Genomic DNA, 241,595 nt, shown 5'->3' on the forward strand with positions numbered 1-241,595 from the left:
AAGATAATTTTACATGAAGTATTTTTCATCTAATCTAAAAAGACTAAGTATTAAACATCCAAAAAAAAACAAATGAGATATTTTTGGGCTTTTTTCCTAAAAAGTAAAAACTATAGGTACCAGTTTAAAATTTTGTATGTGCCTAGTTTTTCGAGACGAGTTTAGTTATGTATCCTAAATCAAATAATATGAAATGCATACATTAGAACCAACAGATTTATCCTATAAAACGTTATTAATTAACACTGATTAACTCTATTAAGTATTAAACATATGGCCACAAGTATTTAATTCAAAAAGAAAAAAACCCAACGTTTATAATTTGTAAATTTATAATCTAACAAAGACATGTTTTTAAAGTGTGTTTACTACCTTTGGTTCAAAATACCATTATTTCTTCTCTAACACGTATATATGTGTACAATGTGTATAATTAATTTTTTTTGGCTAACTAGCTGCTTGACTTTACGATTTATATTATTTGTTTTGAGAGTTTTGAGTTGATCTTATGTTTAGTATGATTTTAGTGTTAATATGCTAATATGGAATAACCACATCACACAAAAAGATTACATTATTAGATTTGAATGGAAATGAGTGGATCGTAAGCTTGTTACGTAAAGTATTTAAAAATATAATAAAAATATAAATAGGTTCACACTTGGAGGGGGATGATTGCCATAGGTAAAAGAATTTTGTGATTTGCTCATGTTTTGCGTTACCAATATACTTTGCAATTATATAGACATACCTTTGGATAAAGTTGTGCAAGAAGTAAATGGATGTTCCTACATTTGAAATCGTAATCAAAGAGTACAGTCTTGCCATACGGGGGAGACCTTCCATGTCTTCGTCTGCTTGGTCTGAGCTATCGCCAGGAACCTATGCCGTCACCCTCATCTTTTATTGAACAGCATAGAGAACCGGGTATAGTAGAGTATTATATTAACTCGTTATTTTTTACCACCGTTTAGGTAGTATAGATAGGTGAAGTAAATTGTAAAAATGTTCTAAACTAGGTGAAAGAAATAAGGAAAATTTGTGATGTGCTCATATTTTCCGTTGTCAATATTACCTTCGGTAAGGGCAAGCAAATCTCGAGAAAACCAGTTAAACTTGGATGGATTTAAACGTTTTGGTTTTAGTCGGGCATTTCTAATGGAGATTAGGGTTGCGATTACTTAATTACGATTTTGCCTTTAATTAAATATAAAAACAAAAATTCTAAAGGTGTAGGAGGGTGACATCGAACCGGACGCGGAACACAAATTACCGCCAGACCACGTCAACTTATTCAGTATATTGTGTCCCAGTATATTATATATACGGATACAACCATGCATGCTTATATTTTAATAGCTGTTAAGTGATCTGTGACGTACGTTAAGCGACGGTTAAGAACGGATTTGAATTTAGCAGTTATTTAAATATCAAATTACTTTTCTTCAAATCTAAAAAATCAAATATTAAAGATCAAAATAAAATATAAATAAGGTATTTTTTGACTTTTTTCCTAAAAACTATAGGTACCAGCTTAGAATTTTAAAATTTTGTGTGTCTAGTTTTTCAGGATGAGTTTAATTACATATCATAAATAAATAATATGAAATGCATACATTAGAGCCAAAAGATTTATCCTATAAAAAGTTTTAGTGGATATCTTTAATCATATTGTGGACCAAATTCAATACACACTTCTCACCCAATTCCTAAAATCTTAACAAAAAAACTTAGAAAACAAAATATATCTAAATCTCAAAAGAAGGAGAAAATTAGAAATAGTGAAACCATAGTTAAGAAATCTATACAAAGCATACCAGCTTACAATTTTAAAATTTTGTATGTGCTTACTCTTTCAAGACGAGTTTAATTATGTATCCTAAATCAAATAATATAAAATGCATATATATGTTAGAACCAAGCCAACAGATTTATCATATAAAAAAGTTACTTCTTATATTTCACAATAAAAGTTATTTTGACACATTTCATACAAATTAAAAAAAATATGAAATTATACATGTTTGTTTCTATTTAATAAGTGGTTAATGATTTAAATTCAATGAAAAAGGCTTTAAATTTAGGGATACAAAAAATGTAACATTAAATAGCACAAAAAAGCACATTAAAAATATAGAATAACACCCCCAATTTTTTTATAAAATGACACATTGTTAAACAGAGGAAGTATTAATTAACTATCTCTATTATTCTTTTTCCAGATTATTATGGAAAAATATATAGTTTACAAGAATATGAGACTCTTCAATCTGTTATGGATCATAGTATCCACAAATATTCTTTGTGGTGCTCAATTTTTTTCAGTTTTATTTCTTTTTGTTATATCAAAACTCATTATATTACTATTTATTATATTCTTTTTTATTTAATATTACTATTTTATCCAAATTCTTTACAAAAATATAAAGTTTACCATAATCAACAGTATTATAGCAAAATAAAAATGTAGCATATATCTAATTTATTATGAGTTTTATATATCTATAAATATTCTTTCGCGCTGTATCGCAGATCCAATAATACTTTAGTTTATTTAAAGATTCAAAACTGGAATAAAACTTAATAAGAACAAGGGTAAAAATATATATTCCCTTCTTCAGCCTAAACAGGCAAGTATGGACAAAAGTATTCTATTTTAAAGTTTCACTCGACGAAGTGTCTAATTCTATAAATATCCATTAAACATATGCCCACAAGCTTTTTTATCCAAAAAGAAAAAAACCCAATAAATGGGTCATACCATTTTTCCCAAAAAAAACACTTATTATCACGCAGGGTCTTCTTCGCTCTGCGGACATTTGACGCCACGTCACCTGAGGTGACGCACCACCTCTGTCTATAACTCGAGTTGTACTTTACAAGAGAAGAAGAGAGACTTGTCGTCAAATTGTGATAAAACCCAAGCTAATCATTCATTTTGTCCTCTTCTTTTGCGCCCTCTGTTGATTAAAAATCTAAAGTCAAACCAGCTCAAAACGAGTGTAATTTTTTTTTTAAAACTAAATCCATTTTTGTTATGGTCATAATAAAAAGAGTGATTCCTTTTCATTAGCTAGTAACCTGACGATGATTGAGCGAATTATTATGCGACTAATATTGTAGTTTAATTTATTAAACGACCAATCAGATCCGTAATTACGTAAGCACACATCATATCTATAATTATCTTTATTTTAAGTTTTAAGTTTATGTTGTAGATCAAATCTTAGTATTTAGTTAAGTGAACATGATTAATTACAACGTGGACCAAATTTAGTTTAAGAATTGCAAAAAAAAAAAAAGAACCTTTAGTTTATCTCTTACGTGGATCAAATGTAGTTTGTGATTTTATGTTGCGGAAGACAACGATATTTCTGACAAAATAAATGAAAATATTTGCAAAATAAAAAAGTAACATTATTGCAGATCATGAAGCTAGACATCAAGCAATACAAATAGATCGATATAAAATCTGCCCTTTATACTCTCAGTATTTAACAGACTTCTCCAACCTAGTCACCTATACATTATTGGATTTTGAAAATAAATTATATATATACATCATTGGATTTTGATGGGTAGCTAGATCCGTAAGGTGATGTATATTAGTAAATACTATACTTAATTAAGAGGTACATACATATAAGTATATCATTGTTAACAATGTGATACTTGTAAATTTGAGGATCCTAATTAGATATTAATGTATTTTGGTGGCTAATGAAGTGCTAATTTTCTACTGTGTCCCATATAATTAAAAGCTCCCTACCTAATCCATAGTTCCCATTTAAATGGCCAGAAAATAGTGAATAGAGAGAGAGAGAGAGAGAGAGACGCGTTTCTTTCTATTTTCGAATATGCCAAGACTTTGAGTTTGTCGTCTTTGGTATATTTATGATATGAATGTCACGAATTTCAAAAACCATTCTTTATTTTGTACATAATGCGATCCCACACTGTTTCAGGTCTTCTTCGCATGGATTTCTTGTTTCGTCAACTCAGGAAAAAAAAAAAAAAAAACTCAATGACAGGGAATTATAACTACACAACCAAGAAATGATTCGTTGATTTTCAAGTAGATGTAGTTATTTTCGTTTATTTTGTAAATAGACGTTGCATAGTTTTCCTCAGAACAAAAAAATATTAAAAATTATCTCTACTTGAACCTATACATACATGTCTATTTTTTTGCCCTAAACTGATTGGAGTCTTTTTGTTTAAACTAGGGAATCTGGCGCCCAAATATGGTAAGAGAGAGAGAGAGACCGAGCTTCCTCTTTTACAAAACTTATCTCTTCTCGTTCTCTTTCAGATCTTCTTCTTCTTTTTCAGTCTCTTTCTCAATCTTCTTCTTCCTAATCTCTTTCAGAACCGGATCCAAAGAATGAAGGGGGGAGATATTTGGTGGATGAATCATGCTCATCATCACGCAGACGACGCAGGTAAAAACTCTTTAACATTTTTCAAAAATTTTCATTCTTTATAAAATCTTTTTTCAAGACCAAAAAGTAAACCCAAATATAGCCGCTCATCTTAAAAAAATGAGTTTCTTCCGGCGACTCTTATCTCTTTTTGATTGGCCTTTTTTCTTCCACTCTTACGGATCTGTTAGTCCGAAAACTATGATTCACATTCCTTTCTTTATTTTGCTTCCACCATGGTTTTTGGTGAGACCTTCCTCTTCACTCTCTCATTCCGTTGGTGAACCGAAGAGATCTCTTTACTCTGCTTCCACCATGGTTTTTGGTGAGATCTTACTCTTCTCTCTCTATTTCCGCCAGTCACCTGTAGCACCGGCGAGAAAACCAACCAGATACTGAACGCTTACTCTTTTATTGTCGAGTGATGAACACTTTGCTTGGAGTACTCTCCTCCCATTCGATCCACCGGAATCACCAGATCTGATGGATGTATCCTCTTCATCTTATTATCATGACTGGATTTGGTTGTAGCAGAACCAGAATCTTCAATTCCAGTCATGATGAGTAACGAAGAATCAAAATTGTAATGAATAAAGAGAAGTATACTAAAACAAGCAGCAAGTCTCGCCGAGAATCAGATCAAATAAAGATCAAGGCGCAAACAGAAAATTTAGGGTTTTTTTAATGCTCTCATACCACGTACGTATCTAGAGATCTTAGGTGTATATCCTGTATTAATAATTTATTAATTAGGTATAGGTATAAATACTAGAGAGTGAGAGTCTACTCTAAGCTACGTACATACAGGCCCAATAATATACAATATGAAAACTAACATACATCATATTGGAGAATATCCTAATATCAATATATATATTCTTAGATCTAACATTCCGTCATTGTTGCATTAATCCAAAAAAAAAAAAGCGAAATAAAATAGTTACGTGAAACATTTCTTTTACTAGTTTTTATTTCACACGAAAATCGATATATCCATACCTGATAATAGTTTTATATATCTTTTTCTTTTTTTTTTGCTGATTTTTTTTTTGTGATAAAAATATACTAATATGTTTTATATTTTTGAAATATAATTTTACAGGCTTCAGATGAGTCTCACTATTGCATCGGCATACATGACCAACCGGCTTTTTCCCATCCTCTTCTAAAAAACCACACAATACAGGTTTGTTTATTACGTTTTTAGAAACTTTATATTATTTGTTGTAGTATGTGTTGATTATCATTTATAATTTAATTTCTGTGTTACTTAAAAATTTTAGTTTTTTTTTGTTACAGAAGTCGCTGACTGGAACTAGGGCAAAAAGTGAATGGCCAACATACGAGGCTCACGTCAGCAAAGTGAAGTGCCCCGTAGATACTATACCAGTGCAAATCGTTACCGCTTTGGATCATCGGGCGAAACCCCAAACGGGCACGATTAACCGTAGTTACCAACACGAGGTACGTAAAACGGTTAATTATATACTATTTTACTGTACTAGTTACACGTTTTAAACGGTGTAGATTCAAGAAAATATACGTTTTAGTCCATACTTTTTTCTTTATAGTTTATAATGGTCAAACGAAACTTTATTTCAAAAGTTTCTGTTTCTGGCCTTATCGGCCGAAGGGTTTTCCATATCATGTATGTTAGTTTTCATATTGTATATTACTGGGCCTGTATGCACGTAGCTTAGATTAAAGAATATCCTAATATTTAACTGGGCCGGGCCTGATTTTTTTTCTTATTGAATTTTGGAATCAAGATCAATGTTTTTTTGTTTATCAATGTCTAATCAAGATCAATGATTAGAAGTTTGTTTAGTTTACAAATATTATAAAACAGTAGTAAATGTTTAAGAAATCAGCGGTTTATAACTTTATTAACTGTGGTATCTTTTTGGTTGTAAATAATAGTATGCAACGGTGGCTACAGATCGCCTAGAGAAGCTGTATGGGACCATAGCTACGATCAACGTGTGGGAACCGGTCGTTGAAAACAGTGGCGAGTTGAGTCTTGCCCAAATGTGGATAACTTCGGGAGACTGTGAGACAAAAGATCTCAACACGATTGAAGTCGGCTGGCAGGTTTAGAATAATTTTTTGTTTTTTATTATTATTCTTTTCCTAAACCGCTAATTTAAATCAAATACATGAGGCTAATATAGTAAATAATTTTGTTAATTTAACTATTTAGGTGTGCGAGGTGTTTTACAAGGACAACAAGCCAAGATTGTTCATTTATTGGACGGTACGTCTATTTTACTTTTTTTTTTTTTCTTTTTCACATTTTCAAACATAATATATCCTTATTTTTATTACCAGTAAGTTATTGTCCATAATAATACTATATAGTATATACAGACAGTATACGTTAATGGAGCATTGCTCTTATACTTTTAGGTTAAGAAAACAAGATTATCAACAATATATAGATATTTAAATTGACTGGATTTACTATGAAACCAACTATATCTATAATTCGTCTTGTTTTTTTTTTTTTTTTTTTTTTTTTTTTTTGCAAGAATACAGATTAAAAAATGATTAAGTTTTCTTAGTAACACAGAACTTAGTTCGTAAAAACCTTTCATCAACTGTATTCTATATATATAATAAGTATTCTTAATAACACTGACTTTAATATGCAAAAAAAGTTATAAGCTTCCAATTTATTTTCCAACTATGTTAGAAATAGAAAAATAAGATGCAAAATCAACCCATACTTGAATTTGAATTATTCGTCTTTATTAGAATCCAAAATATAAAAGAAATTTACTCAGTATTTAAAGTAAAAACGACATAATAAAATCTTACTGTTGGTTTTTAAGGTTTTTGTTTCTCTGAAGACACATGTTTTGGTAGATAATATGATAATGATATCATATATGTACACATAAACTTTCTTATAAGCAAAATGCATCACGTACGTAGTTGAATTATTTTAATAAAAAGTACCAACAGTTAAATTTATTATTTGAAAAGAAAACAGAATTGCTCGGCTTACTTTTTGTTATTGGTTGTTGTTGTGAAAAACAACATATTGGACGTTTTAACATGTTGTTGGTTTACGTAAATCCTCTTATGATAGAAATTTAAAACGTCTAATATGTTATTTTTCACATAGAAACATATATCTACAATAACATGGTTTTGGATGATTTTTTTTTTGCATTCTAACAGTAGTATTGATATTTCACAGAGTGACACATACAATACAACCGGAGGCTATAACCTTCACGATCCTGGGTTTGTTCAAACCAGCAGCGAGGTTGTCCTAGGAGGTGCTATTTCTCCTTTATCTAGCATCGGGGGTCGCCGCCAGTTTGAGATAACTATTCTGGTTTGGAAGGTTGGTTTTTCTTTACCTTTTATGTATTTTATAAATTAAAATTCTATTATTATATTATCAGCATTTTTTTAATAATAGAAAATATAAACATTTCCAGGATCCCCGAAGTGGAAACTGGTGGCTGCGTGTAGGCACCGACTTGGCAGGATACTGGCCTAGGGAACTTTTCACCACTTTAGGCGATCATGCAGGGAAAATCGATTGGGGTGGAGAAATCATTGACTCAGAGAGCTTCGGACGACACACGAAGACGCAGATGGGCTCAGGGCGTTTCCCCCAAGAAGGGTTTGGAAACGCGAGCTATTTCAGGAACATACAAGTGGTTGATCACACTTGCAATTTCCAGCCGACCCCTGAGTTGTTTACACATGCAGATACTCCTTATTACGACATCAAGAACTTGCATAGAGATGAGTTGGGAACTCATTTCTTTTTTGGCGGACCAGGATTTGGCCATAGGCATTCAGGGGTCGTATCTCTTAGTTTGAGTCAGTTTTTTCTTTATTTATGTTTTAGTTTTTTCATTATCATTATCATTTAGTTTCTTTTCTTATTTATGTTTGTTCGGTTAAGGCTTTTGTGTAAAAACACTGTTTATACTTATGAACATATTGTAATACAATATCTTATATAACATTTCTGATCTAGTTAGATGAATGGTAGCACAGGTTATTTGTGACTGATCACCCCGAAGAACACTGATTCGATGATGATGATGATGATGGGCGAAGGTTATGATGATCGATAGAGAGAAATAGAGTAAAGAAGATGAATATGGTTTTTGATTCCTTGTATTACCAAAGTGTGCACTAAATAGGTCGTTGTTGCTTCTTCCTATTTAAAATACACCCTCTTTTAATACAACCCTGAATAAATGATTGCAATAGCCTAGATCTCCATTTGTGCTTCATGTGGAACATCAAACTAGCAAAAGTAAGATGCCTCAGGCATTTAACTAGCAACTCCTTTCTGTATCCCTTGGATTCACCAAACTCAATAATACACTTCCATTGAAGCTTGGTAAACAGGTTACATATTTTCTAATCATCATCGAATCAGTGTTCTTCGGGGTCACACTCTCTCTTTGTGATGATGATGATTGGGGGGGGGGGGGGGGACAAATACTCTCTCTTTGTCACACTGAATCTCAGGGTCAATACCAAACATACTTTTAAAATGAGGTTGGTCACTGTAATTGTTGGTAAAGGACTGAAGGGAGCTCGATATTGGTCTGTGAGCGTACGTGTTTTGCAAGGACGATATAGTTAGTCCACATTCAAAACTATCAGTGTCTGTTTCCCACACAACCATGGGATGGCTTCAAGCACAGTACCACAAACTGAGGGTCCTCATGTGTCTCACGAAAACTAGTAGACATCGTGATGATGTAATCACCATCTTCATATCACAAACTAGATCATTACACAACAAGATCACCTTCTGGTGCCTCTTAAACCATTTCAAGTCTTATGCTTTTCCTCGTCTCTTTGATCAAAGTGACATGTTAAAATGTGTTGATGCTCTGGTGTTCTCTTCATGATGAGCAAAAACAAAACATCACTGCCAAAATTCAGAGTGTAAATCAACGATCAACAGCAATGTAACATGACACGCAACTTTGACAAATTTTCGGAGATAAAGCCTTAAAAGTCAAAAACTGATAAATAAATAAAAAAAAATTCATCTAAACGAGAAAACCTTAAACGGTAGCCAAATTCTACAACATAGCTCTATAAAACACACAAAAGGATCTTTTGAGACAAGAGTTTATGAGCACAACAGACATTGCTTTTAAAAGCCAAAGCCTAACATCTTTTAAACCCAACTGAAGTTCTCAAAACCAGATCAAATAAATGCCCCAAAATTAAAGCAGCAGCAACAGAGGATAAATTAGAGAAAATAACTGCACAGATCACAAAATACCCAAAATTTTAATTTCAAATTTCAATAAGAAAACCCCACAAAATAATCAAATCAAAGTTAGTCTTCAGCATACACATATATCAATCTCCTTCTGAGAAAACGTTTCGCACCTTAGCAACAAGAGAGCCACGACCTGAAAGATTAGAGATTTCGAAGACGGGAGAAGCCACGAACTGATGCTTCTTCGTCGGAGATCGATACTTTTTTCGTCGGATTTGACCAAAGAACAGTGGGGGAAGGAAGAGCTTAGTTAGTTAGGTTAAGGTCGAATCCATGGCAAAAATCCGTTTTGGGGGGGCCCATTAGAGTATTTCTGATGTAATTATTTAGTAAAGATAGGGGTATTTTAGTAAATTGCAATTTTCGGCTGAACCTGGTTCATTTGAATTGCATCTTCTAAACTCATCAGAATTGAGGAAAATTCCCGAAAAGAAACATCAAACTCATTTTTATTTGGAAGAAAACTACATGAAACTTTTAATCGTTTTCAGAAAAATACATCAATTAATTTTTTCGTATCAAATAATATCTAAAGTATAAAATGTTGGCAGATCTATATATACGATTTCAAACAAAAAATATTATTCCAATTTTACCCTTTGAAAGTTTTAATTATATTTGTTTAAAATTCAAAATAAATAATAAATTGATAAAAAAACTTTTTTTTTTCTTTCTTTTTGTTTATCTTTTTTAATAATTTTATTTTCTTCCTCTTTCTTTATCTTTTTTTTTAAATAATTTTTTTCCTCCTTGTTTATTTTTTTAAAAACCTTTTTTTCCTCCTTGTTCATCTTTTTTTATATAATTTTTTTTTCTCTTTTTTTTATCTTTTTAAAAAAACTTTTTTTTCTTCCTCCTTATTCATCTTTTTCTATAAACTTTTTTTTCTACCTCCTTGTTCATTTTTTTTAGAAAAACTTTTTTTCTTCCTCCTTGTTTATCTTTTTTTTTAAAAACTTTTTTTTTCTTCTTCCTTGTTCATCTTTCTTTTAGGAAGAAAAAAAAAGTTTTTTTAAAAATGTTTTTTTTATCAATTTATTATTTCTTTTGAATTTTAAACAAATATAATTAAAATTTTCAAAAGGTAAAATTGGAATAATATTTTTTGTTTGAAATCGTATGTATGAATCTGCTAACATTTTATACTTTAAATATTATTTGACACGAAAAAATTAATTGATGTATTTTTCTGGAAACATTAAAAGTTCATGTAGTTTTTTTCCAAATAAAAATGAGTTGGTGTTTTTTTTTAAAATTTTACCGAATTGCAAAGTAACCCCAAAAAGAAGAGAAATCTTACTAAGAAATTGTGTCCGTGAGAGAATTAAAGGTAGAGCATCTGCGAATAAGTTTGTACGTACTACATGTTACTACCTCCAAATTAATTTGGTTTCTCATCGGCAAGTAAATAAAAAGGATCCCCAAATATTTTTATTAATTTTATTGTAGATGACTAAATTCTGTGTTCAATTAAAATCAATTGAACAACACATGCCCTAAGAAGATGTGAACTACATAGAGAAAATAAAACCAACACGATTAAACAAAACCCTCCCAGGCACTATTATCGAGAAGCGTTATTTTTTCAATTCCTCCGACGCTGGTAGAGCTTCAGCTCGCCGGCGTCGGGACCGCTCTTCCATCTCTCGAATCCTTTGCATTTTTTCTCTTTGTTTTCTCTCCTGGTCTTTGCGTGCCCCCAGCTATCCCATGTTTCTTGAATCTTTCTTTCCTCCAACTTTACCCGACGAGCCTGCTTGTGACAGAGCCCGAAGATGGACCCGGTGAACCATCTATCACTTGCCCTGCTCACGCCGTCTTGAAGCTAACAGAAAAGGAATCTCGCGAATCCAAAGTTTACCCAAAGCTTAAATCTGGAAGCTGTCCTAAACCGCCAGCTAGTTCCCCGCCCACGAGAATCGTCAATGACTAACCCCACCGGATTACAAGTCTGCAACGCTTGAGTTGGCAAGGAAGTTGACGGTGGCGGCAAAAACCCTAATCCAGCTCCAGCTGATGGTTCCCCTTAGTGGATTTAGCCCATTAACCTCCCAGTCTCGGCCCATTAGTTCATATGCTACAATTCTAATTTTGCCAAACTGGACCAATGAAAACATGAAGAGGAACGACATTATGATCCTGTCTCCATGAAGCAGTGATTACCGTACACTCTTCAATCCTTCAGCTCCGTCTCTTCCCAAACCAAAACCTCTACAAGCATCTTTTCGCAACATCAAAGGTAGATTTTATGAAAGTAGAGGTGGGAAGAAGAACGACATAAGGTTGGTTTCAAATCCAACTCCTCCCTCTTCTCAACTCAGGTATTAATTTGGGTACCCGCCTAATTTAAAACCTATATTTTTTTTGTTACAGAAAACGGGTTCCAAGCCCAATTTTAAAGATAGATCTCAGGAACCCAATGGGTTTTAACCCATCTTTAACATCCTAGATGTCGTAGATAGGAGAGTTACCTATCAATGTCAGCCAAGCAAACATATTGTTGTAGTTGAACCAACAATAACGGTAACAATAACAAACATTCCTAGTAAACCATCCAGAGCATCTAATGACTATCACACAATGACACAAGTCGATACGAAAAAAAAAAAAAAAAAATTGTGATTTCATACAAAAAATTGTGAGAGGCTGATGGAGTTGCAATTTCAATGGAACTCCGAAACAAAAAAAAAAAAATGATTTGGAGAGCTATTGTTCTAATGTTGTTTGATCTCTTCATCTCATAACTCTGATCTCTATACACTTATCACTGTCTTTGGACAACACGTGTTTGCCCGCAACGAAACCACACAGAAAAAGAGACTATACTTCAAAGTAATATCGAAATAATTAAAGAGAATCAATCACCGAAGCATACAATAGTTTACCGTATATATGATTCTATACTATACATATTATAGTTATCATACCTCAACATTGGTTTACCTGATTATTGGTTTCTTCTACTCGGCATGTTCATGGAAAAATCACGCCAGAGAGAAGAAGTAAGAAGCATTACTGAATTTTAATTCCTTGAAAGAGAGAGAATGAGATTCATCGTTTTTTGAATTTCAGGAAATTTCTCATGTGGTAGAAGATTTGGAGACCATAATTTGGGGTTGAGATGTTAGAGGAGGAGATGATGGTGTTTAAGATACATCTTGCTTCAATGCTTCGTTTCTGTTGAGAATCGTATATATATTTTAAGGGCTAGTAAGTTTGGCTTAAAATTATAATTGGTTGGGGGAGGAGACTGCATGTGTTATCTTCTATATATCTCTTAATTAGCTCATTATTTTTGCCCATTCTTACTATCAAGAAACTGAAAAGCAATAATTAAGAAAGTTCACTTTTTATATTATGAAATCACATACTATAAGAACACATAACTTAAAGCTTAAGTCACCAATTACTTATGAATATAGCTAGTCGTGGCCTCGCGAGTACAACAACAACGTAGAAGATTTCCGATACAGTATCCATTCTTGTAACCCTTCTTCAAACTACAGTCATGGAAGCATGCATGATCATCTAATAAACCTCCACATTTGAAAATGCATGGACCAGATCCGCCCACTGCACATATATACAATTCCACATTAATAATATAATTCTATACATATATTAATATTGCTTTTGAAGTGATCAAAGATAATTGGAAAGTAACCAAAAAAAAAAAAAAAATTAAAAGAAACAACATACCTGATATCGCTAAAACGTTGGAATAAGAAAACGAAATTGTAAAGATTATTACAAGAAAAAGAGTTATAGAGGAGAGATTTTGTGAAGGATTGTTTATCTACTTTTCTACTATTGTATATTTTTTTTTAGTTGGATCTATATATATATATATATATATATATGATAAAGGAGAGATTTTCATTTAGTTTTATTGTCTTTCAAAATGGAGAGAATCCCAAAACTACTATAACTGAATATATCAAAAGTTAATGTTGGAAATCATATTTGATTAATGTGATTATGGATCATGCATTGACTACATATATGATTATTTTTAAATAAATTTGACTACATAATAAATGTGAGCATGTTAGAAGCACAAGTACAGATATTTAGACAGTTTTATATAAATGGATATTTAAGCAATATAATCGATTTTTAAAAAAAATGTAATCTAAAATATTAGTATTTTGTAATCTTACAGTTTAAAGCTTATTTTACCAATATTTTTAATGTTGCCAAATTTGATCAGTTTATGATTTTATAAATGTGTAAGAGAAATAATATGTTCATTCATTCCAGTGCATAAAATGTATAAACATCACTTGAGGCGAGGGGGAGACATGAGCTTTCGTCAAAATAAGTGCTGACGTAATTAGATCAAAATACTAGCGATTATTTGAACTATGTAATTAAGGCCCATATTGTAAATGTTGAGTAAGGCCCATAATATTAATTAATGATCTGATTATTTTAATCAATATAATTTTTTTATTTGTTATGAGGGGGTATTTAAGTATGATTTAATTTTAGTATTAATAAGAACCTTTTTTTTTCTTTGGTATCAGTAGGGTATTATTTAATTTCAGTATTCTTTTAATCAGTATGAATTAATTTCAGTATTAATTTATCTACTCCTTACCAAAAAAAAAAAAGATTTTATCTACTAAACAGATGTATTATTAAAGTTTATGATATATGGTTTTGGAGGAAATATTTGTTCAGTCTCTACTTTTCTTTTTATTGAATATAGATAATTTGTTATAAGTCTTGGGAAAGGTTTTTTTTTATGTATTCGATGAATAAAATTCGTGTAAGAAACATATTGACCAGAGGACATGTTGATAAATTCGTGTAAATATTAGTAACATATTAATATCAGATGTCACAATTGTATATGTTTATTAGGTTTGTGTCAACGGTTAGGCCTCTCTCTCTCTCTCTAAAAACGATTTTTAGAAATCATAGCACTCTAATTAAGTAAAATAACTTAACTTAAATTGTAATTACTTCATAAAATAAATAATTAAATATTAGCCTCTTTTTTTTTTCTCTCTCTTCTCTTCTCTTCTCTCTCTCAGTTTTTGTTTACTGGGGGGGGGGGGGGGGGTTGTGTAATTTCCCGGCAACGGAAGGAGGAGGAGGAAGAGTGTAAGCAATAAATTCCTCTTCTTCTACGAAAACATTTGCCCTCTTTTTTTTTTTTTTTTGCTTCTCCGATTCTTTCCCTTTCTGTTCTTGTTTTGTTCTCCGACTCTTAAAGCTTCTTCTTTTATTTTTATTTTTATTTTTTTCCTCTTGTTAATGGTTTCCTCCATCATCGCAGGTACTACTACTAACTTATTTACTCAATTTCTGCAAAATCGGTTTGATTTTTTTTGTGCGTTATGATTCATATGAAGTTTTTGTATTCCTTTATTTGTTTGATTTCTCCTCGTCATGTAGCTTGATTATGATTGTTCTGGGCTTTTTTAAAGCTTTGATTTTTTAGTTTCTTTCAACAGTTGATGTTTTGTCGCCACAAGCAACAAAAGTTTCTCTTTTTTTTGTTATTGTTGTCTATTCATCAAGTTGACCAACGTAACTGAAGAGATTTCATGGTTTTTTTTGCTTCGATTCTGTTTCTGCTTGTTTATGTCTTGGTTAGGAAAGACAACAGTAGTAGTAGCTTGTGTTATATCATAAGTTCGAGAACTCCTCATGATCTTAGGAAGTAACTGTTCTGTTTTCATGTGAATTGTCATAGGATTCACATATATAGTTGTCTCTGGTTGTTTTGTTTGCAGTTGCAGAAGGCAAAAAGATGGAGCTAGAACCCAAGGAATCACTATCTGCTGGTATCATAAGATTCTTTCTTTGTTTCCTTTTTTTTTTTTGGTTCTTTTATTATTTGATATCTAATTTATTTGGCTATTGTGAAATCTAGACATGCCATCTTTGCTGAGTAGATCATCTGAGACTTTTATTGGAGGCACTAGATATCGTTCTGCAAGTGATCTCAGCATGTTCTCAAGCTCATTGCCTACACTTTTTCATGATAAGCGTATGTCCTAGCTTCTTTTAGTGATTCAGTATGATGGAATCTTGATTTACCTGGATTCACTCCTAATATCTTTTTGTTTTCTTTTTGACAAACTTGCAGTGAATATGACTGATTCAGATAGTTGGCTCTCCTTTGATGATAACTCACCCATTCTGAACAAACTTGCCATAGGAAACTCAGAGAAAGATTCTTTGGAAGATGTTGAACCCGATTCTTTTCTCCCTGAGGATGAGAATGAGCTTCTTCCTGGCCTTATTGATGAGCTTAATTTTACCGGGTTGCCTGATGAACTTGAAGACCTCGAAGAGTGTGATGTATTTTGCACGGGAGGGGGTATGGAATTGGATCTTGAATCCCAAGATAATCATGCTGTTGATGTGTCAGGGTTGCAGATATCTGATCGCGGTGCTGCAAATGCATTTGCTCCTCGTAAACGTGCCAATACGTCTGGCAGAGTTTCAGTAGAACATCCAAACGGTGAACATCCTTCAAGGACATTATTTGTAAGAAATATCAACAGTAGTGTCGAGGATTCTGAGTTAAGCGCCCTTTTTGAGGTAACGTATACTTTTCTTGTCGAATTCTTATTAGTCTCAACTCATTTAATATCGAGGCTAGCTTGCACTTGCTGACGTGATTTCTACTTGTCACCAGCCCTTTGGGGAGATCAGAAGTTTGTACACTGCATGCAAAAGCAGGGGTTTTGTTATGATATCCTACTATGATATTCGAGCTGCTCATGCCGCAATGCGTGCACTACAGAACACACTCTTACGAAAAAGGACGCTGGACATACACTTTTCCATTCCTAAAGTATGGTCTAGGAGAACTATTCTTGCTTTGAAGTCTCAGTTTTTCTTTAGTACTTTTCTAATCATCAGGTTACTACCACATGATAGGAAAATCCGTCAGAGAAGGATATGAATCAAGGAACTCTTGTGATTTTTAATGTGGACACAACAATATCGAATGATGAGCTCCTTCAGCTGTTCGGTGCTTATGGTGAAATAAGAGAGGTAATTTATGTTTCTTAGGCCAACTTGTATTTTTAAATGTGCATATGCTATGTCTTTACGTCTAAGATAGTCTTCTCTTTGTTTGGTATTTAATGTATCAAATCATCCACTGATTGATTCTTTGTTTGTAAATGCAGATTAGAGAGACCCCGAACAGGAGATTCCACAGGTTCATTGAGTACTATGACGTTAGAGATGCAGAGACGGCCCTGAAAGCACTGAACAGAAGCGAGATAGGTGGTAAATGTATAAAGCTCGAACTTAGCCGCCCTGGAGGGGTTCGTCGACTGTGAGTTGCCTGCACTTTGTATATTTTCAAGAACTGAGTATTCTTATATACACACAGTGCACTGAAACTATATGTATGCAGCTCGGTTCCATCACAAAGTCAACAAGATTTGGACAGACACGAAAATTTCTTCAATCAAGTAGGCTCACAAGTTGCTAATTCCCCACCAGGTAATCTCATATTGATCATTTCTTTTTTTACTCCATTGGTTAGCTTGCCTTGTCGGGGATTCATTCAATCTACTTCACAGGTAACTGGCCAATTGGTAGCCCAGTGCAGGGCTCTCCTTCGCATGCCTTTCCAATGCCACATGGTCTAGGAATGGTCAGGCCAGTTAACTCAGATAATATGCCTGGACTTGCTTCAATTCTTCCTGCTCATCCCTCTAGCTTTCATGGGTTTTCACCAGTCAATAATAATGACCAAGGGCTATTGAATCATCCAAACCAAACTATCCTGAACAAGGGTTTGATGCACAACGTTTCCTATGGGCAACCCCATTCATTGCCAGAGCATATAGCAGGGGGGATTTCCAACTCCATGAGGTTTGCTGCTCCACACACCTCAGGATTTGGGACTTCATCTGATCACCGCTATCGCTGGGGAAGCCCTCCTCAGCATATGAATTATCCTGGTTACACTGGAATGTCTTCATCATCATCATTTTCTACTGAACGTCCTTTCCCTGTCAGGAGTGGTCTTCCATTTGCTGAGAGACAAGTTTCATTGCTTGGAAAATACCAGCATCATGTGGGCTCTGCTCCCTCAAGCATTCATTTTAATACCCATATGAATCGCTACCCTGGATCAACAGAGATACCCCTTGGATTTGGTGATATGGGAATCAGCAAAAACTACATCAATGCTCATAGAAAACAAGACTTTGGTGTTAGTCTACCGGGAAACTATAGCGAACGGGAATTCACTGGCTTTGGCATGTCTTCAATGCCTACAGTTCCTTTCGGTGGGAGTAGAGGGTTTCAATCAGTAAGGCCTGAATCTTCTGCTGAGCAGGGTAGGATCCATAACCAGGAGACTCACAATCAGAATCAATTCATAGATGGTGGGAGATATCATATTGACTTAGATAAAATTGGTAGTGGAGATGATATGCGGACTACATTAATCATTAAAAACATCCCAAACAAGTAAGCGTTATATTTTGATCTCAATCTAAGATCTTCTTTAAGGTATACTTTGTTATATGTTTTAACTCTCAAATGCTTTGTTTTATAAGGTATACTTACAAGATGCTGGTGGCTGAAGTTGACGAAAAGCACAAGGGAGACTATGACTTCCTGTGCTTACCTATAGACGTTAAGGTACTATACTGTAAGAGAGTGGACTCATGATGCTTTTGTTTGACCTGAGAACTTACTGACGATCTAGATTTTTCCTGGATACAGAATAAATGCAATATGGGTCACGCTTTTATCAACATGGTGTCTCCATTGCACATCGTTCCCTTCCAACAGGTTTTACCGTTTTTTTTCTTCACTATAAGCATGAGGTTGACCATATAAGAAATGTTTGTATTGTATTTATCAAAAGAGAGTAGCTACAGCTATATATAATACCAAACAGAGGAACCTAGGGTTAATGTATTTACAAAGAGATCCCTAAACTTATATACTTCTACTCTTGTACTCTAATAGACCATATGGTAATTTTCGGTTCAGTGGCTTGAGATTGTTATAGTTAACAGATACTCATAATGTGTGTTTCTGCAGACCTTCAATGGTAAAGTATGGGAGAAATTCAACAGTGGGAAAGCTGCTTCATTGGCATATGCAGAGATCCAAGGGAAGTCTGCTCTTGCTTCATACATGCAGACTCCAAGTCATATGAAGGAAGAAAAGCAATTGTTTCCAGAAGTCTCCCACCATGATGAGGGTCAAGACTCCAATGATCACGTAAGTTATTGGATACAAATCCTCTGTTTCTTGATAAATGGATGCAAAATGCAGTCTCTTTAGAGTCTAAGTCCACCAATTTGAACTTGTATTTATGGATCACACAGGAGCAACTCTTTTCAAGCATTTGGAACATAGCTGTGCCTGATTCAGATTGGTCTTACACAATGGATCTTATCGAGAATCCGAGAGAAAACGGTAACTCCAAGAACGTTGCAGAAGAGTCGTCGTAAAGCCCCACTAGCTGGAAACTCTAACCCACCATCAATGGTAAACTAAGTGTACAGATCTGGCGCAGTTATGGAAGAAACAAATGTACAGTATTAAAGCTTGTTTTTCCCACGGAACAAAGTAACCGGGTTTTAGGGATTACTTCACGCCAAAAAAAAAAAAAAAAAAAAACCCGATCTAAAGACATCCCTATTAGTACATTACGCTTTATTCAGAACTTGTCCTTGTCAGTAATGTGTATATATAACATCCTCTTGCGTGTACATTATCCTTTCCATGTGAAAGACATGATCAGAATTTAGTTGTCCATTACAACAGATTCGTTATATGTCTCTGCCTCAATTCGTTACCATTACAAAACCGTTACACGACTTTATCTCTATGTAGACACCTGTCCATTGTGGATCAATGGCGGATCAGACTCTTCTTCAACCTTTCCAAGCCACCAAACCCACTACCGAAAGCTCAACATCGGAATCAAAATTAAGTATTCTTCTACGGATTTTCACTGTAATTCTCGTTGGAGCAATCTCCTTGTGGGCAAACCATGAGGCTTCAAAAGGTTTCTCCATAAGTATCATCAACGATGCTAAAGATTCTCCTTCCGGTAAAAGATTCGCCCTTTTCTTCGAATCTGATGACACCGCAGTGCGGATTTTGCTTGATACGAGCTAATTTGTAGAGAGGTTTCTCTACGAGGGTGTTCCTCATCGTCTCCGGAAGCCTGTAAACCACGTGACGGTCAGATTCTGTGGAAACAGCAGTGATAAAGTCGACAAGTTTCTGGTAACTTCAGGTGCAAGTCATGGAGAGTATGTGATCAGATTAAGCTCATCGTCTTTAATGGAAAGAAGCAACGCTGTGGAATCTGCATTGCAACGTTCTATGGTTAGGATATGGCTATGGGGAGACGAGTCGGGAGCTTCGCCGGAGCTTGTCGCCGGCATGGTGGAGTATTTGGCCGTGGAGGGACGAAAACGTAGTCATTTTGGTATGTTAGGTGGTGGTCATTGGAAGGATAAGGAGTCTAAGTCTGTGTCTGTGGTTAGCTTCTTGGATTACTGTGAACGACGTAGCGAAGGGTTCATCCGACGGCTGAACCATGGGATGAGACTTAGGTGGAATGATCGGACGGTGGATCTTGCTTCGAGTGGTGCGTGTGATTCACGTAACGATGTGTTGCGTGAGCTTAAGATGGACGACAGTGGGATTGATTATTGAGAGACGAACATGATTGGTTCTCGTATTGTCGTGATGCACACATGGTTTCCACGTCATTATTTATGTGTATATAATTCAACTTCTTTAAAATTTTATCGGAAAATTGATATTTTCTTTCTCTCGAGTGAATACAAGTTTAACAGTGATGAAGTTTACATATGTTTGGTGACTTTGGTCTTGTTGATTAATCATTATTGGAGCAAAATATTGGTGAGTGGAAACTTCTGATTTTGTTAGTACTATCAAATAGACCAAGTTTTTGTCCAACAAGAGAGTTGTACTTGTAAGTTGTAAGAATAGGATTAGGGGGACATAGGGACCTATATATAATATTTTTATGAGCTAGTAATTTGCAGTGTCAGTATCAAAAGGTCATAGTCACACTAATCAAGGTTTAATTTAGTATTGCAGACTAATCAAAGGTTTTGACCTCATCAAATACATTGGATTAGATTTCTTTATGTTAAGTTCAAATATCTTTCGGTTCAAAATTATAAAATTTCTCAAATTAGTCATCTTAAGGAAAATGAAGGCAGAATTACCTAGTCAAATGTTACTCTTTCTGAATGTATGACTAATGCATATTTGGGCTATTTGAGTTGGTTCATGTCGTTCAAGAAGTTTAAATAAAACAAAAAGTAATAAAAGTTTGACCATTGAGTTACAGAGTAGCATATGTTTTCATTCTTGCTAATTTCTCACTTATTAGCAGGCCTAGCTAGCTTTGAGAACATTCCTAAAAAGGTTGAGATTATGCTTCTTTTGGCACACACATTATAGTTTCACTGCAATCAAAATTAGGTTGATGATTAAAATTTTGAGATTAGTCGTATGTTTCCTTATTGGAGTTTGATCTTGTAGTAGAGAGAGTTGTAGCAGAGTTTGATCTTTTAAGCTAAGTCTCATACTCATCTATGTCTAAGCCAACATATATAAACCGGATTTAACCGACTAAATCTGTTAGGGAGAAGAAACCGAAATTTGGTTTTTGGCTTATATATATATATATATAATTGAATTAAACCTCAATTCCTTTGAAAAGTTCACTCAGTTCAACTCTCGATTTATGATGCAAGACCATGTTAACAAATAACAATCATGCTCTTTTATAATCTCGTAGATTGTTTCCCAAAGGTCAAAAACTAAGAAAATAGAAAGGAACATTAGCGTATTTATAAAATACGACAAGTCGAGTTAATATGCCTTTAATTTAATTTGAGTTACAATTTACACTAAGGCAGAAATCTTTGTACATTCTCAAAGACTAAGGAAGTGGGAAAAAAAGAGAGAAAGATTGGGTTAATAAATTCTCTTTAAACCGGTTTTAACAGATTTAAAACTGAATCGGAGAAAAATAAACCGGTTATGGTTATTTGGCTATATAAACAGAGAAACAAAGATTGAATAAAAAATCGCAATTCATGTGAAAGATTGAAAAGATTCTCTTTATTCTCAAGTTTCTTTTTTTTTAATCTCTCTCTGGTCTTCTCTTTCAAACTAAACTCCATGACTACTACTAACGTCGCCGTTTCTAACCGCGACAAACGCCACAAACCACCGCAAGAAACCAACCAACCACCAATGTCGTCGCCGTCATCGTTTACGTCACTGCCACGCGACCTCGTTTTGAACATCTTAGTCCGCCTACCAAAACGGTTATACCCAATCCTCTGTTGCGTCTCCAAGAACTTGCGTAGTCTTGTTCTCTCGGATGAGATTCAAGAAACTCGATCTTCCCTCGGAAAAGATTCTCTTTATGTCTGCGTCAAGGACGGAACTATAGATGAAGAAAATATTTTTACCTATACGTATCACTGCCACTGGTTCAATCTCCGCAGGGTTGAGAAAAGTAACACTGAGAATGTCTTCGTCTCCGTCGATTTCTCTTTCCTTCCGGAGCATTGTCGTCGCTCTACTTCCGTCGTCGCCTATGGTCCTGAGATGTTCTTCATTCCCGGAACTAATCATTACTCAACAAGCTTTAGGATCTTTGACACCCAATCTGGAAATGTTCGTCAAGGACCTAGTTTGCTAGCCTATCGAACGTACAATTGCGTAGCACTAGTCGGGGGTAAGATCTATGTGATCGGAGGATGCATAGAAGGCGATCCTATAGCGGAAAGCTTTAATCTAAAGACGGAAGCTTGGGAACCAGCTCTGTGTCCCCATGACGAAGAGAGTCGCATATGGATCCATGGGATAGGTGCTCCACTAGACAGAAAGGTTTGTGCTGTAAGCTTAGTCCAAGGCCTGACATGTTACGATACTAGAGATGGTTCTTGTGAGTCATCTGAGTTGCCTTTTGGAATATGGTGGAAGTCAGGAGTTTGCGTTATAGACAATGTGCTCTACGTTTACTTCTCTAGTTACGGTTTAATGTGGTATGACACTGAACTGAGGCTATGGAGAGTGGTTTATGATTTGGATCTTGGCAAACCTCAAGGCGTTGCAATGGCTGAATACTATGGGAAGTTGGCGTTTCTATGGGAGAAACCAAGTCTTCTTTTTCGTGGAAGCAAAGAGATTTGGTGTAGAATGATTGGCTTGGCTAGGAGTGAAGAAGGATTCAATGGAGCTGCAGAACCGTCTCAACTTCTCCGGATTGTTCCTCGCACCTTTAGTTTTCACCATTGTCTGTCGGTTGGTTGAACTCGAGATCTATTGTTGACAATAAATGTTTAGTACTCTCTTTGGTGTAGAATGATTGTTTTGGATAGGAGTGAAGTAAGGATTCATTAGACTGTAGAACCATCTCAACTTCTCGGTGTTGTTCCTCGAGTCGAGGCTTAATAGATTGCAGCATTATTGTCTTTCTCTTTAGGTTGATACTTGATTGTAAATGATGATATTTTCGTTACTCATTTGATTAAGTTTCAATACAGTTTGCATGTAGTCTCCAGGATTATGAATGTGCTGCTGCACTTAGCAAGTTTTGTGTGATTGTATTTTCACTCGTCAGGTACATAGGAGTTGCTGCTGTTTCTCTTGTCTCTGTCTACTAAACCGAATCTACAGAGCAAGTTTATATTTCATTAAAGATTCTTCTTCAGTCTATGATGCAAGACCATGTTAACAGTCATATATATGCTCTTTTATAGTCTCATAGATTAATTGTTTCCTTAGGGTCAAGAACTAAGAAAATAGATAGGAGCAATAATATATTTATAAAGAGTGCAGGTAAAAAATACGACAAGTAAACGAACCATCGAGTTAATGCTTTTTGAGTTACAATTTACACTTACGGCAAAACCTTTGTATCTCAACAAAGACTTAGGAAACAAAAAGAGAGAAAGATTGGGTTAATTCTGCCATGTATTTTGGCTGCTTACTCAAAAATCTAAATTTCTCACTGGCTTTGGTATCTTTAAAATATTTTTAGTGTGTTTCTTCTATGAAAGACTTTTTGGGATCAAATGTGCACATTTAGTATGAATAGTTACTGTATACAAGTTCTTACTGAAAACAGAGTCATTGTATACAAGTTCTTACTGAAAACAGAGTTATTGTATACAAGTTCTTAGTTCTTACTGAAAACAGAGTTATAAAAGCTAAGTCGAATACCAAAAAAGTTATAAACCGGTTGTAACAGATTAAAACTGAATCGGAGAAAAATAAACCGGTTATGGTTTTTTTGGCTATACATAAACGGAAACACAAATTGAAAGATTAACAAGATTCTCTTTTATGATCTCTAGTCTTCTCAAGTTCTTTTTTTTTTGTTTAATCTCTCTTTAGTCTTCTCTTTCGAACTAAAACTCCATGACTAACCTCGTCGTTTCTAACGACGATGAACCACCGCAAGAAACCAACCAACCGCCGATGTCATCGCCGTCATCGTTTTCTTCACTGCCACGCGACCTCGTTTTGAACGTCTTAGCCTGCGTACCAAAACGGTTATACCCAATCCTCTGTTGCGTCTCCAAGAACTTGCGTAGTCTTGTTCGCTCGGCTGATATATACAAGACTCGATCTTCCCTCGGAAAAGATTCTGTTTATATCTGCTTTATATCTACTCAGACCTATCACTGGTTCAGTCTCCGCAGGATTGGGAAAGATACAACTGAAAATGTCTTCGCCTCCGTCGATTTCTCTTTCCTTCCTGAGCATTGTCGTTGCTCTTCTTCCGTCTTTGCCGTTGGTCCTGAGATTTTCTTTATTCCAGGAACTAGTAATGCCTCATCAAGCTTTAGGACCTTTAACACCCAATCTGGAAAGGTTCGTCAAGGACCTAGTTTGTTAGTGAACCGAACGTACAGTTGTGTAGGACTGGTTGGAGGTAAGATCTATGTGATCGGTGGAAGCAGAGGAGACGGTGTTTCAGCGGAAGTATTTGACTTAAAGACTCAAACTTGGGAAGAAGCGCTAATCCCTGAGAGACAAGGGCGTTTCACATGGATCACTCCGGCAAAGGTTTCAGTAGACAGGAAGGTTTGTGCTTTAAGCTTTCATCATGGCATGACTGCTTATGATCCTAGAGATGGTTCTTGCGAGACGTTTGAGTTGCCTAATGACAATTGGTGTAAGACAGGAGTTTGTGTTATAGAGAATGTGCTCTACGTTTACTTCTCTAGATTTGGGTTAATGTGGTATGACACTCAACTGATGCTATGGAGGGTAGTTTATGATTTGGATCTTGGCAAACCTCAAGGCGTTGCAATGGCTGAATACTATGGGAAGTTGGCGTTTCTATGGGAGATGCCAAGTCTTCTTTTTCGTGGAAGCAAAGAGATTTGGTGTAGAATGATTGGTTTGGATAGGAGTGAAGAAGGATTCAATGGAGCTGCAGAACTGTCTCAACTTCTCCGGATTGTTCCTCACAGCTATAGTCTTTACCACTGTCTGTCTCTTGGTTAAACTCGACATCTATTGTAGACGATAAGTGTGTAGTACTTTCTTTGGTATACAATATGATTGTTTTGGATAGGACTATAGGAGTGAAGTAAAGGTATGATTTGACTGTAGAACCATCTCAACTTCTCGGTATTGTTCCTCGCGACTATAGATTGCTGCATTGTCTCTCTTTCGGGTCAATCATGATAGATATAATGTTGATACTTGATGGTGAAGGATGATGTTTCCGTTAGTCATTTAAAAAATACATATATCAATACAGTTTGTGTCTACAGAATTATGAATGTGCTATGCTGCTTAGCAAGTTTTGTGTGACTGTATCTCACTCAGTTACATAGGCGTTGCTGTGTTTCTCTTGTCCCTTTCTACTAAACCGATTCAAATGGAAAACCGAAACTGTGTATCTACTAAACCGAATAATACTCTGTTTTTTGGTTTCCTACATTTTAAATTAAAGACTCTTTTTTCCAATGTCAAAGATGAAGCTCTTTGATAACCTCTAAGATTGTTTCTTTTGAGGGTTCAAGAACTAAGAAAGACGTAACACTAATTAGACCTAGTATCTAGGTAGATGAACTTAATATTTAACCGATTAAAAACTGAATCATAGAAAGAAAAAAACCGGTTTGTGGTTTTTGGCTATATAAACAGAAACCAAATTGAATAAAAATCTCAATTCCTCTGAAAGATTCTCATTCTCCAAGTCTTGTTCCCCTTCAAACTATAAGCGCCATGATGTCTCACCTCGCCGCTTCTAACGCTGACGAACCACCGCGAAAAACCAACCATCCACCGTCGTCTTCATTGTCTTCGCCGTCATTGTTTTCACTGCCATTGGACATCGTTTTGAACGTCTTAGCCCGCGTACCAAAACGGTATTACCCAATCCTCTGTTGCGTCTCCAAGAACTTGAGAAGTCTTTTTCGCTCGCCTGAGATTCAAGAGAATCGATCTTTACTCGGAAAGGATTCTGTTTATATCTGCTTCATGGACGGAACCTATCGTTTCATATACGACAACTGGTACGCAGCGTACGCTCTTCGCAGGACTGAGAACAGTACGACTGAGAATCTCTTCGACTCGATAGACGACTTCTCGTATCCTCCCGAGCCTTTTCTTTCTTCTCACATGATCGCCGTTGGTCCAGAGATCTTCTTGAATCCCGGATGCGACACTCCTTCATCAAGCTTATGGATTCGTGACACCCGATCTGAAGAGTTGCGTCAAGGACCTCGTTTGTTAGTGACGCGACGGTACAACTCCGTGGGACTAGTTGGAGGTAAGATCTATGTGATCGGAGGATGTAGAGACGGCGATATTCCAGCGGAAAGATTTGACCTAAAGACGCAAACTTGGGAAGCAGCTCCGACTCCCGATGAAAAAGAAAGTTGCATATGGAAATATGGGGTAAATGTTACACTAGACAGAAAGGTTTATGCTCTATGTAATCGTGAAGTGACTACGTATGATACTAGAGATGGTTCTTGTCAGAGATCTGAAATGCTTAATGATGAGTGGCTGGCCACAGGAAAGTGCGTGATTGACAATGTGCTTTACGTTTACTTCTCTAGATTCAGGTTAATGTGGTATGACTCTAAACTGATGCTATGTAGAGTGGTTTATGGTTTGGATCTTGGCAAACCTCAAGGCGTTGCAATGGCTGAATACTATGGGAAGTTGGCGTTTATATGGGAAGAAGAAAAACGAAGTACTGTTAGTAGTGAGGAAAGCAAAGGGATTTGGTGTAGAATGATTGTTTTGCTTAGGAGTGACGTAGGAATCCATGGGACTTCAGAACCTTCTCAACTTCTCGGGACTGTCCCTCATGGTTATGAAATGTGTCATTGTCTGTCTCTTTCGGGTTAGACATTGTTGATGGCGAACATCTAGTACTACGTACTTTCTTTGGTCTTGGGTAGGAGCCAAGAAGGGTTCATGTAATGTAACGGCAGAACCTTGTCAACTTACTTAGGCTATATAGATTTCAGTACCTGTCTCTTTCATAAAACTGATGAATATTTGAATGTAGTTGATGATGAGATCAATACACAGGTTTCTTTACATATTTGAAGGAAAGTATTCAATATTGGAAAGATTGGCAACATAAATGAAATTTTAGTACCAGTAAAGTATACTTTTCCTTTTATTTTATTTTTTTAAAAGAAAACAAAATCGTCAAATAAGATTTTGGGGTACAGAAATAAAGTGTAAGGAATCAAACTGAAGTTACTCTTTTTGTTACGTTCAAATCTCTTTCGGTTCAAACTTATAAAATTTATCAAATTAGTCATCTATGAAGGAAAATTAAGGCAGAATTACCTAGTCAAATGTTGTTACTCTTTCTGAATGTATGACTAATGCTTATTTGACAACCAAAAAAAAAAAGACTAATGCATATTTGGGCTAATTGAGTTGGTTCATGCCGTTCAAGAAGTTTTTTTAAAAAGTAATAAAAGTTTGACTTGTGAAAAAGAAAAAAATATTTAATATTATTGGAAATAAAGGCAACATAAATGAAAAAAAAATGAACTTTTAATGTCAGTAAAGTATAGTTTTCCTTTTATTTTAAAAAAATATTAAAAAACAAAATCATCAAATAAATTTTTGGGGTGCAGAAATAAAAGTGTAAAAGGAATCAAATATTGTCAGCCGAAAATAAATTAAAAACGTGGGCTTTTGGGAGAAAAGATATTAAAAAAAAAAAAAAAACACTTTAAACCCTCTTTTGTTTGGGTGTATCCGATTCCGTAGCAAACACATCCGAACTCTTGCACGGCGGTTCAGTAATGTCTGAGAACGCAGCCAACAACAAGAGCATCATGGAGACCAAGATTTGTAAAGACGCCATCGTCTCTGAATTACAGAAGAAGAAAGTTCATCTCTTTTACTGCTTAGAGTGCGAAGAGCTTGCTCGCAATATCGCCTCTGAATCTGACCATATCACTCTTCAATCCATCAACTGGAGGTGATCTTTCTTCCCCCTCCCTCATTTTCTCCGTTCTCTTGTTTGAGTTTCTGAATGATATATCTTTGGTTGGGTTTATGTGAGTTTAACTTCAGTAAAAATCGTATCTTTATTCTGAAATTTGGATTCAACTCTGCTCAAAATATTCCCTTTTTTTGTTGTTCTGCTCCAGATTCTGTGTTTTGCTTTGATATTTGTGGCTTATATGTATTGGATTGGATTGTGTTTGGTCATTTTTAGAATGTGAATTGATTTGGTCATTTGCTATATATATGCTTTCAGGAGTTTTGCTGATGGATTCCCCAATTTGTTTATCAACAACGCACATGGCATCCGAGGACAGCACGTTGCCTTCCTTGCTTCATTCAGTTCTCCTGCGGTTATCTTTGAGCAGATCTCTGTTATTTACTTGCTCCCTCGCTTGTTTGTCGCTTCCTTCACTTTGGTGTTGCCTTTCTTCCCCACTGGCTCTTTTGAGAGAATGGAAGAGGAAGGAGAGGTAGCAACTGCTGTTACCATGGCAAGGATTGTCTCTAATATCCCCATTTCACGTGGAGGTCCGACTAGTGTTATCATCTATGACATCCACGCTCTGCAGGTTTTGTTTATTTACTTCTGATATATCTCCAGGTTTTGCTACATTTATTTGTGGAATTCAGGTTTATCACTCTCTCTCTCTCTCTATGTATATGATTAATGTTTTGCAGGAAAGGTTTTACTTTGCTGACCAGGTTCTTCCTTTGTTTGAGACTGGTATCCCGTTGTTGACTAAACGCCTTCAGCAGCTTCCCGAAACTGAGAAAGTTAGTTCATGAAATCTTTGTTAGTTTTATCCAGTTTATAAGGGGCAAAACTGTTACTGAGATTGTGTCCCTGTGACTCTTCTTTGTGTTTATATTCTCCTTCAGCTAAAGTTGATTCCTTTGGTTTGCAGGTCATTGTTGCATTTCCAGATGATGGAGCCTGGAAGCGTTTCCACAAGCTTTTGGATCAGTATCCCACGGTTAGTAGCTATCTACACTAATATCTCATAAAGCTTCAAGTGAACATCTTTGTGACCCTCACAATATCTAATGGAATTTAATCTTGAATCATAATAGGTTGTGTGTACAAAGGTTCGTGAAGGCGATAAGAGAATAGTCAGGCTGAAGGAAGGTAACCCCGCTGGTTGTCACGTTGTTATTGTGGATGATCTTGTGCAGTCTGGGGGTACACTCATCGAATGCCAGGTATTGGATCCCTCATGAACAATCTCCCTGCATTTTGCATCTACCTATAGCAATCTTCAATGACTTCTTAATCACAAGTGTTGAGTTAATACTAAGGAGAGGCTCTACGTCAAACTTAATTAAGTCTTTCATGCTAATTGTGTTAACATTCCAAGTTCAGACTAGTTTTTATCGAAAATCTTTGTAGTTTCTTAATTCTGCAGATGATGTTTTATGAGAATCTAGTCTGAAGTTGTCAAGAGAATGGCGGTTTCATTCGTCTTAACTGTTTCACTTTCTTTTTTGTCACACAGAAAGTATTGGCAGCTCATGGAGCCGCGAAGGTGAGTGCTTATGTAACTCACGGTGTCTTCCCAAAGAGCTCGTGGGAGCGTTTCACCCACAAGAACAATGGTAAGTATATGTGTAAGAGTAACTTACTTTGTTCATTGTTCTATTTACATTTTGTTGCATCTTTAAAACTGAAGTCTGCATTATTGTTTCTTCGAATTAGGATTGGAAGAAGCGTTTGCTTACTTCTGGATCACAGATTCATGTCCACAGACGGTCAAGGCCATAGGAAACAAAGCTCCATTCGAAGTCTTGAGCCTCGCAGGATCCATTGCTGATGCTCTGCAGATATGAAGCAATAGAGAGATAAAGCCTGGTTCTTTTGCTCGTTTTGGTGATTTTGCCTTGTTCTTGTACTCTTAAAAGAGATTTGCTCCTATCCTAGCTGATCAGTTTATGAAATAATCATATAACTTTTGCTGAAATACTAGACACATTGTTGAAACTTCGTACTCTCTTCTTGTTGATTGAATCGTCAAGTTCATAAACTACAAAAACCCAAACACGTGTGGTTCTGTTGTTCAATATTCCCACACGTGTGTAATCTCCCGCAAAAGGATAAGTTTTTGTTTTTCCCATAAATGTCTCACCTTTAAACTTCCGGCGGGTGAAAAATGTCTCCGACGATCTTATGCTACTCAGGTGTGACAGTGCCGGCGATTCCGTCACCGGCTTCTTATATCCGATTGATAGACACACAGTGCAGTACGATGAGAGAACTCAAGCAAGTTCACGCCAATCTCATCAAAACCGGTTTAATCTCAGATACTGTTGCCGCGAGCCGTGTCCTCGCCTTCTGCTGCGCGTCTCCGTCAGATATGAATTACGCTTATTTGGTATTCACAAGGATCAATCGCAAGAACCCATTTGTGTGGAACACTATAATCCGTGGTTTCTCACGGAGCTCGTTTCCAGAGATGGCGGTTTCTATTTTCATCGATATGTTGTGTTCTTCTCCGTCTGTGAAGCCGCAGAGATTGACTTATCCTTCGGTGTTCAAAGCTTATGGTTTAATTGGGCAAGCTCGTGATGGGAGGCAATTGCATGGGAGGGTTATTAAAGAGGGACTTGAAGACGACTCATTCATACGGAATACGATGTTGCATATGTACGTGACTTGTGGGTGTGTTGTTGAAGCTTGGAGAATCTTTGTGAGGATGACTGGTTTTGATGTTGTTGCTTGGAATTCGATGATGATGGGTCTTGCTAAATGTGGATTGATTGATCAGGCCCAGAAGCTGTTCGATGAAATGCCGCAGAGGAATGAAGTTTCTTGGAACTCTATGATTAGTGGGTTTGTGAGGAATGGTGAATTTAAGGATGCGTTTGAGATGTTTCGTGAGATGCAGGAGAGAGATGTGAAACCTGATGGGTTTACAATGGTGAGTCTGTTGAATGCTTGTGCATACCTTGGAGCAAACGAGCAAGGGAGATGGATACATGAATATATAGTTAGGAATAGATTTGAATTGAATAGTATAGTTATTACAGCACTCATAGATATGTACTGCAAGTGCGGGTGTATTGAGGAAGGTCTAAAGGTGTTTGAGTGTGTTCCTAAGAAGCAATTATCGTGTTGGAATTCGATGATTCTTGGTCTAGCTAATAATGGATGCGAGGAAAGGGCTATGGATTTGTTCTTGGAGTTAGAGCGTTTTGGCTTGGAACCAGATTCAGTCAGCTTCATTAGTGTTTTAACAGCTTGTGCTTACTCTGGGGAAGTGCATAAAGCTGGGGAATTTTTCAGATTAATGAGAGATAAATATATGATTGAGCCATCAGTAAAACACTACAGTTGCATGGTTAATGTGCTGGGTGGAGCGGGGCACCTTGATGAAGCAGAATCATTGATAAAGAAGATGCCGGTGGAAGAAGATGCTATTATATGGAGTTCTCTGCTTGCAGCTTGCAGGAAAAACGGTAATGTTGAGATGGCTAAACGCGCAGCAAAATGTTTGAAGAAGCTGGATCCAGATGAAACTTGTGGTTATGTGCTCATGTCTAACGCTTATGCTTCTTACGGCTTGTTCGAAGAGGCAGTTGAGCAGAGGCTTTTGATGAAGGCAAGACAAATGGAGAAAGAAGTTGGCTGCAGTTCGATTGAAGTGGATTTTGAAGTTCATGAGTTTGTTTCTTGTGGGAAAAAACATCCTAAATCTACAGAGATTTACAGCTTACTCGGTATTATAAACTGGGATGTCTCTGCAATAAAATCAGGTTTGCTACTGCTCAGTTCGCTGAATTGTTTGATGCTACAACTAGGATCGGTTACACTTATCTAAGTGAGAAATAAGCAATTTCATAGTTCTGGTCTTCTGGGGATGTAGCCAAAGATAAGGTATTATACCTTTCTTATATTGTTAATTATACATAGTTCATATACAAAAGATACAGTCTCTTAAAACCACACCTGATAGTATATTCTATAGGTTTCGTCCAGGTCAAGCTATCTGAGCAGCAATATAAGCCATGTATGTGAATAGAAGACCCAACAAGAAGCTTCCTAGGTGAGCAATTAGCACCATTTTCTCTAGCCCATTTTAGGTTCAAATCACTCTTGTAAAGTAGGCATATGGATTGTCCTCGCACCAGAGTGAGTGTGATGGTATGATGCTTGTGTTCTGATGTGCAGCAAGTCTACTAGTCGCTTCTGCTGTTTTTGCTACTGAAATAAGCACTATGAGGGTTATTGAAATCTTGTCTTCATTTTCTGAGAAATTCTTGCTTTTTGGTATAATAAGTTAATGGAGAAACTGGTGATGAAAATATTTTGATGATGTTGCTGGTCGCTGTCAATCTTGTACATTTGCATGTGTTTATATCATTGGTTGTAGACGTAGTAAGGCCTATGCATGTGTTGCACTAACAATGGAAATTTATGTCAAGCATAGTTCTGTGTCTTTATTTCGAATTAAAGCCATGGCATGTTTTGCAGTTCACACTGACCATGTATAGTGCCTATGTTGTGTGAGATCAATACAGGGAAGTGTCCAAAAGGGAATCTTTCAATAGAAAACTTGGTAGAGAATGTTGATTTGGATATGCACAAGTTATTGTTCTAAATCCAGAACAATCTTTTGGAACTCCGTCTACATGTTCTTCAAGGTTAGTTTATCATTCGGGTTTTCTATGTGTTTATGGTTTATCTACTAAGTTTTCCATATGGAAGATAAGCTTCAGCTTCACCAAATATGTTCTTCTACCTACAGAATTATTGATTTTAATTCAAGGTAGTTATATATTGGAAATAGGCTATGATTTTCAAGGTAATAGACGTAATAATGTTTTTGGCATTGTTCATGAAAGTATCTAATCATAAACATGAGAAACCTCATTTATTTCCTAACTCCCCAGATATTTGAAACCCCAAGAGTCTGAATCTTATTAGCGAAAGCCTCATAAATCCTCTAGAGATTTTAGAAATTAGATAACATGTTGAGTAAAATCAGTAGTTGGTTGCAAGCTTAGTGTCCTAAATGATTGCTAGAACGGTGCAACTGCAATTGCTATGTCTTGTTATTACTGGATTTGGATCAAGGATAAAAATATTGTAATATTTGCGTATTAAATTAGAGGATTCTGCTTAAGATTCTTAAACAATTACTTGTGTGTTTTTCAGTTTCTTCTTTTTACTGTTGCAGGTACAAACTACAGAGGAAGATAAAGCTTCAGTTTTAACCAAACTTATGGTTCTCTCTACCTACAGAAACATCGATCTTTGATTCCAAGGTAAAGTAGATAATAAGACTATGGCACTCTGATATTATGATGAAACGTGGAGATTAGAGAGCTGTATCAAGGTTTCGACATAGCACGTTGTGCAGGCCCCCAAGAGTAAATATCAGAACCGGAGTTTCCATTAGTGAGCAGATTTTGAGGCAGTCCATGAATGTCGTCTAAAGGACGGGATCTTCCATTCTGGTAGTACTGCTGGTTTTGCATAGAAGCAGCTTCATCATCGTCCATAGGAAGACGATCAAAAACAGCATTCATGAAAGATGCAGCCATGAGAACAACAGGACCAGACGCGATTAGCCCACCAACCACTCCTCCACCAACAACCTGTCCTTGAGGTCCGGCTAAGTAAATGGTCAGACCAGTTATTCCAAGTGGTGCTGGTGGAGGCAAGATTGATCCAAGCAATGAGAGGATCTCGTAACGTCCGTGTAATGTCACAATTGCTCCTGATGAAGCTGGTTGCCTTAATGTCACATTGGTGACACAACCATTGGCACTGAGTATGCTGAGACCTCTCTGTTTCCTTCTTGCGAAATCCGATAAAGTCTCACAGATGTCACAACCTGAGCTGATCTCGACGGCATTAGCTCTGAGGGAATTTGGACTGTCGTGAGTCACAATGATTGGAGGTTTGGGTTTGTTCTTGGAGCCAGCGGGTCTGCCACGTGGCCTCTTAGCCATCTCTCCTTCGATTGATGAAACCGGTTGGACCGCTTTGGGTAATGCTTTCAGGTTGCTGTTGTTGTTATTGCCTCTCTCGGTTGCTTCATGGTTCCTCATTGGAACTGACTTGGATCCTACAGAGGTTGGAGTTAGAGCTGTGCCTCCAGCCATTGTTATGATTGTATATTTTCAGCTGAAAGATTCAGAGATCTTTGTGAGGAGTTTGTGGGTATAAGTAAGGAGATTTTGGTGAATTATAATATGGTAGAGACACCAAAAGAATGATTGTGAAGAGTAGGAGATGGTTAAGTTGCCACCAAAATTGTGATTAATAGTTAACAAATTATTTTGCAAAAAAAGAAAGGTTTCTGGCAGCCTACTTCTCAACAGATGATTATGTATTTGATTCATGATAATTGTCTTCTTTAACAGAGAGATTCATAATAATGTTTAAATCCTTTTTGGTACAAAATGTACATAAAAACTACTGAATACTGATTGATAGTTGGAGAACAACAAAAAAAATGAGAGTCATCATCACTCACTTGCAAGTGGGTTTCCAAATTTAAAATCCTAGGATCAGTTTCGAAAGCTTCATTCTTTGCTTAAGATTACACCACGATGTAAAATACATAAGTACATTAACTCAGTTTTGTTGTAAACACAAATTTGGTCTTTTATCATGGTTTTGATCGGATATGGTCCCAGACTGAAACAAAACACAACCAAGGGAACCAGACCACAATGATATAGGAAGTTCAATAATAAAACAAAAGACAGCTCTCTATTCAAATGTCTGATCCAAACCAGTTATTAAAAAGCACACACCAATATAAGTCTTTCATATAATTTATATATAGTTTTTAAGATCCCAGATTCAGTACTTAACAACCATTCTGTCTCATCAGCTCTCTTTTCCTTACTCCTGTAAGAATTATGAAACTGTGTTTGTTAGTAAAAACGATCATAGATAGTGTTCAAGCTATATATAAGCAAAAGAGAAGAAGAGCATGTAATAACCTCATCGTCGTCATCATCATCTTCTTCCTTCTTCAGACGGGTGGAGCCACCTTCCTTGATAATAGGAAGCTTCATTGCCCCAAATGGTGTATCAACATCGACATTACCTTTGATAGTGTACCCAGTTCCTTTCCCACGGATCATGTCCCAAAGAGCAGAACCAAAGTCCTTTGGTCGGAAAGTCATTGGCACATTGATCAACCCGCTTCCGTTTTTGTCAAGCTTGATCGAGTCAGATATCTCAGCTTTCCCAATGCTTACATCACACAACCAAACTTCACAGTCCAAGTCATTGAGCCCCAAGTCAAAGTCATTCATGTTCTGAAGCCTCACGTGGAGGATCGCCACGGTTTCTTCCAACGAAAACTTCTGGAACTTAATCTTCTCGATATCAACATCAGGTTTCTTAGGAATAGGGATCTCTCCACATTTCTCAAGAGGCAATGTCAGCCTTCCCAAAACAGGCACATCGACAATGAGATCAACCTTGATCCTGTAAGGTATGATCATCCCGGGGTTGATATCATTGTAAGTGTTCTTGATGTCAGCATAGATCAAAGTCAATGGTATCTTGACAGTTTCTTCACCATGAGCCTTGAGTGTTCCAGCATCCGGGATCAATCCTGAAACAAGTTTCCTCCCATCGCTCTCGACAAGGTAGTTGATATCAATCAAAGGGATAGGAACTGGGTTGGGGTTCTTGACAAGGACATCAACAACAATATCAGCCCTCTCGAGATTGATCTTAGGGATATGAATGGCAGAGACATCAGCAGTAGGCTTCCCAAACCCAATGGTTTCCTCGATTTTCTCACCAATGTCATGAATGAAACCTTTCACCTTATCAAAGAATCCACCTTTCCCTTCTTCGTTTTCCTCGTCCTTATCCTTCTGACTTCTATCGACGATTTTCACGTCACCCTCATCAGGACCTCTTGTGAGGATCTCCTGTTTATCCTCAGAAGTCGACATACCTACCTAAGCAGGAAACAAACAGGTCATCATTTTCAAAAGTCAATCAAGCAACACAGGAAGAACATACAATGCTGATCTTTGATCTCACACTCGCGTCACAATAAAGATCTAATCAACTAGGGATCATAACAACATATCCTAGTGGTATGTTAGTGTAAGCTCAAACCAAACAACATACAATGGCATTTATGTACTGAGTGAATCATGAGAAAAGAAACGATACGAAAGTTGGATCTAAACAAAGATAGGACTAGATCAAGCTAAGTGTCAAACAGATCGGAGAAAATAAAGTCAGGATCAGAAAAAGCTCGATCTAATATCACCAACGTTCGTTATCTCTGATGAAATCAATCATAAAAGGGATCAACACAAGAACAACAACAACAATCAGAAGTAAAGTTGAGTTTTTTTTTTTGGTACCTGGAGCGTTGGATTGGATAAAATTGAGTTGCAGAGACAGAGGAAGAAAGAGAGTAGTGGTGCTCAACCAGAAAAATTGAATGATTGAAGAAGAAGAAGAAGAAGAAGAAGAAGATTGTGGAATTAGTTGATTCGTTGAAAAAGTTAAAAACTCTCCGCTTCCTCCCAACCAAACTCCCACTCGTATTGGGCTTTTTTATTTGGGTCCTTAAGGTCCAGTAAGGCCCAACTGTTGTAGATGTACGTACACGTGGGTTTGTTTTGTTGTTGACCTTTGCCTTCTAGTAATCTAGCCCTCGACTCGAGCGTGGCACATTGCCCCTCTCTCTCTCTCTCTCTGTTTCTTCGAATCGGTGCCGAACCTTAGAGCCATCATCATTCTTGGGTTTGCGTTTGATTCAGGAAACGAGATAGAAAGAAGATTGGATATATGAATCAAACTAAAAAAAATTCTGTGATTGAAAGTGAAATTTGATTTGGTGAAGTATGAATGCGAATAACAACAACAACGGGAATAATCCAGGTTATCATAATCTCTGGACCAATGGCCTTATCTGTGCTTTCGAGTTTTGTCAAGGTCGTCGTCACAGCAACAGCACAAGTGTACAGCGTTGTTGTGATAGGAATAAACAGGGTTGTGACTCAGACCAGTTTGGTTCTACTGAAGGAGAAGAGCCTTCGTCCAGGAGTTACTGGCGAGGAATTGGATGGGATAGGATCTCTGAGCTTGTTCAGACTGTGCAAGTTGATAATGATTGGAAATTTCAAAACATTGATGAGGATAAAGCCACAGTTGCTGAGCTTGCTGCTCCTTACTGGGAAAGACCACTTGCTGGTCCAACATGGTGGTGCCATGTTGATCCTACCCATCCAGCTATTGTCTCCTGGTTGCGTAATGCGCAGTGGTTACATCCTGCTGTAAGCCTTGCTCTGCGTGACGAAAGCAAGCTGATTAGTGACCGAATGAAACATATTTTGTATGAGGTAAAAAGTTTCTTCTAAGTATGTTGCTTCTTTGTAATGTGAGGCTGTGCTTTAGTTCTACTACAGCTGTGTGTAATAGATCAAATTTGTTGTTATATGTTGGTGGTGGATAGGTTCCTGTGAGAGTTTCTGGTGGGCTGCTGTTTGAGCTGTTGGGACAATCTGCTGGTGATCCTTTTATCCAGGAAGATGACATACCTATTGTCTTAAGGTCATGGCAAGCACAGAATTTTCTGGTGACTGCTTTGCACGTTAAAGGTTCTGCCTTGAACATTAGTGTGTTAGGTATTACAGAAGTCCAGGTTTGTTCTTCTCATCTGAATCATTCGTTTGTCAATTAGTCAAAACAGGTTTTTCAGTATTTTTTTAGGCTTCTTCTTCTATGCCTTTTTTTTGTCTTACCAGGAAATGCTTATTGCTGGTGGAGCCTGCATTCCGAGAACCATTCATGAACTAATAGCACATCTTGCATGCCGCCTTGCACGCTGGGATGATAGGTATTTGTCTTCCCGCGATCTAGATCAAGTTCTAAAAGATTGTATGTTGGGGAAGTTTAGTAGTGCTCATTATGCAAGCTTTTAGCAATGGATACACATTTTACCTGGTCTGTACGGTATTGGCAATGAACTTGCCAAGCCTTAGCATTGCTTTGATAGAACTATGTGTCTTATATTATTCTTAGAGTTTGCATCTTTCTCCCGCACTAGATTAGTTTTCTGTTTAGCTAAGATATAAGAACCTTTTGATTCTCTTTATCCTCTGGATTTAACCCAATTATGATTGATAATATTGTATCCTTAATGTAGGCTATTCCGGAAATATATATTTGGTGCAGCTGATGAAGTTGAGTTGATGTTTATGAACAAGTACTTCAACTAAGCCTTCTCTTACTTTGGTATTTTCTTTCTTAGGTGCTCCTTGAATTATGTCTAATGAAACAGAATAAACTGTTTTTGTTGATATCAGGAGACTGTACGAGGATCTAAATCTATTCACTACAATCTTGAATCAAGAGATCAGAAAGCTCTCGACCCAGGTAAGGCATTCTTGCTTGACTACAAGATGAGATCAGCTAGCTAATGTGGAATAATGTTATTGATTTCTTCATACAAGTGACTTTATAATCACTACAATATTTTCTTGTTCATCATTTATCAGGTTATTCGGGTGAAATGGTCTCTCCATGCTAGAGAAGAGATTGTGTTCGAGCTTCTTCAGCAACTAAAAGGAAACAGAACAAAAGACTTGCTAGAAGGAATAAAGAAGAGCACCCGCGGTATGATCAATGAACAAGAAGCCGTTCGTGGTCGGTTATTCACTATCCAAGACGTCATGCAAAACACGGTTCGAGCATGGTTGCAGGTGAGATTTTCAATTTTGGAGATGATGACCACGCAAGTAGGAAACTCTCCAAGTCATCTTAAATTTGTTTTGTTTGGCTTGATTAGGACCGGAGCCTCACGGTTACTCACAACCTAGGAATCTTTGGAGGAGTGGGTCTTTTGCTTTCAATAGTGACCGGTCTATTTGGAATCAACGTAGATGGGATACCAGGAGCTCAAGATTCTCCACATGCCTTTGAGATTTTCGGAGCTGTTCTAATCTTCTCAGGCTGTGCGCTGGCGTCCGCTGCTTTACTCTACCTTGGACTTAAGGAGCCAGTGGCAGAAAAGAATGTGGAGACTAGGAAACAAGAGCTTGACGAAATGGTAAAGAAGTTTCAAAGAGAAGCCGAGTCTCATGCTCAGGTCTGCAAAAAGATTCCTCAGAACATAGAACGTACGACAAGTAGTTGTAGAATAATAGTCCATGATCCTAATGGTTATGCTCTCTTGGATTGAAATCAATCCGGTTTATGATTTGTAAATTTTAACTCATTGGTAAACTCTTTTCTTAAGAGAAACTTCTTTTAACATGGAAAAATCCCAAAACAATAGTATCTAATATGAGTTGTGGGTAAGCGAGAAACAGAGCATTTTAAATACAAAACTCAAGACAGTTCCTGGTTACTTTACCAATTCTTCATACAGGTGATTTTCAATTCTTCTAAACCAATCAATTCGTCTGTGAATTGATTTAGTATGTCTGAATAGCGGCGGGTCACTGGATCAGGACCGGAAGGGAATCTAATGATATCTCCGGTGGAAGGGTTCAGAACATTGACCCAACCCGGTACGGGGATGCAAACTAAACCGTCACATGTCAGCGAAGGTCGTGTGACGTCGTCGCAGTGTAGGTAGACCACATCGACCTCTTCGTCACCTTGGAATCGCGACTCGCTCCTCCGTTCTACTCCTCCAGCAGCAAGGATTTGGCGGCGGCTCTGTTGAAGACTCATACGCGAACGCCTCTCCACGAAACTCTTCGATTCCACGATTGATCTCCATCCTTTTGAGACGGCTTTGAATTTGCGGATGGATTTCAACGGTAATCGAAGGATGATTTCTTCCAGTAGATCGGGAACTAGGTAGAAGATCTTCGGATTAGGGTTTTGTTCTTCTTCCGACATCGGACCGAGTTGAGGGTTTAACGTTATCCACTTTCCCCTTCTGTTTTTTTTTTTTTTTTTTTTTTTTTTAAATCTTTTTTTTTTTTTTAATTGTTAGCGGATTTTCAAGTAGCGTGGATAAAATTAATATCCGGTTTAGAATTTTAATGAAATGATTACTTTGGTAAAGTGGCTTATGATTAGTTTTTGTCTAATTATCCTCAAATAGCACAGTGTAATTTTGTTTCACTAACAAATATATTCACTTCAAAGTATTTCTGTATGTTTATTATAATAAAATAAAATAAAAAAGAATTAGTTTTGTATCCGATCCACATCCCATGAATGAAAGATATAGATCTAATATATCTAATAATTAATACATAAGTATACTATGTGATTAAAATCTAATAATTAATACATAAGTATGTATACTACTAGATTTTAACCCGTAGTATACCGTAAGCATTTAATTTCTATTATAATTTATATTATATGTTGTATTTATTTGTTAAATATTGAATGTTTTGTAAATAGAGGAATAACTAAATTTTTTAATTGTTGTGCAGCTAAATATTTATATGATTTTTTAACCCGCAATAATAGGCAATACACTTCATGACCATTTGTTTGTTAAATTTAGTTTGTTTTGTTTAGTGTTTGAGATTCTATTTTGGTTTTTAATTATTATAACAAAAATAAGGGATCTAAATATATAATCAGTAATTATACGCTGTGATTAAGTTACATTTTTCTAATGATTTAATTATTTTATACAATCTTAGTTAAATCAACTTGATTTTATGTCAAATATTATAATATTAGTAGTGTTGATAAATAATTAAATGAGGATTTAACCCGTGTTGACACAAATTTAATAATTTTTTTATTAATTTCAACATGTTTTCTTTATAACTCATCTACTATATAACCACATTATATAATATTTTAGAATTTTTTAATTTTACATATTCGTAATAATTAAATTTTTTATTAAGTTTATATATGTTAATTATAATATTTAAATAATTGTCAATCGAAGTTTTTCTTACGTTAAGAATCAAAGTTCACAGATTTTGGAAAACAAAATAGGAATCAAATTGTTTTTTTCTTTGTTTACGAAGGATTCAGATATAGAATATCTTCAAAACACAACATAATGTATGGTTAAATATATGATAGTTTATATTTTCATATTGATTGCTGTTATTTTTTTAATGAAAATAAAATGTAAAATATTTAGGAAACAAAATCTGAAATAATGTTAGTTTTGGAAATTTTTTAGTGATTAATGTTGTAAATAACTTTTTAAATAAACAAAACTAAAAGGGTATAACACAAAATGTACTTTCAGGTAAATGCAGGTCTCAAACACTCCACCTACCCTTTAAATGCCAAATCAACATTACCAACTGATACAACAGATAATTTTTGTACATAGCTACTAAACTAAAGATAATAATCAGTAGAAGATAGATTCGCTGCTGTTGGCACAAGACACAAAGATCAATTCATGAGGCTAATTATTTTATTTAACGATTAGCTTTACTTTCAATAAATAAATACAGTTTATACATACTACATCGAAAGGTTTTTTCAATTTCTCCAAAAATGATTTTGATTTAAGAAAACATTCAAATATAATGTTTTCTTAAATCAAACATTTGATTACTCACAGTTTTCGAGTTTATGCACTTAAATTAATGTGCTAATAATGAGAAAAGAAAGATAAGATAAGATTAACTAACTAATTAACTACTCGAATATACTATTTCGATCATTACTTAGTAGTACTTCTTATTCAATAATACAAAGATAACATATTTGTGGTCCAACAGTATTTAAATGAGATATGATTATATTAACTCCTTAAAACAATTGTTGTGAATTGTAAATATATAAAGTTAGCTTTTAGTATCATTTTATTGGTATAATTGAATCATTTTCCCATATAATTTTAATAGTTGAGTTCATCAATCAATTTGAAAAAACTTTTTTAATTTTGAATTAATTATCTCGAACGATATTTATTTTAATAATTGAATTTAAATAATATAAGAAATAATATGTTAGTTTTTTTTGTGTTTGTTGGACAATGGAAAGACTAATGAGTGAATTAACAAAACTATCAAACAATAATTAAGGAAAATATTTTAAAAAATTGTACGAGGGATGACTATACTTATTTAAAAGAATATTTATATAATATAAAAAATTAAATAATCAATATATTCAATAAATTATTAAACTCTATTATAAATATTGTTTTTATCTAAAAAATATCAATCTGATATATAAAACGTTTTAGTTAGTCATCATTTCACGAGGTGATGTGTAATTGTGTATAATAATAAAACTTGGAGGTTCATTCAAATCATTGCAGGATCAGTATCAAGTACTTTTTCTAAAGACTTATTTATTCTTTTTTTTGATGTGATTATTTATTTATTTTTGTGAAAATACACTATTTTGATCCAAATTTGGTAATTAATTGCTAGATTAACACTCCATCATAACTCATTACTAGAATGATACTATTTTTATGTAGAACGATCAAAAACTCACTAAATTTTAATTTCATTTAGAAAAAGTAATAATAAACAAAAAAATGTTTACAAATCTTATTCAAATATATGATTAATGAAAAATGTATGAAAATATTATGTTTAAAAATATATTTTTAAATCTGATTTATAAAAATAAATCATAAAAGTATGATTTAACAATATAATGTATAAAAATAATATTGAGAAATATGATGTTTAAAAATTTATACTAAACGAATATAGTGTATAATAATATTACTAAAGTATGATTTATGAAAAATATAATATAATGTATAAAAATATGATATTTTAACCTTTTTTAAGAAAAAATGTGATTTTAAAAATATAATGTTTAAAAGTATTATTCAAGATATGATTTATAAAAAATATAATGTATAAAATATGAAGTATAAATTTTGATGTTTAATAATATTTTAAAAATATGATTTATAAATTAGTTTTTGACTTTGTTTTTTTTTATCTGCAAGACAATCATAGCGGTTTAACTTACATTCTAGTTGTAAAATTTAAAATACATATATCATTGAAGAGGACTAACCGGATTAGTGAATTACTGTTAATAGCATTTTTCTATTTGATTAGTCTGCAAAGTAAAGAGAATTAGTGAATTACTGTTCTGGCTTTTTTAACTGGCCACGTGATGAGAACGTGTCAAAGAATCTAATTCAACTTACAATAATTTAGTCACAACAAAGAAAAAACAATACGACAAGTACGACCCAACATTTGACAGATTTGAAAGAAAAAAGCTAGTGGTTTTTATGGACGTTAGACTTTAATTATTAATTCAAATTCGTATAGTTTTGTCATCTTTCAATAAAGTTTTCACATTCTCATACATAACAAATAAACAATGGGTTTTGTAATAAGGAAAAATAACGATTTCTATAAGAGGGCTTTAAGCTAAGCCACTAGCCGTTATAATTGAACTTAGTTTTGTCTCTTTCTAATGTCTTACGTCTTCAGTCCATAGATTTACAAAGACGTCTCTCTCTCCTTCTCTCGTCACATAAATCTTAAACACATGTTTTGACTGACAAACGTTCCGTACCGACAAGACAGGAATAATTAGCTCCAAAATATTTTAAAAAAGAAAAGATAAAAAGCCGGGCAAATATCATGAAAACCCACTTCCTCCTAAAGTATTATCACAAAAACCCACTTTCCACTCATGGTATATTTTCCCAAGTTTTTTGCTTATGTGTCCACTTTCCTTTTACATTTTTGCCTTTACTAACAACTTACCTCTCTTTCTCTCCTTCTTTTCTCTCTTTTTCTCTTCTTTTTTGTTGTTAACACTTTAACAAAGTAAAATATATTTATTTGTTATCATAAAACAAATTTTCTATTTATTTATATAAAATATGTTATGATTATATATTTTCTACATTTTAAGATATATATTGCTATATTTTTTTATGAATTTTTAGATTATACAGTATCCATCAGTCGTTGAACATTTGTTCAATTATAAGTGGATAATCAATTGCAGTATTGTTAATAGATAGTTACTTGTGTTTATTCATACAAAATATACATACATAAATTTGGTTAGATCTTTATCCATAGCATATTATCCATAACACAATATAGACCAAATAAGTACAAAACCCTTTAATTCTAAATTTTAAATCCTAGAACATAAACCCTTGAACCTAAAACCAAAACTATTCACTTTAAAAAAAAAACAAAGTTTAGTGGATAGAAAAACTGTGGATAGGTCTCCATGGATTTACAAAGCATATCTAGACATTAAGCTGAAGAATAGCAGTTGAATGGTGGCTATGGATGTGATCATGTGGATATTTTTTTGTGGATACCAATGTAGACAGACCAAAGAATCATCATACAACATCCACACAATTAAATCGATAGACACCATGAGCTCCTTGCTTCATATTTTGTGTTGGTCCAGAAACATATACACTCATAAGTGGTTAATAAACAAAATAAAAATTAACAACATTGATTTATTTAGAACATTGAATATCAATCATGTGGATTAGTAGTTATGGATACTTATCTTATAATATCTTGCTCATTCTTTACATGAGCAGAAATTTGTCCAAGATAAATTAGCCACATAGATTTCTTTTAGCTAAATGTTTTTGTACTATTTTTCAGCTAGAATGATTTCTTTTAGGGTTTAGGGTTTAGGGTTTAGGGTTTAGGGTTTAGGGTTTAGGGTTTAGGGTTTAGGGTTTAGGGTTTAGGGTTTAGGGTTTAGGGTTTATACCTTAAATATTAAATCCTAACACCACATAGACACTAAATCCATATAAGCCCAAAAACGTAAACCTTATACCCTAAATCTTAAATCCTAAACTCTAAACCATACACCTTGAACCCTAAATCGTAAACCATGAATTAAAAATATAGACACATCATCCACATACCTAAACCTAAACTTTTAACCTTAACCCCTAAATCCTACACCTTGAACCTTAGACAATACAACTTGAACTCAAAACATAGACATTGAATCTATATACCATCTAAAGTCTAAACCCTAAACTATGGTGATGTTTGAACATGCAACAAACTTGTCAATAAATTTCATCTGGATTGCTTGTCCACGTGGTCAGAGTTTGGTGGATAGGCTTAGAGATTAATAATGACCATGTTTGTTGTGTAGTATGCTTCTAGTGACACTTCTAAGTTCTAATATCTCTAATTCTAGCTTAAAAATAGTACAAAAACATTTGGCTAAAAGACATCTAAGTGGCTAAACTATAGTGATGTTTGAACATGCAACAAACTTGTCAATAAATTTCATCTGGATTGCTTGTCCACGTGGTCAGAATTTGGTGGATAGGCTTTGAGATTAATAATGACCATGTTTATTGTGTAGTATGCTTCTAGTGACACTTCTAAGTTCTAATATACCTACTTCTAGCTGAAAAATAGTACAAAAACATTTAGCTAAAAGAAATCTATGTGGCTAATTTATCTTGGACAAATTTCTGCTCATGTAAAGAATGAGCAAGATATTATAAGATAAGTATCCATAACTACTAATCCACATGATTGATATTCAATGTTCTAAATAAATCAATGTTGTTAATTTTTATTTTGTTTATTAACCACTTATGAGTGTATATGTTTCTGGACCAACACAAAATATGAAGCAAGGAGCTCATGGTGTCTATCGATTTAATTGTGTGGATGTTGTATGATGATTCTTTGGTCTGTCTACATTGGTATCCACAAAAAAATATCCACATGATCACATCCATAGCCACCATTCAACTGCTATTCTTCAGCTTAATGTCTAGATATGCTTTGTAAATCCATGGAGACCTATCCACAGTTTTTCTATCCACTAAACTTTGTTTTTTTTTTTTAAAGTGAATAGTTTTGGTTTTAGGTTCAAGGGTTTATGTTCTAGGATTTAAAATTTAGAATTAAAGGGTTTTGTACTTATTTGGTCTATGTTGTGTTATGGATAATATGCTATGGATAAAGATCTAACCAAATTTATGTATGTATATTTTGTATAAATAAACACAAGTAACTATCTATTAACAATACTGCAATTGATTATCCACTTATAATTGAACAAATGTTCAACGACTGATGGATACTGTATAATCTAAAAATTCATAAAAAAATATAGCAATATGTATCTTAAAATGTAGAAAATATATAATCATAACATATTTTATATAAATAAATAGAAAATTTGTTGTATGATAACAAATAAATATATTTTACTTTGTTAAATTGTTAACAACAAAAAAGAAGAGAAAAAAAGAGAAAAGAAAGAGAGAAAGAGAGGTAAGTTGTTAGTAAGGGCAAAAATGTAAAAGGAAAGTAGACACATAAGCAAAAAAGTTGGAAAAGTATACCATGAGTGGAAAGTGGGTTTTTGTGACAGAACTCACACCCAAAGTGGGTTTTCATGATATTCACCTGAAAAGCCTCCTAAAGTTGCCGCATCCCTCAGTCATCACTCCCACATGCTCTTTTGATCATCCGAGAGAGACACAGCAAATCAAACGTGTGTGATCATCAATCAATTAGTTTGCTAAGTACAAACAGAACATCTCAAGACTTGAAGAAGCTGCTGTCTCATTCTATTTCTTATTCACAAGTCTTCTCAGCCTTTGTAATGTGAGTATCTGAACTACTAGGACCAAGAGATTCGTCTTTGGTCTCAACAATCTCCATGGTCGCTGTTTTGCTCCTTCTGTTCCTCCTCTCCTGCCATAACAAGAAGATTTTGTTTGAATGATGAATACAGAAACATATATATTTATAACAACTGTTACAGCTTTGGACCATCATATACCTTGTGAAAAGGGTGTTCATCGGATTCAAGCATCCGTGCAACCTGACTCATTCTTGGACGTTTCTCTGCTTCAGGATCAACACATCTAAGGGAAACTAAAAGTGCGCGTTTCAGAGCACTTTTACTAGGTCTAGGTTCAAGTCTTGGATCCACAACTTCTTCAGCTCTTCTTGTTCCAACCATCATCTTTAGCCATTCAACAAGATTCACCTGCCAGCCAATACACAGACCGATTCATGATATTCAAGAAACGAACATATTCATAACCAAGATTTCCAAGCAATGTACAAAATCTATACCAATTTTAATTAGTACCTCATTAGCAGGACGGCCATAATCAACTGGATCCCGACCAGTTACAGCTTCAAGAAGCAAAACACCGAAGCTATATATATCGCTCTTTTCGTTTAACATACCTGTATTAGCATATTCTGGTGCTACATATCTGAAAAAAAAAACAAAAACAAAAAATCAGCAATTATGTCTTTGTAAGGACATCATCTGAGAAGATAATAATGATAACCATGCCTAAGGAGGGTACAAAATTTTGGACTTTACCCAAAGGTACCCATGACTCTGGTTGTGATGTGACTCTCCCCCGAGTCCAAGAGCTTGGCCAACCCAAAGTCAGAGAGTTTTGCATTAAACTCATCATCAATCAATATATTGCTTGCTTTTATGTCTCTGTGGACCACTTTTGGTTCTATTGCTTCGTGTAAATAAGCAAGCCTGTAAAATTGTACAAATTGCAGACCCTTTTATTATGCAAGCATTGAACATATCCAACAAAAGATAAACTGTTACAAACCACTTACGCTTGTGCAGTACCAGTAATGATCTTCATCCGTGCCTCCCAAGTGAGATTTCCATGTTGCCGCATTGCTCCATGCAGCCATTGTTCTAAGTTACCACTATTCACATACTCATAAACAAGCATCCTGCATTCATTATCATATTTTGATACAGTAAGATCCTGGTGCTTTGGCAGTAGAACTGTAGAAGTATGTTCAAACTGATAAAAAGACAAGTGAGACTCACCGATGAACTCCCTCTATGCAGTATCCTAAAAGCCTAACAAGATTCTTGTGTCGTACATGACCAATAGCCTCAACTTCTACTCGAAATTCCTTCTCAGCTTGCCCTCTAGAGACCAAAATTTGGAGATGGTTATTAAGGAAAGCAAACATAGGATTTACAAACATGTGGTAGTCCAGTTGAGTGGAAAACTTACAGATTGTTCAGAAGCTTCTTTACAGCAACTTCAGTACCATTAACAAGTTTACCCCTATAAACTACTCCATAACCACCCTCCCCAAGAACATTCACTGCAGCAAAACGGTTCGTAGCTAGCTCAAGATCCCTTAGAGTGAACCAGTGTCCCCAACCAAGATGGGATATTTCCGGTAAACCAACCAAAGGAGATGCTGTTACAGGTCCTCCATACTGTCTACCAGCACTTCCAAAGCCTCCTTCTTCACCGGAATGAGAACTACAAGCTCTCCCATGATGATTAACAGAGCTACATTGACTCAAAGTATCATTATCACTAGACTTGGTTCTTCCCAAGTGAGACAGCATCGTCTTTCCATTGGATTTATCATTCATTTCAATATATAAACTTTCAGGGTGAGGATTGTGATTCTGAAACCTAGCCCTGTCCACTCTGATATCTTTAGACTCATGTGGTATCTGGTTGAAAGGAAACTTGTTTGAAGAACTTCTAGATTTCCGGCGGAATGTGATCCAAAGAGACAAGATGCAGAGAATCATAACTATGAATACTCCAACAACCAAACAAACCCATACCCACAACTTCAACCCCTTCAAACCAAAAAATGATATTTTCTTGGACATCTCAGCGTTTAAAGAATTCTCAGGAGGCATCTCTGGTCCTGTATCAAGCTGCTAAAACCTTCTCTTAAAACCACCTAGACAACAAGAGAGTGTCTTACAGTTAAACACTTGCATACATCATACAAAGACTAAAAAGAGATATCTTTTACGCACTTCTCATTCGACACTTAGCCATATAACCAACACAGAAACCGTACAAAGTATAAATCTTGAAAGCAATGGAAGATAACTCAATCTGATGGGTGTGAGTCAAGTAAGAAGAAGGAAAAAAAACGCACACTTTCTCATAGGTATAAGCAAAAAAATTGCGGCAAATCAACAAACAAGGTATGGGACGTGTCCCCACGAAAGATGGGAGCTCGAAGAAACAAAAGAGAATCTTTGGCTTTTAAAACCAAAGAAAACACTTAAGTTTGAAGCAAGAGACAATCTACAGAGAATCTAATCACATAATGCCATCCAAAGATAACATTCAAGGCAACAACAAACAAAAGAGAGAGCATATATATTTTACCTTAGAATGTGGGGAGAGATAAAGCTTTGTCCTTTAGATGTTGTATCTTCATCTTAAAACAGAAGAAGGAACTATGAAAGAAATTAAGAATAAAAAAGGCTCCACTTTTTTTTTTTTTTTTTCTGTTTCTGAAGCAGAACCAGAGGAAGATACTAAAATCAATTGGCAGAGATGTACCAATAATGAATTGGAGATTTCGAGCTAACCAGAGCTAAATTCATCTAACCCAGAGGGAACTCACTTTAGAGTTATGGTTAAAAGCTAAAAAAAAATATATTATTATAACAAGGAAGTGTGTATATTAAGTTAATGAGGAAATAAAAAAAGTTTGGTGGAACTGGTTAATGGGAGAGAAGCTTTGTTTGCAATGGAGGAAACAAGAGAGAGAGAGAGAGAGAGAGAGAGAGAGAGAGAGAGAGAGAGAGAGAGAGGAGTGAGCAGTAAAGGGAAAGCAAAGACAGTGGATTTGTCAACTGTAACATTTATAGCTGGTTGAAGAAAATAAATTAGATATTTCCACAAATATAAACAACCAAAAATTATTGCAAAAAAAAAAAAAAAAATTGAAAGTGGATAGAGAGAATGGGTAGGGGTAAAGCACAGAAGAGGGAATTCCCAAACACACAGGCTTTGGAATTTTTAGGTCAATAACTCAATATTATTCAATATTGTCCCCTTTTCTTTTTCTTCCTTTCACATGTCAAGTTTTTGGGTTCTATCAATTTGCATTTTTGTTATCTATGTACTTCAAATATTTAATTATGATATATACGCTTGTTGAAGACTTTATACTACCATTATTTTTTTGTCGTGGTGAATAATATATGGCATTCAAATGCACACAAATAGAAATTTATGTCTTTGTTTTGGGGAATGTTACAACTCATTTAGTCATATGTGTAAGAAACCAATGTGCCTTTCTTGGAGGACATGAATGAGTTCATGAGAGAGGGAGAGGAGAGAGATTAAAAAGCCTTTGATGGAGGCTTTACTTGAAGCATAACTTTTGGATAAAGTTTTATGCCAAGAAAAATAAATTAAATGTTATAAGCTTTTTTAACATAATGATAAAAGATGATTTTGGATATGGTATAATTAAGTCCCTAATAATAATATAAACATTGCACTTGCTGACTTGCATGTTGGTCGTCGTGTGATTGGTTGATGGTGGGTGGGGGTGTTGTTACAGGCTAAGGCCAGGTTTTGGCAGAAGAAAGAATGGCCAATTTTTTTTTCAGAATACTGTTGTTGCCGCCATGTGATCATGTGCTCCTCACGTGTCTTACACCTCCTTTCAGTTAGATTCGTCGTCCTTAAGTGTTTATTCCTCCCCAAAGTTATGTGATTTTGAGGGCAGAAAATGTGATGGGAAGTCAGAAAAGAATGATTACTCTTTCATCAATATTCAATAATCAATTAGTAGATTTATATTATTTCTCCATGTGTGCGAATTTAGGCTATTATTGACACCCATATGTCAAATTTCCTTTTACAAAAAAAAAACATCTAGTGACATATATAATGAACCCATATGGAGTGATAGCGCAAGTTGACAAGTGTCATTAGAAGAATCTGATCAAAGAATTCAAAAAACTTCTAATTTATATACAAAATAATGGCATTGAGTTTTGGTAAGGAGAATGAAGTATGCAAAGCTCGATGGAAAACGAAAGATATTCAATAACCTAACAACTATTTTTGAATTTAGCTCTAAACAACGTAGTTGAAAACTACTTGAACCAAACTAGACACACGTAACTGATGAATTTGCTTTGATTCGTCTCCCATCATAGCTAGAAACCTCAAGGCAATTAGTATGTGAGTTTGAAACTCGAAAACATTGGTACGTCCGAGATGTATATATAGATTAATCTCTCCTAGTAAAGATTTTTGCATAAATCTCATATATGAAAATAAGTTTTCAAGGGACTTCGTACTACCCATTTTATACATCTAAAAAGTGTACTTTAATTCTTCTCCCATCATTTATTTAACATATAGTTGAACTGCATCAACATATAGAAAGACAGTGCAAACAAAACAAAAGAAGTCACACATAGATATAGCCATATAGGTAAGCTTCATTTGAATTATTTAAAACAAATCGTATATTGTCGTATATACAATTCTAAATGTATTACGTTTCCTTTATGTAACGCTTTATAGATAAAGATTAAAGATAGGAATAAAAAGGAAAAGTTGTTTTTTTCGTGTGATTCATCAATTCCTATGTGTCTCCTTTCAAACTTTTCTACTTTGCTTGACCACAAAAAAGAGACATAAGCATTCACAACGGCTATTTGGAGACCGACAATCACCCACCGTATCATAGCTCAATACAACACTAAGCATATATGAACACATTCTCTAGTTCCGTATCAGTTTTCGACATCCGATTCTCAATAATAAGACAACGTTTCTAGTTCCGTTTTTTAAAACGTTTATGTGAACAAAAACACACATTAAAAAAAGCACTACACTACGTGTTGTCTTTGTCTAAAACGATTTTTACAATATATGAAACCAATGCAATAATTTACTAGTAAAAAAAAAAAAGAGCTTAGGATAGTATATACGGAAACTGTTACGGAGGTTAATTAGGGTCATATCTAAATGATCAGACCCAACATTAAGAGGAAAGCGAAATCCATAAAATCCACAAATCCCCAACACATCAAAGAAGCATGGAAACAAAATACACATTTACATATTTTCACTCTTACTTTAATGAACTCGACAAAGGATAAAATTTAACTAGAAGTTTCATGTACTTGTGTCTTCATCTTTTTTGCGGCAAATAGTTTGCTTGGTTTTGAGTCTTTTGACTTTTATTAGACTTTAGACTTTGGAGTTCAGTTGATTTTTTTTCTTATAGTAAAATTTATTGATAAGCGGAAAATCGACATGAAGGACTCCATGGCCCAATGGATAAGGCGCTGGTCTACGAAACCAGAGATTCTGGGTTCGATCCCCAGTGGAGTCGTTATTTTTTCATTTTCGCTTTATACGTCGCGTCACACGTGTACGCGTCCCACGTGTAAACCGAAGGATCTTTCGGAACGAATTGAGGCGGTTTAGTTTGGTCAGACTCGGAGAGATGTAATTAAATTTTTTGTTTTCCAAAATAAATAGTATTTGAAAAAAATTCTGACCTCTCAACGAAATTGAAATTTTTGGAAATCTCAATTTTGCAGTGGGAAGCTTCGAGTTTTTTCATGTAATGGCTTTCAACTTCTTCTCCGCTTCTCTTCACCCAATTTCAAATCCTTCTTCTTCTTCTTGTCATCGATTCAATCAAAAACACCTCTTTTCCCCAACACGTGTCCGCTCTGAGAGGAACGAAATCGGCGTCACTGACAACGACAACAACAACAACAACGATCCTTCTTCATCTTCCTTCTCCGGTACATGATTCAAATTTCTGATCTTTCCGATAAGGGTTTTTGTGGAATTTGCCAACTTGGGAATTGAGAAAAGGAAAAAAATTGATTTTTTGTTTTGTGTGATTTCTTTGTAAAGATGAGATTTTTTTTCGTTCTGATAAGCATTGAATCCGTTTCCTTTTGAAGGTTCTTCTTCTTCTACTTCATCTTCATCTTCATCAGTACGCACACAACTAGATCTCCTTGAACAGCTAACCTCAACAAGTGAAGGTACATTACATTACATGGTTTTGATTAGATGGTAGTAGAATCATTCACCTGGGGTTTATATTAATCATCATCAGGGTACTTGAGTGATGGTGGTGGTGGTGGTGGCTCGAGGGGGCTTACTATACGTGACCTATTGGCTGGACTTGTTGGTGACAGAGACGATGATTTCTCCATTCCCTTAGGCAAAAACTTAAAGAAAGTGAGTCCTAAATTCTTAACCACTTCTCAGAAAAGGAACATTAAGAGACAAAGCTACCTTAATGAGGTCTCGAGAAGGAATGATTCTGTTTTCTTTGCTACTATTGGCGCCTTTGTACTCCTTCCTCCTTTAGTGATTCTAGCCATTGCTATCTTAACTGGCTATGTTCAACTCTTCCCATAAGTATTAAAGTTTCTGTACTTTTGTCAATAATCAAAATTGCTTATAGCAGGATTTGCTAGCTTGTAATTACATTTGAAATAATAACATAGCTTGATCTTATTGGTATTATTGTCTACTCTTTGTTTGATAAGGATTATCCTAAAGAATGAAAGAAACTAGGTTCTGTGTACAATTATGTTTATAAATCTATTAGAGGTTATATATCAGCACACTTTGTGGGTGCGTACCCTAGTCTAGACCTCTTAGAGTATATGGAAATTTTGTTGCTGGTAGTTTCCAATGATGGAAAAGGAGGATTTGGGAGTTCCTAGAATTGCCAAACAAACAATATCCTCACTCAACCTGATGAAGGAGTTCTCAACGGGGAACGTCCAAACTGCTCCATCTGCGAAAGCAATCCCGAGCTCAGGCAGCTTGATGTTCTCCTCTACGCCAGACACATTGAAACAAGGATCAAGGATATGGAAATCTCCAAACACCGGGTACTTCTCTTTTATTTTCTCTGCAAACTTGTTTTTGATGATCTCATATGCTGGTTCTGCGAAATAACTTAAGGTTGTACCCGAATCAATGATGGTTCCACCACCACCATCTGATGAGATGTTCCATGTTTCTTCAGGTATGTCATCAAGAGCTTCACCGTCGACTAGAATGGATTTGATCTGTATATAGTAAAATGACTCCACAGAATTCTCCTTCCCGGTCACAAAAGAAGTGAAATTCAGATTTGGGTGGTTCAGCAAATCCTTGTCTTCTCCAAAGATCAACTTGCTGCTTACATCGGTGTCGCTGTTTCTATCGACAAGACAGTAGGAAAAGGAATGAACGTAGAGAGAATGAAGTTGAGAAGAAAACGAAAGAGGTCCCCTTCCTAACCCAAGCAGACCTGAAGCACCATTGAAGAGACCTCGGTTCCAATGGCCACACCCAAACATCATGTTTTCCACCTTGTACTCTGAGCTTTCTCCCTCAGTGGTCGTGAGATTAACGGTGAAGGTCTCAACTGCAAAATCTCCGGTTGTGTTTGACCTGTCTCCATACCAGTAGAAATAAGGGCATGATTGGTTATCTGATTCACACTGTACTGGAGGATCGGGTGATGAGATGAGGCTGCATCTAGGGTCATTGCATGTTATGTTCTTGAATGAAGTGGATGTTTTCGGGTCATAAAATGCACCGTTTTGATGGAAACAGTCATAGCAAGGCAAGCATTGGAGCCAGTTTAAGTCACTCCCGGTGTCAAGAATCAATGAAAAGTGTTTCGGTGGTGTGCCAACAAGCACATCCATGAAATATTCGCCAGAACCGTGCATCATACCAGACTGAAGTGTTGCTACCAGCTTCCCTGTTGAAGCCTCTGGAGCTCCCACCAAAGAAATATCCGAGGTAATCTTCGTCTTAACCTTCTCATATTTCGATTTCTTAAGCCGGGCGTGAAGTGTCTGAATTCTTGTGAAGTCTTGGATTTGAAGATCAACAACTGAATGTGTTGTTCCTTTTGTTTCTTGATTAATCTCCATGCGCCTTAATTGAAGCTTCACCAAATCTCCTGTATGATCCTTGGCAAGTTCATGTTCCGTGGAGGTGAAACCGCAATCATCGCTTGTGGAAGAAGAAACAGAACTGAAACGCATCAGATCTTGGGAATTAAACCCGTCAAGAGATGAAGAGTTATACTCATGTTTCCGAGAAAGAGGTCTACAGTCCCCAGAAAGTGATGAGACAATGAAGAAAATAAGGCCAAGGGATATACTTATAAGTTTGGTCGACATTAAGCTGCTGAGGTTATTAGAAATCTCCGGCAACATATGATAAAAGAAAGAGAGACCTATGAGAGATTGCGAGTTATAGATGATAGTCTCTTTTAAAAGAGGAGGGATCTAACATAAAAAGAGCAAGGCAGTATACGAATTTTTGAAAGTCAATGGGAAACAAATCGAAGATCAAATTAAATTTTAAATAAAATGACAATTCGATATCTATTCGACTGAGACTCTTAAGCCGTAGCATGTTAGGACAAAACAAGAAAAACAATCGCAAATAATATTTTAGAGATAACAGAATATTGTAGGTAGTGGTCTTCTCTTCAGTTAGACTAGACCGGTTCAAACATGTGGAATCTTTATAAACAAAACATTTCTGATTTGTACGTTTGCGTTGAAATGTGAGATTTTAATAGTAGTAGTATCAAACATAATTTGGTAGTACTTCATTAGTAAAACTTGAAACATATAATATTTTATAGCAGGACTTGCTATAGTAAACAACCTAATTTGCAGTGTAGTAGTATTGAACTAAATTTTGGTTGAATACATACCCTCTACGTACGTGTTAAAGCTCGTAAGGAAAATTCGCATAATTAGATCAAACGCACATCCACATATAATGCGACTTTTTTAACTAGAAAAATATATATCATCATTGAGAGCACTTTAAAATATCAAATAGGTTATTATACTTTAATTGACGGTAGAAGAGTCTTTAAAATTCTAAGTGTGTCTTTGACTGTGACTAACTAACCACATGCATATAATAAAGTTATAAACAGTTATTCAAATACTTTGTTTAAAAAAAAAACTGAAAGATTGTGGAAACAAGAACCCATGTTGGAAAACTTAAAAATTTGAAAGTTATACTTTTTCCTTTGCAACATTATTCTTGTACTGGAATAGAGCAAGTTTAGGAAAATGATGTAATCATTTTCACCTAGATGTATTTTTGTAAATGAAGCAAAAGATTCGAATTTGACTTTCACATTTATATACTGTGTAACAGTGTAAGTGCAACGTGTTCCTAACCACACTATGAGCAAACTGATTAACGACATTTCAGTTTGTTATAATCCAAACCAAATATTCATTCCAATTGTGTGCACGTAATTCCAATGTATTTCCATCTCTATAGTTCAAAACTACTTTTTTCTCTCTCTTATTCGCCAGTCATGGGTTCAAATCTACTTTTCGTGTTCAAAAAACAAATACTACATGTGTTTTAAAAATTTAATATTTCATTTCATCGGTGTTGTTATAGTGTAGCCGATATGTTTGACGTTAAAAAAAAACTTGGCATTGTAGCCAAACTGTTTATTTTCCTAATATGAAAGCATCACGTCACGAGTCAGTGAGATAAGTATTAGTTAGTAAACCGATCAAAACACTCTACATGCATGTACACACGACGTCAAGACAGGGGTTACCTTCAACTATGTTAATTTTCTAATTCACATGCATAGTTAATTTTTGTCTTCTGTTTATACATGTTAGAAAGCAGCCTTACTAACCACCTCATGTCAATCACATATTCACATCCGTAAAAAATGTTCACCAAATTCGCTAAAAACAAAAAAAAAAATGGGTGTTGACAACATAACAAAAGACGACTTGCCATCTCTAATCAGTCACAAAATCTTTTCTCTAACTAATGGTTTTATATTATTTACCTCTAAACCTTTAAACTTGATGTTGACGGCTTGACCTAGTTATCTACAGCTACCAAAAACTTTTTTAAAAGATATATATATATATATATATATATATATATATATATATATATATAATTGACGAGGCATATATGATTGTTACGAATCATGCGGTTCACGGGGTCAGACGAAATCATAAAGTTTGGAGGTGCAACCACCAAAACTACGTACATTATTATAAGCTTATATTATTTATACATCTCTTCTACATGTGTCGTTTCATTTATTACCTCACCACCCACTTTTCTCTCTATAACCAAAACTTAATAGAGAAATACCCCATTCCACACTATTTTCTTATTTTGTCTTTCTCCATATTCAATTATTTGTGTTTTCTCACCTATGTTGTACCAGAATTATCACCTAGCATTGATCTGGTGTCGCATAGCTTATATTTGATGTCACGTCTACTAGTTATCAACCAAATTTGAATGTGGTATGTAGGGTTGTGAAAAAATAGTGTTAGTTTTAATTTACCGATATAAATGTACATACCTGCTGAAAAAAAATTATATACATGACTGCTCATTGTAGGTAGATATCTGTTAATGAGCGCACTGAGCATGCATGCATTATATATCATACACCCACCAAACTTCGAATTCAATAAATACTTCCTACTCTATTCCTTTAGTTTGGTTCTTTAATCAAATTTGTACAGAGTACTTATGAACAAACAAAAAAAACAATCTCAATTAAAGAAAGGGTAAAATATCAATAACGACAATATCTTAAATCTTATGTTCCTAACAAAAACTTGATTCTATACCACCGAATTGGAATAACTTATAGTACACTGAAATTAACACAGTTGATAATACAAGAATTCGTACACATATCTAATATTTAAGTTTATTAAATACTATATAGTATGTATATATACTTCGTGAAATTCCTGGGTACCATCGCCGCATGCTAAACAAGTTGTTGGCATGGCAACACATTATTTGTCACCATCAATATTATGCATTATTTTGGCCACTCTTGTCTGCATTGTCGGAGCAAAAGTCCCGGCGATTATAGTCTTTGGTGACTCTTCCGTAGATTCCGGCAATAACAACTTCATACCAACAATGGCCAGAGCCAATTTCGAGCCTTACGGTCGTGACTTTCCCGGGGGTCACGCCACCGGCCGATTTTGTAACGGTCGTCTCTCTTCCGATTTCACTTCCGAGGCTTATGGCCTTAAACCAACCGTGCCAGCCTACCTTGATCCGTCCTACAATATCACTAATTTCGCCACCGGGGTTTGCTTCGCGTCCGCCGGCACAGGCTATGATAATGCCACGGCCAATGTGCTTGTAAGTCCACCATTCACTTCAAAATACCTAATTCCGGTTGATTTCTTGCATAACAAGATATATCAAGATTATTGTCTTGTTTTGAAATTTTAGGGCGTGATTCCATTATGGAGAGAAGTAGAGTACTATAAGGAATACCAAAGCAAACTTTCCGCCTATCTTGGCCACCGTAGAGCTGCCAGAATCATCAGAGAATCTCTGTACTTAGTCAGCATAGGAACCAACGATTTCCTTGAGAACTACTTCACATTACCGGACAGGAGATCTCAGTTCAGCATCAGTCAATATCAAGACTTTCTGATCGAGATAGCCGAGGTGTTCTTAAAGGATCTTTACAGGCTCGGAGCTCGGAAAATGTCTTTTACCGGAATATCGCCTATGGGATGTCTACCATTGGAGAGAGTGACGAATCTTGGTGACCCTTTCAGCTGTGCTCAGAGTTATAATAACTTGGCTGTTGATTTCAACGGGAGATTGAGAAAATTGGTGATGAAGTTGAATAGAGAGCTCACTGGAATGAGGATTTTCTTTGCTAATCCGTACGATATCATTTGGGATATTGTAACCAAACCTGATCTTTACGGTCTAGAGGTATCTAGTTCTGCATGTTGCGGCACGGGATTGTTCGAGATGGGATTTCTTTGCGGCCGGAACAATATGTTAACTTGCAGTGATGCGAATAAGTTCGTTTTCTGGGACGCATTTCATCCCACCGAGAGGACTAATAAGATTGTGTCCGATCACTTTTTCAAGCATCTCAAGAATCTGTTTCATTGATCCTATATATATATATATATATATATATATATATATATTCCTATTTTACTTCTTTATGAGTACTTTTGCAATTAGTCAAATACAATTTCGAAGATAAGAGCTTTGAATGGATGTGAAAAGTGCAGACGATTGATAAAATAAAGAAGTTGAAAAAATGTCAGAGAAATAACTGGTTGCTTGAGCAAGAAGTATCAGAAAAATCTCTTCCTCTCTAGAGTGTTAGAATTGTTGTTTTAGTAATTTCGGGATAGTTAAGAATTTTTTGGTTAATTAGATCCGTTTAATATCAAAATCAAAATTTTAAAAATGGTTTGTTTGATATTTGCTTCATTTACGTCCTTTTAAATTGTAACGCTGTCCAAGTTTTAATAACTTTCCTTTTAATATATGGTGCATGCAAACTATATATCAAAACTATTAAAGTGTCATTACAGATACATCATCATTATTATCTAAAAAAAAAAAGCAATGGTTTGTTTTATCTTTTATACAAAGCTCATGAGAAACGGAAAATCATTACTAGGGTTTAGTGTTGCCATCTATAACAGATCTAAGTTCATCCCAACTTGCTGAGTCTCCGATGAAATCTCCACCGTTGACGTGCCAGAAACTGAGGAGGTTATTATCATTACAAGATGTATATGTCGGTTGATTGAAAGCCACCGTATGTTGGTTCCAATAAGGATGATTATGTGGCTGAAGCGGCGGCTCGTGGGACAAGGAGTCTACTACGCGATGGCTCCTGTGGTCGGAATCTAAGCTGCTTGTCTTAGAACACGTGTCGGTTAAGGTGATAACTGGTTTTCGGTTTGGTGGTACGATGGTTGGGTTTCTGTGAGATGTGACCCGTTTGAAGATTCTGCATAGTGTCCATACCTCCTGCGAGAAAAAAACAAGACGGACCCATTATAAATTTATTCCAACTGTAATAATACCTGAAAGCAATTTATGAATGCGTGATGCACTTTTGTTATTATAACGACTATTCGAATCTTCAAATGCTATAAAGAAATTTCAAATATACATAACTGTCCATTAATTGCCATTGACTCAATGAGAAGTCTGAATTTTACTAAGAGAATCCGATTCTAACAACAAATAGGTCAATATGAACTCGAAATTACATAAACTAATGGATGATATCATTATAGTGGTTATATATAGTTATGCTGATTAATGGATGAATTCATTATATCCAAGCTAAATTGTTAAGGAAACGAAACTTAATTCATTGTGGACGTTTTCACTTACATTAGAGCTTAATTAGTCTTCGTGTGAAACAAAAATTTAGTTGGTCTATTTTTAACAAAAAGGTTGGGGGCCATACTGAGAAGAAAATGTGGTGTAGCTTTCTCAATAGCTCTAGCTCGTTTGGAAATGTGTTCGTGACTGACTTTTTAAAGCACTTAATTAAACGCTAGGAATTTTAGAAACTTGTCTCTTCAAAAATGGACAAGGTGGCTTAGCCTGATAAGTGATGATACCTTTCTAGGTTAAGTTAAGTAACCGGGTTTTTTTTTTCAATTTTGTTCACAAAACAATGTAGATTAATTACAAAACAAAAAAAAAATATTAAAAACAAAAACAAAATACTCACAGCTTGTTGAGCTGGCGAGTCGGTTTTTGTGGTAGAGGGGAGGCGGAATTCATGCATCATCCAATCGGTTTTGGTGCCTTTACCGGCAGAACCAAGATAATAAACCAGAGATTTCTTGAGACCGACACAATCTAGGTTGGAGTAAACCGGTTTATCAATACCAGTGGCTTTCCAGAACCCTGAACCGGTGACTCGATTTGGTCTAACGCTATTTCTGTACTTCCTACCTCTCATGCAGAAGAAGTACCACTCCTTTTCCCCGACGCTGCTCACTCCTGATAAGATCCACCGTAAAAGCTCTTATTAATTTCGTAAAAATTATTTATAGAAAACGAAAACTAAACCAAACTATAAGTCCTAGTAGTGTATAATTACAATTTCGCTTTCACTACCTAGTTAGTTCTGTATGCATGCATCGCATTTCCAAAGTTTCAATTGACTAGCAACTTGTGTAATTCAGATTTTTGAGTTTTAATTGTGTATTACTATATTTGGTCTATGAAGTTTAAAATAAATCATCGAGGGTGTTACAAATTATATTTTCGTTTGTCCATGACACAAACGAAATTTGTATATAAGTTAACCAAAAAAATCCTAGTCAGCTATCTTATTTTATGTAGATATCTAGCTAGCTATCGAAATTGAAACCAAGTCGGTATTCCGAATATATTTGTTGGCGGTTTTGTATGTTTCTGACTCATAGGAGACCAAATTGGACACTTCTTATTACTGAGCTAATAATCAATGGTTGAAAAAAAAAAAAGACAACTCCATTCAATTGTATGATCCTAATATAGGATATCAATATATAAAGAATTATAAGAATTACCAATAAAAAAAAAATATGGGTGATCCAATAAAAAGACTTACTAGTAAGATCCCAAGGATCGAACTTATAGATATCGATCTGTTTAATAAGTTCGAGTTTGATTGGTTTGTTCTCTACTTTCCTTCGAAGATAAAACCCTAAAAGCTCTTCGTCCGTCGGATGAAATCTGAATCCAGGAAGTGGTGCTTCTTCTTCTTCTTCTTCATGATCCCTACCTAAGTTACCTTTGCCACTCATCTTCACTACATCGATCTCTCTGTAACACCAATCAAAGTCTCTCTTTGTATGAAAAGTTCTCTATGCATATATGTGTATATATAGGTAAACTTTTATCTATTAAATGATTATTTTTCTGCCCTTTAATTGGTGCTCAGTCAATTACGAATGACTTTGACTATTATTATACACACAACATCTTAGAGACTTTCCCAAATATGAAATATCTTTAACGGGTTTAATTAATCGTTCTCATTATTTAAATATTATTAATTCAATGAAGTTTTTTCTTACAATAATGTATTCATTAATTAAAATTTGCGTGAGTCGTTTGTTTGTTTTCAAAATATGATATTTTTAGAGATAAAACTTGTTCTGGGTGTGTTTAAATATATTTCTTAAAAATATATAACAAAACAATAAGTGTTATATAGTTTAATAATGTTGATATAGATGGCTATTAAAAATTATGCAGAAAAGTCCAGGGAAATGGAAAATAATTAACTCACTGATTGCAACTAATTTATGTATGATGTAATATATAATCGAAAATCAAACATGTCGTTATCCGTAGTTGTTACGTACTATATTACAGTAATAATATCAGATTATCAATAAACTGTAAATTCAATACATACGAGTAAGGAAAGTCACGTGGTTTGACCAAATTTAAATTTTGCAAAATATCGAAGATGTAAAAGGTACTACTATTAAACAAAGATTCTTATGAATGATAAAACCAAAAGATAACTTTTAAATATGCCTCCTTTATAGATGCGCTATTTTGATAGCCGGGGAGCCAAATACAACCGTAGAAGGTAGACCAAATCGATATATATAAGTGTACGTGAGTATATATTTTTTTAGTCAGAGGACGCCTAAAGTTACTACTTTTCCTGTTATAAATCCAAAACATGTAACAAGTCTTTTGGACCAATCAACATATAACTCTCTGTAGACATATTGTAATAGGCAGAAAGACCACAGTATACGTACGTACGTACGTACGTTTTGAATGATGATGTACAGGTTACTATTGTTTGTTCTTGGGCGGCAACAAATAGCAAATAGTTATTTCATATTTTTTGCCACACCAATATTAGTTTATCCTTACTTATCTACTTTTATCATTTCTAACGACAACATTTTTCACTTACAGTATTACTAAAATAACTCTTACAGTTGCACGAAAAAAAAAAAAAACTCTTACAGTTGCGAATAGCTAGGAGCCTTGGTAGATCAGAAACTGGTTGAACATAGTAAATAATGCATGATGTAAATATGACGCCTACGTGATCTCATAATGAGTCATTAACCACTCCACTTAACATTGTTTTGCGTGAAAATAAAATAGTTGGAATGATTAGTAAAATAGTTGGAATCAAGGTGATAGTAAGGATAAAGGATGGCATATAGTCACTATTTTTTTTTGGTAATGTGTGTATGTTTAGGTTGTTTCGTTTATAATTGTAACAGAATAATCATCTTATAGTAAATGAATAAAATAAAATAAATAAAGCTTGAGAAATCACAAAGCAAAAATTAGAAGTTAAAATATGTATAGGGCAGAAATCCGTAGATGAAGTTTAAAACGATGGAGAGGAATTAAACTATCAAAGAAAAGACAAATGGGAAAGTGACGCATTTGATCTATATAAAACATTCAAAGTTCAGATTTTGACTGTTGAATATTATCATTTATAATCCATTAAAATTATACAAATACTACTAAAAAGTTGCCACAACAATAATATTTAGTACACATCCAATCTTCTCGGGAAGACAAAAGAAAAAAAAAATTAACAAAGGTTTTCATTTTTCAAAGAAGAGGAAGAGAGTCAAAGGAACATAATATCCAAGATTTCAACTCCATAACTTTTTGGAATTTCTTCGACACGAAAAAGAGAGAAACATTGAATGATGGTATATATCAGCATCAGGTTTCTATAAAGAGTATGTTCATACTAAAACAAAGAAAAACAAAATAAACAAGCAGCAAAATTAGCTAGAAAAAAAAACAACAAGAAGAAACTTATGCATTTTGATATGTAAAATATGTGAATTAGCACATCATCACGAGCAACTTGTCTTTGTTTAGTAAAGTATTTTTGACTAAAACATTATGGACCTCTTCGTATAATGTTTTTTATGGGTTTAACTGAAAGGCCCATTACTCAAATCATAAGTGGCTTATTGTTACTGGTTTTGACGCACTAAAACATTATGGACTTCTTCGTATAATGTTTTTTATGGGTTTAACTGAAAGGCCCATTACGCTATGTTTTAGTCACTAAATCTTTGTAATTAAAATGCAATTGAAGTTTGAATTTTATCTTCCAAGAAATGAAGACATCAGATCAGTACTATTTATAATGTCGTCTGTTTGGCTAATCAGCCTATCACAATTAATTTGAATCTGTGAAAATTTTAAATCCATATCAGAATAAGATTTTTGAAATAATTTTGCTAGAGAACACAATTATTAAGATTTTATAATTTTTGGTTAAAGAATTGAGATTTTATCTTTGCGGTGCAGTTAAAAGAGAAAGATACTAGATATTTTTGTAGTGTGAATTAAGTAATTTCACCAATTACAACACGTTTTGTTTTCCTTAATTCCAAGAGTTTCCTTAAATGTGAATATATAAACGCCAAAAAATATGACATAATAAACTCGTTGAGACTCTTCTGCCTCGGAAATTAAATGAACCATTGAACTCGGATGATAAATCACCCTTCACTTTACATCATATCGTTGATAACAAAAACAAAAACACGTAATTTAATTTGGCGCATAGTGAATACTTGAAGAATAGAACGTCAAAACTAAAGATAATTCTCAGAAAAAAAAACAAAAAAAAAGCCATATGAGAAAGGTGTCGACAAAAAATAAAACCATAGATGATGATGGTAGTATTAGTATATGATTTGACAAAAACACCCTCAAATCATTGTTTTCAGAGTACTTTTTTTAGATAAGGTACAGATCAGAAACCACCTCTAGAAATCGAGCAATAGATCTCATTCGCTTAAAAGAAGAGAGAGAGAGAGAGAGACAGAGAGAGAGAGATCTATTCTCTGCTCGTGCAGCGTCCCACTGATTCCAACATAATGTCCCAGAATTTGCCACGTGGCGTTCATTACAAAAGATTGCAGTACTGTTGTCCTTAGAGAATCATTATCTCTCTCGCTGTAATATCATATCTTTATGCTCCTGTCACTTTCTGTCTGTACTGTATCCAAAATAAGTAAAGAACCCTTTCTCTCTCATCCTCCTTCCTCTCTCTGTTTCTTTCATGTTTTATGAGAGTTTTCTCAAACACTTTCTGCTCTTTGGTTTTTATCTAGATTGAGAAAAACGAGATAGAGTAGAGAGAGTTGTGTTGTGTTGTGTTGGGCGTGGAACTTTCCACAGATCAGGTGTATCGATCTTATCTTTCAACTTCTGATTCGTCCAGAAGCTTTTTCCTAATCTGGTCAGTACTCTGTACTCTTCTTTTACAGTCTTTTTATTCTTTCGTTTTAAAAGATGTTTCTATATTTGGAAATAACTATATTTGTAAGCCTTCCTAGATTGCTGGAATATAAAAAGGGGGTATGTTTAACTGGAGAACGAACTCATATGGACTTGCTTTAAATTTAATTATTTTTTTAATCATTCTATAATGATTAGAGTAAATAAACTATTGTGACTCTGAATTATAAAATCCGACTTTATTATGATGCTCCTCCGTGTATCTCTTAATCATTAGCTCTGTTCACTTACTACATCAAATACTATATTCTGAGGTTAATAAATTATTTTTTTTTTTCTTTTGCAATGTCTCCAGAGATCTGACATGGAACACCAAGGTTGGGGTTTTGAGGAGAATTATAGTTTGTCCACTAATAGAAGATCTATAAGGTAATATATATATATATATATTAATCTTTGATCTATTCGTTTAGCATTTTCCTTACCCAAAAAAAACCCATCTTATATAGTCTCTGTTATGTCTAGGCCACAAGATGAACTTGTGGAGTTGTTGTGGCGAGATGGGAAAGTGGTTCTGCAGAGCCAAACTCATAGAGACCAAACCGAAACTCAAAAACAAGATCATCATGATGGAGCCCTAGGATCCAACACCTTTCTTGAAGATCAAGAAACTGTTTCTTGGATCCAATACCCTCCAGATGAAGACCCATTTGAAACCGACGACTTCTCCTCCCATTTCTTCTCAACCGTCGATCCCCTCCAGAGACCAACCTCAGAGACTGTTAAGCCTACGTCCGGTCCTGACCCACCTCAAGTCATGGATAAGCCTAAGGCCTGTCCTGACCCTCCTCAAGTCATGCCTCCTCCTAAATTTAGGTTAACCGATTCATCGTCAGGAAACATGGAACTAGGGAAGGAACAGTACTCGGTGATGACCGTTGGACTTAGCCATTGCGAGAGCAACCCATCCCAGAGCGATCTCGATGTCTCAACGAGTCATGCTCGAAGCAAAAACATCGAAGAAAAGATTTATCCGAAGGCAAGCTCCTCATCAGGTGGCTCCTCAGGTTGCAGCTTTGGCAAGGATATCAAAGAAATGGCTAGTGGAAGAAGCATCACAACAGACCGTAAGAGAAAACACATAATGGACACTGATGAATCTGTGTCTCAATCAGATGTATGCTTTAATTTTGTACTTGTGATGATAAGTTCTTGAAAACGTTTTTTCTATCTATTGCTCAGAGTAATCTTGATTGTGTATATAATACGTTGTGTAGGCAATAGGTAACAAGTCGAACCAACGATCAGGATCAACCCGAAGGAGCCGAGCAGCTGAAGTTCATAATCTCTCCGAAAGGGTACTTCATCGGTTCGTCTATATATGATATAATATATAGTTTAAATGTTAAAAAGATATCATATAACATTCAGACAAAGAAAACAAATACAAAACTCTGTTTTTTATTTCATCTTTTCTAAATCTAAATAGAGGAGGAGAGATAGGATCAATGAGAGAATGAAGGCTTTGCAAGAACTAATACCTCACTGCAGTAAAGTAAGTTACTTAATCGAATCTTAATAGTGGAGACTTGATAAGTTCATTGGTGTAATATTTGGTTCTGTTTTGCAGACCGACAAGGCTTCGATTTTGGACGAAGCCATAGACTATTTGAAATCACTTCAACTACAGCTTCAAGTGATGTGGATGGGAAGTGGAATGACGGCGGCTCCGATGATGTTCCCCGGTGTACAGCCTCCACCGTTCATGCGTCAGATGCAGATCCCGGTACAGTTACCTCGATTTCCGGTTATGGATAGGTCCGCAATTCAGAACAATCCCGGTTTAGTTTGTCAGAATCCGGTACAAAACCAGATATTCTCTGACCGGTTTGCTAGGTTCATCGGTGGCTTTCCACAGATGCAGGCCGCGTCTCAGGTAAGGCCAATATGGCAACATATTAATATGGGTTGTATTATTAACTTAATACGAAGCCGTAGGTGCCGCTTTAATGTTGAAAACGACGTAGGTTTTATCTGACACACTGTATGGTTTAAAAACTCAGCCGATGGAGATGTTGAGATTTGGGTCACCGGCGGGACAGCAAAGTCAACAACAATCGTCTGCGCCGACCAAGACCACCGATGGTCCTCGTTTGGACCACTAGGTTTGGGGTGGCACTTCTTTCTTCTATGTCTGGTATGTTTGTGTTTTAATAACTTTCTGAACATATAATCAAAACGTTCAAGGATGTAATATTATTATAGAGTACTGCTTTACGTTATTTTCTGTATATGCGAGTTTTACTATGTCAAAATGACATGAGATTTTTTGTAAACATGATGTTAGAGATATATATGAGTTTTTGTAATCATAAAAACTTTGGAATGCGATTTCTTTTCTAATCAAATTAAGGATATATACTGTACAACCTGTAATTAACTATGTATGCATTTATCTAAGCTGTCGTTTTCTTTTCCAAAGATTGAACTACCTCAGATCACACCTCTAAATTATACTATAAGATCATACCTATTTTTCCAATGTAGCTACAAGTCCATTCAAATTTTCTGTTCCCCTGATGATAAACATTTGGTGTCTTTTTTTTTTTTTTATAAATAGATCATGTTCATTTATAAGAAACACATACCTATATTATTTTCTCAAAACACTATATATCTAGCTCTAAGAAAAACAGATAGTTGATGATAACTTGTCCGCCTGGAGTTTGATATAAATATATAGTTCTCTTGTAGTGTCATATTGTTCGATGAGAAAATACATAAGTAACTAACAATGTCTTAAGCCAGTAAATTAAAATAATAATGATGCAACCTCTTCTAGTTGATTGTCTAAAAATTATAGAGATGGGAAAGGCAAGTCACATGTGAAAGAGCAGATTTCAATGAAAGTCATCTGTCAATTGTCAAACATCGACGTTATAAAAGTTTTAAGCCATGTGCTGGAGTACTACTGGTCAGAATCTGTTTTAGCAATTATTGAGTTAAATATCTTAGATATTTTCTGCATACTGTTTTTTTATTGTTTATGTATAATTTATTCGAACGATTGAAACAGTCGATCGAAAACACTTCTATTAGAGCAATATATAGCCAAAGAAATTCGAAAGTGGAACCCGTCAAAGGTTGGATGCATACATTTGGACAGACACGGGGTCTGAGACACATATGCTTAATTTAAATCTTCGTTGAACATCAACATAACATTATTTTAGTGGCAAAACAAAAAAAAATGTAGAACAGTACAAAGATGAAAAAATAATAGTAGTATATATTAGGTTTACTAGTCTTCAAATCATGTGAAATTGTAAATCATTCACGAATCACTACTAAATATATGTTTGAATCAAAATGCTAAGATGAGTTTATTTCATTTAGAGTGACTTTTGGTTGGAGCACAAGTCCATGGATATGATTTTAGTGGTTTGATATAATTGTGGCTGATCGACCCGGCCAACATATCTTTTCGCCGTTTCTTGTTCTTTCAATCTTTTTATCTTTGAATTATGTGGCCCATTTTGTATTTTCAGTTGAAAACAGTGATCGTGTTTGGCAAAACATCAAAATCTCGTTAACAATTTTCGTTTACTTGTTCGTTGGATGATCGAACATAAGTAAATGCGTCCCTTTTAGTCATTTTCATGGTGTTGCATGATAAAAGTTGTATAAACGTTCATGCTTGGTGAAAGGTATTCCTATTCGAAATAAAATTCTTCGGGTGGTTACGTTGACAATTCTTATTAGAAACAAATACAATTTATTGTGTAAATGAATTTCGTATAGATGTCTTTTCATTAGCTCTTTTGGTTATAATTAAGAAACATGTTTTTTCTTGGTTAATTATAACCAAAAGATTTCATACCACAAATCAATATTAGCTAATAAATATCTTATATGATTTGAATTTACGATATTGTTTGGTCAAACAAACAACAATACATTTATCATCTCTGCACACTAAACACTAACATTTGTATATGATCAAATTTTATAGGTCAAAAAGAATAATAGAAACATTTATATAGTTAAAAGGGACTATAGTACTAATGAGAAGTATAGTAACCGAAGTTGGTGTGTCGGTTTTGAACAAGGATATATAGAATGTGTTTTGATTTCAATTCACCCAAAGTATCTCGAATAAAATCGAATTCAGTTAAACCAAGGGTTTGAGCCATTGCAGTTCGACTAAAGCTGGTTTGCAAGGATATGTAATGGAAGTATGGAACACAAACGCAGTTGAAATCGTGTGAGTTGGTTATAGCATGTCAATTTTTTTTTATTATTCATCTTATTCAGTTCGTAGTTTACAAGTTGTTTCCCCTGATTTTCTCTCTATCTCTTATGTAACTCTTCAAAAACCATGTTTCGTAGTTAATTGCTGAAGTTCAACCCTTACGGCCTTACTGATATAGTGATATGTACGTAAGTAAGATCGTTTTCAACAAAAATTTCCCGTTTTATTATATCCCCTCGTTCATACATATATTGTGACCATTATCTTGAAAAAAACTTGTTAATATATTCACACAAAACCCGCTAACATTGTAACATCATATTAAATAATTGAAAACGTCTAGAGAGTTTTTCTTCAAATTTATAATTACATTGTTACATTAAATATAATCTATATAAAAAAGAATTATTATTTAATTAAGTTGCAAAAATCATTGTCACATTAAAAATCAGTCATCTAGCCCAAAAGCCCAACCTGGAACACATGTATATAGCAAGAATTTTGATACATATCATATTATAATGTTTGAATTTGTCTTGTAATTGAGTAATTTAGTTGTAAATCACAATCCATTGAATTAAAACAAAAAAAAAATTGTTTCAAATACTAGTTAATAACTTAATATTAAATGGATGAAAACCAGTTAATTTTTTTTTTTGTTTTTCTTGGTCTTCAATTCTTACCAAACTCATAGCCACCAAACATCATATTTATTGAAACCATTACCATGGGCAACGCCGTAGTTTCGGTCCGTCCCCTGATTTATTTGGATTTAAATTTAAATCATAAAAGCCCAATTACGAAAAAACGGTTCTTATTTGGGGACGTTTTTTGTCCGTGTACTTGGACACGTGGAAGCTGGTCGTCGAGAGAAAGTTCTCCAATTCTCTCTTCTATCTCGACTCCGTCTCCGTCTTCGTCTTGGGTCCGGTGGCCACACACGATCTGAACCCAGTCGCCGGCAGTCATCGCCCACCGTTTGGTGTTGCAATCTTTCTCTCTCCTTCAAACTCGTAAGCTTTAGAGTATATCAACCAGATGTTCCCAAAGCTTCGGTTCCTTCCAAATCATCTCATCACCACCAGGAACAGCCAGCTACGTCTCACTGAAGAGCAATCGCTTCTTCTTAATTAGATGAGGTAACTAAAATCGTTGATGATTGATTGATTGATTGATTGGTTCTATCTTGATTAGTTTGATTGGAACGCATAGAGAGAGAGAGAGAGAGAGAGCTAGTTTTATCTTGATTAGTTCTTCTTGTTGTTGTTGGATCATTATGTGATTAACCATTATGTGCGGTCACAAATCTGCCATATATTTAGTGTTCTAGAGATTACAAAGGTGCTCTGTTGCTAATTATTAGACTGCTCAGAGTTAGAGGAGTAATGTAGAAATCCTTCTTTGTGTTGTGGTGTTGTTAACTTATGTATTGGCTTATGTTTGTCTAAGGTTCTGTACGAATCACAGTTTATGAGTTGTTACTTTTCCTTAATTATCAGACTAATCAGAGTTAGAAGAGTTGAGAAATGTAGAATATCTAAGATTGTATAACGAGTCTCAGTTTATTTGTTGAGTCACAGACTGAAGAACTTGAGTTGTATTGATATTTATAGGTCCAGTTGCTGAAGACATGTTTCATTGGCAAGCTACAATAATGGGTCCTGCAGAGAGTCCGTATTCAGGGGGTGTGTTTCTCGTTACCATTCACTTCCCTCCCGATTATCCTTTCAAACCACCAAACTGTAGTAAAGTTAGCTTTTGAAATGCCTCAAGGAATCAATGGCCTTAGATCAAAGTTCATAGTAAAGTCCTGCAGTAGATGATGACGGAGATTGTTTTTCTCCCTTGGCGCTGAATGCGACCTCCGTAAACGTTGAAGTCTATTATAACAAAGCTGTGAACTATACATTGATGGTCACTTTTGTATCCTATGTTCTAACCTTTTTCCATTCCATCATAACATGGATACACTTTTTAGCGAATTCCTTAACTTGTTATTGTACTTAGGTCTCGTTCCTACAGGTTCTTTTGTTGATCCGACAAATGGAGCACAGTAACACACAATCCGTAAGATTCTTGCTTTTTTGTTAATCTGATTTGTTTTTTAGAAGAGACTGGATGCTAACTTTGGAATTACTCTTCTTGTATTTATGCAAGGGTGCTGCAAAGGTCTCTATAGTAATGATCGGGTAACAAGCCATCATGGATTCTTATTTATGCCTTTTACATCTCACAGCTGGGATTTTAGTTGGTATGTATTTTATAAAATAATCTCACACTTGTGTTTCCTCTTTGTTTAGATGGTAATCTTATGTTATAACAATGTTAATGTTAATTTTTGTAACTTTTAAAATATTATTATTTTATTTGGGGGACCAAATACAAATAGACACCAATGTTCATACTAAAAATAAGAACCTTTCAAAATAATACTTTTAAATTTGGGGGACCAAAAATTGTCCCTAACCAATGCCCATGCTCTTAGAATAGAAACGTCTGGAAAGTTTTGTGCATCAAAGAATGACATTGTCGCATTAACAATTGTCTTAAAAATGCAAAATATTTATTATTTACCAGATACCAGACAAAAGAGATGACGTGTTATTGATTTTGAATGTCGACGTATAGTTGGATGACACGTGCTCCCTGTTGGACCACTAGTCCTGATAAGGTACGTAACTTATCAAACGTGCCAAAATCCAACACGAGATTTCCACTCCCTGAAATTCACACAATATTTGATTTAAAATAAAGGTTGTGATATTATTAATAAAAAGATTTTTTAAATATAAATGACTACTAGTATTTTAGAATCTTACAATAATATAAAATAACATTGAAGTTAAATATATTATATGATTAGGTTTTAATTAATGTTATTTTTAATAATATCTATATAATCAAATAGTATATTAAGGTCTTTTATTGATGCTGTAACTATTCATAACTCTATTTGGTACAATATATTAGTTGTATTGTATTTAGCTATTTTAAATATTAATTTCTTAAAATATATGAATTTCTACTACAGTAGGTAACAATAAATTGGTTTTTTTTTTGGGTAATTCAACAAAAAAATTAATATAAAAGTTAGTAACAATATTTTACAATTTTATTATTAATGTAGATAATAAATAAAATAAATAAAAAGATCTACAGTCCAATAAGAAAATTATGAAATAATATTGATAATTGAGGGATCATTATGCGACATTATAAATTACAACCAAAACCTACTTTACCGACCCATACAGATCTCCAAAGCCTCACCTTTGTACTATTTCTTTGGTCTCTCATCTCTCTAGAAGTCTCTCCTCCTTGTTTTCATCTTGCTCTTTCTCGTTTTCTGGGATTTTGATCTTTTTGCCTCCCCCCACCCCCCCCATTGTTTCGCTTGAATTACGAATCCGTTCTCGCCGATCGTCATAGATCTACGTTGATATTGTCGGGCTGAGTAAAACAGAGAGTGAAACAATAACAAAAACACAGAGGGGGGTTTAAAAATCCTGAAGAAAAGAGAAATCGCATGAATTTGTTTGGAGGCCTGATCTTTTCATCTTCGATTTCGAGCCACTTCACGACTTGTCTTCTCATCTTTATTCTTCATTTCTCTCCCCAGCTTAATAGTAATAGTAATAATAATAATAATAATAATCGTAATTATAATAGTAATCATGGAGTCCAGGAAAAACACTGATCGTCAAATGCGTAGAGGTATTGTATTTTTTTTTTACCTTCATCGGAAATTTCGGATTTTTAAATGTTTTGTTGATTTTAATCGTTGATGTATATGAAGAATCTAGGGTTCTTGGGTAATTTGGTTTATCTGTTTTTATGGTTTTTTGGGTCCTCAATTTTGCCCTCGTGCTTATTTTCTCTGTCGGTGACTTGAAGTTTTGTTTTGTTTTTTTTTTTTTTTTTTTTTTTTATTGTTTGGTGGGGTTTAAAATCGTTGTTTAATCGTAAATTTGAATTGTTAGTTTATTGGATTTGAACGGTCGTTGATTCGTGTTTGATGTGTGTGTGGTGACAGCTAATTGCTTTTCAGCTGGTGAAAGGGTGAAGACAAGGTCACCGTCGGTGATTGTCATCGGAGGTGGTTTTGGTGGAATCTCAGCTGCTCGCACTCTTCATGATGCTTCCTTTCAGGTTTCCACTGCTATTTCAATTTTTATGTTTTATACAATGTCCTAAGAACTGTTTGATGTTTTATGATTGGGAACTAAATTGCAGCTTGGTGATTCATGTTTTGGTCTTCTAGAATGATCATCATCATCATCTCTTTCTCACGGTGTGGTTCTTTCTGTTGTTCTAGGTTATGGTGCTGGAGTCCCGTGACAGAATTGGTGGACGAGTTCACACTGATTACTCATTTGGTTTTCCTGTTGATCTTGGTGCATCATGGTAATAATAGACACGGCTCTTTATTCTTGTCATTGGATGATGTTTTTGTTTTTTTTGGTGACACTTTGTTAACACAGCAACATCGTTTTCTCACAGGCTGCATGGAGTAGGCAAAGAGAATCCTCTCGCACCAGTTATTGGAAGACTGGGACTGCCCTTGTATCGTACTAGCGGTGACAATTCGGTCTTGTATGATCATGATCTCCAGAGGTGTGCTTGAATATTCCGATTTTTTTTTTTTTTTTTTTTTCGATCTTCTATTTCTTTTTATTCTTGTCTTACACCTTGAAACTCACACTGCAAATTCTTTTGTTTCTGAAGCTATGCTCTGTTTGATATGGATGGCAACCAAGTTCCCCAAGAGTTGGTAACTCAGGTTGGCGTCACTTTTGAACATATTTTGGAAGAGGTATGTCCATCACATTCATTTATTATTATTATTATTATTCCGATTCTTGTTTTTGTTGATGTTGCAAGTCTTTGTTTTATGCTCATCTTAACTAGATTCGTCTTTTGCAAATACAGATTAATAAAGTCAGGGATGAGCAGGATGCAGACATGTCAATGTCTAAGGCTTTCTCAATAGTCTTTACTAGGAAACCCGAGTTGAGGTTTGTATACATAATGTCCCCACTTTTTAAATTTCTTTAGTCTATGCACTTTTGGTAAGCTTGGTTTCATGATTGAGTTTGAATTTCCACATCCAGATTAGAGGGGCTTGCACACAATGTACTTCAGTGGTATGTATGCCGCATGGAAGGATGGTTTGCCGCAGATGCAGATACCATCTCTGCAAAGTGTTGGGATCAGGTTAGTTACATTTTCCTCCTCTTGAAAGTTAATGGATTTATCACATACCGTTTCTTGATTTCTGGTTTAACATTCTGAGAATTGTTCAGGAGGAGTTACTGCCAGGTGGACACGGACTTATGGTTAGAGGGTATCGTCCTGTCATCAACACTCTGGCCAAAGGTCTTGATATCCGAGTAGGCCACAGGTACACCTTGCCTATTTGAAGAGTTTTGGCCATTTACTTAGTGTTTTGCAGTGATAACCTCTGGTTTTTTTCCTTGTCTCAGGGTTACGAAGATAGTAAGGCGGTACAATGGAGTGAAGGTAACGACAGAAAACGGGGAAACATTTGTTGCTGATGCTGCAGTCATTGCTGTTCCTCTCGGAGTGTTAAAAGCTGGAACCATAAAGTTCGAACCGAAGCTACCTGAGTGGAAACAAGAAGCAATCAACGACCTAGGAGTAGGTATCGAGAACAAGATCATACTACATTTTGAGAAAGTCTTCTGGCCGAAAGTAGAGTTTCTAGGAGTGGTAGCTGAAACCTCCTACGGTTGCAGTTATTTTTTGAACCTGCACAAGGCCACGGGTCATCCTGTCCTGGTTTACATGCCGGCTGGTCAGCTCGCTAAAGACATCGAGAAAATGTCTGATGAAGCAGCTGCAAGTTTCGCCTTCTTGCAACTCCAGAGAATTCTTCCGGATGCATTGCCTCCGGTTCAGTATCTTGTATCAAGGTGGGGATCGGATGTGAATTCACTGGGATCTTATAGCTACGATATCGTGGGAAAACCTCATGATCTCTACGAGAGGCTTAGGGTTCCAGTGGATAACCTATTCTTTGCCGGTGAAGCAACGAGCTCGAGCTTCCCGGGCTCTGTTCACGGCGCTTATTCAACTGGATTGATGGCAGCTGAAGATTGTAGGATGCGAGTTTTGGAGCGGTATGGTGAGTTGGATCTGTTTCAGCCTGTGATGGGTGAAGAAGGACCGTTCTCTGTTCCGCTTCTTATCTCCCGTCTCTAAACTCCCCCATCATTGACTAGAAAGAACCTGAAGTGAAGATGGGATTTGTCTTGTGTCTTAATTTGAAACTATAACTATTCTCGTGTTGGATCGTTTAAAACATCTTCGGTTTGTTATTCAATAAATTTGAACATTATATATATCCTTGTGATATTATTTATATATGACAATCATCTTTTAAGAATTCAACTAATACAAACACTAATCTAAAAAGAGGTTAAATCGAACATGAGAAGAAATAAAGAACGAGATAAAACAAAATTTTGAATTTTGAGGACCGATGTTGCAAAATAAAAACCACTGTATGTTGTAAATATGAGTATCTCCAGGGGTATAATGATAAAACTTCGTAAGTTTTTATTAGATTGGGGAGAAGAGAAGAGAAGAGAAGATAAGAGTGGCACAAACAGAGCTTGCTTTATCCTCTCTTCAGTTCAGAGTTTGCTTCTTCTTCTGTGTGAGTATCTTGGGAACAATGGCGATGGCTATGGCGGTGGTTTCTTTCCCATCTCTACTCAACAAATCAACCTTATCCACTTCTCTCTTCACTCCAACCTTCCTCCCTGCGAAATCCTCTTCCCTTCTCATCAAATCATCACCCAGAACCAGATTCGTTGTGTCTTCCTCCATGGAAGCTGGCATCGGAGTAATGGGTTCAAAGCTCGGAATGATGAGTTTCTTCGAAGAAGACGGCACAGTAGTTCCAGTAACAGTCGTCGGATTCCGCGAAGGCAACATCGTGACCCAAATCAAAACCCTAGCCACCGACGGTTACGACGCGGTTCAAATCGGTTACCGTCGAGTAAGAGACAAGAAGCTAACCAAACCGGAAACCGGTCATCTCCTAAAAGCCGGTACGATTCCAATGAGACATCTACAAGAGTTCAGGCTAACGAACGTGGAAGGATTCGAAACGAACCAGAAGCTCGTGTTCGACGAGATATTCAAAGAGGGGGACCTCGTCGACGTGGCGGGAACGACGATTGGGAAAGGGTTTCAAGGAGGAATCAAAAGGCATCATTTCAAGAGAGGTCAGATGACTCATGGTTCAAAGAGTCATCGTGCTTTGGGTTCGATTGGTGCTGGTACTACACCCGGAAGGGTTTACAAAGGGAAGAAGATGCCTGGGAGAATGGGAGGCACGAGGACCAAGATCAGGAAGCTTAAGATTGTTAAAGTTGATAAGGAGCTTAATGTTGTTATGATCAAAGGTGCTTTGCCTGGTAAGCCTGGCAATCTCCTTCGTATTACTCCCGCTAAAATCGTCGGACTTAATATTCCCAAGAACTAGTTGAGACTTGAGACAACAACATCAAGACTTGTTTTTGTTTTGTAATGTTTGACTTTGTTTATTATTATTGTATCGAAACTGCGGAATCTGGATTTTGGTGTTGGAAATTTGTAGAATTGCTTTTCGTGTTAGTTAAGCTCTTGCTCAGAGATTATGTATGACAGAGTCGTGGCTTTTGTCCAAGGATCTTTCCCAGTTCATATTCAAATATTCTAGGAACTTAATGTAAGAACAAGAGTAGTCAAGTAGTAACAAAACAATAGTATATTAGGATGTCTTACTCAAAAAAACATATATATTTATAGTTTAAGGGGTTAAAATTGTACATGAGATCATATGATAGGAAGAAAAAATGAACATATAAATTATAAATCTTTATGATACGTTACGTTTTTTGGGATTTTAAAGAATGGTTGAGAAGCTCTCAATAGGATCAGATTCTTCAAGCATAGAAGCAGCTTGGAAGCAATCGGTAGCATCAGCTATACGTCCATCAGATTTATGAACCATTCCTAGGTAATACCAAGCTTTTCGGTTTGTCGGATCAATCCTCAATGCATCAGAAAGCAAGCTTCTCGCCACGGGGAGAGTCGGCTGATGATCTTTCCCTCTTTCAGACAACAATGCTCCAACCGCTACTTTGCAAGGAACCGATGATCCGTCTAGTAATAAACCATCTAAGAAAGCTGCTAACGCGGGTTTAAACTCCTTTCGTCCTTCCCACATTCGACCTGATCATCCCAAAGATTCAAACCGAATTTGAGTAAATCAAGGAAATGGATTCTAAGAGATGAGTTAAATGTGTTCTTGTTCTTGCCTTCTGTATGCAGCATTGAAGCAGAGTATTGTTTCAGCTCCCCGGCCTTTTTCAGACAGACTTCCACGTCGTTCCAATGCGAAAGGCTTGAGTAAAGATAAGCCAAGCCATGCCACACTTCAAACTCATTCACTTTGTCTTCCTCCATCTGTGTTATTGTATAAGGTCTTCAATAAAAAAACAGAAGGTTTTGATTGATGATCCCAATAGATTAGAAAACAAACGAGATTTAGAAACCTGAGAAAGAGTTCTGAGAGGTCCAAAAGATTTCCTTTGCGCTTGAACCAATGCAAGAAGGTAACGATAAGTCTCGACAGCTTCTGTTGGATTTGACTGAGAGATCTTCAACTTTGCTTTAAGTCTCAAGAGAAATCCTTGATCCCACTTTGCGGTTTCATCTAAAGCAGCATCGGTCACAACTTCAGCTTCTGAAAACCGTTGCTGAGCCGACAAAACAAGCGCGAGAAATCTCCATCCTTTTAACACCGACCCTCCCGTTGCATCGATGAACTCTTTGGCGTAACGTGACGCGGCTTTTAAGTTCCGTTGCTCAGCGTATTGAACACCTAACTCAAAGATCAAATCAGGATTGTTGTGCTCAAAAGCTATAGCTCCATCTAATGCTTTCAATGATTCTGATTGAAGCCGAGACCTTTCGAAATCCGACGTGGGAACTTTAGCTTGCTTCCCTAAACAAAGTCCTAACATCCTCAGACCAACGCCTTTCAAATGCTCATCCATACCTTGTGCATTGTTTATAGCTCTCTGCGCATAACCCGAACCTTCTGCAGCTAAAGAAGGCTCTTCACTGCAAAGCTTAGCAGCTAACAAAAGTGCCACAAGATCATCAGGTTGTTCGTGTTTGTGCAGAGACTTTCTAAGAAGGTTAACCGCAGCACTGTTTTGACCAGCTGCACTATAGGAAAGAGCCAAAGTGTTCCAACGCTCAATACGGCTGTACACACCAGGCATTACTTCTTCAAGCTGCTTGGCGAGAACCGAGGTCTGACTACATAAAGATAACGCAAAGGTAAGGTGCTCAAACACAGACGGATCCCATTTAGCTTTCCCGAGGTTGAACTTCTTTAAAAGAATCATTAGAAGAAGAATGGCTTCTTCTAAGTTGTTTCTAGGTATGTAGGAGCCCTCCATCTGAGAACCTAAGCTCGGTGGACTCGCTTCGACTCCAGAATGTAGAAGAAAGACTGCAAAATCTTTCTGAATCCTTGCACAACAGTCATTATCAAGATTCCATTGGCTTAAAAGCGCGCGTCTATAAGAGGATATTGCTTCTTGATAGTCACCACACTCTTTCCATAACGCAGGAAGTAGTTCAACTGCGTGGCTAACGGTTTCTTGAAGTTTGTTATCCACTTGAGCATCTGGTATCCCTTGCTGAAATATTTTCTCAACAGAATCAAGAACACTCCTGCATTCGTGTGCAGCCTCTGCAAAATAAAACAACCAGCAAGGAAAGAAAGATTCAGAATTAAAGGCTGTACCAAGATCAATGCCTCAGATTCATCACATTTCATTCTTTTCAAACTGTATTGTCAAAAAAATTGAGACTCACAGTTAAAAGAGTAAATTTACCGGTTATTCTCCCAAGTTTTTGAAGGGATTTGGCTTTCAAGTAGATAGCTTCAAGGACCAAGTTAGCAGCATGTTGAGAAACTAATTGCTGCGGTTCACGGGGACGGTTTTTCTTAGTAGCAGGTTTCTCAGGAGGCACAGAAACCTGTAATCGCTGGATAGCTGCTTGAAGGTCAATACCTTCAAAGACACGAAGTGCACCTTCTAAATTCCCTCTTTGGTATTCCAATCTACCAAGAAGTGCTCTTGCTTCCTGTAACCACAAAAACAAGCAAAATCTAGTAACTAATCCTTTGCTTCCTAATAAAGTTGGTGGATTGATGGGAGAGTTAGGAAAATAAAATAAAAAACAAAACCTCGAAATTGAGAGATAAGCCTTCTCTCAAAGAAGTTTCAGCTTCTTGGATGTTTCCTTCATCAAGCTTTGCTTCAACTTCAGATGTTTTAATGCAAATCCCATTTGCACATAGTTGTCTAATGATCTCATCATCCCCATTCTCACTAAAATCCGCGGATCGATTCCCGAGCATTGTTTCTTCCACCTTTTTAGACTTAAACCCGCATCAAAGCATAATTCTCTATCTTTCCAATACTCCAAAGATCATACATCTACCGTAACTAGTAGCAACTGCATCACTTGTAACAATAAAAATAAAAAACATGATTTTTCAAAGTCAACGCAAGTTCCTTTGCTCGATCACAATCAGAAACTTTTCCAGAGGTAACAAACAACAACCAACATTTTTTCTTTCTTGAGACAAAAATCCAAAGAAATTGAAATCATTATCTTGAAAGGACCCACCAAAAATGGAAGCTTAAAAGACAACAAAAAGAAGAAGAGCTTTGTCATCTTTCTGACTTTTTATGTTTCAACTTAGAGAGGAATCATTATTATTATTATCTTAAAACAATTCGAGACTACACTACCTACATTCCTATGATCTGTTCATCAGCAAAAACTATATATAATGACAAAAATGAATTTCCTAATTCTTGTTTGTTCCACAATTCAACCAAAGAAAAAAAAAAAAGAGATTGCAAATGTGGGAGGGTCGGTCCTTTCAAAAAAAACAAAACCAAATTAAGGAGTTTCAAAAAAACAATGATAAAATCGAAACTCGCAGATAATTTCCAAATCGATCAGGAAAAAAAACAAAAGCCAATTTCGGGGGGAGGGAGAATGAATCTACCGTACCTACGATCATCCGCTTCATGGTTCCTCCAGACACCCGATCGAATCAAGGACGCAAAGAAGATGAAGCTGCACTAACGAATTTTGCGGCGAAAATTCGGATCTGAAAAGAAACTTTAAAAAATTAAATAGAAAGAGAGGACACTTTTTGATCTTTGGTTTTTTTTTTTTTTTTTTTTAATTTGGTTATTAGAAGAATGTGTTTTTAAAAAAGGCGTAACAGAGTCTTACGTGCTCCCGGTGTTGCACAACGTGAACGGGGGAGGTAATAGAAGAAAGAAACACCCAAACACAACAACACAAGAGAAGAAGAGACCACTGTTTTGTCTTAAAAGCTCTCTCTTTCTCTCCTCTCTCGTATGTAATTTCGCATGTTCATTAGGGGTAGTATTGTCTTCTTGACGGTTACAAAATTTGAAATCAAACCTTCTCATTCAGTAAGAGGCTTTTACGCACCACTGATGGAAAATAAGTCAAGTCTGTCTATCTAGGTGCAGCACTGTCTATCTAATTTATCTAATGGCTTAGCTTAAAAAGCCCTCTTATAGAAATAATCGTTGTTAGTGTTTTTTCTCTCCAAAAACCACTGTTATTTGTTATATTTATCAGAATGTTAAACTTTATTGAATGAGGACAAACTATATGAATTTGAATTAATAATTTAAGTCTAACAAAGACAAGAACACTTTGGTTCTCAATGATTTTATAACACAATAGAGAATGCTTAAATACACTAGAAAATAATTACTCTTTCTGGTTTTTTTTTTTGTCGTTCTAGAGTTTTGCACACAAGTTAAAAAAAAAATAGATCAATGTCTTATTATATCCCTTTTTTAATACATTTTATAATTTTTTTTATTGGTTAAAACATTAAAATAGTTGGGATAAAATTGGTATTTTTACCAAATATATGTATTGGAAACCTAAAACGACAAGTATTGGAAAACAAAATTTTTACTGTAGAATGACAAATTAAAAAAACGAAAGGGAGTAACTAATTATTACTCTCTCTCATTATATTATGTAAGAGTCGTTACATAAGTTTTTTGATCATACATAATTAAATTAATATAATTTGTGCGTAGAAATTTAAGAAAATCTAATAAAATAGAATTAAGAAAAAAGCCTTTTGAACCCCAAAAAAAAAGGTCTACATGATCTCACATATTGGAACAGGTGGAGTATAAATAACTAAAACTTTAGGCCACTTCTTCTTCTTCTCCCTCAAGTGGTCTCTCATCACTTTCACCAATACCTGCTTAGAAATTCGAATTTCAGTTGTATCGTTTAGAAATGGTATGGTCGGTGGGTCGGCAAGAGATACACTTTGCAGTCTTAACTTACGCACAACTCTTTCAGAAAAGTTATGGACGCTTCCACTTTCAAAGAGGATACGAATTACTTTTCCGTCAACCGAACAGGTGGATACAGCATGGTATGGTAGCCACAACAAGTCCAGTTGTTGTTCAATTAAGATGGCTCGGTCCCGAGCTTCCTGAACCGTGGAAGGGTCAAATTGCTTCACATTGGTTTGCAATTGGGGACGTAAACCGGAAATAAACCGGCTGGTCAGTTGGTGTTCAGACTCGTGAACGTTGTCGATTTTATCTGACATCATGTCGAAGAAATTTGTAGCATAAGCTTCCACTGATTGAGATCCTTGCTTGAGATTGCAAAATCTCTGTACAAAAGCCTTGCGCACCTTCTTCCACCAAGCTAGAGCTCTTCCGCTAAACCGTGATGATGTTACCATATTGAAAGGATCTTGTCTCGTTTTTTCAGAGGTACGGGAATGATTCTTAAAAAGTATCTTTGGAACCCTATTTATAAACCATAAACGTGCAAAGAGTATGAAGTTGAAGAAGGAAACAAATAATAAAACAAAACAAAAAAGGAAATGTCTGTTGAATAGCTTAAGTTAGAAGTCATCCTATTCCTAACCAAGATATAAGTTGTCAATAAGATAAGGATCAGGTTTTGTTTAGGAGTTATCTAATATAAAGGTTTTTCTATTAAGAATATATATGATTAGTGTTATATAAATAAGGGTGTTGAACTATGACAACCAATTGAGAGCTTTAGTTTTGAGTAAATTTTCTAAAGCTAATAAATAAGAGTTGTTCTTTAGTCTTGATCTCAAGGTTCTGTTAGCATACTTGAAAACTAGAATGTCGATACGAAAATGTAAAATTGAAAAGTTCCAATAACTGAAAGAAGGAAAGAAACTTTGATACGAAAAATGTAAAACAAAAAGGAAGAAAAAATGCTCTGTTATTTTTAGCCTCAGCAACTACGATTGGGCCATTAAAATGCATTTGGCCCAAAATCAGTTTAGATGTGTTTTATTTTTTGCCAACACAACAGTCAACACATAACAGTGACACATATGACATACTGTTATAAATCTTACACCGAATCTGGGTGTTTCTTCTTTCTCTATGTCTTTTTTGCCAATAAATAATATACCAGCAACTTCTTTATCAGAAGACTCTTTTATAAATATATAAATGAGATGAGTTTTAATGACTTTAGCATTTCCTACTTAATGATACTAGTATAACAACAAAAGCGCTAGGTAGCAATTACACTTCTAAGACGATTCAAATCAATCATATTCAATCCCCTTAACCCAAATTCTACTTTTCTTTCTTTTCACATTTTATTTTTTTAATATTAACAAAAAAAAAATGAAAATCCTCCAAAGTAAATAAGTTTGGAATGGTGAAGCATTTTCAATTACTAGCAAAGCAATATTCTCAATTTTGTGGAGAAAATAATTGAAGATATGTAGCTAACTAGAGTTCCACAAACCCACGTCACTGGTAATTGTTACAAAAGGTGCAAGGACCTCTAGGATTCGAATAATTTGCTAGCTTTTTTTTTTTTGTGTTAAAAATTCATCTACTTATCACATTGAAATGTGCAAGCTTGGTTTTGTTACTAATAGAAATTAATTAACTCAAAGTACATTTACAGTATATGTTAATTTAGTACTCAAATCACTGACTCTCCTTTTCATCACTCTCTTTGGCATTGGGAAACATTTAAGGCCTCCATCCATTTGTCTTAATTCAAAATTATTTAAGTTAGTTCTTACGTATATCAATCATCAAATCATGTATAATTATATAATATTAATTTATATCTATCAAAATACTTTATTGTTTTCTTTATTATTATTATTTCATATATTATAAATCATGTAGTTGACAAAACAAAAAAATCATGTATTTATCATGTATTTTGTTCTCCGATAGATTAATTAATTTGATTATTTGTAGTATTATACAGGTACATTATTGCGTGAATTAGTTGTGCATGCATTTATTAGACAAGACCTTGACCTCTTGGTTTAACATATTAAGTCATCGTATAAAGCTTACCATAGAGTTTAGTGGCATCCTTATCAAACAATTATAAAAACAACTATCGAAATATTAATACTTTTAAAATTCAAAAAAAATAATATCAATAATAGTATTTATTAATATTTACTCATACGATCAGACTCATATATATTGCATACTTTTGTATGATGATTATTTTTTAACAATTTTTTTCTTCTATATATAATCGTTTTGCTAAAGTATTGGTATATATGTCAGTTGCATGAATATTATTTTGACAACAAGATGTAATATGTTTATCTTTCTAAATGAAAAACCAAAAGTTGGAGAATCTAGAAATAACAGTGTTTTACCCTTTAAATTTTAAAGAACACAAATGTGTTTTCTTTGTTCCCGAGGCTGCCAAGTGGGTGAGTAGTGGTGACATCTCGTCGTTGAATTTTCTTTGAGGAGTACATAAGATGGATCCCATTTTCTTTGTCTGTTTTAAGTTTGGCCGTATCATTAGCCATGCACATCACGCGATGTAATGAACCATATTTTCCAAGAAATAACATAACGTTAAAATCAGGAGGTAAAGATTCAAAAAATAAATTTTGGTTATTTTCTTTGTCACCAAACAACTTTTTTTTTTTGCTTGCTTGTCATATCTAGCTCGATACATATTATAAGTAGATTAGTCGCATTTAGATATACCATTGGGTTGCGCAGGCACGTGTGTGAGTTGGAACTTCTTTAGTACTTATCAAATTGTTAGTACGTAACATCATACTGTATACTGTATACATCATACGTAACATCATACTGTGTATACTATGGTTGAATTATATTGATTTCGGAAAGTTTTTCTTTTTTTAATTCCAAATTAGGAAAAGTTAGGAATTTATACGCGGTTTGCTTTAGAATGTAGCACTTTTGTTGATCAATAAATAAATGAATTTCACTTACATAGATACAGATTAACTATATCATACATAAATTAAATATACTAATATACTTATATTCGCGAAAATAAAGCACATACGTTATTGTTTATACGCTCTATGATTAAAAAAGCAGCAAATGATTGTAAATGTTTCGAACAGTCTGGCAATCTAAAGCCTTCTTTGTATTGCTTCACCCCTAAGGTTTACGTTTAGTGAACTAACTTTATACAATATGTGGAACATGTATAATCCATGCATATAAATTAACCACAACACCTGTGAAATGTTAAATTTGATTGCATCAAAGATTTTTTCCTCTATTTCATATACCCGTCAACCAGAAATAAATAAATAAAATGTGTCCTACTTAACTACTTATGCTTAAAAAATATTATAGCTATATTGTGTGAAATCTTGTGCTGGAGAGTAATCAATTGATTCATTACAGATAACTAATGGATAGAGATCAAGCTTGGTAAAACATCAAATGTTATGATACACCGCAAAACTTACAAAATCAGTAATTATCAGGATGTAAAAGATTAGAATAGGCACTATCTTATTATACAATAAAGATCAATTAAGGGCAATAATGGATGCATCATAGTATAATATCTCGGAAATAAAGTACAAGTATTTGTGGTATGTGATTTTGCTCGAAACATAAGAGTCGTGTTGTAGTAAGAAATTATTTAACAACAACTCAAAATTAAAATAGTAACGAACAGAAAATTGTAACTCTATATATATACATGTATCACGTAGCTGCTGCTACCACAACAACTCACAAGTCATTAAGCTTCATGATAACTATAATTAATGGCTTTATCATCATCAATATCAAATCACAAGATTCTAAAAACACTAACGTTTTTGCTGATCGTAAACTTCTTATACCTAATTCAAACTACTTCAGCTGTGACCGGTTCCAATTCCAACTCCCACTTCTCAAGATTCTCGAGACATCGTCAAAGCTCACCATCATCAAGAACCAAACAAGGGTTTCTCGAATCGGTCCAAGAGAGTAAGAACCATGCTCTCTTGGCTCGTTCTCTCGCTTTCAATCTCACGCTTTCCCATAGAACCGCACAAAACCACACGCTTGATCCCATCCACGACTGCCTCGAGCTGCTGGACAACACACTTGACATGTTGTCTCGCATCCATGCGGATAACGACGAAGAAGATGTTCATACATGGCTAAGCGCAGCACTCACGAACCAAGATACTTGTGAGCAGAGCCTTCAAGAGAAATCCAAGTCATACAAACACGGACCCACGATGGATTTCGTCGCAAGAAACCTCACCGGTTTGTTGACTAACTCGCTTGACTTGTTCTTATCCGTGAAATCGAAACACCGGAGACTCTTGTCAGAACAGGACTCGTTTCCCACGTTCGTAACTTCACCAGAGCATCGAAGGCTTCTAGAAGCTTCGGTGGAGGAGCTGAAGGTTGATGCGGTCGTTGCTGCCGACGGAAGCGGGACACACAAAACCGTAGGAGAAGCGTTGTTGTCTACGTCATTGGCGAGCGGTACCGGGGGCAGAACCGTAATTCACCTGAAAGCTGGGACCTACCATGAGAACATCAACATTCCGACGAAGCAGAAGAACGTTATGTTAGTTGGTGACGGTAAGGGTATAACGGTCATTGTTGGTAGCGAAGTAATAGAGGCGGCTGGACTACTTACAAAACTGCCACCGTCGGTATGTTTCTATAAATTTTACTTTCATTCTCGGTTTAATCGGTTATTTTGTTATCAGTTCGGTTCGGTTATCAATTTCAAATTATTTGATACGGTTTTGGTTTGATTCGATTCGGTTAACAAGATTTTTGGTTTAATTGATTTTGAAAGCCGCGATGGGAGAGGGGTTCATAGCGCGGGACATAACATTCGTGAACAACGCCGGACCTCAATCGGAGCAAGCGGTGGCGCTCCGTGTCGGAGCAGATAAATCTGTCGTGTATCGATGCTCCGTCGTAGGATACCAAGATTCACTCTACACACACTCTAACCGACAATTCTACAGAGAGACAGATATCACCGGAACCGTCGATTTCATCTTCGGTAACTCCGCCGTCGTGTTCCAGTCATGCAACATCGCCGCACGTAAACCGTTACCGGGTCAGAAAAACTTCGTGACGGCGCAAGGACGGAAAGATCCGGGCCAGAACACCGGGATCTCGATTCAGAACTGCAAAATCACGGCGGAGTCGATGACTTATCTCGGTCGGCCGTGGAAGGCGTATTCGAGGACGGTGGTGATGCAATCGTATCTCGGCGGGTCGATTGACCCGTCGGGTTGGTCTCCTTGGTCCGGTGGTTTTGGTCTCAAGTCTCTGTATTACGGCGAATTTGGGAATTCGGGTCCTGGATCATCGGTTTCGGGTCGGGTTAAATGGAGTGGGTACCATTCGGGTTTGACGATGACGGAAGCTGAAAAGTTCACTGTGGCGGGTTTTATTAACGGGAATGTGTGGTTGCCGTCAACGGGCGTTAGTTTCGACTCTGGACTTATCAAGTGAAGTGAGCTCTTTCGTTTGAATATAATTAATTTCTCAAACTGTGTTTTTTTATATAGTCATTAATGTTGAATTGTGATTAAAGGTAAGGTAATGGGTGTGAATTGTGATAAATAATTCTTAATTAGTTACAAGTTACAACTGTGTGTTTATAATTTATATACTCCCTTTTCGTTTTATAAATTGTATATTTTGGGTGTAATTAACTTCAAAAGAAAATAAATGTTCTCCACTAAAAATCTTAATGTGTTGCAGAATTGTTTATACTAATGTTTTACATTTAAAGAATCTTAATTTGTTGAAGTAAACTGTAAGAAACATGTAGATTTTAACACACTAACCTGTAAATTAAACTTTTGTGAATCATTGATTAATTGGATACAAATGACTTGCATGTGGATAAGTGCTAATCCCGTCCATTAGTGGTTTTGAAGCCTGCATTATAAGTGAAGATAAAGAGATTTTTAAAAGCCCATTGTTATAGACTTATGCCATAAATAATCTTGGATTATAAATAAATGTATGTTCTCTCTTCTGTTTTTCTTCTTATTTGGTCAACTTCTTTCTTTTGTTCTTTTCTGTTAAGGCACATATTTGGTAGAGCGACCGGATTAAATTGTGATATATATTGTACTCAAGTGGTTTTCAAAGAATTATTTGGTCAAATGGTTGGTCTATGAATCAATAATATATACATTATGTATACGCCCAAAACTTATCAAAATTATGTATGATGCAGTTTCTTTTGTATGTCCTCTTTTTAAAAAACAATCTGCGGAAATTATGGAAAATTGGGTATTATGGTCGTTTAAAACATGCATGATTTGCATCATAATGGATGAATTTGACATTTAATTTTAGACCACCATGAGTTTTTTTTTTTTTTGTTAAAAGGCATGACCACCATGAGAGTTAGTGTGGTTTATATAACATACTATTACTGTGCAACGTGTTACAAACATAGTTAATTAAATTTGTATGTTTTGATATTTTGGACATGCGAAGTTAAGGGTGTAAAGATTTTCTTCTTCAAGTCTTCTAGTGTCATATCGATACTAATCATCTACATATAAACCTATTGATTGCATGCACTTTGCGGTTGCGGATGTATAGACGCGTTGAAACTTGTAATTCCTAAGCGAAGAAAGATTAAAAGTATAAGTTTTATATTGTGCGAGAGACTTTACCAACTAACCATAATTGAAGAATAGTGATAATAAAGAATAATTAGAAGTTTAGAGTATGAATAGTTGTATAAAAGAGATCATTTAATTGGGAAGTGGTCTTCGTTTTGAGTATTAAAATCTTGCCTCTCTAACCATAGGCAAGATTGTCCCACCTTTTTATTTTTCCACGGTTCAGATTTCTTTAAAACTCAATACATTAATCAAATAAATGAACAATATACATAGATATTTGCATGTACGTGTGTATTCGTATCTGTACATTAAATTGATCCCACGTGCAAATCTTTTGTTTCTTTATAACCACCAAATTCTCATCCTTACGGTCAATCGCTTATTAAACTTTTCTCAATGTTTTATTAAGCACGACGACTCTCTTCACACAATCTATATGTGCAAGCATTAAGTTACAAAATTTATTCTTCAGTCATGGTTTGGCTCGTCGGATAAAATCATACGTTTTGAGGTTTGTAATATAAAAGAAAAGGAAGCGCCGTCATGTGACCTATACATACCGGGGAAAGTAAAACGGGATCACGTCAGCAACAGTTACAGAGAAAAGTCGCCGACAGTTGTAACGTCAAGCTTAATCAGCCGTCTTCTTTCATTTTAACATAGCCTAATAAATAAAGCAATACCACACACTTTTTATTTTCTTAACTCGAACGAAATTATTACATCAGAAAAACATGGCGTAAGTGATGAGGTGTCTTTTCACACGTTTCTGATTTAAAACGTCAGTACGATTTTAGAACTCCATTCTTGAGTTTAACAACATTAATTTGTCACTATTACTGAGTGACCAATAGCACTTGTTCTTTTAGTATTGGTTTTACTTTTTTAGTTGGATGGTTTAATCAACTACTAGTACTCCTCAACGACTGATTTATTATTTATAGTTATAAAATATTAAGAGGAGAATCAAAGAAAACGAATGGTGTAGACTTGTAATTAAAATACTCTCCCCGTTTCAAAATATCTTTAATAGTGACAACTAAAGCATGTAGATTAAGAAATCTTTACTTTTAACACTAGATTAAAAAATCTTTACTTTTAACAAGTTCAACCAATCAGAAACAATACTGCATAATATAAAATACTAAACTAATCTAAAAGTTGCATAGAAATTTGAAAACATCTTATATTATGAAACAAAAATCTTCTCTAAAACATCTTATATTTTGAAACGGAGGAAGTATTAATTAAAATAATTAGAACAAAACAAATTAAAAGATAAAGAAGATAAGATAGAAAGAAAAGTTGGGGGGGGGGGGGGGGTAAAGGCCATAGCCATGTGCCTTCATGTGGTGGTTGGCCCATTAAGTGTCCCCACGCTACCACTTCTTCAACTCCTCTCCTCTTTTACTTCTTAATATCATATGATTAAATACCTTGTTATTCATTTGGTTTCACTCCTAATATCAATTTTGTACATTGTTAAACACTTAAACTTTATGGTAGATGTAATTCTACTGAAAGCTTATAGAAAAGCTTTGTGGTATTGAAGGGATTTTGGAGCTTAATTTTGAAAAAGGGGAGATATATGTGATAATGATAATATAAAAAATAATTAATGGCGTGAAAAATACGTCCGGCGGCAAAGTGGTAGGGAGAGAGTGATTAACACAAAAGAGATGGGACTAATGCTAAATTATAGCCTTAACCAAACACAAATCGTATTCCTCAAGTCTCTCTTCTCTTTTTATTTTTTCGTCTCTTTTTGGCTTTTAATATTCATGAATCATGAGTTGTCATTTGTATATTAGTTAGTAATATATCTAGTGAATATATTGTTGTTGCTCTCTTGCATGGTGAATATTTTGTAATATCTTTGATCACTTTCGAACACTTTATCTTTGATGATGCGAGCGACTAATTGATTAAGTTTTTTTAATTCTTTTTTACGTCCAAAAGAATCAAAAATTCTTTCAATTTGATTACTTTACGAACTAACTTATAGTTCAAACTCGGGATTGAATAAACTTCCTCAATCAGTCATTTTTTACAGGTGTTGGATTTTGGCTTGAATGATATATATCGAGAAAGTAATGGATCAGTTGATCGATTTTTAGAGGGTTTTGTAAAATTTCTTTTGCAATGATAACGAGCTTAGATGTTTTCCACCATCATTCCATCTTAGTCGTCATTAATTGCCAACTAATGTTTAACATAAATACATATAGCTTACCTAATATATTATCATAATAGTCTCTATTAGCTGGTCACGTTAATTAATCCATACGCATTCGTCACTAAACCTTTTTATAAAAACAAACAAATAAACATAAAATCGTGGTTGGAATCTTATTCCATAATCTGATGTTTGCTCCTAATTGCTCTTTTTTCCGTTTATACATAACACAGCTACGAACCAGAAGTGCTTTAATTTGATTAATTTGCGTCTTGTAAACATCTTCCGAATTATAATTTAATTTGTTTTAGTTGAGATCTATATTACAGCTAGCATTAAATGCCACATATGTTAGTGTATTTATATAATTAATCTGCCTATAGTGTTATATACTTATATATTTCAAATATATACATACATATTTCAAAGTGGTCAAATATATGTATTCAAAATGGCCAAGTTCTGCTCATCTATTAGCATCACCTTTTCTTCTTCAAGCCGAAACATCGTTTTCCATTAATTTCACATATATATATATATATATATGTTCAAGACTTTATAACCCTAAGGTGTATATATATTATACTTATCCGAAATACACGGGTTTTGCTAATATATAATTCACATTTGATTTTAAAATCCTAACACATAACATGATTTTACATATCTAATTATCCACCAGTAAACAATCTAACAGCCAATCCACTAAACCACAACAGACGACTAGCTCTCCGACTCCAATATTTTCGAACTACGTACTATTTATATAATTTTTGATGAAACATATCATACAAATTTAAAATAGTTGTTAGTAAACTCCCTAAAGTAAACCATAGAACTGCATTTATTTTGTCTCCACCAAAGAAAACTATCACTTAAACTTTCATTTCTCATATATTTTGAGGCAACTAATTTCGACGGACCAATTAAGCTCTAAAATTGAATATTTCAATCTGTTAGCACATCTATTTTTCTTCATCTCTTCACGTTTTCTTTGTTTCAATCCTACTCATAATTAAAACATGGATTAAAAAGTATCTTAAGAAAATATCTCTACCTAGAGTTTAACTTTCAACTTTATAGATAATTTGAATAGTTGTGCGTCTTGTGACACAAAAAACCATATTTGTAAAATAAAAAAGGTTAAGTAAAAGGAAAATAAACGATATTATTCCTCTTTCTTTCTTTCTTTCTTTTTTTCTCTCTCTCTCTCTCTCTCTCTCTCTTTCCACCTCTTTGTTTTTATATTTAACCCTAATATTGTGTCATTCTCCCAAAAAAAAACGAAAAAGTTTATTAAGGTTCTCAATCTCAAGTTCTCCTCTCCAAGAACCCAAACAATGGCCTCTGCAGACAAAACCATAAACACAGACGTCCCTGAAAAAGACGTTTTTGCCATCCACTTCCTTCAATCCCTCTCAAATCTCAGAACACAAAACCTTTTTAATTCACCGGATACAACAAACTACCGTGTGAGGAAGATAAAGAAGGCTGCGTACGTTTCCATGGCCAGAGCGGCCGGAGGGACTAGCCGCCTATGGAGCAGAGCCCTCTTACGCCGAGCCACCAAAGGAAACAACAAGATCGTAAGATTTCCAAGGAAAAAGAGAAAGGTGACGTGGAAGATATCGTCAAAGCGCAGGAGGAGTGACCAGAGAGCTCCGGTGGTGGAGGAGGCGGCCGAGAGGCTGAGGAATCTTGTTCCGGGAGGCGGAGGAATGGAGACGTCAAAGCTGATGGAAGAGACCGCTCATTACATCAAGTGCCTTAGTATGCAGGTCAAGGTCATGCAGTGTCTCGTTGATGGCTTATCTCCGAAATGATCATCAACTATTCATCATCATCATCATCAGTACGTGATCGATGTATATAGAGATACGACAAATACATAGTATTGGATTGGATCATAACGCATATACAGTATATGTGCATATATATTCTTATATATAAACATACGTGTAAGATAGGATACATATATGAAATGTGTGGATATGTATTAGTCTCGAAGCAACGAAAGATTTTTTCTTTTTCTTTTCTTGAATTTTGATAAAAGGGGATTTATTATTTATCATATGCTATATGGCCGCTTTAAACATTAGGGCTTGTGAACTTGATGTTGGAGCTATGCACTAGCTACAACTTCTGTCTTCTTTCTTTTTTCTTTTAAGCTATATGCTTTACTTGGTTCCTCTTGATTGTAATTCATGAATGATGTTTCTATGGGTGGATTATATATTTTGTTAGAATTAATAAGGTATATTAGAACTATCATAAAACATACCTTTTGATTCATATATAGGTTATATATATTTGATTGCTAATTAATGTTTTGAAATTAAACATACATGATATACATATAGCTAGCTAGTAAATATATATATACAAAAATTATTGAATCTATGATCTTATATTAATATTAATTGACTATTTTCTTGAACTAGTATCACTTGAGTTGAGTACTTGACATACATTAGAGGTTAAAGAATTTTGTAGAAAAATTATTGTACTCTAGTTTTTTTCTAACTCGATCACACACTAGAATACTACATTAGTAATGCCGGAATGAATCCAAATGGTAGCATAACAACATTATTAACAAAAAACTACAAAAGATTGATTATTTATTTTCTTTCTAATCACATCTTCCGTTGGAAGGATTTATCTACACGTCGTATAATAATACTATTATGCAGGTCATACTTCTATTTCATATGATTGTCCTACTTTGTCAATTATTATACACGTGTACATTTAAATAGACTGGTTAGGTCAATTTCCACATATTTCACATCAAACATTTAATTCGTGCATTTGTTTTCGTCTGGAATTCCATTCCATGAGTCGAATATGATTGGAAAAATTTCAAAGTTTTATGGAATTAGTAGATACTATATTTATCCATAAGTGTAAAAAAAAAAAACGATTTCACAAAAAGGGAATTTGCATTATACTTGAAATACTACAAAATGATGAATCCAAGAGAAGGTTATTATATTAAACTCTGTACAAACATGTCATAAGTCTTCTTACTACAGAATCTTTCTTTCTTCTTCCCCAAAACAAGAAAAATACGATATAGTGCACTTTCCGATGTGCCTTGAATTACTTATGGTATCCGATTAACTTTGGCTTTGCAGAAAACATACATCAGCTTTTGTGTATCTCTCACAGATGAAATCTGATAAAAGCTTCTCTCGATGTTTTGGGAATAGCTAATCTGGTTTGATTTATAACACACCCATTAGATTGTTGAATCATGTTATTATGCCGCAGGCATTGGATCCTCCGGTGTGTGAGATTCTGATTCTTCGATGCCGTAACTCCATAGTTCTTTAAGGTCTCCTCTTATCAACCCCAGTATGACGACCAAACCTAGAGAGAATACACATCAGTTAGGTTTTGTTCGAAGACAGAGTGTTCGAGAATAGAGGGAGGAAAGGACACTCAAGCTTCAGATTTTACCAAGTGTGCAAGGAACGATGTATAATAGCGCAGGCTGGCCATGTCCGTCCATAAGATACAGACCTAGATATGTCAGTAACAGACCTACAAAACATAACAAGAAGAAACAAGACAACTTACGTTACTTTCTATATGTAAGTTTCAAGATTGTATATGTAAGCTGCCATCTCGATTAGCAAGACAAGTTACGTTACTTTCTTGTTGGGAAAAACAACAGAATTCAGATCGTTCACTCTAAGTTAGTAAAGCGTGGACTTACCTATTCCATAGCCGATAGTCAGCCAAAGGAAGTACCCATTTACTACTACCCTCTTTTTTATCTTGTCATATCTGAGATCAAAGAGTAGAGAAAGCATTAATTGTGGAGAGGAGTGAACAAGAAAATCGTTTAGGAAGAATCCTGATGTATGAGTTGAGAGATTTAAAAGACAGTTCAGAGAAAGTATGAGAAAAGATGGAATTCCAAGTTTGTTCTTGAATCTAAAACTGACTAAAACGTACCTGGAAGCAAAGGAAATGAGCAAACCGGGGAAGAGGATGTCCCCAAAACCAATCATGTCATAACCACCCCAAGGATCAAAGAACCGAGGAATCCTTAGTAGCATCGGAATGGACTCCCCACTGCTGCTGTCCCCTTGGGCAACCTACAAAGAAGGAATCTCAAATAAGAATATGACTAGCTAACTTGCAATGGTCTACAAGATTACTCAGCTTATAAACTTGGATACTATTGATAGGTTATTGAGTTATAAAGTTATTTGTGTATGCAGTTGACATAACGACAAAGAAATACACCCCTGCAACTTTGATTTGATGTAATGTGACGGACCATACAAGATTTCTGTGTCACAAAGTAAACTGCAAATAAAGCAGTGATACCTTCCAATCATGACGGATCAGATATAGAAGCACATTTTTTTGTCAGAATTGTAGAAAAAAATGATATCACACAAGAAGCCCAATTCTATGCTTACTGACTGTAGCAATAGGAACGACAGATTATTACGGACATTGTAAGAGAAACTCACCACAATCATGACGCTCTCGTGAAAAAGCAGTGGTGATATGAAGACCCAGAAAATGTCATAGACAAACGCGCAGCAAAGAAGTACAGTAGCAACCTGGAGTACAGACCACTATCAGCATATAACAGAGAAACATCATAAATCACTACATAACAAACCAGATAAACTACCTTGATGTTAGGTAATCGAACTACTTGCAAGGCAGTGATCATCAAACATATGCCCTGTCAACAATATGAAGATAAATATTTCACATAGTGCAACCAAGAAACTAAACATTCTCTACATGACATCTTGCTTTATGGAGAGAGGGGGATATGAAACTAAGTTAACAAATAGATCTGAAGCAGTAATAGAGAAAAAATGAAAGGAAAAGTGTTGCAAAGCATCTAGTGATAAAGAAAAGAGAGCTGGGAGAGTTACCAAAATGTCTTGGCCAACCCAAGAATACGATGTGTGCCGTTTTACAAACCAGAAAATAGCAAATGCCAAACAAACAATGTTCACTATAAGCGACATTACTGACATTGTCCCAAGCAAAGGGAGATTCACAGATTTCCGACCAAGGTGTCTGCATTTTCTGCAGGTGGATCAAGCAGCATATATCCATAAGAAATGTTAACCAGAAAAAGAGAGAAGTGAATACTGAATAATCAGGAACAGTTCAGAATACCTCAATATAACTGCCGTAATAATGTTATGCATACCCTGAAACAACAGCCACTTTGTTAAATTGACTGAAAAGCACATATACAATATAAATATCATAAACAGGTTCGAAACTACCAGATGTTAATGAAATTACCTGCATGCCACCGATGCAGAAAAATATGGTGAGCACCCATACAAACCATGATGACATGAAGTAGAAAAGAAGCAGCAGAAAGATGGAGGCGGTTACAATAAAAAATACAGCACCGGTGACACTTATATCAAGGATTTCTTTCTCTGGGTCATCTTTCCTGGTCCCAGTAGCAAATTCCTGGAAAAATCAATCTTCGTTATTTGAAAAGAAATATCGGTAACTCAGCATCATAACAGCTACAGAGTCCAATAAATTGAAGTTTTGATCACCTAAGTCCACAAAATTACAAGATACTGTACATTAAGTATATAGGAATAAAGGCAGTTAGTTGTGTATAATATGTAACTACAGCACGCAAAAGAGCTTTATCTAAAAAATTCCAGTATAGCTACCAAAGAAGAATACCAAAAAAGGACTTGAAAGATGTTAACCTTCGCTAATATGCTGTAAGATTCATTAGCTTGGTCAGGATCCGTAAGATCTGACCATAGTGATGCAACAACAACAGTTCCAACAGCCATGAGCAGTAACAATCCAGCTGTCAGATCCACGACAGGACGCTTTGGAGCATACAACAAAAGCTCAACTGCATCATACAGGAATTGGAATTAGCCTAGAAGAGAAGGTTTACAAGAATACCAGATGTTTCATGTTGTAGAGGTAGAGCATCCACACAGGTCAACAAGTATACTTAATGGATGAAAAACAACAGAACTGTGAAATCACAACGACTCACCACTCTTTTTGTCTACCATAGACTTGTTGAGAGCATCCCCGCTTGCCTTAGAGATCATTAAGACAGGTATGCTCACATTCAGAGATGCATCTTTTTCCATACATCCCATCTCATCAAGATCTGATAACAGATCATGACTAAATTAGATACTAACAAAGCTAACAAAACACAAAAAAAACATTTCCATCCAAAAACCGTATAGAGAAACCAAACCTTCTTTGTCATTAATAACCAACAGAGCAGAAGCACCAGCTGCCTCAGCATGTTTTGCCTTCTCAGTGAAAGCACAATTGCCACGGATCGATAAGGCAATATGTCCATCAAACTGGAACACAAAATGAAAACCCAAATCACATGAATCTGATGCAAGCTCATTGAATTCAAGGGAATGGATTGAAAATTCTATAAAACATGAAAAGCGAAACTAACCCTGGACGAGAGATTGGAACAAGAGTCCAAAGGATCTACAAAAGCAGCAGGAAATCTGAAACTTTGATCAGCATCAGAAGGCACCGAAGCTCCAAATTGAGCAGTTAAGCCAGTAATGGAGTCACCTTCAACATCATCAACCCAATTTAAGACCTTAACCTGTATAAACGAAACATTAAACGGTGAGACCAAATATAGAATCGCATTAACGAGAGAGAGAGAAAGAGCCCAAATCGGAAAATAGATAAAGCAAAGTCGATCAATCAACTCCAGTGAACCAGAGAATGATTGAACACGAAAGCCAAAAGAATCAAAAGCTCGAATTATACCATTTGGAACTTATTGGAACAGCCAGGAGACTCGAGGCCGCCGGAATCGTCGGTCCAGGAGACATCGTCGGCCGCTGCTACCGAAAAAACTAGCAGAAGGAGAAACAGTATTACGACGGAGTATCGGTGAATCGGCGGATCAAACGACGACATGGCGCAATCGACGGAGCAAATCGGAGAGAAGGTGAAGAAGAAGAAGAAAAGGAAAGAAGAGACAAAAGAGTTGCGGTTAAAATCTTGTGAGAGATATATATCGGACGGTCCATAATAGTCATCTTTTTTTTTTTCCCTTTTTAAATTTTGCGAATAATTTAATTATTTATTAATTGTTGATTAAACATCACTCCAATTATAGTATTAGTTGTTTTGGTGCGTTACTCTGCTCTTAGTTTTTTTTCTTGGATAATTCTTATATAAATCAATGTATCGAGTTATGTATTGTATCGACAATAATAATTTTTTTAAAATCCAGCTACTATTTCAATAATATTGAGAGCAGAATTAAGATCTCCACGATGTATTTGACCAAAAGCCAATAGAACAAATCAATATAACATTATGAATTTTGACTTGCAAGCAAATTGTCATACATGTTTATTCAAATCTAGAATTTTATAAAAGCTCATCAAATCAAAAGTCTCCTAATCAACAAGAAATTTCAAATTATAAAATTTAAAATGGTCATCAGCTAAATATACAAAGGAGATGTATAAATACCATTTAGCATTAACCTTTTAAAGTGAATCACGTCAAATAAGTAATTAATCAATTGCATCAAGAACAAGAAAATCCAAATTTAATTAGATGAGTTATGAAAAGTAAGAAGATAAATATTACCATCAAACTAAACAAACACTAGTTCGAGTTATTCATAATCCAATTTTTAAAAATTAGGGAATATCAAAATTAGCAATTTAAATCAATCCAACTCCTTGTTAAAATTCAAAATTCTTCAAAGATAAATATCTACTTTGTTAAAATAATACATACAAATCAGTTCTAAGAAGTAGATGCATTTAAAAATGAAAAAAATAATACAAATCAAGACTATGAATTTCATAATTTGTACAGAAGAAACTTTATTATTGATTTGTAATTCTGTTTATTATATTTCATCGTTTGATATTTCATTACATTTACATTTCATCACTTGTAGACCTGGTGTTACCCAAAGATGCATAATGCTTGAAACTATACAGTAAATCAGATCCAAATGTAATGTGATGTATGTACATATATTAATTGGTTTGAATACACCTAAGTTTGATCTCATGCTTAAAATATTTACTCAAGGTGTAGTCTATGTAGAGAAGGTGACAACTGCTCCTATATCAACTTTGGAGGAAACCGCAGAGAATTGTTGAAAGGGGTTCAGAACGCCGACATGTTTCTGGAACAAACTTGAATGAAAAAAGCTCAAGATCTCACATAATTCAATCGATTGTTATCGAAAGTGTTGATCTTCGGATGCAGTCTACTGCAAGGGGAAATGTGACAACTCACTATCTTGTTTTTTTATTAATATGTTTCACAGAATTTAGGTAGTATTTTAATTTGAAGAATAAAATATTATTTCACCTTTTTGAATCCTGAATTACTTGGAATGAAGATTGTATCAAAATAGATTTTTTGGACTCGTCGCTGCTTTCTTTTTAGAGATTGAAAGCAACAACGTGAATAAAACATGTGGCAAATGAGCTGAATTAGAACTCTCAATATATATATGTACAAACAGTTGGGTCAAGACAAAAGAACCAAATTGGTAAAAAAAACAGTCAGGTTATATAACATTGATGAATTGGATGTGCTCATAAAAACAAGAATAACATCAAAAAGAAATTTCAAATTATAATTTTTCAAATGGTCATCAACTAAAGTTCCAAAAGAGTTGTATTTGGATGGTAATATTTAGCATTAACCTTTTCAAGTTGAATAAACAATTAGTCCATCGTATCAAAAACAATAACAATCTAAATTGAGTTGGATTAATTTAGATAAGTAAGAATGTTATCATATATTCTTCTTATTCAAAATCCATAATGGACGTTTAATGTTATATTGAAAGAGATAAAAGTGAATGTTAAATTGCTAACTCAATTACTTATGACAAAATGTTTAGTCATATTGTATCTAAGGAGTCTAACTCTAAACAAGTAAACATGCAATTTGTAAACATACTTTCCATTTGTCTTCTTGGTGAAAATATTATTTACTAGATAACTATTTAAAAAAATATATATATTTAGAATAATCCAATTTTAAAAACATACTTTTTAAGGTAAATGGGTGAACTATATAGATTTTTGAAAAATTCATTTGTTGGTAGATTTCTGTAACATTTACATGAGTATTAATATTTGTTTAATAACAGTTTATGCTGGTGTAGTTAAGGATTTGTTGGTAGGCGAAATGTTTGTTAAATAACCCTCATATCCATTATGTATGTAAATTATAGATTCTAAAATTGAAGGGTCAAAAAGAGAGTAAATAAAAACTCTGAGATTCTATGACAGTTTTCCAATATAAGTCCCTGTGGTTCCTTTTTCTTTTTATAAGTTTGAAGTACTTCAAGAAGTAGCTTTTTGCCTCATCCATTTAGTAGCAGACCATTTCTCTCCAGACAGAACTTCACATCCTCCATGTATACTCCTTGGATCTGACTGTCCATCGAGTCCCTGCATGATTTATGAGACGAAATTAAACACAAAACAGTCCATATGATTCTTGTTTGTGTAGAGAGAGAGAGAGAAAGAGAGAGAGAGAGAGAGAGAGAGAGAGAGAGAGAGATTGAAGAAACAAACCATGCTCCAGAAGAGAACTGCGTCTCCTTTGGTGGGTTTAACCGAGATGCCTTTCATGATTTTGCCACCACATGTGCATTCACCATCACCAGCCTGCATTTCCAAGACAGAGATATATTACACATTGGTTTAATTTGCATGAACAGAGAGAAGAAACAATTGTGTATTAAACGAAAAACAATTTGGAGAGCTAAAGAGATCCACTAGAAGAAGAATTATTAATACCAAAGGGAAATAAGTTTCTCCTCCTTCGACGTCATCGGTTAAATACATAAGCATAGTTGCTACGCGCTGACCACCACGCTTCAAATTGAACTGTGTGGTTATCATAAGACAAGAAACGAGGAACGATGAACACAATGTAGTTTTCAAATTGATTGTTCTTAGAAAATAAAGTAAGGATCGAACTAAACGTTGTTGAGCAAACCAAACACTAAAGATTTATCAGTGATATATAAAAAAACAGAACCGAAGACTTACAGTGTCAGCAAAGTAATCGTGATGCGGTTTGTAAAACTGTTTTGGCTCGTATCTGCACTGCAGCAGATTTTGGTTCATCAAATCAAGAAAACAGCTTTCTTTGCTTCAATTTACAAAAAAAAAACATAGTAAGGTTGCACTTGTACACGCACCTTAGAACTTGAATAAGTTCTCCATTTTCCGCTGGTACTTGAGAAAAGACTGCAATTCGCTTTTCAATTGCCTAATTATATAGCAAACGAATAATTTACGAAACTGTCAAGTTGATCAAAATGACACACTTTTTAAAGATATTAGAGAGTGGCCTACCTGTATTATTGGATAACTTCTTTCTACATGAGTTAGAAACATTCCGGAACTTGTCCTCACATCACTTTTGACTCCCTAAGCAAGAAGAAAGTAATAAGAAAATGGATAAGAACTCGAAGGCATAACTAGAGCATTTCTACTCGTGTCCAATGTTTGACTGATTCAGTAGAACAATCTAAGGCAGAGAGTGGAAGTACTAAATGTTTTGGACAGGTACCTTTCCGGTTTTTACATCAACAACAGTGGAAATTTGAAGGCGAGGCCGGGCGATTGCTTTTAGGTATTCACATTCCTGCAGATATACAAATCAGGAGAAACAAAAACAAAAAAATTATGTTATTGAAAAGACAAAAAACTACCAAAAACTCTTTTGCTAATTCTTATGATAATGCTTAAAAATGAGCCTAAGATTTTTTTTATTTTTTTTCAAATCTCATCTTATCATTGCTAGAATAAAGATGATGAGAACACGTTTAATCTCTAATTTAAGGCCTAACATCAGCTAACTCAATGCTACAAAGCTAAGTCAATAAAACAAACATTGATATATGGGGCGTGTGTATACCTCAGGACTTAGGAAGTCATGGAGCACAATAATTCGAGGGGACCAACTGACTACTTCAGGCTTGACCTGCACTAAAGCAAATAAACATTAGCTGGGAAGCAAACAGAGCGGACCTCTATAATACAGAAGCAAAATAAAAACGATATTGTATATTTACGAAATGCGACAGTAATAACTATTTCAAACTATACAGTAAATGAAATTCTGAGCCAACCATTGGAACTGAGAAAATAATACAACTGCAAAAATGGATATGACAAGACTTACATTGCCAATCCGTAACAATTCTGCATCTTTGTCATTTGCCCACCGGGAAACATCTGAAAAACAAACGACTCTTGACATTAAACCGATTCTGTATCATAACATATCCAAAAATTAAGCTCTCTAGGAAGAGTCTAATCCTAAAGCTAGGATTCAGATAGTAAGAATTGAAACTGTTGTGTAAACCTATTAGATGCAAGCATAAATATTTGGCTAGAAACGATCACACGAACCTCGTAGATAACGGGCGTTCTGGCCACGAAGCCCTCTCAGGGATGGAAATCCAGTTCCTGAATAAGAAAGAAGAAGGAGAAGGTACTGATACATCAAAGAAAACTACGACAAAAGAAACAAGCAAGATATACAATCTTCATTGTATAAAAACATAAACTACAATAAAAAAAATATCCCTGATTAAGTCCTACAGATTCAGTGGCATTGTAGTGTTTACTCGCAACCCCTTACAGAAGAGCTCAAAAATCACCATATATGCAAATATATCACAAAACACACATCTACAAGTAAACAGACACATAAACATAAAAAAGAGAGTGAAAGAAAGAGGTTTTACCGTACGAATCTTCCAATCTATTTATAAAGGCCAATTGTAACAAGGAACCTGCAGATTCCACGAAACACAAAATATTCATGAGTTATCAAAGAGCCGTTTCAATTTTCTCATAAAGTCAAAATCTCATAGTCGTATCCAAATAAAAACAATCCAATTCTCCAAGCAATGACAAGCAACTTCCACTCGGCCGAGAGAAAAAGCAAAAAAGATCCACTCTTTGAAGATCGAAAGACGAATTCAAATGTAGACAACTATAAATAGAGAGAGAGAGAGAGAGAGAGAGAGAGAGAGAGTACCGATGATCATTCCGACAGTGACAAATGTCAAGAGACCGAACACGATCTTCATGGCAGGAGCCATGTCTCTCCCTGATCTCGATCTCCGACACACACACACACACACAAAAAAAAAAAAAACTTGGGAGAGACAGAGAGATTTGATCAGTAACAGTACTTTTGCAGAAGAAAAAAAAGAGAGGAGCTTTGAGAGATTGGATTGTTGAGAAAAACGTCAGAGGAGTTTCTTCTTGGGATCTCTCTCTCTCTCTCTCTTGCCTCTTTAAAAAAGAAAAGGCCTTTTTTTTTTAAAAAAAAATTCCTTTTATTTAAAATTAAAATAAAATAACGAAGGAAGAGTGGCATTTTGGTAAATAAGAACAAAGACCCATTTTTATAAAAATCGCTTTTTTTTTGTTCATCAATCTCGACCACAGCAAAAACAATGGCGGCTTCTCTTCAATCTGTAAACCCTACATTGTCCCGAAACCTATCTTCTCCGAACAACTCTTCGTCCGTCGCTCCCTTCCGATCTCCATTCCTCAGATTCGATTCCACCTCCGTCTCTCGCGGTTTCAAACCCCTCGTTTCGTTTCGTAACGCATCATCATCAGCCTTCGTCACTCGCTCAGCCGCCGAGCCGCAAGAGAGAAAGACCTTCCATGGACTCTGCTACGTCGTCGGCGACAACATCGACACCGACCAAATCATTCCCGCTGAGTTTCTCACTCTCGTCCCTTCGAATCCAGACGAGTACGAGAAGCTCGGCTCCCACGCTCTAGTTGGTCTCCCAGCTGCTTACAAGGAACGATTCGTTCAGCCTGGTGAGATGAAGACCAAGTACTCGATCATCATCGGCGGTGAAAACTTTGGTTGCGGTTCGTCTCGTGAACACGCTCCGGTTTGTCTTGGCGCGGCGGGAGCGAAAGCGGTGGTGGCTCAGTCTTACGCTAGGATCTTTTTCAGGAACTCTGTGGCTACGGGTGAGATTTATCCGCTTGATTCGGAAGTTAGGGTTTGTGATGAGTGTAAAACAGGGGATGTTGCGACGATTGAGTTGAGGGAAGGTGATAGTATTTTGATTAATCATACCACTGGGAAAGAGTATAAGCTGAAGGCTATTGGTGACGCTGGGCCTGTCATTGATGCTGGAGGTATATTTGCTTATGCTAGGAAAGCTGGTATGATTCCTTCTGCTGCTGCCTGATCTTGCCTTATCAAGGTATGTATGATTTTAAACGAATACTCTCAGTTGTGTATGAGATGAGGATTGTTAGTAGATTTTGGAATGAGATTGAATTGTGCCGCATAATCTAGGGAGCTTGACACTTGATAATGCAGAACATAGTGTGAGAAAGAGAACGCTGTAGTAGGGATTCTGGTTTTGTGTGAGGAGATGATAATGGCTGTTTCTAGGCACAAAAAACTTGAGCATCTCTAGGTTGTAATTGTTGAGGGTGTTGAACTTACTTGTGCAGAAGTCTTGTTGGTTGTTTATTTTGCTGCTGTTTTCATGTTCACATCCGTTGATTAGACTAAAGTGTCCATTGTCCAATAGTAGAACAAAACATCCTTCTTCATTTTATGATTTGGATGTCTCTCATATTGTATTTTTGTTTTACTTGTTTGGTAGGGCACGAGCATGAGAGGGCTCATCAAGGGTCTTACATCGTGTGATCCTATAATAATAAAAAAAGAAACAATAAGATGTATGTTTGCAAGAGCTTATGAACCTGTTTTTATGCTTTATGAATATATATGACTGTTGGGTTTAGCTTTCTCTGTCAGTTTCTTCTCTACGTTTTGGATGTTCCCATCGTTTCTAAAAATTGCATAGTTTCCCTTTTGAAACCACGGTTGTTCTCATCTCTTTCACTAATATAATATTCCTCCGGTCATAAGAACAGCTCAAGAGCTCTGTTTGTTCACACAATACATTGTTCTAGCACATTTAGTTGTTAGATCTAGAGAAATATTAAGTCTTCTCTTTGGGACACATTTTGTCATTAAATATAGAGAAATAGTATTAAATCTTCTTTTTGGCCATCGGTTTCTAGAGTCTTTGTATCACCGTGACCTACCCAAGTGTCTCAAAACGCACGTTTGGGATTCGAAATGGCACTTTTGTAAATATAAGGGTGCTAAAAGTTTCCCTTTTATATTCTTCCCCTTCGTTAGCTCTCTCTCATTCACTGACCAAAGTAAAGAGAAACAATGGCGTCTTCTTCTCTTGCTACATTGCCCCAAGTCTTACCTTCCTCATCAATCAAACGTTCTTCTTCCTTGGCTCCTTTCCAATCTTCTTCTTTCCTCAAAATCAACGGTTCCACTTCCTTCATCCCCTCCTCTATCTCCCTCACTTCACGTGGCACATCCTCCACGACCATCATCCCACGTGCTGCCGCTGCAGGATCCGACTCTAACGAAGCCATAGCCAACACCACCTTTCACGGTCTCTGCTATGTCTTGAAAGACAACATAGACACCGACCAGATCATCCCAGCAGGAGCCGCTTGCACTTTCCCAACGAACCAGCAAGAACGTGACGAGATCGCTGGTCACGCTCTCTCCGGTCTCCCAGACTTCCACAAAACCCGGTACGTTGAGCCAGGAGAGAACAGATCAAAGTACTCGATCATAATCGGTGGAGAAAACTTTGGTTGCGGATCGTCACGTGAACACGCTCCAGTTTGTCTTGGAGCAGCTGGAGCTAAAGCCATAGTTGCTCAGTCTTACGCAAGGATCTTTTTCCGTAACTCAGTGGCTACAGGAGAGGTGTTTCCGCTAGAGTCAGAGGTTAGAGTATGTGACGAGTGTAAGACTGGAGACACGGTGACGATCGAGCTGACTGAAACTGGTGGTTTGTTGACTAATCACACAACCGGGAAAAACTATAATCTAAAGTCGATCGGTGATGCAGGACCGGTTATTGACGCTGGTGGTATTTTTTCTTATGCGAGAATGATGGGAATGATTCCATCATTAACTTAAATCATCTTCCGCAACATCGACAATGTTCTCTGTTGTATGCACAAGTCTCTGTTTTCGAATATGTGTGTTTTAGAGTTCTCTATTTTTAACTTGTTTCTCTGTTTTGTAATATTGGTGTTGTTTTGTTTACCTAAAGAATAAGAAATCAAAAAGGTCATTCTGTTAGATTATTGGTTTAAGTAATTTGGACCAATTTGTTATGGTTATTGGGAAATTGGACGGTTTAACAAACCGGTATAAAGAACCGTTAATAAGCGCTTGGTTCAAAAAACAGAACATGGCTAAACCTAAATTTGTGTGGTGGTGACTCTTTATAACGCCGCTCTTCTTCTCCATTGTCTTCATACACTGAAAATAACATGGCAACCACCGAGGTAAAACCCTCCGCCAATAAAAACCCTAAAAGAAATCGGAATCGATCACTGGGTCCGAAGAAAGATTTGAAGAAGAAGAAGACTAAAAAGGCGCAAGCTCCCACCTTTGATAAGACCATTGAGAAGAAGAAGAAGAAGAAGACTAAGAAGTCGAAAGAGCCTACCTTTGATGAGACCATTGAGGACGACGACGATGAGCTGTTTTCAGAACCGGTATCTGCCTCTGAGCAGTTTAGCTACTTTTTAAATCTGCTTGAATCCGCCGTTGGTATACGGGTTTCTTCTTTAGAGCTCGATTCCATTCAAGGTTCGTCCTTTTTTTTTTTCTATCCGAGCTCTGTTTCTATAAGCTTCTCTGTTTAAGTAATATCTTGATGGTTTGATTGTTGATTCGGCTTATCAATTAACAAGTTTTTTCCCAAGTTCTGATAAACTGTAGCTTGTCTTGTTGATTGCAGATACGTGTTTAGTTGAGTTACCTCAAAGATTGCCCCAAGATGTAAACAATTTGGGAGAGCATATAAAGTTGTCTTGTGGATCTTCATGGAAAGAGAGTCTTTGTGAAGGAGAGACAGTTGAAGGAAGTATTCATCCTGGAAACCCATCTGTTCTCGTCATTAGTTCCTCTGCTTTGAGATCTTTGGAACTTCTAAGGTATATCAATGTAATTTTTTTGTATTTGTATCTTTTGTTATTGATTGTTTGAATACAAAGGTACTTAGACTATGTTCTGTCTCATATCTGTAGGGGTTTGCATTCGCTTACTAAGCAATGTCCAGCAGTGAAGTTGTTCTCAAAGCATTTGAAGGTTGAGGAACAGGTAGTGTTCTATTCTTATAATGAGCTTTGAACTTTATTTAAAGCATATAGAGAATAGAGAACAAAAATACCATGTTGAGCTTTTCGTTATTGAATCTTGTTTTGGTTCATAGAGAACATTGGGATGTGATGACAAATATACGATATCTCTAAGGCTAATTGCTCTGCAGAAAAAAATGTATTTGCACGTCAGTCTGATCCCACTATATATCTATAACGTTAATATGTTTAGTTTATTTCTTTCTTCTTTGTCTTACAATTCATGTGAAGCATTTGGGAAGTGATGATAAGATATATCAATATGTCATAGGCACTAGCAATGCTGAACAAACATATTTGCACGTCAGTCTGATCCTGCAATATTTATAAAACATTAAGAGTTGGTGCATACTCATGTAGTTCATTTCTTTCTTCTTTAATTCATGTGAAGCATTTGGGAAGTGATGATAAGATATATCAATATGTCATAGGCACTTGCAATGCTGAACAAACATATTTGCACGTCAGTCTGATCCTGCAATATTTATAAAACATTAAGAGTTGGTGCATACTCATGTAGTTCATTTCTTTCTTCTTTAATTCATGTGAAGCATTTGGGAAGTGATGATAAGATATATCAATATGTCATAGGCACTTGCAATGCTGAACAAACATATTTGCACGTCAGTCTGATCCTGCAATATTTATAAAACATTAAGAGTTGGTGCATACTCATGTAGTTCATTTCTTTCTTCTTTAATTCATGTGAAGCATTTGGGAAGTGATGATAAGATATATCAATATGTCATAGGCACTTGCAATGCTGAACAAACATATTTGCACGTCAGCCTGATCCCAGCTCTTGTTTTTGTTTCTTTATTTGCATATAAGACTATAGTAAAAATCTCACATCCTAGCTCTTGTTTTGTTTCTTTATTTGCATATAAGACTATAGTAAAAATCTCACATCCTAGCTCTTGTTTTGGTTGGAACTTTTAATCAATGGCTTCTCCTTTGGTCTTTAAATGGAAAACCTCCTATAAAGAAGCCATGTTTTTCAAAAATCATTGTTTGTGTATTGTGTTCTCAATTCTGTTTTAGATTTCTCAGTCTCATTTGTTATATGATTCAAATTATTAACTCAAATTCATTGCGGTGCAGGTAACTTTGTTGAAGAAACGGGTTAATATTGGGAGCGGCACACCAAGTAGGTTAGTAAATCTTATCACTTCCACGGAGTTATATTAAGTTATATCGTCTCTTGGCTTTTATCTTCATATCCTTCTTGGCCTAGCTTCTCATTGTCCTCTTACTTTTGTGTGCAGAATCAAAAAGCTAATTGATATAGAGGCATTAGGACTTTCGCGTTTAGATATGATTGTGCTCGATATGCACACAGACGTCAAGGGATTTTCCTTATTCTCATTGCCCCAAGTCAGGTCTGGTTTCTTCCACTCTTGAACAAGCTGTCCCTTTGGCCTGTCCCATTGGCCATCAGCTCACATAAATTTGTTCTGATTTTTGTTTTGTTTGATATTTGCAGAGATGAATTTTGGGATTTGTATAAAAACTGCTTCCACCAGAGAGTCGTAGAAGGAAGGCTACGTATCTGCATGTATGGTCCAAAGCCAGCTCCAAACCTAAAGAAGAAGAAAAAATAAATGACTGTTCATTAATTGTATCAAATTTTAAAAATCATCAAATTAAATCTATACGTATCTGTTTTCTGACCTCTGAGATTTTCCGAAGAATTCTAACATAACCCGGGTATTAGATTTTCTTAGATCGAGCTTATGCTCCAGTTTGACATCGAAGCTACTCTATTGAAAATGCTCCTGAGCTTCTATAAGAAGCATGAATGAGAAAGATGGGTAAAAAGACTAACCGAAAAAGTAAAACCAAAATCAAATATAAAGAAATAGATTGTGGTTTGTTGTGTGTTATGTGTTGTTATTTGTTAACCTGTAAATAAACTCAGTTCTGAAAAGTGAGAACAAGAAAAGGGAGGGAACTAAAGAGCCCAAGAGTGAACACTTTGCAGAACTTAAGTCCAATTTATGATCTTAACAGTTATCAGTTGACTCAGCTGTAAGTATTATCAGTTATCACAAGGTTTTTTACACACGACCTAATAAGTAATAACACACACTTTTGTCAAGAAAGTCAGCCAATTTCTACTTATATAAATGTGGCATTCTTTAAATTCACAAGAAACCCTGAAAATTATATCAGCGAAAACCATTTGCCTTTGCAATGTTTCACATGCATAAAATTATAATGAATTTCGACGACCACAAAACTTTTGTTATTAAATCATCATAAAACTACTTAGCTTTGGTTTTGCTATACAGATAGATCATGAATTAGCTTGTGAGAGAAATGCAATATTGCGTTAGTGTTTTTTTTGGCCTAAAGTAGTGCAGTAAGACTCACTGAAAAGAAAAATCCTCTCAAAGTCAAATCAATAAAAAAAATAAAAAAAAGAGAGTATATTATCTACATATGTATACATCTCTGAGAAAGTGTGTTTGTGTGTTTTGGGATTGTGGGTTTGTCCAATAGATGGGTGGGGAAGAAGATCCCACAAATGCAGAAAATAGTGGAAACACCACCCAAAGAGCTTCTAGATGTTTGACTTTAGAACTTTCCATTAAACAAGAAGCATTCAAAGTAGTGTCTTTTTTTTTTTCCTAGTCTTGTGAAAGATGAAACATCTATATATATATATATATATATAATGATCCCATTATAACATACTTATAAGATAATGTAGATTTCTCATGGCTTTGCTTTTTAGTATACAGTTCATAGCTCTATTTGATGAGTGTTGTTGGTTGTGAAGGCACCTATATTGTAGAGTAAAAATGTCAACTGAACGACTTAATGGGTATTTTATTGGGCGAATTTGCACCATAACCAAAACAAAAAAATCAACAAAGAATATAGCCAACTAACATTAAAAATTAAGAGAGTAACCATTGGCTAGTGTAAAATGACAAGAGAGGGGTAATTGTGAATGACACGCGCATTTTAAAGGAGTGTTGGAGTATGAGATGATATATATGATATATATATATATATATATCTGATTCTGAGAAAAAAAAATATATTTTTTTATCTGATTAAATAATTCATACCCGTTTAAATTTTGATTTCATATATCTTTTTAACAGAAATAATTAAAATTTTGAAATTTATCATAAAAAGCTAGAATTTTTTTTCTACATTTGACATAATTTGGATTTTTAAAATCGGATGTTGAAAATTTGAATTGATGAATAGTTTTTATAATAAGAACAAGTTATACTAAGAGTCTAGGACTAAAATATATGATATGCAAGATTCAAACTCAAATATATATATATATATATATGTATATGCATTGTAAAAAAATAAAAAATTGTGATTCGTGAATTTTGAAATGAAATGTTATACAAAAAATAGATACGGTAAATGAAATAATATAGAAAAAGAAATGGTATGGAACATAAATTTAAACACACACAAAACGCTATACATTAAGTGATACAACAAACATAACCCAATTTACCGTGTTAAACAATAATCGTAAGAGATAAAATATAAACAACTCAAAAGATAAAATTAAACGTATAATAATAAAAACGCTATACCCTAAGGGATACAACATAGGCAACCCAAGCAATCATGTCAAACACTAATCATAAGAGATAAAACATAGACAACTCAAAAGATGACATTAAACGCATAACAACAACAAACGCTATACCCTAAAGGATATAACATAGGCAACCCAAGCAACCATGTCAAACGCTAACCATAAGAGATAAAACATAAATAACTCTAACGACCAAAATAAATGCACAACAAAAAAAAATATACTCTAAAAGATACAATATGCAAACCACATCAACTGAGTTAAACACTGATAATAAACGATATACTCTATAAATCGCATATATTTATAATTATAATTCAATTTATGTAATTTGAAACTTGAGAAATATATTTTTTTTAAATGGAATAGAATGTTATTGTGTTCTATATATGATGAATATTTTTGTTATATAATAATTTATGAACTAAATTTTATCTTCCTAATATCTTTAAATCACTGTACAGTAAAATAAAAATCTATGGTTTTAACTGAGTTTATGAAATCAAAACAGTGTGTTCAAAAGAAAATTATTGCAAAATATGAAAGAGTAGAAAGAAAAAAAATGAGAAAAGATGAGAGATGACAAAGATATATGTCCATATAGATAGAAAATACATGCATATACAGTTCGTTGGGCGAGTGGAACTGTTAATTTGGCAAGAGGTTAGAATTGTCATTATTATATATATTATAGAGTATATGATCTTTTCATGGTTAGAGAGGTTAGTTGGTGAATTATAAATTTTTTAGCCAATTTTCCTATTTTATTCTCAATCCTATTTTGTCATAATGATTGATAATTACATTAAATTTTAGTCAAATCGTGGTTGTGTATTGGTTTTGTTCCATATATTTTGTCTATTGATATATTCAAGGTTCGATGACGAATGAATTTCGTTAGCACTAAGAGAGTGACTTTGTCTAGTTGATCATTTTTTAACTAGCCACAATAACATATTAAAAATTGTCGAATTAAATGTTTTTGATTCGTTCATTCATAGATATATAGTTGCTTTTTTATATATAAAATATATAGTTACATACATATCAGTATATCACTCATAAATTTAAAAATTAGATTAACTTTATCCTTTTTTCCATATGATTAGGTAGCCTACTGGCAAACAGAAACGAGGAAGTGTGTAATAATTGGATGTTCTAAAATATTTAGGAAAGGGTCCATCTTAATATAGTTTTTATTTTGGCAAAGGTTAAAAAAACAATTCATCGATATACATTAAGTCGATAATTAATGTCTATGTGTATATTTTAAAGCACACGTATTGCTTAGGCATATTATATGTCACAATTTTTTTTTTCTTGGATTAGCTATTTTGTGGCTTCAAACTGCAAAAGCGTGGAGGGAAGTCATCCATGCAGGCTCTAAGTGTGGTAAAGACTACTGATCATGGAAAGCCAATCTAAGCGCAAAAACTTATCATTTAAGAGTCGAGCGATACCGACATTAGACATCGAATAAGGGAAACTACAAGAGTGTCTCTACCTACATCTCTGATCATTTAGAACAATGTATGTTATATATGCAACCAAAATGAGATACGATCTAGTCTAGCGATGAAGAATGATAAACTGCAAATTCCCAAGTATAAGATTTGACAAGGTGATGAAATATGATCTTTCTTTTTTACTTTTTTTTTTACCACAAAAATGTAAGAAAAAAGAAAAAGAAAAGAGAAAAGCAATTCGATTCTTCCTTAATGTTTCTGATGGAAAGAAAAAGAATACGGAGTCATTTCTGATGATGGCCAAATCATTCCTATCGAAAGTGACAACTTTGATTCCAATGACGTTAGCATTGAGTCATTTTTATTTGTTTCTGATATTTCTAAATGCGAACGCATTACTTGCCAGTTTTTTAATTCATGCGAATTAGATTAGATGATAAATTGATAATATGTTTGTGTACCCCCAAATTTTGATGACGTCAAGGTTACATATGTGACTATGTATGCAAATGTTACACGTGTCATGTCCCCAAGTTACACGTTGGCTTAGTACTAGAAAGTCTAGAGATAATCTCTTATTTCGTTTCACTTTTGAACTGGTCTTCGAGGTTATAATCCATATTTTAAAACTTCTATAATTGAGGATTTATCCGAAATTATCAAATTGGATTGGTCAAAAAAAAAGAATTTAAAAACATTAAAGTCTTGTTACTTTTTCACTCTCTCATAGCGCTCAAAAACTTTTTTACTTTGTCTCCTCTACCCAAAAGAAAAAAAAGTTTCAGTTTCAATATAGGTTGGTTATAAAATACTTTTGTTAATAGATCATTCGACTATTCCATTTTTTTTTTTAATATGGCATACTGAAAAATAAAATCAAAATCCAGAGTGGAAACTAGCGAATTACTCAATATTTGGAGATAAAAGCTTAAATTGTTTTTTTTTTAATATAACTTGTAAACACAAAGCTTATATCTGAAAATTCAAAAGGTTGGATCATAATGACGTAAGGATGACACAATGCATCCCGTGTAGGTTCCAAACAATGCGGCGGTGTATGCTTTTTTTTGAAGCCCAATTAGGAGGACCCCACAAACCATTCAAAGCCGTCTTGATCCTCTCTCTAGTCTCTCTATAAATAGCCACACAGAATCACATACCCAAAACACACACTCATCCAAATTCGCTTTATACTTAGCACCGAGAAAAAAACTCAAGAGGAGACCTTATTAAAAGTATATGAGAGCTGCTGCTATAAACAGAGCAAATTCGCTTGGAGGTTTGTTTTCATTTAGGTTTACCAACATCAGATCAATGTCTTCTTCTTCCCAAGATTTCGTGTCAAGACCTGTTATCAAGAAAGTCTTCGCTAAGCTTCAGAAAGAAGGTGATGGAGCCGTCGTTAGACGCGGCATTTCCAGGTTCCTTATTCTCTCTTCTTCTTCAATGATTTGTCAAGTCTTGAGAGATTTTATTGGTTTTTTTTTTTTTTTTTTTTTTATGAATTCAGGAGTGAGCAAAAGTTGTTGGATCCATTCTTGATGCTAGATGAATTCTCCGGTATATTCTTGAAAATTGCCTTTGCAAGCCAACCATTTTTATTTATTTATTCTCCATCATAAAACAAGTATTTACTCTGTTTTTTCTTCTTTCTTTCGAGCAGTTTCGCCTCCAGCTGGATTCCCTGATCATCCTCATAGAGGTCAATATCACATTACATATATAGATGACATAGACACCATTTTTTTTTTTTATGTTTTACCTAATGTTCTCTAACATTTTGTGGAAATTATGATAAACAGGTTTTGAAACTGTTACGTACGTACTAGAGGTAATTAAATAAAACATTCCTTGTGATTATGAATCTTTTCTAAAACTTTTTGAAATCATCTTATACGAATTAAAAATTTTGGTTTAGGGAGGAATCACTCACCAAGACTTCAAAGGCCATAAGGGTACAATTTATGCTGGTGATGTTCAGGTATTTACAAAATAAAAAAATCAGATTCAACACTTTAATTATTCAATATTCAACGATTTTAAATACTTAAAAAAACTTCTTGACTTTTTTTTTTTTTACAGTGGATGACTGCAGGAAGAGGAATCATTCATTCTGAAATGCCTGAAGAAGAAATAAACAAAGGTTTACAACTTTGGATCAATCTTTCCTCCAATGAGAAAATGTAAATAAACCAACTCTCTCATATTCCATAATCCATATACATAGTTGGAGTTTCTAAACCGGAAACTGATTCTTTCTTTATTGACTTGGTTTCGACAGGATAGAACCAAACTACCAAGAACTGTCGCATTCAGACATACCAAGAGCTGAGGCAAACGGTGTTGAAGTCAAAGTCATAGCAGGAGAATCAATGGGAATTCAATCCCCTGTTTACACGAGAACGCCTACTATGTTTCTTGATTTTACTCTCCAACCAGGAGCTCACATCCACCAGAACGTTCCTGAATCATGGAACGCGTTTGCTTACGTTCTAGAAAGCGGTGAAGGTGGCTGCGTTTTCGGGTCCTCGAACGCTTCCCCTGTTTCGGCACACAACGTTGTGGTTTTCGGACCAGGGAATGATGGTGTTAGCGCGTGGAACAAGTCATCTTCGAAGATACTGAGGTTTGTGTTGATAGCTGGAGAACCGATTGGTGAACCGGTGGTTCAATACGGTCCGTTCGTGATGAATACTCAAGCTGAGATTGATATGACCATTGAAGATTATCATTATGGTAAGAATGGTTTCGAGATGGCTAAGCACTGGAGGTCACAATAAGAGACCCTAATAATAATAATAATCACTTTTTTTTTAATTGTTTTCTACTTTATTTTATTTTATGTGTGTTTCTAATTTGGAGAATAATAAAATGAAAATATATAAACATGTTTTTTTAATATCCTTTGCTAAATTTGTGGGTGGGAACCCATTAAATCCGAGGCTGACTTTTTTTTCAGTTCCAACCTAGTAGTAGTCATCATTACCAAGATCTTCCACAATTAAGTTACAAACTGTTCATACTAATTATATATTGGTATATGCAGACTTTCAATGATTTTTACTTTCTTAGAATGTCTGAATGTGAATAAGACAGAGACGAAACAATTGTTGATTACCAAACGCGTATTAACATGGTGAAGTGACATAAACATGATTGTTACTTTAAACGTATTTGTTACTATATATACAAAACAAAACTGTGACATGATCATTTTTGTGATGCCGATTGCAAAATATATAACTTTTCAAAATAATTGATCTCAAATTGCTATTCAACTCTTCTATTTATAAAAAATAATAGAATCAAAATCAAATACAATTTCTAGTATACTGATTCAAGTTCAACATTATGATTAAACTATAAAAACTGATATAACACTCTGTAAAGAGCAACTGGAAAATATAAAAATTGATATAACAACTCTGTAAGTTTACAAAAGTTACAAAGTAGGAAGTAGAAATGAGAGTAGTACATAAATAACTTATACACTTCTTATCCAATTTCTTCTGTATCTGTAACAAAGAAACTCAAAAATCCTTTTTTCGTTCTTCTTCTTTTAACTTCATTCAAACTGAGAGCTAAAATAATGTCTCTTTGTCTTTTTCTATATAAGTTAAAGGGAGAACACGATTCAACCCGAAAACCATACAAAGATGTTGTTACCTCGAACAGCAAGAGAAAGTCTTTGTTCCTTCGTTATCGTTCTTGACCAAGCTAACACGATTCGCTGATAGTTCCTCTTTGTAAGAATCAGAGTTCAGTTGCTTTCGACTCATGTTGCTATAGATCTCGCGAATAACCATCTCGAAAGCCGTCTTCACATTGGTCGAGTCCAACGCAGATGTCTCCATGAAAAACAAACCTTCTGACTCCGCAAGGCTTTTGCCTTCCTCAACGCTCACCGCTCTTATGCTCTCGAGATCACACTTGTTTCCAATAAGCATTTTTGCTACTGTTGTATCGGAATGAGCTGCATCAAGATTCACCATAAACCCAAACTTATCACAATCTTTAAAGCTCAGTAGAGAGTATATATATATATATATATATAGATCCAATGTTACATCACAAATTCTACTTAACTGAACAATTTGGAAACAATCATTACATCTCTGATCTAATTAGAAAACCTAATGAATTTTGACTTGACTTTGAATCAAAGTCTAATGAAGTCATCATCTTCATAAATCATTCAGATCTAAACATTCTCATTAGCAGCATCACTATCGCAATGATTCAATCCTAAATATTCACACCTAATCATCAAATCCAAATCCAAATCCAATAGAGATCACCGCACAGATCTCACTCACAGAACGAAGCAGCAAAACTCAAAATAAATTAGGGGGGGGGGGGGGGGAGGGGAGATCTAATAAAGAAAACACATACTGTTGAGCTCATCGAGCCAGCGACCGACGTTTTCGAAAGTGGAGCTGCGAGTGATGTCATAGACGACGAGAGCACCGACTGCGCCACGGTAATAAGCAGATGTAACAGCACGGAAGCGTTCCTGGCCGGCGGTATCCCAAATCTGAGCTTTGACCTCTTTGCCGTCGATGACCATGCTCTGAGTCTGGAACTCGACGCCGATGGTGGCTTTGGAATTGGGATTGAACTCGTTACGGGCGTAGCGGGTGAGGAGATTGGATTTGCCGACGGCGGAATCACCGATGATAACAATCTTGAAGAGGTACTCTTCACCTCTCTCGTCGTCGTCCGACATCTCTCTCTCTCGATCGTCTTCTTCTCTGTATAATATAACGCCTTTGTTTTAGGAAGAGAAAGAAGAGAGAGAGAGAGAGAGATCAATGGAGTAGGCTTTTTTATTAGGTTGTTGTTTCTGTGAGACTGAGAGAGCGCAATCAATGTTTATTTATTTTTTTTTTTTTTTTGCGCATGAAATTAATATTTCCATCATTGTAATATTTTTCTTGTTAAAAAAAAAACAAAATCTGATTCTTTTATTGTTGAAGAAAAAAGAGATTTAATTTTCTATAAAAATTGTTATTCAAAAGAAGAAGAAAAAAAATTCTTTTGATGATGAAATAAATGGTAGCCACTGAATTTTCTACTGATATTAAAAAGGAAAAGTAGTGGTATTCCTAACTTTTTTTTATTTATTTTTCTTCTTCTTCTTCTTCAAAATATGATATTTGGTTTAGTTAGGGTTTAATTTATACATTTGTTGAGAAACCACACTATGATTATGAGATTTCGTTCACATATCAAAAATTAGGATTGAGTTGCTATATATATACACAAAGGCACATCTTTTTTCGAATCTCAAATAAATGGGTTTTGCTCTAAAGCTTAGATTAACCAATATTAAAGAAGAAGATGAAGAAGAAAAAAAATCGATTAATGGAATTTTAAGTTAACAATTAAGGTCAAGTCTTAATCTGAGAGAGTGACAAAACCACCTTCATTAACTCCAATCCATCATCATCACTCTTTCTTTCTTTATACCTCCAAAATATTTGTTTTTTTTTTTTCTTGCTATGTTTCTCTTTGTGTCTTTTGAATTGGTTCCTTTGCTTCCTTTTCTTCTATTCTTTATTTGTAACTCATACTTGGAAACATATCATTCATGATCATCGCTTCTTGCATGCCCCACAAGTACATCTCTCCATTCCCTTTTCCAGTGACTGCACTTGAACAAATAACAATATATACGTACGTAAGTGAGTGAAATATTATACATACTAGCTCCATCTATGTTTTGAAATCTCATTTTCCATTTGTTTGGTTTGATTTTTCTCAAAAAATTCAAATTGATTCCTTTTTCCTAGCTATGCATACTTGAATAATTAAGAACATAACATGTGAGTGAGTTTTATGGGACCTCTCAGAATCTAACCACAAACATGACGCAGATCAATGCATTGATTGAGTGAATGATATGTTTATAAAATATTATAACCATCTATCTGTATGCTTCAGTAGAGCAATTATGCATAATTCTTATAGCTAGTACTTCTATATGTTATGAAAGTTAATTTAGAAGAGTATTATTAATGTACTTCGATTATGAATAATAAAATCAATGTTAATAGCTGAAAATAATTTAAGTGAACCTAATCAAACACTATTATTAGAACAAAGAGATCATGACATTATTTTTCTTAACACTTTCTCACATGCATGAACACAAACCATTATCAAATGAATGTATTCTTACATGATCACCCATGATTTAGATCAACACCTTGAGTTACTTCAAAACTTATTAGTTGTCATGTAATTTTCGCAGTGGGAAGAAAGTACGTCCGAGTAAAGATTGATATTGATCCATGAATCACTTAAGTGACCACTATATATATATATATATATATATATATATATATATATATATTACCATAATTATGTTTATAAAATTCTATAATTTGGCTTTATGGTAACATTTTCTCAACGTATACAAAGGATTTATATATACCTTTACTTCCATTTGAGAAAATGTCACTTTGCACAACATAGATTGATATATAAGGACGCACCTCTACTTGGTGCTGAAGACCTTTGATATGTTCAACAGCCAAATCCAACATGTCTGCGTAGCTCGTTTGCTGCCAATATTTTCAAACCTTAATTATAAATTTATAAGACTACATCAAAATTAAATCAACATTAACTAGTATCCCTTACTTTATCCATATTGGGCACCAGTTCTTGTAGTTTCTTCAGCTTCCCGCTTATTCTTGTTCTTCTCTCCTATATAGACGTACACACACCCACAAACTAAATTTATACTCTTGTTTTCTTTAATTTCCAAATAAATCATGGGTTTATGCAAGAATAACAATCAAAATGATAGAATAAAACTAACCCTTTCGGCGATGCTGCGCGGGTGAGTGGCAAAGCCGCGTTTGGCCCTAACCCTACAAGGCACCGAGTCCTCTGGGATGTTCATCAAATGTTCCATTCTCGCCATTTCCAGAGATGTTTGCGGCATGCTAAACTAAAAAAATCAAAACCATATATATTGCTATGAAATTAATGAAACCACTAAAGGAATATCTTAACCAAACCAACATATATCTATGGTTAATTAAACTCAACGCAAAATTTGGTAGCAAAAGGCTAGTGATGAACAATATACATAAATCAATCATAAACCTCCCCAAGCTATTTCTCCTAGGGACGCTTTCTCTTATATGTATTACACAAAACCACTCAACTTTGGCTTCTACACACATGAACTTTAATTGGCTATGATCACATTCGATTTCATATTATATGACACACACTATTATATGATTTCGTAGCATGTTATGAACCTAGTATAGATCAATCATAAACCTTCCCTAAGCTTAAGCAAACTAATAATACACAATATACCACTAAACTTTAGGAATATTCACTCTTTTTCCCCCTTTACATAGAAGAATCCAAGAATTATTAACTCTTTTGTATAACAACAAGTAACTAATCTAAAAAGTATTCATACAACATAAATACATAGAGTAACCGCGCGCATAGAAAATACCTGAGTTTCTAAGGTGAAAAAGTCGGAGTTCTTGGACCTTTTTCCGGGTTGATCAATGGTGAAACTGATATGAGAAGACGAGTCATCCCAGTTGTTAGTATGATCATTTCCAAAATTCATACTACTCGATGCGACACCGTCTATAGCCGCCGCAGCCGCTTCAACTTCCGAGATTCGCGGTAGAGAATTATGTTCTTGATGACTACTACTCCCGCCGGAGAATCTTAGCTCCGACTTCAACCTCGACGGCCCTCTCTCTCCTGTTCCTCCTCCACCGCCGCCGTATCCTCCGTTCGGCCGTCCTAGAGAAAAACCTGTTCCCTCATCCATTAACAAATCTTGATCGAAAGAGAAAGAAAGAGATGTAATGTGTAATGTAGTAATGTAGGGTTATGTTATATATCTCAGTATTTTAATAACCAGTACGATTTTTTAAAATGTATAAGACAAAGAAGAGAATGGGTCGTCTTTAGAGAGTAGAGAGACTCGAGGACCCCTTCCTTTGTCTCTACTTCTATTTTATTTATCTCCAATTCGGTAGAGAATAACAATTCATGAGAAGAATCTTTAGAAATATTCACTATTCGAATTCCAATTATTATTCTATAAATATGACTAGTGTGTTGTATTTGTAATGTGTGTATATAATAATGCAAGAGGGGTAAATTTTCTTGGGGCTCGCACATGGATTACAGGGGAAAGTAAACCGAATGGATACACTGAACCGACGATCAAATTGCCCAAAAATAATATAAAGTATTACTGGCAACCAACACTATAGTAATAACTCGATTATATATAATGACAAGTAGGCGTATCCAAAAAATCAACATAGTGACTATCATGAAGCCATGTCAGCAGGGTCGGCCCTCATGGCTGCTTTGTCAGAAGAAAAGAGCAAGTGGGATGGATATAATATTTTCAAGTGGACTATATACCTTTCATTTCTTTTTGCAACGATTCGTTTTTTTATCATATACTTTTGGCAAGTGCATGTTTTATATTACACGCTATTTGCATTAAATTACATTATTATAACATACAACTTGCCACTCTCGGAAATACGTATTTGATTATTCATGCATATAATGTATATATATTATGTGACTAATTATGATCAGCAATGGTTAATTTCTCCAGTCAGAAAATGAAAGAGAAAAGTGTGTATTAAGATCTAAAGATAGATTAACTGTTTAAGTGAAGCAAATATCTATTAGAAAGATATTTTGAAAACTAACATGTCTAATAGATTTTCAGTTACGTGGTTGATGGTATCATCATATTGTTCTTTAATTAAAAGAAAAAACAAAAGTCGTATCTCCTTTATATACGGAGAGAAACCAAACATTTTCTATTAATCGAAACAAAATCAAGACTACCATTACAGTAAGTCAAAGTTACGCGTTAGCTAAACCAATTTACTCGTTTATGGATATATCATATAAAATAACATATATATATATATATTTTTTAAAAATAATTGTTTGACGAACACAATTATGGATTTTATTTAATTAGTTAGGGTTAAAATTTAAAAATGAAATAATGTAAACAAAATATATTCAATAGTGTAAAAAATTACTAATATGTAAAAACAAAGTTTAACTCACTAAAGAAAAATTATTCATATGTGTATTATAATCTGTAAATATAAGTCGGCTAGATTCAGTTCTAAATTAAATTCAAATTAATTTAAGAAGCAGACCCTTTGGTGGGGTAAAAAAGAAAAGTTACCGTTGGGATCAGTGGGAAGATGTTGGTCGTAGAATCCAGCCGGAGAGCTTCTGTGTCGGAACAAAGAAGAAGAAGAAGCTCCGGAATCAAATCCGACGGAAGATGGTTCGCCGGAGAGGTAATGGCCAACGACGTTGGGATTGTGCTGCTGCTGCCGCGGCGGAGGCAGTGGATGGTGGGTTTGAGAGCCAAGAGAGGAGAAATCACGGGTGGCTCCAGCGGTTGAGTCATATTGATTGATATCTGCATGGACGCCGTCTGGAGCGGTGGACTTAGAGGAATTAGGAGGGTACATGAATTAGGAAACGAAATTAAAAAACCCTACAAAAGTTAATCTAATGGTTATGGAAACAAATCTTGAGAGGAAGAAAGGGTTGAGTGAAAGAGAGAGATAGAGAGATTATGAGTAGTTGATTAATTAATATGATAAAGGAAGAGGGTTATTAATTATAGTTAGGATTGTTATAATTTAATTAATTAAAGCAATTAGGGTAACAAATTAGAGCGATGGCTTGTGGCCTTGTGCTTGACGAAGAGGGAGTCTTCGACTGCTCACGGTCCCCGTCAACGCACGTGCACCTCACGTGGTTGACAGATAGTGGTTTGACGTTGTTGTAAACTCTATATTAATTTGTCGTTTTTTTTCTTCGTATAACTTAATATCATTATTCATTAATTATGGATCGAAGTGAAGATGTTGGTTGGATATGTCTTATTTATATAATCGTTCTGTTTTTATGGGGGTTGAATGGTTTAATTACTTTATTAGTAGCTTAGTAGAATCTTAATGCAAAAAAAAAAAAAAAATCAATCAAGTGGAGTTAATGATGTACGTACCCATAGATCGTTAATATGACCTCGGGGATGTATAGAGAGAATCAAATATCAAAATGGTGGTTTATAGAAATTTGGGTGAATACATCTTCGTACATAATATCGAAGCAGCCTACATTATTTTGGGGGATGAAACTAAAATGCAATGGTATAATTAAATATCGTCAAGTGGGTCGTTAAGATTCCATTTTTTGTATTAATAGGGGAAACAACTTGCTGTTTAACTTTGTACTTTACATTATGGTTTACAGATAGTCGGGAACTTATGATTTATTTTTGATTTTAAAAAACTATGTTTTCTGTGTTTATGTTTTCGACCACCCCATATGATCCAAGACAAAGGCAGACCATGACAAACAAAAACTTCAATTTTACATTTATAAGATTAGTTAATTTTATAATTAAAAAGTACAGATGTACTTTTTATTAAATTATATATGGTGAACGCCCATGGATAGGGATAGAGTAGACCATTGTATTTGTTTTTAAAAACAGTTGATTTGGATTCCATTTTTCTTATATTTTGACAAAGCCCTCAATGATGCCGCCTTCACAAATATTATAACGTACCAATATGACTACGATTGCTAGTGGTGATGAGTTCAAGCTGTTTGTCGTCAATCATCCAAATCTCTTAATCGAGTTATAGAAGCCTTCATTATCTCACGTTAAGTAGCAAAATAATTTGTGCATGGTCGTTCCTGCTAAAGAGCCATACTGTTGCTTAATTTTGTTGTTTCATCCCTTTTTGATAAACCGTTTTATCAATTTCTAAGTGAGTTGACATAGTCGTCACAATATCGAATCTGCATAGTATCCAAACTAATCATACATATATGATCGCCAATGTAATTTGTGTCTGGCTCTCAGATGGTTTTCCATACATAACAGAATAACACAAGTGCAAGATGAGAAGAGGTAAAACCATAGAATACAAAGTTTACTTATATCTTGTGTTTTCTTACGCCGTATTAGTATCAACGGAGATAAACGAGGTTTCTCTTAGTACTTTGTTGTTTTGATCAACTATTTTTATCTAATTATTATTCTTGTAATTATACATTTGTAACACAATTTCTTCGGTTATTTTTATTTGGAGAAAATTTTCAATTTTATTTTTAATTGTAATTATTTATGTAAATGACTTAATTATCAAAGTTATTTATAAAATTGAAATTAATTTTAACATCGATTTATGTAGATCAAATAATTACTAAAATTGATTAGTCAAACCGATATTAGTTTTAACATCAACTATTTATAATTGATAGAAATATTTAATATATCACTTATTATAACATTAACAAATATTCACATCATTTATATTAACCATGCAAAATTTAGATCACTTTTTGTAACTAATGCATGTTAACATCATTTTTAAAAAATGATGTAAATATTCAGTATATTAACATCTGTTTAAAATAAATCAATGTAAATTATTTATATCAACAAAATGTAAATCATTTGTTAAAGGACCCGATTATTGAAGTCACAACACATGAGGTTTATAATGAACCAAGAACTCCATTTTCGAGGATATGGTCACGATCTCTGAAGATCAAAATCATCGGATGCGATGAGTTTGAGAAACTTGATGTCAGAATTCCGGTAAGTCCATTTTTCAAACTGACGTCAAAATACTGGTAAGTGCAACTTTTATCTGAAGTGATGCACAACTTGTCCTGTTGTTGGACCAAGCTGGATTCTTGGAAGGTGTGACCAACATTGTTTGAGGTAAATCAAAACCTCAAATATTATTCTGTTTCAGTTTATCTTAGGCATAGTTACTGACAGACCCTGAAATTTTGCTGTTTTAGAAGGCGTGAACTTGAAGCAATTTATGGACAATGCAGCCAAGTCGGAGGGAAACTTTTGTTAGATTTTAAAGACACTACTGGCGACAGAATCCAAGTCATTCTGGAATATCATGTGGTACTATGGAGTTGTTTTGATTAAGACAATTTTTGATGAAAGCTTTAGATAGGAAAAACAAATATTTGTTTAAGACTTTGCTCTTGACAAGAAATTGCTTTGGTTTTAATTTCTAATCGTAGACTAGAGCTTAATTTGTGTCTTTTGACTTTTTTTTTTATATAAAACTGATGTGTGAGGAAACCAAAAAAAAAAAATTGAACAAAAAGTGCATGAGTGGTCCTACCCAGTGGCGGACCTATGCAGAAGGAAGGGGGTCTAAAATAATAAAATGAATTATTTTGCATGTAAATCAATCAGATATCTGTAGCACAGTTGAGTTGGTTCATTCATTAGTCTGAGTAAAACGAAATCAATAATTTCTAATTTACATAAATCTATTTTACTTTGGTTAGAAAAACCAGATCACTAGAGAGACGAAGCGTGATGGAAGATGATTTGTTGATTCTTCGTTCGCATGGATCGATCAGATCATCTGGGCTCCAAAGATCTACGTATGATCTCTTCTCCGGCGATTCGTCGAAGCGAGCGCGTGACGTTCAGTAAAAAAAAAAAAAAAATCTCTCGCAGGAGAACCCAAAAACCTATAGTTCGCATCCGATCTTCCTCGACGAAGCTTCAGCCATTGTGAATTCGTCGTATTCTGACTTTGATCCATCAGTCAATGTCGTGATTCAGTCCGTGCCCAGTGCTACCTAACTCTGTTCCATCACCCCTATGTCATGAAGCCACCACAAAGTCAAGGGGTTTCCTTGGAGAGTCTTTACAAAACCCCCAACAGAAACAGAATTTGATTTTCAGTCCATCAAGAAATAACAGGCCCATTAAGAAAATGCGTCCTATGGACCAGGTTAATTCTAATCCCTTCTTTTTTTTCTTTTTTTCTTTTTTTCTTTTTTTTGTTCAATTCAAAATTAATAGATTTCAAAACTTTTACAGAAAAGTTTTTTTTTTTTTTTTTTGTCATTCAATTGTTCTTTTCACCTTTTCTAACATTTTTAATAATGAAAATTTGTATACTAAGTTTATAAGACAATGCGAGAGAACTAACCCAACTTTGGATGTTTGCTATTAGCAAATTTTAAATGAACATACGTACAGTACATGCTTTGTTTCTAAAAAGGAAATATATTATATATCTAGAGACTACTTTTTTGCGAAACTTGCAAATATTGACGTAATTATATTTTATTACTTTCAAAATTTTATATTTTCACTGTAATTTATCTTTAAATTACTCTATGTACGTTGACATAAACCATGTATACAATAAGTCAATAACTAAGAGATGTCATTGGTTATTTGATCAAATCATTTTCAACTTCATGAAAAACTAACTAATTATAAGTGATTCTGATTTCCAAGTATGAAACTCCAAATGTTGATGTATGCTCAGCGCATTTCTTACGTATACAGTTATTTAAAAAGTTTTTGCTGCTGTTTTTTTATTGGAAAAGTTTGCGATTAATGTATGAGTTTAGTAATGACTACCTAATACCCATATATGCTAGAAAACTAAGTTAATTTATTCCAAGGATATTTATATTATGTTTACGAAAACCGAAATTATCGATGTTGTGATGAGTTAAACTGACTTCTTTCATAAAATTCTGGTTTTGGTATTAGTGTTTAAGTGGTGTATATTAATTCTAATTAGACAAATGCTCTACTCGTTACAACTAAATGCTGATGAGTCAACAAGACGATCGAGCTTGGCGAATTTGATCTAATTGCGACGAGGTTTCAACCTTATATATGGATCAGACTGATCATGACCTTTTAAAAATTGAGAATCCGTAAAGGTCATACATAACTTCAGAATTTTTAATATTTGGATTTTGTTCTACCACAATATCCCCTACCAAACACCAATTTTTCTATGTAACTTCTTCCTTTTGCTTTTGATATATCTATTTAATTATATAGCTCTTAAATCATTCACAGAACTAATTGTCATGTGCTTCACGTAAAATCTCTTGCTATCATAAGAAAAACTACCCTGTAAATTAAAACATGTGAGAAAAAGGGTTAAAAAGTGAAGAGAATAGCTCACACAAATTAAGATATCATCGAATTTACTTTCTTAGTCATTTTCAAAAATTAAGACAGCTACAAGCACCAATGATATAAAGATCACATGTAAATGGGATTAAGGAAATGTTTTATCAATTAAGAAGGAAGCTTCTATAGCAGTGCACTAGAAAGTCTATAAAGATAATTAACTTTACTTTAGCCCTAGAAAGGAAAGACTCTAAGCTCTTTTTCACGCCCTTTCGGGCATAGCCACCATGAATTAGATATTGGTACTCTCTTATGCAATACTGAAATAAAATTCCAACTGACTTTTTAATTTCTTTTTCAATGTCCTTATCTCTAGATTTCGCTTGCAGCAGTACTTTGGTACGAAAATCATGATCACTACGATATGTGGTTAATGTAGTCATTGTGGTATAAATAGTACTTTTGAAGTGTACTGTCATTATTATCATTACTCGATAATGATGATAATAGTTATAAACTAGATCCACATTATTTTACTAAAGATTTAGAAGTTGGATCGTTAACAATTTTAGATACATAATGCTCAGGTCTGTCGCTTAAAGAAAAGAAGAAGGTGTACATAAATAAGTAAAAGAAAAGAACAAAAAAAATGATGAGAACGAGAAAGACATGGTACGAAGAGCATACGAGTCAGGAAATAAATGATCTTTTTTTTTTTTTTTTTGTCAAACAACTTGCATTTATTAATCAACAGGCAAAGTTCTTACAGCAAAGCTTAGAATACAAGATAAAGAGGCATTCCCCAATGCCAAAACAACATAAGAACAAAGAAAAGATAGGATTAATCGGCAATAGGTTTTTGAGAGCTTTGAGCCAAATTCTTAAAGGAGTTTTGGTACATGTGAGATCAAAATTGTCGATAGCTCTTCCATGGACAAGCCAACGGATGAGGAGATTGCCATTGTCATCAGACTGGTTAGCGTTAATAAAGGAGTCAAAGCTGAACTTCTCTCCGGTTTGAGGAAGCCTACACGAGGTAGTAGCTTGACAAGTTTTCGAGCAAGGTATGCAGAGCTCTGGGGCTTAAAGATGTTTGGTAGAGTTGCCATAGAGTAGAAAGAGACCTTGATCAAACCAAAGTCGTAGACTAAACTCGGACCAATTGGAGATAGTATCCAATTACTAAAGAACATCAAGCAATAGGATTCATGGGTCAAAACTGAAAGGGATATTATAACCAAGGTTCTCAAGGAATGAGAGAGATGCCACAACAACAATGATGCTTTACAACTCAAATGGAATCTACAGAGTTCATAAACTTGACCACATCATTGGCTAAAATTGGGCGTCAACAAGAGAAGTAAATTCTCGTACCTGGGCTTAGAGAGGTTTAGAGCTGGACCAACCATTGTGTGGACGATTTCCCTGAATTTGGTAGATTGTACATGCTTAGGCTCAGAGATCACGAGATATGGAAACATGGGGTTGAGGAAATTTTGGTAACCACCGCTCCGTAGAGGCGGAGTCATAATGCCGATATTCCTCTCTCCATTGATGTTGTTTGAAAACAAAGGCAGGATTCCCAATAGCCAAACGCTAGGATGAAGATTGATAAACGACGGGTTGCTTTATACGAGGGATTGCCATTGACATTCATAGACCCACATCAAAGCTATCGATATACGATGTATAAGGAAACTTCTGTCCTTAGCGCCCAGATAACGAAGAGACAATGAAAGTAGACTTAGAAAATATTCAGAAAATTTTGACCTGGATTTTGTGTTCATGGGCTTAGCATGCTGAAAGCGTAATGGGCCGACAATAAGGAAAAGGCCCACCAAAAGAACATCGAAGAACATGATGGTTGACCTAGCGAAATTGAGTGAGCGGCGGCGGTTGTACGGAGTGATGAATAGGTTTGCAAGAGACTGAGCATCTCCGGTGAACAAACCTTCAGCATAAGCAAGCCAGAGTTGTTGTAAGGGGCTTGATCGAGTATCCACACCGACAGTTCAATTTTGGAGAGTTGGGTTCTTGACATGGAAAAGGGGACGTCGTGTGCCTCCAACGTCTCCACCTGATAAAGCTTGGCTAGTGGTCCAGAGAGGAGCTCGCCTGTTAAGCTTGGTGCCTCAATAGAGGATTTTTCAGGGGTGCAACAACATCCCAATCGGAGGTTGTGCATGTCGGATATTCGTGGATCTGGTAAACCGGTTGAAATAATTAGAGACAAGGTGCAGGGGTTAACCGGAACCCACTGTTGCCCTTTGTCACTGCTGATCGAAAAGTCGCCGGAATCTAAGGAGGCCAAAGGGGTTTGTAACAAGACTAAAGACAGGGAAAAGCTTAAATAACTTAAAGAAAAATTAACTAAAAGAAGATACAGAGACAAGAGATTCTACCGTTGGTGAGTAGGAGTTACACCGGCGTCGGAGAAAGTTTGCGGAGTAGAGACCTTGACGTTAGTGCCTAAGAGAGTTTATTCTTTCATATTCCAATTGTTGATAAGTTGATATAATTTGCTCAAATAAATGATCTTTTATGTTCACGTTTTCGTTAGATCTGTGACAACTGTAAGATGTCGTATTTTGTTTATTAATTGGATATTAATAACTTAAACAAGCTCTGTTAATCTGTCATTTTCCTAATATAATTTGTCATTCGTATTAGTTGATGGGTAAGCTAGTTCTTAAGTAAAACGGGACTCGTAAGCAGCAGAGAGTTATAATGATATATGGAATGTCAGTTATTTAGCTCTTTACTGCGACGTGGACATTACTATGTGAAATTGTGTTGCACGTAACATATTTATAACTAATCTCTTAAAAGTTCTAAAATTTTCAAATATTATAAAATTTAGGTTAATAGTTCTTTATGTTTAAAACGCAATGACAGAAAATAAAACTTTTAACATAAATCATTAAATTGTCAACACCATGTGAGAAACCTCGTAGACCATTGTTTTTCAATACGTATTAATATTATTAATTAGTTTACAACAACATGATTACATCTTTTTTTTTTTAAAGAGCAATATGATTAAATCTCCTTGCTAAAAACAAACAGAACAAACGAATATGACTAAATCTTTAACCAAAAAATTGATTAAATCATCATATGTAACTAGTTAAACACATTAAAGATATCAACTTAAAATTCGTATTCATGTAAGTATGTAAAATTCGTATTCGTATAGTAGTGACCAGTATATATGTAACGTAACGATTGTTCACTTTGGACAAATCTTTCATATCTTTTTTTTTTCTTTTGTTTTGTTTGTTTTTTTTTTTCCTGGTTAGTGAAGGAATCATTCGTGGACAATTTTGACAGCCTAACCACAACCATTGGTTAATCTTATAAACCAAAAACTGAAATTTGGTTAATATTTATGAAAAGAAAGGTTAATCTCAAAAAAGATCGTCGGTTAACTGATCCTAATATATAATTGATCAACTAATACTTTTTATTTTAAAGAATATTCATCGAGTCGATACCTATAAGAGCATCTTTACTAGGAGCAAATTCCAAGATAGAGCAGCTTAATAAAGTAAGGCCACATTTCTATATGATTCATACATTCAATATATTATTAATCAGAATAATAACAAAAATAATGAAGAGTTGTTAAATACTGTATTCGCAAATCGCAAGAATAAAAAATTAAACAAACAGAGACCTAAAGATGAGACATATGAGGGAGGCTAAGTTAGTTGTTGGAGGCTGCTATCAAGATTACGCCGCCGTGGGGTCCCTTAGAGCCAACTGTTAAATCGACATAAGTGAACTTGTTTTAGGATGGTATAGACTTACCATTCGAAAGACCGGCCTAATTATATAACATCTACGTTCTTAGTGGGAAACTTCCATTAAACTGTCTATGTAAAGAAAGAAAAAGACTCTTGGGTGAACTAACATCATGTTTCATGTTATTCAATCTTGGTAATGACATATAATTGATACAGTTTTGTCACTACTATGCCTCTCTGATAAATTTGTACCATTTAGGGTTAAACTGATTTTTTGGTATTTAAAACCTGGAAAATTAAAAACTGATTATTGATGGCTGCTAATTGGATTTAGATATTGGCAACAAAATCAAGTCAGCTTATGGAAGTAACCGGTTGAGCCGGTGCACGAAGGCCTTGACCGAAAACGTGGCCATGTGATGTTATAATTAAGCAATGTACACTGGAAGTGCCTATCAAAGTATGTTTGAGCACAATAATTCCAATAATTACGTGTACGTCCACGCATATAGTTTTCGGTACAATTAGCGTTGAAGTAAAAAATACGGAGTTTGCGATTTGTTTTTTGATCAGTATGTAAAGAAAAAAAAAAAAAAAACAATAGCTCTTAATAAATAACAATGTTACAATGACATAATTAATTTTAAATTACTTACAACTAGCAGCTAGAATACTGTCAAGTGTCAGCCGATGATGAAGACACGAGGCAATTTGAAATTTGATTTTATAGGTATAATTTGACAGTTTCCAAGATCTTTATTTTTAATACTAATTTATAATTTTGAGTAGTTTAAATGTTTAATAGACCCAAAAAAATTCAGTGTTCAATAAGAATAATAAAAAGAAAAATACATAAATGCTTCAGAATTGGCACGGAAGTAGTGTCTATGCTATTATGTGAATAGAGTACTTGGGCATCTCCAATGGCACAACTGATCTTAAAGTAATTATAATAATATTATAATTAGGTAATAATATTATAATGAGGTAAGAAAAAGAAAGAGAGAAAAATATATATATAAGTCAAGATTAATGCTCAAGACCGTTCATCCGTTTATTCCTCTACTATTTGAGTTTTTTTCTATTTTTTTATACCCAAGATTAGTGTAAAAGATGCTGTATTGCAGATGGCCTAATACATATACGTCCATGTATGAATTTATGTCAGTGTGATTTTCAACAAAAGACATCTACGGTATTTGAATTCTCTCGAGACGGTTTTATTATGTTCTTATACATAACTTTTTTGTTACGAATATTAAATTTTGGTTCCGTCTCATTTTGGTTATATATATACTTCAACTACCTGCAACTGAAAACGTTAATTGATAGGATACAGACGTCTCGCAAAATGTCTTCTAACAGGAGATAAGTTCTAATATTGTATGCAAAATGAAGAACTTATCTTGTAGTACCGTTTTTCTATAATGATAACTATTGTATAGACTTCAGACTTATATTAGTCATTATAAATAAGAGACTAAAGCTAATCAGTATTGTTTGACATATTAAAAATAATTGTTTTTAACTTTTTTAAAATAAACCCTCATTAACGACAGGAGAATATTACCTTACATATGGTGTGGTGTTATTTAAAATAAATATTTTAGTAAAGAACAATTCTCTTGTCGTGAAGGGTTTCGATTGTAGCTTTCGTTCTCGAAGTCAGATTATCATATCATTTTCTGATTGTAATGGGGTTCGATTTGGTGACAATTTCTCGATTTTTTTTCTTAGTTAAATGTTTTATTATATCAATATAAATATCGTTAAAATTAGCACACACATACACACATATTCATATAGAATAGTCCAAGCGTGAGCAGAGCAACGTGACGACCATTCCGAATAAATGATGATCCTAGAAGAAAATGGCTTTAAACCTATGAGTATAATTTATCGATAACCATAGTAATTTCTTGCCTGCACATGATCCCGATACTTGTGTCAGATCTCTGTAATGTGTATATAGTTTCTTACAATATATAAGAATAAAATATGTTTTGTAATTACATTAACATTTAATTTTGAGAGATTACTACAAAACAAAAACAAGTAAAATGCTAAGCATTAATTGCCAAACAATCACATGTAATATTTTAAATCATAATGTTGATTTAGTCTTTTCTACTTCATGCGTGTACGTAAATCAGGTTTTGAAACGGTAACATTGGGCTGAGTTAAGAGGGTGATTTGTCAAACGAATCTATATAAATCCACCTGTTTTCCATTGCTACTAACACATATCTAACTCGAATCGTTTTCATGGCTACACAACCGCCGCTTCCACTCGCCGGAAGAGTCGCCATAGTCACCGGATCATCCCGTGGAATTGGCCGAGCTATAGCTATCCACCTAGCTGAACTCGGTGCGAGGATTGTTATCAACTACACATCTAAAGCCGCAGACGCCGAGCGTGCCGTGGCTGAGATCAACGCTTTCCCAGTTAGGGAAGAAATCACAGGAAAGGGACCAAGAGCCATTGTGGTTCAAGCCAATGTCTCTGAACCAAGCCAGGTGAAATCGATGTTCGATGCGGCTGAGACTGCCTTTGAATCGCCGGTTCACATTCTGGTTAACTCCGCTGGGATTCTCGATCCCAACCACCCTTCGATTGCAGACACATCAGTCGAAGATTTCGATCGCATCTTCAGGTATAAATGGAGACTGTTTCATTGATTAGGTTAGCTTCTTAATCCTAATAAAGCAAACTACTTTTTGTTAATTTAACAAAGTGGGATGATTAATTATGTCAGATGTGACAATGGCCTATGGTTTTGAGTTAGAAAGCTGATTGCTTTAATATCCAATTAATGTTCCATGTTGCTGCATTCTTTAATCTCCAAGAATCCTCTGTTTGTTTCTTATGGACAATGGGCTATGGTTTGAGTTAAAAAAAGCTGATTCCTTTAGTATATTTTCAACTGAAATTTCTTTGTTTCAGTCATTGTTGAACCCTGGTGAGATTTTGTCTGTGTAGTTTCACTGTTGCATCCAATAACACTCTGTTTGTTTCTTATGGACTCGTAGTGTCAATACAAGAGGAGCGTTCCTGTGCAGCAAGGAAGCTGCGAATAGGCTAAAGAAAGGAGGTGGTGGTCGGATCATACTCGTGACATCTTCGTCGATCCGATCCTTGAGAATTGGATATGGTACCTATGCAGCATCAAAAGCGGCTGTGGAAACTATGGTCAAGATTCTTGCGAAAGAGCTAAAAGGTACAGGAATCACTGCCAACTGTGTTGCTCCAGGACCTATAGCCACTGATATGTTCTATGATGGAAAGACCCCGGAGTTGGTTGAGAAGATAGCAGCAGAGTCTCCCTTTGCAAGGATTGGTGAAGCCAAAGACGTGGTGCCTCTTGTTGGATTCTTGGCTGGTGATGGTGGTGAATGGGTCAATGGTCAGATCATTCCAGTTAATGGTGGATTTGTGTAAAAGATTATGGTCTTTGACTCTTGGAGAGGAGCCTCTTCTTCCTCTTGAGAAATTATTTGGCGTTCAAAACTTGTCAAAATTGAAACATCCGGCCGGGGTTTAATTGGAATAACGCAGATTTAAAATAAAACGTCTTATTCATTTTTAATTTTTTATTAATTAATACACACAGCCGTAATATTAAACACTCATTTACTCACCTACAGACAGCATATATTATACTAGATAAGGACCCCATAATTATACTTTTTGACGACATAAATAATTATTTCTTTGCACGTTAAAAAAATTTCAAACTACATTTATGCTTGCAGTTTTGAAATTATTTCCGCCTTTAAGGTTCATATCTTTACTTATGTCTTTCCTTGTCTTTTACATATAACCATTTGTGTGTTACAGCAGAGAGTTTCCAAATCTGAAAAACAATAATAACTTGACTTTGTTTCGAATTATGAATTGCATTTAAGTTTTGATTAGGTCATGACATTGATTTCTCATGTGCCATAATACCATGAACCTAGTCATATAATTTGATGTATCATAAAAATACGAGTAAAAAGGTTAAAATTACTCTGTTCATGTTATTACTACCACGATAATTAAGCGGCCTGCAATCCCACTAACAGTAAGTTTTACTCAACGTGCTATATTTTATTTTGTCACGATTACATTACTCATAATTGAGATTGCACATGCACTCTATACTTAAATATGTCCTTCTGTACGTACAATGAAATAGTATACGATCAACAAGGAGTAACCGAAGAATTTTTTTTTGAAAGGTCAATTATATGACACAACTCAAATTCTAAACGGAACTAATTTAAAAAAAAAAAGATCAATTATGCTCCTTTTCATGGCCTTTATACCCGAACCATCTTCCGACCGTTTGTTTATGACCGAACCTAGGGTTCGATTTTGCTCCGGATTTTCCTAAGTGTAGAAAAAGGAAACTTGAGTCGCAACCATTATATAGTTTATAAAATATAGTCCAATTAATCGTTTAGTTTCATAATCCCAGAGAAAGAGAGTTTAAAGAGAGAGCAGGAGTTATATATAGAGAGTGTGACAAAGATGCAATTTCATGCTTCGATTTCTTTGATTTCTTTTTCGATTTTTATCTTTGATTTCTTCTGATCAGTTGTTGGATTTGCCCTAGCTAATCTCTTGGTTCCAAGTTGTTCGACGCTTGATTTGTAGTGATGTCGTTGCTATTCATCAAAACCAGATCACTAGAGAGACGAAGCGTGATGGAAGATGATTTGTTGATTCTTCGTTCGCATGTAACAGATCATCTGGGCTCCAAAGATCTATGTATGATCTCTTCTCCGGCGATTCGTCGAAGCGGCTGGGTTTGTGTACGAGTCATAATAATAATAAAAAAACCAAATTTTTCTCTCGCAGGAGAACCCAAAAACCTAGTTCGCATCCGATCTTCCTCGACGAAGCTTCAGCCATTGTGAATTCGTCGCCATTCTGACTTTGATCCATCAGTCAATGTCGAGATATAGTCTGTACCAGGGCCACCTAACTCTGTTCCATCACCGCTGGTTTGTGTTTACCACCGCTATGTCATGAAGCCACCGCAAAGTCATCAAACCCCTTTGGAGTCTTTACAAAAACCCCAACAGAAACAGATATTGATTTCTAGTCCATCAGGCCCATGAAGATAATGCGTCCTATGGACCAGGTTAATTCTAATCCCTTCTTTTTTTTTTGTTCAATTCAAAATTTATAGATTTATTTTATTTTTTTTTTTTAAGTTTCATTCAATTTTATTTTCACCTTTTTCTAATATTTGTAAGAATGAAAATTTGTATACTAAACTTATAAGACAATGTAAAAGAACTAAACTGACTTTGGATCGAGTCATTTGACTTAGTCAGTTATTTGTTAGAGATTCCATAAGTTCAAATTGTTTTGTAGATTAATAGCATGCAAGTTTTTAATTTTTAAAATATCATTCTTTATTTATTTAATATGGATTTTAAATTAAAGAGTTTTAAAATTTTAAAATGCTAAATTAATAAGCGATGTGAAAACTAACCAAATTTTTGATCCGATCATTTAAATTTAGTCATTTGTTCGTTAGAGATTCAATAAGTTCAAATTGTTTTTCACATTATTTCATAGATTTAACATCTTTTTATTTTTTTTGTAAAATGTTGTTTTCACTTTTTATGAAGTCTTTTACAATGAAAAATGTTAAATGTATAAGTGGTCTGAAAACTAATCCAATTTTAGATTCAGACATTTAACACAGTCATCTATTGTTAGAGTTTCCATAAGTTCAATCAATTTTTTTCTTTCTCTTTTGCCCATATATGTTTGCTATTGGCAAATTTCAAATGAACATACGGTACATGCTTTGCTTCTAAAAAGGAAATATATTATATATATCTAGAGGCTACTTTTTTTGCGAAACTTGCAAATATTGACCTAATTATATTTTATTATTTTTAAAATTTTAAATTCTCACTGTAATTTATCTGTTAATTACTGTATGTACGGCGATACCGTCTTTCAACAGCTCGATATTGCTTTTGATGTTTAAACAGTCAGGAGATCGATGAAGATCTGCACAATCAGCAACTCGCCGCCGTATATGCAACTCCTGAAAACCCTAGATCTACGTATCTCTGCTTTTTTTGTTTCTTAGTAAGTCTTCCTCTTTCTTCTATAATTGTGTAATTAAATCAAAGATTAGTAATAATTTGCTTAATTTGAGAAATTACTGAATTTAAAGGTTGAAAACAAGTTCCAGTTCTTGATTTTGTGAACGTTCAAGGCTGTGTACGTACCCAGAACTGATTTGGTTTTTCAAGGTACAAAATTTTTGCTCGACGAATCTCTTTAACGAGGTTAAGCTTTTTCTTCTTCACTTGTTAATTTTAAGCGTATATATTCTCAGATAATAAAGAAGCTGTTGTATCCTTTTTGTAGTTGAAATCACCGCTCATTGATAAAGAAAGATCAAAGCTTGTTGAGAAATTGAGTGAAGCTAGTCAACATAATCGATTCCTCAAGCGCAAGGTTCTTGTTATATTCATATGCTTAACTTGGTACCTCTATCTGTCCATTGTTTGATGTGAATCGCCTTAGATGGTTTGAGACACTTGCAACTTTTTATATCTTATTCTGTTTAAAAAATGTTATGTCCTCTTGGGAACACATTGTATACTAACGAGTTACTGGACTTTGTTTGTTGACTACTGATTTTTTTTTACAGAAAGCACGTGAAATTGGAATAATTAACATCAGAAATGAGCTTTCACTTATGGAGCTCGAAGTTCAGGTCTTTATTTCTACTTTCGATTTTTCAATGTCACGACTCACTATCTCATTGCCTTAAGCTAATTTGGTTGAGTTGAAATCTGATTATAGTCTTAAGATGAAGACCACACATAAGCTGGTAACTGGTAAATTCTTCCTCAATTTATTCTTAACTGGTCCTTGTTAAACTTTGTGTGGCCTGTATGACATGACACTGCGTTTTTGTTGTATTATTGGTATCTTGTTTCTATTTCCAATTAGAACTGGCTTATGAGACTTCGTGCAGCAGCTGGGAGGATTATCGGTTGATCAAACTCACTGTCATAGACTACAACGTATGAATTTCTAACCTCCTTTTGTAACTCTTAACTCTATTTGGATTTCTTATGATTTGGTTTACACACAGGTTTGCAAATGACCAAATCTGTTTATGTATCTTCTGATTATGTTGATGATTGTTTTCCTGGTAAAGAGTATTTGAGATCTTCTTTATAAAGAGGTGAGCTTTTGGACATGCTTACTTGTTCAGTCTCTTTGTTGGGAAAATGCAGGAGTGAGTACCACAAGAAGACAAGTCTTGAGTAAGAATCGGTGTACTAAAGCTGGAGACTTTGAGGAGGACTTCAAGAAGGCAAAGGAGAAGAAAGTAGGAGTTCCAAGGTTTTAACGTCTCTTAAGAACTTGTTTAGATGTTATATAATATGTAGTAAATACTTGCTATAAGGTTTTGTTTGATGACTTGTTTTAGTCCAATATATGGTATGCATGTTTTGGATAATTTATTCAATATACTTTTTAAAATAATTTTATATTTTATTAAATCAAATTGTAAAGAAAATTTTGTGCTAGCAGAAAATATATTATTGCAACAATAAGTAGCTACTATTGACAAAACCACAGTACAAAATGTTTGCTACTATTAATTATAATATAGCAAATAAAAAATGCTACTAATACTTTTAATATGGCGATACTATGGCGCTATTATAGAGAGAGAATTAATAGCATATGGCGCTATTGTATGTGTCTTCTCTAAGATAGCACCGACAAAGACAACGTTTACAAAATCGTTATCAAAACGATATAATAGCGTTTTCGTGTGCTAAAAATACGCATATTTCTTGTAGTGAGTTAATAACTAAGAGATGTCATTGGTTATTTGATCCAATCATTTTCAACTTCATGACAAATAACCAATCATTTTCAACTTCATGACAACTAACTAATTATAAGTGATTCTGATTTCCAAGTATGAAACTCCAAATGTTGATGTATGCTCAGCGCATTTCTTACGTATACAGTTGTTTAAAAAGTTTTTGTTGTTATTTTGTTATTGGAAATGTTTGCGATTAATGTATGTTATGAGTTTAGTAATGACTACCTAATACCCATATATATATGCTAGAAAACTAAGTGAATTTATTCCAAGGATAGTTGTGATGAGTTAAACTGACTTCTTTCATAAAATTTTGGTTTTGGTATTAGTGTTTAAGTGGTGTATATTAATTCTAATTAGACAAATGCTCTACTCGTTACAACTAAATGCTGATGAGTCAACAGGACGAGCTTGACGAATTTGATATAATTGCGACGAGGTTTCAACCCTATATATGGATCAGACTGATCATGACCTTTTAAAAATTGTGAATCCGTAAAGGTCATACATAACTTCAGAATTTTTAATATTTGGATTTTGTTCTACCACAATATCCCCTACCAAACACCAATTTTTCTATGTAACTTCTTCCTTTTGCTTTTGATATATCTATTTAATTATATAGCTCTTAAATCATTCACAGAACTAATTGTCATGTGCTTCACGTAAAATCTCTTGCTATCATAAGAAAAACTACCCTGTAAATTAAAACATGTGAGAAAAAGGGTTAAAAAGTGAAGAGAATAGCTCACACAAATTAAGATATCATCGAATTTACTTTCTTAGTCATTTTCAAAAATTAAGACAGCTACAAGCACCAATGATATAAAGATCACATGTAAATGGGATTAAGGAAATGTTTTATCAATTAAGAAGGAAGCTTCTATAGCAGTGCACTAGAAAGTCTATAAAGATAATTAACTTTACTTTAGCCCTAGAAAGGAAAGACTCTAAGCTCTTTTTCACGCCCTTTCGGGCATAGCCACCATGAATTAGATATTGGTACTCTCTTATGCAATACTGAAATAAAAATTCCAACTGACTTTTTAATTTCTTTTTCAATGTCCTTATCTCTAGATTTCGCTTGCAGCAGTACTTTGGTACGATAATAGTTAAAAACATAATTCACATTATTTTACTAAATATTTAAGAGTTAGATCGTTAACAATTTTAGATACATAATGCTCAGGTCTGTCGCTTAAATTAAAAACATTAACAAAAAAAAGAAGGTGTACAAAAATAAGTAAAATAAAAGAAAAAATTGATGTGAACGAGAAAGACATGGTACGAACTACGAAGAGCATACGAGTCAGGAAACAAATGATCTTTTAACTTCACGTTTTCCTTAGATCTCTGACAACTGTAAGATGTTGTATTGTGTTTATTATTTGGATATTAATACCTTAATCAAGCTCTGTTAATCTGTCATTTTCCTAATTTTTTTTTGATCCATTTGTTATTCGTATATAATAGTTGACGGGTAAGTTCTTAAGTAAAATGAGACTCGTAAGTCGTAAGCAGAGTGTGTGTGTGTGTGTTTTTTTTGTTTGTAACTTCTTTACGTATATATGGAATGTGAGTTATTTAGCTCTTTACTGCGACGTGGACATTACTATGTGAAAATGTGTTGCACGTAACATATTTATATCTCTTAAAAGTTTTAAATTTTCAAATATTATAAAATTTACGTTAAGAGTTCTTTATGCTTAAAACGCAATGACAGAAAATAAATTTTTTAACATAAATTGTCAACACCATGTGATAAACCTCGTGGACCATTGTTTTTCAATACGTATTATAAATTAGTTTACAACAATATGATTACATATTTTTTTTTTTTTTTTAAGAGCAATATGATGAAATGTCCTTTCTAAAAACATACTAAACAAACGAATATGACTAAATCTTTAACAAAAAGAATTGATTAAATCATCATATGTAACTAGTTAAACACATTAAAGATATCAACTTAAAATTCATATTCATGTAAGTATGTAACACCAAATATTTGTAGGAAAGGTTAAAGCCTTTAGAGGTTATAGGTTAGTGACCAGTATATATGTAACGTAACGTTTATTTGGGTTTTCGTTTCTCTCTTTGGATCCTCCCATACGGTTGCCCCTTTTAGTGGACAAATCTTTCATATCTTTTTTTTTTCTTTTGTTTTGTTTGCTTTTTTTTTTCCTGGTTAGTGAAGGAATCATTCGTGGACAATTTTGACAGCCTAACCACAACCATTGGTTAATAATCTTATAAACCAAAAAGTGAAATTTGGTTAATATTTATGAAAAGAAAGGTTAATCTCAAAAACATCGTCGCTTAACTGAACCTAATATATATAATTTGATCAACTAATACTTTTATTTTTAGAAGAATATTCATCGAGTCGATACCTATAAGAGCATCTTTACTAGGAGCAAATTCCAAGATAGAGCAGCTTAATAAATTAAGGCCACCTTCTATATGATTCATACATTCAATATATTATTAATCAGAATAATAACAAAAAGAATGAAGAGTTGTTAAATATACTGTATTCGCAAGAAAACATAGAATAAAAAATTAAACAAACAGAGACCTAAAGATGAGACATATGAGGGAGGCTAAGTTAGTTGTTGGAGGCTGCTATCAAGATTACGCCGCCGTGGGGTCCCTTAGAGCCTACTGTTAAAATCGACATAAGTAAAATGAGTGACTTGTTTTAGGATGCATAGACTTACCATTCGAAAGACCGAGCTAATTATATAACATCTACCTTCTTAGTGGGAAACTTCCATTAAACTGTCTATGAAAAGAAAGAAAAAGACTCTTGGGTGAACTAACATCATGTTTCATGTTATTCAGTTTTGGTAATGACATTTACTTGATACAGTTTTGTCACTACTATGCCTCTCTGATAAATTTGTAGCATTTAGGGCTAAACTGATTTTTGGTATTTAAAACCTGGAAAATTAAAAACTGATAATTGATGGCTGCTAATTGGATTTAGATATTGGCAAAAAAGTCAAGTCAGCTTACGGAAGTAACCGGTTGAACCGGTGCACGAAGGCCTTGACCGAAAACGTGGCCATGTGATGTTATAATTAAGCAATGTACACTGGAAGTGCCTATCAAAGTATGTTTGAGCACAATAATTCCAACATTTTGTTTTTTGTTGATTGTCGACTCATATTTGTTGATACCTTTGAATTGTTTTTTTTTTGTTATTTAAAAAATTGCTGTGGATTATTTAAAGGGTTGGAATTTCAGAAAATTTTGGTCTTTCTTTTACAAGAAATGAAATAAAATATAAAACGTATTTTTGCGTGGTTCACTCAATATCTGAATTTCTAGGATTTTTTTTTCTCTCTCTCAAGTTTGGGACCAATTTTCTCTTTAGTGGCACATGACTCCTCTTTTTAAATGTTAAGTTTTTACCTCTTAAAACAAAAGTTAACTCTCATATGAATTTTTGGCCGTATCCTAAACAAAGTATTGTTAACTACTTTTAGAGGAATTCTATTCTATGTGAGTGGTAGCGTATAGTAGAAATATGTTTTGGAAAAATCTGGGGGGGGGGGGGGGGGGGGTTATACTATTTTGTGGTGTTTGTCATATTTTAATGTACAAAATAACACCGAAATTACAAAATGTAACCCAAAAATAGTATTATTACTAACAAAATTTAATAACTAAACTTGTGTAACTAATATCAATATAATATATAAACATATATCTCGATATAATGTGTGACTATGGAAAACCAATACTTTGCTCTTACAATTAAATATATATATATATATATATATATATATATATATATATATTGTTGATAGTTAATATATCGGTCCGTACATCTACATACGTAAACATCGGTCAAGTTTAAATTTTGTGATGATGTTGATTTAATTATTCAAGGCTAGAAAGTGTCGGTGAAAATTATCTAACTTAAGATATACTTTTCTTGTTTTTGTCAAAGCTTTTAAGATGTATACTTGTTATCTTTGTTGCTCAATTTGATAATTAAATCGTATGAGATGAGTTTTACAACTAGTCAATATAGCATGTTAGTTGAATAGCTATTGTTAAGTACGTAAGTAAGAATTGAATTTAGTTATCTAATCTAGCAAGTGGCATATTTATGCGAAGATTATATAATCAATTATGCGCTGGACATTATTACGTGTACGTCCACGCATGTAGTTTTGGGTACAATTAGCGTTGAAGTAAAAAATACGGAGTTTGCGATGTGTTTTTTGATCAGTATGTAAAGAAAAGAAAAAAAAATCAATCGCTCTTACTAAATAACAATGTTTCAATGACATAATTAATTTTAAATTACTTACAACTAGCAGCTAGAATACTGTCAAGTGTCAGCCGACGATGAAGACACGAGGCAATTTGAAATTTGATTTTATAGGTATAATTTGACAGTTTCCAAGATCTTTATTTTTAATACTAATTTATAATTTTGATTAGTTTAATAGACCCAAAAAAAATTCAGTGTTCAAGAATAATAATAAAAAGAAAATACATAAACGCTTCAGAATTCGCACGGAAGTGTCTATGTTATTATGTGAATTAGGTACTCTCATTTACGACAGGAGAATATTACCTTACATATGGTGTGGTGTTATTTTTTATTTTTTATTTTATTTTTGAACAAAGATGGTGTGGTGTTATTTAAAATAAATATTATAATAAAGAACAATTCTTTTGCCATGAAGGGTTTCGATTGTAGCTTTCGTTCTCGAAGTCAGATTATCATATCATTTTCTGATTGTAATGGGGTTCGATTTGGTGACAATTTCTCGATTTTTTTCTTAGTTAAATGTTTTATTATATCAAAATAAATATCGTTAAAATTAACACACGTACATACACACATATGATAATCCTCCCATACGGTTGCCCCTTACAACCGGTTGACAATTCTTACGGTTGACAATTCTTACAAAATTGGATCCTCCCATACGGTTGCCCCTTTTAGTGGACAAATCTTTCATATCTTTTTTTTTTCTTTTGTTTTGTTTGCTTTTTTTTTTCCTGGTTAGTGAAGGAATCATTCGTGGACAATTTTGACAGCCTAACCACAACCATTGGTTAATAATCTTATAAACCAAAAAGTGAAATTTGGTTAATATTTATGAAAAGAAAGGTTAATCTCAAAAACATCGTCGCTTAACTGAACCTAATATATATAATTTGATCAACTAATACTTTTATTTTTAGAAGAATATTCATCGAGTCGATACCTATAAGAGCATCTTTACTAGGAGCAAATTCCAAGATAGAGCAGCTTAATAAATTAAGGCCACCTTCTATATGATTCATACATTCAATATATTATTAATCAGAATAATAACAAAAAGAATGAAGAGTTGTTAAATATACTGTATTCGCAAGAAAACATAGAATAAAAAATTAAACAAACAGAGACCTAAAGATGAGACATATGAGGGAGGCTAAGTTAGTTGTTGGAGGCTGCTATCAAGATTACGCCGCCGTGGGGTCCCTTAGAGCCTACTGTTAAAATCGACATAAGTAAAATGAGTGACTTGTTTTAGGATGCATAGACTTACCATTCGAAAGACCGAGCTAATTATATAACATCTACCTTCTTAGTGGGAAACTTCCATTAAACTGTCTATGAAAAGAAAGAAAAAGACTCTTGGGTGAACTAACATCATGTTTCATGTTATTCAGTTTTGGTAATGACATTTACTTGATACAGTTTTGTCACTACTATGCCTCTCTGATAAATTTGTAGCATTTAGGGCTAAACTGATTTTTGGTATTTAAAACCTGGAAAATTAAAAACTGATAATTGATGGCTGCTAATTGGATTTAGATATTGGCAAAAAAGTCAAGTCAGCTTACGGAAGTAACCGGTTGAACCGGTGCACGAAGGCCTTGACCGAAAACGTGGCCATGTGATGTTATAATTAAGCAATGTACACTGGAAGTGCCTATCAAAGTATGTTTGAGCACAATAATTCCAACATTTTGTTTTTTGTTGATTGTCGACTCATATTTGTTGATACCTTTGAATTGTTTTTTTTTTGTTATTTAAAAAATTGCTGTGGATTATTTAAAGGGTTGGAATTTCAGAAAATTTTGGTCTTTCTTTTACAAGAAATGAAATAAAATATAAAACGTATTTTTGCGTGGTTCACTCAATATCTGAATTTCTAGGATTTTTTTTTCTCTCTCTCAAGTTTGGGACCAATTTTCTCTTTAGTGGCACATGACTCCTCTTTTTAAATGTTAAGTTTTTACCTCTTAAAACAAAAGTTAACTCTCATATGAATTTTTGGCCGTATCCTAAACAAAGTATTGTTAACTACTTTTAGAGGAATTCTATTCTATGTGAGTGGTAGCGTATAGTAGAAATATGTTTTGGAAAAATCTGGGGGGGGGGGGGGGGGGGGGGGTTATACTATTTTGTGGTGTTTGTCATATTTTAATGTACAAAATAACACCGAAATTACAAAATGTAACCCAAAAATAGTATTATTACTAACAAAATTTAATAACTAAACTTGTGTAACTAATATCAATATAATATATAAACATATATCTCGATATAATGTGTGACTATGGAAAACCAATACTTTGCTCTTACAATTAAATATATATATATATATATATATATATATATATTGTTGATAGTTAATATATCGGTCCGTACATCTACATACGTAAACATCGGTCAAGTTTAAATTTTGTGATGATGTTGATTTAATTATTCAAGGCTAGAAAGTGTCGGTGAAAATTATCTAACTTAAGATATACTTTTCTTGTTTTTGTCAAAGCTTTTAAGATGTATACTTGTTATCTTTGTTGCTCAATTTGATAATTAAATCGTATGAGATGAGTTTTACAACTAGTCAATATAGCATGTTAGTTGAATAGCTATTGTTAAGTACGTAAGTAAGAATTGAATTTAGTTATCTAATCTAGCAAGTGGCATATTTATGCGAAGATTATATAATCAATTATGCGCTGGACATTATTACGTGTACGTCCACGCATGTAGTTTTGGGTACAATTAGCGTTGAAGTAAAAAATACGGAGTTTGCGATGTGTTTTTTGATCAGTATGTAAAGAAAAGAAAAAAAAATCAATCGCTCTTACTAAATAACAATGTTTCAATGACATAATTAATTTTAAATTACTTACAACTAGCAGCTAGAATACTGTCAAGTGTCAGCCGACGATGAAGACACGAGGCAATTTGAAATTTGATTTTATAGGTATAATTTGACAGTTTCCAAGATCTTTATTTTTAATACTAATTTATAATTTTGATTAGTTTAATAGACCCAAAAAAAATTCAGTGTTCAAGAATAATAATAAAAAGAAAATACATAAACGCTTCAGAATTCGCACGGAAGTGTCTATGTTATTATGTGAATTAGGTACTCTCATTTACGACAGGAGAATATTACCTTACATATGGTGTGGTGTTATTTTTTATTTTTTATTTTATTTTTGAACAAAGATGGTGTGGTGTTATTTAAAATAAATATTATAATAAAGAACAATTCTTTTGCCATGAAGGGTTTCGATTGTAGCTTTCGTTCTCGAAGTCAGATTATCATATCATTTTCTGATTGTAATGGGGTTCGATTTGGTGACAATTTCTCGATTTTTTTCTTAGTTAAATGTTTTATTATATCAAAATAAATATCGTTAAAATTAACACACGTACATACACACATATACATATAGATTAATCCATGCGTGAGCAGAGCAGCGTGACGACCATCCCGAATAAATGATGATCCTAGAAGAAAATGGCTTTCAACCTACAAGTATAATTTATCGATCACCATAGTAATTTCTTGCCTGCACATGATCCCGATACTTGTATCAGATCTCTGTAATGTGTCTATAGTTTCTGACAATATATAAGAATAAAATGTTTTTTGTAATTACATTAACATTTAATTTTGAGAGATTACTACAAAACAAAAACAATTAAAATGCTAAGCATTAATTGCCAAACAATCAAATTTAATATTTTAAATCATAATGCTGATTTAGTCTTTTCTACTTCATGCGTGTACGTAAAATCAGGTTTTGAAACGGTAACATTGGGCTGAATCGAATCTTGATGTACTTCTGTATATATTTTGCAAATCATAAGCACGTGTCAATAGTTATAATCATAAACCAATGTAAACTTAAAATTGTGTCATATATATTTAAACGTTCAAACACTATAATAAACGATTCAATCTACATGGTAACTACCAGCCAAAGTTCCCTCACAATTAATCGATTGTAGTATTACACGCATGAATACCACCGAAACTATTAACTGCTAGTATTGCAACTTGTGTTTTTAAACACATCTACATATATAAATCAAGAAATAAAATGGCATACGCAAAATAGGGTTGTTACAAACGAATTCTAGATAAACAACCAAAACCAAAGGTACTTTATTTCAATATACTTCCCTTCAGAGTTCTTTCGTGGCACGCCATTGACTAACGACTAGGGAATCCTATAACATTTTTAAGTGTTAGTTAGTTGGTCCTAATTACGATAGGGTAGTAGATATTACTAAAAGCTATAGAGCAACTAATTCTCTGTAAATTTTACGAAATACACAGACACATATGTTGGGTTTAGAAAAATTTCTACATTTATATTCATCTTTCCATGAGTAATCCAACACTTGAGAGTTTGGCCCTAGCTATAGAGTAACTTATTGATAAATAATCTTTTAAAAGTACATATTTATTCATTAATCATTAATAATATTATCATGGTATCAAATTTCCAACATCAAGTTTTCTCTGATGTGACGCTGAACTTACCAACGACGACTATGGTACTTATGAAACTTTTTACTATGTATTACTTATAAAGTTCTTTTTCTTATATACTAATTTACATGATCATTAATTGACTGATACATGTGACCAATCGAAGTGTAGAGGGTTTATCAACTTTATCGTGAAAAAAAATATTATTTTTGTCTAGATTAAATTTGAGGAATCCTTGGTGTATCTGTATCACATCTTTTTGTGTGGAAAAAGGTTTATCCGCCCATGTGCTTTCTTGCTAATTCTTTTCAAACTCTAACCACTCTTTAACTTTAATAATCGATAGTTAAAATTCTAGAATTAATATCAAAATTATGAAGATAGAAAAAACGTAGTAATAAGCTAAGCATCAACGTAGTAACACACTGATATAGACCGGAAAGTTATAAATTGAAAGAAAGACTATAAGAAGTCCCACCACAAATGTATGGATCATATATAAAAGCATTATACGTATATATATATAAGCTCAAATTAATTGACCAGTCTAGCTAGCTATAACCATTTTTGTTTAATATCTCCCAGCATTTGTTTTTGTAAGGAGAAATTTATAATAATGTGGGTAGCCTAAGTACAATTTTTCTGCACCCTTCTTTGGGAAAACGTATAAATAATTATACTTTTTGACGACATAAATAATTATTTCTTTGCACGTTAAAAAAAATTTCAACCTACATTTATGCTTGCAGTTTTGAAATTATTTCCGCCTTCAATGTTCATATCTTTACTTCTGCTTTCCTTGTCTTTTACATATAACCATTTGTGTGTTACAGCAGAGCGTTTCCAAATCTGAAAAACAAGAGTAATTTGACTTTGTTTTGAATAATGAATTGCAATTAAGTTTTGATTCGGTCATGACATTTATTTCTCATGTGCGATAATACCATGAACCTAGTCATATAATTTGATATATCATAAAAATACGACTAAAATTGTTAAAATTACTCTCTTCTTGTTTTTACTACCACGATAAAGCCTGCAATCCCACTAACACTAAGTTTCACTCCACATGCTATATTTTCTCTTGTCACGATTACATTACTCATAATTGAGATTGCACATGCACTCTATACTTAGTATGTCCTTTTGTACATACAATGAAAAAGTATACGATCAACAAGGAGTAACCGAAGAATTTTTTTTTGAAAGGTCAATTATATGACACAACTCAAATTCTAAACGGAACTAAATTTTAGGTTATGTTATGCACTTATACAGTAGATAAGTGTGAAGCGAGTCGACGCGGTATTATACACCGACTCACAAGACGCTACCTCGCATATATTACAATCCATTTTTATGTCACAAATCAAAGTCGTTGGTGTTAAATTTGATCTGATTTAGTTAAATTGAAACTTTGTATTACATAACTCGGTTTCATCTTAATATACAGCTGTCTTCCCATTGATCGCGTAGGTTTCTTATGTCGTCAAACATTTTTAGACATTTGACTTTACTCATAATCATCCTTTTCTGTTCTTTTTTTTTTGCTTGTTACGGTTTTAATTACCTTTCTATATATGATGTGTGGTTTTTCAAAAGCATTAAGTGTTTTTTGTACTATATATTTGTAGTTTCTAAATTTATGACTTATGAACAATTAGGAACGTTCTGGCACCACATTGTTATATGCATGATCGGAAAAATTGTGGTCCTCTTCCCCCAAAACTTTGAGCACCCATGACACAAGTTTAAATATCTTTTTGCGTGTAATCATTTACTTTGAATTATTTTATAGCTTTCTTTTGACTGTATACGTATACGAGTGTGTCATATACACGATTTTAACATTTACGGAATGTCGGTAAATATAAAAAAGAAATTATATCACCGAAAATGATTGTGGTAGATGTCATTGTGATTAACATAGCTTAACTAGCATCCAATAGTATAGCATCTATTTTTTAAAAATGGTCTGATTGACATATCTATGTATAATTAATTATATCAATTAGAATTAGTTTGGCTTTATTTCAATCCGGTGGTTGGAGATTAGTTTTCTCAGACAATGGAAATTTCCTGATCTATTAGCTTGTTTATTATAAAACTAACAAAACCAATAATTGCCAGCTAATAACGAAATTTAAATAACAAAACCTAGAAGAAAGAAATTAAAAAATAACGAAGATATTGAATTGGTCCCTTATGAACAAAGCCCACCTCCAACGACTACTTTTTTCACTATAAAAACAACTCATTTCCATGCAGAAACACAATCAATCACTTCTTCTTCATCTTCCTCAAAAACAAAAACATTTTTCTCTAATTTTTTCTTCTTAAATAATATTGGAGAAAACAAAGATAGTCTTAACCAAGACTGAAAATTATCAGGTGAAGAATGGCGACTCCGGCATGGAGCCATGCCAAGGCTCAATGGGTAGTCGCCATGTTGGCGTTACTCGTTGGCTCGGCTATGGCTACCGAACCTTACTACTATAGCTCTCCTCCGCCACCTTACGAGTATAAATCTCCTCCGCCCCCGGTTAAGTCTCCGCCACCTCCTTATGAATACAAATCTCCTCCCCCACCGATCAAATCTCCTCCTCCTTATTACTATAATTCACCGCCGCCGCCAGTTAAGTCTCCACCACCACCATACTATTATCACTCACCACCCCCTCCGGTTAAGTCGCCGCCACCACCATACTACTATCATTCACCACCCCCTCCCGTTAAGTCTCCACCACCACCATACTACTATCATTCACCGCCCCCTCCAGTGAAGTCTCCTCCTCCCCCATACTATTATCACTCACCACCCCCTCCGGTTAAGTCTCCGTCACCACCATACTACTATCATTCACCGCCCCCTCCAGTGAAGTCTCCTCCTCCCCCATACTATTATCACTCACCACCCCCTCCGGTTAAGTCTCCGCCACCACCATACTACTATCATTCACCGCCCCCTCCAGTCAATCCTCTTCCTCCTCCATACTATTATCACTCACCACCCCCTCCGGTTAAGTCTCCGCCACCACCATACTACTATCATTCACCGCCCCCTCCAGTTAAGTCTCCTCCTCTCCCATACTACTATCACTCTCCTCCCCCTCCAGTGAAATCTCCCCCTCCTCCATACTATTATCACTCACCACCCCCTCCGGTTAAGTCTCCACCACCACCATACTACTATCATTCACCACCCCCTCCGGTTAAATCCCCCCCTCCACCATATGTATACTCATCACCACCACCACCGCCAAAGTCATACACACCACCGTACTACTACTCATCACCACCTCCTCCGGTGTCATACCCTCATCCTCACCCACACCCACACCCACATCCACTTGTCTTCAAAGTTGTTGGTAAAGTGTATTGTTACAGATGTTATGACTGGACTCACCCCAAAAAGTCTCATGATAAGAAGCATCTCCAAGGTAATTCTGCGTTCCATGTGTTCAATAATGAATTTTAATCTTAGCAGATTCCTTAGTTGACTAGATAAGATATGCTATATTTGATGATTAATTCTAGGATAAATTATATGCTTGTAGCATTGTATTGTAAAGTGGTGGTTGCATGTAGTATATATTATTTAATTAGTGGAGAAAAGAAAACGATATTAAGTCAAGAAAAAGACAAGAATCTGTTATTGACTTAAACAATCCAAAGAGATCGAACAAGCAAAATCTATTTTGTGGATACCAACTATAAGGACATGAAATAATATTTTAGATTTTAACATAATTTGTTTTTTGTCATTTTAGGTGCTGTTGTGGAAGTGACTTGTAAGGCCGGTGACAAGACGGTTAAGGCATACGGAAAGACCAAGAACAATGGTAAATACGCAATCACCGTTAAGGGATACAACTACCGTAAATACGGAGGTGATGTGTGCACGGCCAAGCTTCACGCACCGCCTAAGGGCTCACCATGTAACATTCCCACAGATTACCACTGGGGTAACAAGGGTGCTAAACTTCACGTGAAATCGAAGACAAAGGACGAGGTTGTTCTTTATGCTAAGTCCTTTGCTTATGCACCAAAGAAACCTTACGGAGAATGTCACAAACCGGCACCTTACCATCCTCCTTACTACTACAAGTCCCCACCACCACCAACCTATGTCTACAAATCTCCACCACCGCCAACTCCTACTTACATTTACAAGTCACCGCCACCTCCAACCCCAACATATGTCTACAAGTCTCCTCCACCACCAACCCCGACCTATGTCTATAAGTCTCCGCCTCCTCCAACCCCAACATATGTCTACAAGTCTCCTCCACCGCCAACCCCGACATATGTTTACAAGTCTCCGCCTCTTCCAACCCCAACCTATGTCTACAAATCTCCACCACCGCCTACTCCGACTTACGTTTACAAGTCACCGCCACCTCCAACCCCAACATATGTCTACAAGTCTCCTCCACCACCAACCCCGACCTATGTCTACAAGTCTCCGCCTCCTCCAACCCCAACATATATCTACAAGTCTCCTCCACCACCAACCCCGACCTATGTCTACAAGTCTCCGCCTCCTCCAACCCCAACCTATGTCTACAAATCTCCACCACCGCCAACTCCGACTTACGTTTACAAGTCACCGCCACCTCCAACCCCAACATATGTCTACAAGTCTCCTCCACCACCAACTCCGACCTATGTCTACAAGTCTCCGCCTCCTCCAACCCCAACATATGTCTACAAGTCTCCTCCACCACCGACCCCGGCCTATGTCTACAAGTCCCCGCCTCCTCCAACCCCTACTTATGTCTACAAGTCTCCTCCACCACCAACTCCGACCTATGTCTACAAATCACCACCACCGCCAACTCCGACTTACGTCTACAAGTCCCCGCCTCCTCCAACCCCGACATATGTCTATAAGTCTCCTCCACCACCAACTCCAACTTATGTCTACAAGTCACCACCACCGCCGACTCCAACATACGTCTACAAGTCACCACCACCACCGACTCCGACATATGTCTACAAGTCCCCACCACCACCAACCCCTACTTATGTCTACAAGTCGCCACCTCCTCCTACTCCAACCTATGTCTACAAGTCTCCACCACCGCCAACTCACACTCCAACACCATACTACTATCATTCACCACCCCCTCCGGTTAAGTCTCCACCACCACCATACTACTATCATTCACCGCCCCCTCCAGTGAAGTCTCCTCCTCCCCCATACTATTATCACTCACCACCCCCTCCGGTTAAGTCTCCACCACCACCATACTACTATCATTCACCGCCCCCTCCAGTGAAGTCTCCTCCTCCCCCATACTATTATCACTCACCACCCCCTCCGGTTAAGTCTCCGCCACCACCATACTACTATCATTCACCGCCCCCTCCAGTGAAGTCTCCTCCTCCCCCATACTATTATCACTCACCACCCCCTCCGGTTAAGTCTCCACCACCACCATACTACTATCATTCACCGCCCCCTCCAGTGAAGTCTCCTCCTCCCCCATACTATTATCACTCACCACCCCCTCCGGTTAAGTCTCCGCCACCACCATACTACTATCATTCACCGCCCCCTCCAGTGAAGTCTCCTCCTCCCCCATACTATTATCACTCACCACCCCCTCCGGTTAAGTCGCCGCCACCACCATACTACTATCATTCACCACCTCCTCCGGTTAAATCTCCACCACCACCATACTACTATCATTCACCGCCCCCTCCAGTGAAGTCTCCTCCTCCCCCATACTATTATCACTCACCACCCCCTCCGGTTAAGTCGCCGCCACCACCATACTACTATCATTCACCGCCCCCTCCAGTGAAGTCTCCTCCTCCCCCATACTATTATCACTCACCACCCCCTCCGGTTAAGTCGCCGCCACCACCATACTACTATCATTCACCACCCCCTCCGGTTAAGTCTCCACCACCACCGTACTACTATCATTCACCACCCCCTCCAGTCAAGTCTCCTCCTCCACCATACCATTATAACTCCCCACCACCTCCAGTCAAGTCTCCTCCTCCACCATACCATTACTCTTCACCACCACCTCCGGTTAAATCCCCACCACCACCATACATCTACAGCTCTCCACCACCACCAGTAAAATCTCCTCCACCTCCGGTCTACATCTACGCTTCTCCCCCACCTCCCACACATTACTAGGCTCTTCAAATTCAACAAAATTTCCCCATTATTCAAGTAAGTCCAACGCTCCTATAGTCTTTAACATACTCCAATATCATCCGTTTTAGTAAGTACTCCCCCTAAACAAAATATCTCAATTTCTTCTTGATAGGTTTTCTTTTAAAAAATGAAATAAAGGAAGGGTCAAAGTCAAAGAGGAGAAGAAGTGAACCAAATAAGGATCGTCGCGTGGAAATCAGAAAGGATACATCTATAACAACGAACCACATCATCACTTCATCTTCTCCAATGTCGCTCGTCTTCCACTTGTGCATCGTTATCTATGCGTCTTCATCAAGTCAAAATTGTTTCCAAGACCATTTTAGATCGTATCATACTCTTCTCTGTTCACTTTTGTTGTTAAGTAAAAAAAAAAGTGGGTTTTGGTAATTTAATTGTTGTGCATACATTTTCTATTTTGTTATTCTTGTAATGAGAGAGTTGTTTTAGCATATAAAACAAAGTTCAGTTTCTTCTTTCTTCTTTCTTCTTTTTTTTTTTAATTTTATTTTCGAGTATTAGGTATACACACACACTCATTAACATTCTCTATCTTAGAAAACATATATAGTTCCAACGACAAAGTTAAAAAGAAAAAGCGACATTCTTGTGAGGTTGGGCACGACATCGTTTCCATATGTTCTTACATAGAAAGTGATCATTGCTTCAAAAGCTGGAAAGCAGAAGTAACACATCTCTTTGCTCTTGTTGGCTTATTACTAAATTGTGTTATGTTTGTACGTCAGAGAATCACTTTCACTCAACTAATTTCCACTTATTCTCTTTTACTTTCGGATGTTTGTTTGATTCCTTTAAAAAATAAAATAAAAAATATGGTGAATACAAAAAACCAAATTGGACCCAACATTACATAGACTAAAAATAAAATTTTCAACTTGTTGGGAAAAAAATTATATCAAACATATTTTTAGCTTATAATACCTAATTTAAACGAAAAAATCGAACCAAAGCATATGGAAACCTAAAAATTGGTTATATATTGTCGGAGACTCGAAATAAGTGGAGTAGTTGTACGTTGTTGGGCTGATGGGAATTTGAGGCCCGTTTGACTAAAACGTTTATTTGGTACTATTTCGACTTTTTATTTATTTTTGTCACCGTCAATTTTTTTATTGATAATGAGTAATTTGATTGATAAAAATTACTTTTTTTTTTTTTTTAATAACTTATGACTGTTAAATTCGATGAAGCCATGAAGGTATGGACAACATTTGTTCTACTATGGTAATGAATGGTACAGCAGCTTCCTACTCCACTAGATAAAATAAGAAGAGAAAGCATAATTGTGTCACACAAGAAAAGTTAGAATAAAGCAAACTGTGAAAATGAGAATGGAAAAACTTATAAAACGTGCAGAGACCAAAGTAACTCAAATAATAGGAAGATGAAGAAGAAACAGCTGTGGTTTGTTGATTTCTCTCTCTAATGAAACGATGAACATACAATTATACAAGTATGAATGATTTGGAGAGCCTTTTTGCTTAATAATAATAATATACATAATAATAATATTTTGCGCTGTCTTATTATTATTATTTTTATTTTTATATTTTTTTTTTCACTTTTTTTTCTTTCCATTTTATATTTTTTAAAATTTATCTATTGAAATTTCCTTCCTGGCTGGCTGGCTGCTGTGTCTTCCCCTCTATCTCTCTCTCTCTAACTCGGAAATTTTATAGAGAGAGAGGATCGGAGCCAAAGTTTGGAAAAGCTAAAACGCAGGCAAAAAGGTGGAGGAGACAATCTCATCTTCCTTCCAAAGCGTTTCTTCTTCGTCTTTATCTGTCTGTTACCTCTCCTCACAGATCCACCGATCCGATTCTGATCAAGTTTTTTTACATTTCTGCAGGTACGATCTCTCGCTTCTTTTTAAGAACAGATTCCTTGTTTTTTTTTTTTTTTTTGGTCTCATTGATTTTTAATTTTTAGATCTATGTGTTTCCATGTTGGAATTCTCGCGGTTGGGTTTTCAATTTTCATCTTATGTTGGATGTGATGTGATGCGAGCTTATTTTTTGGACGTCTGTTTTGGGATATTTTATTGTTAGCTTACGAGATCTTCTGGGAGCTTCGTTACCTTCTGAATTTTGCGTCTGCTTAGGACTCCGCATTTTAAAAAAAAAAAAAAAAAAAAAATTTAATTCGGTTTGATGCGAGCTGGCGATTTTGTAATTCCCTTAGGATGTTTAGTTTGAATCTGAACACAAAGATTATTCGATCATTGCTGATTAAATTTTTTTTTTTTTTTTCTGTGTGTCCTTTCCTCAATTCAATGGATTTTGATGTATTGGCTCTTACGACTGTGTGTGTGACTGTGTGTGTGTGTAATTGGATTCATACGTTGATAAAAATGTGAGGTTATGCTGAAGATTGATTCATTTTGAATGGTGTTTGTTTGTTTTTCTTTTTCCTATACATTTGTGGTGATATAAATATGTCTTTCTTTGGAATGTTGACAGCTAAAAAAGGTGCTTATACTAGTTTTACAACGGACTGACTCCATAGAAGGCGTTTAAAAAGATACAGTTGTTCTTGGAACATATACGAAGATGAAGAAAGTCTTCGGCCAAACTGTCAGAGACCTGTAAACATTCTAGTACCGAAAATGAAATTAATTTTCTCAATGTCAATTGTCAATCCGTGTGTGTTTTATTTACTTTTCCATTAACGATCCTTAATTTTTATGTTCCATTTATTTATACAGTAAGAGAGAGGTTAACAAGAAAGTGCTCAAAGTTCCTGGAGTAGAACAGAAGGTAAAGTTACTGGTTTTGATTGTTCTTGGTTGCATTCATCGTCTTACTGTATAATGTAAAGCTAGATGTCCAACATATTTTTCCTGTCTTGCCCCTGCTTTCTCCTATTCAGGTCCTAGATGCTACTAGCAATGAGCCATGGGGTCCACATGGATCACTTCTTGCTGATCTTGCTCAAGCTTCCAGAAATTAGTAACTACGACCACCTTCCAACTGCTTATATTTTGCTGTGAATTTTACGTTGCACAGGAATTATAAAAATGTTACTTGTATTTGCAGTCATGAATACCAGCTGATCATGGGGGTCATATGGAAACGCCTTAGTGACACTGGAAAAAACTGGCGGCATGTCTATAAGGTAAACATTATTGTAATTGCCTTGCTGGCTTAATTTGTTTTGAATTTCTGTCGCAGTGACGAAAGTATTTCCTGTAGTTTACCTCTTCTCTTTTTCCTTCAGGCTTTGACAGTTTTGGAATACATGGTTGGCCATGGATCAGAACGTGTTATAGACGAGATTAGAGAACGTGCATATCAAATTTCGGTAATGACCACCTAGAGTAAATTATTTTTGGAAGTATTCAACATCAGTAGTTGACTATCTTAACCATATATTATGCCCATGTTCCTTGTGGCAGACATTGTCCGACTTTCAGTATATTGATTCCGGTGGTAGAGATCAAGGAAGCAATGTTAGGAAGAAATCACAGAGCCTGGTGGCTTTGGTGAATGACAAAGAAAGAATAGCCGAGGTCAGACAGAAGGCTGCTGCTAACAGAGATAAGTAAGTTTCGTTGTCATTGTATCTTTCTGGAACTGCTGGATAGCTTCCTTTCTGTGTGAGTCTCGCTGGACACTCGTTTGATTTCATGTTGCTAGTGGCTTACAACTATTATCATACCTCTCAGTAGTCTATTAATTTGTAGTGGTGTCCCTTTAACAGTACAATATTAGCTTCTGATTTTTGAAAGTTTTTTATACTCGAGAGAAAAGAAAAAGACATCTCTTTTGGTTCATTCGAATTATGCTGCAACATATCAATCTGAAATTATTTTACAACAGGTATCGCAGCTCAGCACCAGGTGGAATGTATAAGCCTTCAGGCGGATATGGGGACAAATATGATTATGGAAGCCGGGATGAAGAGCGAAGTAGTTATGGAAGAGAAAGAGAATATGGTTACAGAGATGATGATAGAAATAGTCGTGATGGAGATCGTTATTCCAGAGACTCTGAAGACCGGTATGGAAGAGATGGTAATAGGGATGATGATTACAGGGGTAGGAGCAGAAGTGTTGATAACTATGGGTCACGAGGTAGGAGTTCGGAAAGGGAGAGGGAGGATGATGGCCATTCTTCATCACGGTAATGTTTGAATTTAAGTTGAACTCGCCTAACCTGATATAAAAAATGAAGGGGAACAACTTTGAAAATTAATCAAAATTTGGATGGAACACATTGATTTTGAATCATAGCGTAGATGTCTTTGATTAAGAAAAAAGCACGATGTAATTTTTAAATGAAACACTCCTTTTTGTCCTGTAGGGGCAGTGGTGCTCGAGCTGATAACAATTCTCAGGATGGGAGGTAATTTCCGATATGTTTCTGCTGAAGTTTAGGCCTTCTTTTATTGTATTTCAACTCATCTCACCTTCTTTCCGGATTATATGATAGAGGGCGCCTCGAGAGGAAGTTTTCTGAACAAAATATTGGCGCCCCACCCAGTTATGAAGAAGCTGTCAATGAATCACGCAGCCCTGTATACAGTGAAAGGTGATAATTTTCTACTTTGTAAATTTAGAGCTACTTGGTTTTTATTGGTGCTGATGAATCTTTCTATGCCAGGGATGGTGGGGAGACCCCACAAGTTACTGCTCCAGGAGCTGCTTCTCCTCCTCCTCCTCAAGTTACTGCTCCAGGGGCTGCTTCTCCTTCTACTGGACCCAGCACAGACAATAAACCTGTTACTTTTGTTAATGAATCACCTTCTCAGAAAGTTGAGACTTTTGATGAATTTGATCCACGTGGTGCGTTTTCAGGTACAGAGAACTCTAAGTTTTGCAACTCATTCGTTTCTATTTTGTTATATCTTGAGATCTTTTCTTAGTTTTTCGTTGTCTTTCAAACTCCTCGGCTGCATAGAGATTAATGTTCATTGATAAATCAGAAAATCTTATTCAATAACTAATTTAGTAAATGTTTCAAGGCACTTAACTGGAGGGTGGATGATTGTATTGTAAATTTCTATCTTACTTGTTCTAAGTGTGGGCGTTGTGTTTCTTTACTTTTCCAGCTGGCCCTCCAGCATATGTATCTACAGATGGTGTTACAGATCCTCCAACTGTTGCTTCTATGTCTGCCCCTCCCGCCTCGAATGAGATGGACTTGCTTGGCTCCCTTGCAGACGTATTTTCATCAAACGCATTGGCCATTGTACCAGCTGATTCTACCTCCGTTGAAACCAATGGACAAGTAAACGATGGTCCAGCTCCATCGTTTTCTACATCTCAGCCATCAACTCAGGTATATACACTGAGCTTGGACTCTGAAGATTATAATGGTTTCCTATGGTTATTGATGACTGGTGTTTGGATTTTGCAGTCATTTGATGACCCATTTGGTGACTCTCCTTTCAAAGCCTTCACTTCTACTGACGCCGACTCAACCCCACAGCAGAATTTTGGAGCTCCTGATAATGCTCATAACTTTGGCTTTGGAGACTCATTCTCGGCCGTTGCCAATCCTGATCCTGCTTCTCAGAATGTGCAACCTCCATCAAACTCACCAGGTTTTCCTCAAGAGAAGTTTGCTACATCTCAGAGTGATATTGATATTCTTGCTGGCATTCTCCCACCATGTGGACCTCCAGTTTCACTCCCTCAACAATCTGGTCCTTCAATACCAACATCTCAGTTTCCTCCCAGTGGAAACAACATGTACGAAGGCTTTCATTCTCAGCCAACAGTATCTACAGCTCCAAACCAGCCCGGACAAACTCCGTTTGGACAAGCTGTACAACCATATAACATGGTTCCTCATTCTCAAAATATGACTGGAGCCATGCCGTTTAACAGTGGAGGCTTCATGCACCAGCCGGGCTCACAAAATTCATTTACTGCCACTTCATCAAGCTCACAAACTCCTTACTCTACCCCAAGTGGACCAGCTGGTCAGTTCATGGCACACCAGGGTCATGGAATGCCGCCTTCCCATGGTCCTCAAGGACCTCAACGAACTCAATCTGGACCTGTTACTCTGCAAGGGAACAACAATGTCATGGGGGACATGTTTTCACAAGCTGGGCCAAATTCCTTGACGTCATCATCATCTCATCCAGATCTCACACCTTTAACAGGAGCAATTGAGATTGTTCCTCCGCCTCAGAAAAAGTTTGAACCAAAATCATCAGTTTGGGCAGACACATTGAGCAGGGGGCTTGTTAACTTTAACATATCTGGACGTAAGATAGATTTCGCCAAACCATTTTGGATCAAACCCAGTTTTCAGCATACTTTCTAACAATTTTTTATTTTTTTTTCTACTCATGCGCAGCTAAAACAAATCCATTGGCAGACATAGGAGTTGACTTCGAGGCGATCAACAGGAGAGATAAACGGCTGGAGAAACCAACAAACACACCAGCAACATCTACTATCAACATGGGTAAAGCCATGGGATCAGGCACTGGCTTAGGGCGTTCCGGTGCAACCGCAATGAGACCTCCGCCTAATCCAATGACTGGCTCCGGCATGCCCATGGGTGGAGGAATGGGTGTTGGTAGCTATGGAGGTATGAACCAAAACCAACCCATGGGTATGGGTATGGGGGTCGGAATGAATCAAAACCAACCTATGGGTATGGGAATGGGACCTGGCATGAACATGAACATGGGAGGATATGGCCAAGGCTATCCGATGCAACAACAAAACCCAGGGATGGTCCGTGGCCCAAACGTGCCTGGCAACAACTACAATCCGATGATGGGTCAAGGCGGTTACAACAACCCTCAACAATTCTATGGTGGTGGTGGTGGTGGATACCGGTAAGATCAAGCCAAACATTACGCACTTGACTTCATTTGTAGAATCAGGATTCCGTTGTTCAGTGCTTTTCTTTACTCTCGGGTATGTAATATCATTCGATAAAAAGTAGACGGATTGGCCAGCCGCTTCACGGAAGTACTCTCAGGTTACATTATTCATCCCGACAACACACGGCTCCACGAATTTGCTTGCCTCAATCTTCAATTATATTCATTTTTATTTATTTTTCTTCTAGTACGGACCTAATCGAGAGTTTGTTGTGAAATTTGTACCGGTGAGAGTGGCAAACCTTGCTCGGGTTTGCCCTTTTTGTTATATGCATATAATTTGATATATATACAGGTTTACTTGTTTTTCTTTATTTTGACGTATGTGTACAACAATTTTTCATTCACGGAACAAATAATATATTTCACCAAATGTGATAGAATCACCTATTTCTAGATTCTCAGTTTTCACAAATTTCTTCCAATTCAATACATGCTTAATAATAATCCTTTCAGCAGCTTCTTTTTTTTTTGTTATTTTCTAGCCTAATTCCAACATTTTGAACAAAACCAGTGCTAATTATCAACTTAAACATTTTTCTCATGATTATAATAGTACCTCTTCAATATGCATCATCGTTCTTTGAATCCAGCTCAAGCAATTCATCTACAGCTTGGAAAGCATGTATAAATATGTTGTTTTATCCAAAAATAGAATTCTTTTTAAATTTTAATAAAAAATTTACAATCTACCATTACTATTATAAGTGTTTTTTTTTAATATATTACAAATAGCTTTCTTAAATTTCTTGTTAGTTCGAAATTACTCAAGAGAAAACATCAAATCGAGAAAACCAAAACCTAGCTACAATGACAATGATAATGTCGGAATCACACTCTCTATGTGCATCAACCGCAGCTTTAATACGCATCACAACTTCCTCTCTAGAAACCACTTTTCTTCTCTCACTCATAGTGTCGCCACTACAAACCTGATCATTGATGATAATTCCAGCAAAAACAGCTTTGATATATCCCTTGACGGTTCTCTTACCATTCATGGCATCACCGTATCCATTCCCACCGTCTCCAATCACGGGAATAGTAACAGATTGAGTAATTTGATTACCTTGATCAATCATTTCTCCGTAAGATATAAGTCCTTTATCCGGCAAACCAAGCCTAGCCGCTGATAAACATATTGGAATCAGTGGAGGAGAAAACAGATTGGAATCATGTGATTAAGTTTACATACATACATTGCAATAGATTGAAAAGTTCACTTCAAAAAACCAGCAAGACGTATTAGACAACTATCTAAGAAAGAAAGCCTACCTGCAAAGGTTGTTCCCTTTGCATTATGTTGAAACCTGATGTCCCAATTACAACATCTATGTAAGACAGTGGAATCTGCATTTTCTGTGTAACTTGCTGCAAAGACAAACAAATTCCCACACTAGTCAGATATTCATGTGATTAACTTTACAATAGATTGAAAAGTTCACTTCAAAAAAAACAGCAAAAAGCAGCCATGAGATAAGGAAGACGTATCAAACAACTATCTAAGAAAGAAAGGTTGCTCCCTTTGCATTATGTTGAAACATGATGTCCCAATTACATGATAACGTGATGAAAAGAGCTCGAAAGAAGCGAAAAACAGATCGGAATCAACAGAGGAGAAAGCTTGATGGCTCTGATAACATATCAGTGATGAGAAAAGTTTGTTAGGATTCAGAAAATATCGTATTTCTCATTAAGGAAAAGTTAATTGTACAAAGTGTATTTATACAACAGCTACATACGGTTAAGTACTAAACCAAACCAACTAATCCGTCTCTTTAAAATCTAACTAATCAAACTTCTTCAATACGAAGCCAAATAAAGTGAAACTAATTAAATATTAATATCGACTTTAAATGTTTATTGCCAATTCAGTAATACACTACTACTGTATGTTGTGCTAAATCTGTATACCCACCGAACCTCTTCCCGCTTAATTTTTATACAGTCTATGCATCTCTCACAAAAGTGGCGGATCCAAAAAAGTTATTTGTATGAGGCACAAATAATTTATTACTAATATTAATTTTTTTTGCTCAACACTCTGATATTAAATTCAAATAAGAAAAATATTAAATATGATTTTCCATATATAGTAATTTAAATTTTATTTTTATTTGATTTCTAAATGTATATACAATTGCATATTAGATATATTAAAAATAATAATTATATTTCACACAAAATTAAACTCTAAATATATTAGATAAACTAAAAAAACTATAATATTGTATACTAAGTTTGCAAATACTTTTGAATTTAAATGTAAATATAGTTAATAGTAGAAAAGGAAGATTCAAATTAATTAATTACAAGTAAAAAAGAAAATGAATAAAACTGAAAAGACTATGGAACTAATCATAAAAAAAATAATTAAAAATACGGTAGACATTAATAAGGGAATGTGGCCATGGAAAAAGGAAAATAAGATTACAACCAAAAAAATCTAAAGAGAGCATGGAAGTCGTCGAAAGATGGTGCATGTGGCACGTGCCCAAGAACCACGTAGATCCGCCCAGTCACAACGTGATTGCCCCCTCAACCCTGACCAAAACAAAGTGTAAAATTTGAGCCAATAAGATTCAAACTTTACAGAAAAACCCAACAAGATAAACGAAGACGAATTTAGAAACCAAAAACTTACAAGTTTCCTTGCTCTGAAATTGAACCTGAGGGGAAAGTTAGAATGTGCCTTTGAACGATGTTCTCGCTAATGTGATATCTTTGCTACACTTAGCCGCGTTTTCACCCACTTCCTCGATTTTCTCTGTGAAGACATCAAACTTCTTGCTGAGTCGTGCATTGAAAGCCTCAACAGTAAATAATCATATGGTGGTAAGATCAAGCCAAGCATTACGCACTTGACTTCATTTGTATAATCAGAACTCCGCTGTTCAATGCTTTTCTTTACTCTCGGGTATGTAATATCATTCGATAAATAGTAGACGGATTGGCCAGTCATTTCACGGAAGTACTCTCAGTCAGGTTACATTATTCATCACGACAACACACGGCTCCACGAATTTGCTTCTCTGTTCTTGCTTCAATCTTCAATCTTCAATTATATTCATTTTTATTTCTTTTTCTTCTAGTACGGACCTAATCGAGAGCTTGTTGTGAAATTTGTACCGGTGAGAGTGGCAAACCTTGCCCGGGTCTGCCCTTGTTGTTATATGCATATAATTTGATATATACACGTTTACTTCTTTTTCTTTATTTTGACGTATGTGTACAACAATTTTTCATTCACGTAACAAATAAAATATTTTCATTTTAAGCAGAACACAAACGGTAGAAGATCGATTTGTACAATTACCAGAGGTGATACACTAGGGAAATCCAGCTTGCTCGATGAGTTTGGCACTAAGAGCATCGAAGCAACAAGGACCTTGAAGAACACTAGGGTATTGCGGTGGACCTTGAAGATGGTAGCTTCTCGTTTCTTGATGAATTGGAAACTGCGGTGGAGTTAACAGAGACACGAAATCGTCTCGAGACAGAGGTTGGTTTCGGACGGAAGTGAACCACAAAGGTGTAAAAAGGTTAGAATCCGGAAGGAATAGGCTCGATTTTGATTGTCTATGAAGAATTCGAGGTATAGAAGAGCTGCAAAAGCTTAGTGCCGCCATTGATGGATTTTGATCAAAATAACGAAGTTGAACAATAAAGAAGGAGAGAAGAAGTTGGACAAAACCGAAACAGCTTTTAGGTGAGTAATAAAATCAGACCGAACCAGATTGAATCTCATATATATATAAAAAAAAAAAAAAGACTAAACCATGTCACGTGAGTTTTTTAGGGTTCACGTGATCATCTCCTACCTTCTTCATTCTTCAATTTCAAAAATCGTTGTGTAACATCGGCCGACTTCTTCAGAGCAAAAAAAGTTTAGCTCCTCTTTTCTCTTAGCTCGCCGTGCATCATTGATTCGTAAGCATTTATTTGATTTCGTGCTTTCTTTTTTTTTAAAGTTTCCGGTTTCATTGGTTTGCTATGATTTTCTACCTTGGTCGTCTTCTTATTTATTGGTTAATTGCAGTTTGAGTATTCAAAATTGAGCTTTATAGATTCTTAGTGTTTGGATTGAATTAAGTGAATTCGGGTGAAACTTTCACACATTAGGCTGATTGAATTAAGTAATGCATATCCATAAACTAAGAAAGATCAGTACTTGTTTCAATATCCTTTAGCTCCTAATTCTATGGAACATACAATTTCGTAGATTAATTTTTGCCGGAAGATTTGTACTTTCATTCCCTGATTTGTTTCTACTGCTGTTTCTAGGTTTGAGAGACTGAACAATTCTAATTGAGTTCGTCATCTCTCTTGTTTAGTTGCGTAATTTTGCGTATCAGTAATTAGATACAGGGACTATCTGATTGCAATGGGTACAGAGACGGTTGTACATGATCAGGCTAGATGGGCAATGGCAGCTATGGAACGAAGACTTGCTGTTGCAAAAGCTCAGCAACAACAAAAGAATGAGAAAGACAAGAAGGGAACTTCAGATGTACAAGTCCCTTCGAAACAACCACTTCAAGCTGATTCACTACCTACTCCCTCAAAGACTTCAATTAAAAAAGGTTTGATGGTTCACTAGTTCAGTTACAAACTCATAAGCATGATTGTGATGGGATCATTTGTTTTTTTTTTTTGTAGATCCGAAGGAGGATGATTATGTTGCGTATACAAAACTGTCCCATCCCGTTGATGAGAATTTGTTGGCAACCAATGTTAAGGTAAATTCAGAGGTTCTTGATCAAACCACTGTCGTCTTCGTTACGATTTGAGATAAAGGTTGCTTATAGTGATTTTTGTAATTCAGTTTTCTAGTGCAAAGGGAACTATAGTCGACAAGGTTTTGCATAACCTCCTTCGAAGCGGTGACTCTGCTCAAAAGTACTTGCAAGGTACTAAAAGTGTGAAGCTGGATAACTATATTCTCCTTGATAATTTTGTACAGTCGCGTCCTTCAGCCTCTGGTTCTAAAAAGGCATCACTGAAGGATTCAAAACGTTCTAAGAGCCGTATGTCTATGAAGCGGCTCAAGAAGTCTGGTGCTTTGCATATGCCTAAAGATCTCCAAAAGTGAGTTTCTTTTTTGCTGTCACAGAGATTGATCTGGCTCACTATGTGTATCTCTGACTCTATCATTTTGGTATTCTTAACAGACTTTAAATGTTTACTGGTTCACTTGTGTTTCGAGTGCAGGTTTGATTTGTTTAAGCCAATGCATGGTATGTGGGAAACTTACATGACACAACTCATCAAGGTGACCGGGTAAGCTACTTATCTGACTACCAAATACTAATTCAAACGATGTGCTTGTTATAAGAAAGAAACTGAGGGGTATAATTATTAAGTTTGGTCATCATTATTGACAATCTACATTTTGCAGGAAGATTCAATTAGCCCCAACTCTTCTCTCAGCAGATCTTCATGGTGCTTTTATGTATGGTAATCCTACATTCATTCACAAATCTGTAATACTAAGATTGATCTTTCGGCTCTCATTTTCATAATATAGCTTCTTGTACGCTTAAGCACGCAGTAAGCCTAGTCCATGAAGTGTCCAATAAAAATTTTCATATCATACTTTGTTCCTCCTACTAATCCAGGAACCTGTATTACTTGTGACAGTTGCTGAGTGTAAGATAGCATCACTCATTGGTGTGCAAGGCATCATGGTGCGTGAGACATCCGAAACATTTGGAATAATCACAAGAGACGACAAGTTTAGAGGTATCATAAAGCTTTTTCACCATTTATTTGTCAAAATATTTTATTATGTTCCCAAGCCTCAACACTTAACTTAGTTATTGTAATCAATCTAATACAGTTGTATCTAAGAAGCAATCTGTCTTCATCATCCAACTCGACTGCTGGAAAATTACTTTACTTGGGGACAAGTTTACTTCAAGAGACAATATTGTTCAACGTTGATGCTACGATGAAGCTCTCGTCTTTTCTCTCTTGCTCGTGTATTAGAAAGAACCACCCATTGATGACTAGAGAAGCATCCTAGTCTCACAAGATTTTGCTTTAGATCTTTTCTTATGTACCCTCCTATTAATATATTTCTTAATCTTTTTGTATGAATCCTCCTCTGTAATTATACTATTATTGTTAATACTAATTTTTATTATTAGAAAATGAGTGTTTGATCCATCTGGGGGCCAGTAATAAAGACAGGTACAGTTGAAGATTCCAGTTCAGGAAACGAGATGAGTTTGTCTTATTAACTTAAGTAATAATACTTTCACATCACTATCCTCTCTCTTTCTCAGCGGCTCTGAAATTATTGAAACCTAATTGCAGAAGAAGTCGAAACAAAAAAGAGGATGAATCCATTACAACAACACTTACCAAAGCTCTGTCCTAAGCGTATATTCTTCTTCACTCCAATCTTAGTCTTCTCTCTCTATTACACCGTCACCACTATCAGAACCATCACCATCTCTTCCCAAGATCCTCACTATCCTCCCCAGCTTCAAGTACCTTCCATTTCCCATTACTCCTCCCTTCCAAAAACTTCAGAAGACCGATCACCATCACCACCACCACCACCATCATCATCATCATCATCATCATCATCTTACTTTCCAGCCTGTCCCAAAAACTTCACCAACTACTTGCCCTGCCACGATCCATCAACAGCACGACAGTACAGCATTGAGAGACACTACCGGAGGGAGAGGCACTGTCCTGACTTGGCTCAAGAGAAGTCCAGGTGCTTGGTCCAAAAGCCCTCTGGCTACAAAACGCCTTTTCCTTGGCCTGAAACTAGAAGCTATGCTTGGTTCAAGAACGTTCCATGCAAAAAGCTAGCTGAGTTTAAAAAGTCTCAAAACTGGGTTAGGCTTGAAAGAGACCGCTTTATTTTCCCCGGAGGCGGGACTTCCTTTCCCGGTGGTGTGAAGGACTATGTTGATGTGATTCTGAGTGTTTTGCCTTTGGCTTCTGGAAGCATCAGGACAGTTCAAGATATTGGATGTGGTGTGAGTTCAGTTACATGAATAGACACCAGAACTTAACTTATCTTGATATTATACTACTACAGTATTAGTAGTTTCGATTACTATGGATTCATCTTGTGTTTTTGTTGTGCTCGAATGTCAGGTAGCGAGTTTTGGAGCCTTTCTGTTGAACTATAACATCTTGACAATGTCCATAGCACCGAGGGATATACACGAGGCTCAAGTTCAGTTCGCATTAGAACGTGGACTCCCTGCTATGCTCGGTGTTCTAAGCACTTATAAGCTTCCCTACCCGTCGAGCTCTTTCGACATGGTCCATTGTTCTAGATGCCTTGTCAATTGGACTGCTTATGGTGCGTGTATATAATATACACATGTTTATCTGATTTATTTCACTGTCTTTTGGATCCCTTGCTTGGTTTACTCTGCTTCTGATACTGAAAAAGAGAACATTTTATCCAGATGGGCTTTACTTGATGGAGGTGGATCGTGTCCTACGTCCTGATGGATATTGGGTGCTGTCTGGACCACCAGTAACATCAAAGGTTAAATCCAAGAACCAGAAGAGAGATTCCAAGGAGTTGCAGAACCAGATGGAGCAACTAAATGATGTTTTTAGAAGACTTTGTTGGGTGAAGATTGCTGAAAGTTACCCGGTTGTCATATGGAGAAAGCCTTCTAATCATTTGCAGTGTAGACAAAGGCTACACGCTCTTAAGTTTCCTGGATTCTGCTCTTCTAATGATCATGATGCTGCATGGTGACCTTACATTCTCCAAATCTGATTTCCTCTACATGACTATATCTTCAGAAGCTGAAGCTTGATTCAGTTGCATCTTTTGTGACAATAGGTACAAAGAGATGAAGCCTTGCATCACTCCCATTCCAGATGTCAACGACACACACAAGACCGTTCTCAGAAACTGGCCAGCAAGACTAAACCAAGTGCCTCAACGAATTAAAACAGGGTCAATACAGGGAACAACTATGGCCAGCTTCAAAGTTGACACTAACCTGTGGCAAAGAAGAGTTTTGTACTATGACACCAAGTTAAAGTTTCTCAGCAATGGGAAATACAGAAACGTCATGGATATGAACGCTGGATTAGGTGGTTTCGCTGCAGCCTTGAACAAATATCCAATGTGGGTTATGAATGTGGTTCCATTTGATCTTAAACCAAATACACTCGGTGTTGTGTACGATCGGGGTCTCATTGGAACTTACATGAACTGGTAAAACACTCAAAACGTTCATATATTATCTAACTGGACCTTCTTATACTTCTTTTCGATTTTTTCAGGTGTGAAGCTTTCTCTACATACCCTCGAACATATGATCTGATTCATGCCAATGGTGTGTTCAGTTTGTACGTAGACAAGTAAGATCCGTCGGTCACTGGAAAACTTTGGTATACATAAACCCTCTATAAACTATAAATTAATAAATCTGATGAGACAATAAGATAATATTTTTTTAAATTCCTATGTAAAATATGGTCTCAATAATACCATAAATTAATGATTATATAAATTTACATATATATATGTGCTAATATAATAATGTATGCTTTAAAATTTTGATTTTTCTCCTAAAGCTCATATCTAGAAAATAATTGTTATGTTGTATTTTCAAACTATAATGATATAAAATACTTTATAACATTTCATAAAAGTAGCTAAATTTTTTTAAAAAAATTTCTAGATATACATCATTTTCATTTTAATTGTTTTATAGGCTATTAAAATACAATAATTGATGGTATTATTCATAATTTGAATTTATGTATATCATGTATATAAGTGAATTTTTTAATAGTATTTGTAATTTATTGTCAATAATATATTTCTAAATATTAAAAGTTGAGTTTCAAAACCATAAAATGTATAACATGTCTAATCTTATTTAGCTAAAATTTGTCTCAATTCATAATTTTTAAAAATTTAAACAATTATCTATAAACTAATAATAGTGTAAATTAATAATATTAATTTATAAATAAATTAATAAAATGTCATTGTCATAATATTATTAATTTATAGAGGTTTTACCGTACACATTTTGTATTGATGCTGTATTTGAGCTATCATCAGAAATTATTTAGTTTTGAACTTACAACAACTTGTTCTTGTAATCCACCCACATATAGTCCTCTCTAAAATTAGGGAAAACAATAATCAAATATGTTAAAGACAATTGTAATTTTCTAGCAGACAGACATAAATAAAAGTACCTCTTTATTCTCATGAATTTATAGTTTCCTGTTTTGAGGTTCCAAAAATCATTTATCTCTTCATTGTAAATCTCCAAGTAGGACATACGACACAAAAACTCCCTGCTTTTATCCTGATGATATCACCAAACCTGAATGTTAAAATCCACATTTGGAGAAGATGGAAACATAGATTGAAAAATTAAAAAAGGAATCAATCAATTAAAAATCAAGTATCGACTTATAACTAATTAAGATTTCCAAAATACTTTTGTTACTTTATGATAGATGTGACATTATTGACATATAATGATTCTTTTGTTGTTGTTTCTTATGATAGATGTGACATTATTGATATACTATTGGAGATGCAAAAGATTCTTAAACCAGAAGGCGCAGTTATAATACACGACCGTTTTGATGTTCTTATCAAAGTGAAAGCTATAACCGATCAAATGAGATGGAATGGGACTATATATACAGACCAGAATAGTGGTTTTGATCATGGAACTATACTAATTGTAGACAATTCAGTTAAATAAAAATTCATTATTACTATAAGATTTTGTGAGATTTGTTATTTTTGGTTTAAATTGTAAAATTTAAAAAGTTAAGAGGAACATTTAGATGTTTTAATAAGTTAATGGACCCAGAGATAAATTAAATAATAAAGTCGTAACGACGTTAATGTGACGGTGGCGTTAAGTCGGCTGCTTTGTGAAGGAAAACTCGAAGGAGTCTTAACGGCGTCTGATCTACTCGTAAGCTTCTTCGTTCGTTCAGGAATTGTGAGTGTCTCTGTTTCTTGCTCCTTTGATTTTGATTAGGCTCCTGGGTTTTATCGGATCCAGATTTAATTTTTTTTGTTGGGAATTCGTTGTTTGAACCTAATTGCCTCTCTTCATTAGGTTGGGCGCTTACTGAATCTTAGGGTTCAAGGTTTCTGATTGATATTGAGTAACCTTTTGAATTTGCTTATTTGGGATTCTTTGATCGACAGATGGAAACTCTCACGTTCAAGGGTTCAGTTCCAGAAGCTATATTTGAAGCCAAAGGGCAGAAGAAGCTTTTTGTTGTTTACATCTCTGGTAAATTTCGAATTTTTGCTTTTATTTATTTAGTTTTGAATTCGAATATGAGTTCGGATCATCCAAGAATCTGACTTTAAATATAAAAAAAGTCTCAACATTGAAGAGTTTCATTATCATATAGTGAGCTTAAATCTCGAAATTTTTGATCTTTGATAGTAAAATTGATCTGTTTGTTAAACTCTAGGAGGGGATGAAGAGTCGGATAAGTTGAACAGATTGACTTGGACTGATGCATCGGTATGTTTCTCTTGTTTGTACTTTACGCATTCTCTTCCTCTATGATTTGTATTCTCAGTTTTGTTGAAATTGTCTATTGTTCATTCGTTAACATTGTCTTATGTTTCCTAGTAAAGGTGGCAGAGTCGCTGTCCAAGTATTGTATTTTATTGCATATCCAAGCTGGAAGTGTTGACGCCACAAACTTCTCTGCAATATGTATCCTTTCTTATTATGAGACAAGTTCAAAAAGCTGTTTCTCTGGATTGTATAGTAAAACGCTGTGTGTCAACGGACCAACTGTAGAATCTGCCTTGTAGATTTTGCTATACCATCCGGGAGAAGTAATGATTTCTAGGAGTGTGACCCTCTCTGTCTGTGGTAGAGTACAAAATTGTTTAGGAAGAATGGACCCTAATTCGTTTGGAATCTTGTGGTGAAATCAGCTCTCATCATTTTTCTCTGCTGTGTATAAATTTATCTCTCTAGATGATATATACATCTATGACACTAGGGCTATACACTAAGAAATTTAGTTTATATTGATTTCATTGAGGCAACAGTTTGAAGAGAATAGGAATCCTTACATCAATTTCTACTTTCTAGACCCATATTCTTCTGTTCCTTGTATAGCGGCTATTGGATTCAGTGGTACACAAGTTTGGAAAAATGGTAAGAGCGTATGTAAATTTTGATATATCTACTAATTTACACATTATATAGTCAAGCAAACATGCTCATGTTGCGGTTTCGTCCTTTCTATTTTTCAGAAGGATTTATCGCTGCTGAAGCCCTTGCATCCAGTTTAGAGAAGGCATGGTTAGGACTTCATATCCAGGTACGTTATAGCTACTTCCTCTCACTTGTGGTATTGTGTGTTCTTCTCATTTGATTGGTTCTTATGTTTGCTCACATTAGCCTTACACATTTCTCATATTCAGGAAACAACTGCAAGTATCCTTTCAGCAGCAATTGCCTCACAGAACTCAGAGCAACCTGCCTCCAGTACTTCTAATGCTGTCTTGCCTTCTGAAGGTGGTCCTTTAGATGCAGCAGTTGCATGTCCATCAACGGCCTCTACTGTTCAACCCTCAGAGACAAAGTCAACGGTGACATCTGCGTCAACAAAAGAAAACAAAGATAGCACAGCTGCAGTTAAGGTTGTCCCTGGAGCTTAAACCATTTCCACATTACTTTAGTTTGATGTTGTACTTACATGGTGCAGCCTTGTTTTAAAACAGGGGAAAGAATCTGCAGAACCCAGTAATTTGTGTGATACTACCAATAATCAGCCAGCATCTTCTCTTGATGGAACTAAGACTAATGACGAACATGGAGCGACAGAGGCCCCTGTGCATGTTCAGGAAGAAAAGGAGCCAATTCGTTCTGCATCCCCAAGATCAAATGATAGTACATCCAGCGTTCCATCTTCTACCGATAGAAAAAGGAAACAGGAAACCGTGATGAACAAAGCTGATAGTAGTTCAGGTGCTAATGAAAGGGACATAGATTTAGTAAAATCTGTGTGTACAGAAGAGAGTGTCAAGCCAAAGGATGAAGGATTGGATGGAAAGGTTTTGAGAAAATCATCTGATGTTCATTTAAACATTCGATTGCCTGATGGTGCCAGCCTTCAAGAAAAGTTCTCTGTGACAAGTATACTGAGAATAGTCAAGGACTACGTGAGCAGTAACCAAACAGCCGGACTGGGTGCGTACGATCTTGCAGTTCCATACCCCCGTAAGGTGTATAGTGACCAAGGTATGTAAAATCTCCAATGCATCCAATAGATTGAGAATTTTTGTGATTACCTTAAAACCAGCTTCGTGATGGAAGATGATGCTTTCTGCTATTTGTTTTTTTTTCTGCTCAGTTTACGTTAGTGTAGATATGTAACTCCATTACTCTTAATCTCTGCAGATCTGGATAAGTCCCTATCCGAGCTGGGTTTGTTCGATAGACAAGCACTTGTAGTGGTTCCGCGTAAAAGTGCAACTGTTAATCAAAGAGGATCATCGTACTCTGAGTCTAACAACAACACAGACCCTAACAGTGGCGGTTACTTTGCTTATGTTAGAAGAGTACTGTCTTATGCAAACCCATTTTCATATTTTGGCGGCGGTACTGCCAGTCCCAGCGTATCAAGCTCTGGTCCAGAACGTCAAACAAGTATGTGGGAGTATGGTGAGTTTATAAAAAATCCTTTATAATGTAAGACGTCATGTAATTGCTAATGTGATTTCTATTATTCTAGGACCAAATACGGAGCTGAGAAACAATATCGGGCAAGTGGGATCCTCTTTTCAAGATCCATCAGAAGGTAGGAGCAACGTTAGGAACAGGAGACCAACCACCACTTCGAGGATTGGAAGTAACATCCATACGCTGAATCACAATGAAGATGACGCTTCGTTTGGTGATGGAAATGCCTTCTGGAACGGAAACTCCACACAGTACGGTGGTGGAAGCGGCGGAGACAATAATGATAGGCGATGAAATGAGAGAACTTGAAATCTGTCTCGATCTATATAGATACAGAAACAGCTCTGACTTTACTTTTCCGGTTTACTTTTTACACTACATGAAACATTTTATATATTCCGATAAGAGACCAAGCTACAAATTGTTTCCTGATGTTTCGGTTTTATCAGTAAATCCTACACAAAAGGAAGAAGCAATTTCTCTATTCTTACTATTCAGCTCATCTCTTTATCAGCTGCTACCTATCTTACTATCTATCATTTAAGTCTAGTACAAAGTGATGTCTAGTACTAGTAGTTGTGAACACCAACAACTCTTCACAACTTTGCTTAGCTTGCTGAATGCATTTGCCCTCGGAAACCGAACCTATGGGTTTTGGTTTCTCGAAGAAGAAGGAGAATACATAGCATTCGGGTTTCAAAAGAACGAAGAAGGAAATTTTAGGTTTTGATTTGGTTTCCTTTTTCTTTCGATGAGTTTGATTTGTATACAATTGGGCTCTCCCACAAAACTACAACGGTTACTTTTAACCTGTTACCGTTTACAAAGTCAATAATTCATTTGATCACAAAAATTGTAATATCAAAAAGGGTGAGCTAGAGAGAGCGTCTGTATATATGCATGATGAATGTGGTGATTTTGTAGTAGAGATTAGTCACGGAGAAATAACTATTGTAATTTCATTAGGAAAAGACTAGACATGATTGGTGGTCTTTGTTGGTTTGACTCACACATGAGCACTGGCAGACAAAACTTGGAGATCTTATATATTAATTTTCTCGTATAAATAGTTTAAAACGTAACCCGCGCACGAAAATAATATATCCTTAGCCGCTGCGTTGCTCATCTGTCTTCTCTTGAAGAAAAACATTGCCCCACGTCTGTCTCTGTCTAAAACAGAACAAGAAACAAATCCTTCGAATATTTATACGCAATATATATTACGTAGAGAGAGAGACTTTGAAGATAATTCTTCTTTTTGTGTGTTTTTCATCAGATATAATAAATTGACCAAATATGGGATGTTTGTTCTATTCTTGATCACAACGCCTCTCTGTCGCTTCCTTTTGACGTTTTCTTTCTTTTCTTAGCTGTTTCTTTTCCTTTCCTTTTTATCTTTCGTCTCTTTCTCTCTTTAATTTTTCACGTAGTTATTTGGCATTCCAATTTTTTTCCTTCTTCTTAACGAGCGCACCCCTCCTTTCGTCTCTGCCTCTCATTTGTCTACCAAATCTTTTCTTTTCGATTCGTCTCTCCGGTTTATTTCTCGTTGATCGTTTGTTTCTAATTGCATCTTGATTTCTGATGGATCGTGATTTTCCTCGTCGTGGTCAAGTGGTAAGCATTATACGCAATTTGATTATTACTAATACATATGTCACCTTATTTTTAGGTCAATCAAGATCAATGCGCATTAAAAAAACCAAATGTTTTTATAGATAGATTTGTGTTTCTACAAATGTATTAATAAACAAACGTAATTTACCTTAATTTTGCTGCAACAATTTCAGACATATGTTGTTATTATGAAGGCAGAGTCCTCTGTTTCCATGCAACATTGTTAGATCAGCTCATTGATGAATTTTGATGAACTTTTCAGGCGAATGATCGTACACAAAGCAACTTTGTTCGATTGGATAAACCGAGAGCTGTAGACGATCTTGATATAGGCAAGAGAGGGAAGATGCGTAGGTGGTTGTGCTGTTCTTGTCATGTTCAAGAATCTTACCCTTCATCAGAACATAACCGTTTAAGAACCCCTCCTACTCGCCACCAGGATTACGGTATTGCTCTTTGTTCAACTAACTTGTGATTCAAGAAACTCATCAAATTAGATTTTTGTCCCTCTTTTAGATACATTCCCTTGAAGCTTTTGGTCCATGTATATGTTGCGTATCTTTTGCTTGTCCAGAGGTTAAGTAGCTTTTGGTGATTTGTTCCTTCCTTTGTTTGTTGGCAAGCTTTGTATTAAAAAAGATGTTTTTGATGTTATGTCTCTAAATATTTCTTACTTTAGTAATAAATGAGTATCATAGTGATCATCACTGCTCATGTTCTTAGTCCAAATTTAAGAAAATGTGTAGTATATAAACTTGATTTCAATATTCTTTGCTTGTGTAGGACGTAACAACAAGAAAACACCGGCTCCTGTGAAGCCTCCTGTCTTGAAGGAGCCTCCTCCCATCGATGTGCCCGCTATGTCATTGGCTGAGCTAAAAGAAAAGACTGAGAATTTCGGATCAAAGGCTTTGATTGGTGAAGGATCCTATGGAAGAGTGTACTACGCGAGTTCGAATGATGGGAATGCCATGGCGGTGAAAAAGCTTGATAATGCATCTGAACCCGAAACAAATGTCGAGTTCTTGACTCAGGTCTCCAAGGTTTCGAGGCTGAAGAATGACAACTTTGTTCAGCTTCTTGGCTATTGTGTTGAAGGAAACCTTCGTGTCCTTGCGTATGAGTTTGCCACAATGGGATCCTTGCACGACATCTTACACGGTATGAAAGCTTTCTGTTCAAACATCAATAACATTCAATATAACTTGGGATAAAGATTGATCTATTACACAGGGAGAAAGGGAGTGCAAGGAGCACAACCTGGTCCAACACTTGAGTGGATGCAACGAGTCCGAGTTGCAGTTGATGCAGCTAAAGGATTAGAATACTTACACGAGAAAGTTCAACCTGCCGTTATACACAGAGACATTCGATCTAGCAATGTGCTTCTTTTCGAAGATTTCAAAGCCAAGATTGCTGATTTTAATCTTTCTAATCAAGCTCCTGATATGGCTGCTCGTCTTCATTCCATTAGAGTGTTGGGAACATTTGGTTATCACGCACCAGAGTAAATATGCTTCAACATTCAAGACTCGAAACTTCTTTATGATGATTCTTAGCTACAGAAAGAATGTAACTTAATACATTTTTGGGTTTGCAGATACGCCATGACAGGACAATTGACACAGAAGAGTGATGTTTACAGTTTTGGGGTTGTGCTTTTGGAGCTTCTTACTGGGAGAAAACCGGTTGATCATACAATGCCTCGTGGTCAACAAAGTCTTGTCACTTGGGTATTTAACTTACTGATCTGACTGGACCTTTGCTTTCTGAGATTACTGACTCACTTCTTCGTTTATTTACAACTTTCTCTGCAAATTAAATGTTCAGGCTACTCCAAGACTGAGTGAAGACAAAGTGAAGCAATGTGTTGATCCAAAACTCAAAGGAGAGTATCCTCCTAAAGCAGTTGCAAAGGTTTTAAAAATAGAAACTTCCTAATCATTTATATAAATCCAGTGTACACTACTAAAAGCTAAAATGTGTGTTTTGATAACGCAGCTTGCGGCGGTTGCAGCTTTGTGTGTGCAATACGAAGCAGAGTTTAGGCCAAACATGAGCATTGTAGTAAAAGCTCTTCAACCGCTCTTGAGGTCTTCAGTAACAGCTGCTGCTCCTCCAACACAAGCTTGATTCTTCATTGTGGTTCTTGCATATTGATTAAGTCATATGGCTTCAAAGTTTTTTTCTTCACTTTATTCTTACTATTTACAACTGGAATGCAAATGGGTTATTAAGGAGAGATGGTGAGTAGGAATTGGGATTCAAGTCCATGGTTGTTTTAACTGTTAACTGTTCTTTTTTATGGGTTGATTCTCTCTGTGAAGTCTTCTAAATTTTGTTTGTTCTTTTTAATATATGAGCTGATATTTTATCGTTTTTAGGCAAAGGAGCGCTTCAATATACATCAATTTATAACAAACTATATTTTCATTTATGATTTTATAGTATAAAGGAGTCACTCAGACACTAGACTAAGAATATTTTGTGAACTATTCAATTACTTAAAAAATATTTCTGTTAAGTTTAGTATGACAGAGAGTTTGAAATTCTTGTCTGTCACTAGAAGTTGAAAAAATGGCGTCAAATCAATGCTTGTCTATTACCAGTGCACCAAACCCAGAGCCTCAGCTGCACTTCTTTGACTGTCTTCACTGCAACACATTCCAACAAACGTTTTCAGTAGAGACTGTCGCTCTTCAAGCTTCATGAGTTTCTCTAAGCCTCTTGCAACCATTTCCATTTCAGCCTGAGGATCAAAAAACAATAAATGCAGTTTTGTGAAAACAGGGGAAGAGATTGGTGAAAAAATCTTTGAACTTGCAAAGAAACAAAAAGAACATACAGAGTACTCGTTGGGTGGAAATATGCGATGAATGAGGCATATTTTTGATAGTTCAGCCGCCGATTCAGAATGTTTACCTTGTATCTCCAAAGCCTGCAGTAAAATGAGATTTGCTGAGAATAATGCATTCGTTTATCTCAGATTCATGTCAAGATTTGGAGAAAAAGATAAGTAATACTGCTGACACTAGAAAAAGGGTAGAAAGTGACCCAAGCTTGTAGAAACCACGAACGTGTGCGGGCAGCAACCGCTGCAGAAACCATTCTAGCAGCATCTATCTTTGCAAGTCCGATGTTTTCAGCGAGCCCAGCAATGAACTCTCGAGCATCTTCACTACAAATCTCAACAGAAGAAGACTCCCAAGGAGCTCTACAGAGAGTTACCAAACAAGTTCAGAACCATAACAAAGGACAAACGAGTAAAATCTACTTAATAAAGTAATAGGTCAACAAAAACAAACCTGCTGCAAGCATTCAGGACAAAATCAATAGATGTTCGGTAAAAGGAATCTCGCGTATTTGTTGGCTCAAAAGAGATTTGTACTCCAGAAATTCTACATACTCTACGCAGCTGAGTATAATTTCATAGCAACAACGAAGAGAGTAGTCCGGTTAATTCAAATCCATTCAAGATAGTCACACAGTCGACTGGAGAGAAGAAAGAAAACAAAATACTAACTTGAATAATATCATTATCTGTGATGTCCCTTCCGCTGGTTCTGTTATCCTCGATTCCTGGAAACCAAACAAGTAAGTTACATTTGTGTGATGAAACCATGAACGTATAAGCAATACTAATACCATTTGTTAAAAAATGAAATCTTTCAGCTTTTTAAGGCTTTTCTACCTGTAACAAAGCAAAAGAACCGTCTATAAGCTAAAAGCTAGCTTGGAAGAACAACATAAAGCAAACAAAAATGAGGACTTTAGCATGATATTTAGAAGCAGACCTCGAACGATTCTGTTGGCTTCTCTTTGATACTCTTCTTTGTCCACCAAATCCAAGTTATGGCTACTAGGCAATGAAGCAGGCCACCATTTCGGCAAATTATTCTGAGATTTAAGCTGATGATTTCTTCTAGGCATAGAGTTACTTGGAGAAACTTGATCAGATGCTATTGAGCTATTCGAAGGTCTTGAAGATGAACGAATGCTATCAACAGAGACAACCACTTCTTTCCCACCCAGACTCCTATCTCTCCTAACAACTAATTTGGGGTTACTTTGGAAATTACCCTTTAAGACTGATCCTAATTTCACAAGAACCCTAATTGCAAAACCGAACACGAGTCCAAGCACAACCACACCGCCGACGAACTGCATAGTTGATTTCTTGCAGGAAACGACGACTCTCCGGTTATCGTCGAGCGCGATTAGTGTTTGCAAGTCGGAGAACGCGTCTTTGCTTGAATCGAGAAACAATTGGAATCGGGAATTAGCTAGTTTTGAAATCCGGTTAACGTCTAGGGTTAAGCTGAGGCTTTGGTCTTCGTTTCCGGCGGGAGACGAGGTGGTGAGTGTGAGAAGATTGCCGTCGCTGTTGTCGTAAGATGAGCCATTGAATTTACGGTTCCGGCGAGGACGAGAACGACGGCGTTTCGGAGTGGAGAATGATAAAAGAGGAGACTTGTAGGTTTGGGATTTGGTGGCGCAGAGTCGTGGGAGAGAAGAAGCAGAAGAAGAAGAAGAAGAACACGAAGTCATGTTCATTGTTGTTGTGTGATGATGTTCGCTTGTGGACTGTGAGAGAATGGAGTTAGTTGAAGAGCTCCGGTTTAGTTTAACCAACCGGTTATTCCCGGTTCGGACTAATCTCTCTATTTTACTCAAAGAGTCTTTTAAACTTTTTTAAAGTGGTTTATATCTATAGAGAGCAAAAAAGCATAGATTTTTAAAAATACATATAACGATGTTTGTATTGTTCTATCTGAAGAAAGAATACAGATGTTTCTTAAACGAACTTTAACTAACTCTTTGGAGGTGAATTGCAGCACGGCGAAAGGACTCAACCTCACGGAAGTAGTTTATTGCGCTGAATCCGGCTACTAGTATACCATCGAAATCCCCTGATCTCTAAAATTATCTTGGCCAAAAGAATTCTTCGTAACAAAATTCCTGCAAAATGCATTTGAGTATAAACATGGTAGGTTCCAAAATGTCTATCTTCTTGATAGTACGATGAGGTTGTACTTCTTACGCTGAGAATGTTTTTATCTGGGAAGAAGTGGCTCTCGGTCGTCTGATTCAACTCGGTGACTAGCCTGCATAAACAGAGAAGAAATACAAAAAAATGATTAGCTTATGTCATAGAATTACAAGAACTAAACTACACTTGAAGATGGGGATGTGTTTATGTTCTTCACCTCTTCATTTGCTCCCGCTGCCATGTTGATGAATAATGACTCTTTAGCCCTGAAGGAAATAACGGAAAATAACAGAAGAAGAAAATAAGTTAAATGGTGCTAATCCAGGCATATGAAGATATACAATGTACAAGAGCAAATATTGCATCTAACAGTGACATAGTATTAAAGAAAAGATAATGATCAATGAAAACACTCACCCATGACCATCCTTTTCCTTAACTAATTCTAGGTTTTCGTTTTGTTGCTCATCTTTAGCTTTTGAAAGGGGTGAAAAGAACTGTATAATATATGAGGCAGAACAATATTAGAGATGAAAAAGGAGGCAGCATCTTAGAGGCTCGTTTTACTAGGTTAACTGATACACACCTAGGAACAGTTGGATTACCTGATGCATTGAAATGAAAACTATAGAAATCCCCAGAAGGAAATTCATGGTTAACACATGTCCAAAGAGTGCTGCTGATGCTATCCCAGTAAATATCGTGGCAACCGTGGATGAATATTTCTTCAAGATTGTATCTGAGAACATACAGAGATGAAGACAACTAAATATCCATGAAAACAATCTTACTGAGAGGTTTTTATTTTCCAAACATATATACCAATTTTCAAATATTGAACCTCCATATTAAGAACTAATCCATAAATTAATTGAATGTAACTACTAACTATTGCCACTTTTACCTGCATATTTGAAGAAAAAGGATGATAAAATCCCTTGTGCTGCGTTGTTTACTATCAGAAACATAGTAGCTCTAGAATGTCCTTGTAGGATGTCAAAACTGCCAGGACCTGTCGACACCATGGCAAAATCGTTAACACTGCATCTAACAGGATTTAAGAAGCTTTTATGGCATTCAATTTGCTTAAAAACACCCATACCTTTATATATAACAGTTCCTAGTATTCCCAGGAAGTTGAATATCGCACCATAACCATAGAGAAATATGTTCTGCACCAGGGAAATTAAAGTTTTGCATTCAGAACACATACATTCAGAACGCAGGAGATGATCAACATCTTATAATTTGACTAGAGTAAAGAACAGGACTAATTCAACAACATCGCTAAGAGAGTTGACTAGACCAAAGAACAGAGAAAGTTCAACAACACAAGCCAAAAGTTCTGGTCTAGACAGTAACTGACCACAGCGATAGTTAACACAACCAACTCGACCAGAGAACTGAAAAGAGAGTTCAACAACCCAGGCCAAGCGTTCTATTTTTTTCATAGAAACTGCTACTGGGATCGATGGTCTTGCATTTTCCAGTAATGTGCCTCAAAGTTAACAATTCAAAAGATTCAACACCATTAACCAACAGTTACAAGCAACGGCTACCATGAGGCTTTCAATGTTACTGCAAGCCTTTCATTTCTCTGATGCTATATGGAGAAAAAACTGTGTATCAAGATTAGCTAACCTGAAGATAAATGCTTGTGTCGTACTGGCTCTTTAGAGCATACTCGTTGTAGACGGATGCCAAAGATGGGATAGTAACCTGCATGATGATGTGCTGAATAAGCGTCTAGCATGAATTACAACTTTCTTTGATGCAGCAACAGGTTCGCAATTGCATTACTTACAACAGACTATGGAGAAATAACTTCCATACTAAATTCTAAGGGAAGGATATATAAGAGCCAAGAAATGTAACTTACAAAGATAAAGGTACAGATGTATGCACCCGTAGCAATTGGAACAGCCACAGTAGTAGCACCTTCAGGAAGAGAACGGAGCTGATTTACACTAATCCCTATCAGCAAGAGCGCAAGTGCTTCCCACTACAACAAAAAATAAGAAATTAAATCCCATTGAGTTGGAGGTAAGGAAGGTCAAATAGAATATGTCTAATACTAAACAAATTACACATACAGTAACCAAGAATAATTGAACCTGACCTGTATGATGGAAAACCGTCGCTTCATTATCATCTTCAGTAGTACAGCAATTACTAGAACCTTTAGATTGCTGAGCATCTTCACAGTAGCAGGATTGAAATATAGCTGGCACAGCAGAAAAGTGAATCGTTGTGTTAAACTAAATAATAGAAAGAAAGATAGAGCCAAACATTAGCCAAGAAGGCTAGATATATACAACAGCTGAGCATAATGTAACTATCTTATAAGCAAGTGTTCGGTGCAACTTTCACAGCAAGCTCAAACATCTATCACCAAAAGGCAGCATGTCCGATTGCAGAATGCTGAGCTGAACTTGGTAAGATCGCGATAATGAAAAACAGAGGGGGGGAGATAAGATCTACTTAGGAAGTTAGGAATGATAGTTCAATAATATTCTTAGGGACAAGTAGTGTCTACAAGGAGAGATGTTAAGTAACAAAATCAAGGATCAACAAATTTGATCAAACCAAAGTTTCTATGAGTATATTCTCGAGGAGCAACAAACCAAAGATTCTTAAACCTCATATGAACTATGTTACACAACCATATTAGGCTTCCTGACATTCCAAAACCATTGCTAAGTTCTTATAGTGTCAAATTATCAAATGATATATTCTTTCCAGAAAGCTAAAACATCTTTTAACAATAAAAATCAAAAAAAAACTAAGATAATTTTTCAATGAAGTTGAATTTTCGCAGCTTAATTACCAAAGGATGCAAAAAATGAAAATTAAGAAGCACATGTACCTGCATTGTGAACTTAAGGTAGTTATTAATGGCATACAGCCCTGCTGGAACAGCGAGAAGCACATTGTTCCGAGCTGCCTGCGAAATAAAGGCTCGAGTTACTGCAATTTGCTAAAACTAGAATAAAAATAATTATTCAAGAGTTTATTTAGAGTTTAATACAGGAACTAATGTAGGAAAAGTTATACTGTTAGATGGATGATGGATCCAGCAATGACATAACATATACATTTCAAACAATCATGCTTTGAAAACCATATGTATAACATACACCACATTCATTAAACAATATGATTTTAAGAAACTAAATCTTAATATGAGACTGTGCCACAATCCTAGTACTTCCAAATCGCTTGATTGCCAAGAAGATGTACCTGGACAAACGTAGAAAGAGATAGTAGAGGTTTCTCTCCAACTTTTTGGTGCCTGGCCTACAATATTACCACAAAAATTTGAGTATTAAAAGGGAGGCTAATTTGTGACGTAAAACCAAGAAACTGACAAAAATGAATGTGAACCCCATCTCATTCCATTACTAATTCATCAACCTCAGCACGCCCATCATAAAGATACATAAAGAAACGGAATATGACTTTACCCCTCTTCAACAACCTTAGCAATTGGTTTCATATTCTAGTGCAGAACAAATATCTACCAAGTACCAAGAAGTTTTAAATGCAAGAAAGAAACTTAATCGGCCCACAAACAAAACTGATATTATGCAAGAACTGAAGTCAATTCAGAAACGTACCTGGAATAATAGCATGACAATGGCAAAAATAACTTTTGCGATTTCTGTCAAGAAGTTGACGCTAATAGGACTAAAGTTGAACTTTCCATCCACTTTACACATATACACTAAAACAGGCTGCAAGGACATAAGGAAAAAAAAAAGGTAAACTTTTAAGAAAGCATAACAACAAACAACAACAAGCTACTGGAATTGCACATGATACAACAGCAAGTAATCACAGATGCATCGTAATAGTAATATTGAAATCGCTAATGTTTTAGACAAGTCGTTGGAAGACAATAAAATTACCTGTAGACCAACTAGCATGCAGTCACCGACTACCAAAAGGACATTGAGGGCTTTTTGTTTAGAAGAGACTCTAATCTTGTGTTTATCATAAGCCCTGGATATAGCTCTGCTACTGGGAGAAGCCAACCTTGAACGACATACGCTGCACTCAGCCATCCCGTTCTGTATAGGCCTTTCCCAACCTAACGAATTCTAGACTGAGCTATAACCTGCATAACAGACAAAACAAAAAGCAATCAAGAAAAAGGAAACACCTTTTCAACAAAATCTATCATCAACAACTTAAAAGAGGAACTCAAACAAAACAAAACACAATCAAATCCACAGAATCAGAGTATGATTTCTGAATAAAGCCCATGATCAGATCTCTATAGCCATAAAACCCACAATTCAATGAGTGAAAAGTAGATCTTAGAACCTTAGAACAAAAAAAATAAACAAAGAATGTAAACTAAGAGCTGAATCAAGCATTGTAAAAATCAAAACTTTTATTTGCTACGGGGAAAAAATAATAAATAAGGAACCCGATCGATGAGACTATAAGATGAGACCAACAACGCATTCCCAAAGCAAAACCTCTTCCCGCTTAAGATCTAGACGATTACTCTCTGTCTAACCTCAACCCCTGCTCGTCTATGTGAGATCTAAATTACATAAATTTAACAGGATCTCAGAACTCTCCTCGAGCTGAGAGAGAGAGATGAGGAAGAAGAAGATTGATGAAATATGAATGCGTCGGTCGATTGAAGTGCGCTCTTGTTCTCTCTCACGCACGCACGACCCTTCCCTTCCCCTTTGTAATGTGTTTTTTTTTTTTTTGCTTTGATTTCACAACACCGTTTTATTTGCGTTTCTCTTTTTGTTTGGAAATAAATAAACAAAACATAAAACAACCCATAAATAAATTAAAATAGTACAGTATATAACAAAAATAAATAATATGTGTGTCTCAATCTAGCGCTGACACATGCGGACTGTGACAGACCAATAAGATTTAAGTATTGAGTGGTAATGAAGCCTTCGGTGAGGCTGACATGTCATGCGGGTGATTGGAGAGGGGAATTTGTATTTGTATTTGTATACAAGTTTCTGGCTATTTTTTGGTCGAATGTTTCTTTCGCTTTGGACTTGTGTTTTGTTTATCTTTGACTTCGTTTAGTTCTTGTGTTTTTTTTTTTTGTTTTATATACTTACTTTAACGTAAACACACGAACTTGATTTTGTTGTTGTTGTACTTGTAGGAAATATCTAATTATAGGATGTCCTAATTAATTAAGGACTTTCAGATTGATTAGGCATTCATTTTTCTTATCAGAATATACAAATATGGAGTACTTAACTAGCATTCCATTTCAAGCTAAATTTTGTAGAATCTAAACGAATAGTCTGAATTTGAAAACTTGGACCATGAACTAAACTGCTTCACATGACCCTTGTAATGTACGTGTTGACATATTCTGCGGTATGATCCAGTATATTTCTCTCCTTAAAACAAGATACATATCACACACAATATGCATGCCCTTACTTCCGTGTAGAACAACAAATACACGAAGAACTCTTCACACTTTATAGATGATCCGTATAACGTTGTAAACTGAAGGTATCTTTTTTGTTATTGTAAAGGTTTTGTTATTCACCACTAGTCAACTAATGGAACATGTTGTAAAATGTTCACAATATCTTAATAAATTCATAAAGCTTCGATTGGGTTTTCTTTTTTTGTTCTCGTTGACAGCCTCTTCTCTGGTCCAACTTGTTAGCAATCCTCTCTAATCAGCCTTATGAATAGCAACTTTTAGTACACTTGCATCAACCATCTTTTTCAACATCAGTTGAGCATCATCCACTCTCCCAACCTTAACGAATCCCTTGATCATTGATCTCAATATAGGAATCTCACTAGACAAGACCATATCTTTGCGTGAGCACATTTCCTCAAACAAACCCTCTGCCTCGGACATCATTCCACGCTCGCAAAACCTCTCTATAATGTTACTATAACCAGAAGCGCCAAAAGACGCACCCAACACGAAAGTCTCCATGGCCTTGGTAAAGTTGCCAAGCTTGAAACACTCATTCACCATTATATTAAAAGTCTCGGAATCGAAAGTCCTCCTCTTAGCACCTAACAAACCATCATAAGTAGTATTGTTTATCATCTCGTCAAACAATTCCCATGCCTCAGATTTTTTACCGTTGTCTAGCAAAATTTTCAACAGGGTATTTCCAGTCGTCGCAGACATGAATTTTTCTCCATCCTTGTTGTTGTAAATCTCCATGGCTTTCTCATCGTTTCCTTGTCTGAACCAATAATCCACAAATGTTGCATCCACTAGCGCTATGTCGTCGTAATCATAAAGCTCTTCCGACATTCTATTGAATAACTGATCAGCCTTGTCGTGGTTTCCTTGATCCAAGAAACCGCGAATCAGATAGCTGTATACAGTTGAATCGCACAACAGATGATCCGCCCCATCAACTATACCCACAGCGTCATGGACCCTCCCGGCGTTAACAAGACCTTTAGTCAGAATCCTGTACGTTTCGTGGTCTGGATCAAAACCTCTGTTGTTGGCGTGATGGAATAGTTGGAGTGCTTCTTCTACACGATTCTCTTCAAAATGAGCTTTGATGATGTGGTTGAAAGAGACCATGTTTGGAACAACGTTAGACTCGTTGAAGAAGTAGTGGAACAGAGCAATGGCTTCTTCATACCGTTTTGCACCGCACATGGCACCGATGATTCCGTTGCTGATGAAGACTGAGTCGTTGCTGCGATATCTATCCAACACAGCTAGACGCGAGATCTCAGCCGCTTTGTCCAGCTGACAAAGCTCGATCATTGAATTGACTCTGTAGCGTAGAGAAATCGGACGGTCATCGATGAAAAGTATGGATCTTCAGGAAGCTTCTGTGTGAGAGCCGATGGGAGTGACGATGGATCTTTTCCAAGTGGATACTTGACGGCGGCGGAGGTAGAAGCCGAGGACAAGAAACGAAACCCGTTAGCAACATCCTTTGGCAATTTGAGGCCGAGGAAGAGAATTCGACGGAGGGTCATCATGGATGGCGGCAGAGAGGAGCGATCGCCACAACCCAGAGAAGATGAACTAGGTTTTGGAAAGATGTGAAGACTCTAGCCCAATTAGGAGGTTTCAGTTTTTTTTTGTGTGTGGAGAAGCGAAGTCACGAGGGGCTCACGTGCTTCAACTGCCAAAATTAGTTATTACAGCAATTGTAACTTCTTCCTCTGCCATTGTGGGGGGTGAGTGTATACTTGTATAAAAGGAGAACATAGCTGAGACATTAAGTGTTAAGTCTTTGTCTGTAAGGGTTTGTGTAACCAGGTAATATCGGTCCAGAGGTAGTCAATGCATCATTAAATTCAAACGTCAACTGGGTCAACGTTTGTTAGTGTCTGTTTTTACTTTCTCTGTTTAAACACATCAGTGATGATCGAACAAACGTGACAGAGAGTTCCGCGGAACAGATCAAAGGTTCAAGCTTTTACATCAACAGATTGGTTATGAGAAAACGCAACCTAAAGAATTTCTGATAGAATTTTAGGCTATCTAACTAGTACACCATCAACAGCATTCTGACATGTTTAGACAAAATATACTGGGAAACAAAACAAACAAACACAAAGCAATGTAATATAGAAGCAAGCAAGCCAAGGCCAACCTCTCAAACCAAGGTTTATTGTTTTACACAACCAAAAGAAGGCAAGCTATAATAGAAAGATCGGCTATTGTTATTATGATTAGAGGAAACGCCACTAAAAGAATTCTGACAGAAGTTTAAGCTACAGTACACACAATTAACAGAATGAAAAAAATGAAAAAAAAAAAAAAAGAAGCATACACACACACACAAATTAGAGGCAAGCTAGCCAAGCAACACGACCTAGAAACGCATCAACCATCCTGTCTGAGGTTCGGAGAGCATCCACGGTTCTTCCTGCTTTTAAATATGCATCTATCATTGTTGTGTATATCGAAACATCAGGGTACGCCAATCTATCTAAACACAATTCTTCAAAGAATTGCTCTGCCTCCAACAACATGTCACGCTCGTAAAACCTAGTAATAATATTTCTATAACAACTAACTAGTGTGTATTTCAGCTTTGATGCTTTCACCTTGTTGAAAGTCTGGATTGCCTGGTCAAACTGACCCATCTTGAAGCACTCGTTGACCATGATATTTAGCGTATCTTGATTAAAATCGCGCAGTTCCTCGCTGTGCAAAACCTCATTAAACAAGGACCAAGCTTCGGTTTTTCTCCCATATTTGAGAAGAAGGTCCAAGAGTGTATTGACAGTAGTGGCTTCCCTGACTTTTACCAACTGTTTTACAATGTTGTAACACTTGATAGCTTCCTCCCCATTGCCTTGCTCGAACCAATACTCCATGAATGCGCTAGTCATATTCATAAGATCGCTGAATCCCTTAGGGTAAGCGTGATTTAAACCCTTGAGCGCCTCCAATTCCACATAAGCCTTTTAAACATCTCCTCGACGCAACAGTCCCAGAATCAGACACTTGGACACATTAGAGTTCAAAGTAAAGAAGAAGCCTTTCGGCTTTAACAGGCTAACGGCTTCCTCTAACCTCCCAGCGTCGACCAAGCCTTAGGCGATGAGGGATTGCGAACCGAAATTGGCAAGTGAGGAGTCGTAGAGGTTAAGAGCGTCGTCCAAACGGCCTTGTTCCAAGTGGTATTTGATGATGTGATTGAAGTAACCTCTTTCAGGTTTAATATTTGATTCGCGGAAGAAAAAATGGAACAGATCTAATGCATCTTTGTACCTCTTGGCCTCGCACATGGCGCCGATGATTGCTGTGCAGGTATGTGAGATGTTAAATTGATCGGTCGCTTCGTCATATACCCGATTAACTGATAATGTAGCCAGGCGGGTGTGCTTTCCCGCCGTGTCCAGGTCTGACAAGCTGCCGATCAGGAAATCAACTCTCGCGCGTAGAGCCAACGGTCGGCAGTCCAAATTGGATGTGGAGAAGAAGCGAGAATGAGAATAATTGTTGAAGCGACGGCCAACAAGGACAAGCTGGCGGCTGAGAAACATCTCGGCGGACGGGGACGGTGAAACCTTACCGAATTATTCTTCCGTCTGTTAACGACTGCCTGAGAGCATCATTATCTTGGAACACCCTACCCTAACTAGGATTTATCAGTTCGGTTGGGTTCAGTTTGGATGGGTCATGCCTCATCCGGCCCACTGAACGTGGACTCTTTCAGGCCCAGTCGGTGCACTGTGAAAAAAATCATCCCACAACAAAAAAATTAACAAAATAAATATTACAAGTTTTTGGCTTTTTTTTGGTCGAATGTTTCTTTCTTTCGCTTTGGACTTGTGTTTTGTTTATCTCTGACTAAATGTAACTTCGTTTAGTTCTTGTTTTTTTTGTTTTATATACTACTTACTTTAACGTACACACAACTGGTTTTGTTGTTGTTGTATGAAATAGTATCTAATTAATTAAGGACTTTGCAGATTGACTAAGCATTCGTTTTATGATCCGAGAACTTCATAAATAGTGCTGGAGTACTAAACTAGCATTCCATTTTAAGCTAATTTTTGTAGAATCTAAACGATTGGTCTGAATTTGAATACTTGGACCATGAAATAATTCACATGGCCCTTGAAATATGTTGACATATTCTACGGCATGATCTATATTTTCTATCCTTAAAACAAGATACATACCACACACAATATGCATGCACTTCCGTGTAGACTTGTAGTTGCTCACAAACATTATAAGACCAACTGAACAAATACACGAACAACTCTTCACACTTAATAGCTGATCCGTATAATGTTGTAATTGAAGTCTTCTTCTTATTTTTAATTTTTGTTATTGTAAAGGAAGATTCACCATTAGTCAACTAGTGTTCCAATCAGTTTTCAGTTCTATCACAAATTTATTTTTTTGGTTCAATCACAATATCTGTAGTCACGTTTATATAACCAAAGCAAAAGGTATTTAGAGTGGAATTCTGTATCCGAATGAATTTTTCGAAAACAAACCAAAACCAATCTAGTATATATGAATACCAAATAATTAATACATACAGATTTTAACAATATACATATGTGCTTATTTAGTACTATATATGAATACCAAATAATACATACAGATTTTTAATCCATGTTGGTAAGCTGTATATACATATGTGTTTATTTAGTACTATATATGAATACCTTTGCTAGTTTTGACGAAAAAAAAAAAAACCTTTGGTAGTTTTATTCAAATAGAAAACTTGAACCAAACAAAATCAAAAATAGCCAAAACCGAATAAATTAAGAAATCAAAATAACCAATTTGAACCAAACCGGAATTTATTAACAGGAATCACAATTTAGTATTACGAAGAAAGAGCTAACGTGTGGTCTGGTTTCTGTGTGCGAGCGAATTTGTGATTCATCGACTTGAAAGGAGGAGACAGAGAGAAAGAGAATACGAGTCGCGAGAGAGAGTCTGAGTTTGTTTGGTTCGAACCATTGTCAAGGAAGATTCACCACTAGTCAACTAATGTTTCAATCAGTTTTCAATCCTGTCACTATTTTTTTTTTTGGTTAATCACAATATCTTTGGTCACAAATATATAACCAAAACAAAACGTATTTAGTATGAAATTTGTGTATCCGAATAAATTTTCAAAAATCGAACAAAAACCAATTTTAGTATATATGAATACCAAATAATACATACATATTTTAACTATATACATAACATATGTGTTTATGGATCCATGTTTTTTTAATATAAGATTTAATTACGCTGATTATGTGTATTGCTAGTTTTTTATCCAAAAAGAAAATTGAACGAAACAAAATTAAAAATTGTCAAAAACCGACTAAATTAAGAAATCAAAATAACCAGTTCGAACCAAACCGAAATTAACGAACCGGAATCACAATTTAGAAGAAAGAGCTGGTCTGGTCTCTGTGTGCGAGAACTTCATCGAGAGAGAAAGAGAACACGAGTCGCGCGAGAGAGGCTGAGTTTGTTGGGTTCGAATTTGATACTACCGAACCCTAATCTCAAAAAATCCCAGATACTTCTCCGTCATCATCCGCGTCAAGAATCAGTCTCCTCCTCCGTCTGCTTTGATTCTCCACGGTTGGTTTCTCGAGATTCTCTCTCTCTCTCCATCGGTCTTTGTTGATTCATCTTTGAGTACTTGTTTCGATCATCAATCAGTCTTACGATATCGCCTGCATGATTCAGTAGACCGAATTGCTTTATCTATGCGCAGCTCGATTGAATTCGATAGACGACTAAGGGTTTTCTCGGATTCGTTTGGTTTGCCGTGGAGGGCTCGGTTCAGAATTCGTTTTACTAGGCCTAAAAGTCTCTGTCTTTGTAGTCCAATTCGATAATGGTCGCATTTTTTTGTGTGAATAGTCTTCAAAACATATGGCCCTTTTCGATGTTTGAGAGCACTAGTGACCTGAAGGAATCAAAAGAGATTGTTCAGAGACTTTCATTGCCTGAGAGTACAAAGAACTTTGTGTTTGCTGTTAGAGTCCCTGAGCATGATTCCACTATTTACATACTTTCTTCTCAGAATTTATCCGAGAGATCCGCTAGTGATGCCGAGTTTCTTATACGAGAAATCCGTCCTGGTGCTGTGGTGGCTCAAGTGGACAAAACAGCTTTTGCGGAAGCTCAAGTTGAGGAGACTGTGTTATTAGGAGATGGCTCAAGTGATTCAGTCCCCACATCAGCTTTTAAAGTTCTTATACAGTGTTTTGTAGACAAGGTTAACAAAGAAAAGTATGAAAGCGTTGCAGGGATCTTGGTTTTGAGAGAGATTTTTGGGACAAGTTTTAATGGTCATTTGTTGGCTGCCAAGAGGGTTGCTGGGGAGGTTGGTTCATCTTTTATGGTTCTGGAATCTCCTTTTGTCAAACTCGCTGCCGGGGAAGCTTCCTCTGGAGAAACTGAGACCGGAGGCAAGATGCAGAGTCTAGCTAATAGTCTCATACCACAACATTTTGGCTCTGCTGTATTTTCAAGCTCTCGAAGGTTTTCTATAGGAAATGAGGTACAAGCACAGATGCTAAAGTTGGTATCTTTACAGCTCAATAAAGAACTTAGCCCATCAAGCTGTGTTGCAAGTGGAGTTTCCAATGAGATACAGTCCTATAGTCATGAGGTTCCACCATTTGCTCAATCTATTTACCCCTTGCTTGTTGACCTTCATGATATATTCAGCGATCTCCCATCTATTGGGAAAGCTCTAACAAATGCCCGAAAGATGTTGTCTGATGTAAATAGAGGGGAATCTATGAATACAAAGGTTATCTCTGAAGTCTACCTTTTCCAGATTGCAGTTGAAGGTCTAAGAATTGCTTTGAACAATGCTGGGCGACTACCAATCAAGAACATGAGAAGTTCAGGCCGAGCCGAAGTTCAGTTTTCACAGCTCTCTTCTGAAGACAAATCTTACGCACTTATGGCAGATCTTCTTCGTAGCCAGGCTAAAAAGTTTAAGAACATAGTAGCAGTAGTAGATGCAAGTAGCCTTGCAGGTCTTAGGAAACACTGGAAAACTCGTGTTCCGCAAGAAGTCAAAGATATGTCTGAGCATATGGTGCAAGATTTTGATAGCGACGGGAAGACTAATGATTCAAAGTTAAAACGACTGATATCTGATAAACCGGTGGTAGCAGTTGGTGCCGGTGCGACTGCTATCTGGGGTGCTTCATCACTATCCAAGGCCATCTCTGCTTCTCCTTTCTTCAAGATTGTAACTTTTAAAGTACCGGCTTCATTGAACCTATTCTTAACGCACACCCACAAGGCAGTGACATTTGCATTTACCAAAGTGGCAGCTCCATCAAAAGTAATGGCCCCTGGTTTTGCTAGTTCTGGAGCCAAATCAACATCTTTAGTAAAAGCATCTATATCCGCCGAGAAGATCAGAGCAGTAACACATAGCATCATAGCTTCTGTGGAAAAGACAAGCTTATCTGCCATGAGAACTGCATTCTATGAGATTATGCGGAAAAGACGAGCAAAACCCATAGGTACCTTACCATTGGCGACATTTGGAGCCAGCCTTGCAACTTGTGCGGGATTGTTCGCTTATGGAGATGGGATCGAATGTGCAGCTGTGTCTCTTCCTTCAGCTCCTTCGATTGCAAACTTGGGTAGAGGAATTCAAAACTTACATGAGGCGTCTCTGGAAGTGAGAATGAGAGAAGGTAACAGGATACAGAATGCAATCGAGTCCCTTAGACAAAGACTGAAAGTCAAGTTTCAATGAAGAAGAGGGAATCTTTTTTGATACTTTCACTAAATGTTTCTTTTACCTTACTGTATATATATTCTCTGCCATTTAAGCAGTACAAGTGTTTTGCATATATTCTATCAGAAATACGTGCGATTAAACTACAAATTAGAGACATGATTGAGAGACAAAAATTTAACTCGTATCTGATGATCACGAACAAGGAGAAAGAAGGAGATTATTGTTGGTTTTTCAAGTTTCTAATTAACACAAATCGTTTTTAAATGTTAAACTACAGAGGAAGAGAAACGACTAATGAGTTGGTTAGCAAAATAAGTATCATTAAGATCTCGAAGTAAATGGAACCAAATAACAATGTTGACATTAGATAAATAACTCCCAGAGAGGCAAGCAAATATAACCAACTACTACTAAAGATGTAAACAAAATATCTAGAATCCAAACATTCTTTTTCAAAACTTTGGATATCCAAGAACCTGGCGTCGAAAACAAACGGCATCTAGACATTCTCATTTCTAAATCCGAGTTTCTCCGAGCAGGAAGTGGATGGCTTGGTTTTAACGGAAGTGGGACCAAATTTTCCATGTAAGGAGACATAACACAAGTGTTTAAGGAGAGACAACGAATAACATCAGTCCTCGGATAATAACATCTTGTCTTCTATTCTTATTGTCATAGAAGACAAGATTCCCTTGCTTAGAAACTGCCACGGGGGTGAACCACCTTTTCTGCCTTCGCCAGGAAACAACTCTACTAGGATCCAAACTTATGGAGTAACTCTTACTCCATCTTTCTTTATCTCTATCCATGCCCCATATCTCTAGTATCCATTCAGGCCTAACTCTGGTTATAGCAAGGACTAGACGGTCTTCAAGGTTCACTATCTGAGTGTCCAGCGTGATTGACGTAGCCGGAACTGGAACTTTACGGTACTCTTCCTTGTGAAGATCCAAGGCTAGTACTTTGTAAACCCTCTGAATGTGTAACCAGTAGATAGACCCACTGGGATTTCACTTTATTTATTTATTTGATCTCTAATGTCGTTGACTCGTTGACATGGGTAAAGTAAACTCAGTTTGGTTTATTCAGTTATGTCGGTTCTGAGTTGCCCCAGACCTCTTTCTCTCTACCAACATAATCAAATAGTAGTTGCGTTTACTATTTCATAAACATAGCTGACCAATTATTAAACACAGCGATGTAGTCAATTGAAATTTGCAAAACAGTAGTTGGGATTCTTCTTCACATTTTTTTTTCTTTCATAAACGCATTTTTATTGCTTAATAAACGATAAACATGATAAAGGTCCCATGGCGAGTAAGTAATGCCAATACATTCTCTCTACTCTAGTGGTAGTGGATGAAAGTATTGTTAATGTAATAAACGGGGTCAATTACAATGTAAATCAATTTTATTTCTGTCAAATATTATTTTTTAATTAAAGAACCACACCTCGGTTCTAAATTATTTAACTATAATTTAATTTCTATCTTATGAGAATATGAGCCCTAAACCGACGTGTAAGATATGAGTACTTCCTTATTGAATACTTCCTTCTTGAATACTTCCGAGTAAAGCATCCAGATTCCAGACCAGCCACAAATCATATCTCCTTTTTGTTTTCTCCAAGTCTGTTGTGTATTCGAAAAATAATTAAAGCTTGTAATAACATTTACCCTTTTTCAAGTCTTTTTGTATTTGAAATTGAATTTAGTATAAAAATGAACAAATAATTGATCAGTTAAAAATCAAGCAATGTTGTGCTAGCCTTTACCCAATTGGACCGTCTGCGAGCCGACTCTTTTTAAAACTCTCAAGCACGGAAACCTCGTATTTTGTTACTGCTTCCTCAGACATGATGCTTTTTATCCGAGAATGTAAATACATTTTCCCGCAGTGACCACCTGGACAGAACAAGTCCCAATTGTCCAGATCATGTGTTTTGGGCTCGATGTGTTCTACAGAAATGAATACAGAGCATTTTAGCTCACGAAAAAAAAAAAAAAAAATCCCAACTCCGAAGATGAAATGTGTTGTTGTTAACTTTAACGCACTTCAAACAAACATAGTGACCGCATCCAAGGTTTTGACAATCACTAACAGCATCATTACCGGCGATTACTCATACAAATACTCTTAATAAAAAAATGAGAGAGAAAAAAAAAGTAGGAGTAACGATTCTACCTAGAGCAATTTGAGAATCGATATTCATAAGAAATGAGACAAATGTCACTTATTTAGTGGATCACATATTAAAAAATAAATGAAAAAAGAAAATCTGTAATAAAAATAATTCTTTTTATTTTTTTGAGTAACGTTCTTCCTTCCTCCCACTAATGATGGTCTAAGAACCCCGCAAAGACGGCATTTGGTCTAGAAATGTATAAAAGAATTAGAGACTTGGTATAAAATCAGAATCTAATATAGTTTTTTTTTTGGTGACAATTCTTGAAAATGACCAAGAGAATAAGAAACATACCATAGCCGAATCTGACGCAGGATTGGTGAGAAAGTAAAAGGTCGATGAGCCAGTAACAGGATCGCAAGCTTTCTCAACTTTTTTTTCATCCCTAACCAAATTCAAAGTTCATAATCACTAACATTAGAACAAAGTAAGAATGGAAAAAATTAGAATTATTAAGAAAAGTAGATACATATACCATTTAAAGAACAAAAGTAAAAAAGTAGCTTGATCCTCAGTAATGCTTAGGCGAGAAGCAATCTTTTTGATTGTGGCATAAACCTCATTGATACCCTTTACTCTCTCAACTCTCTCCATGATTCTTTCCAAAGTTTGTTTAAGTGTTAAACCTTAAAAAACAGAGAAATAATCAGATGATAGTCATTAAACAACCGAAGGAAATAAAACGAAAGCAAACCCAAAATTGAGGAACGAAAGCAATCTCATGCGGAAAATTGAAGAGGACACACTAGGAAGAAATAAGAAGCATACCAAGAGTAATTAGAAAGAACAAGAACGTCGACTTCAATACGAAAATCACAATGACAAATGACTCGATCTTTATAAGCACCTTCGGAATCCGCGTGAAGGTAAAAAGTAAGCAGAAACCATCTTGTTGACAACTAATGATGGGGATGTGTAAAAAAAAAAAAAAGAGGTGAAGCAACAAACAAACTCATCTTTATTGCTAGAAGAGGATAGTCTTACATTGATGGTTGGATAACTTCTGATTTTCAAAATTACTTTGATAAGTAAAAAGGAAAAATGCCAACTAATTACTGACTATTGATAATGCACTTAGTTTAGCTGTACCTAACTACAAAGTTTAACCAACGCGTCAAAATAATAACTTACTATTATCGAATCGTATAAACATGGTCTTAGTATGAGTTATTATTTCAATTGCTTTGTTCGATGATTATTAAATTACCACATCATGAGATCTTTATAAAAATTCTAGTATGAAGAAACCATCTTGCTGACAAATAATGATGGGGATGTGTAAAAACAAACTCCTCTTTATTGCTAGAAGAGGATAGTCTTACATTGATGGTTAGATAACTTCTGATTTTCAAAATTACTCTGATAAGTAAAAAGGAAAAATGCCAACTAATTGCTTATGACTGTTAGTGATGCATTTAGCTGTAACTAACTACAAAGAACGCGTCAAAAATATTAGTGTTTCCATTATACTAGATAAAGTGTTCATGCCATGCTCTGTTTAGTTGCTAAGTTTGCTTTTGCACATTTCTCGTAACGGCATGCACTTAGCTAAATTATCATTCATACAAGCAGGTTTTCTTATATTTCAATTTTTCTAATTATGTATAACGTGTAGAGTTGTTTCTCTATGTTCACCGTGTATAACGTGTAATAATTGTTGCACTTAGTTCATATTTTTAATTTTCTATGTGTATATATATATATATATTGTGTCTAATGTAAAAATAATTTATATTACTCTTCCGACTTGTTTATTTGTAAGTGTTTTGAACAAATTTAACACTCCTATGTGTCTTCAAGCTTTTTTGTACCAGAAACAAAATAGAAAAATGAATTGTTTTATTTGTATGAGTTCCAATGTAATTCATTCTGTTATTTGGGTTTCTGAATTGATTAGGTTTCCATGCAAGTACATTACAAAGTGTATCCAAACCTAATGTCTCATCAGGGAAGTAGAACTATCTCTGCATGTGTATTGAACTATTGATAAAAGAAAACACGATATGAATAAATGGATCTCTCTCTTTCATTTGTTTTTACTATTTAAACCTGAATTAATCTGACCTGGTCGTTGATGAGTGCATCCAAAAGTCATAGCTATCATACAATAAAAAGGATACAATCCGCTCAATAAACTGTTGAATATTCGAAAACAACAAAATACGTTCCAATTCAAAAAACCGAAAAGACTTATTAAGTTTCAAATAATAATAATATTCCAAAACGCAGTGGCGAAGACCATTAGAGAGTCAAACTATATAATTAACACTACAACTATTGAATTACTCCGAAGAGAAAGATATTTTCAACCAAAAGCTCCCACTCACACCTAGCTAGACAACAAGACTCTAATAAGTGAACAAGAGAGACGTTTAATTAGCCAATAACATGCTAACCATAATTCAATAATACAGTATTACATATAATTTAGCTAGGGCCAATGGCCCCTAGTCAAGATTAGTAAACAGATAGAAAGTTTTGAAGCTTCACAAGTTACATGGAGGGGGCATGCATGCAAATGGACATGAATCCACTTATTTCAATTTGAATGATATAAAACAAATATAACCAACCGCAACTAGTGTGGCAAACACAACCCCAAGTTTAATCTTCGTTGATATCTCGAGCTCCGGTTGCTTAGCTTCGAAAAACAATCCGCAAGTAGATAGTACAGTAGATGTCATCATTTTGTAATCCTTCGCATGATGTCTTGATGTCGAAGGAAGTGGTACCAAATTCTCGATGTAAGGAGATATAACAGAAATATCTGAGGAGAGACAACAAATCTCATCTGTCTCTAGATTATATTTGAACAATCTCTTGCGATTGTCATAGAAGACAAGATTCCCTAACTTAGAAATTGTGACCACCGTGAACCAACTAGACTTCTGTGGGTGGTAAATAATGATACTTGCTGACGTTATGGAGTGGGTCTTACTCCATATTTCTTTTTCTACATCCATTAAGCTCAGTATCTCTAGCTCCCATTCTGGCCAACCCATGGTTTGGGCCATGGCTAGGCGGTCCTCAAGGTTCAGCAGCTGGATTGCATCATGGCGCCGCGGAACTGAAACCGAAACATTGCGGAACTCTAGTGTGTGAAGATTCAGGGCTAGTAATTTGAAACACCAGAAAGTGTTTAACCAGTAGATTGACCCATTTATACACACTGACTTCCTTCCCTCATCGACCTTGTGAGGAGGTGGATTCAGTTTCCTCCATTCACCAGTTTCAAGATCAAGAATCTCGCATTCTTCAACATGACCAAAACACATCCTCACCACTTTGTAGCGATCCGTAACTTTGTCTCTACCGAATCCCATAGCCCAGTTTCCCGAAAAAAAAGTGAGATATGGTGTGCCTGCAAAACAATTTTGAACTTTTCAGACAATTCTAATCCATATCTGACTTAAGACTCTTTTATAATAAACCATATAACAGATTACATTGTATCTGACGTCTAAGATTAACGTCGGACACGGGATGATCTGGGGTACAAGGGAATCGCTGGAGTTGTCTGGTCGTTGGGTTCAAAACGTTGATCCAACCTGGTTCCGGGATGCATACCAAACCCTCAAATGTTATCAAGGGTCGTGTGGCATCATCATCGCAGTGTAGATAGACCATCTCGATCTCTTCATCCCCTTCGAATCCAGACTCGGTTCGGTCATCTCTGACAGCTAGGATTTTCACCTTCGCCTGAAAATCCACACGCCTCTCCATGAACCTCCTCGACTCGAGGATTGATCTCCATTGCTTTGAGATTGTTTTTAATTTGAGGATTGATTTGCATGGCAGTCGTAGGAATATTTCTTCCAACAGATCGACAACTAGGTAGTCCATCGGATTTAGGTTCCTCTCTTCTTCCCTCATAATCTTTTCCATTCCATTTGTCTGTTTCTTATATGGTTCTTGAAAGGGGGATTAAAAGCGCAGAGATTAACTTCCTTTTCCTTCTTATTTTTTAAAATTTTCTATTAGATTTTTGTTACTTTTTTGGGCTTGTTTATAAGATAGATATAAAAGTTCATCATTATCTTTTTTTTTTAAACTTATTCCAACTTTTCTCTTCTCAAAGTAATTGTAGTTATACAGAGAAACAAAAATAATTCCAAAAATTTGTCTATGGGTTGAAAACTTAATTATAATCATTTAGAACTAAAAACAATATCTTTGGTTTTCACTTTAATTTTCGTAAGATTTCATATTTTCATTTGCCTTTTCAATTCCTTTATAATAGTAATATTTACATGGTGCTTTTTTAATAAATAAAATACTCTCAAGTTCCAACGTGTAGGTAACGTTATTAAAAAGTGTTTTGTACAAATATTTGGCATCATAATCTCTTACCCAAGTAAACAAAAATATTGGCTTCTTTTATTTTAATTGTTTGTTGCTATTTTTTTTATATAGTGTTCTTATTATACTAGTTAGATTTTTAGGGTAATCGGTAAATAACTTGATCTGCAATTACCGATTACTAAAATTTATCTTTGGAATTACACTTCAATTTACCCTTTCCCATGAAAGCATCCCTATAGAATAGCTGACTGTTTAACGTTACGTTAGTGTGTCTTTGGAGGCTTTGTTTCCTCTTTCTTGTGGTTTTGGCAAGGACTTCCAAGCTAAAGATGTTTGTTTTATTGGATGCTCTTGGTTAGATGTTGCTTTGGTAGAACATGAGAGTTCACCCTTATCCTATAGTCTCAATTTGAGCATTGTTGTTGTTAATAGCTTTCGCTTTTGCTCGCATACGATGTTAGTGGAGGCTTTGGTTTATTAGGCTTTTTTGTAGTTTTGTTGTATCCTCTCTTCGGGAGTAGAGGTTAAACTCTTTTCTCTATCATATGATACGTTTGCCCAAAAAATAAATAAAGCATATTAGAAAACATTTATAAAAAAAAAAAAAAAAGAAGATCAATCAATAAAATAGTATCCAGCGTTAAAAAAAAAAAGATCAATAAAATAGCAATGAATTTGGAAGTAAACAAAAGATGGTCCGACCGTTTTGTCGTGTGCATACTACTATAAGATGCGTTTAGTGACCAAATTATGATTTATGCCGTGAAGGAATTAGCTAATAAAAAAAGCTAACAAATCTTGTAAATCTTTAAACCTAGCGGTTAGTCATTTCAGGCAAAACAATAACCAAATGGTTGTTTATCGCATGGGTAGGTTTACTATACTAAACTGTTCTTTCCTATACGCTGTTGCATACACTTCGTTTTCTCACTAACTGTTGAGCCGATGGCATATTGGGCCTATTGGCATCTACCGGATAACCTTTGAAAGAACAAAGTGAAATAGCAATCGACGCAGGAGTAAAGTGAATATTAACTTTCTAGAAAAATGTCCGAGCTACGTTAATGTAAAATGTTAATCCGTAAATCTTGATGATATCATGACCAGTTTTTTTGCCCCCTAGTCAAAATCTGTAAACAGAGATAAATTTTGACGCTTCGTACTTGCTTTGCAAGTTACACATGCGAGGAGGCAGAGAGGACTCCATTTACTACTTCAATTTGAATTATCTAAAATAGTAATAACCAACTACAACTAAAGTGGTAAACAAAAACCGAAAGTTGATCCTCCCGAGCTCTGGTTGCTTCGAAAACAATCCGCAAGTAGATGTCCAATCCTCCGGATTAGGTCCTGATCCTGGAAGTGGTACCAAATTCTCGACGTAAGGAGATATAACCGAAATATTTGAGGAGAGACAGCAAATCTCATCTTTCGCTGGATGATATTTGAACAACCTCTTGTGATTGTCATAAAAGACAAGATTCCCAAACTTAGAAACTGTGACCAGCGTGAACCAACATTGGTGGTTGTTAATAATGATACTGGCTAACTTTATGGAGTGAGTCTTACTCCATATATCTCCTTGTGAATCTATCATGCTGAGTATTTCTAGTTCCCATTCTGGCGCCTTTTTGGTTTTGGCTATGGCTAGACGGCCCTCAAGGTTCACCATGTGGATTTCCCAATTGAACCACATACCTGGAACCGACACATTGCGGAACTCTAGTGTGTGTAGATCCAAGGCTAGTAATTTGAAACACCAGAAAGTGTATAACCAGTAGATTGACCCATTCACACACACTGACTTCCTTCCCACGTCAACCCTGTGATGAGGTGGATTAAGTTTCCTCCATTCACCAGTTTCAAGATCAAGAACCTCACATTCTTCAACAGGGAAAAAACACATCCTCACCACTTTGTAGCAATCCGTAACTTTGTCTCTACCGAATCCCATAGCCCAGTTTCCCGAAAAGAAAGTGAGGAATGGTGTGTCTGCAATTTTTTTTGTTTTGAACTTTTCAGACAACTCTCTAATCCATATTTGATGACTTAAGTAAGACTCTTATATACAGAGCATATAAACAGATTACCTCTTAGCTGACGTTCAAGAATAAAGGAAGGCACGGGATGATCTGGGGTACAAGGGAATCGCCGGAGTTGTCTGGTCGATGGGTTCAAAACATTGATCCAACCTGGTTCTGGGATGCAGAACAAACCCTCAAATGTCAGGGACGGTCGTGTGGCATCATCATCGCAGTAGTTTAAATAAACCATATCGATTTCTTCGTCACTTTCGAGTCCCGACTCGTTCCGGTCTCCGACAGCCAGGATTTTCCGGCGGTTGTTGTTCTGAACATTCATACGCCTCTCCACGAACAACTTCGATTCCAGAATTGATCTCCATTGTTTTGAAACAGTTTTGAATTTGAGTACTGATTTCAAAGGCAATCCAAGAAATATTTCTTCAAGTAGCTCGGGAACTATGTAAATCATCGTCGGATTAGGTTCTGCAAATTGCAAAACTAAACTCGAGAGTCCTGTTTTGTCTTTTATTTATTTATTTATTTATAAATACAGTATGGAAAAAAAAAAAAAACTAAATCACAAGTTCACAACTCTATGAAACTATTTAATAATATCAGACGACAAAAAAAATCCAAAAAAAAAAAAACTTTAAAATTTTACCAGAAACAACCCGAAATATTTTATTATTACTATTTAGCCCAGTCAAAATCTAAAAGAATAATTTAGGTCACCTCTCTATCTCTCTCTTGTGCTCTCTCGTGCAGTCGAAGATCCTTCTCTGATCGTCAGTCAAATCCAGTAAGCTAAATTTCCCCAGCTAATTCAATCTTACTCTTCAATTTCCTAAATTCCTAATGAACAATTTCTTCAATTAAAGTTTTCGTCCTTGGATCTTTAGTTTTCTTGATTGATTCAGCTAACATTAGCGATTTGTCGGATTCTTTCAATTGGTTTTCGTCTTTCATGTTTCAAAGTTTTCAAATTTTCGTCTTGCATGTTTCAAATTGAGCTTTCAAGTGAAGTGGCTTACATAAATTTTCAAGCTTTATGTAATTCTCGCTTACTATTTTTGGCAGTGGAAGATGAGGAGGATCCAGCAGCAACGAAGAACAGCAGCAACAACACAGATGATGATGATGATTTTGACATAGAGCCTCGTGAAGGTATTGAATTTGAATCCGAGGATGCTGCTAAGATGTTCTATGATGATTACTCTAGACGTATAGGTTTTGTGATGCGTATAATGTCTTGCCGGAGATCCGAGAAGGATGGAAAGATTCTTGCCCGGAGATTTGGTTGTAACAAAGAAGGTCATTGTGTTAGTATCCGTGGTAAGTTTGGATCAGTTAGGAAACCAAGACCAAGCACTAGAGAAGGTTGCAAGGCCATGATTCATGTTAAGTATGACCGTTCTGGTAAATGGGTCATTACCAAATTTGTCAAAGAGCATAACCATCCACTCGTTGTTTCACCTCGCGAGGCTCGCCAAACTCTGGTCAGTATACAACTTAACTTCATTCCTTATGCAATGTAACACGAAGTTTTTTTAGCACAAAGTGTATGAGACCATTTTGGTAAAATATGTTGTTGTAGGACGAAAAGGATAAGAGAATTCAAGAACTGACGATAGAGCTGCGAAACAAGAAGCGCTTATGTGCAGCATACAGGGAACAGCTAGATGCGTTTGCAAGAATTGTAGAAGAGCATAGTGATCAGATAGCCAAGAAAGTTGAGAAAGTAGTAAACAATTTGAAAGAATTCGAACCTATAGACCGTGAGCTATTGCGAAGTTCACAAGATGCCGTCTAAGCCAACTTGCATGTATGCTTGCGGGTGTATATTCTTCCAATCGGTAAAGCTTTCTCTACTGTGGTTGAATCTTCAATGGTTTTAGTGAAATCTAGATGTGGTTGAATCTTATTTGTTTATGTAATGTAATGTGAGAAACTGTGTAACACATACTAGAGTAGAAGAGAGAACATTAAGGTTTACATACAAAAATCAGGTTTCGGGAGTGAGGACATGAATTTAACTCTTGCCTTATAGATTGGTACAAGTGTGGTTGGTTCTGCAATATACTATATTGATAAGGAAACAGTTAACGATCTATTTAAGAACACTAAACCAGATGAATGTGAAGGTGAATCTTACATAAGCCCATAGAAACCCTAAAAACAAAGATACACCAACAATGTTTTGATTCGTCATCAGAAAAAAAAAAACTATTTACAGAGGAGAAACAAGAAAACAAACCAATCAATCGAATAAAACACTCTTTTCTTCTGTCAAATAAAACCCTAATTTAAAGATCAATTACTGCTGCTAAAGCCACCACCTTTCATCATCTGAAGAAACTCCTTGTAATTGACTCTACCATCACCATCTGCATCAACTTGCATAATCATCTTCTTACAACCATCTAGGGTTTTCCCTTGCTTGAGTCCTAAGGAAGCCATCACAGATTTCAACTCTTCCACAGTGATAAAACCATCTCCGTCTTGGTCAAACACGTTAAACGCGTCTTTCATATCCTCTTCCTCTGTTTCTCCATCTTTCTGATGCTCGTCCACGATCGAGCTGTACAACGACTCGAACTCGTCTTTGTCAACGCATCCATCACCGTTTGCGTCAATCTTATGAATCATTTGAGTCAGATCTTTGTCTGGTATGTAGATACCTAGATTCTCAAGTGAGTCGTTGAGCTCTTCCTTTGTGATTCGACCGTCGCCGTTCTTGTCGAACATCTGGAAAACCCGTTTGAGCTCGGACGGATCTATCCTTTTCGTCGGCACAGATGACGAAGAAGAAGAGGAAGGAGAAGGTAACATCGTTGATGGAGACGGTGGTGAGTTCTTGTGGAGTGTTTTGTCGAACCAAGAGAGAGGGAAGAGAGTTCGTAGCTTCTTTGGTACTAAAGACAGAAGAAAAGAGTTTAGTATATTGTAGAGAACAAATATTCTCACCATAACTGTTGAATCAAAACCCTCTTTTATGAAGAAAAAAAAAACAGAGAGAAGATCTGAGAAACAGAGATACAGAGCTTGTTTGGTAATAGAGAGAAACTTGGAACTTGTTGTTGGTTTTTATAGAAAGATAGAGAGAGAGAGAGAGAGAGAGAGAGAGATTCATTTGATATAAAGTTATAAAATAATATATCTTCGGGAATTTAATTTTCTTTTTTCACGCCTAAAATACAACCGTTGAATCTTTTTTTGTTTAACATAAACGTTACTCCTTTACTTTCACCTTTCACTTCTCACTTTTCTTTGTTTGAAGTAAAAAGTGGAAAAGAATGAGCAAGTGCGAAATTAATCTGAAGATGACTTTTCAAACATTTACATTTTTGTAATAAATGTGTGATGAAAACTCTAATAAGAGACTCATAATACTAGTCTTCCTATATTCAAAGTAGTCTCGGTTAAATATTAAGATACATGATCACAAAATCAAATCTTACAATACACGGCACTAATAATATATAACGATTACACACACATATTTACAATTTACATCTTATGTGTGTTATAAAATGGGCAAAGAGATTAAGCTAGTAAGGAGAAAAAAAAAAAAAACACTCAATAGGTCTTTTAATAAAGAAAGTAAAAGAAAACGCGTGAAGAAGGTAGAGAGAGAGAGGTGTAGTTAAACATAAACATCGTTTTTCTCTGATAAATTAAAAACGAAGTAATGTCAAAAACGCGTTGTTATAATTGTTGATGTTTGGTTCCTGTCCCCATTTGTTGTAGTTTATTTTATTTATTTCTGACTGTGCACCTGCCGGTCAGGTCTTCTTCGCACTTTAAGACTTTATGTAACATCTTTATTTTATTATCGTATACGTAAAAACCATTTGAGTCTTTTAAAGGAAAAACCTACCAAATGACTTCATTCAACTGATTGTTTTCTTCGATAACCGCGTAAATATGGACCGAGATCCGACTAACTCGTACGTTTTTACCTTTGTTAGTGTAGGTAGGATTGAGATATTTGAGACGTACGTACTCTTTCTAGAATCAGTAAAAACAAGTGTTGTTACTTGTTAATGATATAACTCAACAGTCTCAACGGGTCTAAAGAGTAAAGAATTAAAAGGAAGACAAAATGGGGGACCAAAAAACGCGCCAAGAATGACGCCCGTTGGAATTATGACCGTTGGATCTCACCTCCACTTTCTGAGTTTTAATTTGTCGCTCTTCTATTGGCGGTTTACTTCTTCCATTGTGGACCCATCTGGTTCAACAGCTTACAATCTTCATTTTTATTATTCATATTTGCACTTAAATAGGATGTATATTAGTATTAACTAATAAAGTTTAGTTAGAAGACAAAAATGTTCGTTGGAAAGTAAACCAAAGAAGAACTAGTCATTGGCGTTGGGATAAAATAATCTATATATACGCTAAAAAGTGTTGATAAATTTTTCCACCAAAACGGTCTATGACCTAATATCTAGAAGACTAGAACTCGAGTGTATGTATAAGTATAACTAAATCAATAATCGGCTTCACTTACGGTACAATTAAACAGTAATCCACTTCCTTAACTAACGACTCAAAACTCTTTGGATCTTGCATAAAGTTTCATGTATATCGTCCATATAAGTATAACATCATATCTTTCTAATCATTGCATACTGATTGTAAATTAAGCTGAGCCTTTAGATGATTTTTTTTTTTTCTAAAACAGTAGACAGGAAATTAAGAATTAGTAGAGCATAAACTTAATATTCAGTTTCGGTATTTACTAGATTAATGCATGGTCCATGGATATATTTTATAACATGTATAAATAAATTATGAATAATATATTATATATAAAAATAAACTAATGAATGAATAATCAATCATATATTTTGAGATTCTCACGCGGGGGTGTGGTGTAACGGGATCCAAGGACATTTGACTTATGAGGAGTGTTTATGGACTTCATATGGTTGTTGTCTTCCAGCTCACCCAAGCCAGCTCCACTTATATGATTGATCATACTTATAGTTGTCATTATATATTGTTATTAACTGTATTCTTTGGTTCAAATATTCTTTGTATATGTCCTTAAGAGAGGAATTATAAAGTTTTTCTACCTTTTAATTGACATTATGTTTTTTAATTTTTTTTTGTATGTCTTTTGTTATTATAGGTTGCAATGATTCTAGTTAGTGGCCAATCTCACATTCTCACTCCTAATTCCCAAACTGTTTATCATCCCACGTAATTTCATAAGGTTAGGTACCCGTACCACTTTAACATTTGTTTTCGTTGCAAGATAATGTATATTGTGGATTATTATACTTACACTTTGTTGTTTTTATCCGGATTATACACTTTTTCCAAAGTGGACCATCCATTACAGTAAAGATGACGAAACAATTGCTTCAAAGGTGGAAAGTCAACTGCTTTATGAACATCAGCATAGTTTATCGGAATGCTTCAGTTTCAGTGGCTTAATATATTCGAAGGGCCATGACATGATATTCAACAGATACAATTTGGAGCATCTCTATGGTTTGAGAATACAGAATTTAAAACATTTACCACTAAAAGACGCAAAACCTTTGTAACATTGTCGTATAAAATCTTAATAAGTAATCTATGGGTGAAAGAAAAAGAAAAAGAAAAATCCTTAATTATTCACTGCAACAAAAAAACATCTCCAAACTGTCACACGCGGTTTCTCTTTATAACACAACGCCTACTTGTCTAGTAATGTCAACGAGAAACATTTTGGGTAAGCAAACAATGTGTAGTAATTAATTAGTTATTGACCTCTCTTATTAACACATTCGAGTTGCACAATCAGGCACATATTCCGGAAGAGAGAAGACATACGCTTGATCTTATGAATAATTGACTTTACAAAAACCAAATTGTTTGTATATCTTTTCTGGACAAGATTAATTTATATACATCGCTTGCAAGCTCAAAGGTCCATCCGTAGAACCAGTCAATAGTTAACCATCGTATGATATGATCATTCTTTACAATTAATTTACACACAAATAAAATTAGTAAGGTGTTGAAAAAAAGTGCCCACACGCAGGATCGAACTACGGACCTTCAGTTTACAAGACTGACGCTCTACCACTGAGCTATACGGGCTATTGCTTTGCATTTTCTCATTACAATATATAATATATATATATAACTCTAATCCTCGTTTAATAGGGCTAGTGTTGAAGCACGTGAGATAAGAAAGTCTCATCGATGTTGTATTATTATCGACAGAGGGAGAAGTACAAGAAACAGAGTAAGTTTGAGATGGAGACATTCTTCTCCGAGAACTAACGAACCTTTCCGACCAAAATACCAAATTCTAGGCTTCGACAAGACAACGACTTGAGCTTCGATTTGGATAATAATTAATATATATGAGTAAATAAAAGGGTAAAAAATTAAAAATCCGAGCTTGGAAAAGAAGTAAAAAATCTCTTCTTTTTTTTATTTTCTCATTTAAATTAAAAAATCTCATTCTCCTCCGTCAGCAAACAAGGAGGAGAGATCATTTTGGAAATTAACCGATCGAGAAACCAAAACCGATGAATGGGACTCACCGTCACCATCTTCTTCAACTGGTCTTATCATGCCGTAAGATCACAGCGCAAGTGACTCAACCAGGATCCTCAACGATCGTAGCCATGGCTTCATCCTCCGAACAAGAGTTCCTAGCCAGAAGCCGTGCTAATCTCTACCGTTTCCCTCATTCCAACAATTTCTGGGACTCAAAGACCGCTTCACGCGTCGGTGAGAAGCTTGGCCTTCGTTTAAGAGAGCTTGGTGTCGACGCTGTCTCCATTAATGCAGACGAAGAGATCTCTCGACCCATTCATCATCGCAAGAGGGTTCTTCCGTTACTTGATTCCGTTCGTCGTACCGGTATCAGAGTCGACGGAACTGAGCAATTGAATGATGTTGGTGTTCCGGTTATTGTTATTCCCAGAAATTAGGGTTACCAATTTGGGGATTTTTTTGTTTTTGTTCGTACAGTTTCTTGTATTAGTGAGAGATTTTACAGAAACTAATTTGATTTATTCTCAAAGTTAAGAACTTCTTTGTCTCCCTTCATCATTTTTGTTTATGTAACAGTCAAAACTTCAATGTTCACTTTCAATATGTATAAACAGAAGAGAGGCAATTTTGCTTAGCCCAATTTTCATATAAATTTGAATCCTTACAAACATCAAATGAAGGAACCACCAAGAGAAATGAAGATTGGATCTTCTTCAGTTACATCATTGCATATATATAGCTACATTAAAGAAAAAAAAAATGTTTTTGTGTTTGACTTCTTCCTTTCAACTTACGTTGGCTGCAGAATGTTTTTGGTCACATGACTCATGAGTGCCTACTTGAGAAAGAACTTCCAGATATCTCTGTCTGTAGTTTCCTTAACCAAATGAGCTCCTAAGATCGTTTCTTCATCGACCAAGTTCCTCAAATGTCTCGTTCCACTGCTGAATCCTACGTACTGCTTCTTTGCTGCCAAATACATTACACCGTATGGCGGTCTCAAGCACTGTCTCAACATCAAAGCAACACAACCATCAATATAACCGGAAACAACCACTGAGTCAAGAACTAGAGAGAGTATGGTTAAAAAAATACAACCAACCTTCTTTATGAGAGAATATAGTTTCTTCAGAGAAGTAACCGAGTAAGGGATTTCGGTCATTAGTATAACATCATATCCACATTCTCCTCCTTGATCAGTCTCGTTGGCTCTTTCCCACGCTCTGCTTCCCGAGAGCTTCCTCGATTGCCTTGAGGAGAGATCTGGCTGTCCTGTAATGCTCCCGTCTTGGCTACTACATCCATCCATGAAATCTTCCTCTGAAAAGCTCAAGTTCATTGCAGGGATAGCTGGTTCAAGGACATCTGTTCTAATGATGGATAGAACAGTCGAGAGCTCTTCCCATTCTCCTGCATAAAAGCGAACAGATGCAGAGACGGCTTGTCTTGATGGTGTGAGTGGGCTTTCTGGCTGACGGCTTTGCCTGTCTCGAGCTTGCTCGAGGTTTGCAAGAACGTTTGGGATGGTTGTGCATCTTATTGTTTCTGCGCTGAGGTCTTGAAAGTGGACTGAGGAAGCACCCTTTAGAGAAAGCAAACAAGATTCAGTTATGTGAATGTTTTCTAGAAATGTGAAAGTAATAGCTACCTGGCAGTGACAGTTTACTTACTTTCAAGCAGGCAAATATCCCAGGAACTCCGTAATTACAACCTAGCTGTTCAAGTCACCATACAAAGGAAAAATATACTGATAAGTCATAACGCAAGGAATTGGAGTTTGTTCTCAAAATGGAACATCAATAACATCTTCACCACAGTACAACATTCAGAATAAAAACACTCAACAAATATGACATATGTATCAGGCCACCTAACTTGCAAGTGGAAATGGAACATGAGAGTAACAGGTTTGACCGTATTTGTAAACAATTTTAACAAAGCTACGGAGATATGATTTGTATATTACTGCTTATCTTGAATATATGATGCTCAATTGCAGGACATTGGAGGAGTATATAAGTGACAGACCACATTTTTTGTGTCATTTTTACGTTCAGTGAGATAAGCATTGCTTTCCTATAAAAAGAGTACATAAGAGAAGGGAGTACCTCAAGGACCCTTTTGCCCCTGAAACTAAGCTGTCCATCGCGGATTTCGTTTTTAAGGACATTAACAAGAACAATAGAGCTTTCCCAACTTTTCAGAGAGCCTACACAACATTATTTTAACTTCATACAGTTTATTATAATACATAAAGGGAGGAAAACATCAGATGCAAGTCCATGTCAAGTACATACCTTCATTTTTTAGAGAAGCAGTTTCTGAACCAGAGAGCCCGATCATATCCGCAACACTTACTTTTCCCTGCAACAAGTTGATGGTTACAATGCAAAAGGTTAGGATACTCTATACATTCCTACACTAGCCAATGGTTTAATATATAGCATGGGGGCTTTTAATCACCAGTTCTTGTCTTCACTATTGAATGACAGTTTATAAAGATCAAGCAAAATCGTGCACTTCTAGACATACTAGTTATAACATATAGTAGACTTATTTACAAGGTTCTCAAAGAAAAACAGTCTGGTTACTTTCTGTTTCACATTTTCACCAAGAAAAGGTAGTATATCCACTCTTAAAACATGTATTAGAATATCATCCTACCGCGTCACTGGTCCTTCCAGCAATCTCATTTCTTCATGTTAAATCTTGTAAAAAGATTTGATAACAAGTTTTTTTTTTAACTTTTATGTCTACTGCCTCAAAGCTTAGAAGTGGTTAACTATATTCAAATTTGCATATGTAGTACCTTAAAAACTTGTAAACCGAGCACATCTAGATTTTCCCCTGAATACCTGTGATGAGCTGCTGTCTACAAAAGAAAGAAACGAAAAGAGCATTAGAATTGCAAGGATGTTATAGGTCTATTCCATTCTCAAAATGTAAGAAACTCTTCATTTGTCTCGATTTTTTCAAAGTTTTTCGACATAAGAAGTAGTAGGTTAATATACATGGTGAATCCGAATATGCCCTGGAAAGGAAGAAGTCATAAGAAACTAGGCGGAACACTTCTTTGCTAAAACGTTATTATGATGATAAAACTAAACAACGAGCAAACAACAACCTTAGAAGGTATGATCTCAACAGCTGGTGTTGGAAGCTGCAAATCCTTCTCTTTCTCTGATAAAGCAGACACACCACCTCGGTCGTGAGGCAGCAAACCGGGCAAGCATTGTGCAAGCAACGATGGTGCACGCATTCTTTAGCTCTGAATTCTCAGTAACGTTCCAATGGTAAACAGTCTAAAATTATCAAAAAAAGATCTAACCTTTAGTAAACCTTTAGTAATAAGATCGACACTCTGAACTATAACACTAAACATTAAAACCCCAAAACCCTAGTCATCATGATTTCCACCAAACGCAGATGCAAACACATGATTCACATGAGTAGACATAAATGCTAAAGCAACTTTGAACAATATGCACCGATAAACTTAGTGACAACTCATATCGAAATTGGCAGACAAAGAAAAAGTCAAAATGGGAACTTTAAGATTCAAAACTAAGCCCAATTGCGAGATCCAAGCGAAAATCCTAAAATTGCTACACAACCTTACTATTAACCTGACAACCAAGGATCAAAAATCACAAATCAAAACCAGAAACCATCAACTAACAGTAGTTCTTCTTATAAGCCAAAATGAATCAAAAGTTTTTGACTTTAGTTTCAATTCTAAACGACCGACTAACCGTATCAAATGGAGAATTAAGAAAGTGAGAGCAAAGAAACTGAAATCTACTTACAGAGATAACTTGCTTATAGAGGATAACAAATTAGGAATTGATCAGCGGAGGAGGAGGAGGAGAAGTTCTCGTCACGAAATTGGATTCAGAAGGTAAAAAGATGAGAGTCTTCTCAGACACGGCGAAAATTTAGGGATCAACAGGAGCAACTAAGGTTGAAATTTCAGAGCAAAGCGATCTCTCACACGTTTAAAGCAAAAGACTTTACAAAAATAATGAATAATCTAAAAAGGAAAGACCAAGTTTGGCCAACCAACCAACAAAATCGAAGCTTCGGTTCAGACCCGCTGGTCCGCTTTTTGTACACCTTTCCCTTAACTATTTATGCTTCTGGTCCTTTTTATTCTTCGTAAATCCTCGAACCTACCACTTTCTTTTGTTCCTTTGGTCGTGGTGTGATTGGTCGCATTTACATGATCTCATTTCCTGGAAAATCGAATTTATTAATTCTCGTAAAAGACCAATGTATGGGCCTTAAAATTAAAAGGCCTCTATGTAATAGACATTAAGTCTAACTAACACATTTTTGGAAAAATACTGTTCAGCTCCTTTGGATTGAAATATTGTTCCAACTGTTCAGAAGTGGTGCATGCACTTTAGTTTTTTTAAAATATCAAATTAATACATAACGATCTAGGATTTACATAAACGCAATAAAGATCAAAACTGAGAGAGATCAATGTGTAACTGACATAAAGAAGTATATGGCTGAAAAAGCCAAGGCCTTGTCTGCCTTAAGTATTTTTTTTTTATTATTTTGGTATTTTTTTTCTCCTTTTGTTTATCTAATTAAATTTTGTTTGTTTTTTAAATTTGGAGAATGGGTTGGTGTGGTGTTCGGTTAATGGTTACAATATTATTCTTTACTTACATAAGTAAAAAAATAAAATGCAAAACCTAAGTAAAATATAAATAAAACATAAGTAAAATTTGACAAAAAAAAATAAAATAAAAAATAATAAGTAAAATATTTTTACATATGTATTTTCTAACAAATAAATCTGTCTCTTAAATGTCATAATATCTTTTTTTAATTGTTTCTTTGAAGTTAGAATACATAGCCTACCATGCCATTTTTTCAAAATCAGTTAGTAATATTCAATTTATTTTTTTGAGATGATCGTATTGTCTAGACAATTCACCCAAACATTAGAAGGAAGATGAAGGTAAGAATCCAACAAACAGATGATGACGATGTATGCTTGTTTTCCATATATTGCCATTGATCGACACAATTTCTAGTTGTAGTTTAGGGTACACACCGATTAGTTCCACCAAATGTTGGATGATAAACGTCTTACTAAAATCATCATAAGGAAGACGAGAATCAGAGAACATCTTGTAGGCAGAATTATAAAACATTCTTTTTGGTTGAATGTGTCAGCGAACTAATTTCTATATTCAGTATTAGTTAATAATATGCTAAAGATAGTCTACCATTTCATTTTTTCTAGATCAGTTAGCAATGTGCTAAAGATATCTCAATGACTCTTATTTGGATAGAAAATCATTTTTGCAATTTCCTACCCATGAAATATTTGTATGCTAAAATTTCCAATTACATAATAGGATAATAAACAAAGTATTAATTTATTAAATTTTGCGCAATAGGTTTAGAAGTTTGTGTTATCTAGATTATAGTTCGTCAATTTACTTATCGATCAGTGTTTTACTCGGAAGTCGTTGTAATAAACGTTTAAATCTAAAATGGTTATTTCATTCATTAAGACATGGTAATTATGTTTAGTATGGGTACATGTGCCTGTAGATACTAGTACTAGATAGAGCGTTCTAGGAGAGAGTGATTATACGCGCCTACGCATACAAAAGTGATTCATACTACACGTTGCACTTACGCGCGTGATGATCACTACAACAAAACCAACGGTAAAGATGAAATGTGAACAAAAACTAGAGGCTGGAAAAAAAGCGAGTAGAACAGATTTACATAAACGCGGAGAGTAACGCTTGTTTTGTTCGTTTTGAAATAAGACAACCTTATCCAGAGTAAGCTTGCCACGTGGCCACGTTTATTAAAAAAAAAAAACGTTATTGTCTGTTAGTAGTCTGTATCATATCGTCGTCTTCATAAACGTTTTTTCTTTATTTTCACGGCTTCGTTTGTGCCGCCACATTTTTACGACGGCGAGTTCCGAAATCCATTTTTTTTGCGGTATTATTCCGAAAGGGGGAAATCCAGATTTGGAACTTTTGTTGGTTAGGACTTGCAGAATCAGGGAAGAAAACAAGATTCCTTTCCATTTCAACCGATCGCAATTCATTGAAACTCCGGCGAAATCAGCAGATTTTTCTGGGTAGGGAGAAGAGTTAAATAAGAAAGATGACATTAACGATCCAAACCGCACCTGGGAGCTCCGGGTACTTGGATATGTTCCCTGAGAGAAGAATGTCATATTTTGGGAATTCTTATATTCTGGGGTTGACTGTAACTGCTGGAATCGGTGGCCTTCTCTTTGGTTATGACACAGGTCTCTCTCTCTCTCTCTCTCTTACTGCCCATGGTGAACTATACTCACGAATTCAGATCTTTTAGGCTTTAGATTTGATTTCTTTGCTGGCCCATTTGTTGGAATTTTGTAAATTGAATCGAATGTGGAGTCTTTTAATCTTAATTCTAATCTGCATTATTTGTCTCAAATAGATCTCTACTGTTGCCTAATTCTGATCATTGGTTAGGTGGGTATGAGTTAGAATTGTTTTTAGGTTTATGTCACTGAACTTGGTAGTGGCTTGTGTTCTCTAAAGCCTTTAAGAATTGTTCCTTTCACAGGTGTAATTTCCGGTGCCCTTTTGTACATTAAGGATGATTTCCAAGTTGTAAAGCAGAGCAGTTTCTTACAGGTATAGAAATCTCGCGTAGCCTCTTCCAAGCTTGCAACTTTCTGTGTTTAGTAGTGAGTGATCCATGACATGAAGAATGTTATACTGTAGGAAACTATTGTAAGTATGGCTATAGTTGGTGCAATGATTGGTGCTGCGGCAGGAGGTTGGATCAATGACTACTATGGTCGTAAAAAGGCGACTATGTTTGCTGATGTTGTCTTTGCAGCTGGAGCAATCGTTATGGCTGCTGCTCCTGATCCGTATGTTTTGATATCGGGTCGTCTCTTGGTTGGTTTGGGAGTTGGTGTTGCTTCTGTGACTGCGCCAGTTTATATAGCGGAAGCATCTCCATCAGAAGTGAGAGGTGGACTTGTGAGCACCAATGTATTGATGATCACCGGTGGACAGTTTCTTTCGTACCTCGTTAATTCTGCTTTCACACAGGTTAGTTAGTAAGACATATCTCTCCTCGCCATAAAAATAGTTTTGAATTTTGGTAAAGTTCTGTTACATCTACAGAGAGCAACAGCTGCTATCTTTGCAAGTGATTGACAATGCGCCATTCATGTTATGTTCATTGTAAGCATTCTAGGAATTCCCATACCTTTTCATCTATCTCTGCTGTAGATGATCAGGAACCAAGAAAGTTGATTACTGTGAATTCAGTATTTAAGTTTGCTTATGTTACCTAAACTGTTTTTATAACCTGAAATTAAACTAGACTAGAGATAGTGAGCACTGTTTGGTTTTTATTGTTGTTGACGTCTGTGGTCATCTATGTCTCATGCTGATGAAGTTAACAAAATCATGCTACAGTCTCGTTGAGGATGTCGTATCATTTGATTTTACATGATCTTTATGACCTTGATTTTGGTTTATCTCAATGCTCAAGTTTACTTTGCTGCAGTTCTTCATGTCCCGGCAGCTTATCTGTCATTTCACCATGACGGGAAAATAAGTCTATCCTGAGTTCCCACAAAGGTCACTCTTTGGTGGTCCTTTACATTAATCTTGTCATTTTGAAACTGATTTTCCATTATTCCAGTAAAACCAAGTGAATTTGATTTAGAAAACTGGAATGTTGTTATTGATCTTATGCAAATGTCGCTTGGTACTTCAAATAAGTGAGACCAGGTTTCTTATTGCTAAGAAACTATATAGAGAAAGCGAGATTTTGTTATTTAGAGATAGCTTCTGATTTCATGAGATCATTGTTGGCAGGTTCCAGGAACATGGAGATGGATGCTTGGTGTTTCAGGCTTTCCCGCTGTTATTCAGTTTGGTCTCATGCTTTTCATGCCAGAATCCCCTCGGTGGCTTTTCATGAAGAATCGTAAAGCGGAAGCCATCCAAGTGCTCACTAAAATGTATGACATCTCGCGGTTAGAAGACGAGATTGATCATCTTTCAGCAGCTGAAGAGGAAGAAAAACAAAGGAACCGCACTGTTGGTTACTTGGATGTTTTCAGATCCAAAGAATTGAGACTTGCATTTATTGCCGGAGCAGGGCTTCAGGTAAAGTAAATGTAGAATTTTGCAGTCTTTTGACTGATAAAATTATATGCGTTAAGATTTTGAAAGTACTGTCGAAATTTCTACAGGCGTTTCAGCAGTTCACTGGCATCAATACTGTAATGTACTACAGCCCTACAATAGTCCAAATGGCTGGATTTCACTCAAACCAGCTTGCTTTGTTCCTCTCACTTATTGTTGCTGCTATGAACGCTGCTGGAACAGTCGTAGGGATTTACTTCATCGATCATTGTGGAAGGAAAAAGCTTGCTCTCTCAAGTTTATTCGGCGTCATTATATCTCTCGTAATCCTCTCTGTCTCGTTCTTCAAACAACCTGATGCACCAAACGATGGAGGGCTTTACGGTTGGCTCGCTGTACTTGGCTTAGCTCTATACATTGCTTTCTTTGCACCGGGAATGGGACCGGTACCATGGACAGTGAACTCAGAGATATACCCACAACAATACAGAGGCATATGTGGAGGCATGTCAGCTACAGTTAACTGGATCAGCAATTTGATAGTGGCACAAACATTCTTGTCAATCGCGGAAGCTGCTGGAACAGGAACGACGTTCTTGATTTTAGCGGGTATTGCTGTTCTTGCGGTTTTCTTTGTGATTGTGTTTGTCCCTGAGACTCAAGGGCTAACGTTTTCGGAAGTTGAGCAGATTTGGAAAGAAAGAGCTTATGGAAATGTCAGCGGTTGGGGCAGTAGTAGTGATAGCAACAGCATGGAGGAGGAGGTGTTACTCGAGCAGGGATCTTCTTCTTGAGGATCTTGGACGGGTCATGACTAAACGTTGTGAAATCACATAGTAGTAAACCGGGATTGGTTCCGGTTTAGTTATCTGATATGTATGTGGTGTTGGAATTTTTAACTGTGTTTGTTGTAAATACATACATTTAGGGTCCACTTTGGTACCCAATCTCTTTCAATGTCTTATGATCTAGAGATTTGTTGTCTGCAAATCTCTATGATGCATATGTGTCTATGAGAAAAACGGTACGTTTGTTTTTGCCACTAAGGATGAGCGGAGAGATAAGTCGACAAAAGCATTGTATAGATGAATGTTAATGCACAAACATAAGACTTGTCTTTAAGAACTGTGTTCCATTGAATATAGATGAACTGTCTTTTTTGTCAAAACATTAATTGAGAGGAAAATTAAGGGAGATAGAAAAAGAACACTAAATTTGTAGTGGACACGGCAATCAAATTAGGGACATAGAAGGGCCACCAAAATGTATGATTGGATTGGATAATGTGCAACGTATCATTCGTGTTGTCTTATGTGTCACTATACAAACAATGTAGGTTTGTGTTCTGGTAACTCAATGCTATTTGTGTCAATGGTTATTTTATCACTTTCTCGATTCTTTTTGTTCTTATCTGAATTATATGATCTTCTTTTTAGACATAGTTATCTAGTAGTAGTTGAAATGAGTTCAATCAAATTCGACTTTTCCCGAGTATATCTTTTGAGTTCAATAACTATTAGTATAAGTTTAGTTTGAGTTTTGATTTTTAAGATTACCAAAAAAAAGATTCACAACCTATTATGAGCCAGGGCTCATATGTGTAGTTAACATATAAATGTTGTATATTTGGGTTATTTCCATACTTTAGTATTAGGTTAAATATTGTAAGCGTATATAAGACATTGCCTACATATCTTGAGAAATAAGAAAACCTTTTATACCGAATAAGGTTTTTGAAATGGTATCAGAGCTAAACTTAAAATTTTAGGTTCATCGATCATCTATACTCATACTTGTTAAAGCTTAAATTCTTTGTTTTATTTTCTCTTTTCCTTGACCTTAGTATACTTGATCATTCTGTCGGTATACATATCTTAAAATCATGTCAGAGGAAAACTCTGTTTCTAAGATGAGTTCTTCTCTGTCCTCCGGATCCAAGGCATGGGTTGAGTCGGCACGGCGTCAGATCGATCTGTATGATCTCTCTGCTGGAGATAATCTCGGGTCTGTGATTTCACAACCACAACTTCGTGGCCCTAACTATGACGAGTGGGCAATGAACCTTCGACTTGCCTTACGGGCAAGAAAGAAATTTGGTTTTGTGGATGGTACGATCCCTCAACCTAATGATGATTCCGATGATCTTGAAGACTGGTGGGCAAATAATGCCATGGTGGTCTCTTGGATCAGACTCACAGTAGCACCATATTTGAGCAGCTCTTTGTCTCATCATGAAATCGCTCATGACCTATGGTCTCAAATACAAAAGCGGTTTTCTGTGAAGAATGGACAGAGAGTACAACATATTAAGACTGAGTTGGCAAATTGTCAGCAAAAGGATCGGCTGTTGAGGCATATTATGGGAAGCTGACCAAGCTATGGACGAGACTTGCGGATTTTCAACGCGCAAAGACGGTTGAAGAAATTGCGAAACAACGTGAAGGAGATAAGCTGCATCATTTTTTGATGGGGCTCGATGAAAGTCTGTTTGGGGCTGTCAAGTCTTCTCTTCTTTCCCGTGATCCCCTTACGTCTGTTGATGAGGCATATCAGGTTGTCATGCAAGATGAGGAATCTAAGCGTGCTAGTTGATTGTTGGAAACACGGAATGAAGGAGCTAGTTTCGCTGTTCAAAGTGCTCCTCGTATGGCTATGTCATCACCATTGCGTGATCCGTCTGCGTTATGTACGAGTTGTGGGCGGAAAGGACATTTAGCTGATCATTGTTTTCGCAAGACCGTTTATCCATGGTGGTGGGGTGATCGGCCACATTCTAAACTGCCCACTACTCCGCAAGGTGGTTCTGGCACTTCCGTTGTCGATCGTCGAGTGACAACTATTCCTCCAAAGCGTGTTGAGACACCTCAAGTCCATCATGTCACGACATCGTCACTGGCGTTTGTGGGCTTTACATCGATCACGGAGTCAGATCGTGTGGGGTTTAGTGGTTTGAGTGATCAAGAGTGGAAAAAGCTAAAGGACATGCTGAATACAAAGAAAGCTAGTACTAATGATCACCTTTCGGGTAAGTTTTTCATTGAATCTTGGATTATTGACACCGCTGCATCGAATCACATGACGGGTAGTCTTGATTTTCTCTTGGATGTTCGTGATATGGCACCTATGTTCATAAAATTGCCGGATGGTCGGTTCACTATTTCGACTAAGTAAGGGACAGTTTCTCTTGGGTCTCATCTTCAGTTACTGAATGTGTTTTTTGTTGATGGGTTGCAATGTCATCTTATATCGGTTTCTCAGTTAACTAGAGATAGGAGCTGTATCTTTCAAATATCTGATAAGATTTGTGTTGTTCAGGACCGCATCACACAGACGGTGATTGGAGCGGGTGAACAAGACAATGCTCTGTATTTTTACCGAGGGATGGTTTCTACAGTGGTGACACGAGCTTTGGCTCAGCAACCTAAGGACGTATGGCACCGTCGTTTGGGATACCCCTCGTCCACGACCATGGAGCTGATGCAGTTTTCTGATTCTAGTAGTAGTAGTAATGTTTTTGATTCCAAAACATGTGACGTTTGTATTCGTTCCAAGCAAACACAAGACTCTTTTCCTTTAAGCATTAATAAAACTTCTGCGGTTTTTGATCTAGTTCATTGTGATTTATGGGGTCCGTATCGGACAACGACAATCTGTTGCTCTCGATTTTTTCTCACTATTGTTGATGATTATTCTCGTGCTGTGTGGCTTTCTTTGTTGCCAAACAAGTCTCATGCTGCTTCTACTTTGCGGGATTACATTTCTATGGTTGAACGGCAGTTCACCAAGCAAGTAAAAACTATTCGAAGTGATAATGGGTCCGAGTTTCTGAGTCTCGGTGGTTTTTCTGTGAGAGAGGCATAATTCACGAGACTTCTTGTGTTGGTACTCCGCAACAGAACGGAAGAGTCGAACGGAAGCATCGACACATACTTGATGTTGCACAGGCTTTGCGGTTTGAAGCTCATCTTCCGGTGGAGTTTTGGAGCTATTGTGTTCTTACGGCAGGTTATTTAATTAATAGAACGCCTATAGTGGTTTTACAAGGTAAGACTCCTTTCGAGATGCTTTACAACAGACCACCGCCTATGAATCATTTACGAGTGTTTGGTTGCTTATGCTATGCTCATAATCAACGTCATGGCGGCGATAAGTTTGCTTCTCGGAGCAATCGTTCGGTTTTTCTTGGTTACCCTTACGGGAAGAAGGATTGGAAGATATATGATCTTGAGAGTGGTGCGATTTCTACATCCCGTGATGTTGTGTTTCTTGAGAATGAATATCCTTTTGCTGACGTTTCTTTGGAGTCTGCTACACCGGATGACAATGACGATGATGATTTTTTAGCGCCGGTTTTGGTTTCGACTCTGCCTACTGCAGTTGAGCTTGCTGATAGTCCTCTTGTTGAGGTCTCGGGGATCACACCTGATCCTACTATACCGGATATCTCTTCTCCGGCATCTCCTCCTGTGAGTCCTACGCTGTCTACACCGGAGAGTGAGGTATCTCTTTCTCCGATATCCCCGGTATCTCCCGATGTCTCTGCTGAGACTTATGAGTGTATTATCTCTTCTGTTAATGAGGATGATGATGCTGCTCCTATGAGAAAAGGATGTCGTTTGAAGTTTAAATCTAAACGTCTTGATGGTTATGTGACTAACACGACTCATTTGGAGCATGAGGATGTTTTATTTGAATCTAGTTGGTATCCGATTGACTCTTATGTTGATTGTTCTCAGTTCTCGGCTCATCATCGTGCGTTTCTTGCTGCGATAACTGCTGGTGTTGTTCCTCGCACATGGGCTGAGGCTTTCGAAGATGAAAATTGGCGTGAAGCAGTTCGTGTTGAAATCATAGCTCTTTAAGATCAAGGTACGTGGACGGTTGAAACTTTGCCTCCAGGGAAGAAAGCTCTTGGTTGCAAATGGGTGTTTACGTTGAAGTACCGGTCTGATGGAACGTTTGAGCATTACAAGGCTCGTCATTTTGTTCTCGGTAATAATCAGACTGAGGGTCTAGATTATAAGGAGACTTTTGCAAATGTGTGTAAGATGACGACGGTGCGGTCATTTTTGGAGGTTGTGGTTTCTCGAGATTGGGAAGTGCATCAAATGGATGTCCATAATGCTTTCCTTCATGGTGATTTGGAAGAAGAAGTGTTCATTCTTCCTCCTCCGAGTTTTCGTACTGCTGATAAAAACCAAGTATGTCGTCTACACAAGTCTCTTTACGGTCTAAAACAAGCGCCTCGTTGTTGGTTTTCGAAGCTTTCTACTGCTCTTAAGGATTATGGTTTTACTCAGAGTTTAAAGGACTACTCTTTGTTCACATTTGCTGCCGATGATCATCGCATTCATGTCTTTGTCTATGTTGATGATCTTATTGTTACCGGGAGTTCATCTATGGTCATTACTGATTTTAAAGAATATTTAAGTTCTTGCTTTCATATGAAGGATCTTGGTATCTCTAAGTATTTTTTGGGTATTGAAGTTGCTCGAAACTCAATAGGGATGTATCTCTCTCAACGCAAGTACAAGCTTGATATTATTTCTGACACGGGTTTACTTGGCGCCAAACCGGTTTCTCATCCGATAGAACAAAATCATCATTTGGCTACAGTCGATGGTGAGTTGTTGCCTAATCCTTTTCGCTATCGACGTTTAGTTGGTCGTCTCATTTATCTTGCTGTGACTCGACCGGATCTCTCCTATACAATCCATTTTTTGTCCCAGTTCATGAATGCTCCAAAGGTGGAACATTGGCAGGCTGCTTGTCGTGTTGTTTGTTACCTCAAGGGTAATCCGGGTCAGGGTATTTTACTTTGAGTTGGCACTGATCTTCGTCTCTCGACGTGGTGTGATGCTGATTATAACGGTTGTCCGTTGCAACGGCGATCACTAACTGCGTGGGTTATTCAGTTGGGCGGATCTCCGATTTCTTGGAAGACACGGAAACATGATGTTGTCTCTCGTTCTTCGGCTGAAGCCGAGTATCGTGCCATGTTGGAGACTGTGTGTGAGATTTTGTGGTTGCGGGAGGTTCTTTTCTCCATGGGTGTTGATTGTTATGCTCCGGTGCCACTCCATTGCGATAATGAGGCTGCTATTCACCTGAGTAAGAATCATGTTTTCCATGAAAGGACGAAACATATTGAGTCGGACCGTCATTTTATTCGGGATGAGATTGTTAAAGGGGTTATTGCTCCTCAGCATGTTTCGACCAAGGTTCAGTTAGCTGATATTCTTACAAAGGCGCTTGGTCGCAAGGAGTTCGATGAGTTTTTCCTCAAGCTGGGTATTCGTGATCTCCATACTCTAGCTTGCGGGGGTATTATGAGCCAGGGCTCATCTGTGTAATTAACATATGAATGTTGTATATTTGAGTTATTTCCATACTTTGGTATTAGGTTAAATATTGTAAGCGTATATAAGGCATTGCTACACATCTTGAAAAATAAGAAAACCTTTTATACCGAATAAAATATCTCCTATCATATAATATCTCCTATCATATAAATTTCTTCCAATGATATTTATCAAACTTTTTTTCTTCAAGATTGTCAACCCGTGGGTAAAAAAAGACCTCATTCGTAATATCACCCGTGAATGATAGATAAAAATAAAAATTATAAAGGATAGTAGAAGAGGAAGGAGAAGAATATGTGGTATAGAGAACAAATGATAATGATGGAAATGGGACCAAACTGAACATGAATGTCGTGAAGACCAAAGAGAGAGTGGGTGTAAAATGTGGTGCTGATTGATTTGTTGAGCCGAATAACCAAAAAAAAAAAAAAGGAAATGGGGACATGTGAGTTGTTGGGTCTCTTCTTGTCTCTATTTCAAGTGGTGAGCCCCCCCTCTCTTGATCCCTTTAGCCCTTTAATTTCTTATCGTAACTGTCCACGTGGCGTCTCCCCTGCCTTTTGTCTTCTTATCTCGTTCACATGTGATTCTCTGTTCTGCTTCCACATTTATAAACCCCTAGCTTACACCCTTCCTCCACATGCTTTGTTAAATTGTTTACATCACCACAATTATTGAAATTAAACTAACTTCTTTTGAACTTAAAAAAGTAATCTCACTTGCTTCTGACTTAAGTTAATTTATCCAACAAAAGTTAGATGAACTAGAGACTTCTGACTTTTGTATCTCGTGATCCTTCTTCTCTTTTTGGATATAGTTACATGAACTAGAGAATGGGTAGAATTTGTGGTTATATGTGCTTTCCTTTTGTAAGAATTACAACTTTCTTTTGTTAAGTACCGAAAATTGCAATTTGAATGAAATAATACTTTATACCAATTTAAATCAACATACAATTAAATTATTTAGTGAACAAGAATCGCATTTATTATACACTCTTCGCAGCGCCATATACACTACCTCAATCATTTGGAGCCTTTCGTTCTGTAGGAACAAATTGTATGGGCAACTTATGGTTTGGCTTCTATATACCATGCAAACTAGCTATGCCCTATTATCTTGCTTTTATATTGACTATACATATATCCCACATGGCAAAGAAGTATGATGTTTTTGTAATTATACCATGTCATGTGACCATCATCGTCATGACATAAATGACATGAATGTCAGATATATTAACATGACACGTTTGTCTCCATCTAACGCCGGCGCACCATATATCAAAGTCATGTTAATTGGTCAATGAAGCCAAATTAGAAATTTGGACCACGATAAGCAAAAGCTGGACCACGATATGAATTTTCTTTCATAGTTTAATTTTTCCATTAGAAATTTCGAGAAGCAATCTTCTTTTGGCTTCTACAATAGTTCTTCTTTATGATTTCTTATGTTTGTATATTTAGCTGTTTACAGCAAAGAGTTTTCGTACAAAATTTATTAGGATTGGTTTACCTACTTAGATTATTAGCAGAAAGGAGTTTTATTTATTATTAAACCAATGATTACATAGTATTATATATGGATTTAAAATTCTTATAAATCAAACTCAATTATTATCTCCGCTTTGAATACATAGTTGCTACTTTTGCTAAGCAAACACATTCACTAATCCATGATATTAAGAAAAAAGCTCGTTATAAACCACAATATCTAATAATAATAAATAGATGGAATAGATATATACTCTTTTTGAGTTCTTTCTGAAAACATATAACATACATATATGTTGTAAAGTGATACAATACATCAAACATGAGTCATGACTAACTAAAATTTAAAATCGCTGAAGTAATTAAGTATACAAAGTAATCATTACAAAAATAACAATAAATAAAATTGATTAGCGATGGATGCAAATAATTTTGACTCGCTTTGGCATTCCACGGGTTAGCTTCACCGCACTAACTTCATCGCACGCCAAAAACATATGTCGATCAAGCTATAGAAGGATAGAAGAGCCACACTATTGATTCGATATATACAAAATAAAATAATAATAGTAAAAAAACAAATGTTATTGCGGAATCTAAAGTTACTTGTCGTATTAAAAATTTGTTTTTAAGTCGTAGGGAAATGTAAAATTGACGTGGCGCATCTCGAGGCCAACGAATTATTGGCAGGCCGAAGGTGAATTGTTTTATAATTAGATTTGTATATAACTCATTATTTTATCTAGTAGTTTAGTCTTTCACCAACATAATACCAAAGTTCTCTATTAAATTGATTAGACTCTTTTTATTAATGTTGAGTGCAATAATCTGTTTTCATAGAATAAAGTAAACTGCAGCAACCTAACAAGTTTGGAGCAACGACTTCTTGTTGCGGTCGCGAGAAGTTAGATACGAAATATGTGTGCATACATAACTACCCTATATGACTAAACATGTAACATTAAATATATATAGTACATAATTAGTATTGCTTTGCGCATTTCGTTTTTGTGTTTAAATTTTCAACAAATTTTACTTAAGGAACTAAAACTGATATGGTATATACAACCAATTTATATAGAGATTTATCTCTTGGTGTTGGAAATATTGGAATCACTTGCGATGGTAATAATGGATATCACATTATCAACCAATGATAGTCTAAAACTTAAATAAAGTTTGCAAAAAAAAAAAAAAACTTTCTATATATATGGAAATATTTTGCTAATGTAAGTCGAAAAACTGTTATCAAAAACTTATTTAAACCGTTTTATGAATGAATTAGTAGTCTTTTTGTAATCTTATAAAACGGTTAAATGAAGTATGAAGGTACGTAGTCTCTCCAATTTCGTTTAATATTGTTGAGAAAAATAATCAGCGATGAGTTGTAGATCAATATATTTTTGTTTGTCAACAGAATTTTAGATTTGTTAAGATTAAGTTTAACCTCCACACGTAAGCTAAGTCTCTCTAGCTTCTAAACTACATTTTGATGAAGAAGCTGTGTAAAGTGTAAACTAATGTCCAATTCGTTAAGAGTTTCGAAGTAATATTTGATAATTACACATCTAATACGTAATTAACTAATTAAGGGCTAAAAAAGCGGTGGAGGAATAATAATAATTGGTGGAAAAGGTGCTCTCTGACGACGATTCGATGATCTAGATTCTAGCCGCACATGGTGGTCCCCAATTTTACTCATACATGACCATCTTATATCATCGCATACACATACATGATAACAATAACATACATAAATTGATTAGTGACCACATGATGATTAGAAAGAGACAAAAATAAAAATAATTGCCGCCCGATAAAATAGCTTCTTTATAAAGCAACACTTCTTTCTTCTTTCTCTCTTCACTTTTCTTTTTTTTTTTCACCTTTTCACACCCTTCCCAAACAAAACAAAAAACAGAGGAGACTCACAAGTCACAACACAATGTGCGACTCAGATCTTCCTCTCTCTCGTTGTTCTTCCTACGAAGCTGACGCTGATTCCGACAGCGAGATCTCTACTACATCCAGTTTCAGTTCTTGTTCTTACAGTGGATCTGATGAAGAAGAAGAGTTCGACAATGGCTTTGGTGTTTCACAGTCCAAGAAGCAGACGAAGAAACTGGAGAAGAAGAAGAGCAATGTCTTGTTAGAAGGCTACGTTTTAGATTCGGCGGTCAACGATGATTTGAAGAGAACCAAGAGTTTAACTGACGATGATCTCGAGGAGCTTAAGGGTTGCGTAGATCTTGGATTTGGTTTCAACTACGAGGAGATCCCTGAGCTTTGTAATACTTTACCTGCTCTTGAGCTTTGTTACTCCATGAGTCAGAAGTTCATCGATCAAGATCATCATCATCATCATCACCATTCTTCTTCTTCTTCTTCTTCCCCGGAGAAGAAATCGCCGGTTCTTGATTCTCCTGTTAGTCCTATTGCTAGCTGGAAGATCTCTAGTCCTGGTAAGTCTCAATCTTTTCAAAGTTCTTTTCAATTGCATTTTATAGGTTTTTGTTTTGGTTTTCTGATTATGTTTTTTTTTGGGTGAAAACAGGTGATAATCCTGATGATGTTAAAGCAAGGTTGAAATTTTGGGCACAAGCTGTGGCCTGTACTGTGAGATTATGTACTTGATAAAGAGATTTGGATTTTGATCAATCAAAAAGTTCAGGAATCAACGGACGGGGGAAGGAAGATGATTGAACAAGTTTGCAGGAGTGAAATCTCTTTAAGAGACTGGACCTGCTTGGATACACCCATTGTTGTAAAGCTCTTTGTTCTGACTGTATGTATAAAAGGATTAATGATCAACCAAGATTTTGCTTAGGACATTGTTGTAATTGATGATTACAAATAATAAGAGGAAATAAATGAAACTTTGTTCTTTATTGATATTTCATAAACATATTTGGGGTCTTGTTACAGAACATGTGGTTCACAGATTCAAGCAAGCATCTTCTTTGGCATGAATGGTGTCAGATAAAACTTACAGGTAGGTACGGGATAAGTATAGAAGTGGCTCTCATTCTCAGTATCAGACATGTTTGATACGATGCTTTTGCTCTTCTGTCCTGCACCAAACGGTCCACATTATATATTCCTTCATCTCCATCCATGAGCATTTCCAGAGAAAATAGTTCTGATTCTTGGACTTAAATGTGTGTTACCAATTTCACAAGATTCTGTTGCTTCTATGTTTCACCCATGAGCTTGGAAGAATTATTACAAACCTAACTGTCCCTAAGAGTTTGGCAACAGTTGCATTCCAGGTTCTAACTACAGATATATATATATATATATATATATATGTTCACATGCTACATAGAACTTTATCTAACCCTTTATAACTTACAACCTATGAATTAGTTTCTTGTCTTATTCCAGAGAGGGAAGCGAGATTTATCTGATATAGATAGATATCATTGGGGGCTAGCACAAAAACTCACCTTTAACTATTATGTTCAAGCAGATTCCAATAGCTTCACTATGTCCTTCTGCGAAGAGAAGAGCGAGAAAACTACAGAGTAAGATCCTTAAATGATTAGAGAAATGATAGCAATGTAAGAGGGGAAACTTCTACTGACCTCAATTTCAAGAGGTGATGTAGTTGGAGCATATCGGTCCACAACATTTCCTTGTTTGTCTACCAGAAACTTTGCGAAATTCCACTTGATTGAATCACCAAACAATCCTCCTTTTTGTTCTTTTAAGAAATTGTAAAGGGGAGAAGTGTTCTTTCCATTGACTTCAATCTTGCATTAGAAAAGAAGACATGTAACAACTACAAAGATATGAAACCGTGTGAGAAAATTTGAGACACAGTGCAAAAGTTTTTGAGACCTTGTCAAAGATTGGGAATTCTGCTTTGAATATATTGCAAACTGTTTCCTTGATCTGTATGTTGCTACCTGGCTCTTGGCTGCCAAATTGGTTGCAAGGAAATGCTAAGATCTCAAGCCCTGAAACGATGTTTCCCTCAATAATTAACAAATATTCCATTAGTTATAATAAGCCTAAGAAAGCCACAGCAAGATAAAGAGACATACCTTGAGATTTGTACTTGGCATACAAAATGTTCAACTCTTTGTAGTTTCCATGTGTTAGACCACTGCTCATATATGACAACAAGATTCTAAATATAATGTCATCATAAAGCCACATTATATGCAACGCTTCTGTAACTCTGTAAGTCATTGTATCATCATCACACTAGATGGTAGAGTAAGCATCATCCATGAGTTATGCAATTCCTAACATAACCTATAAATGATGCAACAGAATCTCTCTCCACATGAGACGGTTCGAGTAGGACAATACAGTTTGTGAGGATTTAGGAGATGGAATATGTATTTCTGAAGAACTAAATAGTTATTAGCGTACCACTTAGAGGCTACATTGACGATAAGAAGCACTTTTCCTGTGAACTTGCTCAAAATCACATCTTTACCTTCGATGTCCTGCATTTTCCATTGGAGACATTCTGATACGGAGCTATAGTGTTCTGATAAATAAGCTTGTAGAACTCATGAACTTAAACGGTAGGGTGTCATTACAAGATTCAGTTAAAGAGCAAAACACAAAACAAAGCCAGCTAACACTAAACGAAGGCACTCATCTAGATTCCGTAACTTAGGCTAAATCCGCAGTAAAACATAAAATTTTCATAAATAAAACATCAGCAATTACGATATTAACATCAATCCTTTTGATTTCCTTTTAAAAATCACATCTTTGTACTCAAATTACAAATCAATTCAATCAAGTCGAATGACAAATTCAGAATCAGGACTAAACCTCGACGCCACGTGAACTACTGGCTTCTAAATATGCCAAGTTTAGCTGATGATACCTTAACGGAAATGTTGTAGATGGAACTGGACGATTGTTCAACAGTGGATGAAGAAGAAGAAGGGTATCTGTAGAGGTAGAAGACAAAGGCTAGAAACAAGAAGAGAATCAACTTTTTAGTCTTAGAGGGAGTTCGATGATTGACCCATCTGCTTGATTTAGGCATCGCAACAACTCTGTTTAGTCTTCTCTTTCGTGAACAAGGACGACGATCTCAGAACAGAACAGAACACAACAAGCATGATGACTTGGTATTACTATTTAGTAATATCTGAAGCTTTAATAGGCTTTACATGGGCCACGATTTAGTTGTTAAGCCCATATTAGCCTTGAAAACACTATTGCTAACTTCTAATTATAAATAGTAGATTTAATTGCACCTTTTCCCTTCAACTTTGATCACACTCTAGAATAACAAGTCTTACTTTCAGATGAAAATCTAGACATATATGAATAAGGATTAACGAACAGTGGTATCACAAAACCGTCCACTCATGCTACATGGTAAATGGGACTGCTTTATAGTGTCCCGACTCAAAAAAAAAAACACTGAAGTGGATAATAATACTAGTGAGTAGCGGAAGCAACTTCCTCGAAGTTCTCTGATTCAGAATCATCTTCAGAGAAGCTTGGCGGTTTAGGAGTGAGGCCTAATGTCTTGAACATGAGCTGGTCAGCGTCAAAATCATTGTTGGGTGTGGTTAAAAGCTTCTCACCGGTGAAGATAGAGTTTGCACCAGCAAGGAAACAGAGAGCTTGTTCGGGCATTGAGAACCGGACTCTCCCAGCAGATAACCTCACCATTGCTTTTGGCATTACGATACGTGCGGTTCCAATCATCCTGATCATTTCCCATATCTCAACCGGCTGCAAAAACACAAAAGGTTTTCAAATCCCTTTACCATCATAATGTAGCTATGACTTGCATTTTGTGCTTTTGGATTGTGGAGATTTACCTTCTGGTTTTCAAGAGGAGTGCCTTTCACTGCAAGCAGCGCATTGATGGGAACACTCTCGGGGTGAGAGGGAAGTGTTGCTAGTGTGTGTAACAACCCTACTCTGTCCTCCTCTGCCTCTCCAAGCCCTATGATTCCTCCTGTTCATCGGTTAAGAGAAAAGACTTTAGAACACATTTGTTGTTCTTATCCATATGGATTTTATCAAATCAACAAATATTAGGGAATAGTGAGTGTAATGATCAAGATGGAGACAGGTTTTCGTATGGTGTCAGAATTTCTTTGTTTTCATATCGAAGTTACCTGAACAGACGTTGATTCCAGCATCACGAACATGCTCAAGAGTTTCAAGGCGATCATCATAACTTCTAGTAGTGATAACGTTTGGGTAGTACTCTCTTGAGGTATCAAGATTGTGGTTATACGCAGTTAGGCCAGCCTTCTTTAGCTCTAATGCTTGTTGTTTCTCAATCATGCCTAAGGTGCAGCAAACTTCCATCCCCATGCCTCTGTTGCAAAGTGAGAGTCAAGAGACTATATTCAACATCTTGTTCACTTTTCTCACGGATCCAAGTTCACTTTGACAGGATTACTTTAACAGATAAAATGATAAAATCACTCAACAGATTCATTCAAAAACCAATAAAAAGAATGCACAACACTTTTTTAGTAATCGTAGCCTGTGAATCATATTTTAGGCTATAGAGCAGTTGCTTTAATACGGAAAGCAGTTGCAAGAAGATCATATGTAATAGAAACAAGGAGATTTAAAATGAAAGTCCAACTTAAAAAGGTATTATAATAACTCCTCAGGTATTGCCAACAATAGTAAGGGAAAGGTACCTTATTTCTTTGATGTATTCAAGTATTTGGCTGAAGTTGGTTTTCCGTCCAATTGTATCTCGCCAAGCAGCACCCATGCAAAAACGCGTGCTACCAGCTTCTTTTGCCTAACAACGCATTAACTTCATTAATTCAAATCAGAGGAGCCTTGTTACATTCTTAAGATTCTCGGATCCTACATTTTCAGTTGTAAACATCCTCAAACTTCTCGTTTTATAGAGAAAAATGAGTGTCTACAGAATGCATCTTAGACTCTTTTGGGTAGAAAACAGATTGATGAATAAATATGCCACATCAGGGGATAAAAGCAAAGTTCCATAATGGGACTAGATTATGAAACCTTCCTGCCAGTTTTAACATTCCTCAAGTTTCTTTCTAATACATTGTTCTAAAGAACATACATTCAGCAAAATAAATTCACAAGAAAACTGCTAACCTTCTTTGCAGCATCAATGACAGCATCCTTGGACATGAGTCTTTGTGCCTTAACTCCAGTGCTATATCTGGAGGACTGAGGACAATATGAACAGTCTTCGCTGCACCCACCAGTCTTTATGGAGAGGAGAGTACATTGCTGAACCTCCCTGAAGTTATGAACATGTCTATGAACCTGAGCCTGAAAACCCAAAGAACCCACATAACATCGTCATTCAAGTAAAATACAACTTATAAAGAAATCAGATGAGCAACCAAATGAATAATACCAAAGACAATGTTCTGGGAATATACACTAAATTCCTCAGACAAGAATCCTGGAAGTTAACACAAATGTTTCAAAGAGATTCAAGTTCAGGGCTAAACTAAAAATCGATACTTTCATCCGATTTTTATTGTAATTTGACAGAAACTAGAGTAGATTGAACAACAAAGGGAAGAGTAAGTGAATAAGTGAGAAGCGGGAAAAAAAATTACTCCATGGAAGAGGAGGTCAAGAACAGGAGAATCATAGACAGCCTTGATTTCTTCTCTACTCCAGTCATTTCTTGGACCTTCTCTTATGGTCCTTTCAGCTTCAGATGAAGCAGCAGATGAAGAAGAGTAAGAAAAGCAAGAAGCAGACTGTAGACCACCCGACGAGGCAAAGGGTCTCAACTGAGATCGAAACACCGATCGAACCAGCATCATTTGATCTGCAAATCAGATGACTTTTTTTTAAAACCAGATTTGGTGGTTTGTGCTAAAAAAGCTTTCACTCCAGTGAGACTCCTTACCTAACCAAATCCAGCCACCGTTGGAGTTTCCGCCTTTGTGTGGTGGTCCTACAAGAACATAGTGACAAAACCCCGACAATTAAATGGGCTTTAATAGGCCCAGTTTATATTTTGGGCTTAAAAATAATAATCAAATAAACGACGACGTTTCTTCTTTATTTCATTGAATCGTACTAGCCGGAGCCGCCGTGAGAGAGAGAAGTATCGTTTTCAAGAATATTGTCAATTGTGTAACCAAGTTGTAAAAATTCATGTGGGTAACTCATATATAATAGACTCAGTTAACCGTTTTGGCCTGTCGCTTTTACAGCTTGTTATTTTGTATGAAGAACCATTAGACTGTGCATGGCTGCTTTCTTTAATGTGACCTTTTTTTAGAATTTTTTATGATAAGACTCGGAGAATGTATGTTAGGCATTCAAATAAGAATGAAACTGCAAAACAGAAGAGATGAGACAGCAAACAATTGCAAATGAATGCAAGTAAAACTCAAAGACAAAGAGTCAAAACTCATATACTCCAAATTGACAGAGGTGAGACTAGTGTAGATGACCTTTTCTTACAAGTAGACAGATAAGAGTGGATCAACAAAATTATAGGTGAATACTGCAAATAAAAGAGATAAACGACAAACTCGGTGCTCCTTAAGGTTGCACAACTTCATGTAGAACCAAAACGGAATTCAAAGTCATTATCACTTGCATGACAAGCAAGGAAGAAGCAAGACAAAGGCATTTTTAACTTAGTCTCAAGAAAGACCAAGATAACCGGTTAGATTCTTAAATACATAAAGACATAATGGGACGATAAGATACTTAAAAATACATAAACACATAATGGTGGGTGGCTTTCACACCAAACACTTGACTTCAAGGGACATATGACCTGGAATTCCATCCATTGTTCTCCTTATGATAGCATTCCTTATGATAGGATATTTGCCGTCTTGGGCACAGGATGTGAAGGTAATGTAGAAGATTGCATTCTCGGACTTGGTTTGCTTCTTAGAAAACACATCTGCTCTGGTTTGCACAATTACCTTTTTCAGGTCAAATGAACTTTCACCCAGTGATGAGAACTGCAACCGTAAATTATTATACTGTTAGTAAGATTATTATATGTCTTCTAATCTTTTAAGAATAAAATGAGTATCTTCCTTTATTTACGCTATTTAAAAGTGTTGAATATGATGATTATTGTTTGTAACAATAATGTTATGATTAAATAATAATCTCTTTTACTATACTTTGGGTATACTATATATATAGAACCAAAATGGAACTAAAAGTCATTATCCCTTTGCATGACTAGCACACAAGCAAAAACATTAAACTAGTCGCCATCTCAAGAAACATCTACATCAAATAGATACTTAAAAAATACATAACATAAGATGGTTGCTTTCACACCAAACACTTGACTTCAAGGGACATATGACCTTGAATTCCATCCATTGTTCTCCTTATGATAGCATTCCTTATGATAGGATTGCCGTCTTTACGGGCACAGGATGTGAAGGTTATGTAGAAGATTGCATTCTCGGACTTGGTTTTCTTCTTAGAAAACACATCTGCTCTGGTTTGCACAATTACCTTTTTCAGGTCAAATGAACTTTCACCCAGTGATGAGAACTGCAACACAACATCAAGAAGAGATGTCATTATAAGCTACCTAGTACACAAATTCCTATCCTCTTTTTGTTGTCAAAATCTGTGTTTTTTTTTTTCTCACCGGGAAAGAATTGGTGCGCAACGAGAGTTCCAAGTAGAGAAGAAGCCAATCCTTTTCTTCTTCCAGCTCTGACTCTTTCAACTGCAAAAATCAAGTCAAAATGTGTTCTCAAGGCATGTGTGAAGGGATAAAAAGGGATACCTCGTAGAATTGCAGGTTGTCACTGGTGGTGGTATCCTCAGGCAACGAGTTGGGCATATCACCTGTGAAGAAAGCATCGACGGCAAGTTTGTCAAAGTGGTCACAGATTGGGAAGCCTTCCTTCTCTGCAAGGAGACATGACATGACATGACGACCAAGAAAGATTAGGACACAATAACAATAATAATAATAATAACAACAAGAGATGCATAGCCAATTTAAAAATTACCTGGCAATAATGTGCATTGGGTTGTAATGAAACTCACGCAGCAGCCATCTTTCGCAGACTTAACCACCCTTGTTAAGAACTCGCAAATGGAAAACTCTCGAGTTGGATCCCTTACATAAAATTTTACAAGCGTAGGATACTCCTCGTGGTCTAGGCAGAAATATTCAAGGTTTGTCCGCTGCGAAGAAGATGAGAATAATATTTAAGAACTTGTACGATATATTTGATAAGATAACAGAAGAAGAAGAAGGAGATAAAAGAGAAACTTAAAAGACTTACATTTTGCAGATTGTAGCAGTGAAGCCCAACTTTACCAAACAGGCCCTCATCCTGTCTATAATAACTCTGATGGATGGAGAGGGTCCAAAATCAGAATAATGATATGATATGATATGGATCAGTAGCATAAAATAAACCCCCCCAGAATTACGTAAACAAGAGTGCAAAAATTACCTTATATGGCTCATCGTAGGGAAAGGAGGTCAAAGGGATTTCAAAGTTAGGAGAGTAAACAGGAGAAGGAGGACAGTAAACAGGAGAAGGAGGACAGTAAACAGGAGGAGAAGAAGGACAGTAAGAAGGAGAAGGATAGTAATCAGGAGAAGGAGGAGAATTAGGCCAGTTAAAAGAAGGAGAAGGACAGTAATCAGGAGAAGGTGGTTCGTATGTTGATCGTGAAATGCAAGTTTCCTCCTCGTCAGAGGGCCCATCCCACAACATATTCTTGCCAAGCTTAAAAGATTCAATAGCATCGGGGCGCAACAATCGGCTCTGTAACAGCAACTGCCTCGATACAAAGTAATTACCGCGTACAGTTGGTACAAGGATCATATAGAAACTTTCCCCTTCCAGCCGATGATGATATGGTGTTAAAGCATCATACAGTTCTTTACAACAAACAAACAAAAAAAAATTAGAATCATGCATGAGAGTTAGATGATGCAAAAGAGAGAGAGAGTGAGAGAGATCCAATTACCTTATAACTCGGGGGCCTACCGGTTTCTTGTAGCTTCAACAAGGCGAAAGATTTTGAAAAAAGAAAAGAAAAAGAAGGATTCGATAATCAATTAAAATCTCCCAAAGGACTCTCGAACCCTAATTTATAGTCCTATCAAAGCACAATCAATCAGGAATTGAACGCAGTTTTATGAAAAGCAATTCGCCATATCAAATATGAAAACAATCTTATGGGTTTGGTGAGATTTCAGCTTAAATAGGCTTTAATAGGCCCAATTTATATATATTGGGCTTAAAATAGTATTCAATTCGAACGACGACGTTGGTTCTTTATTTCATTGGATCGTTGTTGACTAGTCCGAGCCGCCGTGAGAGAGAGAGAAGAGGGAGAAGAAATGAGCGGCGGAGGAAACAACGTCGTGAACAAAGTGTTCTACGCGACTTCGTATCATCCGATTCAAGCCGGAAGCATCGACGGAACCGATGTTGTTCCACATGATAACGGCGTACGTCGAGCTCTACTCTGTTATCACGCCGGCTTATGTATACTCTCTCTTTTGTTCCTCTCTTCAGTGTTTCTCCGGTCCTGAAATCTAACAGTCATTGATTTTGGTTTTTTTTTTTCGGAAGATGATCCTTCTGGTGATTCGAAAGCTGTTGGAGATCCTTACTGTACTCTCTTCGTGGGTCGTCTCTCTCATCATACTACGGAGGATACTCTTCGAGAGGTGAAAAATTGGAATTTTCACTTAGTTTTTTTTTTTTTAATGTTGGTGTAAAACTATGTTTTGAGTATGATTATGGATGTTTCTTCTTCACAGATGATGAGTAAGTATGGTAGGATTAAGAACTTGCGCTTGGTTAGGCACATTGGTAAGATTTTGCCACTGTTCTGCAGCTTCTGCGTATGATATCAGCACTTTGCTTCATCTTTAGGAAATTTATGATCTTTGGTTTGTTGCTTCTACCAAGCTATTCTCTTAGTAGAACTGTGATTATACAAGTATTTACTCCAATTTCCACATTGTGTAGTTTTTATCTGATTTTTGAGTCTCCTCTTCTTGTTCCCTTTTTGTAGTGACGGGTTCTTCACGAGGATATGCTTTTGTGGAATTTGAGAGCGAAAAGGATATGCTCCGTGCTTATGAGGTGCTGTGATGCCAAAAAAATTGCGTTTTTACCTCTTGTTTTTGTTCTTGAAAGCTGTCTGAAATCCTTACTAAGCCAACGCATTGAAGATATCCATGTACATGCTGGTTTCTGGAAACTGGTGTTGTTTGTCAGAGTGAGAATGTTTGTGATGTTTTTTTACAGGATGCTCATCATTCACTAATAGATGGTAGAGAGATTATTGTTGATTACAATCGGCAGCAACTGATGCCTGGATGGATACCAAGAAGACTAGGTCTGCCGTTCTTTTAACTTCTTTTTTTGTCTCTCTCATGAACTGTCTATAGGAGTTATATCTTAATGCCCACACCTTCTTCTCTCTAAACAGGAGGTGGGCTTGGTGGTAGGAAAGAATCCGGACAACTTCGTTTTGGAGGACGAGAAAGACCATTCCGCGCTCCCTTGTACGGTTTTGTTTTGCTCTTCATTTAGCTTGTCCAAAGATATAACACCAGCAGCAAAGCATAGTGGCATGAACCTTCTTCTGATTTTCATATTCTTCAAAGGATAAGTATTTTTATAAGTGGGCATTCTTTCTGTTTGTTGATATCAGGCGACCTATCCCTCATGAAGATTTACAAAAACTCGGCATTCAGCTTCCACCTGAGGGAAGATATATGTCACGCACGCAGGTCTACTTTGTCTTTTAACTTCAGAACCAATCTACAGTCATTCAAACTTTATCCCTATTTTTTGTGTCATGCTAGCTAGCTTTTATCAGGTCTTTTGTACATGTTCTTCTGATAGAAGTAACATATTGATGGGATTGTTCAATGCCACTATGATAAAGTGCTAAGCACTATAGCTTGTTGTGGATGCAGATCCCATCACCTCCGAGGAGAAAAGCAAGTGCGTCGGATGATAGAGAGGAAGGATATTATCGGGAAAAGAGTTCTGTAGAAAGGGAAGAAGAGTTTAAAGAGCGAAGCAGCCATAGGTATAATCACAGTCACAGGTCGAGCTCACACACACACAGTTCGCATAGAAGACGCAGCAAAGACAGAGAGGAGCGTTCTAGGACAGAGTCCCGTTCCGATAGGAAAGAGAGATCACGAGGTACGGAAGCTAGATATGGTGACAACAAGGGTAAAGTTTCTGACAGCAAAAGATCAAAACGCGCAGAAGAAGAAGAAGAGCGCTCTCACAAACGTCATAAACACATGCATTCCCACCATCATCATCATATGAGGCCCTCTAGTCGAGATCATCATTCCTCTGACTGAATAAGTTTCTGACGTTTCTGAGAGATTATATATCTGTAATGTTTTTTATTTTCTGAGAGATTATATATCTGTAATATAGTTTTCTTTTTTAAGAATGGAGATCGATAGTGGAATCAAAGAAGTTCGTTGAGATGAAATTCAAATATGAGGGAAGTGATTCAAACATTATTTTCCAGTGGAAAATTTCCACACACATATCTAGCTCGATCCATTTTTTTTTCTTCTAAACATTATTATTGTTACCCTATCTAGACGATGTTCTGTTTATTATGGGATTGCTTTTTCTTTTTAATTGATATCATTATTATATGCACTTTCGTTATGTTAATCGACTCATGCAAATGATATGTATTTTTAATTGTTTATATATTTATATTATTTTATGACTATAATAAAATTATCAATTATTTGATTGTTATTCAGTTTACATTAAACTCTATATAAATATAAATTGTAGGTATAATTTTTTATATATGACAACAAATTAGTCATATTTTGATTCTTTGAAATGTTGAATAGATATTAACAAAAAAAAATAAGCAAAACACATGTACAATATTATTATTTTTTTTTTCAACTATGTAAAAAAATGAGCATGAGAGCCAAATGAATCGAAAGATTCATATTTGGTTCGCGAAGAGATCATAGAACTTTTTTTTTAATGAATGGAAAAATAATCTACTTTCACTAAATGATTTATTAGATAATCGAAAGCAGAGGATATTAAATACTATTAGAAATTCAGAAGAATTGCATGAAGGAGCTATTCAACAATTAGAAAATGCTCGGGCTCGCTTGCGTAAAGTAGAAACGGAAGCGGATCAGTTTCGCATGAATGAATACTTTGAAATCGAACGAGAAAAATTAAATTTGATTAATTCAACTTATAAGACTTTGAAACAATTAGAAAATTACAAAAATGAAACCATTCTTTTTGAGCAACAAAGAACAATTAATCAAGTCCGCGAACGGGTTTTCCAACAAGCTTTACAAGGAGCTATAGGAACCCTTAATAGTTGTTTGAGTAACGAGTTACATTTACGTACTATTAATGCAAATATTGGGATGTTTGGTACGATGAAAGAAATAACTGATTAGTCATTTCTTTACGATTATGATAGGCATTATTTTTTTTTCTTCCAAAAAAGAATCAGGACAATACTCATGGTAACCATTAGAGCCGACGAAATTAGTAATATTATCCGGACAATACTCATATGTAAAATATTTTTATGTATGTGTTTTTAAAATACATAAAATAGACTCTCAAAAATATCATACCATCTATTTTTTATTGTCACATTAGCAATTTGTTAGTTCATTAAAAATATCCTTTCGTATAAAATTTTAATACAAGCTCTCAATTTTCATGTGGTTTTCGTATTACTTTCGAACATCTAATACATTATATAATACTCTATTAATACAAATAAAAGATTAAAAAGTTGAAATAAGAAACAAAATATCATGGATTTTTAAAATAGAAAACGTAAACACATATCCCGACAAAGCCTTCCTTACGATGAGCCCACTAAGGAGCGTATCCAACATCTTTGTAACTTTATTACGCTATTACCCGTCTAAGTGTGCCAGTTGATAACAATCTCATCCACGTACATGGAGGTATTCGTTATAACATTAGTTGGGGTAAATGTTTTGTATAAGTAATTGAGTTAGCAATTTAACATTCATTTTTCTCTCCCTCAATATGACATTAAACATTCATCATGAATTTTGAATAAGAATAATATATGATAATATTCTTCATTCTTACTTTCCTAAATACATCTAACTAAATTTGGATTTTTCTTGTTTTTGATATGGTTGAATAATTGCTTATTCAACTTGATTCATTTGAAAAGGTTAATGCTAAATGATATTTATACAACTTATTTGGAGCTTTAGTTGATGAGCATTTGAAAATTTATAATTTGAAATTTCTTGTTGGATTGGTGATGTTATTTTTGTTTTTATGATCTTTCATGTATCGGAGACATAGATATGAAATTCCACAATTCGGTTAGAATACAACCTATTTCTAAAAAGGAAGCAACGAAGAGTCCAAAAAAAAACTTTCTTGATACAATCTGTACAAATTATGAAAACCAGAGTTTGATGATAAAGCTTACCTTTTTCAGATTGTTTTTTGCTTATAACTTTAGTTTATTTGGTATAAACTAATTGACAGCAAATTAGTCATGTTTTGGTTATTTGAAATGTTGAATAGATATTAACAAAAAAATAAACAAAACATATGTAAAATATGAACAAAACATACGTATAATAGATCCGGAGTAAATCTTCTAGTACTCGTCTCGCATCTCAGCGCTGAATTCACTTGTCAACTACCTCTCCAGTCTACTAAAACTCGTCTCGCATCTCAGCGCTGAATTCACTTGTCAACCGCCACTCAGGTCCCGCTAAATTTCGTCTCATGATCATGTTTATATTTCTGTATTTGGGATCTAGTTTCATGCTCTCTTTTGTATTCTTAATGGCTTTGTTGACGCCTAACATGAAATAAAAATCTAATGGCTATCAAAATTTTAATGGCTGTCTCTGCAGGGGTTTGAAGAATATTGTGTAACCAAGTTCTGAATGTTCATGTGGGTGACTCATATATAATAGCCTGTGAAAACTGCGCTTTTACAACTTGTTATTATGAAGAACCTTTTTTAAGAATTTTTTATGATAAGAATCTTAGAATGCATGTTAGGCGTTCAAATAAGAATGAAACTGCAAACAGAAGAGATGAGGCAGCAAAGACAAAGTCAAAACTCATATACTCCAAATTGACAGAGGTCAGACTATTCTTACAAGTAGACATATAAGAGTGGATCAACCAAATTATAGGTGAATACTGCAAACCAAAGAGATAAACAACAAACCTGGTGCTCCTTAACGTTGCACAATTTCATGTAGAACCAAAATGGAATTCGAAGTCATTATCACTTGCATGACAAGCAAGGAAGAAGCAAAACAGCAAGCCAAGCCAAGGATCGAATTAAGAAGAGAGAAAAAGGGAATTCGAGTTTGCGATTATCAGAAACATCGCCAACTTGTACAAAACACTTGCAAGCTAAACATGAGGAGAATTAGGAGGAGAAGAAGGAAAGTAATCAGGAGAAGGAGGAGAATTAGGCCAGTTAAAAGAAGGAGAAGGACAGTAATCAGGAGAAGGTGGTTCGTATGTTGATCGTGAAATGCAAGTTTCCTCCTCGTCAGAGGGCCCATCCCACAACATATTCTTGCCAAGCTTAAAAGATTCAATAGCATCGGGGCGCAACAATCTGCTCGGTAACAGCAACTGCCTCGATACAGAGTAATTACCGCGGACGGTTGGTACAGGGATCGTATAGAAACTTTCCCCTTCCAGCCGATGATGATATGGTGTTAAAGCATCATACAGTTCCTTACAACAAACAAACAAAAAAAAATTAGAATCATGCATGAGAGTTAGATGATGCAAAAGAGAGAGAGATCCACAATATAGAAGAAATCCAATTACCTTATAAGTCGGGGGCCTACTGGTTTCTTGTAGCTTCAACAAGGCGAAAGACATTCTTGGAAGATTATGACGAAAACAAAAAAAGATGAAGATTAGATATTCAATTAAAATCTCCCATAGGACTCCAACCCTAATATATATTACTATCAAACCACAATCAATCAGGAATTCAACCATATATAAGTTAAAAGAAACCGACAATAAGTTATTGAGCTTTTCTAGACTCTAAAAGCCCAATTCATCGGGTTAAAGCCATTGGGCTTTTTCTCAAAAAACCCAATTCATTGGGAGAAAATTTACCGAAAAAGAAAAAGAAAAAAAAAAACGGACCATTGCAAAAGCCTCTTCTATTTCAATTTTCAACTTTGATTTTGGTTTAGGTTCCGTTTATTATGATGGGGTTGTTAAATGGGGAAGAAACAAAATTTTGGTGTAGTTTCTATGAGCAAAACCTTAGTTTTTGGCTCATAGTTTCTATATAATGATAAAATTCTGTTAATTAGTATCGCTCTCTAGTGTAAAATTCTAAAACTTAAATGCTTGTAAACTAACTTTGTATACGAATGTGAGTAGGGACACGATGTCGCTGCGATGGCATGCCCTGAACGCGTCGTCGTTAGATTGGACATTTCTGAAAAAGGCTCTCAAGAAAGCTAATGAAGTTAATCATAATTATATTAATTACTTTCCTGATAATTAACGTTTGTTGTGAGATAATGATAATCACTGATAAAGACTTACGGCTCCTCACCGAAACATTATTATTATTACCCTAGCTAGACGATGTTCTGTTTATTAGGGGGTTGCTTTTTCTTTTTAATTGATATCATTTATTATATGCACTTTTGTTATGTTAATCGCTGAAACTTCAGCCTCTGCTTCGAATAGAGCACGGAACACAAACGTATTTATGAACTATTATATAAGCCTAGGTTACAAGCATATCGGTATATTTCTTAGGTTACAAGCAAATTAGGTTGACAAGCATTGTTTTGGTAAACATTGAGTATGAAAAACAAAGGACCACAGGTATATTTCATGCAAAATATGGTTTTATTAAGAACCGTACGTGTTTGAGAATGTTCACAATTTAAGCATATACCGTGAGGTCCGTGACTGTCTGTCGCAAGAGATTTTACGAACAATAATTGCTACTTCTTCTCTCTTAAAACAAACTTGTTGGCTCTCTATTTTTCTTAGCACTTCCTCAATGCGCCCTTCAATTAGGAAAAACGTAAAACGAGGAAACAAAGCTTTAAAATAGGAAGTTTCGGCCAGGAAAGTAAACTCTTAAAAAGGAATATATATGATGAAAGAAAATAAGAAAGCAGAGTTGTAGAAAAAGGACCCTCATATGTACACATCTTGAGAATCATATGTTACTATTTCCAAATCCAGACTAACAAATTAAATAACGGTTGGATTAAATATAATGAATGTAACCAAAAAGAATGAACAACTCAAGCCATCATTGTACAAACAAAAGTCGCGCGCACATGTCTACATAGTCGATCTAACTCTCCCTGGTTATTCCTTCATGTAGTTCTTCTGATTATCAAAAGTCGCGTGCACATATTTATAATTTTAATAATACTATTAATTAATTAAAAAAATACATTGGATTATTGGTTCGGTTCGGTTTATCATTTGGGTTGAGAAAATTTATAACTGAATAGTTGGAGTGTAGAATTGGATTTGGTATAGGTTGGTTTGTTCGGTTTAAATGTCCACATCTACTTTTTTAAAACCCAAAAATAAAAATAAACCCAAATAAAAAATATGATCGAATGGTATACCTCCGGTTATTATTTCTATTGAAAACATGTAGGGTTGATCGAACATAGTTTGTTACTATTCTTTTTTGATTTGTATAATAAGAAGATTAACAATAAGCATAAAAATGTAAGTTTCATATATTGTTTCTCAAAATTTTACATTTCTCTTTTTATATGTATATATATATATATTTTTCCTTTATATTAATATCTTTAGAATCCTACTTTTATTTACCTATATAGATTTGGGAAGAAACAAAGAAAGGAACAAGGCAAACAATTGTAAAATATAGAAAATATCGGAAAAGAAAAAGGAAAGTCTA

At 35.6% G+C, this 241,595-nt stretch overlaps 49 protein-coding genes, 5 long non-coding RNA genes, 7 other non-coding genes and 9 pseudogenes across 100 annotated transcripts; 44 read left to right on the forward strand and 26 right to left on the reverse strand.

Moving 5' to 3' along the window:
* Nucleotides 1-4,622: 4,622 nt before the first annotated feature.
* Nucleotides 4,623-8,407, forward strand: LOC104699414 (protein neprosin-like). The gene is made up of 7 exons (XM_010414721.2): nucleotides 4,623-4,739; nucleotides 5,524-5,607; nucleotides 5,721-5,885; nucleotides 6,342-6,512; nucleotides 6,622-6,675; nucleotides 7,624-7,773; nucleotides 7,871-8,407. The coding sequence occupies exons 1-7, from the start codon at nucleotides 4,623-4,625 to the stop codon at nucleotides 8,312-8,314; spliced, it is 1,185 nt and encodes a 394-aa protein (XP_010413023.1). The 3' UTR covers nucleotides 8,315-8,407.
* Nucleotides 8,408-8,536: 129 nt separating this feature from the next.
* LOC147943014 (uncharacterized) lies at nucleotides 8,537-10,094 on the reverse strand. The gene is made up of 2 exons (XR_015559612.1): nucleotides 9,807-10,094; nucleotides 8,537-9,333 (listed from the first exon to the last, which is right to left on the reverse strand). It is a non-coding gene; the product is annotated as an uncharacterized LOC147943014 (long non-coding RNA).
* Nucleotides 10,095-11,182: 1,088 nt separating this feature from the next.
* LOC109125277 (uncharacterized) lies at nucleotides 11,183-13,059 on the forward strand. Its single transcript, XR_002032437.2, has 2 exons — nucleotides 11,183-12,017; nucleotides 12,769-13,059. It is a non-coding gene; the product is annotated as an uncharacterized LOC109125277 (long non-coding RNA).
* A 1,291-nt stretch (nucleotides 13,060-14,350) lies between these two features.
* Nucleotides 14,351-19,463, forward strand: LOC104793218 (protein MEI2-like 2). Of its 2 annotated transcripts, none has more exons than XM_010519534.3 (13): nucleotides 14,351-14,980; nucleotides 15,441-15,491; nucleotides 15,581-15,697; nucleotides 15,797-16,254; nucleotides 16,352-16,510; nucleotides 16,597-16,713; nucleotides 16,851-17,002; nucleotides 17,084-17,172; nucleotides 17,253-18,150; nucleotides 18,240-18,324; nucleotides 18,409-18,477; nucleotides 18,733-18,915; nucleotides 19,023-19,463. In XM_010519534.3, exons 1-13 carry the CDS (start codon nucleotides 14,959-14,961, stop codon nucleotides 19,146-19,148), a joined length of 2,526 nt encoding a protein of 841 aa, XP_010517836.1. In that variant the 5' UTR covers nucleotides 14,351-14,958; the 3' UTR covers nucleotides 19,149-19,463. The 2 variants fall into 2 exon arrangements, with proteins under 2 accessions (XP_010517836.1, XP_010517837.1); XM_010519535.3 differs by having other exon boundaries at nucleotides 14,659-14,805.
* Nucleotides 19,464-19,504: 41 nt separating this feature from the next.
* Nucleotides 19,505-20,526, forward strand: LOC104793219 (uncharacterized; annotated as a pseudogene).
* Nucleotides 20,527-21,897: 1,371 nt separating this feature from the next.
* LOC109133381 (F-box/kelch-repeat protein At2g44700 pseudogene) lies at nucleotides 21,898-23,161 on the forward strand (annotated as a pseudogene).
* A 986-nt stretch (nucleotides 23,162-24,147) lies between these two features.
* Nucleotides 24,148-25,221, forward strand: LOC104699415 (F-box/kelch-repeat protein At2g44630 pseudogene; annotated as a pseudogene).
* Nucleotides 25,222-25,953: 732 nt separating this feature from the next.
* Nucleotides 25,954-27,174, forward strand: LOC104699416 (F-box/kelch-repeat protein At2g44700-like). The gene is made up of 2 exons (XM_087453189.1): nucleotides 25,954-26,093; nucleotides 26,265-27,174. Exons 1-2 carry the CDS (start codon nucleotides 25,954-25,956, stop codon nucleotides 27,082-27,084), a joined length of 960 nt encoding a protein of 319 aa, XP_087309315.1. The 3' UTR covers nucleotides 27,085-27,174.
* A 691-nt stretch (nucleotides 27,175-27,865) lies between these two features.
* Nucleotides 27,866-30,239, forward strand: LOC104793223 (ribose-phosphate pyrophosphokinase 4). Its single transcript, XM_010519543.3, has 7 exons — nucleotides 27,866-28,183; nucleotides 28,466-28,781; nucleotides 28,891-28,986; nucleotides 29,118-29,186; nucleotides 29,284-29,412; nucleotides 29,706-29,805; nucleotides 29,906-30,239. Exons 1-7 carry the CDS (start codon nucleotides 28,005-28,007, stop codon nucleotides 30,034-30,036), a joined length of 1,020 nt encoding a protein of 339 aa, XP_010517845.2. The 5' UTR covers nucleotides 27,866-28,004; the 3' UTR covers nucleotides 30,037-30,239.
* Nucleotides 30,240-30,356: 117 nt separating this feature from the next.
* Nucleotides 30,357-34,615, forward strand: LOC104793222 (pentatricopeptide repeat-containing protein At2g42920, chloroplastic). Its single transcript, XM_010519539.3, is given in 5 exon segments — nucleotides 30,357-31,961; nucleotides 31,964-32,080; nucleotides 32,172-32,249; nucleotides 32,698-32,847; nucleotides 33,384-34,615. Coding segments are annotated over 2 exon segments (1,677 nt in total). The 3' UTR covers nucleotides 32,036-32,080; nucleotides 32,172-32,249; nucleotides 32,698-32,847; nucleotides 33,384-34,615.
* Nucleotides 33,538-34,314, reverse strand: LOC104699417 (AT-hook motif nuclear-localized protein 16 pseudogene; annotated as a pseudogene). The gene has a single exon (XR_015559981.1). The product of XR_015559981.1 is annotated as an AT-hook motif nuclear-localized protein 16 pseudogene (transcript).
* A 152-nt stretch (nucleotides 34,616-34,767) lies between the features above and the next one.
* LOC104793220 (uncharacterized) lies at nucleotides 34,768-36,696 on the reverse strand. Of its 2 annotated transcripts, none has more exons than XM_019226807.2 (3): nucleotides 36,559-36,696; nucleotides 35,164-36,141; nucleotides 34,768-35,068 (listed from the first exon to the last, which is right to left on the reverse strand). In XM_019226807.2, exons 2-3 carry the CDS (start codon nucleotides 36,133-36,135, stop codon nucleotides 35,063-35,065), a joined length of 978 nt encoding a protein of 325 aa, XP_019082352.1. In that variant the 5' UTR covers nucleotides 36,136-36,141; nucleotides 36,559-36,696; the 3' UTR covers nucleotides 34,768-35,062. The 2 variants fall into 2 exon arrangements, with proteins under 2 accessions (XP_019082352.1, XP_010517839.1); XM_010519537.3 differs by having other exon boundaries at nucleotides 35,164-36,137; nucleotides 36,559-36,691.
* A 131-nt stretch (nucleotides 36,697-36,827) lies between these two features.
* LOC104793224 (uncharacterized) lies at nucleotides 36,828-39,457 on the forward strand. Its single transcript, XM_010519544.3, has 7 exons — nucleotides 36,828-37,542; nucleotides 37,656-37,844; nucleotides 37,948-38,039; nucleotides 38,349-38,408; nucleotides 38,509-38,578; nucleotides 38,701-38,904; nucleotides 38,991-39,457. The coding sequence occupies exons 1-7, from the start codon at nucleotides 37,045-37,047 to the stop codon at nucleotides 39,381-39,383; spliced, it is 1,506 nt and encodes a 501-aa protein (XP_010517846.1). The 5' UTR covers nucleotides 36,828-37,044; the 3' UTR covers nucleotides 39,384-39,457.
* Nucleotides 39,458-39,553: 96 nt separating this feature from the next.
* On the reverse strand, nucleotides 39,554-40,051 carry LOC104699418 (F-box/kelch-repeat protein At2g43270). The gene has a single exon (XM_010414725.1). The coding sequence runs from the start codon at nucleotides 40,049-40,051 to the stop codon at nucleotides 39,554-39,556; it is 498 nt and encodes a 165-aa protein (XP_010413027.1).
* Nucleotides 40,052-46,243: 6,192 nt separating this feature from the next.
* Nucleotides 46,244-49,910, reverse strand: LOC147943015 (putative receptor-like protein kinase At2g42960). The gene is made up of 8 exons (XM_087454845.1): nucleotides 49,257-49,910; nucleotides 48,120-48,816; nucleotides 47,927-48,031; nucleotides 47,704-47,826; nucleotides 47,447-47,617; nucleotides 47,204-47,333; nucleotides 46,889-47,098; nucleotides 46,244-46,800 (listed from the first exon to the last, which is right to left on the reverse strand). Exons 2-8 carry the CDS (start codon nucleotides 48,770-48,772, stop codon nucleotides 46,681-46,683), a joined length of 1,512 nt encoding a protein of 503 aa, XP_087310971.1. The 5' UTR covers nucleotides 48,773-48,816; nucleotides 49,257-49,910; the 3' UTR covers nucleotides 46,244-46,680.
* A 2,256-nt stretch (nucleotides 49,911-52,166) lies between these two features.
* On the forward strand, nucleotides 52,167-52,239 carry TRNAR-ACG (transfer RNA arginine (anticodon ACG)). The gene has a single exon. It is a non-coding gene; the product is annotated as a tRNA-Arg (tRNA).
* Nucleotides 52,240-52,337: 98 nt separating this feature from the next.
* LOC104793227 (uncharacterized) lies at nucleotides 52,338-53,399 on the forward strand. Its single transcript, XM_010519547.3, has 3 exons — nucleotides 52,338-52,660; nucleotides 52,826-52,909; nucleotides 52,984-53,399. Exons 1-3 carry the CDS (start codon nucleotides 52,477-52,479, stop codon nucleotides 53,289-53,291), a joined length of 576 nt encoding a protein of 191 aa, XP_010517849.1. The 5' UTR covers nucleotides 52,338-52,476; the 3' UTR covers nucleotides 53,292-53,399.
* On the reverse strand, nucleotides 53,291-55,238 carry LOC104793228 (aspartic proteinase CDR1-like; annotated as a pseudogene). The gene has a single exon (XR_015559982.1). The product of XR_015559982.1 is annotated as an aspartic proteinase CDR1-like (transcript).
* A 2,423-nt stretch (nucleotides 55,239-57,661) lies between these two features.
* LOC104793229 (GDSL esterase/lipase At2g42990-like) lies at nucleotides 57,662-59,013 on the forward strand. The gene is made up of 2 exons (XM_010519549.2): nucleotides 57,662-58,070; nucleotides 58,164-59,013. The coding sequence occupies exons 1-2, from the start codon at nucleotides 57,702-57,704 to the stop codon at nucleotides 58,845-58,847; spliced, it is 1,053 nt and encodes a 350-aa protein (XP_010517851.1). The 5' UTR covers nucleotides 57,662-57,701; the 3' UTR covers nucleotides 58,848-59,013.
* Nucleotides 59,014-59,210: 197 nt separating this feature from the next.
* Nucleotides 59,211-61,604, reverse strand: LOC104793230 (transcription factor JUNGBRUNNEN 1-like). Its single transcript, XM_010519550.3, has 3 exons — nucleotides 61,315-61,604; nucleotides 60,445-60,719; nucleotides 59,211-59,726 (listed from the first exon to the last, which is right to left on the reverse strand). Exons 1-3 carry the CDS (start codon nucleotides 61,508-61,510, stop codon nucleotides 59,367-59,369), a joined length of 831 nt encoding a protein of 276 aa, XP_010517852.1. The 5' UTR covers nucleotides 61,511-61,604; the 3' UTR covers nucleotides 59,211-59,366.
* Nucleotides 61,605-64,462: 2,858 nt separating this feature from the next.
* LOC104793231 (transcription factor PIF4) lies at nucleotides 64,463-67,342 on the forward strand. Of its 6 annotated transcripts, none has more exons than XM_010519552.2 (8): nucleotides 64,463-64,737; nucleotides 64,838-64,965; nucleotides 65,320-65,393; nucleotides 65,490-66,141; nucleotides 66,242-66,322; nucleotides 66,454-66,519; nucleotides 66,595-66,900; nucleotides 66,992-67,342. In XM_010519552.2, exons 3-8 carry the CDS (start codon nucleotides 65,329-65,331, stop codon nucleotides 67,127-67,129), a joined length of 1,308 nt encoding a protein of 435 aa, XP_010517854.1. In that variant the 5' UTR covers nucleotides 64,463-64,737; nucleotides 64,838-64,965; nucleotides 65,320-65,328; the 3' UTR covers nucleotides 67,130-67,342. The 6 variants fall into 6 exon arrangements, 3 of the variants coding, with proteins under 3 accessions (XP_010517854.1, XP_087310972.1, XP_010517855.1); XM_087454846.1 differs by having other exon boundaries at nucleotides 67,028-67,342; XR_015559984.1 differs by having other exon boundaries at nucleotides 64,493-64,737; nucleotides 66,242-66,333; nucleotides 67,028-67,342.
* A 2,683-nt stretch (nucleotides 67,343-70,025) lies between these two features.
* On the forward strand, nucleotides 70,026-71,571 carry LOC104793233 (uncharacterized). Its single transcript, XR_769218.3, has 4 exons — nucleotides 70,026-70,355; nucleotides 70,830-71,139; nucleotides 71,224-71,283; nucleotides 71,374-71,571. It is a non-coding gene; the product is annotated as an uncharacterized LOC104793233 (long non-coding RNA).
* Nucleotides 71,572-72,392: 821 nt separating this feature from the next.
* LOC104699419 (polyamine oxidase 2) lies at nucleotides 72,393-75,622 on the forward strand. The gene is made up of 9 exons (XM_087454848.1): nucleotides 72,393-72,930; nucleotides 73,250-73,365; nucleotides 73,532-73,620; nucleotides 73,717-73,830; nucleotides 73,942-74,029; nucleotides 74,146-74,231; nucleotides 74,328-74,430; nucleotides 74,520-74,617; nucleotides 74,700-75,622. Exons 1-9 carry the CDS (start codon nucleotides 72,891-72,893, stop codon nucleotides 75,436-75,438), a joined length of 1,473 nt encoding a protein of 490 aa, XP_087310974.1. The 5' UTR covers nucleotides 72,393-72,890; the 3' UTR covers nucleotides 75,439-75,622.
* Nucleotides 75,623-75,770: 148 nt separating this feature from the next.
* Nucleotides 75,771-76,912, forward strand: LOC104793235 (large ribosomal subunit protein uL3c). The gene has a single exon (XM_010519556.3). The coding sequence runs from the start codon at nucleotides 75,914-75,916 to the stop codon at nucleotides 76,727-76,729; it is 816 nt and encodes a 271-aa protein (XP_010517858.2). The 5' UTR covers nucleotides 75,771-75,913; the 3' UTR covers nucleotides 76,730-76,912.
* A 94-nt stretch (nucleotides 76,913-77,006) lies between these two features.
* Nucleotides 77,007-80,690, reverse strand: LOC104793234 (protein NPG1-like). 2 transcript variants are annotated; one of them, XM_087454847.1, is made up of 7 exons: nucleotides 80,563-80,690; nucleotides 80,335-80,434; nucleotides 79,496-79,767; nucleotides 79,140-79,392; nucleotides 77,784-78,994; nucleotides 77,547-77,694; nucleotides 77,007-77,460 (listed from the first exon to the last, which is right to left on the reverse strand). In XM_087454847.1, the coding sequence occupies exons 3-7, from the start codon at nucleotides 79,667-79,669 to the stop codon at nucleotides 77,132-77,134; spliced, it is 2,115 nt and encodes a 704-aa protein (XP_087310973.1). In that variant the 5' UTR covers nucleotides 79,670-79,767; nucleotides 80,335-80,434; nucleotides 80,563-80,690; the 3' UTR covers nucleotides 77,007-77,131. The 2 variants fall into 2 exon arrangements, with proteins under 2 accessions (XP_087310973.1, XP_019082353.2); XM_019226808.2 differs by having other exon boundaries at nucleotides 79,496-79,775; nucleotides 80,563-80,682.
* A 4,704-nt stretch (nucleotides 80,691-85,394) lies between these two features.
* LOC104793236 (putative pectinesterase/pectinesterase inhibitor 16) lies at nucleotides 85,395-87,367 on the forward strand (annotated as a pseudogene). Its single transcript, XR_015559986.1, has 2 exons — nucleotides 85,395-86,311; nucleotides 86,461-87,367. The product of XR_015559986.1 is annotated as a putative pectinesterase/pectinesterase inhibitor 16 (transcript).
* A 4,245-nt stretch (nucleotides 87,368-91,612) lies between these two features.
* Nucleotides 91,613-92,693, forward strand: LOC104793237 (transcription factor IBH1). Its single transcript, XM_010519557.3, has one exon. The coding sequence runs from the start codon at nucleotides 91,784-91,786 to the stop codon at nucleotides 92,264-92,266; it is 483 nt and encodes a 160-aa protein (XP_010517859.1). The 5' UTR covers nucleotides 91,613-91,783; the 3' UTR covers nucleotides 92,267-92,693.
* Nucleotides 92,694-93,366: 673 nt separating this feature from the next.
* Nucleotides 93,367-97,489, reverse strand: LOC104793238 (signal peptide peptidase-like 3). The gene is made up of 14 exons (XM_010519558.3): nucleotides 97,230-97,489; nucleotides 96,901-97,059; nucleotides 96,685-96,796; nucleotides 96,472-96,591; nucleotides 96,167-96,321; nucleotides 95,736-95,912; nucleotides 95,604-95,638; nucleotides 95,354-95,510; nucleotides 95,101-95,154; nucleotides 94,934-95,026; nucleotides 94,407-94,549; nucleotides 94,165-94,235; nucleotides 93,906-93,989; nucleotides 93,367-93,815 (listed from the first exon to the last, which is right to left on the reverse strand). The coding sequence occupies exons 1-14, from the start codon at nucleotides 97,380-97,382 to the stop codon at nucleotides 93,706-93,708; spliced, it is 1,623 nt and encodes a 540-aa protein (XP_010517860.1). The 5' UTR covers nucleotides 97,383-97,489; the 3' UTR covers nucleotides 93,367-93,705.
* A 2,152-nt stretch (nucleotides 97,490-99,641) lies between these two features.
* On the reverse strand, nucleotides 99,642-102,655 carry LOC104793239 (prolyl 4-hydroxylase 1). Of its 3 annotated transcripts, none has more exons than XR_015559987.1 (12): nucleotides 102,516-102,649; nucleotides 102,220-102,267; nucleotides 101,882-101,938; nucleotides 101,652-101,704; nucleotides 101,385-101,450; nucleotides 101,037-101,111; nucleotides 100,820-100,894; nucleotides 100,663-100,733; nucleotides 100,511-100,567; nucleotides 100,256-100,345; nucleotides 100,031-100,123; nucleotides 99,642-99,904 (listed from the first exon to the last, which is right to left on the reverse strand). XR_015559987.1 is itself a non-coding variant. In XM_087454849.1 (12 exons), the coding sequence occupies exons 7-12, from the start codon at nucleotides 100,859-100,861 to the stop codon at nucleotides 99,797-99,799; spliced, it is 456 nt and encodes a 151-aa protein (XP_087310975.1). In that variant the 5' UTR covers nucleotides 100,862-100,894; nucleotides 101,037-101,111; nucleotides 101,385-101,455; nucleotides 101,652-101,704; nucleotides 101,882-101,938; nucleotides 102,220-102,267; nucleotides 102,516-102,655; the 3' UTR covers nucleotides 99,642-99,796. The 3 variants fall into 3 exon arrangements, 2 of the variants coding, with proteins under 2 accessions (XP_087310975.1, XP_010517861.1); XM_087454849.1 differs by having other exon boundaries at nucleotides 100,511-100,562; nucleotides 101,385-101,455; nucleotides 102,516-102,655; XM_010519559.3 differs by having other exon boundaries at nucleotides 100,511-100,562.
* On the forward strand, nucleotides 102,603-104,268 carry LOC104793240 (3-isopropylmalate dehydratase small subunit 1). Its single transcript, XM_010519560.3, has 2 exons — nucleotides 102,603-103,716; nucleotides 104,128-104,268. Exon 1 carries the CDS (start codon nucleotides 102,940-102,942, stop codon nucleotides 103,699-103,701), a length of 762 nt encoding a protein of 253 aa, XP_010517862.1. The 5' UTR covers nucleotides 102,603-102,939; the 3' UTR covers nucleotides 103,702-103,716; nucleotides 104,128-104,268.
* Nucleotides 104,128-108,389, forward strand: LOC104793243 (uncharacterized). Its single transcript, XM_010519562.3, has 6 exons — nucleotides 104,128-106,166; nucleotides 106,318-106,513; nucleotides 106,607-106,679; nucleotides 107,819-107,868; nucleotides 107,983-108,096; nucleotides 108,201-108,389. Exons 1-6 carry the CDS (start codon nucleotides 105,845-105,847, stop codon nucleotides 108,316-108,318), a joined length of 873 nt encoding a protein of 290 aa, XP_010517864.1. The 5' UTR covers nucleotides 104,128-105,844; the 3' UTR covers nucleotides 108,319-108,389.
* LOC104793241 (3-isopropylmalate dehydratase small subunit 2) lies at nucleotides 104,709-105,650 on the forward strand. Its single transcript, XM_010519561.2, has one exon. The coding sequence runs from the start codon at nucleotides 104,709-104,711 to the stop codon at nucleotides 105,483-105,485; it is 777 nt and encodes a 258-aa protein (XP_010517863.1). The 3' UTR covers nucleotides 105,486-105,650.
* On the forward strand, nucleotides 106,797-106,883 carry LOC147943016 (small nucleolar RNA Z122). The gene has a single exon (XR_015560610.1). It is a non-coding gene; the product is annotated as a small nucleolar RNA Z122 (small nucleolar RNA).
* On the forward strand, nucleotides 106,951-107,037 carry LOC147943017 (small nucleolar RNA Z122). Its single transcript, XR_015560612.1, has one exon. It is a non-coding gene; the product is annotated as a small nucleolar RNA Z122 (small nucleolar RNA).
* On the forward strand, nucleotides 107,111-107,197 carry LOC147943018 (small nucleolar RNA Z122). The gene has a single exon (XR_015560613.1). It is a non-coding gene; the product is annotated as a small nucleolar RNA Z122 (small nucleolar RNA).
* Nucleotides 107,271-107,357, forward strand: LOC147943019 (small nucleolar RNA Z122). Its single transcript, XR_015560614.1, has one exon. It is a non-coding gene; the product is annotated as a small nucleolar RNA Z122 (small nucleolar RNA).
* On the forward strand, nucleotides 107,431-107,517 carry LOC147943020 (small nucleolar RNA Z122). Its single transcript, XR_015560609.1, has one exon. It is a non-coding gene; the product is annotated as a small nucleolar RNA Z122 (small nucleolar RNA).
* Nucleotides 108,390-112,858: 4,469 nt separating the features above from the next.
* On the forward strand, nucleotides 112,859-114,659 carry LOC104793244 (pirin-like protein 2). The gene is made up of 7 exons (XM_010519563.3): nucleotides 112,859-113,181; nucleotides 113,271-113,320; nucleotides 113,424-113,462; nucleotides 113,563-113,591; nucleotides 113,679-113,741; nucleotides 113,843-113,943; nucleotides 114,042-114,659. The coding sequence occupies exons 1-7, from the start codon at nucleotides 113,000-113,002 to the stop codon at nucleotides 114,538-114,540; spliced, it is 963 nt and encodes a 320-aa protein (XP_010517865.1). The 5' UTR covers nucleotides 112,859-112,999; the 3' UTR covers nucleotides 114,541-114,659.
* Nucleotides 114,660-115,156: 497 nt separating this feature from the next.
* Nucleotides 115,157-116,732, reverse strand: LOC104793245 (ras-related protein RABA5c). The gene is made up of 2 exons (XM_010519564.3): nucleotides 116,153-116,732; nucleotides 115,157-115,733 (listed from the first exon to the last, which is right to left on the reverse strand). Exons 1-2 carry the CDS (start codon nucleotides 116,484-116,486, stop codon nucleotides 115,423-115,425), a joined length of 645 nt encoding a protein of 214 aa, XP_010517866.2. The 5' UTR covers nucleotides 116,487-116,732; the 3' UTR covers nucleotides 115,157-115,422.
* A 371-nt stretch (nucleotides 116,733-117,103) lies between these two features.
* On the reverse strand, nucleotides 117,104-121,403 carry LOC104793246 (transcription factor bHLH129-like). 2 transcript variants are annotated; one of them, XM_010519566.3, is made up of 6 exons: nucleotides 120,981-121,403; nucleotides 119,247-119,560; nucleotides 118,587-118,718; nucleotides 118,406-118,471; nucleotides 118,258-118,326; nucleotides 117,104-117,408 (listed from the first exon to the last, which is right to left on the reverse strand). In XM_010519566.3, exons 1-6 carry the CDS (start codon nucleotides 121,273-121,275, stop codon nucleotides 117,355-117,357), a joined length of 930 nt encoding a protein of 309 aa, XP_010517868.1. In that variant the 5' UTR covers nucleotides 121,276-121,403; the 3' UTR covers nucleotides 117,104-117,354. The 2 variants fall into 2 exon arrangements, with proteins under 2 accessions (XP_010517868.1, XP_087310977.1); XM_087454851.1 differs by having other exon boundaries at nucleotides 118,197-118,326; nucleotides 120,981-121,402.
* Nucleotides 121,404-131,330: 9,927 nt separating this feature from the next.
* On the forward strand, nucleotides 131,331-133,065 carry LOC104793247 (NADPH-dependent aldehyde reductase-like protein, chloroplastic). The gene is made up of 2 exons (XM_010519567.3): nucleotides 131,331-132,150; nucleotides 132,527-133,065. The coding sequence occupies exons 1-2, from the start codon at nucleotides 131,762-131,764 to the stop codon at nucleotides 132,933-132,935; spliced, it is 798 nt and encodes a 265-aa protein (XP_010517869.1). The 5' UTR covers nucleotides 131,331-131,761; the 3' UTR covers nucleotides 132,936-133,065.
* Nucleotides 133,066-133,830: 765 nt separating this feature from the next.
* On the forward strand, nucleotides 133,831-137,050 carry LOC104793248 (uncharacterized). 4 transcript variants are annotated; one of them, XR_015559990.1, is made up of 8 exons: nucleotides 133,831-134,625; nucleotides 135,494-135,593; nucleotides 135,682-135,760; nucleotides 135,879-135,968; nucleotides 136,165-136,230; nucleotides 136,320-136,354; nucleotides 136,470-136,543; nucleotides 136,615-137,050. It is a non-coding gene; the product is annotated as an uncharacterized LOC104793248 (long non-coding RNA). The 4 variants fall into 4 exon arrangements; XR_015559988.1 differs by lacking the exon at nucleotides 133,831-134,625 and having other exon boundaries at nucleotides 135,356-135,593; nucleotides 135,682-135,796; XR_015559991.1 differs by lacking the exon at nucleotides 133,831-134,625 and having other exon boundaries at nucleotides 135,413-135,593; nucleotides 136,760-137,050.
* Nucleotides 137,051-148,347: 11,297 nt separating this feature from the next.
* Nucleotides 148,348-152,777, forward strand: LOC104699420 (uncharacterized). Its single transcript, XM_087454852.1, has 3 exons — nucleotides 148,348-149,563; nucleotides 149,894-152,316; nucleotides 152,414-152,777. The coding sequence occupies exons 1-2, from the start codon at nucleotides 148,522-148,524 to the stop codon at nucleotides 152,278-152,280; spliced, it is 3,429 nt and encodes a 1,142-aa protein (XP_087310978.1). The 5' UTR covers nucleotides 148,348-148,521; the 3' UTR covers nucleotides 152,281-152,316; nucleotides 152,414-152,777.
* Nucleotides 152,778-153,467: 690 nt separating this feature from the next.
* LOC104793249 (clathrin interactor EPSIN 2) lies at nucleotides 153,468-159,541 on the forward strand. 2 transcript variants are annotated; one of them, XM_087454853.1, is made up of 14 exons: nucleotides 153,468-154,171; nucleotides 154,782-154,906; nucleotides 155,027-155,078; nucleotides 155,191-155,270; nucleotides 155,358-155,436; nucleotides 155,539-155,622; nucleotides 155,717-155,862; nucleotides 156,141-156,443; nucleotides 156,624-156,665; nucleotides 156,753-156,851; nucleotides 156,924-157,117; nucleotides 157,372-157,601; nucleotides 157,680-158,538; nucleotides 158,631-159,541. In XM_087454853.1, exons 2-14 carry the CDS (start codon nucleotides 154,872-154,874, stop codon nucleotides 159,122-159,124), a joined length of 2,697 nt encoding a protein of 898 aa, XP_087310979.1. In that variant the 5' UTR covers nucleotides 153,468-154,171; nucleotides 154,782-154,871; the 3' UTR covers nucleotides 159,125-159,541. The 2 variants fall into 2 exon arrangements, with proteins under 2 accessions (XP_087310979.1, XP_087310980.1); XM_087454854.1 differs by having other exon boundaries at nucleotides 153,698-154,052.
* A 3,406-nt stretch (nucleotides 159,542-162,947) lies between these two features.
* Nucleotides 162,948-165,324, forward strand: LOC104793250 (ribonuclease MRP protein subunit POP4). 4 transcript variants are annotated; one of them, XM_010519570.3, is made up of 8 exons: nucleotides 162,948-163,098; nucleotides 163,453-163,751; nucleotides 163,828-163,907; nucleotides 163,994-164,256; nucleotides 164,380-164,448; nucleotides 164,567-164,625; nucleotides 164,809-164,910; nucleotides 165,008-165,324. In XM_010519570.3, the coding sequence occupies exons 2-8, from the start codon at nucleotides 163,553-163,555 to the stop codon at nucleotides 165,109-165,111; spliced, it is 876 nt and encodes a 291-aa protein (XP_010517872.2). In that variant the 5' UTR covers nucleotides 162,948-163,098; nucleotides 163,453-163,552; the 3' UTR covers nucleotides 165,112-165,324. The 4 variants fall into 4 exon arrangements, 2 of the variants coding, with proteins under 2 accessions (XP_010517872.2, XP_010517873.2); XR_015559994.1 differs by having other exon boundaries at nucleotides 162,977-163,098; nucleotides 163,503-163,751; nucleotides 164,567-164,620; XM_010519571.3 differs by having other exon boundaries at nucleotides 162,977-163,098; nucleotides 163,503-163,751.
* On the forward strand, nucleotides 165,298-168,912 carry LOC104793251 (putative methyltransferase PMT19). Of its 2 annotated transcripts, none has more exons than XM_087454855.1 (6): nucleotides 165,298-166,166; nucleotides 166,288-166,498; nucleotides 166,608-166,905; nucleotides 166,997-167,377; nucleotides 167,446-167,553; nucleotides 168,695-168,912. In XM_087454855.1, exons 1-5 carry the CDS (start codon nucleotides 165,510-165,512, stop codon nucleotides 167,525-167,527), a joined length of 1,629 nt encoding a protein of 542 aa, XP_087310981.1. In that variant the 5' UTR covers nucleotides 165,298-165,509; the 3' UTR covers nucleotides 167,528-167,553; nucleotides 168,695-168,912. The 2 variants fall into 2 exon arrangements, with proteins under 2 accessions (XP_087310981.1, XP_010517874.1); XM_010519572.3 differs by having other exon boundaries at nucleotides 167,446-167,523.
* Nucleotides 168,913-169,008: 96 nt separating this feature from the next.
* On the forward strand, nucleotides 169,009-172,347 carry LOC104699422 (plant UBX domain-containing protein 11). 4 transcript variants are annotated; one of them, XM_087454857.1, is made up of 10 exons: nucleotides 169,009-169,142; nucleotides 169,355-169,442; nucleotides 169,630-169,682; nucleotides 169,799-169,880; nucleotides 170,268-170,333; nucleotides 170,432-170,499; nucleotides 170,603-170,821; nucleotides 170,903-171,422; nucleotides 171,582-171,845; nucleotides 171,916-172,347. In XM_087454857.1, exons 2-10 carry the CDS (start codon nucleotides 169,355-169,357, stop codon nucleotides 172,155-172,157), a joined length of 1,602 nt encoding a protein of 533 aa, XP_087310983.1. In that variant the 5' UTR covers nucleotides 169,009-169,142; the 3' UTR covers nucleotides 172,158-172,347. The 4 variants fall into 4 exon arrangements, with proteins under 4 accessions (XP_087310983.1, XP_087310985.1, XP_087310982.1 ...); XM_087454859.1 differs by having other exon boundaries at nucleotides 171,582-171,830; XM_087454856.1 differs by having other exon boundaries at nucleotides 169,116-169,262.
* An 834-nt stretch (nucleotides 172,348-173,181) lies between these two features.
* On the forward strand, nucleotides 173,182-175,902 carry LOC104793255 (protein CYTOSOLIC ABA RECEPTOR KINASE 6). Its single transcript, XM_010519578.3, has 7 exons — nucleotides 173,182-173,480; nucleotides 173,743-173,926; nucleotides 174,264-174,641; nucleotides 174,714-174,987; nucleotides 175,081-175,213; nucleotides 175,311-175,397; nucleotides 175,482-175,902. The coding sequence occupies exons 1-7, from the start codon at nucleotides 173,448-173,450 to the stop codon at nucleotides 175,611-175,613; spliced, it is 1,221 nt and encodes a 406-aa protein (XP_010517880.1). The 5' UTR covers nucleotides 173,182-173,447; the 3' UTR covers nucleotides 175,614-175,902.
* On the reverse strand, nucleotides 175,892-178,099 carry LOC104793254 (uncharacterized). Of its 2 annotated transcripts, XR_015559992.1 has the most exons (7): nucleotides 177,275-178,099; nucleotides 177,126-177,171; nucleotides 177,004-177,059; nucleotides 176,786-176,895; nucleotides 176,535-176,694; nucleotides 176,326-176,418; nucleotides 175,892-176,229 (listed from the first exon to the last, which is right to left on the reverse strand). XR_015559992.1 is itself a non-coding variant. In XM_010519577.2 (6 exons), the coding sequence occupies exons 1-6, from the start codon at nucleotides 178,032-178,034 to the stop codon at nucleotides 176,083-176,085; spliced, it is 1,326 nt and encodes a 441-aa protein (XP_010517879.1). In that variant the 5' UTR covers nucleotides 178,035-178,099; the 3' UTR covers nucleotides 175,892-176,082. The 2 variants fall into 2 exon arrangements, 1 of the variants encoding a protein (XP_010517879.1); XM_010519577.2 differs by lacking the exon at nucleotides 177,126-177,171.
* LOC104793253 (CMP-sialic acid transporter 2) lies at nucleotides 178,099-183,600 on the reverse strand. 6 transcript variants are annotated; one of them, XM_010519573.3, is made up of 15 exons: nucleotides 182,903-183,276; nucleotides 182,379-182,587; nucleotides 182,088-182,204; nucleotides 181,711-181,767; nucleotides 181,337-181,414; nucleotides 180,590-180,694; nucleotides 180,350-180,472; nucleotides 180,112-180,189; nucleotides 179,573-179,642; nucleotides 179,375-179,482; nucleotides 179,076-179,209; nucleotides 178,888-178,967; nucleotides 178,688-178,736; nucleotides 178,522-178,585; nucleotides 178,099-178,439 (listed from the first exon to the last, which is right to left on the reverse strand). In XM_010519573.3, exons 2-14 carry the CDS (start codon nucleotides 182,532-182,534, stop codon nucleotides 178,535-178,537), a joined length of 1,206 nt encoding a protein of 401 aa, XP_010517875.1. In that variant the 5' UTR covers nucleotides 182,535-182,587; nucleotides 182,903-183,276; the 3' UTR covers nucleotides 178,099-178,439; nucleotides 178,522-178,534. The 6 variants fall into 6 exon arrangements, with proteins under 6 accessions (XP_010517875.1, XP_010517876.1, XP_087310988.1 ...); XM_010519574.3 differs by having other exon boundaries at nucleotides 182,934-183,269; XM_087454862.1 differs by having other exon boundaries at nucleotides 181,711-181,762; nucleotides 182,934-183,223.
* Nucleotides 183,601-184,150: 550 nt separating this feature from the next.
* Nucleotides 184,151-185,224, reverse strand: LOC104699423 (pentatricopeptide repeat-containing protein At3g60960, mitochondrial-like). The gene has a single exon (XM_019246438.1). The coding sequence runs from the start codon at nucleotides 185,222-185,224 to the stop codon at nucleotides 184,151-184,153; it is 1,074 nt and encodes a 357-aa protein (XP_019101983.1).
* A 1,034-nt stretch (nucleotides 185,225-186,258) lies between these two features.
* LOC109125278 (pentatricopeptide repeat-containing protein At3g60980, mitochondrial pseudogene) lies at nucleotides 186,259-186,810 on the reverse strand (annotated as a pseudogene).
* A 2,515-nt stretch (nucleotides 186,811-189,325) lies between these two features.
* On the forward strand, nucleotides 189,326-191,813 carry LOC104793256 (uncharacterized). The gene has a single exon (XM_010519579.3). It carries the CDS (start codon nucleotides 189,789-189,791, stop codon nucleotides 191,679-191,681), a length of 1,893 nt encoding a protein of 630 aa, XP_010517881.2. The 5' UTR covers nucleotides 189,326-189,788; the 3' UTR covers nucleotides 191,682-191,813.
* Nucleotides 191,814-191,999: 186 nt separating this feature from the next.
* On the reverse strand, nucleotides 192,000-197,741 carry LOC104699425 (F-box/LRR-repeat protein At2g43260). The gene is given in 4 exon segments (XM_019246439.2): nucleotides 192,000-192,314; nucleotides 192,317-192,668; nucleotides 197,008-197,212; nucleotides 197,310-197,741. Coding segments are annotated over 4 exon segments (1,269 nt in total). The 5' UTR covers nucleotides 197,737-197,741; the 3' UTR covers nucleotides 192,000-192,029.
* Nucleotides 193,023-194,758, reverse strand: LOC104793257 (uncharacterized). The gene is made up of 5 exons (XM_087455551.1): nucleotides 194,620-194,758; nucleotides 194,327-194,477; nucleotides 194,146-194,236; nucleotides 193,441-193,624; nucleotides 193,023-193,297 (listed from the first exon to the last, which is right to left on the reverse strand). The coding sequence occupies exons 2-4, from the start codon at nucleotides 194,443-194,445 to the stop codon at nucleotides 193,532-193,534; spliced, it is 303 nt and encodes a 100-aa protein (XP_087311677.1). The 5' UTR covers nucleotides 194,446-194,477; nucleotides 194,620-194,758; the 3' UTR covers nucleotides 193,023-193,297; nucleotides 193,441-193,531.
* A 1,637-nt stretch (nucleotides 197,742-199,378) lies between the features above and the next one.
* Nucleotides 199,379-200,646, reverse strand: LOC104793259 (F-box/kelch-repeat protein At2g43270 pseudogene; annotated as a pseudogene). The gene is made up of 2 exons (XR_015560456.1): nucleotides 200,244-200,646; nucleotides 199,379-200,145 (listed from the first exon to the last, which is right to left on the reverse strand). The product of XR_015560456.1 is annotated as an F-box/kelch-repeat protein At2g43270 pseudogene (transcript).
* Nucleotides 200,647-200,837: 191 nt separating this feature from the next.
* LOC104793258 (protein FAR1-RELATED SEQUENCE 5) lies at nucleotides 200,838-202,179 on the forward strand. Of its 2 annotated transcripts, XM_010519583.3 has the most exons (4): nucleotides 200,838-200,976; nucleotides 201,255-201,341; nucleotides 201,405-201,673; nucleotides 201,772-202,179. In XM_010519583.3, coding segments are annotated over exons 1-4 (573 nt in total). In that variant the 5' UTR covers nucleotides 200,838-200,975; the 3' UTR covers nucleotides 201,988-202,179. The 2 variants fall into 2 exon arrangements, with proteins under 2 accessions (XP_010517885.1, XP_010517884.1); XM_010519582.3 differs by having other exon boundaries at nucleotides 201,255-201,673.
* A 61-nt stretch (nucleotides 202,180-202,240) lies between these two features.
* On the reverse strand, nucleotides 202,241-203,308 carry LOC104793261 (calmodulin-like protein 5). Its single transcript, XM_010519586.3, has one exon. The coding sequence runs from the start codon at nucleotides 203,142-203,144 to the stop codon at nucleotides 202,488-202,490; it is 657 nt and encodes a 218-aa protein (XP_010517888.1). The 5' UTR covers nucleotides 203,145-203,308; the 3' UTR covers nucleotides 202,241-202,487.
* Nucleotides 203,309-206,201: 2,893 nt separating this feature from the next.
* On the reverse strand, nucleotides 206,202-206,273 carry TRNAT-UGU (transfer RNA threonine (anticodon UGU)). Its single transcript has one exon. It is a non-coding gene; the product is annotated as a tRNA-Thr (tRNA).
* Nucleotides 206,274-206,588: 315 nt separating this feature from the next.
* LOC104793263 (uncharacterized) lies at nucleotides 206,589-207,333 on the forward strand. The gene has a single exon (XM_010519589.3). The coding sequence runs from the start codon at nucleotides 206,711-206,713 to the stop codon at nucleotides 207,116-207,118; it is 408 nt and encodes a 135-aa protein (XP_010517891.1). The 5' UTR covers nucleotides 206,589-206,710; the 3' UTR covers nucleotides 207,119-207,333.
* On the reverse strand, nucleotides 207,307-210,898 carry LOC104793262 (uncharacterized). The gene is made up of 8 exons (XM_010519587.3): nucleotides 210,488-210,898; nucleotides 209,806-209,983; nucleotides 209,491-209,553; nucleotides 208,979-209,045; nucleotides 208,790-208,890; nucleotides 208,352-208,396; nucleotides 207,784-208,263; nucleotides 207,307-207,687 (listed from the first exon to the last, which is right to left on the reverse strand). Exons 2-8 carry the CDS (start codon nucleotides 209,938-209,940, stop codon nucleotides 207,517-207,519), a joined length of 1,062 nt encoding a protein of 353 aa, XP_010517889.1. The 5' UTR covers nucleotides 209,941-209,983; nucleotides 210,488-210,898; the 3' UTR covers nucleotides 207,307-207,516.
* Nucleotides 210,899-212,509: 1,611 nt separating this feature from the next.
* Nucleotides 212,510-215,867, forward strand: LOC104793264 (inositol transporter 1). 4 transcript variants are annotated; one of them, XM_010519591.3, is made up of 6 exons: nucleotides 212,549-212,976; nucleotides 213,279-213,349; nucleotides 213,440-213,775; nucleotides 214,553-214,846; nucleotides 214,933-215,434; nucleotides 215,515-215,867. In XM_010519591.3, exons 1-6 carry the CDS (start codon nucleotides 212,829-212,831, stop codon nucleotides 215,559-215,561), a joined length of 1,398 nt encoding a protein of 465 aa, XP_010517893.1. In that variant the 5' UTR covers nucleotides 212,549-212,828; the 3' UTR covers nucleotides 215,562-215,867. The 4 variants fall into 4 exon arrangements, with proteins under 4 accessions (XP_010517892.1, XP_010517893.1, XP_087310990.1 ...); XM_010519590.3 differs by having other exon boundaries at nucleotides 212,510-212,976; nucleotides 214,933-215,867; XM_087454864.1 differs by lacking the exons at nucleotides 212,549-212,976; nucleotides 213,279-213,349 and adding an exon at nucleotides 214,239-214,312 and having other exon boundaries at nucleotides 213,722-213,775.
* Nucleotides 215,868-216,995: 1,128 nt separating this feature from the next.
* On the forward strand, nucleotides 216,996-218,175 carry LOC147943021 (uncharacterized; annotated as a pseudogene).
* A 6,251-nt stretch (nucleotides 218,176-224,426) lies between these two features.
* On the forward strand, nucleotides 224,427-225,568 carry LOC104793266 (uncharacterized). The gene is made up of 2 exons (XM_010519594.2): nucleotides 224,427-225,142; nucleotides 225,235-225,568. Exons 1-2 carry the CDS (start codon nucleotides 224,626-224,628, stop codon nucleotides 225,312-225,314), a joined length of 597 nt encoding a protein of 198 aa, XP_010517896.1. The 5' UTR covers nucleotides 224,427-224,625; the 3' UTR covers nucleotides 225,315-225,568.
* LOC104793265 (putative glutathione peroxidase 3, mitochondrial) lies at nucleotides 225,548-227,784 on the reverse strand. 2 transcript variants are annotated; one of them, XM_010519593.2, is made up of 7 exons: nucleotides 227,530-227,784; nucleotides 227,061-227,137; nucleotides 226,727-226,788; nucleotides 226,521-226,639; nucleotides 226,265-226,432; nucleotides 226,127-226,174; nucleotides 225,548-225,746 (listed from the first exon to the last, which is right to left on the reverse strand). In XM_010519593.2, the coding sequence occupies exons 1-6, from the start codon at nucleotides 227,692-227,694 to the stop codon at nucleotides 226,142-226,144; spliced, it is 624 nt and encodes a 207-aa protein (XP_010517895.1). In that variant the 5' UTR covers nucleotides 227,695-227,784; the 3' UTR covers nucleotides 225,548-225,746; nucleotides 226,127-226,141. The 2 variants fall into 2 exon arrangements, with proteins under 2 accessions (XP_010517895.1, XP_010517894.1); XM_010519592.2 differs by having other exon boundaries at nucleotides 225,548-225,751.
* Nucleotides 225,721-226,530, forward strand: LOC147943022 (uncharacterized). Its single transcript, XR_015559996.1, has 2 exons — nucleotides 225,721-225,949; nucleotides 226,065-226,530. It is a non-coding gene; the product is annotated as an uncharacterized LOC147943022 (long non-coding RNA).
* A 169-nt stretch (nucleotides 227,785-227,953) lies between the features above and the next one.
* Nucleotides 227,954-231,288, reverse strand: LOC104793267 (biotin synthase, mitochondrial). The gene is made up of 7 exons (XM_010519595.2): nucleotides 230,539-231,288; nucleotides 230,240-230,457; nucleotides 229,764-229,943; nucleotides 229,328-229,434; nucleotides 228,788-228,993; nucleotides 228,485-228,624; nucleotides 227,954-228,395 (listed from the first exon to the last, which is right to left on the reverse strand). The coding sequence occupies exons 2-7, from the start codon at nucleotides 230,450-230,452 to the stop codon at nucleotides 228,096-228,098; spliced, it is 1,146 nt and encodes a 381-aa protein (XP_010517897.1). The 5' UTR covers nucleotides 230,453-230,457; nucleotides 230,539-231,288; the 3' UTR covers nucleotides 227,954-228,095.
* A 428-nt stretch (nucleotides 231,289-231,716) lies between these two features.
* On the reverse strand, nucleotides 231,717-233,529 carry LOC104699426 (UPF0725 protein At2g20620-like). The gene is made up of 6 exons (XM_010414732.3): nucleotides 233,093-233,529; nucleotides 232,919-232,984; nucleotides 232,640-232,817; nucleotides 232,411-232,535; nucleotides 232,270-232,350; nucleotides 231,717-232,169 (listed from the first exon to the last, which is right to left on the reverse strand). Exons 1-6 carry the CDS (start codon nucleotides 233,468-233,470, stop codon nucleotides 231,942-231,944), a joined length of 1,056 nt encoding a protein of 351 aa, XP_010413034.2. The 5' UTR covers nucleotides 233,471-233,529; the 3' UTR covers nucleotides 231,717-231,941.
* Nucleotides 233,530-233,907: 378 nt separating this feature from the next.
* LOC104793268 (U11/U12 small nuclear ribonucleoprotein 35 kDa protein) lies at nucleotides 233,908-236,107 on the forward strand. Of its 3 annotated transcripts, none has more exons than XM_087454865.1 (8): nucleotides 233,908-234,102; nucleotides 234,227-234,324; nucleotides 234,418-234,469; nucleotides 234,675-234,745; nucleotides 234,911-235,001; nucleotides 235,095-235,170; nucleotides 235,320-235,398; nucleotides 235,588-236,107. In XM_087454865.1, exons 3-8 carry the CDS (start codon nucleotides 234,418-234,420, stop codon nucleotides 235,987-235,989), a joined length of 771 nt encoding a protein of 256 aa, XP_087310991.1. In that variant the 5' UTR covers nucleotides 233,908-234,102; nucleotides 234,227-234,324; the 3' UTR covers nucleotides 235,990-236,107. The 3 variants fall into 3 exon arrangements, with proteins under 3 accessions (XP_087310991.1, XP_010517898.1, XP_019082360.1); XM_010519596.3 differs by having other exon boundaries at nucleotides 233,913-234,139; XM_019226815.2 differs by lacking the exon at nucleotides 235,320-235,398 and having other exon boundaries at nucleotides 233,913-234,139.
* A 2,648-nt stretch (nucleotides 236,108-238,755) lies between these two features.
* LOC104699427 (uncharacterized) lies at nucleotides 238,756-239,614 on the reverse strand. The gene is made up of 2 exons (XM_010414733.2): nucleotides 239,498-239,614; nucleotides 238,756-239,401 (listed from the first exon to the last, which is right to left on the reverse strand). Exons 1-2 carry the CDS (start codon nucleotides 239,549-239,551, stop codon nucleotides 239,069-239,071), a joined length of 387 nt encoding a protein of 128 aa, XP_010413035.1. The 5' UTR covers nucleotides 239,552-239,614; the 3' UTR covers nucleotides 238,756-239,068.
* Between the last annotated feature and the right edge of the window lie 1,981 nt (nucleotides 239,615-241,595).

The sequence above is a fragment of the Camelina sativa genome, chromosome 6, assembly GCF_030686135.1.
Source record: "Camelina sativa cultivar CO46 ecotype springtype chromosome 6, ASM3068613v1".
NCBI lineage: Eukaryota > Viridiplantae > Streptophyta > Magnoliopsida > Brassicales > Brassicaceae > Camelina > Camelina sativa.

Excerpts from the sequence above, each read along its gene's own strand:
- LOC104793258 (XM_010519582.3), top strand. Across the intron at positions 201,674-201,771 it reads GCGAGGCTCGCCAAACTCTG|GACGAAAAGGATAAGAGAAT; the intron begins GTCAGTATACAA and ends ATGTTGTTGTAG.
- LOC104793220 (XM_019226807.2), bottom strand. The coding sequence starts at position 36,135 with ATGTCGACTTCTGAGGATAAACAGGAGATCCTCACAAGAGGTCCTGAT.
- LOC104793246 (XM_087454851.1), bottom strand. The coding sequence starts at position 121,275 with ATGTACCCTCCTAATTCCTCTAAGTCCACCGCTCCAGACGGCGTCCAT. Across the intron at positions 118,719-119,246 it reads TTTTCACCTTAGAAACTCAG|TTTAGCATGCCGCAAACATC; the intron begins GTATTTTCTATG and ends TGATTTTTTTAG. Across the intron at positions 117,409-118,196 it reads TTTCTCAAATGGAAGTAAAG|TCACTGGAAAAGGGAATGGA; the intron begins GTATATATAAAT and ends GTTCAAGTGCAG.
- LOC104699422 (XM_087454857.1), top strand. The coding sequence starts at position 169,355 with ATGGAAACTCTCACGTTCAAGGGTTCAGTTCCAGAAGCTATATTTGAA. Across the intron at positions 169,881-170,267 it reads CACAAACTTCTCTGCAATAT|ACCCATATTCTTCTGTTCCT; the intron begins GTATCCTTTCTT and ends TCTACTTTCTAG. Across the intron at positions 170,822-170,902 it reads ATAGCACAGCTGCAGTTAAG|GGGAAAGAATCTGCAGAACC; the intron begins GTTGTCCCTGGA and ends GTTTTAAAACAG.
- LOC104793237 (XM_010519557.3), top strand. The coding sequence starts at position 91,784 with ATGGCCTCTGCAGACAAAACCATAAACACAGACGTCCCTGAAAAAGAC.
- LOC104699420 (XM_087454852.1), top strand. The coding sequence starts at position 148,522 with ATGGCGACTCCGGCATGGAGCCATGCCAAGGCTCAATGGGTAGTCGCC. Across the intron at positions 149,564-149,893 it reads TGATAAGAAGCATCTCCAAG|GTGCTGTTGTGGAAGTGACT; the intron begins GTAATTCTGCGT and ends TTGTCATTTTAG.
- LOC104699416 (XM_087453189.1), top strand. The coding sequence starts at position 25,954 with ATGTCTCACCTCGCCGCTTCTAACGCTGACGAACCACCGCGAAAAACC. Across the intron at positions 26,094-26,264 it reads TTAGCCCGCGTACCAAAACG|GACTGAGAACAGTACGACTG; the intron begins GTATTACCCAAT and ends CGCTCTTCGCAG.
- LOC104793230 (XM_010519550.3), bottom strand. The coding sequence starts at position 61,510 with ATGAGTGGCAAAGGTAACTTAGGTAGGGATCATGAAGAAGAAGAAGAA. Across the intron at positions 60,720-61,314 it reads CGATCCTTGGGATCTTACTA|GAGTGAGCAGCGTCGGGGAA; the intron begins GTAAGTCTTTTT and ends GGATCTTATCAG. Across the intron at positions 59,727-60,444 it reads ACTCGCCAGCTCAACAAGCT|GAGGTATGGACACTATGCAG; the intron begins GTGAGTATTTTG and ends TTTTTCTCGCAG.
- LOC104699418 (XM_010414725.1), bottom strand. The coding sequence starts at position 40,051 with ATGTCGGAAGAAGAACAAAACCCTAATCCGAAGATCTTCTACCTAGTT.
- LOC104793235 (XM_010519556.3), top strand. The coding sequence starts at position 75,914 with ATGGCGATGGCTATGGCGGTGGTTTCTTTCCCATCTCTACTCAACAAA.
- LOC104793234 (XM_087454847.1), bottom strand. The coding sequence starts at position 79,669 with ATGCTCGGGAATCGATCCGCGGATTTTAGTGAGAATGGGGATGATGAG. Across the intron at positions 78,995-79,139 it reads AAAACTTGGGAGAATAACCG|AGGCTGCACACGAATGCAGG; the intron begins GTAAATTTACTC and ends TTTATTTTGCAG. Across the intron at positions 77,695-77,783 it reads CTCTCAGAACTCTTTCTCAG|ATGGAGGAAGACAAAGTGAA; the intron begins GTTTCTAAATCT and ends ACAATAACACAG.
- LOC104793229 (XM_010519549.2), top strand. The coding sequence starts at position 57,702 with ATGGCAACACATTATTTGTCACCATCAATATTATGCATTATTTTGGCC. Across the intron at positions 58,071-58,163 it reads ATGCCACGGCCAATGTGCTT|GGCGTGATTCCATTATGGAG; the intron begins GTAAGTCCACCA and ends TTGAAATTTTAG.
- LOC104793244 (XM_010519563.3), top strand. The coding sequence starts at position 113,000 with ATGAGAGCTGCTGCTATAAACAGAGCAAATTCGCTTGGAGGTTTGTTT. Across the intron at positions 113,742-113,842 it reads TTTATGCTGGTGATGTTCAG|TGGATGACTGCAGGAAGAGG; the intron begins GTATTTACAAAA and ends TTTTTTTTACAG. Across the intron at positions 113,944-114,041 it reads CTTTCCTCCAATGAGAAAAT|GATAGAACCAAACTACCAAG; the intron begins GTAAATAAACCA and ends TGGTTTCGACAG.
- LOC104793264 (XM_010519590.3), top strand. The coding sequence starts at position 212,829 with ATGACATTAACGATCCAAACCGCACCTGGGAGCTCCGGGTACTTGGAT. Across the intron at positions 212,977-213,278 it reads TCTCTTTGGTTATGACACAG|GTGTAATTTCCGGTGCCCTT; the intron begins GTCTCTCTCTCT and ends TTCCTTTCACAG. Across the intron at positions 213,776-214,552 it reads TTAATTCTGCTTTCACACAG|GTTCCAGGAACATGGAGATG; the intron begins GTTAGTTAGTAA and ends CATTGTTGGCAG.
- LOC104699423 (XM_019246438.1), bottom strand. The coding sequence starts at position 185,224 with ATGATCGAGCTTTGTCAGCTGGACAAAGCGGCTGAGATCTCGCGTCTA.
- LOC104793241 (XM_010519561.2), top strand. The coding sequence starts at position 104,709 with ATGGCGTCTTCTTCTCTTGCTACATTGCCCCAAGTCTTACCTTCCTCA.
- LOC104793261 (XM_010519586.3), bottom strand. The coding sequence starts at position 203,144 with ATGGTGAGAATATTTGTTCTCTACAATATACTAAACTCTTTTCTTCTG.
- LOC104793223 (XM_010519543.3), top strand. The coding sequence starts at position 28,005 with ATGTCTGAGAACGCAGCCAACAACAAGAGCATCATGGAGACCAAGATT. Across the intron at positions 28,782-28,890 it reads ATGACATCCACGCTCTGCAG|GAAAGGTTTTACTTTGCTGA; the intron begins GTTTTGTTTATT and ends AATGTTTTGCAG. Across the intron at positions 29,806-29,905 it reads TTTCACCCACAAGAACAATG|GATTGGAAGAAGCGTTTGCT; the intron begins GTAAGTATATGT and ends TCTTCGAATTAG.
- LOC104793268 (XM_010519596.3), top strand. The coding sequence starts at position 233,992 with ATGAGCGGCGGAGGAAACAACGTCGTGAACAAAGTGTTCTACGCGACT. Across the intron at positions 235,171-235,319 it reads AGACCATTCCGCGCTCCCTT|GCGACCTATCCCTCATGAAG; the intron begins GTACGGTTTTGT and ends TGTTGATATCAG. Across the intron at positions 235,399-235,587 it reads GATATATGTCACGCACGCAG|ATCCCATCACCTCCGAGGAG; the intron begins GTCTACTTTGTC and ends TTGTGGATGCAG.
- LOC104793255 (XM_010519578.3), top strand. The coding sequence starts at position 173,448 with ATGGATCGTGATTTTCCTCGTCGTGGTCAAGTG. Across the intron at positions 174,988-175,080 it reads TTTGGTTATCACGCACCAGA|ATACGCCATGACAGGACAAT; the intron begins GTAAATATGCTT and ends TTGGGTTTGCAG. Across the intron at positions 175,214-175,310 it reads AACAAAGTCTTGTCACTTGG|GCTACTCCAAGACTGAGTGA; the intron begins GTATTTAACTTA and ends TTAAATGTTCAG.
- LOC104793257 (XM_087455551.1), bottom strand. The coding sequence starts at position 194,445 with ATGGAGAGAGTTGAGAGAGTAAAGGGTATCAATGAGGTTTATGCCACA. Across the intron at positions 194,237-194,326 it reads TTACTTTTGTTCTTTAAATG|GGATGAAAAAAAAGTTGAGA; the intron begins GTATATGTATCT and ends GAATTTGGTTAG. Across the intron at positions 193,625-194,145 it reads CTGCGTCAGATTCGGCTATG|AACACATCGAGCCCAAAACA; the intron begins GTATGTTTCTTA and ends TCATTTCTGTAG.
- LOC104793251 (XM_010519572.3), top strand. The coding sequence starts at position 165,510 with ATGAATCCATTACAACAACACTTACCAAAGCTCTGTCCTAAGCGTATA. Across the intron at positions 166,906-166,996 it reads AATGATCATGATGCTGCATG|GTACAAAGAGATGAAGCCTT; the intron begins GTGACCTTACAT and ends TTGTGACAATAG. Across the intron at positions 167,524-168,694 it reads TTCAGTTTGTACGTAGACAA|ATGTGACATTATTGATATAC; the intron begins GTAAGATCCGTC and ends TTCTTATGATAG.
- LOC104699426 (XM_010414732.3), bottom strand. The coding sequence starts at position 233,470 with ATGATCCTTGTACCAACTGTACGCGGTAATTACTTTGTATCGAGGCAG. Across the intron at positions 232,818-232,918 it reads ACTGCTACAATCTGCAAAAT|CGGACAAACCTTGAATATTT; the intron begins GTAAGTCTTTTA and ends TCTTCTTCGCAG. Across the intron at positions 232,351-232,410 it reads ACAACCTGCAATTCTACGAG|TTGAAAGAGTCAGAGCTGGA; the intron begins GTATCCCTTTTT and ends TGATTTTTGCAG.
- LOC104699419 (XM_087454848.1), top strand. The coding sequence starts at position 72,891 with ATGGAGTCCAGGAAAAACACTGATCGTCAAATGCGTAGAG. Across the intron at positions 74,431-74,519 it reads CTGCAAAGTGTTGGGATCAG|GAGGAGTTACTGCCAGGTGG; the intron begins GTTAGTTACATT and ends AGAATTGTTCAG. Across the intron at positions 74,618-74,699 it reads GATATCCGAGTAGGCCACAG|GGTTACGAAGATAGTAAGGC; the intron begins GTACACCTTGCC and ends TCCTTGTCTCAG.
- LOC104793267 (XM_010519595.2), bottom strand. The coding sequence starts at position 230,452 with ATGATGCTGGTTCGATCGGTGTTTCGATCTCAGTTGAGACCCTTTGCC. Across the intron at positions 229,944-230,239 it reads TTGACCTCCTCTTCCATGGA|GCTCAGGTTCATAGACATGT; the intron begins GTAATTTTTTTT and ends TTGGGTTTTCAG. Across the intron at positions 228,994-229,327 it reads GAATACATCAAAGAAATAAG|AGGCATGGGGATGGAAGTTT; the intron begins GTACCTTTCCCT and ends ACTTTGCAACAG.
- LOC104793240 (XM_010519560.3), top strand. The coding sequence starts at position 102,940 with ATGGCGGCTTCTCTTCAATCTGTAAACCCTACATTGTCCCGAAACCTA.
- LOC104793253 (XM_019226812.2), bottom strand. The coding sequence starts at position 182,534 with ATGGCTGAGTGCAGCGTATGTCGTTCAAGGTTGGCTTCTCCCAGTAGC. Across the intron at positions 181,415-181,710 it reads CTCTTTCTACGTTTGTCCAG|GCAGCTCGGAACAATGTGCT; the intron begins GTACATCTTCTT and ends TTTATTTCGCAG. Across the intron at positions 180,190-180,349 it reads ACATCTGTACCTTTATCTTT|GTTACTATCCCATCTTTGGC; the intron begins GTAAGTTACATT and ends ATCATCATGCAG.
- LOC104793238 (XM_010519558.3), bottom strand. The coding sequence starts at position 97,382 with ATGTCGTCGTTTGATCCGCCGATTCACCGATACTCCGTCGTAATACTG. Across the intron at positions 95,155-95,353 it reads GGGTTGGCCAAGACATTTTG|GGCATATGTTTGATGATCAC; the intron begins GTAACTCTCCCA and ends TATTGTTGACAG. Across the intron at positions 95,027-95,100 it reads TTCGATTACCTAACATCAAG|GTTGCTACTGTACTTCTTTG; the intron begins GTAGTTTATCTG and ends TCTGTACTCCAG.
- LOC104793224 (XM_010519544.3), top strand. The coding sequence starts at position 37,045 with ATGAATGCGAATAACAACAACAACGGGAATAATCCAGGTTATCATAAT. Across the intron at positions 37,845-37,947 it reads TAGGTATTACAGAAGTCCAG|GAAATGCTTATTGCTGGTGG; the intron begins GTTTGTTCTTCT and ends TTGTCTTACCAG. Across the intron at positions 38,409-38,508 it reads GAGTTGATGTTTATGAACAA|GAGACTGTACGAGGATCTAA; the intron begins GTACTTCAACTA and ends TGTTGATATCAG.
- LOC104793227 (XM_010519547.3), top strand. The coding sequence starts at position 52,477 with ATGGCTTTCAACTTCTTCTCCGCTTCTCTTCACCCAATTTCAAATCCT. Across the intron at positions 52,661-52,825 it reads TTCTTCATCTTCCTTCTCCG|GTTCTTCTTCTTCTACTTCA; the intron begins GTACATGATTCA and ends TTCCTTTTGAAG. Across the intron at positions 52,910-52,983 it reads GCTAACCTCAACAAGTGAAG|GGTACTTGAGTGATGGTGGT; the intron begins GTACATTACATT and ends AATCATCATCAG.
- LOC104793256 (XM_010519579.3), top strand. The coding sequence starts at position 189,789 with ATGGTCGCATTTTTTTGTGTGAATAGTCTTCAAAACATATGGCCCTTT.
- LOC104793231 (XM_010519552.2), top strand. The coding sequence starts at position 65,329 with ATGGAACACCAAGGTTGGGGTTTTGAGGAGAATTATAGTTTGTCCACT. Across the intron at positions 66,142-66,241 it reads AATCTGTGTCTCAATCAGAT|GCAATAGGTAACAAGTCGAA; the intron begins GTATGCTTTAAT and ends TACGTTGTGTAG. Across the intron at positions 66,901-66,991 it reads AGATGCAGGCCGCGTCTCAG|GTTTTATCTGACACACTGTA; the intron begins GTAAGGCCAATA and ends AAAACGACGTAG.
- LOC104793262 (XM_010519587.3), bottom strand. The coding sequence starts at position 209,940 with ATGCGTGCACCATCGTTGCTTGCACAATGCTTGCCCGGTTTGCTGCCT. Across the intron at positions 208,891-208,978 it reads TGCTTCTCTAAAAAATGAAG|GCTCTCTGAAAAGTTGGGAA; the intron begins GTATGTACTTGA and ends AATGTTGTGTAG. Across the intron at positions 208,264-208,351 it reads GGATATTTGCCTGCTTGAAA|GGTGCTTCCTCAGTCCACTT; the intron begins GTAAGTAAACTG and ends CTTTCTCTAAAG.
- LOC104793245 (XM_010519564.3), bottom strand. The coding sequence starts at position 116,486 with ATGTCGGACGACGACGAGAGAGGTGAAGAGTACCTCTTCAAGATTGTT. Across the intron at positions 115,734-116,152 it reads CTGGCTCGATGAGCTCAACA|CTCATTCCGATACAACAGTA; the intron begins GTATGTGTTTTC and ends ATCTTGATGCAG.
- LOC104699427 (XM_010414733.2), bottom strand. The coding sequence starts at position 239,551 with ATGTCTTTCGCCTTGTTGAAGCTACAAGAAACCAGTAGGCCCCCGACT. Across the intron at positions 239,402-239,497 it reads GTAGGCCCCCGACTTATAAG|GAACTGTATGATGCTTTAAC; the intron begins GTAATTGGATTT and ends GTTTGTTGTAAG.
- LOC104793266 (XM_010519594.2), top strand. The coding sequence starts at position 224,626 with ATGTGCGACTCAGATCTTCCTCTCTCTCGTTGTTCTTCCTACGAAGCT. Across the intron at positions 225,143-225,234 it reads CTGGAAGATCTCTAGTCCTG|GTGATAATCCTGATGATGTT; the intron begins GTAAGTCTCAAT and ends GGGTGAAAACAG.
- LOC104793239 (XM_010519559.3), bottom strand. The coding sequence starts at position 102,579 with ATGGCTCCTGCCATGAAGATCGTGTTCGGTCTCTTGACATTTGTCACT. Across the intron at positions 102,268-102,515 it reads CACTGTCGGAATGATCATCG|GTTCCTTGTTACAATTGGCC; the intron begins GTACTCTCTCTC and ends TGGAATCTGCAG. Across the intron at positions 101,705-101,881 it reads GAACGCCCGTTATCTACGAG|ATGTTTCCCGGTGGGCAAAT; the intron begins GTTCGTGTGATC and ends TTTGTTTTTCAG.
- LOC104793247 (XM_010519567.3), top strand. The coding sequence starts at position 131,762 with ATGGCTACACAACCGCCGCTTCCACTCGCCGGAAGAGTCGCCATAGTC. Across the intron at positions 132,151-132,526 it reads GATTTCGATCGCATCTTCAG|TGTCAATACAAGAGGAGCGT; the intron begins GTATAAATGGAG and ends ATGGACTCGTAG.
- LOC104793263 (XM_010519589.3), top strand. The coding sequence starts at position 206,711 with ATGAATGGGACTCACCGTCACCATCTTCTTCAACTGGTCTTATCATGC.
- LOC104699414 (XM_010414721.2), top strand. The coding sequence starts at position 4,623 with ATGATTCACATTCCTTTCTTTATTTTGCTTCCACCATGGTTTTTGGTG. Across the intron at positions 5,608-5,720 it reads TAAAAAACCACACAATACAG|AAGTCGCTGACTGGAACTAG; the intron begins GTTTGTTTATTA and ends TTTTTGTTACAG. Across the intron at positions 6,513-6,621 it reads CGATTGAAGTCGGCTGGCAG|GTGTGCGAGGTGTTTTACAA; the intron begins GTTTAGAATAAT and ends TTAACTATTTAG.
- LOC104793218 (XM_010519534.3), top strand. The coding sequence starts at position 14,959 with ATGGTTTCCTCCATCATCGCAG. Across the intron at positions 15,698-15,796 it reads TACACTTTTTCATGATAAGC|TGAATATGACTGATTCAGAT; the intron begins GTATGTCCTAGC and ends ACAAACTTGCAG. Across the intron at positions 16,714-16,850 it reads CTTATGGTGAAATAAGAGAG|ATTAGAGAGACCCCGAACAG; the intron begins GTAATTTATGTT and ends TTGTAAATGCAG.
- LOC104793243 (XM_010519562.3), top strand. The coding sequence starts at position 105,845 with ATGGCAACCACCGAGGTAAAACCCTCCGCCAATAAAAACCCTAAAAGA. Across the intron at positions 106,167-106,317 it reads AGAGCTCGATTCCATTCAAG|ATACGTGTTTAGTTGAGTTA; the intron begins GTTCGTCCTTTT and ends TGTTGATTGCAG. Across the intron at positions 108,097-108,200 it reads TTCTCATTGCCCCAAGTCAG|AGATGAATTTTGGGATTTGT; the intron begins GTCTGGTTTCTT and ends TGATATTTGCAG.
- LOC147943015 (XM_087454845.1), bottom strand. The coding sequence starts at position 48,772 with ATGCCTCCTGAGAATTCTTTAAACGCTGAGATGTCCAAGAAAATATCA. Across the intron at positions 48,032-48,119 it reads AAGAAGCTTCTGAACAATCT|AGGGCAAGCTGAGAAGGAAT; the intron begins GTAAGTTTTCCA and ends TTTGGTCTCTAG. Across the intron at positions 47,618-47,703 it reads ATTACTGGTACTGCACAAGC|GCTTGCTTATTTACACGAAG; the intron begins GTAAGTGGTTTG and ends ACAATTTTACAG.
- LOC104793249 (XM_087454853.1), top strand. The coding sequence starts at position 154,872 with ATGAAGAAAGTCTTCGGCCAAACTGTCAGAGACCT. Across the intron at positions 154,907-155,026 it reads GGCCAAACTGTCAGAGACCT|TAAGAGAGAGGTTAACAAGA; the intron begins GTAAACATTCTA and ends TTATTTATACAG. Across the intron at positions 158,539-158,630 it reads TAACTTTAACATATCTGGAC|CTAAAACAAATCCATTGGCA; the intron begins GTAAGATAGATT and ends ACTCATGCGCAG.
- LOC104793265 (XM_010519593.2), bottom strand. The coding sequence starts at position 227,694 with ATGCCTAAATCAAGCAGATGGGTCAATCATCGAACTCCCTCTAAGACT. Across the intron at positions 227,138-227,529 it reads TCTACAACATTTCCGTTAAG|GACATCGAAGGTAAAGATGT; the intron begins GTATCATCAGCT and ends TGGAAAATGCAG. Across the intron at positions 226,433-226,520 it reads AATTCCCAATCTTTGACAAG|ATTGAAGTCAATGGAAAGAA; the intron begins GTCTCAAAAACT and ends TTCTAATGCAAG.
- LOC104793250 (XM_010519570.3), top strand. The coding sequence starts at position 163,553 with ATGGGTACAGAGACGGTTGTACATGATCAGGCTAGATGGGCAATGGCA. Across the intron at positions 164,449-164,566 it reads CAACTCATCAAGGTGACCGG|GAAGATTCAATTAGCCCCAA; the intron begins GTAAGCTACTTA and ends TACATTTTGCAG. Across the intron at positions 164,626-164,808 it reads TCATGGTGCTTTTATGTATG|TTGCTGAGTGTAAGATAGCA; the intron begins GTAATCCTACAT and ends TACTTGTGACAG.
- LOC104793254 (XM_010519577.2), bottom strand. The coding sequence starts at position 178,034 with ATGAACATGACTTCGTGTTCTTCTTCTTCTTCTTCTGCTTCTTCTCTC. Across the intron at positions 177,060-177,274 it reads AGCCAACAGAATCGTTCGAG|GAATCGAGGATAACAGAACC; the intron begins GTCTGCTTCTAA and ends TTTGGTTTCCAG. Across the intron at positions 176,230-176,325 it reads TTCCACCCAACGAGTACTCT|GCTGAAATGGAAATGGTTGC; the intron begins GTATGTTCTTTT and ends TTTGATCCTCAG.